This window comes from Phodopus roborovskii, unplaced genomic scaffold, assembly GCF_943737965.1.
Source record: "Phodopus roborovskii unplaced genomic scaffold, PHOROB, whole genome shotgun sequence".
Taxonomy (NCBI): Eukaryota; Metazoa; Chordata; class Mammalia; order Rodentia; family Cricetidae; genus Phodopus; species Phodopus roborovskii.
In genome coordinates this window covers 20,416,704-20,705,061 of record NW_026125391.1, presented here as the reverse complement: position 1 = coordinate 20,705,061, position 288,358 = coordinate 20,416,704, and the positions used below count along the sequence as shown (strand labels likewise).

The window sequence follows — 288,358 nt, the reverse complement described above, 5'->3', positions numbered from 1 at the left end:
TGAAGTCCTATCTTTTCAGATAACTCTAGCTTGTGTCAAGTTGACATAAAACTATCCAGCACAGTCAAATTGCCTTGAATGTCTCAAGAATGTCTTTTAGTCAGCCATGGTGGAATTCCAGAGCTCAAGAATCAGTCACATCTGTCTTATATAATGAGTTCTAGGCCAGCCAGGGCTACATAGTGAAACTCTGTCTCAAACAAAATGTCTCACTAAAGTTAGTTTGTTCATAATAATGTCAATTAGCATTTAAAAATGATAAGAAGTGAGTAAATATCCAAGGATACAACCCAATAAAGCTAACTATTCTTTCCTGATACAGTTATTTCTTTGATATGGGTCTAAGGGTAGTACAGGCTAACCTTGAATTTGCTTTGAAGACAAAGATAACCTTGAACTTCTTATCCCTTTGTCTTCCACTTTAAATGCTGGGATTACAGTTTGCACCACTCTGCTCAATTTGTTTTCTATGCTGGAGTTCAAACCCAGGGTTTCTCATACACTGGACAAAGGTCTCTACCAATCAACTCCACCCGTAACCTGAAGCTTCCTTTTGTTTGTATTTGTCTCCTCTGTGAAATATTGTTTCTATTGTTGGGCTTGGAAATTACTGGGTGAGGGACTCTCTCCTCACACTGATAAATTCTGGGTGAACACCTGTCCTAGTGAGTCTGTGTTCCCTTCAAATACAGGCATGCACAGGACAGGCAGAAGAGCTGTTAGTCTTTCTGTTCCCTCTGCCTGAGTATGTAGCACCATGTGTACGGTTTCCACTTCTTTTCTGACCTCCAAAGACTGAGGTCCTTCCCATCATGAGACTGTTCATTGTTTCAACCAGCTGTTACTTGCATAACCTCCTTCATAACCTCCTGGTTGCTATACTCATTACATTGTCTTATACAATGTGATCTGTGTACAGTGTTTTATCGTTTTCCATAAAGTGTAGTCATCAGTACTAAGAGGAATTCCCTAACATTTTGTCCTAAATGTAATTTGGCATTTGCTTTGCTGAATGCTTGAGTTATAAGATACTGTCAAGAGGTTATTAGTCAATGAAGACATTAGTGTCAAAATGCCAATCCCCACGGGAAGACTGGCAAAGAACTCAAATTGGTGAGGTTTGTGCTTGACCATGAAAAGCAACAATAATAATAACATAAATTGGAAAATGATTATTTAATATGCTTGGGACCAGAAGAAATGTTTCCAATTTTGGCACCTTGGGAACTCTGGAATACTTGACTGCGTCTTTCCAACTGAGCATCCTTAACCCACAATCTAAGCTGTTCCAAAACTTAAAGCTTTTTGAGCATTATGTCACTGTTCAAAAAGTTCTGGGCTTTAGAATATTTCACATTTCAAAACTTGGGGTTAGGGATGCTTGACCTCTAAGAGCTACAATATTTTCAGAAGTTTAACTGCATGACCCTGTGAGTACCTCCCTTATTTACTTAATATTTCTCTAAAGCCTGTGAAGAAGACAGAGTGCTAGTATGCTGTCTGTTGCTGTGATGAACACCATGACCTTTAAAAGCAACCCAGGGAGGAAAGGGTTTGTTTATTTGGCTTCTTCTTTCAGGTTACAGTCTAACGTTGATGGAAGTCAGGGCAGGAGGATGTTTCCTATGGGCATGCTTATTCTTGATGGTGTTCTGTGAACTTTCTTATACAATCTAGGACCCCCTGCCCAGGGATGGCACCACCACAATGGCCTGGGTCCCTCCACATCAATCAGCAGTCAAGACAATTCCCAATAGACATTGCCATAGGCCTATCTGATCTTGGCAGCCCTTCAGTTGAGACTCTGTTGGAAGCCATGTGGCCTAATCTCAGATCCCCATATGAACACTTGACCAAAGGGTCTCCATGAGGCAAAAAAAAAAAAAAAAAAAAAAAAAAAAAAAAAACAGTGGAGATGGTCTCTCACCTGAAAAAGGACCAGTGGACCTCAGTGCAACACAGCATACTGCTGAGACCATGCAGCCTGCACACTCTCTTTTCTCTCATAATATTGATGTTTCTCTTGGCAGTCACACATGGGACAGGTGTGATCATTCTTGGAAACCCCATTTTTCCCTCCAATATTTCCCCTAAAATCCTTTGGTTTCTTATAGAGAGGCATGCAGAAAGCTTATGTATGACAAGGGAACAGTTAGAGAAATACAAGCTAACTGTATGCAAGCAGCTTATGGCAAAGGGCATGATGTGCCTGGCTCGATATTTAGCCAGGGTAACAAAATGCTGAGCACTGTTATTAGTTTAAAAGTTGTTTTGATGTAAAAGTTGATGTGGTGATGTTTTGTTTATGATACAAAAAAAAAACAAAGCTTTCCTGAAGATCAGAGTGTAGAGCTAGCCACACTAGTTAGCCATAGAGGCCAGGCAAGGGTAGCACAGACCTTTAATCCCAGCACTTGGGAGACAGAGGCAGACTGATGTCTGTTAGTTCAAGGCCAACCTGATACATGAAATTGACCCAGTCTAAAAGAGAAACAGAGCTCACACAAGGTGATCTCAGTATTTAGGATACCACACCCTTAATCCCAGCACTAGAGAGGAATATAAGGTGGGAGGAAGCAGGATCTCAGTGCAGTCTGAGGTTTGGTGGAGGCAGCAGTCTGGAGATGTGATCTGAGGTCTAGTGGATTGTCCCTTTGTTCTGAGCATTGGTAGAGGTTAGAATTCTCTAGTGGCTGGTTGCTTTACTTCTCTGATCTTCAGTTTTAACCACAATATCTGTCTCTGGGTTGTTTTCACTTGTGCTACAAGTTGGGAAAAAAAGTATTTTTTTTTTTCAAACCAGAGGTTAATGCTGGAGGGTGGGAAAAACATGCTTGTTTTTGAAGTACAAAAAAGATAAAGACAGCTCAAGCTGTCATCTGGTAGTCAGACACATCTCCCACTGACATCCCTTCACTGTCTCAGGACCTGAATCCTGGGCTGCTGTGGAACCTCACCAAGACTCCCTCTTGGTTGTATCAGATGACTCTTGGTTGTGCCAAGTTGACCATTCAAACTAACCAGAACAACTAGCTTTACACAACCATGAGTTCAGAAAACCATGGAGCTCAGACATTTGCAAAGTTTGATTTCTAAGTTGTTCTTCTCAGTAAGGTTCTACTCAAAACTATTCCATTCATTTTAATCAACATCTGATTTTTTACATGGTTCAGAAGAGGAAGCCAAAGAGAAGCCAGGGACTATCCCTCTGGACCTCTGGTCAGTCACACCCAGCGTTCTTTGAAGACACTGGCAAGGTCTGAACTGAAAATGGGCAGGAGATGCTCTACCGTGCTTTCCCTCTCAACCCATCTCCCTCTCCTTCTGTCCCTCCCTTTCCCCTCTACTTCTCCCCCCCCCCCACAGACACACATCCCTACCTCAACTTGTAAATGGCAAGACCAAGTGTTGGGGCTGCCCAAGACTTCCATTGTACTATCACATGCCTTGATGCTGGACATGGAGCTATAGCATTTAATTTTGTCCTGCTGGTGGGTCCCACCCCTCTTTCTTGTGGCCCATTGCTTCATCTGGGAATGGAGCTTTGTGTCACTGTACATTTGAAGTAAGTAATTTGTCTTTATTTTTGATTTTCTTGAAACAGATTTTTTTTTCTGTTCTGGCTGTCCTCGTACTCACCATGTAGACCAGGCTGGCCTTGAACTCACAGAGATCTACCTGCTTCTGCCTCCAGAGTGCTGGGATAAAAGATGTGGGACAACACCACCCAGCTTATTTTTTAAATTTTGTTTTGTTTTGAGACAGGGTTTTTTGGTGTGTGTTGTGTGTGTGTGTGTGTGTGTGTGTGTGTGTGTGTGTGTGTGTGTGTGTGTGTGTAATAACTCTGGTTGTCCTGAAACTCACTCTATAGACCAGGCTGGCCCAAAAATTCATAGAGATCCAGCTGCCTCTGCCTCCCGAGTGCTGGGATTAAAGGTGTGTGCCACCACTGCCCAGCTGAGAAAGTTTATTATAGGTATGTGGAAGCGTATAGTCAGAGGGGCAGGGACATCTGGGAGAGCCCAGAGTGATGACCAGACTGAGCTGGGCCACATGGGAGATGGGGAGGGGAATGGAGAGAGGAGAGAGGGGAACCAGAAAGGCCTGAGAGGGGAAAGGTAACCAAAATGCTGGATTCTATAGGGAAGAGTCTCTGGGGAAAGAAGGGCAACCCAGCCCCTGGGCTGCAGAGTTCAGGGTAGGGAGAAGGATGTGCCAGCCATACCCTTTAACAGGTAGGGACTGAGGGATGCTAGGGGACCTGGAGGCCAGGTCTACTTTGATATGTTAAGGAGGCACCTCAGCCATTGTCCCAGGGTTTGAGAACACCAAGGAGCAGAGTTTTCAGGAGTAAACACCTGGAAAGTCTATTATCATAGTTACTTCTACTGGCCCTTCTCCCACCTTTGCACCCAAACCCCTACTCTTCCTTGGGTGTGACATAAGCTTGGACAGCCTACATTCTTTTTTAAAAGCAGCATATACTGGTTGGCACCCCCACAGTGGCTTGTAACCTATTTGTAACTCCAGTCCCAGGGGATCTGAAACCCTCTTCCGACCTTTAGGGGCACCAGACGTGCTTCTGGTCACATACATGCTTGTAGTCCCATGGATACAAAACACTCATACACATAAATCTTTTTTTAAATGCAAAGCTAATCCTGCTATCATTTACACCCTGTGTGATCTGACTCCCAAACACCCCTATGACCTCTGTGTCCAACCCACTCTCTGCTCATTCTTTCCACCTAGTTCTTTTCAGTTTTCTTCACTTTAGGGTTTTGAATTTGCTGTTGTCTGAACTGGAGCAGGACAATCCTCACTTCCTGCCTTTCGATTTTTGTTCGGACGATGTGTAAGCTACATGTTTTGATGCTGCAACACAATACAATCTTAAGGGAGAAACTTTGAGTTTGGCTCATTGTGGCTATAAACTACCTGGTGAAGCTTGGTCACCTTGTGTATGCTGTCAGGAAGCTGATGATTCATGGTACCCAGGGCTTTCTCTTTTTATTCAGCTCTGCCAGGTCATCCAATGGTGCTACTCTTATGGGGGTGGGGGGTTCTACCCACTTCAATTAATCTGACCTAGAAACCCTCTCACAGACATGTCCAAAGGTTGATGGTGACTCTAAACCCTGTCAAGATTAATCACCACAGACAGCAGCCTTCCATCAACCTATCATCAATCCTTTGATTCATTTTACATCACAGGTTTTTTTTTTTTTTAAGCTTGAGCTTTTTATTCATTTATTTTTTATTTTATTGGTGTTTTGCCTGTGTGTGTGTTTGTCTGTGTGAGGGTGCTGGATCCTGGGGTTACAGTTTTGAGCTGCCATATGGGAACTGAACACGGGTACCCTGGAAGAGCAGCCATCTCTCCTAAGTGCTGAGCCATCTCTCTAGCCCCACATCACAGTTCTTATGTGATTCTTTAAATGTACGGAGCTGAGACTTGTTCTGTGTTTGTATCCCTAGGATCCGGAATAGTGCCTGGCACAAAATACGTGCTCAATAAATAGTACTGATAATGAACGAGAGAATAAATTATATTCTAGCACAGTGCTCAACAGTGTTACTGAGAGTAAATTAATCTTCTTCTCCTAAAGAAACGTTAAGTCAAGTTATCCCTAAATACATATCCGCTCAATAAACGCTTAACGCACCGAGCGTGCCTCAACCCCAGCAGGACATTCCATAACACAAGAGGTCCTCGCAGTCTGTGCGAAAGTTTGTTACTAGCAGCAGAAACAGCCAGATAGGAAACTTCCACAGGGAGAAACAATCTGGCTGTTCACCTGGTGGCAGTCAAGGAACAGCCAAGTAGAGGATGGAAGCCTGTTCCCAGTGCACGAGGAACCATTTCAGTCTGCAAGCCCCGGGGAGGCCAGAACTTGTTTTACCTGCCCCAGACTTACCCGCAGACAATCACACCATTCCCTTAATAGTTATATTGGTGCTATAACTGAAAGGAGGAGCCGGGCAGCGAGAACGTTAAATCTGACATTTAAAACTATATGATCTTTGTTAGGATCCATTTCCTTCATAAAGCGAGGCACTCCCCATGCACTTAGGGTGAGGTCTGCATATTCGCCTACCCTCTCCCCAGCCCCAATCACACACATCGCAGATATTTAACTTGGGAGCCCACAGTTTCCTTCGTCAAGGTTTCTCTGACCCGCGTTTCTGAGAGCTAAGGCAGGAACTACGTCACTGAGCACCAAGGCAACCGCTCAGCAGCTACCGAGGCGCAAGGAAGGAACGAAGCGGCAACCCCGGGACCTGCACAGTCGGCCCTTCCCGGCAACCCTCGGCGTCTCTCCTAGTTGGCCCCCCACAAGCCCTTGCGCGAGCATGGGCGGAGTTGACCTCTAGGGGCGCTACCAAGTGCAAAGTATAGGGGGGTGCTCTGGCCGAGCTCTCTGCGAACGAGGGGGGCGAGAGATACGCAAATCGGAGAGTTGAGGATAGAGCACAGAAAAATTCGATGGAGAGCAAATCGGAGTTGGAGGTGCCCCAGAGAGCTGGACTTTCCCCTCTCGTGAGCCTGGCGAGCCTCCAGCATCCCCCTCCGCTTCGCACTTGGTCCGTCCCACTAGGAGCGACCCCGGCATCACGTGTTCCTCCAGGTCCTCTGCAGGAGCGTGTGTTCTGACTTGGGCACGCTGAGCCATGGCAGCTCTGCTGAGACCCGCGCGTTGGCTGCTCGGGGCCGCGGCCACCCCGCGCCTGCCGCTGTCCCTGCGCCTCCTTGCGGGCGGCCCGGGCCGGCTGTTCTCCGTCTCTCGGGTGGCTGCCGCGGGTGGCAGGCCGCCTGCGGGGTGAGTAGCGGACCCCCTTCCTCCTGCCGGCGCACGGGCCGATGTCGGGCTGGCATGCTCAGGCTCCGCGCCCCCCGTAGCTCAGGCATGAGCCCCCCATGTTTTGGACAGTGCCTTGCCGGTGGTTTCGGGGTGACAAGGTTGAGCGTCTCGAGAAGGTCATGGTCGAGGGCATGGCTGGCTTCCGGCTCGCTGCTCTCGGTCGCCACCTGCTCTTGGGCTGCGGACGGCCGGGGAAGCGGAGGAGTTTTTGGGGGGCTGCTGCAGTGGGTGCAGGCGGTGTGCCCTTCCTTAGGAGTTCCCTTTTTGGGACAGTGACAAGTCCCACACTGTTGGTCAGCAACCTTAGTATGTCGTCTTCATTATTTCCTGGGGGTGGGGTTTGAAGTTTTGAGTGACCCAAGGGTAGCTTAGTTTAGAGCATGACATTTGATTATGGCCAGTTCGGGTTTTTGCCTGCGTTTTGTTGAACGGAGTTTTTTCCTTCAGTGTTTACACCGATGTCATGGGTTGGACATTGTCGCAGCAGAATAGGTTAATGAACACATGCAAAGCACAGTGTTGGGGGTCTATCTAGGTATGCAAAAACAAGTTCAATACCCAGTTAGTGTCAAGTATTTGTGTGAGTACATTGCCATGGGTTGTGCTTATGGGGAGTATTCTAATCAGAAAAAAGAAGGTGTGCACTTAGGTTTCAGCACCAGAGAGAAATTGACAATTGAAGGACCCACAAAAGAACTTTGGGGTCTAGCAAGGAGATTCTGGAGTGGGGAGCCATGGACTGAGGGTGCTTCAGTTTATATGCACTGTGCTGTTAGATAAATCACTCAACATCCCAGGTCATGGTTTCTTTAGGTACACAGGTGGACACAGTAGGAGTACTTCATGACATGTAGTAACTGCTTTACTACAGTACTAGAAGTAACTGTCTTCTTCGTGGGCCGGCCTGGCACTGTGTGTAATTAGATGAAGGAAACACTTACGGTTTCTCAGCAGTAGTTATACATCTTTGGAGTGGCGCTTCTTGTAATTTGGGTCCTTGCCCATGTTTTTGTGTGAGGTCTGAACAGTGAACCTGTAGCAGTCATGTCTCTGTTTTTCCACTTCTCCTCATTGCTTAGCTTTCATTTCTTTTGGGAGAGTAGTGCCAGTCCCTCTTACATTCCTTTAGTCCAGGGGTCCTCAACCTGTGGGCCAAGACCCATTTGGTGTTACACGTCAGATATCCTGCATATTAGGTATTTACATTACAGTTCATAACAGTAGCAAAATTACAGTTATGAAGTAGCAATTAAATAGTGCTATGGTTGAGTGTCACCACAACACAAGGAACTGTATTAAAGGGTCACAGCATCAGGAAGGTTGAGAACCAAGGCTCTCTAGTCCTTAACGTTAGGCCAGGGGCCAGTGTGGCAGTGCTGTTGTTGATTGTGATGCCGTTGTGTTTGGGAAACATTGAACAGATTTTAGTGCCAGGCTTTTGGTCTGGATGTCAGATCTGGGTTCCATTTCTTTGCTGGATCATCTTAGACCTTTCACTTGCTTCTCTGAACCCTGTCTTGTCTGTAAGGGAGAGGTGCCAGATGCCTTTGTTGTAAAAATTTTGTCATTCAGGACTCAGGTGTCTCTATAGAAAGAAGCTTTGTTTTAACTTGATTCAAAAAAATGATGTTGTGGGCCGGCAAGGTGGCTCATTAGAAAAGGCACTTTGCCTGCATGCCTGGTGACCCCTGTTTGACCTCAGTTTGATCCCCATATCTACACGGAAGGAGAGAAAGGCTCCTGTAACTTGTCCCCTGACTTCCACATGTATGCACACACAAGATACATAAAAGTAAGTAGTGACATCACTGAATCTGAGTCTTGTCAATGGCAGGACTCACCTGTGTCTCTACTTATTCTCTGTTTCTGTTGTAAAAAGTAGCTGTTTGAGCAGAGTGCTGGCCTCTTTCACAGAGCCACATGCTCAGGTCTCAGTAGGCAATAAATAAAATATTTGCTTTCTTTCCCTGGACTTTGAACACCTTTCTCTACAGTCTCCCGTCCTACTGCGTCTTTTGGTTTTCCCAGTCAGGGTTTCTCTGTGTATTCCCTGGCTGTGTCCTGGAACTCACTCTGTAGACCAGTTTGGCCTTGAACTCACAGAGCTCCACCTGCTTCTACCTCCAGAGTGCTGGGATTAAAGGCATGTGCTGCCACCGCCTGGCTAGCCCACAACTTCTGAGCCTGCCTAGAGCTTTGTTATCTGAAAAATATAACCTTCTCTCGGCTCTATTTTTTCTAGAAGCTTCCCAATCAGTCTCTTTCTTGCCCATGGTCTCCTGTCTCCTTTGTTCATTTTTCATTTATTCTTCTACTTTGTTCTCATTCCCCTGGCTGAGGCCATCAATGTGTTACTACTTTGTTTTTTTGAGACAGAATGTATGTAGCCCAGGCTGACCTCAAAGTCACAGAGAACTTCCTGCCTCTGCCTCCCGAGTCCCGAGTGCTGAAATTAAATGTGTGTGTCATATGCCTAGATTCTTTACGGTTTTGTTTTTCTTTTGTTTTAAATCTTTTTGGTGTGTGTGTGTGTGTGTGTGTTGTGTGTGTTACCTTCTGAGGCCAGAAGAATGTGTCAGAGCCCCTGGAGTTACATGTAGTTATGACTGTCTGGGTTGGGTGGTGGGAACTGAACTTGGGTCCTGTGGAAGAACAGGGAGCATTCTTGACTGCTAAGCCACCTCTCCAGCCCCATTAATTTTTTAAGCTGTAAAACTCATGTTCCTTGAGCAATAACTAAATTACAGAGGGAAAACACCAAAAGTCTTCCTTAACTATCACTCAGAGAGAGAGAGCCATTGGTGTACCGCCAGTGTATCTTTCCAGTCATTTATGAATATGTGGCCATATATTGACTGCTCTTCATTTTTACAGAAGACGTCACAATCGCCACATCTGTGTTCTGGGCCCGAATCTCTGGCATTACTTTCTTCTGCTTTCTTTTCCATGATGTCCCTTCCTGGTGCTGGGATGGCACTGTCAGCTTCTTGTGCCTCAGGATTTTTTTTTAACCTGCCTCCCTAGTGCTTGTCTCCATGCTGATATATTAGATGCACACACCCTTGGAGGCTTTGCTGTCATGTGTTAGATGCACTTGCACTTAGAGGCTTTCCTGCAGGTGGCTTACAGCTTCTCACTTTGTGCCTTCTCCTTGTAGATGACACTTTTGTTCTCAGTGTCTAAGACACTGCTTGCCTCTCTAGCACTGGTAGCTGCATTGCTTCTCCTGGATGTGGACTGTCAGTTGGATAGCTCCCTCTTGCTGAGCTACAGGTACTTTAGACCCAACACATCTTGAATGGAACTCGACTTTTCTCCCAAGCCTGTGCTGAGCATTGGCTCTTTCTTTTAATAAGAAAGGGCCCACATGTATTTATATTTACTCTCCCCCCCCCCCAACAGCTCCTTGTCTCCCTTCATCAACAAGTGATGAAATCCTGGAGTTCTGCTTTGTCTGGAGCGGATACCCCATCTCTTCGCCACCATCATCCTTTCTCTAGAGTTCCTGATAAACTTGTGTCATTTCTGTTTCTGGTTCACAATTAAGCACTCTGACTCCTGATGTTTCCAGGGTAAGGCCCTGCCTGGTACCTTCATGGGTGCCTTGGAAATGGGATGCCTCACCTCTTTTGTCTTTCCATGGCAAGCTGTAAAAACTACAGCAGACAGCAGGCACTTATTTCCCTAGGAATCTTGAAAGGGCATAGTCTGATTGTGAAGCTCTGGTCAGGACTGAGACTGTCTTTTCAAGCTTCCAGATAATAGGGGTGCTGAGACTGTCTTTTCAAGCTTCCAGATAATAGGGGTGCTGTGGGGCTGAGTCAGGGCAAGCCTCCAAATAATAGAGGTGCTATGGGGCTGAGTCAGGGGGGCCCACTGGGCCAAGGTGCATATCTTTCTGCCTTTGTGGTTTCGTTTTTCTACTGAGACATCCGCTCCCCCTGATAGCTTTTTCAGCTGCTGCTTCCATGAGTCCATTGATGTCTTCTCAGCTCCTGTATGAGTGAAATGCCAGCAGCCCTGTTCCCCAGATGCTATTACCTGTGACACTGTAAACACATTGTTCCCTAAAGGCGAGGACTTTATCTTACTGTTTTGCCTCCCTGGATGTCTACTTTGTTCATGGAGTAGGGGTCAAATATTTGTTGAACAAATCAGGGAATGCCGCAGACATTGAGAGAGGGATACATGAGATGAAGATTAGAGGCACTTGGTCCCTCTGGGCTGGAGTGTGGTTCTCTATGCTCACCTTGTTCTTGTTTTCCAGCTCTGCTGTGTCTGAGTGGATTAATAGCATTATTGAGTGAGAATTATTAGCATCTCTTGATCTGTTTTCAAAATCAAAGCATCCAGAGATGTGCATCCCTGTATTCTTGGGTCTTGCTCTTCAGTTTCCCTTTTAATAATTCTTCTGGCCCTTCCTTACCTTCTCCATGAGGAGGGTAAGGGGGTGGCTTTCCTGTCTCCTGTTTTTTTCTGAAGCTGCTTATGTATCTCCTGATGTTTCCTCATGTTTCAGAAGAATGATAAATCCTCATGTTTCAGAAGAATGATAAACTAAGTCTGTGTGAACGTAGATCTGGATTAACGGTGTGGCTGGCCTAAAGTTGAAGATTACTGGTCTCTATGAGCGTTGTCATTGGATGAAAAGAGAACTTTCCCTTTTTACATGACATTTGGAAATCTCTTAGAGTCTGAACCCTTTAGGCCTGTAAAACCCAAGCCTCTGCCCCCCTGTGTATAAGTTTGTGAGTAGTAGAAAGCTGTGACAGTCCATTTGTTGATGTTCCATGCTTATAAGATGATACTTTATTGGTATTTCACAGAGAAGGGCAGTCACATTTGTTTTCAGACCAACCACCCGTGTGTGTGCGTGTGTGCATAGGTGCCTGTATGTTTCTTTCTTATGTGTGTAGGTGCATATGCCACAGTGCACATATGAAGTTAGAGGACAACTTCCCGAGGCTCTTCTCACCTTCCACTGTTTGAATCCAGGGAGAACTCAAGTCAGACTTGGAGGCAAAGTGCTTTGGTCATTGAGCGCCTCCCAGACCCAAGAGTGAGCCACCTCTTTCAAGACAACATGTGCTGTGCATTCAGTGTTAAAGAAGTCCATGGACTTGGAAGGCACACTTTGATCTTGTGATCTGGTGAAATCTGGTACCACAAGCTCCATGGCTGATTTCGGTAGGACCTCGACCTAGAGGAGGATTTTGAATATGATGGATCTTGACAAAATTTATTTATAGACTATGAGAAAAAGCCAGTATGACCGGTTAGAAATGGTGTTACTACTGCAGACTGGGGTCTCGATTGGTGGCTTGGAACTGAAGATCTTCCTTTCCCGGAGAGAGAACAGCAAGCTGGTGAGAGTGTTAGAGCTGTGAACAAGCAAGGGTCCCATTAACACAAATCTTCATCCAGCCAGGCCTCTTTGCATGTGTAGTAATCACAGCTCGTTCTCTGGGCTGATAATCTAAGTTGGGAAACGGAAGCTTCTCAGATTGTGCTACTGAGATAGTCTTGAATGTGTTTTAGATGCTGAAGGGGATGGCTTATAGATAGAAAATGCATTTCAAAAAGAGTTTAAAGATTCTTTTAAAGATTTATTTATTATGTACAGAGTGTTCTTGCACTTATGCCAGAACTCATTATAGAAGGTTGTGAACCATCATATGGTTGTTGGGAATTGAACTCAAGACCTCTGGAAGAGCAACCAGTGCTCTTAACCTTTGAGCCATGTCTCCAGCCCAAGATTTTATTCTTAATAATGTGTATCTTGCGTACACACGAGTACAGGTGTGTGCATAGGCCAGAAGAAGGTGTCAGATAATCCGGAGTTGGAGTTACCATGAGAGCCTTCTGACATGGATGCTGGGAAGCAAACGAGGGTGCTCTGCAAGAGCAGTATGTGGCTCTTTGTGGCTGAGCAGTGCTTTTAGCTCCATAAAAACATGTTTCTTAAAACGCAACAATGATGTGTTATGAATTTAAGAATTAAAGGCCAATAAGCATGTAATGATATAAGACCTGGAGGAGATCTTTAGAATCTAGTTCATGCCCTTCTAATTGTATAGATTCTGGGTGGGGGGGGGGGGGAATCTTGCTTCATTTCACACCATAGGGCCAAATCTGGTTAGTGCATTCTCCAGCACTTCTATCACTAAGATGGGAAAACAGCCCTTTGGAATGGAGAAGCCTGATATAGAGGGGAGGTCTAGACTGAGAAGAATTATTGCTTCAGGACGGCAGCTGGGAGCAAGTTCAAAAGGGCTGCTAGTGCTTTTCTGCTACAAGGTTCCTAGACTTCACATATGAAACCATGTTGGGAGAGAGCTGAGTTTGGCAAGAGTTTGGAGAATCGTGGTTTTATAGTATTATAACTTAATTTTACAAAAGTTTTTTTTTTTTAAACCACAAATTTACTGAGTGTTTTTCATAATAAGAGAGCTATTACTTGGCAGATGGTTGTGGTGGCACATGCCTTTAACCCAGCACTCAGGAGGCAGAGACAGTTAAATCTCTGAATTCAAGGCCAGCCTTGTCTACAGAGCTAGTTCTAAGACAGCTAGTTTGTTAAACAGAGAGACCCTGTCTTGAAAAACTAAGTTGGGGTAGAGGGCTATTACTTGTTGAGTATTGTTTTATTAGGGTTAGAAGCTGCCCGCCACCCCACCCACACCCCCATCCCCCCACCCCCATTCTCCTACATTTTCACAGTGTAGACTGTGGTTAGCCCTGGGTCTTCTTGGGGTTGGGCAGGGTGTTATCACTGAGCTGCGTTGACAGCTCTAGGCAGACATTTTTGTCCCAGTGAAGAATCTAACGCTTAGGAAGGCTGATGAGTCTCTCGGTTACACAGCTTTTGCAGTGCAGTGCAGCTTAGGTTTGAACGGGTCTAAAAATGGTGTTCAGATTTCTTCTGACATTCTGAGGAGAGGTGATGCTGTAGGAGATGCTGTGGCTGATTATGTTTGCTAAACTCACTTGCCAGACCGGAAGGGCACTTTGTCACTGTTGTCCAGGCGTGGAGTGTTGATTGTGTTCTGCCTGCAGATTCTTACTTGTCATTAGGCCCATTCTGAGTACTTACTATTTAAACCTTTAATTTTTTTTTATTGGTCTTAGATTTTAACTGACATTTAAAAAGTTTTTATATGTATGTTTTGCCTGTGTGTGTGTGTGTGTGTGTGTGTTCACCATGTGCATATAGTGCCCATGGAAACCAGAAGAGGCCTTCAGATCCCCTGGAACTGGATAGTTCCCTGTGTGTGCTAGGGATTGAACTCAGATCTTGAAGAGCAGCCAGTGCTTTTAACCACTGAGCCATCTCTCAAGCTCTTAAACTAACATTTTTTATAACTTTATTTTGCTTATGCAAATATGCAAAAATGTTAATAAGAGCTAGATGTGATAGTTATTATTATTATTTATCTTCAAAAAGTAAACCTACAGAAATGGAAAAAACTTGCCTAAATGCAGTGTCAAAACCATCGTGCCTGAAAGTGTGCCCTCTTAGTTAAAAAATATTTGTTTAGTTTTGTTTGTGTGAGTGTTTTCCCACAGATATACCTGGATACCACATGAGTGCCTGGTGCCCATGGAGGCCAGGAGCTGGAGTCACAGCTGGCTGTGAGCTGCCATGTGGGTGCTGGGAACTGAACCTGGGTCCTGGAAGAGCAGCCTGTGCTTTGATCACTAAAACCATCTCTTTTGTTCCATCCTCTTAAGGTTTAGGCATGGAGACTTCTCGGGCTAATCTAAGAGCATCTGAGACTGAGTAATTTATTAAGGTGTAGAAAAAACATTGTTTTTTCCCAGCTTTGGGGCCCCAGAATCCATAGTGCTTATAAGACTTAAACTACTTGCTTCATTGTATTGGAGGCTCCCTGTTACCTAGTTGTTCGTATCTAGGTTTAATTTTGACCACTTCTCAGTGTGGCTCTGCATTGCAGCCGGGTGAGATGTCTTTGATGTTCTTGTGACACATGGGGCTTGTATCCAAGGGAACACCCCAAATGCACATATTGGTTCTGTTGTCACATCTTTAACTAGTTTTTTCTGTGATTTGGGGAATACTTGTCAGTTTACTCATGTGTAAGGTGGAGCTATTGTAATAATTTACTACTACTTAGCATGGATTTAAAGGTAGCTATTCACTTTTTTGTTCTATATTCCTATCCTTATCTTTAACCCTGATAGCACCAAAGTGACTTTAAACCAAGTCATAAAGCAGAGGAGAAGAGTTGAAAGAATGTGTGAACAGCTTGGTGCATATTCAGTTAAAGAAAAGAGTAACATTTGAGTAAAGAGTTTATTTGAAACAAAAGCATGGTGATCATTAAAAAAAAAAAAAAATCTATGGTTAGAGAGTATATATGACCCAGGTTATAATTGGGCAGAAATTCTGAACTTCACTAGAGAAGACAGACTTCATGTGAGTGTGAAAAATGGGTCATTAACAAATTGTAAATCAAAACACTGATGAGCTATCTCTCCTGGAAGAATGGTTACTTAAAACACTGAAAACTAAATGCCATCAGTGATATAAACAGCCCTCATTCACTGCTGTAGGAACACACATTTCATAGCTATTTTGAAAGCTAGTTTCATAGCCAAGTATTTACCCAAATGAGATCAGCACTTACCTCCTCACAAAAATTGCATGCATTGATAAAAACCAAGATAACCCTCAATAGCTGAGTTAAAGTAAATTTACTCACACTATGAAATATTATACATCTATAAAAAAAATGAACTCTCATACTGTGAAAAGACACAGAAGAATGAGATGTTTATTCCAAGATGAAAGAAGCCATTCTAAAATGGCTACATGTTACTGTGCAGTTGTGTGACAGCCTGGACAAGACCACTGAAGGAGTGTAGAATGACCTGCATTTGCCATGGATTAGGAAGAAACCCAGAGCAATGATGGGGTGGGACACAGGACACAGTGACATCATTCTGTAAGCTCCTGGGACAATGGCTACCTACTGTGTTTGCCAGTGTAGGAATCTGTTACACAGTTGCCAGTGTCAGCTAGCGTTTCTTAGTCAGGGTTACTAGTAGAACACCATGACAAAAGCAAGTTGGGGAAGACAGGGTTTGTTTGGCTTACATTTTCGCATTGTAGTCCATTATTGAAGGAAATCAAGACAGGAACTCAATCAGGGCAGGAACCTGGAGGCAGGAGCTGATGCAGAGGCCATGGAGAGGTGCTGCTTATTGGCTTGCTCCCATGGCTTGCTCAGCCTACTCTCTTATAGAACCCAGACCCAGCAGCCCGGGGTGGTACCACCCACAGTGGGCTGAGTCCATTAACTTCAGTCACATTAAGAAAATGCCCCACAGGCTTTCTTATAGCTTGATCTTATGGAGGCATTTGCTCTATTGAAGCTCCCTCCTCTCTGATGGCTCACTTGTGTCATGTTGACATAAAATCGGCCCAGACAGGGAGGTACCAGTTAACACTGGTTTGTTTGTTATTCTAACAAACACAGGACACTAATGTGGCTTGGTGTATGGGGAAATTGGAGAGGAAGGTGTATGTGCGTGAGCTGTACTTTTCTGAATGCTTCAAAAAATGGTGCAGGTTTAGACGTGATTGAGTGGTTCAAGTTTATCATCTGGTACCAAAAATGTTGACACTGCCACATTATTAGTATTGTTTAAAAATAAAAAGACAGAAAAATCCATGGGTAACTGGAATGTGAGTGTAGTGTACCAGAGTCTCAGGGTAAAATGAGGTGTGTAACTTAAAACGAGGAAGCTGTTATCGGTGATAGCTGCATGAGATGAGACAAGTTTCCTTCTATGGTCCCATCATTTGGGGCATTAGAATTTGGGGGCAGGACACTCCAGTTTGTACAGGCCTGTTTTGTGGGCTCCTAACTTATGTGGACCCAACTTGGCCAACCATGGGCATGTCCCTCTCCTTTCTGGCACAGCATGCCTCTTGCTTGTGACCTAAAGCTCCTGTTCCTTCTAGGTTTGTCAGAGCTGACTTCTAGGTTTAGGTCAGGGTAGAACATTTGCTTTGCATGTGAGAGGCCCTGGTTTAGTCACCAGCCTTGTAAGAGAAAATGAACGGGGGGGGGGGTGTCAATTCTGGACTCTCTGGACTGTGTTATTAATGTACACTAGCACTTAAAGCTCCATTAAAGAAAGTGTGTGTGCTTTTTAGTAGTCATCAGATTTGGATTGTGTACAAGTTAGTGAGTTCACTTTAACTGCTCAAAAAGTTTTGCATTAATATGAATTTTTGCTCATTATTCCGAGTTAAACACTGCTGCTCTCTTTACCACACACTAAGGACATAGTTTTTGATGATTATCACAGTAAGAAATAAATGAAATGATCATTGAGACTTTTGATAAATAGGAGGAAACATGCATCTTCTCTGGTGTGTGAAAGATAACCTATCATTTAAGTAATTCTGCTCACTTAACAAACAGCAGTCTATACATGCAAGCGTGTGTGTGAACGCACATGTGTTCTCTCTCTCTCTCTCTCTCACACACACACACACACACACACACACACACACACACAGAGGATATCATCTTATTTGGTAGTGTCCCTACTCCCCCACCATAGTTTCTGATTTATTTCTGTTTTTGATGGCTGAGTGATTATGATTTGTTCTGGTCACCAAGGTATAGTTTCTACTCCAGTATCAATTATACACTCTGGTTTGCATTTCCGTGTGACAGAGCTTTGGCTGCCACTTCATATACACAGTCAGTTTGTGGCTGGCTAATAACATAGGAAAAGTGGCTTTTGGGGGAGCTGAGATCAAGCCCCATATCTTTTTCATGCTAAGTCCATGCTCCATCACTCAGTTACATACTTAGCTCCTATAGTTTTATTTTTAAGCTCACCACTGAGTGGTAAAAGGGTTGTATGCCAGAAAATGTGGTTGTCATCCTCAAGGCATTTTCTGAATTAATATTTTTAAATATAATGCTTAGTATAACTTAGTGGCAATTGAAATTAAGATATTTGGGATAGATCCCTAAGAATTAAATATGCTAAAAGTGGGATACATGAATTGAGAGAAAGCCTTTGACATGTAAGTTTTAATTTTTAAGTCTGATATTTGTAAATCAAGTACAGTAATTATTCCTATAGTATGAAATACTTTTGCACAGTTTAAAAGTTGAGTTGTATATTAGACTGTATTGTTAAAATATTGATTTAAAGAGTTGTTTGTCCTGGTGCTTGATTAGCAAAGGTCCTGTCCTCGTACTGCATAGTCCGTGGCACAGGCCTGACATGCCAGCAGAGCTGAAGGCAGGAGAATTAGAAGTTCAAAGTCATTATTGGTTCCATAGGAAGTTCCAAGCCAGCTTAACTAAATGAGATCCTGTTTCAAAAAACAAAGAAAAAAAAAAGGTTATTTATTCTGTAGAAACATATATTATTCTGGTCCTAACTAATTTCTTACCTGACATCTTTAAAATTAATACTGCTTAAGTCCAGAAGTGCAGTTTTAAGAAGTACAGTTTTATTTTTAACAGTTCCTATTTTAAAGAGTTAGGGAAGTATTCAGGTATTGTGTTGACAAATGCAAGGCTGTGGAATTGAGGGGCTTCTGTCTATTTAGGTAGACTGGAAATGATGTGGGCTTGAATGAGCCTGTAAAGTAAATGCATAGCCTTAACTTGGAATTAACTTCTTTTTCTAGGTTAAAAAATTAAGTTCATAGTAAGCTCATGCTAAAACAAAACCTTGAAGGTAGTTTTTGAGTTTGGAGCACTCCTTGGCCTTTTGTCTTTTTTATACAAACAAGAAGTGTTTCAGTTTCCTTCATTAAGGAAACATAATTTGGCTCTTTAGTTTGAAATGATTTCATGTTGAAGGTTATCAATACATGCAGAATCAATTAGAATTTAGCATGCGCACACGTGTGTGCGCACATGTAAAACAAAAGTCAAAACTTAAATTTGTTTCCAGTTTCTATTTCTCTGAGTACTTTTGCTATTGCGTTGAAATATTAGGTATTTAGTGACTGCCAGAACTTGGTATAATCTTCGCACAAACGATACCCTGACTAAATAGCAATTTAGTTTATTTCTAATTGTATTTCATTTCATAGCGAGCCACTGAGCCAAGCCAGGTTATATGCCATTGCTGCTGAAAAGAGGGATCTTCAAGAAGAGCCCGCTCCTGTGAGAAGGAATAACAGCCAGTTCGATTGGGCTCTGATGAGACTGGATAATTCTGTCCGAAGAACGGGTCGCATCACCAAGGGACTTCTGCAGAAAGTCTTTGAGAGCACATGTCGCTCAGGTATTTCAGAGTGTCTCTGTAGGAAGTTGAAGTTTTAAACTAGTGTATGGAAGCTCACTGTGGGAGCGTTTGATACTGTCAACTGTGACCACAATCCTCCTGGCCTTCCAGTTCATCCAGGCAGAGTTTGGAGTGACTTGGAAATATTTCGTTTAGATTCATTTCAGAGTCAGCAAATAAAAACAACCATTTTTGTCCCTTGGTTTCTAGAGTTGCTTTCAGTGGTAAACTGTGGTAGAAGGAACCAGGTTTTCCTGCGGTGACCACTGATAGCCGTTTCCCTCTGACCCAGTCTGCCTCTGAGCAGGCAGATCACTTTCTTAGGTCTTGGATAGTCGGACAAGAGCTACAGGCCTTCCATTCCCAGGCTCTTCCCCCTTCTCCTGACAAACACAAAAGTAAACATACTAACTGTACAATTCTGTGTGTATTTTAAGAAGATTCTCCCTATTTGTGGGTATCCATTCTGTTAGGGAGCAGGGCCTCCAATGATAAGGTGTAACAAAAAGTTCCCTGACGCTGAGTCATCTGCATTAAAAGACCGTACCTTTCTGATCTACTCAGAGTGGTTCAACCATCACCACAATTAATTATAGAGCTTTTCATTGTCACCCCTAGTCACCCTCCCCAACTCCTCCCCATCCTTTCCAGTCCTAGGCATCCACAAGTGTATTCTCTGCCCCTTTACTTACTCGCTCTGGATGTACTTCTAGATGGAGTTATACAATATGTGTTTATTTTTGTGTTATCTTAAAGTCGGCTCTAAGAGACATGGAGATGAAGCTGAACATGATAATGTGAGTTCATTGTTTGCTCTGTGTTGGTCCCATAAGCTACTGAGAGGCATAGCCTTTGAACTGTAGCAGGCACTGCTTAGCAATCAGATTCTCCTTGGACCCACTAGTACGTTTCATAACTTCACTTTCTTAAAGCAGAAGACTGTAAAGATTTCAGGGGTGATGTCTAGCCGTGCTGTGTATGGGTAGTGTTTGGGTGCCTTCTCATCTTTGGTGAGCTGCTGGGGGGCCTGGGGTGGGGCTTGTGGATCATGAATGGATATGTTTCTTGATCTCTTTGAAAAGCCTGAAGATTTTCAAGTAATTTATAAGCTTCAGAGAAGTTTAATGTTTGCCTCCATATTGTTGGTCCTGTTACCTACACCCTCTTAACTGTGTTTCCACAGGGAGCCCAGGTGGCAACCAGGCCTTGCTCTTGCTGCGCAGCTGTGGTTCGCTCTTGCCTGAGTTGAGTCTTGCAGAAAGGACAGAGTTTGCTCATAAGATATGGGACAAACTTGAGAAATTAGGTATGATTGTTTCAGTACATGATGTGGGTAAAAGTGTAGTTTTTTGTTTTTGTTTTTGTTTTTTTTTTTTTTTTTTCTGTTCCACCAAAAGTAGTCTTCACATAATTATTATAGTCTTATTTTATCATAGGACTTTTTGATTCAATACTATTTCAGCAGTGTTTATTTGGTGAGTTATAGTGACATCTAGGGGCATTAAGAGTAAAATAGTTTTCATCTCATGAATTGGACTTTTAAGCGAAAAAACAGACATTTGGGCTGTCAATTGTAATGCAACCTATAGTAAATAGTATTGTTAGACTTTAGTTACAGATATAATCACATACAAGAGTATTCTACTGTAGCTTATTATAATAGTGGAGACTGGACTCAAGCCTAGTGCCTGGGGATCAGGTAAATAAATTATGGAGATTTCTCTGCTAGAGTGTCATGAATCTCACATTGACCAAACAGACATAAAAATTAAGATGCTGACCAGTGTACATAGTGTGCCATCCATCTATAAGTGATGCGGTTTTCCTGTGTACCCACTATATTGGAATATTTCTGGTCTGGAAGGATGACAAACACTGGGTGTAATTTTTACTCAAAACATTTGCTGTTGATGTTAAGACAGGGTTCTACCACGTGGGCCTGACTAATCTAGAACTTGCTCACAGAGAGTTCCTCTCTAGTGTTGAGATTCATGGTGTATGCCACCACACCTGGCTAAGTGAATTTTTTTTTTTTTAATACTTTAAAACTTTAAGGCAGCTGGATCATGGAGGCACATGCCCTTAATCCCAGCACTTGGGAGACAGAGGCAGGCAGCGTTCCATTAAGTTTGAGTCCAGCCTGGTCTACATAGTGAGATTCTTGTCTAAAAGAAGAAAATTAAAATAAAAAATTCCAAAAGTAAAAATTTTTGAACCATAGATCTTTAGTATTAAAAAATAAAATAATTTAATAGACCACTTGATACCTGGCATTCATTATTGTTCTTTAAACTCCTTTGTAAGGGGTAAGGTTTTTTCCTGCCGACCTGGGCCCAGAGCTGGGCCAGCCCCAAATAACACACAGACACCTGTATTTGATATAATGCTGTTGGCCAGGTACTAGTTTCTTATCGGCTAGCTCTGTCTTTATTAACCCATTTCTATTCATGTAAGTACTTCCATGTGATCTCATCTTACCAGAGAGTGGGGTAGGACCTCTGCTCTCTCCAGTCTCTCTATGCTGACTCCTCCTTCCTACCTCCTTGAATCCTCCTTGTCTCCTAGTTCCGCCTACCTTGCTTTCCTATTGGCCAACAGTGCTTTGTTCATTAACCAGTATGAGAAACATATTTATAGAATGACATCTCCCATCATCTCCTCTTTTCTGTCTAAATAAAAAGAAGAGTGGAAGGATGTTTCTTCAACAAGTTAAACTCTAAAGCCAGCGGCAGCAGAGGCATTGTCAGCTTTTAGGTGGTCATAGTGTTGGTCTGTCTGTAGAGCCCTGCAAAGTCAGCTCACAGCAAGTAGCTGCATATACTAAAGAGACACCCACAACTTTTCTATTTATGGAATCCAGTGAGGGACACTGACAAACATGTAAGATGTCTGGACTAGCCTTATGATGTAGCTGTACGAAAAATCTATAGAATGAAGAATGATCTCATAGCTTTCGTTTATTTATTTAAAAATTAAAATATACTTATGTATATATTGGATTTCCCAGTGGGAAAGGATTTTAAGTACAAAAGCAGCAAAAAGGTGGTAATGAATTAAGAATAAAAATGAGAAGTTTAAAAATGTTTTTGAGAATTTTATATAAGTACTGTATTTGCATTATTCTTCCCGCTTTCTCCAGCTCCTCCTGTGTTATAGTCCCTTCAGTACATAGCATCTTTTTCTTCACTTAATTGTCACACACATACATGATTATATAAATACAATCTGTTGAGTCCATTCGGTGGTGCTCGTCTGTGTTTAGGGCTGTTCACGCCTTTAATCACTGCACTGGAGAGTCAGAGTCAGGTGGATCTCTGTAGTTTGAGGCCAGACAGGGAGACACCCTTTCTAAACAAATGAACAACAAACAAAAAAGAGCAGGAAAAGAGGACTAGCATGGGCAAGGTCTCGGTTTTCCCCAACACAGAAGGCTGTGTCTATAGCTGTACAATTAAAAAGCATGCTAAAATGGGAGAAGTATTCGCAAAAATGATGATACTCTAAAATAGAACCATCCACATCTGGCAGGAATGCCAGTACTTCAAGTATATTGCTCTTGGTTGTCCTTTTGTCTGAGGGTTTTCCTTGCTGTTGCAGTCTTTCTGAGAAAGGACTTTGGGATGCTTTGTTACAGTAACACGGGAGAGAGAGACACTTGTCAAGGGAATGGCTCCACAAGCCTGGTGTAGACTGTCAGTGTGACTCTTATTTACAGATTTCTGCTTCATTAAGTGGGAAATATTAACAGTACAGAAGTCAAATGACGCAATCAGGTTCATAGTGAAAGATTCTAGCAGGTCCTTCCCAGCTACCCATTTCTGTTCTGTGAGGGGGCAGTAAAATCTAAGTTTAACACAAAATTTTAAGATAACATTTTGAAAAATGATATACCTGGTGGTGTTGCACATGAATGTGCAGGGCACATTTGTACACATACATATGGAGGTCAAAGGGCACTGTAGAATATCTCATGTACCACCCACATTTTCCTAAGACAGGGTCTATCATGTAATCTGACTCATTGTGTTTGACGACCTGGCTAGCAAAGCCCCAGGGATTTCCTGTCTCTGCTGGTAGTTTAGTTAAATTTTCTTTTGCTGTGATAAAATATCCTGACATAAATCACTGTATTTTATTTATTTTGGCTCACAGTCTCAGAGTAAAGTCTATCATTTCTGGGTAATTAAGACAGTAGGTTCCAGAGGGAGCTGGTCACATTGTTTTCATAGTTAGCATGTTGTACTTCTTTCTTTTATACAGCCCAATTCCCAGCCTAGGGAATGATGCCACCTACAATGAGTGGGTCTTCCACATCAGTTAATCTAAGTAAAGTAATTCCCGCATAGATACACCTAGAGATTTCCCCCAGCTCTTCATTTTTGTGTAGCAAAAAGTTGACTGAGAGAACCATCTTTTCCATCCCTTGAGTTGATTTTTTAAATAAGTTTTGATGCTTCTAAAAAAATAGGTTTTAAGACATTCTATGGTAACCTTGCTGCATAATCGTGTTACAGGTATGACTACACATAGCTCCCTATAAAGCCATATTTAAAATGTTACAGTCCTGAAGTCATTAGACCCCTTTGGTGGTGATGCCTATAATCCCAGCATTTGATCAACATGGCCAGAAGGATCGCTATAGAATTTGATGCTAGCTTGGTCTAGGTAGCAGATCCTAAAACAATCAGAGGGTATGTAGCAAGACCCAAAAACAACAGAAAAAAAATCTCTTGTTACTGGTGTAGCTTTAGACAGTTGGAAGGAACAATCTTGCTTATCTGTAAAGTGAGATAAATAAAAGTATTTGCCTGAAAGCTATGAAGATAACCAAGCAATTATGTGTAGATCCCTTAGCATAGGTCCTGAAAAAATATTATTCTATATAGATGGAAAACAAGGAAGAATTTATTTAATATAACTGCCTAGAATCTTTAAACCTGATCCCAGATAATGACCACTATTATGCCACATACAATTAATTGACTAAGAATAAAATGTTTCATGGCAATTAAATACAGCGTGTTATTCATTCAAGTTTGCCCAGTCTATGGCCTGAAGGTCATGTGCAGCCCAACACCTTTGTAGGTAAGAGAGTCATACTGCAATGCCAAAAATAATGTCATTTGTAATGTAGGCTGAATGGTAGTTCTAACAAATATGACCTTAGTATCTGCATAGGAAGAAGACAAGGATATTAGAATATTGGGTAAATGATGCTAGCAGAGTGAAAATGGTGTTCAGACTAAAGGAGGAACAGGTCCTTCAGGCAAAGGCTTTGGGTGACCTGGTAAAGATTAAGAAAAATTAACAGTTCAACTTTATACAGGAATTTTGATCATGGTTCTCTGCGGCATAGTAAGGACTGCTTATATAGGAATGCCTCTCTTACCTTTAAATACAGAGGCATTATCAGTGTGTTCACATGAAGATGGTACTGTTTCATAAGTGGGCACCTATCAATATCTGCAGTTTAGCTGTACGAAGGATGAGGTGGTAAATGCTTTTCTAAACATTGGATTTAAATTTCATTTATAGGTACCGTGTATGATGTCAGTCATTACAATGCTTTACTTAAAGTGTATCTTCAAAATGAATACAAATTCTCACCTACTGATTTCCTGGCAAAGATGGAGAGAGCAAACATTCAACCCAACCGAGTAGGTAGTTGCTAATGTGGATGCTGAACAGCCATATATCCACTTCTGCTGTTTCCCAAAGAACATTATGTATGACAATGTTAAGCCATCCATTTCATTGGCAGGTAACATACCAGAGGCTGATTGCTGCCTATTGTGATGTCGGAGACATTGAAGGTGCCAGGTCTGTATCTCTTAGAAATGTGGTTGTTTCTTAGTTTGGTTTTCTTTTATTTTGTGTTTCTGTGTGGGCATGAGTGTGGAAATCAAGAGGACAACTTGGAGGAGTTGGTTTTGTCAACCATGTGGATTCTAGGGCTCCGCTGAGGGATTAAAGCTCAGTTGTTAGGCTTGGTCCTGAGCTCCTTTACCTGACAAACCATCTCATCATCATTAAATGTGCCTTTATACAGATAGATTTGCAAGTTATATAATTCTAAAATTATCTGCCTTTTTGAAAATTTACTCTTTATAAAGATAATTATTTCAGAAGTATTTTAATGTAGCAAATTTAGTAATAAGATTTAAATAAAAGGAAATTATATGAAGTGAAAAGAAACAAAAGTTGCTATCGTAGTTAGAACAGAAGTATAAATTATTGTGCAAAGCTGGATTTACTTTTTTAAAAATACTATTTTCTAAGGGAGCTATGCTTAGCCATTTAAACTGTTTGTTTATAAAAGTAGGAATAATTTCTTTGCCCACTTATTGAGGTAAAATCAACTGCAATATTTCTCTGCTTATAAAAATGTATTGCCATTTTTTAATTAAACTTAGGAAATAAGGAGTGGGTTTCAATATATAGTGTTGTTTTTAACTAAATGAATTGATTTTTTTTTCTACCAAATTAGTTATCATTTCCCTTGCTCCCCCTGCTGGAGATGGAGCCTAGGGCCTCTCACACGTGTGAGGCTGCAGTCCTAGCTTACTTAGCAGTTTCAACAAGAGTATTCAAAATTATTGATACTTCAAGGAATAAAATTTCATGAGAAGGGGATTATTTTTCACTTTTCTTTTTTTTAAACAAGGACATGTATGTTAAACAAAAATAACTTAAGACCTAGTTCATAGATGCATTGCGAGTATCATTGATAAATGTCATTTCTCTTACTGCAGCAAGATTCTCGGATTTATGAAATCGAAGGAACTTCCCATCACAGAGGCAGTGTTCAGTGCTCTTGTTACAGGCCACGCAAGAGCTGGGTAATTTTCCACCTGGGTCAGGGTTAGTCTACAAGGTTTCAGTCCTAGAAAATTATGTCGAAGACTCATAGGACATGCTTGTTCCTCCAGACAGTCTGGAGCACACTGGTATTTTTATAACTCCTGTGAAATGTGTTACACAAAATTTACAATTACTTAATGTTAAAAATTGGGCTTAAAAGGAGATAATTAGATTTTAAAGTTTACTAATCTAGGAAGTGTTTTTACTTTTCACATAAGAATAATATGTTGTTCTTAGGTAAACCTGTGTTCCTTGCACTGCTAGTATAAGAAGGTTCCTTAATTTTTATGCAGTTATTACATATGAGGGTGAAGTTACCTGTAAACATTTCAGATGCTTATGGTTTCTAGTATTTCAGAAATATGTAACCAATTTAGTGAGTAGTTGTTGATTTTGGGTAAAATTCCAAGTAGTGTTTAAAATTAGGGATTTTAGTAAGTTTAAGCAATAAGTTTTAGACTGAGAAATTATATTCACCAATCTTACATTTTCTTGAAATAATTTAATAGGGATATGGAGAATGCAGAGAATATTCTCACAGTGATGAAAGAGGCTGGCATTGAACCTGGGCCAGACACGTATCTGGCCCTGTTGAATGTATATGCTGAGAAGGGTGACATTGACTATGTTAAGCAGGTATGGTTCATGCTGTGTAAGTCAACATTAAAGTCATTGTGTTAAATTTTATGTAAAGCAATAAAACATAGCTGTGTCAGTTTTAAAAGAGTAATACTCAAAGAAAATCCTTAGTTGGATACTCTGATGTTGATATGTGATGCTTACTGTTGGATTAGGATATTGAATTTTTTTATTTTATTTAGCTTTACTACTTCTAATTTTTCATTTCATTCACTACAACCATCTTTAGACTCTGGAGAAAGTGGAGAAGTCAGATCATTATCTTACAGACCGTGATCTATTGCAAATTATTGTCACCTTTAGTAAGGCTGGATATCCTCAGTATGTCTCACAAATCCTGGAAAAGGTTACCTATGAAAGAAGATACATTCCAGGTACTTAAGTTTTTATCTACATAACTTGTGAGTACCTGGAGTACTATTTCTTATATGGCACAAAAGGTGCCATATAATAATAGAGGATTGTGGGAGGTAAACATAGGACTCTTGGTCAGTGTATTATGCTAAATGTATGTGAGTTAATCAAGTGATATGGTATTAGGAAGCATTTTATTATATATGTGGATCTATCCTTTTGGTGTTTACTGTTCTTAAATTTTTTTCTTTAAAAATTAAATTTTTTTTTTTTTTTTTTGGCAAGAGTCTTATTGATTCTTCCTGGGACTGGACCTCAGCTCATAAAGCTTGACAGCCAGTGCCTTTGTCTGCCAAACCATGTTGCTGGCCCTGCTTTTTCATTAGTATTGACCGCTCAGTTTAGTAACAACAAATGTCTTTGTTTTCTTTCCAGATGCAATGAACCTCATTTTGCTTTTAGTCACTGAAAAGTTGGAAGATACTGCATTCCAGATTTTATTAGCGTTACCCATGTCAAAGGAAGAGAGCATGAATACATCTGGCAGTTTCTTCTTGCGGCACTGCGTGTCAATGGATACGGTATTCTGCCTGTTTCCACTCTGTAGGCTGTGTAGTTGGCAGTGAGAGGAGATGTTTTAGAGTAGGAGAAAACTCATGAGATGAGCCTGGTGGTAAATAATCTGAAACTTTAGCTGGTGTTGAAGATTTCTGGATAGAAAGGGAGAAACTGAGACTCTGCCTTTGCAAAGTGATGGACTGTTTCCAGGGAGTAAAGTGGTCAGCAGCCTCTGGCTGTTTGGCTGACTCGGTGTCTTTCCCCTCAGCCTGCAGAGAAGCTCATAGACTACTGTAAGAAGCTGAAGGAAGCCAAGCTACATACCTCTTCGTTGCAGTTCACCCTGCAGTGTGCCCTGCTGACCAACAAAACTGGTACTGTATCCTTGTAGCTCTGACAAGAAGTTCCTCTGCTGTAGCCTGGTGACTCACGATGGTTTGTTTTTCAGCTCTGGCTAAAGCAGTGTTGCAGGCCTTGAAGGAAGAAGGCTTTCCTATCCGCCCTCACTACTTCTGGCCACTGATGGTTGGACATCAGAAAACAAAAAATGTTGAAGGTGAGGCTTGCCTTTCATGCGGACACAGTTGGTCAGAGTGAACACACATCTGTCTGAATTCTTTAAGAGCACACCTATTTATAAGAATTAGATATCACGAGGATCATGTTAGATAATACTGAAGGAGGTGTTTTTCACTGTAATTTCATTTCTTAGTTCACCTCTTAAACAGGTATTCAGATTTGTGAATGTAGTTGTAAACAATTTGTCTAGCCATGGTGAAGGTCTGTATAATGCAGTTCATCAAACAGAGAGTGCGGCCATTTCTTCTGCAGGCCAGCCTGCTCTTGTCTGAGCTCAGCTCCAGGAGGAAGGGCAGAGAAAGTTGTATTTATTATAAAGTAGTGCTCGTGCCCTGACAGCCTTCTGATTGAAGGAAAGAAGCGCTCAGACTTCAGCTTCTTAAGTACATTTAAGCATTTAGCATACTTTCCCTGTACACATGGGATGTCTATAGGATAGGAATAAAATGGAACAAATATTAAATTTTAGAGCACAGTATCTAATTCTTTGGTTTGCATTACTGGTAATCAGAAAGAGTATCTCATAAAAAGATGCTTTTAACAGAAGTGCCTCCCCCTTGGGGAAACAAAAATGGTCTTTTTTCATTTTATCTCACAGTATAATGTGCTTTGGAATGAGATGCAGAGTTGTTAGTGTGACATTGGGTGACAAACAAAATGCACAAACAACAAAAAAAGTGCTTTTAGCATACTTTCACATTGCAATTTTATTTTAAATATATAGTTGTCTTCTGGTTTAAAAGAAATAGTGAAACAAGTATTCCCTAATTGTTTCTGGTTGTAAAAGTCTCTGAATCCTTTTTAGAAAAGTCTTTGTGAAAACAATATGAGTTGATTAACTCTTTGTATATCCTCCAGTTCTGAAAGCTTGGAGTCACCTTTGACCTAGTATTCTTCAGCACAGAACACTTAAAGCATTGATCAGACACTTGGGCATGTTAGTATTCTTTATCTTTACACAGGTAGGAAAATACTTTTGGTGCCTTTTGAAATGTCTGTGTATCAGGTAAGTTTCCTGATTGCACCATATTGTATATCTATCCTTTGTGTTGGCTAATTGTTAGCAACCATAAAGAACAAGACATTTTTCTAGTTTGAGTGAGCTTGTGGAAGATGGGCTTGCCGTGCATCTGCCTTTTCTTCAGATCTCACAATGGAGAATTTGAGGATGCCGAGCTGAGAGCTCACATTGTATTACTGAGGGAACTGAGAGCCAATGGGTTCAGGGACTGCTGACCACAGATGCTGTCACTATGTCAGGGTTCAACATGATTTCTGCACTTTGTAATACTGCTTCATATCACTGCCACTCGGTATCTGTTACACTGTTCTAGCAACATTCTTAGCTGTCCTTTGGAAATTAGACACCAGGTTTTAGATTAAGGGTATCTTAACATTGGGAACAAGATTTTTAATCCAATCCAAGTTTTACTTGGAAAAACACAGAAGGCTATGGTTTATTGGAGGTACTACTTGATAGTACAAGAGTGTCAGTTGTCTATCAGCATTTAAAAGCCATCTGTGCTCTTTAGACCTCCTCTTCTGGAGGTCCTGAAGATAAGAAAGTGTACTGTGTAGTCTTTCATGGACCAGTCAAGGGGCTGTATGCTTTTGGGTAGTTTCTGTCACTGCATGCAAGACTAGATAGGAAGTCACATTTTCACCAGTGAAATGAACCTGGAACGGCCAGTATAAACTGGTGGGAAGATATTGACACTACTGAGGTCACAGCTGCTCTGGAGTGCTTGCTTAGTGAGGAGTGAGAAGAGCCTCAGGAGATGGAGGCTAGACAAAATTGAACCAAGTTTTCAGTAACATGACAATCGTATTGCTGTTGAATGTGAGACAGGGATTTCAGCGTTACCAGCTTCCAGCAAGATTCTTTAGAGGCCTCTTACTACCATTGTCTGCGGCATGTCACTGTGTAGAATATTTTCAGCAGGCAGGCATACGTGAGAGGAGAAGTTGGGACCTGGGACCAAACTCCCTTTGATGTAGTTTGGAAACATAAAGACTACACAGGGTTGAGCTGAGCTTAGTGGTGTGCGCCCTTAATTCCAGCACTGGGGAGGCAGAGGCAGGTGGATCTCTGAGTCTGAAGCCTGCCTGGTCTACAGGCAGTACCTGGTCTACAGAGAGTTCCATGGCAGCCAGGGCTCCATAGTGAAACACTGTCTCAACAACAGTACAGTAAGAATATGATGGGGTTGTTTGTCTGGAGGACAGCCCTGAAAGTAAAAGTGCTAGTTGAGTCCAGGTAAAATAGAGGATCCTCATTTTTCAAAAAGTAGAATATTGCCTCCAAATAAGGTGAACATACTTGATTGACTATAGCAGTTAGGTGACAGGAAGTCTTAGTAGGTGAGAGTGGCCCAAGTAAATCATATCTATTTTCCTAGAGTTTGGATATTTTAATTGCTACAGTGTTTTGTTTTTTAGATAGACAAATTGCTGAGCAATAATCAGGCTAAACCTCATGACTTCTCTGAATTCTAAGTTCTTCATCTCTGTCCTGCTGTGTTTTATCTCATAGGAATAATGGATATCCTCAAAACAATGATTGAATTGGGAGTAGACCCTGATCAGGACACATACATAAATTACGTGTTTCGATGCTTTGATAATGTAGAGTCAGTTCGAGCTGCTATGCAGGTGGGTACAAGTGCGCCTTTACTAGCATAACTGAGAAAATACTTTCTCCCTAATGTTTCATTATCATTAGAAAATAAAGCACCGTGAGTGGAGAACTAAAAAATGGTCTTTTATATATATAGTTCTTATGTGTTGATAAGACTGTCCTAATACAGGGACATTAAAAAGGTTCACTCCTTGGTCTCACCCAGGAAACTGTAATTTTCTTTCTTTTTAAAAAAAAAAAAAAAAACAATTTTTTTCTTATGAATTTTCCTAAATATGTTATTATTAGTAATTTATTATTCTGTATTTGAAAAATAATCTTTGCTGGGCTTTGAAACATTGTGTTCCTGCCATGCTTTTGACCGTACCCGATGAGGCAAGGTATTGTGATTGTCATTTGAAGAGTTGGCTTTGGCGCTGCAGAGATGGCTCAGCAGGTAAGAGCACTTAACTATTCTTGCAGCGGATCCACATTTGATTCCCAGCATCCAAGTGTAACTCCGGCTCCAGGAGAGCTGACACTTTCTTCTGACCGCCACAGGCATGAGACACTCGTGGTATATAGACATGAATGCTGGCAAATACTCATACACATAAAACAGTGAAATAAAGAGTTAAAAAGAAATCCGACTTGTACCATACAAGAATTGCATTTTTAAGCCAGGCGATGGTGGCACACACCTTTAATTCCACCATTCAGGAGGCAGGGGCAGGCAGATCTCAAACTCAGTGAGTTTGAGGCCAGCATGACAGCTAGGAATGTTAAACAGAGAATCTTGAAAAACAAAACAAACAAACAAACCAAAAAAAAAAAAAAAACTAAAAACAAAAACCCAACCCAAAATTGGGAGTTATATCTTGGGTGGTTTTACTTTATCTTCCCCACTTCCTTTTTCAGGGGAAGATGGGGGCCTTGTGGGCACTGGGTTGTCCCCACCTCCTGTGTGCTGGGACAGGAGGCATATGTTAGCATGTTGGGCCCTAGTCCCGGGCTTAGAGTCTGCCCAGTGAGCTAGCTCCATTCCCCAGCGCTCTTCTTTAGTCCTCAGAAGCTATGGGCCTCATGTTGCACATGCTTTATGTTAGAAATTACTGGTAAACAGCGACCTCCATAATTTATCCTTTGCAGAAATACAGCCTGAGGTTACATTGCTGTCTTCTGACTACTCTTGTTTTTCCAGGACTGTTGAACTCTTTTAGGAGAAAATTAGACCTAACTTGTAAACTTGCCTGAATTTTGATTACACTCATTCGTTTTTCAATTACCTTTTTGTGTTAATTGTTAAAATTTCAGCATTAAGTATTATTGGCTCAGAAACAACCATACTGTTAAATACTCAATAGACCTTATTGTATTGCTGTATTATTAAAAACTTAGCTGCACATTATAAATCATTTTTATTGTGTAAGAATATGACAATATTTTATGTCATCTGTATAACTCATCCATAGGTGATTCCTTTAGATAGTCTTATATTTTAGGTAATCAATTTTTCTTAACATTTTCCTTTTATATGTGAGTGTGTTTAATAAGGAATCCCTTGGAAAAAGTGGGTATCTTACTGTAAAAATCAGTTTAATCCTTGTGTGATAGTTTATAGATATGTAATAATATATGTCAAAATACTGTTTTAGTGGGACTGGAGAGATGGCTCAGTGGTTAAGAGCACTAACTGCTCTTCAAGGAGCCAAGTTTCATTTTCAGCACCCATAATCTGTGACTGTAACTCCAGTTCCAGCAGACCTGATACCTTCTGGGTTGCACAGACATTCATGCAAGCAAAATCCATAAACATAAAGTATAAAATATGTGTTTCTTTTCAACTACTGTTTTAGTTTTGTGCTGAGGCTTTGCTAATGAGAGGATTGTATCTTGAGTAGTAAAAATGCAACCAGATCACCTGTCTTGATGGTGCTTATTTGGGCACAAAGTTTCTTTTTGCCAAGGTTCAGCTACTTAGCTATATATAGTTTCAGAAGATTAATTTTTAAAAGGATAATACATTATCTTGGAAGATGGTGATTAAAATATTGGAAAAGTAGGAAATTAGAATGGCATATGAAATATTGTTAGCTGAAGAACATAGCCATTGAGGTATGCTTTATCCCCAGGAAAATGAATGTCTACCGCAAAGTAATAAGCTTGTCCAGGCTGAACTGAGAAGTGAAGCAGTGAATGGGAACTTACAGGCCGTTTTGTCACTTTGTAAGTATTCTACATAAGAAGTAGACCTGGTGTTCACTTCAGTTGCTGTTGAGAGTATATAGACCATAGTTTGTCCAGTGCGAGCAAGGAGCAAGAACCATTCCAGCTTGTTACCTTGTTAAGGTCCTACTGAGAAGCCAGTGTATGGCTTGAACTTGTGGCAACCCAGGGAGTAATTCTAAGCTTGCAAGGAGGTTGAAGATGCCATGGTGTTAAGAGTGGTAGTTGGGAGTTTGGTAAACCAAAGAGGGGATCATTCTTTTTTTTTTTTTTTTTTTTTTTTTTTTTTGTCATTCATGAGCTTGTGGGTGACATGGGACAAATCTGTTTCAATTTTCTGAAATTGAGGTGACTTCTGGTTAGCAATTTGCAGCTGTTCCCAGATTTGGCTAACAGAAAGCACAGCTAATGCTTGCGGAGCATTTAAAAGTGTGAATTTCTGCACATGCTCCTCACAGATGGCCCGTTCCCCCGACAGATAGGTACAGTGACGGTGGGGGATTGGGTCAAGGTCTCTTTTGAGCCAGAGGCAAAGTCTAATTTTAACTTTGCCATTTCCAGCATATTCTTTTTAATGATTTCATTTATTTTTATTTTATGTGCATTGGTGATTTGCCTTCATGAATCTCTGCTTGAAGGTGTCATATCCGATCCCCTGGAGCTGGAGTTATAGACAGTTGTGAGCCATCATGTGGCCGCTAGGAACCCAGGTCCTCTGGAAGAACAGCCAGTGCTCTTAACTGCTGAGTCATCTCTCCAGCCCCTAATTAATTACAATTCTTTTTTCCTCCCAAGACATTGTTTATCTGTGTATCGCTGGCTACCCTGGAACTTATTCTGTTGACCAGGCTGGCCTTGAACCTGGAAACCTGCCTGGCTTTTTTCAGCATCCTTTATTTTGATTGATAAGTGTTTTAAAGTCATAGGTTTTTTTTGTTTGTTTGTTTGTTTTTTTTATCGTATCCATGATAATATTTGTCTGGCATTCAGATTGTGGAAAAACATTTGAACTAAAACGTAGCAGGTTTTTTCTTTAGAAAGAGAGGTATGGTTTTGTTTTATATGACAGATAGGGTTGCTGTTGGCACTTTCTGATTTTGTTTTTGCTTGCTGCTATAATGGTAGAGCCTAGTTGATTGAGTCTTTACACTACATGTAAAGTGCTTTTGAATGATAGAATGAGTGGGATAAAAGAAATTTCATAATGGAGACAAATTCTGAAGAGTAAGGTACCTGGCTTAACTCACCAAATATACATACAGATTTTATTTCTATACAAAAAGTTATTTTTTTTTTTTTAAAGGGTTTCTCTGTGTTGCCCTGGCTGTCCTGGAACTTGCTCTGTAGACCAGGCTAGCCTTGAACTCCTAGAGATCAGCCTGCCTCTGCCTTCCGAGTGCTTGGTCAGAAAGTAGTTTACATGAAAAATCAGCTTTAGCAATCAGCATTGAAACATTCCAAGTTGTGGACTGTTAAATGCCACATGCAAGGTAGAGCAAACAAACACTCAGAATTAAGGAGCTTCGGGGTTGGAAACACAGCAGAGGAAGAACCTGCCTGTCTTGTGGTTAGCTGCTGTTCTCGTTTCTCGGTGGAAAATGGAAAGATAAAGTGAATGGTTCACCAGGACCCAGCATAGCTCTTAGAAATAACTTTTTTCTTTGGTAACGATAATTTTCTTACTGTGCCACAGTGCCCAGTAACATACTATTTCAGTTATGTAGCTAGGTGATTCAAGTAATTACTGTTTATATTAAGGAATAATTATGAATTCACTTTTTTATGAAAAGAAAGCAAAAGGCTATCTTTAAAGGATGTTTTGTTAGAAATATATGTGTTGCTTCATTAAGTAGCTTCACACGAGGCTTATTTTTCAAGTAACTCCCAGGTGGAAGTGAAAAGGTAGGTACGCGGATCAGTCAGTGTGGGTTGTTTTATTTGCTTGGCCTGAGATGAACAGTATTTTTTTTTTTTCTTCAGTGCAGTTGAATGAATTGCCTTTATCGGTGAATTCTTTGAGAAGCAGCCTAATTCTTGGCTTTAGGAGGTAAGATTATCAGCCTCAATGTTGTCTGTCGTTGGACTGATTGCTGTTGTTCTTGTGATCTATTGATGATGAAAAGTACTTTTGAGACTGGCTCTCACTCTCAGTTGAATCAGGCTTGTACAGTCTATTACCTTTTCTAAGGAATACAGATACGTTTCTCTTCACAGAAAGAATCGATTTTCATGCATATGCAGATTACTCTGTATTCAATTGTAATGACTCTACACTCTGTATGTGTTACTACTGTCTTACTTGATCAAGGAAAATTAATGAACTTCCCCCATGTGTTACTATACTGAGATACCGACACAGGCCACCCTTAAGGAGAAGAGCGCTTGGGTAGAATTCCAAAGGCATGTGCTCGTCCCGTTTTGGTCCTGGTGGGGTCTTTCTTGGCTGGAGCACGTGATGACACACCACATCATGATGAGAACAAGTAAGAGGGAGTAGTCATATCACACAGCAGAAAGCCAGAGAGCAATTTAGGGTTTGGGCTTATGCACTCTGAGACAACTTGTTCTGGTAGAAAGCGCCAGTGTTCCAGGAGAACTGCTATAACCCCGTCCCAGGACAGCTGCCCAGGGATGCAAGGACCATTAGGTCTCACCTCAGACCACAGCAAGAACCACGCTTCCATCATGTGGACCCTTGGGAAGAAACTCAAGCCATATCTTAGCACCCTCAAATTTTGTTATTTTTTTAAATAGTCACCAAAAAAAAAAAAAAAAAAAAAAATCAAAAGAATTGTAATTTTTGATTACCTGTCTATTTCATATTTTCACAAATTACTGATTTTGTGTCATTTACTTGCTTTGTTTTTCCTGTTCTCGCTGTACGCATAGATGCTCTTAAGCTGTAGACATTACAGCACTGGATATTGCAGCACCTATTTCTTTACCCTTAAGGTACTTGAAGTATATTGTCATCTGATTGGAATAAGTCCATGCTCAACTGCTCCCATTTTAAATTAACCAGTGCAATGAATCTGCAGAGGCACTTGCTGCCTCGTTATCTGAATTCAAGCTCCAGGTCCCACATGGGAGAAGAAGTTGTCCTCTGACTTCCCCGACACTTATTTATATACAGAGCTGGGTGTGATGGCTGCCACTCTACTCCCTGTGCTTCGAAGTGACACAGACAAATCCCCAAAGCTCATTGGCCGGCTAGCCAGCCCAGCCTAATCAGTGAGCTCTGGGTTCATTGAGAGACCCTTTCTCACAAAATAAGGTGCAAAGGTGATTGAAGATTCCCTAAGCATTGTCTGCCACTCCATGAGTACACACACACACACTTAAAAAGAAAAAAAAAAAAAAAAAAATCCGAAAAAGTGAGAGGACTCAGTGGGTGAAAACCCTGGAAGAAGCTGTCCTGTGACCCCTACATAATGCCCACCCTCCTACATAAATATACATACCTACACAATGATGATAGAATTTTAGAAAAATCTTTAGAGCAGACACTATAATTAAATTTATAGAACTGCAGTAGAACCAGGTTTTAAAGATGTAACTCATACTGTGTTAATAAATGAAATGTATTATTACAATAAACTTCCAAGTTATGGATATTTCTTTTATGTTTCAGTATTTTTTTAGTCAGTATATTTCAGAATTCCAGACTTGCGGAAGTACTTGGATTGTAAAACTAAGGCAGTCTGGTGGGGGACAGTCCTAAAGGATGCTGGGGCTGACAGTCGGTGAGCTGATTTTGAGTCTTGGAGCTCCCGCCTCCAGCTGTTTAATGGCATGTCCAAGTCTTTGCTATTAGTGGCTTGTGGCAGACATAGTAAAATTTGAGGTTGGAGTGACACTATAGGAGTATGGGTGCAGTCAGGTGGTGGTGACACACGCAGCACTCAGGAGGCAAAGGCAGGAGATCTCAGTGAGCTCAAGGCCAGTTTGGCCTACAGAGTGAGTTTTAGGACAGCCAGAACCCCCAACCCCATAAAAGGTATGGGTGTAGTCAAGAGGCATTTGTTTATGACTTGGGGTCATTTCTTCCCTTCTACTTCACCCCAAAACTAACAAATTCAAAACTACATGAGAGTATTTACAGTCCTTATGTCAGCATTAATATAGTGAAGTCTTTTATTTGTTGTTAATATAAATAGTAATATATTCCAGATTCTCTCAGAACATTCCGTATAGTAGTCAAGCCACCTTTTGTGCGTGCTTTGAGAATTGTATGTGAACAAATTTAGAATTGTTTTAGTGACTAGGACAAAACAACATGATGATATTGGCTCATAAATGAGTCGGCCATGCTATTGTCAACAGGGCCCATGTTAACATAGGAAGTACTTACACTTACTAAACATAAAGGTTCATCAGAAGTGACTTACTCCCAGAAGTAAGTTAATCAGAAACCCAGAAACTTACAGATCTTTGTAATTAGAGATCTAAGTCACCTTAGATGAGCCCATGGGAAATTTGGATGCGTGTTATTATACAACTTTAATAAAACCTTAGTAGTTACGGTAGGTCCAGGGCCTAACTGGACAGTTGTTCCTAGTGTGTTTGGGCAGTAAGGTATGATGTCTTGACCTCACCAGAACTGAGAGGTGGAATGAGGTGTTTGCTCCTACTTCCTAATTGGTGTGGAAAGTGAAATAAAGGGGGGAAACCCAAATCACTGCCTTTGTTTCTCTCTGTCTCCTGCCTTGCACTGTCGCTCCTCTTGGCCATCAGGAAGTTTGTCTCTGGTTTAGCTCCCTTTCCGTTTTTACCGTACAGACCCTGAAGGAGTAATGTGCACAGCAGTCAGCAGCAATGGCGCCAGTGTGCTTTTCAAACCTGTTCTGTTTTAGAGAAAACTGTCCTTAACAATTCTACCTTCTAAGAAACTTATTTTCTTTGTGAGCAGAAAAGAAACAAGATTTGTTCATAGCTATCCTATATGGCTTCAGAATGGGTCTAAAGTTTTATTAGTTGTGACGACTTGGGAAATTTCTGTTGCCTTGGCTGTCCTGTAACTCACTCTGTAGACCAGGCTGATCTAGAGATCCACCTGCCTCTGCCTCCCTAGTGCTGGGATTAAAGGTGTGCACCACCACTTTTTAATTGTGAGTATCCCAATGTTGAAAACACACCTGTCACCACTGAGTATAGGAAACAGAATGTCTGTGGTTCTGTAAGATTGTCTGCATATCCTTCCTCTGTTCATGTTGTCTTCCTGAAGCTCCCTGCTATTCTGACATTGTTGTAAATCCTTCTTCCCCTGAGTTCCTCTATAATTGTTCCACCTTTATATATGCTCGACAATTATAATTAATTTTGAACGACTGAAAAGAAATCTGGCCATAAGGACAAAGCAATAGTTTCCCTGGAGGTACTGATCTGAACATGTCAGGCTTTAGCTTTTTTTAAAAGCCGATAAAAGCCTTTTCCAGGGAGGTCAGGAAGGTCAGTCCTGAGAAACATAAGGTTCAATAAATATATTTGGGGAGCCTGTGACCAAATGCAGGCTCACTGTAGCCTTCCTCAAACATTTAAGAAAATTCCATGCATGTTGTCATCACTTCAAGTACAGAGGGAAGGAAATGTTCTGCCAGTTCACAGAGGGCGAATAGACAAATCATTAACTTGCTCTAAAAAGGTGTGTTGGTACCCAGTGGCGGTGGCCCGTGGCGTCGGCCAGTTATGTGCTGTGCACCACAGGCTGTCCTTTTCCGTGGCTTCTCCTTTAACCTTCATCCTGGAGGTTCTTTTGGTTAGTTCACATTGTCTTTCTTTTTTATTCATGTTTAGTAGAGGCTATCCTTCAGTACCTTCCTGAAAACCTGACATTCTCCACACTGTAAAGTCAGCACAGAAGCAGTCTTCCTCAGTCTCAGCTGCAGTGTAACTGCTTCTGGACACTCACACAGAGCTCAGCAGAGGGGGAAGCTGGCACTCTTGTCCTGTTCTGAAAATGGGGGCTCGTTTAAATAGGCCATAGCTGACTCTGTTGCACTCCAGCATTTAGCTTTTTGTCTCATTGTTTTTACTGCCCCCCCCCTCTGTGTGTGTGTGAGAGAGAGAGAGAGAGAGAGAGAGAGAGAGAGAGAAATATATGTGAGAAATGGGCTTTTCAGAATTATTTGAACTTAATTAGCATTCTAAATTAAGTATGTAATCTAAAGGACAGTCTTGTATAACAGTTTTAGGGAGTTAGACATTGCTGAACTATTTTTTAGCTAATGTAGTTTATGTTTCCATTTTAAAGTTTATGACCTATTTCATATTTAGCCCTTTTTGTACAAAGTCTGTTCAAGGATAGATATTAATTGCCTTTTATTTTCAATTTTCTCTATTCTGGAATACCTTTTTTCTTTTATGACACTGGAAGTATTTTACAGAATGAACCTCATGGGGGTTCATGATGTGTATCCCCTGCTAGATTCTAGCTTTTTCAGGGAGTTACATCCCAAGGCATAATTACCCATTAGCACCCCAGTAGTAATGTTATCCTTGATCACTCAATCAAGGTAGTCACTTTCTCCAGTCTAAGTTGCCGTTTTCCCCTTTACAAGTAAGTCAGATACTTGGGGCACACTCAAATAACCCTGCCCTTTCAGACTTGGACCCCAACATGTGGAGGTAGCTTTTTAATGGTGCCTGTCCAAAACAAAGTTATTTTGAAAATTTTCAATCTGATACTTATTTATTTATTAAAGCATGACTGGTTTTTGTTTTTACATATTTCCTAATTACTGGTACATTTTTATTTAAAATGATTTTGAACCTCTGAGCTTATTTTTAATCCTTTGCTGCCCTCTGCAGGTCTATGAATATAGATCTTTGGAGCAAGGTAAGTATTCCTAATACTGAAATTATGTGATTCAAGAAAAACCATCAAGAGCAAGTTTTAATAGCTTCACATATTTCTGATATATTATTACAAACTAATGGATTAAAAGTCTTGTTTTCCTGCTGTCTTCAAACAGCAGGAAAAAATGTTATTCAAGTAGTCTTTGACTTAATCTTAAGTTCTTATTAAGATTTTCATCTTTCAAAACAAAACTTCTAAAATTATTGTGGTGACAATTGATCTTACAGGCTTAATAATTTTTTTGGTGGTGCCTCACATTTCCTGAGTAGGTGTTCATTCACTGAGCTCATCTCTAGCCCAATTTTCTTTAAACATCCATTTGTATTTGTTTGTATGTATTTCTGTTGTAAATGGTATGTAAACCAACCCATAAAAACCAGTCAGTTGGTTATTATTCCAGAAGAACAGTTAATGATTGCATGAAAATTTTGAGCTCAAGAACACTAAAATCCACAGTTTAAATTTGTTGTGCTTTTATGTTTGGTGCCAAGGTTGCATCCAGGGCCTTGCATAAGTTAGACAAATCAGGCCCAATTATTTTATATATTTATATAGTGTGTGTGTGTGTGTGTGTTGTGTGTGTGTGTGTGTGTGTGTGTGTGTGTGTGTGTGTGTGTGTGTGTAGAGTTTCATTTAGTTCTCTATCTAGTATTACTACGGCTGCCATTCAGATTTTATACTTAATTTTATTATTTAGTTATCTATTGAAACAATTCATTGACCAAGGAGACATTCACTGGTTCATTCATTAAATGTGTCTGTTCAGATTTGTTCATAAATGCTACAGCTACAGTTTCTGTGTGAGTTGTCTAATATACAGCATACAGAAGGCTGTTTTTCTTTCCAATCTTAACCTACCCTTTGGATGGCCATTAATGAACCATGCTTTTCATGGTGAATGTGATCAATTGTGTCCACTTGTCTGTATTAGCCAACGAACAATACAAGTAACTGGAGTTTGACTTTTATTAACACTAATTTTTGTATGCCCAGATAAGCTTAGCTGTAGACTACATATAGCAGTCCTGACTTAGCGTTTTGGACAACTGTTGCATGTTTCTGCTCAGTCTTCACCCCTGAAGATTTATGTGGTCAAACACTGTTCATGGTTACCAGTCAGTTACATAGATATATATTAATTGTGATTATGCTTGGATTCTTCTTAAGTTAAAAATTTGTGATAAAACTAATGTTGAAAAATAAATTTGTGTGTAATTTTAGTGTTTGTGAATTGAATTGATAAGAATCTGAATTCAAACACATTTGAATCTTTGACTCATATTTTAAACTCATTTAAGTGAATGAAAAAATGTGACTGAGAAATAAAAAGTACATATTATTTTCTGGTCCAGGACATTTTTCTTACTATTTCCCTAATATTTGCTCCAGCTTGAGTGGCCTCTGAGCCTTGTAAGGAATTTTCTGGTTACCAGAATTAGTTTTAATTGTTTCATAAGATACTGCAGTTTTCCTTTCTGTGGCTTTGTAATTTTAGAAGACAAACCTACTATTTAAAATCTAAATTATCTCTGTAGTGGGGTGAGTAGGATTACTGTGACACAGAATATTGCCTCATTGGGTAGAGGCTTTATTTATCATTTCAAAAATTCAATTTCATGGATTCTGTCTTACCAGATAACAGAAATGTTGTACAAGGATGAACGTTACTGCCGAGAGCCTTCAGCATCATCAGGTAGTGTTTTATTTAGATTGATTGTAACTTACCCACAAGCTCTTTCTTCTGTGTAATGATGGCCGAGAAGGATTACAGCAGTGAACACTCTGATTTTGAAAGTAAAATTTGACTCTAATAATCAGTATCAAAACCTACATTTTGAGATAGCTAAGCTGTGTGGTTTATTATTTTTTAGAGGGACACGGCAGGGTCCCAGATGCTTCTGTGGGGAGAAGGCTGCATGCTAATGACTCAGGGTCTGTGATTTCAGCATTCTGTGGGTGTGGTTAATTCTGCATAAAGTCAGGAAAGGTCTTATATAGAATTTTCTCTTAAATATAACTTTGTACCTAGAAGACTAATTCAGGCATTTAATGAAGTTGGCACTATATAGTTTTCTATAAGAAAGTACCCTTGTTGAGTCGGGCGGTGGTGGTGCATGCCTTTAATCCCAGTACTCGGGAGGCAGAGGCAGGTTGATCTCTGAGTTTGAGGCCAGCTTGGCCTACAAAGCTGCACAGAGACACCCTGATTCAAAAATCCCCCCCCCCCAAATAAAAAGAAGAAGAAGAAAAAAGTACCCTTGTTGAAAGTTCAAACCTCCTCTCTAGGCATTAACACACTGCCTTATGAATTTTATTCTTGAATGCATAAAAAAATTACTGTTGTTACAAAACATCTTTGTTAATCTTGGTTTTTCATTGGCTAATAGGCAGCTCTCCATGGGATTACTGTATCTGCTCATTAACAGTGTTTTAACTTCCTATGTTCAGTATTATCAATCATTTCTAATTTTCAAAATATTGTGCACAGAACATGAGTATAGAAATACATGGCGACATCTATTTACACGCACTACCTGTGCTTTGGACAGGAGAGGAGTAAGGCCTTGGGCAGGACCACTTCTGTCACAGAGTGGTGGAAAAATAGATTGAAGTAAGATTCTGTACTGAAGAGCTGTCACTCGGCCTGAAAATAATTAATATTCCTTTCACTCACCAGTTAGCTATGTGCTCCCAAACCACATAATCTCTATGCCTCAGTGATCATTGTTGCCATTTCAGAGCCTCTCATCAGGGTGACATCTCACACCAAAATGATTTCTTATAAATTAATCTTGATAACATGACAGTCTCGGTGATTTCAGTAGAATGCTTTCTCCTGTTGTTTTTCCACAGAAGCTGTTGGCTATTTCCTTTATCACTTGATTGACAGCATGCGTGACTCAGAGGTACAGGCCAAGGAGGAGCATTTGAGACAATACTTCCATCAGCTGAAGAAGATGGTACTGTTTCATTTTTGCTATATAATGCCTGTTCTTCCTGACATGTATCTATTAGATTTTTAATTGCTGCTTTTAAGTACAACCAGACCACTTCTCAATGACATGCAAGAGTTAGAGACTTAAATTATGTTGAGATAATTTATCTTAGATAAATTTCAGTTGCGTTGTCTAAAACTCTTGTGTTTTCTCTGCCCCCCTCTTTCCTTCTCACAGGATTTTAAAGTCCCTGAAACCATCTACAAAGGCATTCGTAATTTGCTGGATAGCTACCACGTTCCTGAATTGATTAAGGTGTGTGAGTGTAAGCAACCAACTTTGTTAAATGCTTCATCTATATGTAGAGACCTGCTAAAATCTCATTTAAATTTAATTTGGAGCTATAGAATTTTTTTTTTGTTCCAATAACAAGAACAAAAATAAAGCTGTTATTGAGTGTTAGTAGAAACTGTTTACATATTAAAGGGAACATCTAAAATATTAATTGCAATGTTTTTTTCAGTATGAATATAATTCCTATAATATTTTAGAAAGGTAGCATTAAAATGAGGTGGGGCTTGCAAAATTTGCCTATGACATTCACTAAAGTTTTTGGGTGTTTTGTTTCCATGTTTTCTAATTCTGTACTAATTTAAATCCTGATTTTTAGGATGTTAAGGTGCTGGTTGGCAAAGAGCAGGTAGATTCTCAGAAAGTAAGTAGTGTTTTGTTTTAACTGCATCTAATGAGAATTCCAAATAACATTCCCATAAAGTTACCCTTGTTTACCTGAGTTGGTAAATCTGTTCTCCATCTCAGAAAACCCAACCAGTCTAGGAGATTTGCATATAATCTTGGGAATCATAAACTCTTGGAGTCCACCCCTCCCGCAGACCCCATTATTAATATTCCTTGCATCATTTATGGCAGTTAGAGGGAGAAATGAATAGTATCAAGGTTCTTTTTTCACAGTAAAGTTTGTTTTTCCCATGTAGACTTTGCAATTTATCTCATCTGATCTGGAATCAACACTTGAAAAACTCAGAGCTGACAATCAACCTATAGGAGATGTTCTGAAGCAGCTCATCCTGCTGCTCTGCTCTGAGGAGGTAGTGGTCACAGCTTTCTCTCTCTCTCTCTCTCTCTCTCTCTCTCTCTCTCTCTCTCTCTCTCTCTCTCTCTCTCTCTCTCTCTCTCTCCCCCTCTTCCTCTCTCCCTCCCCTTAGGGTGACATATACAGACCACAGTCAGTAACACCCAATATAATGTTTATGATTTTTACACTTTATTACTATGTGTCAGGCTTGAGAATGGTGCAATTAAATGAAAGGTTAACTAATTTCAGCGACACCTTGAATGGCATGTTTTCGGATTGCCGTAGTTTGTTTATGATAATCTGCAAAGTGAATGATAGTAACAGCCGTGATAGGTTTATCATACATGCCAAATGTCCTTTCAAGCCATGGCTCCGGTCTCTCATATCCAGATTGTCAAGCAACTGATACATGCAGTAGTCATTTGCAAGTCAAATATAACGAGGCTGTTAATGCAGGGATTGAAATTCCATTTTCCTGCTAGGAGAAAGCTTTCCGAGATAAAGGGTCCCTTGCCTTCTCCAGCAGGCGTGCAGCTGTACTTCGTGTTCATCTCAGTGCATCTGCAGTGTGTCGGGTACCACTGCACTTTTTCAAGTTTCTAATTCAATGTTGTTATTCGTATGCCTGTGATTTTGGGTGGGGGGTATTCTGACTACCTTTGAGATGACGTGATGTTTCTGTTACATTCTAAAACAGATTTTGTCACATTACTTGTAAAGTGAGCTATTCTAAGGACCTTTTCAATTTTGTTTATTTACAAGTCTGGAAATCAGACTGTTGGTCAGACTTGGGAAATATTGCAGTAGTCTAATTTTTAAATTATAAACAAGAGATCTTTTTAAGCCTTGCATATTTATAACTGGCTTTTACACACACTACAGGGTTAAGGATGTGAAACCCTTTGTTTTAAAGTACTATTAACTTTTTCTAAACTCTGAACACCATAATACAAAACATGATAATTTTACTATTATATTATTTTCTTCTTTTTCACTAAATCCTTTTATTTTAGAATATGCAAAAAGCCCTTGAAGTAAAAGCAAAATACGAATCAGACATGGTTATTGGTGGTTATGCAGCTTTAATAAATTTGTGCTGTCGACATGATAATGCAGAAGATGCATTGAACTTGAAACAAGAAGTGTAAGTACCCTGGCACTGAGTCAAGTCAGCGCGATTCTAAAATGCCCTTGATGGATTGAATATTCCTGACTTGACATAATTTTTTAAAATTCTTTTGTTGTAAGTGGGGTTTATATGTTATTGGTTTTTTTTTTTTGTTTTTGTGGTAGAAAGTCTCTTTAGTTAATTATGTCATTCTTCCTTCTAGGTATCTTTTCAATTTACTAAAACATTATAGTTCTCCTAAGCAAGGACTTTCTTACAAGCTGTAATGTTTCCCTTTCTATATGATGTACACAAAATTCTGTTGGTTCCCAAGAATCCTTTGTTTTCCTTCATAATAGGGAAACAAACTATTTTAGGTGTTTGAACGTTTACAGTGAAGGCTAGAATCATGAAAAGGGCTGTAAAGGCAAAGTGTCTTCAGGTCTTCCCCTGCGTCAAAACTGTGTATATAGTTCTGTTTTTACTTCGGCAGTCGTGTGGCTGCAGTTAACTTTATGTTAGGTGTCAAGGCCAGTATCATAACAATTCAAACTGTGTGGTTAGCTTTTGGAACGTAATAAAATGAATATAGTATCCTGTTTTCAATTGTTCGATTTAATATAACTGTGACTTATTTTTTAGTGACCGCTTAGATCCTTCTGCTGTTCTCAGCACTGCCAAGTATGTAGGCCTTGTAAAAGTATTGGCAAAGCATGGCAAGCTTCAAGGTAAGCCCTTGGACTTAGAGGAAATATGTGATGCCAGTCCTTGCCACTGGAATAACACGTGAATTGATATTAATGGTATATCATGTCCTACAAAGAGCTTGAACACTTTGCATATAAATTTGCATGTGAATCCGACCAAAGCTTCATGGACAGTGTAGGCCATTAGTTTTAATGGATTGGCAAGCTTGTCATTTACATTTGCACAGCTCAGTGCCTTTTGCATTTCTGCAGCTAGTTTTTTATTAGCATTGCTGTTTAGATTGAGTTTGAAGATCATGACTTATGGCACAATTTGCTTATATGCCTCCACTAATGGCTTTGTTTTTGCTTAAAGAGATCTGAAGGCTGAACATAAAACCTGTAAACATAACCTGATAGATAAGAATCTGAACTGTGCAGTTTTGTCTTAACCCTTAGTAACATTACTAAAATGTCTATTTTAGTTGAAAAAGCAAATTTAATTACATGAATGATTTGCATGCTCTAATTTCCTCATTGAAAATTTGATAAGCCTAATAATATAATGCTTGCACTTGGTAATCCAATCTCCAAGCAGGTGTTTGTTTTCCTATCAGCTTTATATTGAACTTCCTCCTTACATTTCCTCTCTTCGATTTTTAGAAGGGGAAATTACTTGATTTGAATATTGACATTTTTCCTAGGAAGGCTTTCTAATACAAATTAGCCCGCTTTTTTTTTTTTTTTTAAATCACTTTTTGTAAAGTGGTCGAAACATTTTGTCTGTGTAATAATTAAGAACAAACATTATAAAAATGCACTTATTCCATATTCTAAAATGTTTGTTTCTGCCTTCCTAATGAAGCCTAATGAATCTAATGTATTAACATGCAGTCTCTTGGAAAGCTTTCATTGGCTCTGCTTGGCTAATTAGTATCGACATAGCAAACAGGCCCTATCGGTATCAGACCATTAGTCTGGCTGTATATACAGTGTAAACACATCTTTATTATCTGGCCTCCTGACAAGCCATCTGCTGAAGAAACAATGGTGTGATTTAGCAGATGTTAGCGCTAAACGATAAAAGCTTCCATTTAGGAGGATCTTACAGCTACAGGGCAGACCATGCAGGGCTATGTGGTGCAGAGTGGGCACCCGGTCCCTATCTATAATTTGTAGTCAAAGTTGCAGGGAAATGATAAAACCATGCTATTGTGGATTTATAATTGTAGTCTCGTTTAGAAATGCAAGTAGTAATTAACTTGAAATCGGCATTATACACTAGAATTTACATTCCTGCCGGGCTTGAAATGCTGTTTTAATAGCAGTTTGTTTTCCCTACATGAAATTACCTAAGGGTCTTTTGTGTTACTTCATTGTAGATGCTATTAAAATTCTAAAGGAGATGAAAGAGAAGGATGTTGTTATCAAAGATTCAACAGTCATGTCCTTTTTCCACATCATAAATGGCGCAGCTTTAAGAGGTGAAATTGAAACAGTAAAACAGTTGCATGAAGCCATTGTGACTCTTGGGCTAGCAAAGCCATCCACCAACATAAGCATCCCCTTGGTCACGGTGCACCTGGAAAAGTAAGTCCATTGAATTTTGGGTGCTGGGTACTGAAATTGCAAGAATGCACCTAATCGTTGTGAGATCATGCTCTGCAAGTACTCTGGTGACATGGAAGCCTTGAGAGTAGTTTACTGGTGGATAAGTAAGTACACAGAGCTAGATTAGGTATCTCTTGGGGCAACAGCAGCCTGTGGCTGTGCCTTAGCTGTCGTGGAGGGCTCTGGTGACTGTTTTTAAGAAGCACATAATGGTACTACATGAAATTGTATCTGTGGTTGGCTGTGGTTGCAGAGACCTATAATCCCAACACTCTGGTTTATATAGTTAATTCTGAGTGCTAGGTCAGTCTGGTCTATACATTGAGAGCCCTGTGTCTAAAGAAATAAATACATAAGTAGCTTTCCTCCAAGTTTTGGGTCTAATAAGTGATGGTTATTAATGAATATAAGAAACTAGGTCCTCTGGATTTTTCTTCTTATACCCTGGTTATTCCAGGCAATAAACAGAGACCTCTCTTAGTGTCCCTCCTCTGTTTGATATTCAACCACAGCTTTTTGAGCATTGTTCCTCTTTATGGGAAAATAGTTTTGTTGGTAAGGCAAAATTCTCTGAGGCTGAAATTTTTTCCTTTGCACTGCCCTTTGGGTGCTTTTTAAGGCGTTATTTACAGAGCAAGTCATAAATCAGTATTTTTCTTGAGGAAAAATTGTTGCAAAATTGATTAAGCACCCCTTACCTTCTTTTTCCTTTATATTTGTTTTAATTTCCTGCATCTTACCTGTTTGTCATCTATCTCGTGTTTTAATGTAGTTTCTAATCTGCTTAGTTTGTGATTAGGATTCCCTGATTTCCCTGTGGTGTTGTCTTATAAATTCCAGAGAAAAACTAATTGTATATTTTAATTTTTCTCTTTTCTCACAATCTTTGGTAGTTTTATTTTTATTTGATAGTATAGTGACTGTGTATATGAATGATAGTGTTGGATTTAAAATACAAAAGTGAAAACACCTAACTGGCTTTCTTTTGGGAAATGTGTGTTTGTACATTTGGATGTACACGAACCCAAAATAATTGCTTGGCCACACAATTGTAAACAGCTACCAAGTTAGATGAGTGTACAAATCTTCACCTTTACAATCTGCGCATTGCATTCCTTTCAAGAAATAGTGATTCAAACAATGGCTGTGTTACTGAGTTCTCACACTCACAGCCAACTTTAAATAGAAATCCTATAATTAATATGCTTCCTAGTGGAATTTTTTGATTGTTTTAAAGGCCCATCTCTGCAAATTGCATGTGTAACTCTACATAGGGATTTGAAAGAAATGGGCCCAGTGCCCAGGAAAACTAGGCCCTCCTGCACTACTGGGCAAAACCAAATAACTAACAAAGAAAATGAAGTCATGGCAGAAGAGGGTCTTACAAACAGGAGATGTGAAAAGGTCTGCGGATGTGGCTCCTGAACCAGGGGAAGTGGACACAGCACGGACTGTGCTAACCTTGTGCGGGCTCCGTGTTTCTGCTTGTTTAGAACAGTAGATACTTGTCTCCTGTTACTTGGCTGTCACCATATCTAGACACTTACAGAAGTTATTACCTTCTCTTTTACTTGAGTTTTTGTATTCTTTTTTGTCTTTTTCTGTTTACAGAGACAGCCTCAGAGACAAGGTCTTTCTGTTTCTGTCATACTAAAAAAACCCGCCATGTTGACTGCCCTGGAGTCATGAGAGCAATAAAAATGAAATAAAAGAAACTGCCCTTCCCCCCAAAACAAAAACAAACAAACAAACAAGCAATCAAGCAAACAAAAAACCCCTCTGGTAGCATTTAACTAGTAAAAGCTGGGCTAAGATACTGACGTTGAAACTTTTATTCAATTATGATTTGTCTGACTGATAGAAGATAGCTAATTAATTCTGAATCATGGCAAATACCAGGATTAACTATACCAGGTTACCCAAACAGCCACAAGTATTTAATTTGATTTAAAGACATTGACTTTTCAGTGATATCACATAATTGACCCCAGCAGGTTATGAGTTCATCTGCAAAATGAACCTTATTTATTTAAATTTGTGATAAAATTATTAAAACAATTTCAGAACATCATTTTAAAATTCTTCACTATTTCATATATATATATATATATATATATATATATATTGCATGTCACTGCAAAAGACTCTAAAGGGGATATCATTTCATGTTGCAGTTCTAAAGCAAGATCCTGTGGCCTTTCATTTTGAACTGAATTCACCATTTGGACAAAACACAGATGTGATTATACTGTTAGCTTATGTTACTTGTTTACTGTAAAAATACTTTGTGGGTTAGGAAATAATGCATTTTGTTTCTAGGCATTTGACAAGGGAAAGCAAGATAGCCATAGGTTTGTATAATTATAAGGAATTTGGTAAATAACCTGCTTTTGTACTATCCATGTGGTAATACTTAACATTAAACAGGAGAGAGGGTAAATTTTTATGTGCTTCTATTGTTAGTCTTTTAAGTCCTTTATTTACATGTAGTACAATTGAATGTTCCTTTAAATATTTTGTTTTGTTGTACATTTTATCTTTTTACTCAACTCATAATTGATTTGGGGAGGTGACAGAGATTCTCTGTTGTTAGAGTAGAAAGAATGTGTATGACATGAGTTCGGAGAGCCTTTGAGTGATCTTCACACTGTGTAGTAAAAGAAATGAAATTAGAAGTGTGTGGTGCTGTTTCAGAGTCCTGTCTCCCATGATCTGTTTGGTTTTGTTGCATGTGCAAAGTACCCGGGTCTGCGCAGCTAGATTTATTCAGTACAGATGAGCAGAGCAACACCATGGTCACTGCTCTCCATTAAGGAGTTTGTGTGTGCTGATTTGTGTTTATAATCTAGTGATACAGGGATATTGTCCGTTGTCTTTCCAGAACTGTTGCTAAATTAGTGTTGAGTTCTTCATAAATGTCTTAATTTCTGTAAGGTAAACCCATAAAAATTTAAATTTTGAAATAATGTAGCCTAGCTACATATATGTTACATAAATGAGGAGGCACAGTTGTAAAATGCTGGTTATTCTGTAGTAAACACTCCCCTTCAATTTTAGCGTCTTCATTTGTACTGGATACTTTTATTATATGTGGGAATGCTTGCCTTCCAGAGTAAAACTCTTTATATGTTGAAAGGAAATTAAGGAGGCTTGGCTCTTTTACTCCATTATTGCAATTAAGAATTTAGCATCATCAGTGCCAGAGGACAAAAAGTGTTTCATTTGCCCTAGGGGGACAGGACAGTGATAAGATGATTTTTCGTCAAGGATCATTGGGTCGTAATTAAGTTACATTCATGGCTATTGCTTTTTGAAGGATGATTGGTAAATGACAGGCTTCATGTGCTTCTTACGGACAGTGTGCAGTAAGGGTTTTTTCTCCCTCTGTCAGAAAATCCTGTTGAGCCTGATAATGTAAATGTGGCATTTTACTCTGAACAAAAGAGCAGGGAAATGAGCTATCTTGTCTAATCATTCAGTTGTTTAACACCGACTTCCAGTTTAGACTCAATTGGCTGGAAAGCACTTGACATGTGAAGTTAGTGCTGCTCCGAGCGTATGTTTGAGTAAATTTTAAAGTAAGTGACAGCTAAATTGTACCTAGGGAAATTACAAAGCCTTCAACACAGTTAATTTTTGGGGAGGATTAGTTGTAATTGCAACACCAGTCTCCTTGAAGATTTCTCATTTATAGATGATGAACAGAGAGGAAAAAACAAAAAGAAAACCTTTTGCTCTTTCACGGTGCTGGTCCTCTGTACAGAGCCATGTATGCAGAGGTGGGAGCTTCTCCTGGACCCATGTCATCCCATTCTAAACGGAGCTTGTTTCTAGGCCGGCTGACTTTCTGTTTGTTTGTTTCGTTTTGAAATGCCACCCACCTCCACCTTGATCTCCTTGTCTCTGGTGACTTCAGGTTCGAGGGCTGTTCAATAAATAAGCCTGTCATGGAGTCGATATTCACTAATACTTTGTGCATAAGGCCGAAGTACTTTATTCCAATTAGAAATCAATGCTGTATTTTTTTGTTGCTTAAATTATATATCTACCTTGTATTCAAAAGTTAATCCCTACAAATGTGTGAAGAGACTAAGGCAAAAGCTACAGATGTGAATAGACAAGTGTCACAGGTCATCTGGCCGTAGAAGTTCAGCAATGTGTGGAACACTTGCATGAAAGCTGTCAGTGAGAACTTGTCTCCTGGTACTTGATGGGGACATTTCTGGGATGGGCCAGTGCTTTCTAGGACTGTTTGCCAGCAAGCTTGCCACGGATGTAGTGCGTGTTCCCTGTCGTTGATGTAGCACACTTTAATTTCCCATGAAATACTAAAGTAGCAGGCAGTGTTAGATCTGCCATGTGAGCAAGCATCACCAGTGTGTCTTCAGTTCCATGCATGCATGCAGATATGCATAGCCGTATTCTTTAAAAATTGAATAGACTCTAAAATAAATATTGAATGGGCCACACTGGTTAATAAATGCAACTCCTTTTTTAAGTTTTCAAATTACTTACTAGAAGTGTACTCCATTAGGAATGTGTATGTGTTCTTAAAATTTAGAATGGCAGAATCACCTTTTATTTCATATGATTTGCTAACACTTATAAGTTTGCCTTAGTCAAAATACTGCTTCTCATATTTGATTGCTTTTTATTAACATAGTTTTAGTTATGAGAATTATTTTATGTGATCCCTCAGTACATATTTTTAAACAGGGTTTCTGGTCTTAAAAGATTGCAAATTTTTGTCTTAGAAATAATACTGTATTATGCAGTGGATTTGTTTGTCTATGTGTATCAGAGAGATTTGTTTTGTGAAAACAGTGGTAGGAATTTGGTTTTTATGGAGAGACTTTACAATTTATACAAAAATCTTAGGGACAGAATAGATTTGAAGTGACAATAAACTTTTGAATATAGATTTAACATATTAAGAGCCCCCCCCCCCCAAAGTACTATTGTTTTTAACTACATTTTTCAATCATGTCTGGTCTGCCACATATCAAAAGAAGTCATAGAGTACTTTAGGTTGCAGAGACTGGCAGTATGCTGGTCCACATGTATCTAGGAATTATTTTCTTCCCTTTTTTCTTTTAGTATTTTGTTACTCTTAGTGTTTTCATTCCACCCAAGATCAGTGGTGTTGGAATGACACTTGAACATGATCCTAATCAGCAAAGATTAGAACGAGCTGGGAACATGAAGAACCCACATTCATTGAGTGGTACAGTTCTCTTCAGTTGAATGGAATCTGGAGTCCTGGATGTACAAGTTTCTCATGTACAAGTTCTCAGGATTTCTCAGAAAAGATCAGGGTGACGTAAAGGACATAAAGTTTGCAGACCTTTATGTTTTAAGTGACACCATCACCCACAAGGTGTAAATAGTGAATAAAGACAGCAAGGAGTTGAGTGGTCATTTAGTTTATTTCTGTCTTCAGTCCAATTTGTAGGGAGTGTTTTGTAGATTGAATTTATCCTGTAGGCAGCCTTAGGAGTGGTAATATTGGTGTTTAAAATGACTAACATACATGAATCATTTCCATTTTTCTATTCTGTTGTTGTTCTGGGCATGTATAATCTCCAGAAGCATATATTTGGAGACTGAGAACTATTAACATGTCGCTTTGATTGACAGAACAATTATTCATTCATTTATTGATAATTTTGACCTAATGTAGGGGAAATACAGTTGAGACATTGCTGTTCTGGTTTGGGGGTTGATCTGAAAAAGCAGATCTTGCCGTTTAAAAATGTGGTGTGTGTTAGTTTTCCTCTTACAGATGTGCTTATAGTTTCCCATGAGCACATGGGAATTATAGAAAGGCAATAACTGATCCTGTGTCTGAAGCCAGGGAAAATACTGATTATATGAGGCTTTATAGCATATGTGGTAGCTACTATAGCATTTCCTTCATATGACAGTAATCTAGCCTGCAGCATTTACTTTCGGTTTTGAAATTAACCTGTAATTTAGTCTTCACCCCAAATGACAAAAATTCAAATGACTCAGTGGGGTGCCAGAAGATGCACTGTAAACAGGACTTGGTGCTGGGTAACGGCATGCTCATTTCCCACCGTGTCAGCCCGTCCCAGGGAGCACCTCAGTGTTTTACTTTCTCAGCACACTTTAAAAATCTTAATCCAGGTACAATAGTAATGTAATCCAGGGCATCATAGCTTTTGTATAATGGATAGAATGTAAGGCTTTTAACTGTATATTGTGAAAGGCTTTCTTCTGTGAGAGCTGTTGGCACGTGGAAAACTGCGTTCTCCAGGAGTGGTTGTACTTGTCCGTGGCTTTAACTCTGCTTTAGAAATATAGCTCATGCCGTCTTTTTTTTTTTTAAAACCTGTGGTCTCATAACTAATAACTGCCCCAGAAGCAGTGGTGTTCTCACAGCATAGGACGTAGTAAGTGCTGGGGCCCAGAGTGAGAGGTCTGGTAACCCGCTTGAGGGCCGCCATCTGCTTGCTCTGTGCTTCAGGCAAAGCCATGACTCTAGAGGCCTCATTCATTGGCTCTTCTCATAAAAAAGAAGAAGGGCATTGGCCAGGAGAATTGTGTCTCTTATCTCTGGCTCTCCTGGGGCCTTGTAGATTACCTACACTCACTTGTTCTTTCACAGGGAAAAGGAAATTTTGAAAATCCACAAAAATAGCTTTCCATACAATTGAGAAACTGACTTGGTGAAAATATCTTTGTCTTTAAGTACCACATTTAAAAAGGCTACCTTCTGAAGACCAAAAGTTTAGAATTGTATAGTTCACTGATGAATAAGAACATCCTAGTTTTAGGAGGAACTGATTTCTGAAACCTGGGGCTATTTCCTGCTCACCTAGTAAGGCCGTGGGATGAAAAGTACCATGATGGTGTGACTGAGTGTTTGCACATGCCTTGGAGCTGCATAAGGCTCCTGGTCTGCAATTGTGGCTGGATCCAAAGGGACCTAAAGAGTAGAGAAGACCATGTGACAGTAGTCCTTATTTTAGAAGTCTGTTTGTTATACACACTCGGATTAGAGGATGCCGTCATCTTTTTCCACCTTCCCCCCAAACACCCTTTAAGAAGCAAAGTAATAAAGACCAAGTGGGAAAAGCAGTGGAGGTCTGAATACATGTATAGAGGAAAGGCTTGTCCTGCCTTCTGTGGGCTTAGTGGTTTTGTCTTAAGTACAGTTCAGTGTTCACAGTTTCCTTGCTCATTGTATATCTATCTGTACATTGTTACTGAGAGCCTGAACCAAATTTAGATACATCTTTTTCTTCACTGTAATTTGTTTCTCCAAGGGATGATTTATCTGCTGCTCTTGAAGCCAGCATTGACTGCCATGAAAAATATAAAATATTACCCAGGATTCATGATGTCTTGTGTAAGCTAATAGAGAAAGGAGAAACTGATTTGATCCAGAAAGGTTAGTAACTGTCCACCTTTTTCTTCTCCATCTTTAGTCTGAATGTGGAAATGTGGCAAATATCTCCTGAGAAACTGTCATACTTCTAAAAGGATGTGATTCTAAATATTTGGAAAACCTCTGGTTTTTGATATCTGTTCTTTTGAGAATATTGCCTATCTGTTATTTCATGTGTGCTCTATGTGTTGGTGATCTGCCTTGATTTACACACAGCTATTAATCCTGCCCTCACTGGTTCTCTTTAGTATTTAATGCCATCAATAGGTGCTCTCAGGTAAGGACTGTGATGATAAATGAGATAAAGCTGTAATCTTTTTAGTGTCCACATTGATCTTCTTTATTTATCTAGGATTTCCTGGTGCTGTGTTGATCTGTGTGTTTTCCTTTTCTGCTGTCTAGCCATGGATTTTGTGAGCCATGAACAGGGTGAGATGACCATGCTGTACGACCTCTTCTTTGCCTTTCTACAAACAGGGAATTACAGAGAGGCCAAGAAGATCATCGAGGTATGACTATTAACTTTGCTGTTCTGATGTACAGCTGTTTAGACTCTTAATTAGAAGACATTTAAAATTTTTAACCTTTAATTATCCTTGTTCTGATTCACGTTAATAGAATTCAGTCCCAATAATAATGGGAGGAGGTGGCTCGGCCAGCATTATTGTATATAATTACAGTTCAGAAAAAGCAATCAGGTTGTATATTGAATTTGTTTCCTCACTTTGCTAAATTCACTGTTATATATCAAAATGATATTTGCATATTACATCTCGAATTGTGAAACAATTAAATTAAACTGGTATCCCTGGGTGTAAAGTTGCTAATCCTCTTTGCCAAAGAATTCTTTGTTCTTTAAAGCAGTACAATTCAATTTACGGCAGACCAGGCTCATGTTATTTGTAAGGCTTGTCTACAAGTTAATCAGCCAAACAAGTACTGTCTGCAGTGCTTTGGCATTTAATTTAAATTTTCTTTGTTCTTTTTTTTTTTTTTTTTTTTTCTTGTGTGTGTGTCCCCACTATGGTAAGCAGCTTATAGGAAATAGGTGACAAACGTGGCCTTTTTGGGATTAGTATATTTTATCTGAGCTTTACTGAAATTTTTCTTACTGGAATTGATAAGGCAACAGCTAACATAATGTCTGTCCACATGGTGATTAATTTCATTACCAAATAATTCTGTACCTAGTAAGAAACATGCCACAGGAAGTAGACATGGTGCAATAAGAAGGCTGGTTCCCTGTCACTGGAACCACTGCTTTATGAACACCTAAGAAATCACATTGCTCCAAGTCAAGCTGTGCTGTTGTGTTGCCCCTGTGTCTTCTTTTAAAAGTTTACAGACAGGGTCCCAGGTTGGCTCTGGGTCTCCTTATTTTTATATAAATGACCCCTGTTCATAGAATGGAAGATTTAGGCAGATGATCCAGAACATCATCACTGTGACTTCAAAGCAGGATCTCACTATGTAGCTCTGACTCCTGGAACTCGCTATGCAGAGCAGGCTGTCCTGGAACTCAAAGAGACCCACCTGCCTCTGCCTCCCAAGCACTGGCATTAGAGGTGTGGACCTCCATGCCCGGTTTATATCTTCAAATGTTTTCAAAGAAGAAAAAAAATGTAGTGCATTAATTGAGAACTTTATTCTGTTTTCTCTGTCTTGTCTGTCTACATTCCTGTCGGTTTCTTACACAGTACTTGTAACACTCGGACAGATAATTTGTGTTGTCTAGAAAATGGTCTCAGTAGAACTGAAGTTGGAAGCACAGCCTGCCCTCCAGGTCTGCTGCTCCATGTGGCACTGCCCGTTGGCCACTGACTGAGGCCAGTGTGAGTGTACCCCACCATCACCCCCCAGTGTAAGCAGGACCTAATAAAAAAAAGCCAGAGGCATAAGAGTGAGTTTCCTTTTGTGATGTATTAAACATTCCTGAAGTTCTCTTATTTACAAGAGTGGATGTAATTAATATCTGTCTTTAAGACTCAATCACATCATGTGTGTAAAGCAGCTTGCATATTTCCTGGATTATAGTAAGTGATCAATAATATTAATTCTCTTTGCCCTTCAAAGGTAGGGATTGTTTTGTCTCTTTGTTCTACATGATTTCAGTGTGATGCTTAATATAAGGTACATGAATGTCATGTAAGTAGGCAAGAGAAGACTGGCTTTCAGCTCTTAAATGGTTCTTAAAGAGTGGGTGTGTAAAATTGTTCCATGATAACGAATTCTGTGTAGGGGTCAAGGAGACGGCTCAATAGATAAAGGACTTTCTCTGCAGGCATGGGGACCTGAGTTCACATCTCCAGCACCCATGTAAAGCCTGGTATGGCAACATTTGCCTGCAATGTCATCATTAGAAGGCTGGGGCAAGACAGTTCTTGCCCCAGCCTAGCTACTGGCTAGTAAGGCTGGACAATCAGTGAACCCTGGCTCAGTAAGGGACACTGTCTCAGGACATGAATAGAACAGATATGAGGCATCTGGAGTAAACCTCTGTCCTCCACACATGCAACAGTATGATACATGAGATTATTTATTTAGAGGTTTATCTCATTGACAAGACTGAAGGACAGGTTTGTTTTTGCTTTTGTTAATTGTTTCATAGCCAGTGGAGGGTTAGTTATGGTGAGAATTTGTTAGCTTTTTGTTAAAGTTAAAGATCTAAAGCTTTCAAGTGACAAAGACATAAGCAAGATTCAATTTAAAATTATATGATCTGTTTGTCTTTAAAATGAGCTGATTGTATGTATATATTATGTGCTATATAGTATTTTTGTTTAACATAGACTTGAATTGTATGTCTATACATAGATTATTATAGGAGAGTGTTGCTGGCAGTTTCTTGTCCCACCAGATCTTGCTACTGCTTTAGCCCCAGATAAACACACAGATGCTATATTAATTATTAAACTGTTGGCCAATGGCTAGCTCTCTCTTAATTATTAACCCATTTCCATAATTCTATGTATTTCCATGTGGTCTTGGCTTGCCGGAGAATCTCCAGACCTGTTAATCCTTTGGTGGCCTACAGGATGTCCATTCTGGCGGGCTCCCTCTACCTACCTTTCCCAGAATTCTCTTCATCTCCTAATCCTGGCCTATCTTCCTGTCTCTTCTGACCAAACAGTGTTTTATTCATCAGCCAATAAGAGAAATATATATACAGAAGGACATCCTCCATCAGGAGGATGAATTATAGCTGATTTTTAAAATATCTTCTATATTTTTTGAATTCTTACAGTGAGCTTATATTTGTTGTTTTCTTCAAAGGAAAGTAGAATGAGAAAACAATAAAATGATGTTAAAATAAGTGGAGTCTTTGGGAGTTGAAGTGAGACACACACACATACCCCCACCCTTAGCAGGAGATTGGCATGCAAGGAATCTGTCTATAGGAGGAAAATGTTAACTGACTTGAGTCTATAGGATCTGAGCATTAGGAGAACCATTTCTCCCTGTGTTGAAATTGAGAGAGCCTCTCAGGAGGAGAGAGCCTCTCAGGAGGAAGTGGGTGTGGAACAAGTGGTGCCATTTAACTAAGCATCAATGAGATTAATGTTAATAGCATTAAGTAGCTGATAGAGAAGCAGATAGACGGCAAAGAATGGGAAGGACTCATGAGAACTCTTTGGAAAGGTCTAAGAAACCCTCAGGACCAGAATAAGGAGATGGGCTAAGTCAAAGAGTAACAGCTTCTGGGTACACACAGGAGGATTCTGGGTATGTTAAGGCAAGTTGAGGCAGTGCGGTTATTGAGGATCACAGGCACAGAAATCTGAGAGTAATGGCATTAGTTAGTAGGGTCAGGTGACAGCACCTCCTCTCATGAGTGGTAGACATGGGCTGGCTGTCATTGGAATCCTCTTCCTAAAGTAACTGATGGTACCTAAGCAGCTTCCCACTTTGACCAGTCTCTTTTTCCTTCCTTAACAAATACTGATCATGTCTTACAGTCTTGTCAATGAGAATTTATATTCAACTGATTAGTTGCTATCAGAGAGTTCTGTGGGAAAGGAAGGGTATTGATATCTGGGGGAAAACCTAGAAGTGGACAACATCAAAGTATTCCTGGCTAAGGAAGCAGACAATATGAAGGCCTGAGGAAGGACAGTGCTGCCTTCTTTATTGTGCCTCGTAGAAAGCAGAGGAGTGTGATCCCTCTGATGTCTATGCACCATCTAGTAATACTTTCTCAATGTCACTGTGTTCTCTCTGTGACCTTCTTTGCTGTGTTGAGCTCTTGTCCTCTGTAGACCCCACTTCTAGCATTCTTAGGGAACATTCTGGAGTGAACTGTGCCATTGAGAACGTGTTATACCTTACTTGGTCCTATCAGGAAGGTAACATTTGAAGTATATTCTGTACCTTGCTAGTGACAATCAGTCACATTTCCTGCCCCAGACTGCCCTGTGTCTAGAAAGAACCAGGTATAAATTACAGGTCTTATTTTAAAATCTGTCAAGTATAAAGACTCAATTTGAATAGTCATGTAGTCGTGTTTGTGGCCTTTCTGTCCTTTTATTTCACTGATTTATTTCATTTATGTATAATTGGAATTAATGGGTTCATGTATCTTTCTTACTGTAATCAGCTACTCCTTCATTTCCCTGCATGAAATTCATCAAAGGCTTCTCTAAGCATTTTAGTGATCACATTGTTCAATTGTATCGACGAAATACAATTGACTTGTTTCTTCCTCGAGAATAAATTTTCACTCCTTGACCGGTTGTCTTTCACATCTTTACATTTGGTATCTTCAGTTTTCAGACCATTTTCTCCAGGTTGATTGACATTGAGTTAAGACTGAGATTGTATGAAGACCCCCCCCACCCTCCCCTTTCTGAATCACCATGCTAATAGGAACCAGGGCCTCCAAAGTTTAGCATAGCATTCCTTATTAGAAATTATGGTCAAATAAGATAGTATTTCTCTGTAAAGAGAAAAACAAAAATGTTACCTCATTCCTTTAGCTTCAGTTTAAGTACTTACTTACCTTCCAGCACTGGCATGTTAGTTACAGAGCATAAAATAAAGTGTGCTTTGTATGGTTTACTTTGTTTCATGAGTGAGGGAAGGTTAAATAATGTATGAAATTTTACATAGCTCTTAAAGGCTCCCATGAAAAAGTCTGCCATTTACCTTCATCCTTTGTTGTCTGTTGGCGTGGGCCAGGAGCTATGAGAGTTTGTCACGGTCAGCACTGTTAACCTTTTTCCCGAGACTGAAGCCAGCATCGCCAGCTCTAGGTTGGGGCTTTGTCACTCTTGAGTGATTTTTCATGGGCCTTGAAGAACCATTCTGAGAAATGGGTAGTGGTGACCACAGAGTTTGAAGTCAGGACAGTTCCCGTTTTCTGTGGCTTCTCCAGCACTGTAACTGTCCCCATGCTTGACAGACTTGCCGCCCCCAACTTTTGAATTATCAAGACAGCTCTCTAGAAGTTTCTTTGTTTCCCCCTCTGCTCATGTTGTTCCCTTCCATTTTATTGAAACTGAGGTTGATTTACTGTCCTGTGCAAGGGGGGGGGGGGGACTCTCATCTTGGTTGCTTTAGGTTTAACACTAAAGTTTGGATTCTAGTACAGTCTTCATTACTTTGTTCTTAATGAAAATAGAAATTTTATTCCAATTTGCTTTCCTTAATAGGGTCAGAGTTCGATGCTATGTACACTGCGCTAATATTTAAGCTAGTGTTCTCTGTAGCTTCCAGAATCCCACAATATGGCAGTTCTTCTGATGAGTCAGTTGGGAGTTTCCTTTCTTACTCTCAGCTATAACACCCAGTGAAGAGGACCATGGCAGTTGAAGGTAGATTGTTCATCGGATTTGCTCAGTGGCATTTTGTTCCTTATTATACTTGATATTTAAGTGCATATCTTAATTTCTAGAGAAAGGGAGAAAGGCTAGAAGGCTGAATGCCAAGTTGCCCATTGTCCTGTCCCATGGCCCCCATCCCTGTCTGATCCTGTGTACCCCTCCTCCCGAATGTCTAGTCTGGATGGCAGGGTACAGAATTGAGAGTATAATTTTGCTTTCCACTGCATTGGCTAGAGGGCGTGGCCACGGACTGTGCTTTATTGAAGTCAGTTTTCTTTCACTGTTCTGTTGGTATGGACAAGAAAAACCAAAGCAAGCAAAAATGTACTGTGCCAGTCAAATATAAGTTCATATGAAATAAAGGTTACTTTGTAGTAGAAATTTTTTCACATGCATAGGCATGTAATGAAGTTACCAAGTAATGAAAACATATTGCTTTACTTTCTGCCTATGTGGCTGAGCTCATTGTTGCATTAGAAATGCAGAAACTGTGCTTTACTGCTCAGGAACCTTGTGGAAACAAACATGGCAGACTTTATTAGAAAGACTCACCACCCATTAATAAATTATGTAAGGAAAATCAGAAAGAACTAGAGGTTATTTCTTTATCTTAATGTGCATTAGCTGCCCTTTGATGTTATAGTTAACGTCCTAATTAGAATTCAATTCTTCCCCATGTCTCATTGCTCATTTTCTATTGCTGCTTTCAACTGTGGTTTTTAAACTTCAGTAAGATGCTCAGAGATAAGCCAGAAGCCTTAGCTGTTTCAGCGGCCTAGGAGATTTAGTTAATCTGACCTAGATGTTCTTTTGATGATTGAGGTTCCTATATGAAAACAGTTCTCAATTTCAAAATGAAGCATGGGGAGAGATGTAGCGTGTAAGTCAGCTGTCCTGCCAGCGCCAGGGATTAGTCAGCCAGGACAGGAGGCGTTAGCTCGAAATCGCGCCGTTAAGAATTTATGGATTTGGACCCAGTAATAACACTGGAAGTTGTGAGTGTAGCCCTTCATTTCCTGTGTTCTAAAGAGGATTATTTGTTCTCTTTCAAGGGCTTTTCTGTGTACGTTGATGTTAATTTCATATTTGTTCAGATGTATGTGGCAAAGTAGATAGGAGGGAATCCTTGAATACAGTTCATGGCTGGATGTAGAGGTTAACGTTTGAAAGTATGTTCCAATGGTCAGTTTACTTAGCATGTGATTTTATACCCACAAATACAAACACTTACATGGTAACACACAAGTTAAACACTAGCAGTTTCTGTCCTGCAACCCAGGCTGCAAGGTGATACTTTTTATACCAGCTATTCATTGAGAATTGTGCAGTGTGTTTGTCTTTAACCAGAAATATTGGGGTGCAGAATGTGGTGTTGTGCTCCTGTAGTTGTCTGCTGAGGAGGCTGAGGGAGGAGGAATGCCTGAGTCTCCGGTATGTATCTAGGGCAAAAGAGCAATATCCCAGTCTGAAAATACCAATAGTCCCGGTGTTTATAAATAAGCCCTGGCATTCTGGGGACACCTGGCTTCAACAGCCACACAGTGGAGAGAGCAGGCACAGTACCTTCCCTAGGCTGGCACGCAGCCAGGGCAGATGAGTATGTGGTTGTCTTATCTTGACGCTGTGATTGAAATGCAGTGTTCCGTGGTGAAACCCTCTTACAGATGATGCAAATGCTATCATTACAGGTACAAATCCTTGGAATTATGGTGAAATGGTTTGCCTTTTATTCCAGTATCCAACATTGTGAAATACATGCTTGAAGCCAGAGTTACTGACTAAGCCTTCAGAATTTCTAATTGAGTGTATAACTAACATACATCTCAGTTATTGAATAAGCTAAAACTAAACTAATGTTAAATGCTCAGCTAGTTTTAGATGCTAGGCAGCACATCCAGCGATTGTTACTTTTTATCAAACTGTGTTTTTTCTAACATTGAAAACTACTTTTTTAAAATTAAAATTAGGATTTATGATTTTATGTAGCAGTGTCTATTGAATATGTTGGGATGTTGAAGTGAGTGAGTGTGGGGGGGGGGGTAGGACACAAGATCACCCCCACATGTGTTGTGGGGGAGAGCATACGTGTTCAAGTGTTTATCTTCACATATTCTTGGTTTGGTTTAGTTAATTACTTCTTCCTGAACTAAATAAAATGTCATCATCTTAGTATTTAAAGATTTTTGGAATGGCATAAAGGCCCTGGGTTTAATCCCCACTACCAAAACAATCAGACAAACATAAAACAAGAAGATTATAGAATGAATATTGAGCTGGAAAGGAATATCTTGAAATAACCCAAGTCTTGTAGGTGTCTGTTACCTTCTAGATATCTGTGGTAACTGTGGGATCCTAATAGAAGTTTCCTTTAGCACATATGTGGCAGCAAGTTCGTTAGAGCGAAAAAGCAGTCTTCAGGGGAGAACTATGCTGAGTCTTATGTGTTGTGTGGTGGTTCTGTTTTTCAGACTCCAGGCATTAGAGCTCGACCTGCAAGACTTCAGTGGTTTTGTGATAGATGTATTTCCAGTAATCGGGTTGGTATTTGATTTATGATGTCTGAATGATAGATGTATTTCTGGTAATCGGATTGATATTTGATTTCTGATGTCTTAAGCACTTAAAACTCAGAAGAAATTGAATATTAGTATTTGGGAATTCACGAGATGTCCTTATGGACAGTGTTTCCTCTGGTCTTCTCCAAGTAAGTAACAGCATATTTTGTGTTCTTGAGGTGCATTACAAGTCTCAGGAGCATTGATGTGGGCCCTCAGGTTTTCACTTGACTCCCTCTACTTGGTGTGAGCAAGCAGGCAGCGTACAGTGTGCTGTGGCAGGAGGTACCTTCTCTCCAAGCTCACTACATCTGTTCATATTGTGCAGAGGAAAATCCCTGGCATAAGGTGGCATGCTGTCAGGAGTGTTCCCTCCTGTGTTCTTCACTGTTACCTGCCTTGGATTCTGTATGTCATCAAGATGCTCTCTGGAGAATCTTGTAACTTGTGTTGTGGTGTTTGATGTTAAACAAGAAAACACCTTGCTACTATAGTAAATATTTACAACATGCATAACTTGGTTTTTTAAGTTGTGTTTCAGTGCACAACAGCTCTGTGGTGTTAGGCAGGTACGCCCACCCTGGCTGTTGTGTTTGACCCTTAGTCTTTTGGTAGAGTTAGCCTGTGGGTAATGCTCATTTAAAAGGTCATTCTGTTGCTTGTATTAACTGTAGGAAACACCTTTTACACAGTGAAAACCTATCTGTTAATCTTTTTAAGGTTGAAACTCTTGAAAAGTTAGTAGAGCTGACCCAGAAGCTGTTTGAGTGTGATAGAGACCAGATGTACTACAGCTTACTCAAACTACACAGTAAGTGATGGCCACACTGCTCCTGTTGGCCCTCCAGTCTGCAGAGGCCACAGTAGGGGAGGATGTTGGGCTTTGAAGAAGTCTAAGGGATTGTCAAATGTGAGTCTTTGACACAGACCCAAGTGAAGGCTGCCTGAGCCTTCCTGCAGAACATGACATTGTATCACTAGGATACCATGTAATGTTTATAAATCTTGCTGCAGTAATGAGAAGGTTAAAAAAAAAAAAAAAAAAAAAAAAAAAAAGTTCAGGGCTCATTCATTTTCTTCCTGTGCTCCTGGAGCCCAGAAGGGTAGGTGACACATCCATGTGTTAAAGATCTACTCTACTCATCCACACCTACCACACCTGAGACCTCTGTGTTCCCTGACACAACCTGCCTGTGTAAGTGAGGGATGGGTGGGTATGAAGAAAGATTTCTCTTTGGTAGTTTTCCTTCTTAAAAATGAGGGCATCCTAACACTCAAAATGGTATGGATACAGGACATGTATGATGCTGTCTGGTCCTATGGAAAGGTAAGCAGTGCTCAGTAAGTGCTGCCTTGACTGTGAGTCCAGTCTGTACATAAAATGGCCCCACATCTCTTTAATGTTCTCGCTGTTTTGTGAGTTGTGTAGGAGGCCATTAGTTCACACTGGTGTTCGCTAATGCACTAGGCCTGAGAGACCAAATCAAAATGAAGTTACTCACCCTGGTGAAACATGCTACCAAACCCAAACTGCATTCTTTTACCTTCTAAGAAATAAGAGGCAGGCAGGCAAGGAGATCAATGAGAATGAGTGAATGGCCAGTTAGTGTGACAGGGTAAGGTGACAAGGAAAGTGTCTTAAGCGGCTGCTCTGCCTGCTCTTTTCCTTCTGGTTGATTTGGTTGTGTGTGTGGTTGGGGTGGTTCTTACCTGTCTGGAAAGCTACCTCCCCTTGCTCAGCTCAGTGAGCACCTATACGTTACACAATGAGATGTTTTCTAAACCTTCTAAGCCAACTCAGCACAGAAAAGGGGAACTAAAAAGCCACAGAATTTAATATTAATAGGATGTTTTGAGGATCGCTGTCTTTTCGCTCCTGTTTTATGTAAATCCTGAAGTAGCTTTCCCATTTACCCCTGTAATAGCTTTGAACATACTCACAGGCACTCAGGGTCTCATGGGAACCCACACATCTGTGTAAAAACTGTGTGTGTGTTGTTTTGTTTTAAGACAGGGTTTCTCTGTGTACTCCTGGCTGTTCTGGAACTCTATCTGTAGACCAGGCTGGCTGCAAAATCAGAGATCCCCCTGCCTCTGTCTCCTAATTGCTGGGATTAAAGGTGTGTGCCACCATCACTCAGCTTTATTACATTTTTTTACTCAAATATATATTATAATTTTTTTCTCCATTTTAATTATACTGGTTTTATTAGTTTTAGTTTTCCATGTTTATACTCTTAATTTCCATGAGACTAAATTCCAGGTATTTGAAGTAGTTTAACAGTTGTTGGTTTTAGAGAGATCAAACACTGAACTTGAGTTCTTCATCTCTCAGTTTAGTGACTTAGAAACACCCCAGGTCCCCGGGAATCCATTTTCATCTATTCCAGGAAGCTTCACTGGCTTGTCTAGACAAGTTTCTTCAAGGTCATTCAGGGTAGTGGTGTCCTTGTCCTTTGAGAAAGGGCCTGTGAAACCCAGGCCCGAGAGTCCATCCCCTGGTTCCAGCCTGGATTTGTGGCTGTTTATATCTTTGTGATCACTGATGTCTTGGTAAAAGGACACAGGAAATATTTATTATCAAGAAAGGCATTGTTCTTCTGGCATTCTTGTTAGATTTGCACATAGCAACAGATCAACAGATCTTGATAGACTGCTTGGTTTGACTTTTTTTTTTTTTTTTTTTTTTTTTTTAAGAATTTTGGCTTTTATTTTGTGATTTGGATTTTTTTCTCTTAGAAGATATTTAGTAGGCTATTCCATGCTGTATTATGCTAATTACCATCTGTGTTTTGAAATGCTTTGATTTTACACGTTAATCCATTTTAACAGATGGAATGTCTATCCTACCAACGTGGAAGTTTTTTTACATCATTTTGTGCCCTTTAAAAATTACCTTTATTTTCACTCATGTGTGTCTTTGTATGTTCCCGTCCTAGAGCTGAAGTTATTGTCAGACTCCATCTCTCCATTACCCTCCTTTTTTTGAGGCTCAGTTTATTTATTTGTTTGCTTTTTTTCTAAACAGGTTTTCTCTGTAGCTTTGGCTGTCCTGGAACTCACTCGGTAGACCAGGCTGTCCTCTGACTCCTCTAGTGCTGGGATTAAAGGCTCAGCCATTTTGCCTTTTTGAAAAGAAGGACATTGTGTTCTCATGGTTCTCAGACTTTATGGCATATAGCTGTAATTCATTCCCCCTCTTTTCTTCATTGCTTACAGTGTCTATTCCAAGCACACAGCACAGCTCCCTTGGCCCCCGAAAGCCTCCCTTCTGTTGCTTGGCCTTTGCCATGTAAAGATTCTTGGGCTTGGGGTTTTTTTTGTAGCTCAAGTCTTAAAATTTTAAATATACTTTTGTAATATTTTTGTTTTACATTACAGCAGATTTTAATAAAAGAAAAGGCATAATTATAAGAATATTGCTTTAAAAACTAATTGTAAGTTTTATGTTAGATTGACTTTATATAAAATCAAGTGTGTATAAAATCACTGAACCCTAGCCTGATTTCCCTTACTTAAGAACAGGGATTGCACCCCACATGTGTCCTATGAAGATAGCGCTGCTTACCTTTCATCTTTTCCTTTCTTGTTGATTTTGACTTGAGTATATTCAAGTTTGTAGTTCTAGCAGTCACTAGCTGTGAAAAACTTAGTTTTTCTTTCCAGAGGGCAGGGTTTGGAGAGACTATCCAGGGGAATGCTACTCACTTTGCTGGTGATAATTTCCCTCTTGTTTAAGAAATAGAAAAGTTGTGCTAAAGGCCATGCCCCTAATGTTTCTTATATACAGGTCTGCCAATTCCAAAAAAAGGACATCTAAAGCAGGCCTGTCATTTTTGTTATTTGTGAAAACTGGGCATCACCACATAGAAGTAATTAGCTTATTAATTAGTACAAAGGCATCTGCCTGTTTTCTTTACAAGAGAATCCTTGCCGCCCTAAGACTTACTCAGTTGCCAATATAAAACACTGGGCTGAAATCCTTCGTCAGCAGGGGACATGGGGATAGTCACCTCTCCTCACCAAAGTCAAAGCACCTGGACATTTGTCACATTGCAAGAAAAGAGCCGTTGTCAAAGCATTCTAATGGTCCCAGAGCCATTGGTGTTCCCAAGTACACATGTGTTCATTATCTTTGCAAACTTGCTTCTGATTTTGATTTTCACATTGAGCAATTTTTTCAATTACTTTAAAAACCAATGTTTATCAATATGATTTGTGAAGCTTTAGATAAAAGCCTGGGGGGTAGTTTGTTACTATTTTTGGTTTTGTTTAGCTTCTTTTTATTTTGTCAGAGAAAGTATTTCTGTCTCATAATTAAAAAGATACTCAGAAAGTTTCCTCATCTGTAGGCTACAGTCACTAATGTTTCCCATCCCTGACAACAGCATTTGGAATAATGCCTTCTTGAATGTAGAGTTCTGCTTAGCATAGTCACTGACTTTTGACAAATCAAATTCTACAGAAATGAACAATGACTGGCAGCGAGCCGATGCTGTCTGGAATAAAATGCAGGAAGAAAACATTATCCCTCGTGAGAGGACATTGCAACTGTTAGCAGATATTCTGAAAACCAGCAACCAGGAAGTTCCCTTCGATGTTCCTGAGGTAATTTGTCTTTAGTAGAAGCCCAACAGATTTTTGTTGTGTATTTAGCCCAGTTTTACAGGCAAAGATTGCTGCATTTAACCATTTTGTTGACCTGGGTAATTTTGTTTTAAAGTTGTGGTTTGAAGAGGACAACTCTTCCATGAGTTCTCCATCATCCCCTGCAGTAGAAACCATCACTGAGAAGATGGTGTTGGATAGCTGCAATTTGCGAAAGAACAAAGGTAAATACCCACAGGGTCTACTTTCTGATTAGCAAGCAACTCATGGGCTGAGTCTCAATGCACTAGAGACTCTGTTGGATAGATATACAAAGGTGAGAGCACACATTCACATTGTGTATTTAGATTAGCAAAGATATTGGCACATTTGGAAAATTTTTAATTATCAGCATACTACAGGTGATACTGGTAATTTATTAGTTGTGATACTATTATAATGTATAATCAGGTATAGATTTGAGATCTGTATAAAGTATTTACAGATGAAAACAAGAACAAGGGAAATAAATCTGACCAAATGTGAAGAACAATTGTTATACAGGTTATAGGCTATGAGACTGACTTAATGATAATAAATACTCTTGGCTGGTGAGGTTTCTTTTTGAGACAGGGTTTCACTACAGAGCCCAGGCTGCCCTCAGCTTAGAGCAAGTGCTAGGGTTACAGATATGCCTAACTCAGATGTTAACTTCTTAAAGGTTGTTGGTTTGTTTTTGTTTGGTTTTTTTTTTTTTTTTTTTTTTCTTTTCTTTTGGTTGTTTGGTTGGTTTGATTTTTAGAGAAAGGGTTTCTCTGTGTAGCTTTGGACCCTTTCCTGGAACTCGCTCTACAGACCAGACTGGTCTCAAACTCACAGCAATCCACCTGCCTCTCTGCCTCCTGAGAGCTGGGAATAAAGGTGTGCACCACCATCACCCTGCTTTAAAGGTTGTTTTTATTTAATGAAAACATTTAGTTAAGTGATGAAATAGTATACAGCCATTCTGCCAATTGTTTTAGCTTGTAGTTCAGAGTTATATACTGATTTTGTGTGTCTCAAGATTTAAACACTCAGCAAATATAAATACTTTGAAAATTCAGTACTAGGGCTGGAGAGATGGCTCAATGGTTAAGAGCATTGGCTGCTCTTCCAAGGGATCTGGGTTCAGTTCACAGTACCCACATGGTAGTTCACACCAGCTCCTGGGGATCTGACACCACCACACAGACATGCATGCAGGAAAAGCACCAATGAATATAAAATAAAAATAAATTATATATTAAAGAAAATTCAGTGCTTAGAGTAGTATCTGTTGGGGTAGTTGTGGTTAATGGGCTTGGTACATTGATGTGCTCACAAAACAGTTAATAGATAAGAGTGAATGCAGCTCCCATGGTGTCAGAATGTTTAGGCTGTTTGTTGTAAGGAGTAGGTTTTTCCCCCAACGCCGGTCTGGTCCCGCCACCTGCGCCAGCCCCGAATAACACACTGAGACTCTGTATTTGATATAATGCTTTTGGCCAGTTACTTGTTTCTTATCAGCTAGCTCTGTCTTAAGTATTAACCCATTTCTGTTAATCTACGTATTTCCACGTGCTTTCATCTTACCGGGGAATGGGGCCTGCATCTGGTCTCCCCAGTCTCTCCATGCTGTCCATGTTGACTCCTCCTTACTACTTTCTCTTTCCTCCTTGACTCCTAGTCCTGCCTATCTTGCTTTCCTATTGACCAACAGAGCTTTATTCATTAGCCAGTATGAGAAACATATTTACAGAATGACATCTCACCATCTGTTTGTTTGTTTGTTTGTTTTTCAAGACAGGGTTCCTCTGTGTAGCTTTGGAGCCCATCCTGGCACCCACTCTGTAGCCCAGGCTGGCCTCCTCCCTCTGCCTACCAAGTGCTAGGATTAAAGGCATGTGCCACCACTGCCCGGCTATATTTTCTTGTTTTATTAATTTTGAATATTCAGATAGTACTTAGCTCTCATGGAGCAACAAACAAACTACAGGGACAATAACAGCATTGCATCCTAACTTTCTAGTCCCTTTTAAAAGAACACATGTGCATCGCATGCTGAGTAGTAGATTATTCTGTGGCTTCGTTCTTGTGCCATGATTTTAAATGCTTTATTTTAGGATATTTTATTGTATTTTTATTAAGCTTTGTTTTAAGGTTTGTGATGGATGTTGATACTGGCATTAAGAGATGACTTAGGGGGGGAAGAGAGTCATGAAGCCCATGTCTCCCATAGGATAGAAGCAGTTGGTGGTTGCTGGAGGACATGACACCTTCCGCAGTTATGTGGCCACTGGAAAGTAGACCTTGCTCAAGTAGAGAACAACATGCCCATGCTGGTGCCAGCATCCCCAGTCTCTCACAACAATGGTGATGGCATGAAAGTAGGGTTGGGACTTGTAGGGAAGAATTGATTAGGTGAGAATATGAGAGGGATAAGACAGGAAAATTGGGGGGCTGAACATGATCAAAAGATGTATATATTGAAAGAAGAAGGGGGCGAAGATGTCATTTCCTCCCAATTCAGATGGTCAAATCCCTTGAATATTCTAGATATCTGTTGGCATAGCCATTAACTAAAATAATTACTTCTTGAGTGCCTGTTTTTCTAACTTTGGTCATGTAGGCATTAACAAAAATCTGATACAGTGCACTTGGTAATGTAGAAAAGGGATTGTGCATTGGAAAGCTTATTTAAAATCTGATTAACTTGCAAGACTATGACTTTTATTCACATAAACCTGATCTCCTTCACTAAGACACCACTAATATAAATATTCTCAGATCTTATCTTTCCCTCTCAGTTTAATTTTCAGTTTTAAATAAGATTTGAGCATTGCCACTTGAGTTTTATTGAGGGGATAACACAAACTTCCCTAACTTGTACATACACCCTCCACTGTTTCTTCCAGTTCTTGTGGTCATGAACATCATGTCTGTACCTATCGTTTCTTTCTGGCTGAGTTTTATTTTCCTAGAGGGCCGTCTATGGTGGATCAGCTCTACCTGATCTCTGTTGTGATATGTTTATACACACAAAAGTGGATTGTAGTTTCAGTTAGTTCTTTAGAGCCAAACAATTTTATTTCAGAAAAGTAAGTGACTGAACGGTGTAGATACTTCTCTTTGGGTGACATCTTTTCATTCGCTGACAGTTATTGTGAACCAGTGAAATAAAACTGTTAATCAGTCAAACAAATGTTGCCTAGTTTACTTGTTAGATATCTGTATATTTGAAAATTGTATGCTTTTGTATAAGTCCTGTCGTACCCAAATAATTTGATCTTCTAATTTTAGAATTATAGGCTATATTCACTTTAATGCTATTGTGTTGAAATATGAACCATAGTAACCACCCACTTATAGATTAAAGATAGCTTGAAAGTGAATCTTTTGCGCCCCTCAATCTAAATTATACCTCTGGTTTATTTGGACTTTTAACACGTATTTTGCGATTCATTTTGAAACTGCTATCATCTTTTGTAGTCAGAAGAACTATTTTCATTTTACTACCCAGAACATAATTTATTGACCCAAGGCAAATATAAAAAATAATTTGTTAAAGAAACCCTTAAAGGTACCACTGCTTCCAGTGGAGTAGTACCTCCTACAGTTGCCATTTCTCTTAACAGTTTGAAGGATGGTGCCATGGTCAGTGCCCATCTGTAAGAACTGGTAACAGTGGGTAGATATATATTTGGGGTGTTTTGCTTTGTTTGTTGAGCTTTTGCTAGTTTACAAAAATAGTCTCTTTTATATTTTTTCTCTTTTAGACGCATATAATATCTTCCTCAAAGCTCAGAAGCAAAGCATTGTATTTAGCAGTGAAACGTACAGCACATTGATAAACTTGCTGCTGAAGAAAGACAATTTTTCACAAGCAATGCAAGTAAAAGATTTGTAAGTATGAATTTATCTGTTAAAAATCTTCCCTTTAAAGTGATACCGCCTCAAATTTCTCAGCTGCCCACAGAAATAGCATCAAAGGTTATTTAGTTTTATGAGTTTTTTGTTTGAAGCAGGGTCTCACATTTTTCCAGGCTGACTTTATTTGCATCAACCCTCCTGCCTCTTGAGTGCTGGGATAATAGGAGTGTTTGTCACCACTCCCAGTCCAGTCACATTCAGACCTCACCTATTTATGTACTCCATTTGACTTGTGCATTTACTCGGTTGTGAATTGAATAATCTACCTCTAGACCTTCTCTGCACCTCAATTAATGGCTTACAACTAATAGTTTCTGAATAGTGACCTGTCATCTGTAACCACAGGGTCTAGTTTTGGAATTCCATCTTATAATAATAGTCAAAGGTGTTCTGAAACAAGTAATTTGAAAAGACAAGGAGGCAAAAAACAGAAGAGAATTTGTGTTGAAAAATAATACAAGTAGAAGACAAACTTTTAAGAAAGAGAGCTTGAAAAATCAAAAACTACTTAATTATGAGAGTTAGTCACAAATCTTCTAAAGACTTCCCAAACTAAAATTAGTTATCTTTATCTTGGGGCTGTGGTGATGACTCATCAGGTTAAGTACTTGCTGTGCAAACATGAAGACAAGGGTTCAAATCCCCAGCACCCACAGAGAAGCTGGGCAAGCTGACTGGAAAGATTAGCTGTGATGGAGCTTCAAGTTCAGCAGGAGCTGTGTATCAGGAAGTGAAATGGAGAGCAACTGAGAAGGATGCAAATATCAGCGTTGGTTCACCAGCATGCACATGTGCATGCCTGTCTATGCACACATGCAAATGTATACTCATGCATACCAAAGGACACACACAAAAATGCCTTAACTGGGCTTGTACATAGTGACCCTCTCTTGGTAGCCTCAATTGAGCCTTCTTCCCAGAGCCCACTGCTAAGGTTCTGATTTTGGGTGACCAAGGATTGTGCATTTTACAAAGATCTCAGAAAATCAATGAGTCCTGTACCTAAAACATTTTGGTAGCATACCCTTAATGGTGGATTTACTATATATCGTGTGTATTTCTTTCTTTTTTTTTTTTTTAACTTATTAAACATTCTGCCTCCATGTATCCCTGCACTCCAGAAGAGGGCACCAAATCTCATTATAGATGGTTGTGAGTCACCATGTGGTTGCTGGGAATTGAACTCAAGACCTCTGGAAGAGCAGTCAGTGCTCTTAACTTTTGAGCCATCTCTCTAGCCCCATATCGTATGTATTTCATGACACTCTGTCTTCTAGAGTGTTCATTGCTGTAAGTACCCTTCAAGGAAGACCCACTGATCTGGCATAGTTTCAAACTGCAGTTGCCACTATATAGTGGGGCAGAATGATCTCTCCCCCCCCCCCCCAATAAAATAGACTGGAAAATATCAAAGCACTTCAAATAGTAAAGATCATTTTGTGGAATATTGATTTCCATTGATGTGCATTTTTGTATGTGTTTGCTCAGGTATGGGTACTGTAAGATATTCCCATGGTTCTGCTGTGGTCTTGATCTTAGAAGGAGTTGGCCTGAGTGGTTAGAAGAATAGCTCTCTCTTATTCTCCTTTTACCTACAACCTGTAAAATAAAGGCTTATATTCTTTTTTCCTTATATTTTTTTTTATGAAGTCTTTCTACAATATGATTGACATATTAAAAGATATACATATTTAATGTATACATCTCATTAACTTTGGGGATAAGTATATACCAATGAAACCACCACCAGCATCAGGGCCGTAAACAGATCCATCACCATCTAAAGCTCCTCCCACCTCCTTTATCCTCATCGCTGTTGTCATTGTTGGGTTTTCTGAGTCTGTGTAATTACACTGATGATCTATCCTCTTAGTATTGTTAACTGTAGGCACTGCTGTGTAGGACTCAAGAACTCACCTTACCTTGCTGTTATTCATTAGTCATCATCTCCATATTTCCCCTCCTCCCAGCCCTGGCAACCTCCGTCCTGCTCTCTGTTTCTGAGTTGGGTTTTATAGATTCCTCATATAGGTAAGACTTTGTGGTATCCTACAAGGGTCACTCTATCTGCTTTCCCCATGTAGCTATGTGGACCCAGAGAATCCAAGATCCAATCCTCAACAGAGGATTGGTTACAATGCCTTACTTAACCTTGAACCAGTGTTTATCATTATGTAGAATTGTGACCTTCGTTAAACCTGTGTTGGGTACCTTTCTTGAAAAGAGCCAGGTGGTGATACATGTCTTTAATTCCAGCACTTGGGAGGCAGATGCAAGTGGGTTTCTATGTGAGTTCAAGGCTAGCCTGGTCTATAGAGAGAGTTCCAGGACAGCACCAGACTGGGAATATTTGAATTATCCATTTAATTATGTTACTGGAAGTATGTCAAATTAACTTCTTTGGATTTGTTTCCTAGCTGTCTCTTCCCTCTCCCAGCTCTGTATCAGCTATCTGAGCAATTGGGCCACCAAGATGGCTCAGTAGGTAATGGCTAACAACCTAAGACCCACTTGGTGGAAGGGAAGACCTGACTCCCCCAGCAAGTAGACCTTTGACCTCCATATTCTGTACACACACACACACACACACACACACACACACACACACACAAGCATAAAAGTGATTTTAAAAAAAAAAGATTATTACATGCCGATCACCATACAGACTGCAATAGCCTAGCCAGGTGGTGATACATGTCTTTAATTCCAGCACTTGGGAGGCAGATGCAAGTGGGTTTCTATGTGAGTTCAAGGCTAGCCTGGTCTATAGAGAGAGTTCCAGGACAGCACCAGACTGGGAATATTTGAATTATCCATTTAATTATGTTACTGGAAGTATGTCAAATTAACTTCTTTGGATTTGTTTCCTAGCTGTCTCTTCCCTCTCCCAGCTCTGTATCAGCTATCTGAGCAATTGGGCCACCAAGATGGCTCAGTAGGTAATGGCTAACAACCTAAGACCCACTTGGTGGAAGGGAAGACCTGACTCCCCCAGCAAGTAGACCTTTGACCTCCATATTCTGTACACACACACACACACACACACACACACACACACACAAGCATAAAAGTGATTTAAAAAAAAAAAGATTATTACATGCCGATCACCATACAGACTGCAATAGCCTGTAACACTGGCATTCTTACTGTCCATCCAGGGCATTAACTTAAGTGATTCAGAGTCTCTGGAAACAAATACTAAATGAATGTCTTAGGGAGCCAAGATCCATTTGCCCATATGAGCAGGGCTCTCTCTCGAGCGGTCTACTGTCTGTGTGTCTAGAAACACAGCTGAATCTATCGCTGTTTTCCCTTCACTGGCCAGGGTTTGTCACTGTGAGTGGCATAAATTAGAAACATTAGTCCCTATATTTATTGCTCAGAAAATAGGAATTTTCCTTGAAATATTGTGTCCTTTAGTTGAGAAAGATGAATATTTGCAGTTAGTGGTAAACTGTATGATGTATACATACCCTTTTTTCTTTATTTTGACAGTTAAAAAAATTCCTAAATTCTCTTCAACCCACTCCAGTAGCCACCAGCCTCAGTGTGACCGTTTGAATGTGTAAAGTGGAATATGATTAAATAACATGTTTCCTGTGGCTAGTGGCTAACCCTATTGAACAGCATAGATAAGAATATTCCCTTTTGTAAGAAAGGAATGGTTTTTAACTGAAGGTTTGTTTTGGCAACTGAAAAATAAGATTGGGATCCAAAGTTAAAGTTCTTTGTGTTGTCTAAATAATCCCAATGCAAAGGTTTCTGTAAATAACTGGGCTTTTTTTTTTTTTTTTTTTTTTTTTTTGCCAGATTAGAATTAATTTTCCTTGTGATTGGTCCTTTTCTGCAGTACAGTAGATAGGGGGAAGTTTTTTCCTTCCGATTATTAATCTCCACTTTGCATTCACATTTGAAACAAATGCAGAGAACTTCTTGGAGAGTGCTAGGTGACAGTTAGTGTTTAGTGTTTTCCAAAAGCTCATTGCTTACTGTTGTCAGTTAAGAGACAAGATTTATAACCTTGTTTTAGATAGCTTTTTGTTGTAATTTTGGGATTTTGGTGGTGGTGGTTTGGTTTTGACAGTTCCTCTCACTACTTTGCTTGCCTTTATAGATCAGGCTAGTCTTGATCTCACAGTGATCTACCTGCCTCTGCCTCCTGAGTACTAGGATTAACATGCCAGGCTGGTTTTAAACTGTAAGTAATTCTCTTTTTGTTTTTGTTTTGTTGTTTCAAGTTTCTCTGTGTACCCCTGGCTGTCCTGGCACTCACTCTGTAGACCAGGCTGGCCTCAAACTCAAGAGATCCACCTGCCTCTTCCTCCTGAGTGCTGGGATTAAAGATATGTGCCACTGCCCGGCTGCAAATAATACTCTTAAGTGAATGTGGTATAATAATATTGGTGTGAGAGGTGAAATTTTTATTTAATCCTGCAGGTTAGGAAAGCAGGTCCTCTAAGCACGTAGTCTCACATGAGTTGTTCACCTGGGAGCTTTGACTGGTGGAACAAAGGGGGAAAAAAAAAATCAAAACCAGCAGTTGAGGAGACTTCATCCAGGGACTGCAGGGTGAGCCTTTGATGCTGCTGCACGTGACTGGGAAGAGGAGCATGACATGGCGTCTTTGGCTGATTTTCTTGGATTGATGAGAATTGCGGTCCTGCTTCTCTTGTGCCATGCTCAGTGCTGGTTTAGGCTTGTGTCAGCAAACCATGGTGGATTGACTGCGAGGCCACTGCTGAACCAGTCAGGCAAACAGCAGCGATTGCTCGTGCTCCTTTTGACCTGTGAATATTTCCTAATCAGGAGTTCAACTCTTGAAGCATTAAGGATGCTAAAATTTCATCATTAGACATGTCCAAACAGGGCAGCAAACAGACTGCTTCCAGTTAGATTTTAAGGGTTTGTTTGTTTGTTTGTTTGTTTGTTTTTTATTGGGCTTTAGTTAGCCCTGAAGGATTTGGTGCTAAATAAAGCTGTTTTTGCTTTTGGAGTTTTAAAAAAGTTAGGAAGTTTGTTTTTTATATTTTAGCATAACAATGGTTTTGGTTCTGTGCTCTGTTTAAAAGCTTTAAAAACTGTATCTAGATAACAGAAATTTGAAAATTAATCAACCAAACGATATGGTGTTGGTAGTAATGTGCTTTAGTTTATATTTAAAGTATACAGTACTAAAAAGAAAATGTTCATTTTTCTTGCTGGAAGAATAGTTTTACATTTTATTATGAGAGAGAGAGAGAGAGAGAGCAGTATCCAGCTTGGATACAGCGAACAATGCAGGGCATGCGGTTATTTTAGTCACCTAATATGTCAGCACTCAAGAATCTGAACCGATTGTTTAAAAAAAATCTTGTACTTTGTTTCTTTTGTTGCTCATTTCCAACTTTGTCATCTGTCAGAATGCAAAAAAAAATTATCCTTCTATAACCATTGACAGGATAACACAAAAGCTGTCTCCAGGTCGATATTTTGCAGCAATATTTTTAACATACGAACAGTAGTTTTTATAATTTCACCTTGGTGCTCAACCATTTATTATCGTATCAGAAGCATGTCAGTAATTCCTTTCTAAATGTCTGCTTCTTTTAGCGCTGAGACCCACATCAAGGGCTTCACACTGAACGATGCTGCCAACAGCCTCCTCATCATAGCGCAAGTTAGGCGGGATTATTTGAAAGGTATGTCACAATGCTTGACCTTTACGTCACATTAATGCCTCTGCAGATTTTTCTTGTAACGCCCTTCGAATACTTGGATAAAGGAGTCCATTTAGCAAATTACCTGCTTATCAAGAGCCTTTTGTGGTAGCTGAGAGACGTAAATTACTGTACATGCATTTATAATACAACTTGAATATGAATGTACTTGTCATTTGACCACTTAGTCCAGTTTCCATTCCATTTAACACAAGATGGGTTTTCTTAAGATGAATCACAGCTCTTCAGACATGCAAAATTTGTGTTCCAGAACGAGAGAAAGTACAGGCTTTCAAGTGCGTTAAAATTCACAGCACAAGTCATTTTGCTTTGGAAATTAACATACTTTGGAGGTCTGAAACAATTCCCAGCAGTTATTTCTTGCATGTTGTGTTGGTTGTATATGAGATAGCAAATGAGTTAAATTGAGTGTTAAGTGTGGGGGATTGTGCACCAAATGATTGTAATATTGATTTTTTTTTAACCTAATCTAATACTTTTTTAATAGTTCATAATACCAACAGCAGTACAATGCAGTGTTTATTTGGGGTCAAGGGTTTTTAAATGAACATGGAGAATGTCACACTAGGTCGGTGTGTAGGTGACTTGGAGGAAGATTGGGATTTGGGAGCTGGGGATTCCGTGAAGGCTGTCCATGGGTTTCCAGTGGGGTAGATTAGCTCTCAAAGGGGACAGTGATGGCTCTTGAAGTTAGGAAAGTAGCTTTTTGATTGACTTTTACGTTTGAATTTTAGTCGGTATAGCAATACTACTACAACAGCGCCCACTTTGTAGATGCTGAGGTCGGAAGCTCTTGAGCTATTCACTGTGGTACTTGTTCCTTCCCAAGGCTGCGATAATGATGCTGCTCCTGGCTTTGCACACCATCAAACAATTTCCCGTCTCCTGAGAGGAAGCTGTGTAATAATTGCTTAACCTCAGTGTTGCTCACAGTGTCTAAGCTTGCTGGTCTTGAGCTGTCTTCCTAACTGATGGTGGCTGAATACCTAAGTGGCTATTTCTCCCTTTCTAGAGCCTCTGCAGGATGTATACGGCAACAGTCTTGGATAGCCTGAGTTGTATTTGGGAGGTGCAATAAGGCTTGCTTTTTAAATTTCAAAGGTTTTTGTTTTCAATAGGAGTGATTTTGTGAGTTTTATTTTTTCTATACATTAACTGGGCATGGTGGAGCTCACTGTAATCCTAGCACATGAGAGGCTGAGGCAGGACGCTTGTTCAGGCTTGAGGCCAGCCTGGACTGCCGAGATACTGGGCTGAGGAGCTAGGCTGCCTCAGAGAAACCAAGATGTAATTAAAATCTGCTCCTTGTAAAAATCTTAAATAGCTAATGTTTCTGTAGACAATAAGAATGAGACTTTTTTATTTTAACTTCAAGAGTTTGCAGCTAATATTCTCCAAGGCTTTTTGCTGAGTCCCAGCCTTGACTAGGTATCTCATAAAAACCACAAGGACATATTTGGTGTGGTCTTGTCTGTTCTCAGGTGTTTACACACATGGAGGTTCCATGAGCGCTCTGACCCCTCCTTCCACTTCAACCCAGCCCTCGCTCGTTGTCTGAGCCTCCCCAGACTGAGGCAGGGATGGTTTGGGCCCTGTTCTGTCCATACTTGCTCTGTAGCCAGATAGAGCACCTGATCTTCAGTCTTTTGGATCTGCTCCCCACCCCCACCTTCAACTTTACTTTAAGCAAACTTATCTATGACATTAAAGTAGCTGATTAAATCTTACAGTGATTTATAAACTAATCATTTTGAAGACTATAATAACTGTTATGTAGCAATATACTCAGTATTACTAGAGAGTAATTGACAGAAATGTTGGAATTGAGAGAGAAGACTTGGGGAAGAGGGATGTGCATGGGGTGTCATTCTTGGCAAAATTCTGTAGCATGGCTTAGATCATAAGTGCTCGTATCGCCCTTGTGTAGACACAAACTGCGTGGGTCCCCCACCCCCCACTTTCCTGTACCCATACGTTGGGCACCTGGAGCTCTGTTAGGCTAGCATCTAATCAGTCCTGTGACTCTAACCTTGGGCCTCCGATTGGTTCGGAAGGGCTTTGAGCACAGCTTCTAATCCCACACCTGCATTGTAGTAAATGCTTCCTCAGCACTGACCCACCATCCTCCATCTCTTCTCACTCGGAAAGCTCTTCCCTGATGATGTGCTTAGAAACCAAGCACAAGATACAATCAAGCTGATTGTCTGTGGATCATATTTTAGAAATAGAATATAGGCATTTTATTTTCCGGTATGTGCATATATATTTGTAACATCTTACTGCTTTTTAAATTATTTTCCCTTTTCTGTACTTGACAGTCAATAGTCTGGATCATGTGTAAATTTGAAAGTATAATATTTTATCCAGTAAAAAAGACTAAATTGATCGTGCTTTTTACTGTATTGTTTTTAATAGACTGTTTAATTACTACCCTTTCTCTTCCCATGTGAGGATAGGCTTCTGGATGCTGCCTGGAGAGCCTTAGCTTTGTTTAGGTTACGGTGCTTTAATTGCTACAAAACCTGGAAGTTTCTTGAGTGGTAGTAAAGGTGATTGTTATGCTAAGTATTGGTACAAATCCTCCCATCTACCACCTGATTTCATGCAAGGATCTCACCGTACTGTAAATTAGAGAGGCATTCCTCATTTATCCATAATCAAGTACACAAACAAAACCTCCTTAACTGTAGCCTAAAAATTGAGTGAGCTTTATTTTCTTTGAAAACTGAATGCAGCAAATATCTGGAAGGAGCCTAATTGTGTGAAATAAATCTGTTAATGTGTAATTTCAGTGATGGCTCCAGCACGGCTGGTTTGTATAATTCCATCCTGTTTAGACCATTTTCAAGAAAGAATATGAGATGTTAAAAGTTTTTCATACTTATGTGTGCTTTGGATTAGTTAGATGTAGGAATTATTAATATGAGTAGGAGTTACTTATTTCTTGTCTTTTTGATCTTTTTTTTTTTTTCATTTTAAAAAGTCTGTCCTTATTTGTACTTTTCAGAACTTATCACCTTCCTTGATTAGTCATGAAATAGTATCCTTGAATGGAACTCAATAACATTTCCTTCTTTCTTACATGAAGTTTTGCGCCTCTCTCAGTCAGATGCATCATTTCAGTAGATTTTTCATGAAGCATTAATATTTTCTGTGGTCTAGAATAAATTCTTTTTTTTTTTTATTTAGCCATTTGATGCTCATGCTTAAAGGCTGGTTCTCAGAGTATGTTAAAGTCAGTGCGGGTTATTTAAGAGAAACTCTGTCCTCTGCTTTCTGTTTTAGTGGCTCTGGAGACTCTAAAAGCATCCTTGGCTCTGGAGCAGGTACCTTCTAAAATCGCCATTACCCGCCTCATACAGGCCTGTGCCTTGAAGGGTGACCTGGAAGGCATAGAGGCCATTCGTGAGATGGTAAATGGACTGGACAAGATTGAACTCTCAAAAATGGTTTTCATCAATAATACTGCTTTGGCCCAGATGAAGAAGTGAGTAATTTTCTAGCTGTCTTCACTGTGAGTTATCTCAAATAGCCACATTTAAAATGTTTTCTTGTTCTTTGCACCTTTTGGAAACCATGTCAATCTTTGGAAATTTTCAGTCCTAATTATGTGATTATTTACTATTAAAACTAATTATGTTAAAATGTATTTTATCTTTAATTAAATCTTATGATAAACATTTATCATTTATAAAATATACTCCACAGTTGCTAACTTACATATATGTATATGTTATGCTTCTGTACACTTATGCACGTGGGTATAAAATAATGTACATGTGTATATACACATGTGTGTCTTGTTATCAGAATATTTCATTTATAAAAATTAAAACAATCTAATTTCCTAATCAGCAGTTCTTTAGAGTCTCAACACACTAATAGCATAGTGAAACAGGACTTGCACACTTGTTAAAAACACACATTTCTGCAGGGCAGTGGTCAAGCATACCTTTAATCCTAGCACTCTAGGAGGAAGAGGCAGGTGGATCTCGCTGAGTTCTAGGTCAGCCAGGACTACACAGAGAAACCCTGTCTTAAAAGGCAAAGGTGTAGATAGCTTTATGATGGAGATCCTGATTAGCAAACCTGAGATCCCAAGTTCTAGTCCAAGCATTTAAAAAAAGAAAGAAAAAAGGTTCCATCTTTCTCAACCACCAGTACACATATCCACAGCAAGAAAAGGCACCCAGACTTGAGCTGTCGCCTTTGCAAAAGGACAGACAGATTTGCCTTTCTCTGGTCTCACTAGTGTTTTACACACATTACTTTATTATAAGATTGAACATAATTCAGACTATGATCGCAGAGTTCAGAAGGCTGAGACAGGAGGATCCTGAGCTTGATGACAGTCTGGGCTATGCAGTGAAACCTTTCTCAGAAAAAGTCCTAATAGAAATAGAGGAATGTATGGATGTGATATCAAAGTACGGGTATGCAAGCTTTTTTGTTGCTGTTTTTCCGATTTCTTTCAGCAAAAAAATGTCTTGGTTTTCACCTTTAAAACTATGTCCCATGACCTAGAGAGAAGACTTACTGGGTAAGAGCATTCATAGCTCTTCCAAAGGACCTGGATTCAGTTCCCAGCACCCACTTGGTAGCTCATAACTGTGTGGATCTAACACTTTCTCTAACTATATAAATATGCAGGCAATCAGCAATATATAGATAAAATACAATATTTCAAAAAACTTTCCCAAAATAGAGTTTCAGATTTTTTTTAAATAAGAAAATGTCAGAACTACATGAACATTTATTTTAAAGTTACAATATATTATTTTTTATCATACAGAAAACATATTTTTACTCACTTTAAAATATTTTTTTAACCTAAGCTCCTAAGAAAAATCTCACATAATCATATTTAGTTAGGTTTTTTTCCTACTTTGTTTAGAAAGCAGACAGAATTTCTTCCTTCCTTCCTTCCTTCCTTCCTTCCTTCCTTCCTTTCTTTCTTTCTTTCTTTCTTTTTTTCTCCCCAACTAAAGTATAAAGGTGTCCTTTTTTGAGGATTCTAGTACTGACTTTCCCCAGAAGTACGGTATCTGATGAAAAGAAATCTCTATGATTGTTAGCCATGAAGATAACTTTTTTGACTATCATCTTTTTTTTAATCTCCAAATATTATGTATTGTCTTTGCTTCATACACTAGTACTCCTTATAGTGTATAACGCAAAAATAATAGCATTTTATATCCAGTGAACTGCAAAATCAAATTAAATATTCAAGACAAATCTAATTTGGTCTTGTTTCTCAAACATGGTTTGAAACAAGTGGCTCCATAATGTGATCCTCTCAGTGGTGGCTTTTGTCTCCTAACATAACTAGGTTATGTTATACAGTATGCTTTAAAAACTTATTGTTACAAATGTGGTTGCTTGTAAATATAGTTCCTCTTTTCTGAAGTATTTGCATGAGTACCCACATGAATCTACCTAAAATTGACTGCAATTTTTGTAGAAGCAAATATTTCCTTGTAATTGAGTTTGTTTTCTTTTACAGTAACAACATAGATGTTGCCATAGAAAATATTGAACACATGCTTACATCAGAGAATCAAACCATAGAACCTCAATACTTTGGCTTGTCATATTTATTCAGAAAAGTCATAGAAGAACAGATGCAGACAGCGCTAGAGAAGTGTAAGTTGTCTGCTTGTTAAAGAGCGTAGGAGCCGCTCCTTTGACTTCCTTGGGGAGAAAGGGGGTCATGGCCTGTTCTGGTGAAAGCTTTTCCTTACCTGTTTCCATACAGTGAGCATCATGTCTGAGAGACTGGCCAATCAGTTTGCGCTTTACAAGCCTGTCACTGATCTCTTCCTGCAGCTTCTGGACTCAGGCAAGGTGGACGAAGCCAGAGCTCTCTTAGAGGTAATGACTTACTGGAACTTATGACTTCTGAGAAGCAAACAGAATGACTAGATGGGAATGTGAGCCGCAGCCTGGAGGTGGAAGACACTCCTGCTAGAATGCTGGGTTTGAGTGTAGATCAAGATTGCATGGCAAGACTGTGGGCAGGAGGTTGCCAGTTTTAATGATGCCAGGTAGAACTGAAGTATCCTTGCAATTAAGATAGACATCGGATGGGAAAATGAGATGCTTTGAAGACAGGGAAGGCAAGCAACAATCCGTTTGATTTCCTACTTTCTTGAATATTCTAAATACTGTGCATCACCATGGCAACACAGTTTGCAAACAAGAAGTAGGGAATGTTTGCTCTCCGTGTACAGCTTCTCACTTGAGCACTCAAACAGCCTCAGTGCCTTATTCAAGGGTATTAAGAGTTGGGTTTGCCTTCTATTCACTTACGTGTCACAGACACATTGAATGACAAATGCGGGTCTCTGCGGCCCACACTTTCAGTTAAATTAGCAATCTTGAGGAAAAGGAGACAACTGCATTCATGCCATTTTAAGAGCTCTAAATATAAAGCTGCGCCAAGTGCGCCCGAGCGGTGGGTGATCGAGCTGCTGCTGGCAATGTACACAAACAGGCACTGCTGGGGAGCCCCTTCCCAGCAGGTGGCAGTCAGACAGTCACAGTGATCCTGCCAGCGACTGTGTTTGTGTAGACTCCCTGTGTCAAATTGAGGCCCGGGACCAATTTCTGATAGTAAATAGTGTTATATTCACTTACACTCTTACCAGCTCTGTGATAGCTATCTTAAGGAGGAGATACGGTAGGCGATACTGAACCCATTGTCTTGAACTCCATGTCAGATTCAAGTTTGTCTAACTTGACAGCACAACCCAAGCCATTTTTCAAAGGCATGTCTGAACATTTTCCTTTAAGCTAACAGTCATATGAAAGTTCAAATTGCTCTGCTGTCTGAAGTTTTTACTCTTTGGTGTAGTTTGTTTACTATTCCTCTCTGTAGGAAATGGATGATAGAAATATTGGAATCTCCATTGCTCTTCTCTCTGGAATGTTCTCTCTTCTCTTCTTGCACCTGCAGTTAACCACGGAGGGCTGTGAGCATCGTTGCCTAGTCATTCACACGTGTGATGGCTTTTCACCTTGAACATGGTCTTTTGATTGTTCTCTAGAAGAAGCGCTTGCTTCCTCTCTCAGCTGCTTCTGAGCCATCACCTTATGCCTTCCATAGAGGCAGGGTTGCCAGCAGCCTGGCTGTGCTCAGAGCTGCCTCTATCCTCGAGGCCATGCCTGGTAGCTCTTGATGGCTGAGTGCCGATCTGACTGCAGCCCCATCCTCTACCTGCTTGCCAGGCAGTAAAGTGAGAAACGCTTGATTCCCAGATGTCGAAAGCATCAGTTTGTAGTTAAATGTTCTGCGAGTCCGCAAAAGTTCTTTTTCTATTTCACAGTGACAGTGTTGTAAAGCTTTGACTGAACAATGTGCTTTTAGAAACTTAGATGATGACATCTGCAATGAGTACAAACTAAAATATTGTCTTGCCATATTTGATTTGACTAAAGCATCCAAGATTGGATAGACACTTGATTTATCTGGTCTGTCATATAAACTTTTTTTTTAGTTTAACTTTTGTCTCTTTCTCAAGCACTGGCTGTCTATTGCAATGAAAGCCTTTTATGAAATGGAGAGATTGAAATCGGTCCTTTTGTATGCATAAGTGTAGGTAATTATACTTTAAAGAGAGCGTGCTTTGTACATTTTAATTTTTATAAAGAAATGAGCAGTTATCTCCCTGACACCTTATTAAATGTAGAATTAACCTTATGATCCCTAGCTCACTTGTGAATGCTTGGCAGAATAATTGGAGAGGAATCATGTTTCTTTTTTTCCTCTTTCTTTGCAGTCCTAAGCCTTGTTCTGTGGTTGTTGAAGCATTAGCTTAATTTTTCCCTTTTCTTTTTAAACAAACTTCATCCTTGGATGCAAAGAGCCACACTTCCCAGTGCCGGGCACAGCTCTCCCCTGTTCCCCTCCATACCTAAACAGACCTGGCTGGCTGCTGGGCTCTCCTGTGGTGATGATACTGCGCTGTTATTGGGAATGTTCACTTTGATCGGCTTATTTAAAACCTTCATTGACTGAACACTATTTTACTTTTAGAGGTGTGGTGCAATTGCCGAACAAACCTCAATTCTGTTCGTGTTCTGTCTGAGGAGCTCTCAGGAACCGAAAAAGGTACCATGTTGCGCTTGGCTCCCAGTGGGTCAGCACCTAACCTGAAAATACCAGAAATGGGAGACTGGTCTGTTTATCTGGCTTCTTTTTAAAATCGGGGTTTGTGCATGTGTGCGCGCGTGTGCCTATTTAGACAAATGCTGCACAGTGAACTCGGGTCCTCATGCTTGCACAGCAAGCCCCTTTACCCACTTACTCCACCCCACTTGCATGGGCTTTTAGGGTGTTCATATAGAGCAGGTCTCAGCTTCCCAGTTGTGCCTGGAGTGATATAAGTTTGTGCATTTATTCAGTGAGTACTTTGTTCTTGAGCTTTTGACTATGAACTCCCAGAAAGGCCCTTTGAAGTGGAGGATGTGGTTTGTTGCTGAAGGCACTCGCCACATCCCTGGCTCTCTTCAGCTGGGTACTTCCCTATATTTCTAAGGCAGAGACCATCAGGTGGATAGACCATTTGCCTTTAAAATTGCTCTGGTCAGGCATGGGAGGGAGGGAGAGGGAACTAGGATCAATAAGTAAAATAAGAAAAAACAAATATGCGTACATTGCTCTGGTCTCCCAGATGAATTTCTCATTGGCACAGTTCCTTTTATTTATATACTATAAAAAGGGAAAGTGAGAGGCTGTGTGTGTGCGTGCACATCTCTGGTGTGTGTGTGTGTGTGTGTCTAAGTACTAGATCCTGTTTTATGTTATTTTGGTTTGGGGGGTAGTGGTGCCTGGTTCTTTTGGTGCTGGAGTATAGTTCAATGGTGAAGCCTGTTTATTTAGTGTGTGCCCAGTGCTGACAGGAAAGAGTTCAGAAAAGATGCTGATTCAGATTTGATTTGACTAATATACTAAAAAGAGTTAGAGGTTTTAAGTGCTAGCCACAGTGCCCTTGGCAGTCCATAGTTAATTAAGCTGGAATTTGCTCTGGTAAGGTAAGGACTGAGTGTAAATACATGAAATTCATCATGGATATCCAGTTTACTCAGTGGAGGAGCGTCTGTCTTCTCTGCAGTAACTAGGATCTGCTTCTACAGTGCCTCTCCCAGCAGTCAGGTGACTACCCCAGTGAAACCCTGGAGATGCAGTGAAACTCTGGAGATGCATCTTCATGGACTAAATAGTGAACACTGCAGAAGTTTTGAATCTTCTTATTTTCTCTTGAAGTTTTTTAAATTTTTATTTTTTAATGCTAAAATACAACCAGGTGGTGGTGGTGGCAGTGCACACCTTTAATCCCAGCACTCAGGAGGCAGAGGCAGGTGGATCTGTGAGTTTGAGGCCAGCCTGGTCTACAGTGTGAGTTCCAGGACAGCAAAGCTACACAGAGAAAAAACAAAACCAAAAATACAACCATTATCTCTTTTACCCCTGAGATCTTAGAACTTTTTGATTAACAGTTGATTAAAAAAAGAAGAATCAGTGTTGAATGCTTTGGTTTTTATTTACATCTGTTTTTGCAAGCACTCAGGAATGTAAATGAAATGCCAGTAGTATGAAAAGCAGTGGTCTGGGTTTGATCTATTGGGTTAGCATCAGATCTGGAGATACACGGAAGTGAGAGCTGAGCGCTGAGTGGTCCATTGTGTAGTAATCATCTTAGTGCTATTACGTTGGTGCCTGTGAATGTCTTCTGAGTGTGTAACCTTTGTTTGCCTCCCCAGGCACCAGTTCTGAAGACCTTGTTAGAATTGATTCCCGAGTTACGTGATAAGAGAGAAGCATATTCTTGCATCATGAAAAGCTATGGTAATAAATTTAACCTCACTTCTGTCAGTTCAGCTCAAAGGAGTAACCCCCTGAATTTCAGATAACTGCTCATTCATTTTAGCTCTAGAATATTGGAGGTTTGTTTTTGTTTTGTTTTCCTAGGCAGGATTTCTCTGTATTACTTTGGAGCCTGTCCTGGGACTACCTCTGTAGACCGGGCTGGCCTCGAACTCACAGAGATTCTCCTGCCTCTCTCTCAAGTGCTGGGACTAAAGGCATTCTGCATTACTGCCTGGCTTGTTTTATGTATATGGATGTTCTGTCTTCATGCACACAAGAAGAGGGCACCAGATCCCGTTACAGATGGCTGTGAGCCACCATGTGGTTGCTGGGAATTGAACTCAGGTCCTCTGGAAGAGCAGTCAAATACTCTTAACCTCGGAGCCATCTCCCCATCCCCATGTTTTTAAACTATAAGAAACATATGAAGTTATTTATTTCAATAGTTTTAACATTAAAAAAATAACCCTGTGCACTTTCAGAGTGGCTCAGATAGGCGGAGTCAGGGGTGGGGCTCCCAGACAGGCCTGAAAGTTCTCTAGGACCCTGCTGGGCCCAGCACCAGCAGCCCTAGCCTGCCAGGCAGAAGCAGGCTCCTGTTCGTCCCTGTGCTTCCTCAGGTCCCCTCCACCTACCTCCACCATGATTAAGGGTCACCTCGCATCCCATTTAAAGTTCAGTCTTTTTCTTTCTTGTCTTCTCTCTGTCAGACAGTCAACATGAGCGAGGGAGACAGTCTGGAATTTCCTACAAGGAAGATAAAATGCTGTCATTTCCAAGCCATGATGGCCCATGCATATGCCACCCACAGGCTTGCTCACTTCAGTAAACAAGAATCTGTGGTAGAGCAATTGATTTAGCAGTCAGGACTACTAAATAGCATCTTTATTTCCACGTGGAGCCCTGCAATATTTCAGAACAGCTGAAACCTAGGCCTCCTCATGCAAGTCACATAAATAGTATCAAAGGCATAAAGTGGGTCCCTACTGGGGGCAGGGCATACATGGGGGAAGGTGTAGAGCTAGGGCAGCAGGACAGGGCCAGGAGCCCTAGATAGGAGTAGGCTATCTAGGAGCAAAGATTGATGCAGAGAAATGGGCGGAGCTTCAGCTTCCAACTCCTATAGTCACCCCCCTTCTTCTCTAAGAGCGCCTGGTTAATCCCTGCTCCCCTCACACAGCCTCATACTGAATAGTTGAGATCATTCCATCTATGCAGTGGATCCTCCGCTGTGTACTTCAGCGCCTTTAATGTTCTCCAGGCTTCCAATGCCTGCCCTCCCCCTCCCACTGTCCCTCTCCCTCTTCTCCCTCAGTGTGTGGTTTTGGAGGAAGGGTATGGAGGAGTAGGCAGTCTGTAGACTGAGGGGGACAGGGTGCTGGTGGCAGGAAGGGTGGCTTCCCTTCATCTGCAGTTCATCTCTCTCCTGCAACTCCTTCAGTTTTAGACAAAGATGTGGCCTCTGCCAAGGAGTTGTATGAGTACTTGACAGCAAAGAACATGCCGATGGATGAGCTGTCTCTGAAGCGTTATGCAACTTTGCTCAAGGAGGTTGGCGAGCCAGTGCCCTTCACAGAGCCCCCTGTGAGTATTCTTAATCAAGAGAGAAGATACCTCCATAGTTTGTGTGCCTAAGGACATAAGGGTGTAAGAGGAAACTGGGAGGGCTGGAGAACTAAGCAGTGGCTGTAGGCTGGAGTGGAATGGTCTTTGGGTGAATGCGAGGTAGGTGTGTTCCAGGCCTTCAGCCAGCTGTGATTTCCCAGACCCTCTTAGGCAGCTCCTGTTTCTGCTTGAGCTAGGACTTCGCCCTTGTGTTGGGTTGAGAATTTGATGGTTTTGAACTTGGCCTTTCACAAAACCCAAAGATTCCATGCCCTTGTGGTTTCAGTCTGCATTGCTCCCTCATAACTGTCTGTAATCTCTGTTTTCTCCTTACAGGAGAGCTTTGAATTTTATGTGAAGCAGCTAAAAGAAGCAAGGGAAAAGCCTTTGTGAGAGAAGCAGCCCTGGAGTGTGTGGGTGTGTCTGGGTGGGTATGTGATGTGGGTGTGTCTGGGTGTGTGTGTGTGTGTGTGATGTGTGTGTGTCTGGGTGTGGGTGTGTCTGAGTGCAAGTGTGCATGTGTGCAGATGTGTGTGCCTATGCCTGTGTGTCAATGTTATTTCTAAAGTGTACTTGAGGAAAAATAAACAAGTGAAAATGAATTTGTGTGGTTTTTGTGTGTAAATACACTGTTAACCAGTAAGTGCATTTGCTTAGTGTCCATCCTTCTCGCTCCTCTTTCTAAAACTTCAAATCCAGCGTTGCTTTCCCTGGGAGATGCTGAGAGCAGAGGCCATGCTCCTGCTATGCCCTCCTTTCTACCTTACCACAATGCTACCCATGTGTGTTTCTAGAAGCTTTTAACATGAAATCTTGGTTTTGACTTCCTTTGATGTCACGATTTTGTTAGTACAAGCTTCGCCTTATACCACAATCACTACTGTTAACTTAGAACTTGTGCATATGTAACTTGTATAGGAATAAGTAAAATACTGGCTTATAATCAGATTTAAAGATAGACCATAGTCCCTGTATTGTCCCTTGTGTTTGCTAAAATCTATATGTAAGTCATTACTTTAAAGCAAATTTAAAATAGTTGAGACAGTTTGCCATTTCTAAGTTATTATGCAGCATTCCCATATTTTGGGATGAAGTGATGGTCAAAAATGTTGGAAATGTTTTCTTTGAGAATTACTCCCAATTTGTATTTCTCGTTCGTTTGAACTTGCTGTCTGCTGTTACGACTGTTTACTTCAAGAGGCCATCTTGCCACAGGGCAGGACTTGTGTGCCTCTTACTGTTTGTGCTGTAACCTGTCTGGGACCTGTGTGTCCATGGGATGAGCTGTGCTTCGTTCCCTTCAGCTTGCCTTTGTGCACTGGGATGCAAGACCCAAAAGCTCAGCCAGCCTGGAATCCCAGCCTGGACGACACCGTGGAGGTTGAGTTTGTCCCCGCCCAGCACATGACTTGCGTGTGTGGTTGGGTCATTGTCTGGCTTTTCAGAAACCTCTCTTAAACACTTGTCTCCATTGACTCCAGAGCTAACCCTAGCTCTGCAATCATGCCAGCCCAAACTAATTGAGCTTAAGTTTCCCTGATGTTCACTGATGCCTCTGTGTGAAATACAGCCTTGGAGCACATTTGGGACTTGACTGTCATTTTTGGAAACCAGAGGTAGAGTCACATCTACATGGAGTGATAGATGGGTGTTGAAGGAGTCCCCATCAAGGATTCTGAATGTTTTAAAAGACTGCTTGTTTTTGTTCCTATTTTGAATATTAGTATTTATAAAGCGTATAATTGCATAGTCTAGGTGGGCTTATAAATGCTTCCTCAAAATGCCATATCTGCTTTGAAATAAATAGGACTACAGAGTAGGCAAAGGTGTGATTCTAAAAAGGAACCATCACTGTAAACCTTTGGGATGTAGGATTTTTATATATAATTATGTTCATGTACCAAAACCCAATATAATTTAAATGGGAATTTCTTTGAATAAAGTAAGTATACTTTAGTACATGTGAGCTGCCATTTTTTTTTTTTTTTTTAAGAAAAATCCTGCAATATTTAATGACTTGAAGACATCTCAGAGGACTGTAGTCTTGAATTTTTAGAAGTTGTGTGGTGACTTCCATTGTAGGGAGCTTCCTTGTCAGGTGTCTTCTGGTGTGTTGTGAAGAACCAGTGAGTTTACCGCTTACCTGTGCTAAGGGAAAACTGTGTCCGAGCTCTCTGAGTTGCCAAGAATTGATAAACGGAGTGAAGTGTGATGGTACACACATGTAATCCCAGTGCTAGAGGCAGAGGCAGGTTAACCAGGGTTACATGGAGAAATTGTCTCAAACAAATGAGAAGAATTGAGAAAACTATTCTGATATGTGTTGACACAGTGAAGGGAGCAGATGTCTAAGCTCTGGAGAGATGGTTGCCAAACTCATATTCCGCAGGATCTTCAGTACCACGTTCTTTCCAGGAGTGTTCACTCTGCCATTAACGCCATCTGCCTGAGGCCCCTGCAGCTGTGTGCATTCCCAGCACCCTTATGACACCTCACAATCATCCCTGTGTAACTCTTCCTCCAGACCCCCCTTCTGGCCTCCTTGGGCACTGCATGCACATGGTTCCTTTAAATGCAGGCAAAACAAGACCTCTGAGCATGGTTATGCACACCCTTAATCCCAGCATTTGGGAGGTAGGGGCAGGTAGGTGTTGAGTTCAAGGCCAGCCATGGCTACACAGTCCCTGTCTCAAAAAAAAAAAAAAAAAAAAAAAAAATTATGAGGATGCAAAAATAAGGCAGTCTAATTAAACACCAGAGTGAACTCCAAACAAAACATAATGCAGGGTTCCCACCTTACTGTAAACAAATATAATTTTTTCCTCCATTTAATCTAATACCCAGTTCCTGGTATAATCAAGTTTACAGGTCCCAGCAAATTATAAGTAAGCTTGATGTCGCAAATCACTTCCTGGTATAATTCATGTCTCCAGCCTGCAGTGTATACATTCTGCATGCTTTCTTCCTCATGGCTTTCAGCACAATTTTCATTTAATATTTGCCTTTCTGAAAAAAAATATATTTGTAGAATTTCTAAGCAAAAGCAACATTTCCTCAATTGTGGTAGAACTGATAGCCACAGGAGGTCCAAAATCACGGTAATTTATCGCTTTGCTGTTGTACAATCATGTGTGGGAGTGTTCCCATTAGAAATGTATCCTGCTTTCAGGCCGGCAGACTTACAAAGCCTGCATTATGCAGCGCTGGTGCAAATAAAGAAAATGGCTGCATTAGCAAATTCAGAACAGGCACTTTTTTTTATTTTGCATAAAGAATAGAAACATCAGAACCAGGTAAGGCAGACTAGACGGTAGACTTCCTGCTCCAGCAAGGTGCTCTGCACAGCAGCTGGGGCAGAGGTTCATCCATAGCATCTTCACTGACCCCGCCTTTACAGCCAGTGGGAACTGTTCTTCACTAGTGCTCTTTACAAGGCTCTGCAGACCTACCTAGTGGGTTCACAGTAGGTCTCATGGAATGAGACACATGTTTCCATATTCCATTTATGAGGTTCTTGGCTTGAGCATGTTGGACCGTTCCCTCCCATGTGCTAGCCTTTGGTTCCTGCATGTGGCTCAGCTGGGAGACTGGATCCGAGGCTCAAGGAGTCCTCCAAAATGCAAGTGCCCACAAAAAGCATTGTCAGTGAGGCCAACAGGTCATGATTTGAGATCTCCAGTAAGCTGATGACCTCAGACATTTGTTAGGTAGGGACAGGGCAGCCTCCACTGTTCTCAAGTTGGAGCTCGAACAGAGGGATTCTATGCTGTAACAAACAGCAGGTAACAGAGACAAAGCCTTACCTTTCCAGCAAGGAGTGGCAGGGCTTATTTTGATTTTTTTTTTTTTTTTTTTTTTTTTTTTTTTTTCAATTTGGAAAATCACTTCAACTCTACAAACTGTCATATAAACAAAAAGCAAGCATGTCACCTAGCCAGTGGGCAGCTGGCATGCACTGGTGAAGCTCAGCCCACTTCTTAGACATTACAGTTTTAATTGTGAGCTGTTAGTCCCATACACACTGCTGTCCTCTGCGCCCCACCTGCCTGCCCTCCCTAACCTAGACGCAGAATATTGCTCTCAACCACAATGGTGGATTTTCATTTGTTTTAGGTTTCAGTGTTGGGGATTAAGTCTAAGGTTTCTAACTTGTTAATTAATCTCTCTGCCACCAAGCTATTCAGCCCAGCTCTTCACCTGGACCATCCTACATGAAGAACCAACTTACCAAACACAAGTGACATCCGAGTTGAGATTGGTGCAGACTATTTTCAAATAACATTTCAGGCATGTGCACTGGCTGTGTTGTCCAAACACATCTATGTCAGCAACAAAATACCCAAGGGCTTGCTTCCTTTGTGGCCATCTCGGCCCTGGGCCTCCGGGTGGGTCTGCCCTAAAGAAGCAAGTCCCCTGCCCTGGGCTAATTTGAGTGTTGGAAGAAGTGATTAATTTGGGTGTTCGAAGAACTCTTGGCCTCTACCACTTGATACCACTTAGGGTTGACATAATTTTCAACATCTCTGCTGTGTGAGAGTAGTTTAATCTGACTTCAATCAAGAGAGTTTTAAGAATGAGTGAAAACAACAAAAACCAAAAAAAAAAAAAAAAAAAAAAAAAAAAAGGCAAGCAGGAGATCTGCCTTGTGGACTGGCTCAGCCTAGGGAAAGATTATGTCTAAGTAATCTTTGTAAGAACAAGAGCGGTTTAAAAAAAAAAAAAAAATCACAACAAGAACTGTTTGAGTCAACACAGGTGATTATTTTCGGTTTAATTGTTATATCCGCCATCAATATCGGAACTTGAATTCGGAGAGCTTAAAATGTAAATTTCAAAACCTTCATCTTCGGATCAAGGGTCTACAAACTGCAGCCTCAGGCCAAATCCAGCAGCTGTGTTTCTGTAAGCTGTTTTATTGGAACACATCCATACTTTCCACACTGAAGTTGAGGCAGCTTTCACACCAGAACAGCACAGTGACAGATTGTGACAGACTGTATGTCTATCAAAGCCTAAAGTATTTATCCTTAAAGAAAATTGTCAACCCATAAGACAATTCTGTCCCTTTGCCATGCAGGAGAAGGGTCAATGGAGGATGTGGGATGTCCCTAGGGCCCAGGCCTTTCTCTTCCCAGGCCCTGTGTGCCTGGAGAACACTTTCAACAACAACAAAAAAAAAAAAACATGAATGGTCAGAGTATTGGGGTAAGCGACAAGGGCCTATGTGTGGGCAGACAGGATGGAGGACTCTGGCTTTCAGGACAGGCTCCAAAGAACCAGCAACTGCCTGAGTTTCAGATCGCTTGTGCTCTGAAGTCTGGGTACTGGAGAGGGAGCACAGATCAAGCTGGGGAGAGGTCTGTGTATGCAGAGTGAGCAGAAGGTCTACACAGGAGGACAGTGACAGGGCGCGTACAGTACAAGCGGAACTCAGCAGATGAGGAACACAGACACTGAAAGCAGGTGCCTCCCAAACAGAGACTGAGGAAGACAGAAGTGTAAGAGCTAGCACTGGGTGGCAATTTCGGGGCATGTACATGAACTTACATGCAGTTATGACTGACTACACACATATACATATGTATACACACATACACATCATATGCACGTGTTCACTCACCTTGACCACTGAAAGCCCTGAAGCAGTAATGAGCATCAGCAAAACAGATTCATCACTCGGATCAAGGCTTCTATCATTTCCCACTAAAACGAGTCAAGCTTCTACAGAGAAGCATTCAATTAACTCCAGAGTTGGCCTAGGGAATTCAAGATGATCCCCAAACACTGTTTTTGCCAGGGTCCTCAGCGAATGGCAGGGACATGATTAAGAAGATGCAGAAACCAGCTTGAACATTCCATTGGCCAAATCGGGGACAATTTGAGCATCAAGATTAATGAAAGCAATGGATTATAGCTTGCTAAATTAAAATGGGATTCCAAAAGTATATAATGTATACCAATAACTCTGTAAGTGAATGGAATGCTTGATGAGGAATGAGCAATAAGCAGATCCTAGGCACTGGCGTTCAAAAGGTTTATTTATTCATTATGAAAGGAGGGAACAGAGTCAATGTGTAGGAGTCCGACAGACATGCCTTCCATCAAGGAATCAAAGTGACATCAGCAGAGGACAAGTGGAGACCATACGCTATGATGTCACTTCTGGATATTCTGACCAAAGGTGTCCAGACTAGATTTACTCATGAAATGCGCCAGATAAACCCCAAACTGAAAGCTATCCTATAGATGGGGTGTTGAGGAGCTTTCCAGACCAAAAGAAACCAATCAGATGGTGCGCTCGACTCCACTCTGGATGAGGGGAACACTGGAATTCCTTTCTGGATCCTGAGTGGCATCTGTGTGCCAAATGGTGACAACGGAACTGTGTGAACTTCCTGAGTCTAGTGGGTGTGGGTAGGAGAGTTGCTGCTCCACCTGGGTAATCTGGATACATGGATGCTGAGTCCATGGGTCTGGGCAGCACTGGGATCCTGCCTACCTCATCCATAGCCAATGATGTCCTAGTGCTGCCCGGGGACCACACTAGATGTAGTCAGGATCTGGGAAACTGATGAAGGGTATCTCTCTTGGCCCCAAATACCCTCCTCACTGGTTCGGTGCCAGCATCTGGTCTTCCTCTGGGAACAACCCCATCCCATCTCTGTGCTTTGAGTCTGATGGCATGAAGTGTATAACCTGGGCATGCCAGCAATCCATTCTCCAGCCATTAGGGAAGGTTCAAGGCTAATCCTGAGACCCAGACAGTGATATGAAACTCTGAGGCCTGGCTGGACTGGCACAACCTCTATAAACTGCTCCTACAGGCTCCTTGAATGCCAAAGCTGGTATCTCAGGCCTGGTCTTCTGCTCTCTCACTCCCAAAAGTCACAAGATCTTTTTAAATTCCACCACAAAGCAACTGTGTAAGCTGAGATGACTGAGTCTGTGTTTGCCTCAGTGACCTCAAGTATAAAACAGGGTGCTGCTTACATGGGTGGGGTGTTTGTTCTGAGGACAAATGACAATAGCCACCACATGCCATGCTTTATACCTAGCTACCATGAAGTACATGCCCAGTAACCTCCTAGTCTATGGATCCACACAAAAATAAGAGATGACATTTCGCTAGTCTGTTTTAGGTCACCTTCTGTATTGGGAGTACTTTAACATGAGATGTGATAAAGCTGAGAGATAAAGATGGTGAGAGATAAAACTGAACATTTTGCTTCGAAGCCACCATTCTCTCTTGGTTCCAGAAATGTCTGCATAATAGCCTGGCTACTCAGTTTTTGTCCAACTTATTCCCATTCCATACTGGGTTGCTTATATAAAAATATAACCAACGGAAATAAATAAGAGACACTTCAGGTGCCACCAAGTCCCTGTTTTTGTTTTTCTTTTTTTTTTTTTTTGTTTGTTTGTTTGGTTTTGTTTTTTGGTTTTTGTTTTTTGGTTTTGTTTTGTTTTTGTTTTGTTTTGTTTCTCCTATCACAAGCCCAGGCCCCTGATCAGAAATCCCTTTCAACTGTCTTTATTCTACTGCCATCCTGTGGCTGACCTGTGTCACTGCAACGCCAAGGGCTGCAGCTGAGATCTGTCATCTTTGTCCTCCGTGGGTGGGCTCCGGTAGGAGGCAACTAGCCCTGAAGAAGAGTCCCGCCAGCGGGAGCAAGCCTGGGTGAGCATCACCAGTCTTGAATTGACTTCTGTTTGATGAACCTCAAGGACAGATAGTACAGGAACAGGAAGCCACAGCTGATGCCAATGACGATGAGGTAGATGGCATAGAGCGGATGTGAGTTCAGGTCCATGGTCGTGGTCATCTGCAGACACAGACGACACTCGCTGAGCTCCCATGGATGCCGTCCCCTTGGCACACCACTTGGATTGAGAATCCCCAGCCTTCACTACTCACCTTGTCTCCGGGGACTGAGAAGGTGAGGTTGCCAATCTGCCATGTGTACAGGTACCCGTTGAACTGAATCTGCATCAGTCCGGCGAAGCACCAGCGGAGGAAGGACACCTTGGAGATCCACGCAGGTACTGAAGACAGACGGACAGCAAAGCTCGGTTATTCACACAGTCTCTGCCGCCACATCTGGACACCCTGCCTGAGTCTCCAACTGCCCCTGGAGAGAGGAGTCAGGCTGACTGCGGCCAGGGGAAGAGTCCTCAGAGGATTGAGGGTCAGAATAGACAAGGGGACAAAGGAATAATTTTTGTGGCTGGGGACACCGTGCCCAGGAGGCCGAGGAGTGGCCTTGATTACACGCTTGATCCCTACCAGTTTGTGACAGTCATTGCATTATGCCACATATGCTCAGCCAGCCCCTCACCACAGACCCTGACCCTGGGGAGCCCTCTGCTGGGAGAGGAGGACCCTGACCCTGGGGAGCACTCTGCTGGGAGAGGAGGATGCTGCAAGCCCTGTCCAGGTGTCAGGAAAGGCTGGCTGAGGAGGTGGGCAATGGTGAGTGTGGAAGAGAGGTCCCAGAGGTTCAGCGATGAGAAGGTTGAGATACTGGAGGCTTCACAATAAATATCTGGGGTGGGGGGGGGGGACAGGGAACACCAGGGAGCCAGCAGCTCTGACAGGCTTTAAACAAAGAGGGACAGGAACTTGTCCCTCAGAAAGCTAGCTCACTATGCCTAGCTGAACACCGAGAAGGCCACCGAGAGACCAGACTGTTACAGTGGCACAGGGTTCAATGATGAGGGCCAGGGCTGTGATAAAAACCAAGCAGGTATTTCAGGCCAGGCTCCCTGGGAGATGTGGCGAGGGAGGGACTCGGGGTGACTGCTGGATATATGTGAGGGCTGTGAGGAAGGGTCCGCTACCCCACTGCCTGAAGTGCTAACTGCAGACACCTAACTGGTGAACTCTCACCTCTAGATGAGGACTTAACCAGCCATAGAGTGCTTGGCCAAGCAAAGGGGCATAGTGTGGCACTGACCACACCCACTGGGGATGGGAACAGGGGCAGAGTCACCTGGGGGAAGTAGGTCTGGGGAAGGGGCCCGAAACTCTCTCTTGCTTGCAACATGGGGACAGAAGAGCCCCGGAGGCATCCTTGGGACCAGGAACCTGCTGGTGTTCATCTGTCTCTGTTGTAAGTTACTTCTCCCTGAATAAACATCTATTCCACCTATTTGTTTCTGCTGATCCTTATTAAACCACAATAAAGGGGGGGCAGGCCTCACCTGTCCACAGGTTCTCCAAGTTTATCATGAAGCCCGCAGTAAGATAGAAGGAGTTGTAGAGGGCGTTGCAGAAGAAGGAGGACATGTGGAAGGTGGGCAGCAATGCGGAGGCAGCCAGGGCCATGGTCCTGCAGCAGAAGACCACCAACCACACAAGCATGAAGTGCAGGAAGAAGAGCTCAGGGACCGGCCGCAGGTTGGTCAGCCAGTAGATGGGCATCCCGTAAATGATGACGTAAGCACAGTGCTCGGGCAGTTCGCCAAGGACCTGCAAAGCACAACTGCAAATCTAGGATACAGAGCCAACACCCGCATTTGCCATTATCTGAAGATGTTTCAAGTAGCAGCAGCTCCCAGGATGCCGGCATTCTTTCTCAGTGAAGGAGGGAATGGCAGGTAAGACCCATGAACCTGACCTCTCCCCGGGCTTCTACTGCAGGATCATCTCAGAGCTGGGCTCCATGGAGGCAGCTGGTTTATCCTCTGCTAAGACCTGGCTCAATTCTCCACCCTTCCTGCCCAGACCTGGTAGCTGTGTGCCTTTATGAGAGTCATACAGCCTCATTGAGCTTCTTCCTGGAAACATCTGTCTGGCTTGCTCGGGCCTCTGGAGATGTAAAGTACCACATGGTGTTACCCACTTCTCTCTCTTGGTTCTGGCTGCACAAAAAAGTTATCATTTTTATTTCTCTGCCCTGGCCTTTCTGTGGACCATTTAATGGCTGGCAAGTTTCTGAAACTCTTCTAGAGAATTCGGTATTTGCAGCCACAGAGAATGCACGGCTCGGTGTTTCTACAAAACTCTTTCCTGCAATGTCTGCACAACACCCTGCAGCTCTTGCTCTTGGTCCTGACCTTGGCAAAGAAGTATGGACCAGCAGTGTACAGCCCGTCTTCCAGCTCATAGTACAGCATCGACCGCTCCGAATGACCTAACGATGCGGGAGGAGAAGGAGATGAATGAGTCAAAGTCATCTATACTATTACTGATGTTGCTCCTCTCCTAATGTCATCCGTCTCTTGTAATATACCATTGAAAGTGGTGATAGGAAGCCTGTGTGTTATTCACTAGCAGAACACTTGCCCAGCATGAACAGAGCTAGGGGTTCAATCCCCAGCACTATGCGTGGGTTAGGGGTAGCTATGCTTTCTGCATTTGTTCATATGCTTTGTAAATTACAGGCAAGGTGACGCTATCCTATTCCCGGTGTTCCACAGGCTCTCCGGGTACTGAAGCAAGTTGCTGTCAAGCATAAATCCTGTTTGGTTGGTCAACAGCTAAGACACCACAATTTGCTTTTGTTACATGCTAATGTTAATGTGCTAATTAAAAAAAATAATTGCTGCATTTGTTGCACAAGCATGATGAAATGGTTTCATAAAGCCACTGTCCCAAGGTGCTGGGAGAAACCCAGGGGTCAGCCTCAGACCAGTGCAGGGGGTGGCTGAGGTCCCCTGTCTAGTTGCTGATGTCCTCTGTCCAGCTACCCTGCAGTCCGGTGAGGAGAGCAAGTGGCACTCACATTTGGAGACAACGTCCAGGATGACATTGAAAGGGATGAGCGCTCCTATCATGAACAGGAGGGCTGCTGTGTCCATGAAGGAGAGTGGCTTGGTGTCATGGCCATAGTAAAGGAACCCAATGATGAGAGACATCAGGCAGGCTTCCGCCCCGTGGATGAGCATGGTGGGCAGGTCTCGGAAGTCATTGGAAATCTGACGACTTTAAAGAAAGAAAGGAAAAAAGGAGTGTCAAAGGAACAACTCACCTTAGGAATGTCATATCATTGCCAGAAGCCTTATTTCCTCATGTGCCAAATGTAATACCTACCATAAGTAAGAACCGACTGATGGGGATGTTCCTCTGTATATATATTTCTCATTGGTTAATGAATAAAAACACTGATTGGCTGACTGGTCAGATAGGAAGTGGCATAGCTGAGCAGAAACTGCCACTTGCTAACTATAGAGGTCTAGAGGTCTGTACAGACAGGCAAGAAGTGATGTGTAGCTGAGAAACATCAGGACATAAGCAGGGACAAACAAGAAATCTCTCTCTTCTCTGTGGAGACGCTGAGCAGTCACCATGTAGGCTGCTGGAGGAGCAACATCATGCTGAGCATAACCAGGTAAGCCACAGCCTTGTGGCAACACACAGATTAATAGAAATGGGTTAGTAATTAAGACAGAGCTAGCCAATAAGAAACACTAGCCAACCGGCCAACAGCTTTATAACTTGTATAGCGCCCATGAGTTCATTTGGGGCTGATGTGGTGGCGGGGCCCTGCCAGGCTGGAAAACATTCACATTACAACCAACAAAAGCGTGCACTGAATATATGACTATTATTTGGGAGATGTCCTTCCTGTTTTGGTTTTGAGTCAGGGTCTATAGTTATACAGCTCAGGGTGACCTTGAACGTGAGGTTCTCCCCAGGACTGGCATTTTAGACATACACCACCACACACAGTGAATGGTTACTTTTTATCCTCAGTAATGAGTTTACTTACAGGGAAAAATCAAGCATGTCATAAAGACGTTGACCACAGTGTGTCTGGTAATGGTGAAAGACCCTCAGTGAAGAGACCATCCAAAGACTGGACCAAGTGAGAGGCTAAGCCACAGTACTCTAATCAGAGACAGGCAGGACATGACTCTTGGTTTGAACAGCTGGCTCCTAAGCAATATATGAGCTTGCTCCTATGTCTCTCCATATGCAGCCCCCCCCCCCCGTGGAGGCAGGTGTGGTGGGTGCACCTAGCTTTAAGTGAGTGTGGTACAGTAGGGACTCTGCCCTTCCCGGGTGTGAGTTTCTTGCTTGGCTGTTTCCATGATGATTGCCACTAATGGGATTTTATTTTTGTTTGGATCGTATGATTATCAGGAGTTCTCCATGTCAGAGGAGGGCTAGGATGGTCCTAGAGATAATTTCACCGCATGCCCCCTCACTTGAATTCCCCTTCAATGGTGGGGCGGGGGTGGGGGGAGGCATTTACCGGACCAGGGTGGTAAACTGTTGTATTATTCCAGGCATCTTAGCAGCAACCCCGCAGTCCGTGTCCTGTGGAAGGGTCTGGCTGTTGAGAAAGTATGTGGTCAGGTTGGGGGGCCCACCCAGGGGACTTCCCACTCAAGCAGTGAGCCCACTGTACCTGACTGCATAGGTGACCCTGTCGAGTTCCTTTGTCTCTGCTTTCCACAGAAAGTCATCGAAGCCTTGCACTTTTTCTAGAAACAAGGCTGCAAGTGACCGAGCCTTTTCCACAGTGGCCATCTCCTGTTCTTTGCTGCGCCTGTCAATGCTGGTCAAGTCCACTGCAAACAGAAGATGCGGGGCCATGGGCATACTGGTCCCCGGAAGCTCTCCCCTCCCTCTGGGAAGGAACTCTGATGCAATGGGTGCCTCATTTGGACCATAGGTCATGAAGTGCCCAGTAGCAGAGGTCCTGGCCCCAGCCCCCAGTCCCACCCCCAGACTCACCCCAGGGACGCCCCCAGAGTGGGCAGTTGCTCCCAGGGCCAGGTGCCTGGGTATATGATGGTTCTAACTCCAGCTGTATACACATTTGCCTGTTATTGTGAATTCATAATTTGATCTCCCGAGTGATGAGGGTGTTGGGGACCAGCCAAGTACAGTGTTCACACTGCCCACACTAAGCTTTGCCCTGGGGGAGTCTAGGGTAGCCCATCTTGTTGGGGAGGCAGGTCACTGGGAGCTACCTTTTGAATCTGAAAAGATGCCACCCTGTGTGGGCAGCCCTGCCCTGCAGCCCTCCTCTCACGAGGCTCTGCCCTCCCTCCAATGTCCCTGCAATACCAGAGAGGGCCAGGTCCAGCAGTCACAGCTAGGACCATCCTATCCCCTGAAGACCGATTCTGGGACTGTCCCTCTGCTGTTTTCATCCCACAACACAAGGAAAGATCATTTGCGGGAGGCACACTCTGAACCACACAGGTTCCCTCTGTGCAGGCTACAGCTCAAATGTCACATTTGCTGGGCATTCTGGACTCCATGCGAGCAGCCCCTGCATCCTGGATTAATGACAGCCACCTGCCCCAGGCCTAATAGACAAGAATCCTATCCCTATTCCCTCCAAACAATAACAGGAGAAGTTTTCAAGTCTCCCATGGGCACTAGGTTTTGGGCATCCCTCCCAGGCTCACTTTAAACTAACCCTGGTGTCCAGGTTAGCAGCTGTCCTCTGCCCCTTATCTGAGGACATTGGCCAGAGCATGACCATGGGCAGGAAGTCAGGGTGGCAACCAGAGCATGGGGAGGAGAGGTGACCTCTGTGGGAGTTCACTGAGAGCATGATTTCCCAGGGCAGGGGAGGGAGCCAGGAAAATGGCCTTTCCTCAGGGTAACTGAGGATGCTGGAATGACTGTGTGGGTGGCATGGCCAGGAGTCAAGGCTGAGGGCCAGGAACATCTGTGGGAGCTTTGGTTGTGCCCCCACAGCCATGCTGGTGCACAGTAGGCCAGGGGTGAGGTTCCTCAGTTAATATGCAAAGACAGAACTGACCTTGGAGACACCATGAAGGTGGGTTCTTTGCCATCCTAGGAAGAAACTGGGGTTCTTGGTCATCTGGGGGACTGGCTGTAGGTGCTGCTTGGCTGAGCTCTGGTACATCTAACTGGTCACATGTTTGGCACCCAGGCTATTCCTCAGCACTCTTGATGGGGATTTTATAGGCAGGTGTCCTGAAAAGGCCATTGTCCCCCATGAATGAAGTAGTCCATGGTGTTCTTCATGAACTAATGAGTGCCTGGGACCTCAAAGAAAGGTAAGGCATAGACAAATCAAGCAGTCTATATTCAGAGACTCACTGGCCCTGCCCTAGGCCTTTCTTCCTATGCTACCTGCCTCTGGCACTCAAGGGTGTATTGTGTGTGTATTGTTTCCTGCAGACTGCATAAAGACTACAACTGTACAAACTGATCCAAGACTTCCTGGATTACGGCCGCCCAACCCACTCACCCACCCACCCATCTGCAAACTTCTACCCATTCCTAACCTGTCCTGCACAGAGGGACAACCTGTCAGAAGGTTTGATCCTGGCAAACTGACCAGTTTCCCTTTTGTTCCCGGCTCCTCCTCATCTGAGGCACGTATAAGAGCATCTCCACTACATCTTTTCCCAGTAGGGATTCTGTGTTTGTTTTGCTTTGTCCATTTGTTTCATTTTCTTTTGCTTTGCTTGGGGGAGGGGTGCCGGCAAATGGTTGTGCACCAGGTTACAGGGCCACTGGCGTTGCTCACTCACCATAGAAGTCAGCAGGGTTGCTGTAGCGGGGACAAGGGTAGCCAATTTCTGTGAAGTACTGCACCATGTGCTGCGCAGCCCCCAGGTAGATAGGCGTGCCGGATGTCATCAAAAGGACCAGGTCAAATAGCTTGAAAATGTCAGAGCGAGGCTGGTGGAGGGAGATGAGCACCAGTCTGTTACCTTTGGCCAGGCGGGACAAGGTTCTCACCAGGTTGTGGGCAGTGAAGCTATCAAGGCCGGAAGTTGGTTCATCCAGAATGAGGATTCCTGGGGACATTGCGCGGTGAGTCCGATGTCAGGCAGGATGCAGTCTCAGGCCCCCTCCCCTCAGGCTTCTGGCCCTCACCTGGGTTCCACAGAAGCTGCACCCCGATGCTCACTCTCCGGCGCTCGCCCCCAGACACCCCACGCACATATGTATTACCCACGCGGGTGTTGGCACACTGTCTCAGCCTCAGCTCCGCAATCACGTCCTCTACCTGAGAGTGACAGGCTTAGCATACAGGCTTCCAGGGGGCTGCACTTTATTTGCACACACCCCCAACCCCCGTTATGTCCTCAGGTTCTGAGCAGGTTCATCCTGCAGACCACACGTTGTGGATGGGGAACAGACTGGGTACTAAAGTGATAATTGTCGTCCCCCCCAACCACCATGATGCACCCGAAAATCCTTACACAAACAAATACACACTTATCACCCACTTGATAAGGTCCGGAAAGGGAACCCATGGGGCTAAGTACATTGGCATGTAAGGTGGGTTGGTTAGATTCCAGCTGGGCTGGGTCTTTCCTTCAAAGCAGGACACTCTCAGACACCAGGGATCACCAAACAGCCAAGCGGTTACCCTTTTGTCACGCTGGGCCTGAGAGAAGCTCCTGGGCAGGCGTATCTGGGCAATGAAAGCCAGCGTCTCTCTGACAGTCAGGTTGGGGAGCAGCTGGTCATGCTGGCGCACATGTGCCACACACTTCCTCATGAGCTGGGGTGTGCTGGGCTGCCCATTGATCCAGATTTGTCCTGATTTTATCTTGCCTCCATGGTCTCTGCCTGTGATCACGTCTAGTAGTGAGGCTCTCCCACAGCCTGCAAAGCCAGAGACATCCCTGAGGGCAGAGGCTCTGCGGGGCCAGCCTGTCAGCTACCACTCCCCACACATTCCCCAAACCCCAGGACTACAGAAGCAACCAAGCTCCAGAGAAATGGACACTGCTACTAGATTGCATGGGACAGTCCTGCCGGTGCACCTTCAAGCTTTTCTTCTATAGCCAGCTTGAGTGGGTGGGGACACAATGACAACAAGGTTTCAGACAGAAGAAGGCTGGAGTCCCAACTGCGACAAGCCTGCTGCTATGCCTGCTGCATTTATTCCCCCTCCCACTGCTAAACCAATGGCTTTCTCCCAAGCAAGGTTGGGGCTAATTATACTGAAAAAAAAAAAACCCAACAAAACAAACAAACAAACAAACAAACAAACACCCACAAAAAATCTTGGCAACATCTCATCATTCATCATTGTTTGGCTCCCAAGTGGCTTTGTGGAAATGACTAATTTGGAGCATTCATAGCTGTCTTTGAAGAACTCAGACTACAAGGTATCGTGGTGGTAGTGGCACACACCTTTAATTTCAGCAGTGGGGAGACAGAGGCCCATGGCTCTTTCAGTTGGAGGCTAGCCTTGCCTTCAGAGCAAACTCCAGGACAATCAGGGCTACACAGAGAAACCCTGCCTCAAAAGCCAAACAGAGAAAGAAACAAACAAAAATCCAAAACAACAACAAAAACCCAAACATCTACAACCTACTTTGAGGAATATAAGGGAAAAATAACAGGTAAGTAATAGATGGGACATCATTGTCAAGCATAGCCTAAGCATAAACATCCAAATGTATCTATCCATAGCCTTTTCTCATTTTAAAAATCAGCATTTTTAAAAGGAAAACTATCTTTTCATTCACTCCTGAACAATGTATTAAAGTGTATTAATTTATAGAAGAGATCATCATATCAGATCTAGTCTCCAAAAGCATTTGATTAGGCTTTCACTCCTAGGGCTAATTTCATGGTTGTTGTTTGGTGACAGGGTCTCACTGTGTAGCCCTGGTTCCTGAAACTCCCTCTGTGGACCAGGCTGGCTCAAATGGAGAGATCCACTTGCCTCTGCCTCCCAAGTGCTGGAATTAAAAGTGTGCTCACCACCACCTGATGGTCCTATAAGTATTTAAACTGTGATGTGAACACTCCTCAAGCTTAGAGAACACCCTCTTATCACTGAGCTGGAGACATTCTGGCTGGCTCTCCCAGGAAAGGCTTAGGTTTCCTCACTGTGGAGGCTTTTATGCAATCAATAGCTTCTCTTTCTTTTGTAAACAAGTCCTCTTTGACACATGCCACACGCTGCCTGCAAAAATCCAAGAACCCAGGGGTGATTGATCCTTTTGCTTAGTGTTCAGGGGCTGGGAGTGGGGGCATCTTGTCACCTGCCTGCTGGTGTGCCCCATTGAGGCTTCCTGAAAAGTTAGGATGAACAAAATATCCCCAAGAGGAACCAGAGAGAGAGGCCTCAGCCCTGTTCAGCCTCAGACATTGCCTCCAGGTTCTTCGAGGGCTGGGGCCTGTGCCAGCATTCATAGGTACCAGGGGATCCCCTGTCAGAGGGCAGGAAGGTCACACACTTCCTAAGCAAAACTGTGGCTAAAGACAGAGGCAGCCTTTCCAGCATAGGGCAAACATTCTTTGAAGAGCCTGGCACTCAAAAGCCTTATAACGTAAATGCCATTGCCTAACTAGTAACTTCGTTAACTAGAAAAATACTTCTGTATGGCTGATGCTACAGAACCAGGCAAATACTTGGAGCTAATGTTTTTTAGAATATCATAAAAATTATTATTATTGCTAGCACGCATATTCATATTCCCTATGTGTGTACTCCAAGTCACAGAAAATGTAATGAATAAATCCTCCTAACAATTTCAGCTAAGTGATTTAGAAGCCAAGCAAGGCTGAGCTTGAACCTGGACATTAGTCAATATGATTCCTGCTCAGGGATGCTGCTGGTTAGAACACCAAGTCTTCACCAGTATTCACTGTCATGACTGAGTAATGGCCCACGTGTCTCCTGGATGCACCACAAAGACAGCTACAACAAGAAAAGCCACCAGACATGACAAGTCAAACTAGCTTTTTCTTGTTTAGGTCAGAGTCACAGGGTCAGGGCCAGAGTGAGAGGGGCTGAATGAGTGTGCATGTTGTTTCAGTTACAAAGTGCATTTACACATCGTAGCCCATTTGATCTTTGGTTAGACAGTAAACAACTCTATCAGAAGAGTGTAAAAGTTTGGAACAGATGTTCAAAGTGTTGAGTAATCTTTCCTTCTGGAAATGATTAATTAAAAAGTATAAAGTACTCTCTCTAATACCGTGTAAAGGAGTACTGGGAAGAACCAAGTGCAAGATCTCTAGCTAAATTTGTGTCTCATCTGTCAAATGAACGTGTGTGTGTGTGTGTGTGTGTGTGTGTGTGTATGTGTACATGCATGAGCATGCATGTGTGTGTACATGCATATTGACACAAAGAACACTCTAGAAGTATGCAGGACTAAGTGATTTGAAAATCTTCCTAAAATGCTTCCAGACAGGAGGAAATATAATAAGGAAAATGAACTGTTCTCCAAGCCCCTCACACTTGCAAGGTTCTGTAATTTCAGATTCGACCCTGGAAAGTGACTGCCTGAGACACCTCAGGATATGGCTCTTTGCAGGTGGTTGAAGGTTATGCTGGGACTGCAGAGGGGTCAGTGGTGTCGGGGCCCTGCCGAGTCATTGTCTGGCCATGACCTCAGTCTGGCTGTGGAGGAACATCATGTTCTGAAGCTGCCTGTACATTGTCTTAGCACAGTGTTAACAGGAGGCAGACACTATGGCTGCAGCTTCAGATGGACTAAACTCACACTCAGGTTCACAACAGCAGCAACATCGGGAGTTAGTGGATGCAAGAGATGACATTTGAGCCCAGATCTATCTGACCCAGACCCTGTGTTCTCAGCCACTCGGCCACTTGCATCCTGGGGCAGGGGGTGGGGGGAGGAGAGCCATTCCCGTGATTGCCTCTATTGGTACCTGAGCTTCCTATGATGGCCAGCATCTGCCCACTCCTCACTTTGAAGCTCAGATTCTGAATGCCCAGGTCACACGAATCTCGGTTGCTATGAGACCTCCAAGGTATCTTGAACTGAGCCAGCTGCTCAAACCAAGGCACCTGAGAGGCAATGTCCACCTGTGGAGAAACGTTAGCAGGAGTTCAGCTCTCCTGTGCCTTGGGTACTTCCTCTCTCAGGAGACACCATGCCTCGAAGATGTAATAGATATTGAGGCACCCAGATCCTATCAAACATGGCAGTGAGAACCCAGGATCCCTTTCAAGTCTAGCGTTAAGGGGATCAGAAAGAATGCAGAATAGCAGAAAACAGCAAGTGTTTACTACCCTCAGTGACCGTTTTTTGCATCATTTATCCCATCTATTGTTCATTGTGAGCATATGGTGTGGGTACTAGCATCACCTGTTTCACAGACCCTGTTCAAAGCAATTAAAGAATTTACTCATGCTCACACAGTTTACAGCTCATGGCAGAGCAGAGAAAGGTTACAAAGTGGCTCATTACTTTATTCTAGCTCACACCCACAAAAGGACCAGCTTGGGACTCTGAGTTATCATCCCCCTTGGGCAGCAGGTAGTCTACTCCCAGGGAAGTGGGGGAATGGGAGTCATTGAATTCTGACAAGGGCATCCCTGAGACCCTCCCAGGGTTTCCTTTTCATTCTGGAAGCTTTATCTGCAATAGAACAACATGTTTTATAAAATAGACCATAGATAGATAGATAGATAGATAAACATAAATATAGATAGATGATAGATTACATAGATGATAGAGAGATGTAAAATAATGAAATTTCAATAAACTCTGTTGTTTAGTTAAGAGCCTATTGTTAATTTCTCAGTTTTGGTAATTACAATATAGTTTGCAAGATGCTGACTTCTAGGCAAGCCACACAGGGGGTATGTAGAAGCACTGTGTTTTGCTGTGTGTGTTTTCTGTGGGTATGTACATACACATGTGCCAATGCACCTTGCACATATGTGGAGGCCAGAGATGAGTGGTACTATCTTCCTTAATTGTTTTCTACCTTACTTTTGGCCTGGTCTTTTGATGAAGCTGGAATAATTGAATGAGATCTGTGGACCCACCTGGTGCTGGGGCTGCAGACATATACCACCCAGGCCAGATTTTCTTATGTGTGTTCTGGATAGTTGAGCTCAGGCCCTCATGCATGTGCCTCATCAACTTTACTGAGAGGGCCATTACCCAGTCCCTTTGATATCTATCTGTCCGTCCATCCATCCATCCATCTATCCATCATCCATCCATCCATCTATCCATCATCCATCCATCCATCCATTCATCCTTTCTTGCTTCCTTCCATCCACCCATTTATCTATGCATTCATCCATCTACCTATCTGTGTATCTATCATCTATCTACCTACCTACCTACCTACCTATCTATCCATCTTATCTATCTACCATCCACCTGTCTATGTGTCTATATATCTATCTATCTACTTATCTATAAAATGTTTACATATATATACATATACAGGGTATACATATATACATATGTATACATATACAGGGTGGGATCTCTCTTCCTCTCCCTGAACATTCTGTTTGCTGCCCACTTTTCTCCTCTCAACTCAGGCATGTGCCCTTACCTGGTAGGTGAGATCTCTGACCTCCAGAGTGTTAGACTGGCCACTGTAGGTGAAGTACAGGCTGTTGTCACTTTCAGAGGAGAACAAGATGTCCTGGAGGCCCTGCTGGGAGACATGACAGGTGAGGGCCCCGCTTCAGAGGTAGCTGAGGACATAGAAGACAGAGGAGGGGATCTGAGAGGCACAGGCAGCAACTGGCAATGGGGTGGAGATCCCACACTGACATGAGTTAGGATCATGCATGTGGCACCTCATGACTCTGAGAACAATGAGAACATTGATGGGGGTGTGTCAAGTTTCAGGAGGCCCCGGGCTTCTTCGACAGCTGCAGCCTCAGAGACCCTCAGCCTCGGGCTGGCACATCTGAATCCACACAGTTTAAGGCGAATGCCACTCCAGACACCAATGGGAATACCAGTGAGCTGGGAGCCAGTAAGCTCATGTTTGACTTTCATTTCCCGGACCTGGCCTAATACCTACTGCCAAATAGATACGCCTTGAGAAAGAGATAGACAACAGTGAGTTGTCCCTGATTGTCTGTGAAGGTGTCACCCATCTTATGTTGACAAGGGATTTTGTGACACAAAGCCCTTGAATATCCTTTGGGTTACATTTCAGAGGAAGTCCCTACTGTCTGCGATCATCACCACAATGACTGTGCTGTGTTATTGTTGGGGTGGCGGTCTATTTGAATTTTCTGTGTGGTCATTTGATACATGAACTCAATGGGTAATGGATGGTCAGGTGGGCGCTCAGCACCTCCATCCCCTCTACCATGTATCATTTGTTTGTGTTGGAAACCATAAAAATTTTCTCTTTGGTCATCTGTTTTGAAGTTAATTTTTTTAAATTTTATTTTGTGTGTGAGAGTATTTGCCTTTGTGCATATATGTGCACCACATATGTGCCTGGTACCCTCAGAGGTCAAAAGAGGCTATTGAGTCCTCTGGACCTGGAGTTATGGATGCTTATGAACCATTCTGTGTGTGATGCGACACAAATCCTGGTACTCTGCAAGAACAGCAAGTGTTCTTAACATTTGACCCACCTCTTCAGCCCCATTCTCTGATCTTTATTTTAATATATATTATAATATATAATTTAATATATATGTAATAATATATATTAAAAATATATATATACACACACAGCACTGTGGTTCAGAACACTACAACTTAGACTCCCATCTCATTTTAATGACTAATATCTGATCACCCACCATTCCCTCACCTGCCCCTTTCAGCACTAGTAATACAATTACGCTCTCTGCAATAGGGCTACAGTGGTTTTTCTGTGTTAGGTAAGTAAATCCATGGCCTCAGGCATACAAGGCCATATAGCAACAGGGCCACTTCCCCAGTCCCTAGGTTTTTCTTGTTTTTAAATCAATTATCTTCAAGAGAGGTCTTAGTTGATTTACATCAGATAGGAATTAGCTCTTTAGATGCTTCTGCAGACGCAAAGGTTTCCGTTGGGTTCAGGGTGGAGGGACCGCTGAGGGAGGAGCGCTAGATACTTTGTGTGTTGGTGGTAAGCTCTCAAGTTACTGTGCTACTGGGACTCGAGAGGCATGGAGATCCTGGGGTTTAAATGGACGTACAGGACAGAACCGAAGACGGGGAGGACTGCGGGCTGTGGCTGAGCAGTGCCCAGCTCATACTCTGGTTCACTCAAGCCCATGTACCCCAGCCATCATGGAGAGATTGGCTTTCCAGGGGCCACAGAGAGAACTCAGCTTCCGGGGTGGGGTGGCGGGGATCGTGTCTGGCTTGTGGATGACTTCACTTCCATTTTAAAATATTTTCCTTGGCACCCAGATTCTCCCTGAGGTTTTGACAAATGCTCTGTGTTTTTCAAATACTCAAATATCTATTCAGCTGACACTTTAATCAGTATGACTGTCAGAACATCATGTGAATGTGTGACAGGTAACACCCAAAAAAGCGAAAACGGGTTTTTATTTGTGGGTTACCAGCTCTGCTCCTTCAGGGCTAGTGTAATGCCTCCTCACATTAACTTCTGGTTAGATTTCTGAGTCAGAACCACAGCCAGGTGGGGAAACTCAGAGCACAAAAAGGGAGAAATGTGCAGAGGATCAAGGCTGGCAGGGACGAGAAGGGAAGTCTCTGACCCAAGGCACATGCCTGGCCCTCTGCTGACACCTTCAGACACAACCTCACCTGTCTTTGCTGAGGCCCAGGCTTTCCTGTCCCTATTCCTGAGGACCGCCTGATACTCCATGCCAGCAGTCCCTGCATAGGCAGCCCTGATCTCATCCATTCTCACGGGTCACCTTTCTGAGTGTGGGCAGGTGCCGCTGAAGGGGCATGCTCAGAGGCGAGATGAGCAACTGTCTGGAGGAGGCCTGCCTAGAATGTGGGTGGAAAAAGTGTGTGGCCCCTGGATGGGTCCCTTGTAGAGTGAGATGCTGCGTGGGCAGAAAAGGGTATGGCCTGGACCAGAAGCCAGCTCCTCAAGAAGCCCTGAGCTTTCTAACTTTACTTGCAGAAGTGAGAGTGTGGAAACCACTGAGCAGTTATTAGCTTGACTGAACAGCTTTTAAGCATGGCGCCACAGGGCATGACAGTCTCGTTGTTTTTATCCAAGCCCCCATGGTTGTCAGTGGCAGGCCACCACAGGGCACCTATAAAAACAGGACCCGAAAAGGAGGGACTAGGAAGTGGCAGGTACACTTGTGGAGACAGGATTGGGACCATTCTTTAGCTGAGGTGGTAACCTTAGGGGCAAAAAAACTCCAAAGCCGCCACTGACTTCATATCCTGTTCGGGAAGTCAGCGTCGGCATTTCCAGGGACAGAGGTAGTTATTTTCTCATTGGTATCTGCCTCAAGGGGAATTCAGACAACAGAGTTGGCTGCTGCTGTGGCAGTTGAACTGGCTAGATAGTAGTGCCTGTTTTGGCCAAGCCCAGGCAACTCTACCTTGGCCAGAGCAGGGGACTATGGCCTCCCTGTCGGATGTGGACATTTCCTTCTTGTCTTTCTCTCTAGAAAAGTGGGCGGGGTATGAAAGCTGTGGGTGGGGAAATCTTCGCTATCTTTTAATATTGCTTTCTGCTTGAAGGCCTGCCTATGGCCGCACTCAGAGGCCATTTATCAAGCAAACATTTCTCTGGTGTGATGAGAAAGGAAACCTTGGACCTCCGCTTCCTAGCCACCTGACTGCTGTCTGTTCACTTCAGATGTCTCCCAGTTCGTAAGACTGCAAGAGTAGAATTCTGACGCTCCCGTTAAAGCCATTTGCTACCCTATCACTTCTGTGTCTCGACTACCACTGAGATTTTTGTTCTGATAGCCCCATGGGCTAACACTCTATCAGAAAAGCCCTAGATTTTCTGTGTGGGGGAGTTTTTGTGACGGAATGTCATTTTTGGAAACCCACATCAATTCCAGTCATCCACAAGAACATCGGGGAAGTGACCTCAGAGGTCTCCTGGCTCCTGAACCTGCTCCCATCAGCCCCTCAACATTGAGGAGGCAGGGCCCTGCTACCCCATTTCCACTCTACTTGAGAACTAAAACTCCTGAGGTAGGGAAGAAAGGCCAGTTCTGCTCTGCGCCCACACCAGCACCAAGTGTACTCACCGAAGCATCCTGAAGTATAGCCCCATTCCACAGTCGGGTCTCCTCTGTGGTCTTCTCAGTCATGACCCTTGACATCTGTCCCTCTGTGTGGCTCTGTGGGCTTCACTGCTACTGGCCAGGCCCGTGCTCTCTCTGCCTTTGTTCCTTAGAGCCGAGCCACCTGAGCCCTCCTTCTCTGTGCCAACCTCTCTCCCAGCATTCCTCTCTGGCAAGCCCTCCTACAAACACACTGTGTGTTCTGCCTATTGCCGAGATAAGGACACCCTGGCTAAAGGTACATCAGATAATGGCATTGGTGGCCAAGTCGGTGTCCTGCTGTCTCACAGGGGACTCCGGGGCTGGGCAAAATCAGACTGGGCACTCCCACTGGGTCCTCAGTTGAAGCCACTCTGGAGAGGGACAGGCCACTAGAAAATTGACTTGCCTTTGTTTCCTGCTGGCCATGAGTGAAATGCCCTTTCTGAGTCCAGAAGGGGCTGGAGGGCCTCACATCAACAGAAGTTCTCAGAGCTCCCTGGAGGAGGGATCTATTACTGGCTCGGAGGCTCGGCACAGCCTGGGTGTCCTCCATATCTCCTTCAGTGTCAGGTAAGGCTATCCCACAGCAGGAAGCTAAGCTTCCCACCATCTCTGCTGCCTTTTTCTACCAGTGGGTGGGTGGACCTGGGGGCTTGGGCCACCTGTTTAGCAGATCAGGGTGTAAGTAGGCAAGGCTGTCATCAGGCAATGCGCAACAGTGAATAGCTAGCTCCTCCCCTGCCCGTTTGCGTTGTACCAATTTCTTCTACCCACACCCCTCCCTTGGCTTGCCTACTACCTGCCCTGTGGATGGAGATGGCTTGGAAAGTGGGGGTGCTGGAAACACAAGGCAGAATGAAGCCTGCTGAAGGAAAGCAAGATTCACCTCAAGAATAAGCACTGTGCGTGTTACTGTCCCACAGGCAGACAGAGAGACCCAGCTATTGTGAGGCATGTTCCTTGGGTGGTGGTCAACCGGTAGTCACTACACCTCCAAGGGCATAGGAACTGAATAAAGTTGCTAAACTGTCCAGGAGCAGCTGGGATGCTGGGATGGGCTAGAGGTGGGTTCTGGGCTGGGAAGCAGGGGTCTGGCTCCTCCTAGGACCCTACACTGCTCTTGTCCCTGTGGGATTTCCTTTAAAGCAACCGTGTCGGACCCTGGTGGAACATCAAATCCTTCAAGCAGAGGTGGGACAGGCAAATTCTCAAAGATGTCTCCCTGTACATCGAGAGTGGACAGATAATGTGCATCCTAGGCAGCTCAGGTAAGCACTTCCGAGGAGGACTCTGCCAAGGCTTCGGCTTGGTTTAATCACCTTGTAGAGGAAGGGAGTTTAAGTTTGTAGAGAGAGGGCCATGCATTTGGCTTTGGAATGAATTCTATTGGCATGTCTGCAAATGGGACCTGGTACCAAAGTGAAGCCTTGAGAAAAGTCCCTGGGAGGAGTGGAAAGTCCTGCCTAATATGTAGGAGGTTTATTTGCTTGTTTGATTGATTGTTCGTGGTGCTGGGATAGAATCCAGAGCCTGGAGCGTGCTAAGTACGCCACCAAGCTACAGCCCAGGCTCTATTTTCAGTCGTATTTCCACTTTCTGGAAAGTTCTTGTCAAGGTGTTCAGCATCAGCTTGTAAATTTAACTCCTATTCCTGATGCCACTGGTCTTTTTCATAATGATGGTCATCTGACACACAATAGAGCCAGAGAATACTAAACAAGGATTCAGGTTCACATCATGTCTTATCACTACACTACGGTTTCTTGGTTTTTTGTTTTGTTTTGTGTGTGTTCTGACTGTACTCCTATGCCTTTCTCTTCTTTCCAGGGGAGATTTAATAACTGAACACAACTTCCATGTTTATTTTTGTGTTTTGCATCAACAAATCATTCTTCTCCTCTCCTGTCCCTACAAAGCCTATAGCTGTAAATCTTCAATTTCCAGACCCTGGGGAGGGGGTACACTGATCCAGAGGAGGGACTTTGGGTGGCATACTTCAGTGTTCACAACAAGGGGTTATCCTTCATGCATTAATTTAAAGATTCTGACATGTTAGATTCACAAACCCCTCTTGATTGAGCAGCTGCTTGTATATTATTGGCATTTAACCCACTGTCTGCTCACCTTGCTCTTTTCTAGAAATAGACCATGTTAAGTCGGCGAGAGTCAGGCGTGGCACTGAGTGTGTCTCCCAATGCTTGTCCTCCACTGTGGAAATGACGACAGGCCTGGTAGCTAGGCCATGGAGGTGGAACCCTCTGAATGATTGATGAAGTTCTCGAAATGCCTATATTAGCTCTCACCAGACAAAGCGAATGTAAAGAACGCCTGAAGCCTGAGCCCCTCACTTCCTGGCTCATCATGCAATTGTTCACTCTCACATGTGGTCCCACACAGTGCCGTTTACTATGTGGTGTAGCCAGAAGTCTGTCCCTGGGGCTGAACACATGAGGCTATCCTGTTTACAACTTTTACAACTCTAAGTCTCCAAGACTTGTGGGTACACACACACACACACACACACACACATACACACACACATGCGCGCACACACGCACATACACACGTGCACACGCAATACACACATGCACACACACATACACGTGCGCATGCACACACACATACACACATGCGCACACACGCACATACACACATGTGCGCACGCACGCGCATGCTCACACACACACACACACAAACATACACTTTTGCATATCACTCAGCCTCAGGCATTTTCCTACAGCAATACAAAATGGATTAAGCTTTCAAGCCTCAAACTGAATCCATGAACATTCATACAAGCAGAGTTGTACGGCAATAGATTAAGATGAAATGAATAATATGAAGAAGATTAGGGGAAAATTCACTTAATTCACTGACTGTCTTAGTCTAATTGGGTTATTGTAAGAAAATATCATATACTGGGCCAAGCAGTAATGGTGCAGGTGGATCTCTGTGAGTTCAAGGCCTACAGAGTGAGTTTTAGGATAACCACACAGAGAAACCCTGTCTTGAAAAAAAAAATACTGGGTGACTTATGAGCAAGAGTTATATTCTTCACACTTCAAGAGGCTGACACCCAAGGGCCTGACAGATCTGATAAGTGGTGAGGGCTGTGGTATTTGTCACTGTGGACAAAACACCCATTACAAATGATTTAAATGAGGGATTTATTTTAGTTCATGGATTCTGAGGGTTCCTTCCATCGTGGTGAGAGTCATGGTAGAACAGCTTATATAATGATGGGACAGGAAACAGAGAGGGATGACGGAAGGGACAGGGACAAGATATACCCAAGAAGCACCTCCAGTGACTTACTTCTTCCAGCCAGTCTCCACCTTCCAAAGTTTCCAGAACCTCCCCCAGAGCACTGCAACTGTGGTTATAAGAGCCTGGGAGGATGGCATTTGTATTCAAGCCACAACAGCTGGCCTCTTCATAAGCAATTGACTTCTTCACAATGAAAGAATTGTGAGATCTCTCCCAAGGCTTTTACATTTTAATGAGTTAATTAAATTACTCTGTGTGTGTGTGTGTGTGTGTGTGTGTGTGTGTGTGTGTGTGCACGTGCATGTGTGCACACAGGTGCATGTGTTTGTGAAGGCCAGAAAACAACCTCAGGTGTTCTGGCCGGAAACTTGCTATGTAGACCAGGCTGCTCTCAAACTGACAGAGACCTGCCTGCCTCTGCCTCTCGAGTGCTGGATTTAAAATTATGCACTACCACACTTGGCTCACCATATTGTTTTCTGTGACAAGGTCTCTCAGTTTTATCTGCAACTTACTGATGCATGGAGGCTGCGTGGCAAGCCATCGAGCCCCAGGGATCCTCATGTTCCCATCTCTCTAGCCATGAGGATGTGTCTTCTCAGCCTTCCTAATACCACTTCAGTCACCCGGAGGCTGTGTGCAACTAAGAATCTATCTATCTCCAGAGTGGCATCCTTTTACATTTCTCAGTGACTTAGTGCTTAATGTTGTTTGGTGAGGACTGGAGAGAAGAGAAAGCCAGGGAGAACCCCAAGGGTCTCTGTGTGAAGCCGAGAAACAGCAGACTTGCTAGTGGCTGTAAAGAGCTTCAGTGACAGAGACAAAGAACAGCAGCAGCAGCAGCAAACACCACAGACAGGCCAGGCACTGCACAAGAGGTTTTTAAGGCTCTGGTTAGAGAAACCACACAGGAAGGGCAGGGATCATGTCTGGGAAGTCAGGACACTGATTTATGTGGGTCACTCTTCCTCCCCCTCCTCTTCCTCCTCTGCGCTCGAGTACGTGCGCACGCATGCACGCGCTTGTGTGTGTGTGTGTGTGTGTGTGTGTGTGTGTGTGTGTGTGTGTGCGCGCGCGCATGCGTGGTACAGGAGACTGAATCAAGTGCTATACAACTGAGCCATTCCCCTAGCCCACGTTTCTTTTTTTTTTTTTTCTTTTAATACAAGAAAATGTTTTTATTCCTACCCGTTAGACAGTTTACAAATACCATGACTGTGATAACAAGGCTTTGCAACTATTGAAGCTGTTGAGTGAACACCCATAAATACAGGTGGGGAGACACAACCGATAAGTGTTTCCACATGAACTATTCTTTTAATGTCACGAAAAAAAGTTGCAAATAGACTACACAATAGGTGTGGGCAGAAAGGCGACTGAGTGCCTCTCATGAACGCTGTATAATAAACAGCATATTATCAACATTTACAGGAAGGAGTTTACATCAAAGTGATGACATCCAAAAGCCTGTTCCTTTAAAAGGATATGATTGTTCTGTTTTCTATCCCATTCTACCTGAACATATGTGCTAACCCCAAGTTTGGTCAGAGGTGGTTTAGGACAGATGGTGACTGTCATAGAAACTTATCTTTGGACATCTCACGGTAAAAGTAGCTTCCACAAAGCTCTTGAACAGACGATCTTGTATCCTTGAGCCTGGCAGAATGCTCTTGCTCTCTTGGATGATCCACAGCCTCCCTCCTGTACTCTTGTGAGTCTGTTCAACAGCCTTGGGTATGAAAGGCTAGGAAAAGTCTGTCCTATTTCCAGGGGTTCTGGGACCCGGGCTAATTTATGTGTGATGTGACCTTGAAAAAAGAAAACAGGGGGAATGCGTTCCTCTGTTGCCTCAAGCATCAGGCTAGAACTCTGCAGGGATGTTTTTAGTAGCAACTGGCTAGCTATGGCCAAGGCTCTTGGTGTAGGCTATGGTCAATTTGCTTTCCCCAAAGGCCTCTATGGGGGCTTGTTGAAAAGCAGGGCCACAGGTCAGAAGGCTCTGGCAATGTCATCTAGATTCAGGTATCGCTTGCCAATCCTAAGGAATCACTAAAAGGAATTTAGGTATCAGGCACCAAAGGCTTGCAATAGCCCTCCCTGGCTTTCTTATTCCGAAACCTGTTTTCTTCTTCTTCTCCTTCTTCTTCTTCTCCTTCTTCTTCTTCTTCTTCTTCTTCTTCTCCTTCTTTTTCTTCTTCTTCTTCGTCCTCCTCCTCCCCGTCCTCCTCTTTCTCCTCCTCCTCCCTGTCCTCCTTCTCCTTCATGGTCATCATTGTTCTCCTCCTCCTCTGTTTTTTCGACACACGCTTTTGTCTGTGTAGCCCTGGCTGTCCTGGAATTCACTCTGTAGACCAGGCTGTCCTGGAACTCACAGAGATCCACCAGGGATTAAAGGCGTGTGCTACAATGGCCTAGCTTAACTGGCTTAATCACCTCCCCCAACCTGTATTTTTCTCACCATGAATTTTTTCACTACATTTATTGATGCATGTGTGTATATGTATGGGTGAATGCATGCCATGGATGGCATGTATGTGGAAGTCAGAGGAAAACTTTTGGCAATTCTTCCTCACGTTCCACCATGTAGCTCTGTGACTGAACTCAGGTCATCGGGCTTGGCTACAAGTCCCTTTATTGGCTAAGCCATCTTATATAAAATACAAGACATCTCCAGACCCAGATTTCAGTCCTACCAAGGACAAGAGAGCTACTTTCTTGTCATCAAATCCAGAAGACACTTCTACATGGTGTTTGGCCTCTGTTGCTAGGCTTGCCGCCCCTCCCCCAACACACACACACACACACACACACACACACACACACACACACACACACACACACACACATTCAGGGGACAAACGTAAGAGATTTATTCAGACCCTGGGATTTTCCACCCAGGGCACCATGGAGAAGCAGAGTCAGGGTTCCACTGAGGCATAAAGGGTCTGAAGAAGTGTCCCCATTCTCATGCAGAGGCTCCTTCTTTTGTTGCCCCCAGGCTCAGGGAAAACCACGCTGCTAGATGCCATCTCTGGGAGGCTGCGACGCACGGGGATCCTGGAAGGGGAGGTTTTTGTGAACGGCCGTGCACTGCACAGGGACCAGTTCCAAGACTGCTTCTCCTACGTCCTGCAGGTGAGTGGGTTCCAGTTCTGTCCCATCCTGGCCCCTTACCCCAACCCCGATCCTGGGACTCCGATGACCCTAATGTCCCCTTTCCTGCAGAGCGACGTCTTTCTGAGTAGTCTCACGGTGCGCGAGACACTGCGCTACACGGCGATGCTGGCCCTCCGCCGTTGCTCTTCTGACTTCTATGACAAGAAGGTACTTAAAACTAAAGTGAAGGTCACTCACTTCCCAGGAGACAAGGCTGCTGTGCCTCAGAAGCCCCTCCTCCTGCCACCTCCTGGCCCGCCCATTTTCATCTTTGCTTATTCTGCTCCACCCCCGCCTCCTAAATGGCAGCTACATGCGTTGTTTGAACACCTGAAATGTCCAACCTAAGCCTGGTTTGTTATGATGCCCCGGTCTTGTCCTTCCATCAGGTCGCTTCAGCGGATGGAATTCAGGTGGACGTAGACAGGCATGGTAGCAAGTGTCCTTACCCACCGAGTCATCTCATCTTGAAAGGGCCTCATGCAAAGTAGACTAAGTTTCTTCCATGAGGCTATCTATCACTCTTTCTAGGTTCCAGTATGTTTGCTAAATGTATCCAGGTTGGGAGTAGCTGTAGATAAACCCACTTTGGCTTTAGTTGGAAATATTGTTTAGTTCTGTCTGGACTGTAAAGATCTGGGAGTGTGGTCCAGTCCCCCATACCTCCAGGGGATAACAACAGGTAGGGGTATCACCTGCAAAAGGCACAGCTTCCCCGAATCAGGCTTGTTACCACATCCCGAGAGAGCAAGCTGATTTGAGAATCCTGGACAGCTTTCTAACTCTAGAGAAACACACTGCTTTCAGAGTGATCCCTCATCTGTCTTTTCCCCTAAGGCTATTTATTACATGGGTTCTGTTTTTCTAGGTTTCTCTCTGGTCTCACCTCCAGCTGGCATTCTACAGACTTGTTCAAATACAATATCTCACTTCTGTCTGTATCAGCCCGGGGGCAGGTGGGAGGGGGCTGCCTTTATCGTCATCCTGATGCTGATGTCTACTAACTCCATACTTCCTGAGATATTCCGTAGTCTGAAAAAGACACCTATATTCTTCTGGGAGATAGGTGTGCAGAAACATGTTCCCAAGGTTTGGTGGTCTAACCAAGTGGAGGAAGAAACAAGCCACACAGCCCAGCCACACCACCCCCATCCCTCCCTCTCTGCTTGCTTTAGTATTTTCTTTTTATTCATCTATTTATTTTACATCCTGGACACAGCCTCTCCCCCATCCCACCTCTCACCTCTTACTCCCCTGCTCTTCAGTTTCCATTCATCAAAGGGCAGGTCTCCTATTGCTTTAGTATTTTAAAAAATCTAACACACACACACACACACACACACACACACACACACACACGCACACACACACACACACATTGAGAGACAGCCGGAGAGATGGCTCTGTGGCTAACTGGTTCTCTTCCAGAGAACAGGGGCTTGATCACAGCACCCACATGTCAAACAAAGCTAAGTTCTAGGACACTTCAATCTGATTTCAAGAGAAGACTCCAGACCCAGATCATACTGGCTTATGGATACATCTTTGCCTCATTTCCCTTTTGCAACTTCTGTGAGCCAGGGCTCCATTTATGCTAACGACTATCTCCTCCCCTCTGGATCTCCTCTCCAAAAGTCATCCCCTCTTTTCCTGCAGTCGTTTTGTGGTTATTTTTCAAAGCAATGTTCTGGGTTCTTTCTTTCCTTTTTTCATTTTGAAAGGGGCACAATCTCATTAAAGGTGGCTGGGAACAAATTCTCCACTATATTATTTCAGCCTCCTCTCTCCTACCCCCCCCCCCAGGGTTTCCTACAGACCAGGGGACCAAGGAAGGGGAAACATGGAAGCAGAGATTTTCCAAAGGTCTCTGGGGGCTGCAATAAGCCGAGGAAGGAAAGAGGGAGAAAGGTCAGCCCTCGGAGAAAGTCAATAAGGATTGCTTTTAAATGTTATTGGTGTGGAAAGCTGAGATTAAGGCTTGAGGGGCAGAAGGAGCTGCAGGGTGCAAGCAGAGTGAAGAGGGTTGGTGAGGGAACTGGGAGCATGGATGTGGAGCTGTGGATTACATGTTAGGTACCCTTTGAAGTTCCTCCAAGAGATTTGAGTAAAGATCGGAATGGCTTTTAATTACTTTTGGAAGCTGGATTATATTACTTTGATGTAAAACCAAATCGTGATTGGTCACTCGAAACTCCAGGACTTACTGGAGTTGACAAAAGAGAACGGGGGGGGGGGGGGGGGGGGAAGGGGCACTTCAAACCAAATAGGTTTTTTTTTTGTTTTGTTTTGTTTTTCAGCACAGAAAATATTTATGATAATAAAATTTCAAAGCCCAAACACTTAACATAATCTATATTATAATTATGCCTTTGGGGTATTTTTCTGATGCAAGAATAAACATTTTGTTGCTTTGGGAACTTAAAAATATTTACTTAAACCTGACCTATGTATTTTACATTAAACCAAGGTGTATTTTACTGTAACGGACCTTTCTCCCTGGGGTATGATGAGTCTGAAATTGTCCCTTGCACCCTATGGAAGTGTTATTTCTCCTGGGCCATCGCTTGCCCATAAACTTAAGAATCAGCAGCCATAGTTACAGGTGACATCCCTGGAGTTTTATGTCTCTTACAGGTAGAGGCGGTCATGGAAGAGCTAAGTCTGAGTCACGTGGCAGACCGAATGATTGGCAATTGTAATTTTGGTGGGATTTCCAGTGGCGAGAGGCGCCGAGTCTCCATTGCAGCCCAACTCCTTCAGGACCCTAGTAAGTGGGACACAGACCACAGACCAGATGCCACCAGGGTGTCCTCCATGTGCTCAAGGTGCCTCTATATCTTTTAGGTGTTTGAGGCTCATAGTCCCCAGTGAGAAATGGTTTGTGTAGGATTGAAATCTCTGCAGTTTCCCAAACCAGAGACCCCAATTTTGGGAAATGCTATGCAGTTCATTTCCTGATGAGAGGGAGTCTCTAAGCTGGGGAGATAGTCCTCAACTTATCAAAGTTGAACCTCACGGTGAAGCGAAAGTGATACACACTCAACACAGCACTTTGAATTTGATCTTTTCTCAGAACAATGAGAAATGGTAACACCTTCTCTCATGACGCTGGGCGGCAGCGGTGAGCCATACTCCTGGTTGACCAAGAGGGGAAACGACTGTGCACTGTGTTATCAAACTACGGTGCTCAGTGGGTTAGGTGTATTAAATGCATCTTCAGCTTATAGCATGATTTCACTTACACAGGGGGGACGCTGGGCTACTATGACAAGGACCATTGCACTGGGCCTCTCCTAAGTGTATCCCGTTTGTGAATCTGTGTGCCAGAACCATCCATGACTATGAGGCCGGCCCTATCCACCTTAACTTATGAGGGCAGATCCATATTGTCCTGTAGGGAAGGGCAGTGAGTTCTGGTATGACTAGAAGTGTTTATGAGTTGACACAGCGTGTACGCCATGGGGAAGGGGCTATCAACGTGAGGTAGCCAGGTCCCTGCCTCCTTCTACCTCATTTAGTCATTCTCCCAACTTGACCACATATATGTACGTACCTAGGAGAGGGCATTTTGCACCTGGAGTCTTTCTTCACCACATGGTAGAACAAGCCTGCCTCTTCTAATGATGCTGGGTCACGAAATGCTTAGTGGTGAGTGCCCATGTCACTAAGCTCCAGAACCTGACCAATGCCTTCCCATCCACCCTCCACCCCAGACCTTGCTTCAGTCTTCTGCTGGGCAAAGATCCCATTAGTCCTGGAAAGTGCACTCAGTAGCTTCCCCAAAGGTTGCCTGCTGGCCCCAGACTCTGCCAGCATCCCCTACATGGAGCCCAGGGTACAAAGGGGCCTGATCTGGTCACTCTCCTGTCTCCAGGTGTGCTCCAAAGCTGAGAGCTGGGCCCTCCCAGGTCAGGTTCTAGCTCCTGGGCTCAGGCTGAAAGCCAGTTTCTGTGCAGCTATTTCTCATTTTGCAGTTTGGATGGACTGATCAGAATACTGACTTTTAAGCACAGAGCATGCTGGGCAGTGGTTCAGACATCTGACCCTTCTTTGCCGGCAGAGGTCATGATGTTTGATGAGCCGACCACAGGACTGGACTGCATGACTGCAAATCAGATTGTCATACTCTTAGCAGAGCTGGCTCGAAGGGACCGCATTGTGATCGTCACCATCCACCAGCCTCGTTCTGAGCTCTTCCAAGTAAGGGGATGCTATTTCTCATACTATTCAGCTCAAAAGAAGGGTATGGTGTCTTTAACCAGGAATGTCAGGGCAGGGTGAGGAGGACACAACAGTGATTAAAAGGGCAAGGGCCCCGATTTACTCTGTACCTAATGCATGACAAGCCTCTTCTACACACTAGCTCATTGGGCCCATCATTTAGTCCATGAGGCAAACCTGGGATCAGGCATCCACATACACACTTGACAGATGAAAAGAGTATATTGATGTTTAATAAGAATCAGGAGAAACAAATAGGCCGAATAGATGTTTATTCAGGGAGAAATACCTCAACAACACATAGACAGATGAACACCAGCAGGTTCCTGATCCCAAGGATGCCTCCGGAAGTGCTCCTGTCCCCGTGCTCTCCAAGCCCCCTCCTCAGCCTTAATTCCCCCAGGTCACATCCGGCCCTGTCTCCACCCCCTATGGACGTGGTCAATGCCACAGGTGCGGACAAGGTGAATATCTCACTGCAAGAGTATAATTTAGAAATGACTCAAAATGGAGCCAATATCACACAGTTGGTAAAATGCTGTTGATGGCAGCTTGAGAGAGATGGCTGAGTTGGTAATGTGCTTGCTGTATGAGGCTCTATGAGTTCGGATCTCCCATGCCCATAAAAGCTGGGCAGAGAGGCACACACCTGTAATCACATTGCTAGGGAGGCAGAAACAAGAGAGTCTTTGGGGGTTGCTGGCTAGCTGAATCCATAAATGCCAGGTTCAGTGAGAGACGCTGTCTCAAAAGTGAGGTGGAGAACAATTGAGGAACACACACACACACGCACAAACACACACACATGCACACACGCACATGCACGTGCACACACACACACACACACACACACGCACACACACACAGAGGAAGGTGGGGAGGGAGAGAGAGAGAGAGAGAGACCTGGCAGTGTGGCATCATGGCCCACTTAGCTACTGAAGCTCCATTTTGTCACAAAAAATCATAATTTTATTATTCAAAAAGAAACTTTGATCCCCCAGTTATCCTTTTAGTTATCCATTATTTGCTTTTTTTTTAATAGCTGAGGATCTAATATTTTAATCACAACCAACACACACAACACCCCAGGTTGCTCAAGGTCACTCTTAATGGTTTTTCTCTGCTGGAATGTGATGCTGGGGCCCAGCACCATACAGCAATACCCATGATACACAGAGGTATCCCAGGCTGGGAGGCAGAGGGTGTCCTCCCTTATCTCCAATGGACACCCCATGCATGCATACACAAATACTGATGCATGGCTTAGGTAACAGAGGATTAACTGGCTGCTTGGAAATGCATTTCCCATGAGGACATGGTTACCTGAGCACACACTAACACCATCTCGTGTCCAATCAGCACTTCGACAAAATTGCCATCCTGACTTATGGAGAGTTGGTGTTCTGTGGCACGCCGGAGGAAATGCTCGGGTTCTTCAACAACTGCGGTTACCCTTGTCCTGAACATTCCAACCCCTTTGACTTCTACAGTAAGTGCTTTTCGGTTTCGTTTTTTAATGTTCACCACCGTGGCTGTTTAAAAATTTCTTTAAAGTTTTTATTGTTTATGTGTATCTGTGTGTGCACGTGCACTATGGTCTATATGCAGATGGCCCTGTAGAAGTCAGGTCTCTTCTACCACGGGGCTCTTAGGGACCAAAGTCAAGTCATTAGGCTTGGTGGCAAGCACCTTTATCTGCTGAACCATCTCGCCAGCCCTACATCTTCCTTACCTTTGATTTCTGTGATACTGGCTCTTCCAGGTTTTTGTTCTTGTTGTTTCTGGTTTTGCTGTTTTGTTTGTTTCTTTGTTTTGTTGTTCTTTCATTTTTCAAGGAGTAAATTTGTCAAGTCGATTAACTTGCCCCCTGTGACTTAGCAGAGAATAAAATGGGGCTTCTCTCTCAGACACTGTCTGAGTTGAATTTCTGAATTCTCTCAAGCAGTTGCTATGGGATTATCATGGCCTCTCTGCATAGCTGTAGACACCCTAATGCACCAGAAGGATACTCAGATAGGAGTGTCTCTGCTGGGGTATGGATGAACAATGGATGAGTCGGGGATTACGATCCATTTTGTGAGTGTATGCACATGCCTGTGTGTGTGCATGTAGTGTGTGAGAGAGTGTGTGTGTGTGTGTGGTATGTGTGAGTGTGTGTATTTGTGCATGCATGTATATGTATGGTGTGTGTGTGTGCATGTGGTGTGTGTGAATGTGCATGTGTGGTATATGTGGGTGCGCACGTATGTATGAACACATATGTTTGGTGTGTGCGTGGGTGTATGTGTGTGGTGCATGTGTGTGAGAATAAATATGTGTATGTGGTGTATGTGTGAGTGCTTGCATGCATATATTGTATGCATATGGTGTGTTTGAGTGTGAGTGTGTACATGTGTGTATTTAGAAATACATGGGTAATATCTTTTGGGGAAAACTTTTAGTGGATTTGACGTCAGTGGATACCCAGAGCAAAGAGCGAGAAATAGAAACCTACAAGCGAGTCCAGAAGCTCGAATCTGCCTTCAGAGACTCTGCAATCTGTCACAAAATCCTGGAGAATATTGAAAGAGCGAAACACCTGAAAACTTTACCCATGATTCCTTTCAAAACGAAAGATCCTCCCGGAATGTTCTGTAAGCTGGGTGTCCTTTTGAGGTAAGAGCCTTGGAAATACAGCCAAGGCCCATTTTAGGTCCTCATAGACATTTACCAATAGTGAAATAAAAGGGATTAAAACAGGCTCATTTGGTTTTCAGGAGAGTTACAAGGAACTTAATGAGAAACAAGCAGGCGGTGATCATGCGTCTCGTTCAGAATCTCATCATGGGTCTGTTCCTCATTTTCTACCTTCTCCGGGTCCAAAACGACATACTAAAGGGTGCTATCCAGGACCGTGTGGGTCTCCTGTACCAGCTTGTAGGCGCCACCCCTTACACCGGCATGCTCAATGCTGTGAATCTGTGTAAGTGCCTATATGTGGGAGGTACATTCCCCTGACCCCAAATGTATCTGCTCCAGCTGTTACCTTCCAGAAGCTCACCATTATAAAGGTATTTCTCTAAGCTAAACTTGCCACCTCCAATTCCCCAGGGAAAGGTAGGATCACCTTGGTGCAAGTAGTTTATCAAGTGGACACCTGTGAAGGTTGAAGCACCCAGAAAAAATGCCCAAGTGATGTGGCATTGACGGTGCAGAATTTGGAAAGAGTTTTTCAAAAGTTCACTCTTGTTATACTAGGATTGCTCAGTTTGTGCCGACTCAGCTACCAAGTTGGATCCTATTTTGCAAGCGGCAGCACCTGATTTTTAAACCCAGTGGGGACCCCAGATGGCTCTGGCAGCCTGGTGCTGCAGTTTGCCTCAGAAAAATAGGCTTGGAATTTCCTGAAAAGGAAAACCAACCACTCCACAGGGAAGAGGGAAGAAAGTTCTTAGCATGGCTGATCCTAGATGGGCACAAGGGGCAGTAATGAGTCCTGTCTTCACCGGGCTTTTCTGGCCTCTGGGAACCAATATTGAGTACAGGCTGCTGTGGGGACCAATATCCTGCACAGGATTGGACGACACAGGGACTCGGGTCACTCACTGGTGTCCCTCCCACTCTGTGTGCTTTATCCCTTTACAGAGAAGAAAGAAAAGTGTGGGGGTCTTTCCTACAGCACTGTCCCGCAGGTAGTATGTAGCGTTTTGAGGTGGGTGGATTTATTGTCCCATGATTATGTAGTCTGCCTAGCTGCCTTCTTGACGCAGCCCCGATAGACCCCAAGTTCAGCTTTGGTAGCCTTTCCTCCTGCAGCGGTGTGGTGACTGACTGTTTTTGGAACATACCTTCTATGCTAGTTCCCATGCTGAGAGCTGTCAGTGACCGAGAAAGTCAGGATGGCCTGTACCGGAAGTGGCAGATGCTGCTGGCTTACGTACTGCATGCGCTTCCCTTCAGCATCATCGCCACTGTGATTTTCACCAGTGTGTGCTACTGGTAAGATGGTGTTCCGGGGCACTGAGTTCCCCTGGGCCAGGCTCCCCGTGGAGGGCTGATGGGATCTGTGTAAAGACAAGGTGAACCACTCCATCCATGTCTAGTGCCTTGCAGGGCATGTATTTTATTATAAATAACCCCACTGAGGACTGCATGGGACCCAAGAGCAGGCCAGCAAGATTATGCTAGGGAACAGCATGGCCCAAGCTCGGAGGGTCTGGCTAGAGAAGACTGCTCACAAGGAGCTGGGACCCAGGTTCAGGACCCACATGGCCTTCCCAGGCTGCAGCAGCCCCGTCAGTCTGAAGTTTTGCCGATGGACCTGGACATCACGGTTTGGTGGGTTGACAGGACTTGAAGGAAAGCGGCTACTGGAAGAAGGCACAGGGAACTGCATCACCTCTGTGTGTTTTGACCGATGGCCTTTGTTATTTCTTAGAACTTTACAAAGATAAACTCAAAACGTGCAGGTTTCAGATATTCGCTTTGCTGTCACAAGAAGGCAGATGGGCCCCACCTGTAGCTCATGTCTCTTCCCTATGTGGCTCTGCCAAAGGCAGACCTGGGGGACACAAGTCAGCTTGCCCTGGCCCCATTAGTGCCTAGTACTCAGCTGTGCCAAGAGAGAACTTGCAGGTCGTGAGACACCGTCCCTCTTCACTGCCTGCATTCCTCTGCAGATGCTCTAACTGCAGCCATCATAATGCCCACGACACAGGTATGAGTTGTTTTTCTAAAATACATGCCATGTAAGTGCAAAGTAACCAAGGGCATGTTGATATAAACTCCAGGATGAAGGGTTTGCAGGCCTTGGTGTATACTTTTACTCACAGAGGTAAGGCTGCTTGCCCTCTGTCAGCATGAGCGTGGTAGCAAGGACCACACAGCGTTTCTTGCTGGCTCTGATGGCACCCCCTCTTCCCTGAGCTTTGGAACAATGCTGGGTGTCTGACTGGTGCTACAAACCACAGGCCTAGCTTATTCAGGACAATGGATTCAGAGTAAAACGTTTCTCTCATGCCCTGTCAGCCAGTTTTTAAAATGTGATTATTTTTGAGTAAAAAAAAAAAAGGTTGAATACAAATTGAAGGCTTTGTTTATTTAGACTCTTTCTACTCAACATGGCCATGGGCTGAAGATGGCAGGTTTATTTCCATGCAGGATCTAAGGTTCTGCATACTCACCTGGGTCCTGAATTTAACAAGATTTCCATGTTGATTCGCTTTAAGATCCATTAAGCAAAGACTTTGATTTTCATTTAGACACTGTGAGAAAGAACTAAACAAGTCTTGAGAAAACAGGATGGTTTTAAACCCGATGGAGCCCAAGTGTACACACCATGACTATTTCTCGGGCATAAAAAATGCAGAATCATTTCTAGTAGCTGTGAAGCTGTTAACCACATAGAAAATGCTCCCGTCAAGTTATGGAAAGAGCTGCAGGCTTGCCACTGTATCAGGCCCAGTAGTGGGTGCTGCTACAGGGGATTCAACGAAAAGTAAACTCAAGAGTCCTGCCTTGGAGCTCACAATTCTGAAATCTAGACACCTCAGACACTGCAGAGTACTGGGACAGCTCTTTCCCAGCATGCCCCACCAGAACTTGCACAAGGGCAGAGTAGGATGGGAACCAACACCGGGTCTCAATACTAATCCTGCATGAACAGTCTGCTTAGCAGAAATGTTAATATGTTTGAGGGCCCCAGATGCCACTGCAATATGGCCTGCCTTTCCAAAACTCTTAAGTTTTCATATTCAAAAACTACATCCAGCCTAAAGCATTTCAGATGAGGGACTGTGGACAGGGACGGACCTTGAGCAACTTTAATTAGAGGAAGTGAAAGATTAGTCTTGCACAGAGGCAGAAGCACTGTGTGGAGGAAGCCATGCAACAGCTCACAGGCCGCGAGGCAGCTTACACACAGTGTGGCAGCTCACACACAGCAAGCACTCACCAGCTCTGCATGTATTCATTTATGGAATCCTTGTGACAGCTTTGTGAGGATGACAAGGAATCATTTTTTGTTTGTTTGTTTGTTTTAATGAAGGAGAAAACTGAGGACACCCCAATCTGTTCCTTCAGTCTTTACCTTTCTTGATAAGCCATCCACAGAAATGTCTCCTGGCCAGTCAATCTCCAAGTGGGTCCATCTCCTGAACCTCAGCTCTCCCTGTCTTACAGTCAACAGCACTCAAAATCTTCCACATCCATGGGTGGGCAGAGAGTCTGGGGGAGAGGAAGGTGGGAGGTTTTTGAAGAACTGAATAAGCAATGGTTTAAGGAGAGAAAGGGAGCAGGGGACCCCAAGCAGACAAGGGCACAGGTTCAGAAGCAAACTCACCTAAGATCTTCACAAGGGCAAGGCTCAGGTGTGCTGTGGATGATGAAGGGTTGGGAAGAGGAGCAGAAGCTGAGATGGAGTCTACTCAGGGAAGTGCTGACTTCCCAGTTGAGCCTATCTAGTAACGGGACATACAAGAGGACATTGAAGGAGAGGGACTCCCTTGTGTTGGGTCTGGAGAGTCCAGAGTCTCTTTACTAACAGCCTGGTCTTCGGATAGAGAGGCCCGAAGGCCCAGTGAGGGAGGCTCCATGTGTGGGAAATGTACAGGACCCAAAGCAAGAGAAAAGGTGGGCAACAGAAGGAGGAACTGCCAGGCTGGGGTGTGGCAAAGCACTTGGCTGGCATGCCCAGGGCCCTAGGATTCAATCACCAGGACCACACAACTCTCTCTCTCTCTGTCCCTGTGTATGTGTGTTTGTGTGTGTGTGTGTGTGCGCGCACGCGCGTGTGTGTGTGATAAGCCTATCAGTGTCAGTATAAGTTGAAGGAGGCAAGGCATGGCACAAGGAGGTCATTGCCATCTTTCAGAGCTTCAGGAGTGTAGTGGGGGTGTAGTCTAGTTTTTACAGGGGAATAGGGCATGAGCTGAAGGGGAGCAATGTGGATATGTGCTGGTATGGGATAGTGTGAAACGGGATACTTGCTTAATCTGTGTACTGTCCTTGCATGTGTCTTTCACCAAATTGTTCTCACTAGTGATGGTGTGCCTTAAACTCTCATTAGGCTTGGGGGCCCATTAGTTCATTGCAGATCAAGGAAAAGATATCAGAATGTCTCATCCCATGACTGTTGGGCTTAAAGAATGGCTTTCTTAGAATGTGGGGGGGGGGCGGTAAGCATCAAGAACTATTTGAGGACTTGGGGTATAGCTCTGTGAGAGAGGCCCCAAGTTCAGTTCTCCAGTGCTGCAAAATTAGCATGCAAGCAAGTTATTAGATACGGAGTGGGTGAAAACACAACGCAAAGTAGTTAAGCTGAGTTGCACAGATAGGGGTACAAGAACAACATGGCATCATGGATGCAAGCAGACCCAGTCACACTGGGCAAAGATGGAGAGAAACTAGAGAGAGAGAGAGAGAGAGAGAGAGAGAGAGAGAGAGAGAGAGAGAGAGAGAGAGAGAGAGAGAAACACATAGAGAGACACAGACAGAGATTCATAGAACGGGAGATGAGTTTTCTTCCTGAGAATGGAAAAGAGGATGAAATTGAGGAACTGGGAGAGGAAGTAGCTTTAAGTAGAGGTTATGGCAGCCATGATGAGACCTGCCACTGGATCCCAAGATGTAAAGAGATCCCAAAGCCAGCTAAGTCACAGTGTCAAAGTGGATCCAACTGGTACAGCAATACGCTGTGTTCACTTCTGATCCCTGAAGAGAGCAGGGCTCCTAGAAGGATCAGTGGTGCAGAAAAGGGCAGGGATCTGAGTCCGTGAGCACTATTGAGGACACAGCACATGACTGAGGTAGGAGACAGGGAGCGGCTGACTAGGAGATGTTCTGTGGATGGATTGTCATGAAAGTTAAAAGTGAAAGAGCAGAATGGAAGAATGAACCTTGTCCTCATATGAGAGAATTGTCAAGGTGGCAGAATGTTTTAAGGGCCACAAGACTATGAATTGAGAAGAACATTACCATAATTAAAAGACACAGTGATTTGTTCAAGAGGAAAGGGGAGCCTTCAAGACTGGCTGGGAGGGCGTAGATGAAGCAAGGGGGCGTCTTTCCCTTGCTCTACAATTGGACTGATGGACCCAGAGTCTAATGTGAGTTAAAGGCAAGCTATCCATTGTAAGCATAATTCCTGAGACAAGGAAAGTGCACAGATACAGGCCAGCTTGTTACAAGGACATGAAGGTCAAATCAATCAAGGCTCTTGGAATAAAAGACACCAGGGGGATGGAGTGGGAAGGTAATGCTCAGAGGACAAAGTAGCTAGCAATTTCATGCTGTTGATAACCCTACAGAATATGGATGAGGTGCGGGGCAGCATGGTGGGTGAGCCCGCAGCATTAGAGTAGGAATGGCAAGAAGAACACAGTTATTTATGAAGAGACCCAGAGAATCCAACAGCCCTACACCCGCCAGCCCTTGAGACTGCTGTCTAAGCATTTTAATGTTTTGCCATGAGAGTTAAAAAAGTTATAACAGGCAATTCACACTGCGTTGAATTCAATAGATACAACTGTGGTAATAAGTGGGCTCAAATGTCCGCTTTGTTCCAAAAGAGGGCTGGCAAAGGGGAACGTGGCTTGCCCTGCTAATTCCACCCTCCCACTAGCCAGAAAGGATTTAGTCACAGGAGGCAAGTGCAGTCTTTTTCTTAAATGATAGTGCTTAGAGAGAAAACTAAAGACTTGTGTTTTTCTAGGACTCTGGGCTTGTATCATGAGGCTGCCAGATTCGGATACTTCTCTGCTGCTCTCTTGGCCCCGCACTTAATTGGAGAATTTCTAACTCTCGTGCTGCTTGGGATGGTCCAAAACCCCAACATTGTCAACAGTATAGTGGCTCTGCTGAGTATTTCGGGGCTGCTCATTGGATCTGGATTTATCAGGTAAGAAGAAACGATTCAAAAGGTCCAGTCTGGCATGATCTGTGGGCAAGGATCACCTAATAATGACTGCCATAAAGCAAACCCAGAGAGCCGAATGACGATGGGTCAAGTTGTCACCTTGTCGTCTGGGCTGTCTCTGCTGCTGGCCAACCATTATTGCTTTAGACCTTGAACTGTTCGTTAGCATGGTGTCTTTTTATTGGACATCAGGACACAACAAGGTAAGCGTATTATTGACATGACTCATATGTAGCAAGTTAGTAAAACAAGAGAAGGAAACCAATCTAGATTCTCTAAGAAAATTCCCCTTAATCTGGTCCACTCTACTCGGTGCTGGATTAACTTCCTTAACATGATATTTCAACTTGATCTTGTTCATGGTTACTCACTCAATGTCAACTCATCTCAAAACCCTGGAGCCACAGTTTCCAGTGTCATTCCAAGCTCATCTCCCCCTGCTCCCACTTCCCACCCTCTGTGGTAGCTTGGAGAACTATTCAGCTCTCACAGTGAGACTGGCAGGCTTGTGCTTAGGCCATTTCGGCTTCAGTAAATGGCCTTTCTCCTCTGCAAGTTTTTCCCATGTCCCTACCTACCCTTTCCAGTCCACAGTCTCTCATCTTGGAAAACTGCCAGTAACTGAAAGTCATGGGACTCAGGAACCACCTGGGAATAGGCAAGACAATAAATATGAGCTGAAGGGTGGGATGGCCACATGGTATTGGTTATGTACTCTTGTACATAACCCCTACGTTTCGCTTCTGTGTATTTCTGTGGTACTGAGGATATATAGCCTATGTCCCTAACTACATTATGAGTTCTTTAGGGATAGGATACTTAAAAAAAAAAAGCCCAAAGCACCTACAATTAGAATCTTACAAAGAGAAATTATCTAATATACATCTATATGTATAAATGTTTTGCTTGTGTGTATGTCTGTGTACTACATATGTGCCTAGTGCCTGTGGGGATCAGAAGAGGGTGTTGGATCCTCTGGAACTGGAATTACAGATGGTTGTGAGCCACCATGTAGGTGCTGGAATTGAACCCAGGTCCTCTGCAAGAGTAAAAGGTCTTCTAAACCATTGAGCCAACTCACCAGTCCCAGAATATGTTTTTAATGATAGACACCATATAGTGTTCTAAGAGGGAGTCAATATTGACAGGAAGTTTCTCCTGAGAAGCTGAAGAGTGGCATGTTTTTCACAAGGATAAAGAAAGGAGCAAAAGGGAAAAACAACAAAAATCCCCCCAAATGCCAAACAAAACCAAAAACAAACCACCAATCTCCCCCACCCCCCAAACCCCAAACCTCTACCAACAAAAAAAATCCACAAACCAAAACTCAAGGAAGAGCTGCTTGCAGACTCCGACTGTCCACTTTGTACGATAGTGTGGTCCCCATACCATCCTGAGGACCTTCACATCTCCACTCAGTCACAGGTCACACTCTTCACCTAATATAGTGTGTATTAGTGCATGATTACTGCATGTTTATATAAGTAATGTTAGAGAGAGACACATACACAGAGACAGAGAGAGACACACACAGAGGCAGAGAGACAGACACACAGACAGACAGTGAGAGAGAGAGATGGCACCAGCCAATGGTCACGAGAGTCTCTAGGTTTCTACGTAAATGGCTGCCAGGTACAGGCTGAAAATGATCAAGCACCATACTTACCATCATGCAGGGTTGACTGAGATCTTTGTGAAGAGTCTACATCTACACAGTGTGAGTTCCGCAAACACACACATTTTCTGTCAGATTGCCAAAATGTCAACAGTTGTCTCTGGGGAATGGTATTTATTTACAGTTTTCAGTGTTAGCTGAAGACTTCAGAGTAAGCATCATTTTAATAATAGGGGTGGAAGAGTATATTACAAAACATAAGGACTGCTTTTTTTTATGTAATAAGACTATTTACTAGAACCTATTGAATTTTCTTTCTGTTTTCTTTTTCTTCAGAAACATAGAAGAAATGCCTATTCCTTTCAAAATCCTGAGTTATTTTACATTCCAAAAATATTGTTGTGAGATTCTTGTAGTCAACGAGTTCTACGGGCTGAATTTCACTTGTAGTAAGTATTCTGTTTTACAATATTATTTTTATATGTTTCTCTAAGTAAGCAATTTCCTAGGGAAATGTATTTTTGGAAGAAGTGTGTGTGTGTGTGTGTGTGTGTGTGTGTGTGTGTGTGTAGCCCAGAAGACGAACTTGGATTTTATTGGGTTTTGTTTCCTCATAGTTGCCCACTCTGTCGTTTGAAACAGTGTCTCACTAGGACTGGGGCTCTCTGATTAGGCTGGGCTGGCTTACCTGGAAGCCTCAGGCATGCATGCCTCCTCAGTGCTGGGATTGTAAGTGTGTGTCACCATGCCCAGTGTTTTATGTGGGTGACTCAAACTCAGGCCTTCTTGCTTCTGTGGTAGTCACTTGACTGAGTATGCTATCTCCCAAAAACTCTTAGAAATGTTGTAATTTCACAATAAAAATTTCAAACCTTGATTTGAAATAAAGTCCACCATTTCCTCTGATTTAAAATAAATTTTAAAGAGATTTGTTTATTTTGTCTGTGAGTGTTTTGCCTGCCTGTACATATGTATGCATGCTGTGTGAGTACCTGCCTGCTGGTGGAGGCCAGAATGGGGTGTACGATCTCCTAGGACTGGAGTTCAGACAGTTGTAAGCAGCTATGTGGGTGCTGGGAACTCAACCCGGGTGCTTTGCAAGACCAGCCAGTGCTCTTACTCTGAGCTGTCCCTCCAGCCCGTCCCCATTTTTCTCTGATTTTTAAAGGAAAATATTCATCAGTCAAGTTGGTCTCCAGTCAATGGCCAATACCATAAGGGCACTTGATATTCTTAGAAAGTGACAGGTCTATGTAATTGCTAGTATATTCTAGATAGGCTCAGCTTCTATATTGCTGACCATACCAAAGCAAGCTAATTGCTCTCCAAAATGTGTAGAGAATACAGATGGGTAAACCCATTTTTTTTTTTTTTTTTTATGACAAAGGTCAACCTCCAATCCCAAGACAGGGCAGTAGGAACAAAATTGCCCATGGCCACTGGAAATCCCAGGGCATGGCAGGGGTTAATGGTTAAATACTTCCAGATAACAATGCCAGCAACTTTTAGGGTATTTGATAGGAGGAAACAACCAGGAACAGAGGAATGTATCTAGTCTCAAAATACAATCAAATAGTTTTCCATCTTCAAAACAAGCCAGGACCCCTAGACCCTCTCTTGCTTCATCTCATTGTTAATTCTGGGCTCTCTGAAACAGTGTGTCTCTCATTGAGAAGTTTACTTAGAGTGTTGAACACTTTCTGAACATTGGGGAGACATTGTGCTTGAAAAACCTGATTTACATCAGAACTGATACTATCTTCTCCTTGGCAGTTGCCTCCAATACCTCCATGCCAAATCACCCAATGTGTGCCATCACCCAAGGAGTCCAGTTCATCGAGAAGACCTGCCCGGGCGCCACGTCTAGATTCACAGCCAACTTTCTGATCTTATACGCATTCATCCCCGTGCTTGTCATCCTAGGGATAGTGGTTTTCAAAGTCCGGGACTACCTTATTAGCCGATAGTTAAGATCTCAGCCAGGAAAGTGTTTAATGGGCAGCTGTGGACAACAGAGGAGTGCCAGCTTCTAACCACTGCGATTCCATTTGTGACCCTTGCATCTATCCAGGCTCCCAAGCGCAATGGAAAAACTGCTCACAGTCTGTTGCTATGCCAGCTTGTGGGGAGATGTGTTACTTGGAAAATGTGACTGAGCTGGTCCAAGGTTGTAAATAATAATAACAATAATAATTCATAAACCTATGGGAGATTAGTTTGACTATGTGTTTTTTCTAGACACAGAAAAATAAGCCTGTTTTAAAAATTATGTTTACATTTGATAAAGAATTTGATAGAACGAACGTGCGTGTGATTACTGACTGAGCAGTACAGGAAAAAAAGTTCTGGTTTGCCTGAGAAAACCTCCTACAGAAGGGGATAAAGAGCTTCCACTGCCATTTAAAAGCCACACAGGCATGTGCTTGTCCACATGATGGGGCTGGTCACCTGATCACATCAGGCAGCTGCTGGACAGATGTTGGCGAACACCTCGATACACAGCAAAGAAACCTCAGGACGACGCTGAACACTGAACGACGTGTGTCAGACAGACTTCTGTTCTTTTACTTTTAGCATAGTTTGCCTTTTAAAATTAAATGTTACCAGACAGAATGTGACTGAGAAATGAGCTATATAAGTCTGGAGAATGGCTGCTTTGCAGTGTCCATGTAGAAAAAATAGTCACATGACACAACAAGTTCCCTAAGAAGAGCAGGGTTGCACATGGGAATTCATGTTCTTGAGTTGTAGAGATGAAGGGTTGGTAAGGGCAAACACACACCTACAGCACATGCTTGTGGGGATGAAGTGATGACTGTGGGCTATTAAAAATGGATTCTCTGCTAAGTGACTGATTATCTTTCTCATCGATCTGCGAGTAAGTCATGAACGAGTCTGAAATTTAATTCTCCCTATGTCACCATGGTAACTATGAGTGAGGCTCTCAGAGAGAGCACATGAACTTGTGCGGTTACTGTGACCTAGCTTGTAGAGAATGATAAATTACCACGCTTGAAATGTCTCCCATTATAGCAGAAAGGAAGCCACAGGCGAAGTCTATTGCTGAGAACTGCATTTAAGGATCTGAGGCACGGGTATATTACCAGCACAGTATTGTCATTTCTTATAAAAGGTCTGTGACACTGATGATTATGGTGTAATAGTCATACAATGCCTTACAGATTATATATGTCACATCAGTTATAGACAGTCCTAGAGAAGATAATCTACTCAGGTAGTTCACAGAGAGTCCCATGGGGAGGAGCCTCTTTTGAAATCACTGATTTCAACTTACTGAAGATACAAGGTAAGTAGTAGAAGCAGCTTCTATTGTTCATATGCAGATGAATTTCATTCTAGTTCAGAAACATTTGGAAAACTGACGTCGTGTGTGACTTCAAGCCATTAAATGCTAGTGATAGTGATAGCACCCCAGAAGCATGGTGGCTTTTGGCACCTGGCAGCTTGTGTCTCGTGTCACAAAATGGACAGTGATATAATCAACACAGAATGACCATTTCTATTGCTGTTGTAACCTGAGCCGTTTGTGCCATCAGGGTGCTGACCACAGGAGGGCTTTCTCCACAGCATGGAGATGCATCAGGAACTCACTGAACACTTTTCTCAAATGTCAGAACACATGCAAGTCAAACAGCTGGCAGACTCATGTTTCATCAAAATAACCTGATGTGCATCACCTGTCTTCATGTTCTTAGTAAATGCACATATTCAAACCTGTGTCCATGGCACATGAAGAGTCACTCAGGTCACAAAAATACATACCTTTCCTGACTAATGATAATGGCTGTCCTATCCAGAACTGGCTTCTCTTATGTGATACCTGCCTGGAAGTCATCCTGGATGTTTATCATCTCATGTTTTGGCTAGCTTAGGTGATAGGCTAATCCCTTAGACTGGCCTGTTCTTTAAAAGGCAGTGTCAAAATAAACGTGAGAGTCTCACTGGGTGAAGAGGGGAAAGGGAAGGAAGGAGGTTGCTGCTTTAAAATGGCTGCTTTCAGACAGCTGGGAATCCCTGGGCATGAGGACCAGGGATGTGTATTTTACATAAGCACCTGCAGGTGCTTCTTGTGCCTCTCTGTTAAAGATGAGATCATGACACCGGTCAGCTCCTTTCTGGTTTCCTATCAGCTGCAACTACACATTCTAGAAAAAAACGTGTCCAGTATGGGCACCAGCTTTATATGGAAACTGCTACCAGGACCAACAAATGGGTCAGTGGTTAAAGGCACCTGACACCAAGCCTGCTGCCCTGAGTTTGATACCCAGAACCCAAGTGGTAGAAAGAGGAATCTGGAAAGTTTTCCTTTGACCTCCACATACATACCATCACACACACACACACACACACACACACACACATCACACACACACCATCACACACATACACACACACACCATCACACACACACACACACCTCATCACACACACACCACCACACCCACACACCATCACACACACATCATCACACACACATACCATCACAAATACACACACATTACACACACACATCACATACACACACCATCACACACACATAGTACACACACACCATCACACACACATACACATATCACCACACACAACACACACACCTCATCACACACACACCATCACAAATACACACACACATTACATATACACCATCACACACACACACAATATACACACACCATCACACACACATACACATACCACCACACACACACCTCATCACACACACACCACCACACCCACACACCATCACAAATACACACACACATTACATACACACCATCACACACACACACAGTATACACACACCATCACATACTCATACACATACCACCACCACACACCTCATCACACACACACCACCACACCCACACACCATCACACACACACACCATCACAAATACACACACACATTACATATACACCATCACACACACACACAGTATACACACACCATCATACACACATACACATACCACCACACACACACCTCATCACACACAAACACCACCACACCCACACACTATCACACACACACACACACCCTACATACACCGTCACACATACACACACACACTAAAAAAATAGATAAGTAAACAAATGCAGAATAACTGGTACCAGACACCACTGATTCATATTTCTAAAAACAAACAAACAAAAACCCAGAGCAGATACATGTACCAAATGAAATTTATACTACTTAGACATTACAGGCATGTGATAGAAAATTATTTTATTTAAAAAGAAATATATATAGTGAAAATTTTCTCTCTAAAAGACAAAGTTGTACCAGAATAAGAAATAGATTTCCCCTAATACATTATACATTTCAACTTTCTTCACATGTTGCCACAGAAGATGAGAAAATAATCTTATTTGAAGTGGAAAGGAAGACATAAGCCCACAATACTGGACCAGACTCAAGGGTCCAGCTCAATTTGTTTCCAGGTCTTGGAAGAATTTCTCTTGTACTGGTCCAGTTCCTGAAACAAAGATCTGCATTACTTTAAGGAAAACAAAACGGAACATAATTTCAAGACTTGTTTTCTGCAAGAGAGCCTGCAGAGTTCCTGGGCAGACTAAGCAGCACTCAGAGATGAATTTAGTAAGGTTTCAGATAAAATTATCTACTATACAGAATATACAAGTCACTTTTTGCTAGCAAAAACAAGGCCTTAACAGTTCAAGGATTTAAAAGTAACTATATTTCAAAGTGATGTTCAGCTCTTTCCAAAAGTTTGTTTGAAGTTAGCAAAGTATCAATATTTGAGATTTAGATGTCCTTCAATACAGATTCTGCTTTTAGAAATGTTATCACACTAGGGCTGGAGAGATGCCTCAGTGGCTAAGAGCACAGGCTGCTTTTCTGAAGGACCTGGTTTGACTCCAAGCATCTCATAACCATTTATAACTCTAGTTCCAGGGGATCCAAAGGCCTCTTTTGTGTATACATAAAGTGTACAGACATGTATGTAGGTAGATATCATACATGTAAAATAAAATAACAATAAAAACCTTTAGAAAGACATGTACCACCACACCACACTGAGCCAGGTCTGTAAGGCCAGCACTGGGGAGGCTGAGACAGGAGGATCTGATGTTTGTCGTCAGCCTGGTCTTCACAGTAAGACCCAAGGAATGGAATGTAGTTCAATAGTAGTGTTTGCCTAGCAATGGGTTTCATCCCCATCACTGAAAAGACAAAATCATAATGTTAGGTATGGTGACAAATGCCTTTATTTCTAGTACCTGGGAGGCAAAAGCATCGGGGGTCAGCATGATCTATACAGTGTACTCCAGTGAGACACTAACAACAACAACAACAAAATCCCAAAAATTGTAAAGTAAAAAAAGGTTTTTGTTTGTTTGTTTTTTGTTTTTTTCAATACAGGGTCTCACTATGCAGTTCTGGCTGTCCTGGAACTTGCTTCGTTTGTAGATCAGGCTGGCCTGAAACTCACAGAGATCTCCCTGCATCTGCCTCCGGAGTGCTGGGATTAAAGGATTAAAGGTGTGTGCCCCCATCGCCTTTCTTAAAACATAAACGAACAGACCTGGCTTTTGGAGATAATTCAGTGTGTTACAGAGCTTGTAGTTTGAGCTTAAGACCTGAATTCAAATCCCTAGCACCAGAAGAAGAAGGAGGAGGAGGAGGAGGAGTAGGAGGAGGAGGAGGAGGAGGAGGAGGAGGAGGAGGAGAAGGAGAAGGAGGAGAAGAAGAAGAAGAAGAAGAAGAAGAAGAAGAAGAAGAAGAAGAAGAAGAAGAAGAAGAAGAAGAAGAAGACGACATAGTGAAGAAGAATGAAGCATGCAGGGCGTGGACAGACTGAGGCTCCTGCAATATCTGCACAGCTGGGAACAGCTGTCTGCAGAAGGAACTGATTAAGGAGTTGAGTGTTCATTTACACTCAGCCTGGGGGCAGTGGAGAGAAACTGACAGTAGACATATGTGCCCCATGGGAAGAGCAACAGTGGGAAGACAGGAACCTTCCATTGTCTCCTTCCAAGAACTCAACATCTTTAACAGCACAGGTAGAAACTACCGACAGTAGCCTTCAAAAAGGGATCACCTTCGGGCAGCTTTGTGCTGATTACTGTCTGAGCAACTGTACAAAGTGTATCATTATTCTGGATAAACAAAAGTGGTTGCTCTGCAAGATAAGCTGAGTACTGCCCAGCAGCTGGGGTTACTAACGTTCACAGTTGCTACAAACAAAATCCATTGCTGTGTTCATAAAAGGTGCACATTATCTTTCACAGTTATACTTTAAGCTATTAAAACTGAACTATTGAAGAGTTTCAAAGCTGTGTGTATACTTTAGAATGCTTTTATGGTAATAACTTTTAAGAAGTTATCAGATTGGTTTATGCTGGAGTGACACCAACCCTAGTTTACCAGTTATTTTCCACGTAAGCTGGAAAAGATTGTTAACTAATAAAAAGTAGGTAACCAGGTGTGGTGGCACCCACCTTTAATCCCAGACCCCAGGGGCAGAAAAGGATCTCTATGAGTTTGAGGCCAGCCTGGTCTACATAGTGAGTTCCAGGCCAACCAAGACTACACAGCTAGACTTTGTCTCAAAACAATGAAAAAGATTCACAAAAGTAAAGTGATATTGCAAGCTTTGCCTTTAACTGGAAATGGTCAATTGTTTTTTGTTTTTGTTTTTTGTTTTTTGTTTTTTGTTTTTTTTTACCAGGATCAGGTGAGGACATTGCCTGGCAAGTTTTTGCTGACTGTGGTATATAACAATCTGTACACCACAGACAGAGAAAAGAATGGGGCTGGTCCCCTTCCAAAAGAAGGAAAAGGAGCAATCAGCTGATCCAAGACCCCAAAAAAGGCCACTAGGCTTTCAATACTGCAATCAGATGAATTCAGAACAATTGATATTCGAAAGGTACAGTAAGGTTTTCTTGACGATCCCATGGCTGCTTGCAGAACAAGACTGAGAAGCTCCCTCCCTTGGCCACCCCACCCTCTCGAACTCTCTTAAGACTTCTAAAGGCTCTGAAGATACACAGTCTATAGTCTTATGACACATTTATATAATATGATATAATAATAAATTACAGTGGCATCTTCAACAAAGGATGGTAACATTTTTCTCTAACCATGTGAACTGGTGAGCCAGTGTGCTTAATACATTACAGCCCTAGGAGCAAGTGGATTGTTTTAAACTGAGGAGTCAAACAAGAGAACTATGGCTGAACAATTATTTACCTAAACCTCCCCTCCCCTGGCCTGGACTCCTTTTTTTGTTTGTTTGTTTTTAAAGGCAGGGTCTTGCTGTGTAGCCCTGGCTACCCCTGCTGCTCCTATGTAGACCTCAGCCTCCCCAGTGCTAGGATTAAAGTCATGTATCCCCACAACCCCTACCCCCTTTATCCTCTTTTAACAGAAATATTGAAAAGAGGCAGAAGGGTGGAGCAAGCACTTTCCATATCCCGACTCCCTGAAATCAGGAGTGAAAGGCACTGGAGAGAAACGAAGTTTCTGATGCCCGTGTGAAATCTGATGGGAGAGACTTTTGAGAAGAGTGCTAACCAGGAAAGACCCTGTCTGCAGGAAAGCTCTGGGCTTCCCCAGCCTCTGATCAGCATGGGCCTGCTTCACAGGTTACAGGACCTCCCTCATCGGAAAGGACTAGCGAGCGTCAAGGCAGATCTGAAAGCCAAGCTCACTGCCTGTCTTAGCTATGCTGTGGTAAGAAGACACCATGGCCAAAAGAAACTTGGAGAAGAAAGGGGTTTATTTCCGCTTACATATATGCCTGCATATATGCCTCCACACCACAATCCATCACTGAGGGAAGTCAGGACAAGAACTCAAGCAGGGCAGGAACCTAGAGGCAAGAGCTGATGGGGAGGCCATGGAGGAGGGCTGCTTACTGGCTTGCTATCCAAAGCCTGCTGAGCCTGCTTTCTTATAGGACCACCAGCCCAGAAGTGGCCCCACTCCTAATGGGCTGGGCTCTCCCAAACCAATCACTTATTAAGGAAATGCCCTACAGGCTTGCCCACAGTCTGACCTCATGGAGGCTTTTTTAAAAATTGAGATTCTCCCTCCCAGATGACTCTAGCGTGTGTTAAACTGACACAGAACCAGCCAGCATAGTGGCATATTCCTGCAATTCCTCTGAGGAGATGAGTTGCAGGATTGTCCGTTCAAGACCAGTCTGAGCTACAGAATGAGACTGTGAAAAAAAAATCTGAATATAGATCATAAAAGAAGTATGTTAGAACAGGGACTTCCCATGAGGCATTGCGGGATGTGGTGGTGGGATTATTATGACTGGAGGGATTATGTATAGAGAGGTGATTCCTCAGGCAGACTTTTATGGCAGACCTGAGCGAAGTCATGAGCTTGCTGCTCCATTGTAAAACTGCTATGCTCCAATCTCACTGTAAATGCTTCACCGGTGGCTTCGAAGGCCCCTTTCTGTTCCAGACTACTATAGTTAGGGTGCTGACAATGGGTGTTGGACAGAGCAAAGGAGCCAAGGGAAGATCAAGTCCTGTCTCTCCAGGCTCAGAGCTAGCCCTCCACTCACAGGCAATGACACTATAGTTTAATGATCTAGGACGTCAGTCCTCAGCAGAGAAAGGCTGAGCAGTGCTGGGTCACCAGTGTCAGACATAGGCAGTCCACACCGTCTGAAGAGCCTGCAGGTTGCTTCATCCGGGTGACATGCCCCCATGGAATTGTGGAAAATCCTAAGTGCAGGTCTAAGTCAGAAGCAGCTGAGCCCTTTTAAATGAATGGACTATCTTGTTCAGTGCCAACACGGAGCTAAAGATCACACTGCTGTTTTCAAGGGAAAATGCCACTCAGCAATCAATAATCATTAAAAGGTAAAAGAGACAACATGAAGCAGAAATATAGAAAACTGGTCAGGTTTTAACCTAAAGCTCATAATTTTTTATTTTCTCTATCATTTTTCTATCAATCTATCTATCATCTGTCTATCTATCTATCATCTATCATGTGTCTATCAATCAATCAATCAATCAATCAATCTATCTATCAATCATCTATCATGTGGCCATCCATCCATCCATCCATCCATCCATCCATCCATCCATCTATGTCGGGTCTCATTCTACAGCTCAGGCTGGTCTCAGACTTGCAAAGCTCCTGCTGAAGCCTCTAGAGTATGGGATGAACTTTTGTTTTAAGCTGTCTGGGTAAAACTGGCAGCGACTGTCTTGCCCATATAAAAGATGCAGGTATTTATGTAAATATTCAGAGAGAGTGCTTATGGCACACAGTTGGAAACTGTAGTGGCATCTTGTCTTGCCAGTGAACTTGTGGCAGTGGCCACAAGTTTCAGGTGCAGCTGTGACCCATTATGAGGGAGAGGCTGGGCTGGCTCACACTCTCTTGGGTTTCAGAGAGCATCGGAAGGGCAGAGACTGCATCTTCTGGAGCAGGAAGGCAGTGAGGTTATTCACTCTTATCTGTGTAAGTCCTTCTCCAATAAACACCTATTCATCATCTATCTTGGGTCTGGTGGACTCATTTAAACCCCGCCTTCATGAAACAACTCTAGCTTCTGAAATTCCTTTGGGAAAAACATGAAAAAAAATTCAAATTCAATTTTTGTTTGTTTTGTTTTTGAGACAGGGTCTCACTGTGTAGTTTTGGCTCTCCTGAAATTCAGTATGTACACCAGGCTGGCCTTCACCTCACAGAGATTTACCTGCCTCTGCTGCCTGGCCTTAATAGAAAAAAAACAAAAAACAAATATTAGAATGTCAAATATTAGAATCAGCTATCAATTGAATAATCAAGTATCAAATGATAGTCATTGAGGTACCTTTACAGCAAAAGTACAAATTACATGGAGACTCTATCTGTGCAGTCTGAAATCAAGGCACCTTTGAGGTAAAATGGAGATAGGCTAGTCCTCTACTTTCACTCAAAGTGAAGTCAGAGAAGATGTAATTCCAAAGTGTAAATTCAGAGTTCAAAACACGTCAGCGCATTGCTAATACCTGTGCATATGACCTTATTAAAGTAGTCACAATGCAATAGAAACAGATAATGACAGTTAATAATTGACTCAAAGACTAATTGGAGATGACCTCCAATGATCTCCACAGCCAAGGTTCATGTACAATAAAGGTTACATCAGTTCATCTGATTGTCCCACCTCATCCTTCAGGCTTTGCTATAGCTACAAAATCGTTTAAATATTCACAGCATAGTTTCTAGTTGTCTGGAATGTGTTTAAATGAAACATTTGCTTACTTAATTTTAGGACCTCTTGGGCTAGAGGATGAGCGCTAAGATAAATGTCCTGGTCACCAGTCCCAGGAGGCAGATGTCTCCAAATAACCCTTCCAACTGCGTGACTGCCTGAGTTACAAAGTTCTATAACCCCGCCCAGACATGGTCATGCTTCCAGTTTGCAGAGGGCGTTATACAAACATGTCCTCATCCAAGGACAGTGCGACATCTCATTCCATCACCGTAAAGGAAGGTCTGACAAAAGCCTATCTCCAGTACTTGTGTCTTGCAATGCTCATACTCTTTCTTAAGATTTGCACGCTGAAATGGGGCTATCCTGGCATGCCCACTTCAAAGCACTTTCTTCACACCTAGGGTCTGTGGGGTCTGCCCATATATCTTGGCTTGATTGGCTAGAGTCCTTAACCGGACAAAGTAATATCGTAGTACAAGGAGAGTACATTACACCTGACACAATAGGGAACAAACACTTCCAAAGACTCTCACAATTATGAGTATCATGAAAGCATCTCTCTGGCATCAAGGTGGGAGCCATACCCATGTTTAACATCAAGTAAACTGGAAAGTTGGAAAAGGATTTGCAAGCATTTGCATTATCTCTGGGTGGTAGAATAGCAGATCTTTATATGCATCTATAAGAGCTTTTTTTTTTTTCTACAAAAATGTGTTACTTAAATAATTTTACAAGCAAAAAAGTTAGGAAAATGTATGAATTTCTTGACGTACACCATATTTTCGTGAAATTGAGTTTTGGGAAGTACCTGATCCTTCTGAACTCTCATTTCATCAACTTCGCTCTCCGCATACTGTGGATCTCGGGCAGGGTCCTGGATCGCCTTCAGTGTGCCGATACTCTGAAATCACAAGTCATTTCATGCCCATCACCCACATTTCAATGATCACCATCTGTCTAAGGGACCAAGCTCCATCAACCTGGCACTGAGAGCGCTTTGCTATTTCAGCTTTCATCAGATAGAAATCCACCTCAAACACACATGTCACACCCTCTGCCCCCTCCCCATCTCACTCCCCACTCCCTGATACCACCTCTCACCCCCACCTCCTCTCACCTCTCCCTGCCATCCCCCCTCACCCCCTCCATCAGCTGTCTCTCTCTTCTAACATCCAGAGAGCTGTGTTTGGTAGGGGACAGGGCCCTTTCTTACTCAGCTATTAACCTCCACAGTGCTTTGCTTACACTGATCTCAACAAACACTGCATCGTTTAGGAACATGAGAAACAGAGTTATCATGTCAGAACCTTTGTGGCACTTCCTGTCACAGCTAACTGTGGTTTTCCAGCAATGAGAAATACCCACCTTTGGTGGGAATAGCTTTTCATACACCTTTTTCCACAGCTCCATAGGTGAATGGGCCTGGAGCTTTCCAATGTCACTATCAGGAACAGGAGGGGATCCTAAAATGGAAAGTTTTACCCCAAATGACTACAGCAGAGATTAAGTTATTGTAAACTATTAATAACACAGGTGTCATTTCCTGAAGTACAAATCTTAGGTCACTCAGCGTCTATCTCCATGTTACAGACACCATTAAAATTGTGCCTTCCTAGGTTGTTGTACCGGCAGCGGCAGTAAGAAATAAGGGGTGAGTTATAACTCACATTCCACACCCTGCCCTGGATTCTGTGCCCCATTAACAGTGATTCCAGATCTTGAAGTTTACACTAGAAGATTTCATGCAGCTGCACCATTTGTTTTATGTAAAACTGGTCACAACACAGAAGTTCATTCCCAGCAGATAATGAACTGTCATATGCATAGCTGTTTCATAATCCTAGGAAAACAGTCCACATATCAACTAGAACTGTGGGCAGCATACACACTGAAAACCCAATAAAGTATACTGAGTCTAAGATATACAGGCATACAGGCAAAGTTTTCTACATGTGTGTAAATGAAAAGTGCTGAAGAGATGTGAGATAACCTTCACACATGCATTCTCTCTCTCTCTCTCTCTCTCTCTCACACACACACACACACACACACGCACACACACACACACACGATTCAGCTTTTTCTTCCTTTTGAAGTGCTGGATTGTACCAAGGACCTCATCCATGCTAGGCACTCCACCCCCGAGCTATAGTCACAGTGCTAGCCCCACCATTTTAATGAGGAAAATGTATTTGTAACTTGAATATTTAGATTACTTTGAAAAATTAAAAAAATTCAGTTACCCTCTGGCAATTTTTAACTGATAACCTGGGATTTTTATTCTTTATTGTCTCCCCAAATTGTTGATCTTCAAGGGCTTCCTTACCATCTTGGTGTAAAAGTATTGATTTGCTACTTTGTGTTTGTGTCTGTGTATGTGTCTAACACTGATGCTGGGAACTGAACTTGGTCCTTTGGAAGAGTAGCAAGTGCCCTTAATCACTGAGCCATCTCTCAGCCCCAGCTCTCTGATTTTATTTCTAAATTAAATAACTAGCAAGCCTTTTCTGGATCCCTATTCCAACAAATGGGAAAATTCAGTCAGCATTATCTATCGGTACACTATTCTCACAGATAGACAGACTTTTGTCAACATACACAGTGATTCTTAGGGCTCCTGAAATTAAGCTAGCAGTATTTTAAAAAGGTCCTAATCTGTCTCCATGGCCATCCATTAAGCATCTCATTCTTTGCTAAGGTCCCTACATTTGAAGCCATGTCACCCTCAGCTCCTAGGAGGAATAGAGGGTACCAGCAGCCTGTTATCATGTAGGAAATCAAATCACACCCAAGGGTCTAGAGACATGCTAGGTCCAAAGAGCTTCACAAAGAAAACAGCTTTCTTGGAAAGATAAGGGGCTTGAGAAATAGATTATGGAACCTGTGAGTTTAGATGATACTTCTCAATAGCAAGGCAAACTATTTGCTCTTGCTCTCTGAAATTTTAAAAGAGGGTCTTGTTATACAGTCCAATCTGACTGGCCTTGAGTTTAAAGCAATCCCCCTGCCTCAGTCTCCAGAGTGCTGGGATTACAGGTGGGATATACCACCACAGCAACTGGAAAACCATCTTACAGTGGAAAGTTAAGGCATATCTAATGGCTCTTGGTTTATCTTATCACTTCAACCTCGCACAGCTGATAGTGATTGACAGTGTGCTCTGTAGTCCCCTGGCTACTCTATAGTCCTGATTTCTTCTCAACTTGGGGAACTAGAATTTAAAAGTGCATTTTTGAAAAGCAGAACAGAGATCACAAATCTGTTCCCCGTGCAGTGCTGTACTTTCTACCACAAATATGTCAATGTGTTGCAAGCGACATCAATTCTGGGTATACCAATAAATACATATGAAATAACTGCCAGAAAATGAAGCCAGCAATGGTAGTGTGCTGGAGGCCAGGGAAACAGAAAGATAAAATCAATAAGCAATTTAAAAAGATTAAGCAATACTAATAAGTCCACCAACCTATTTGACATAAAGAGTCCAGTCCTGCTGTGATAAACAGTGGTTTATTCTGATCCACACATATTGATTTGCTGTATGGCAAAAAAAAAAAAAAAAGATTCTAATTTAGTTCACCAATTGAATATGCTGCCACACTCCACTGTAAACACAAGGACCAGGTTTTATATAAGTCACCGATGAGAGCATTGACCCAAATGGGCCAGTAAACATTGACTGACAGACTCATACCACAGTCAGTCAAAACCAAGAGAAAGAGCAAGGCAAAAAAGACAGATGCTAAGATTTTCAATTCCATTTAAAATTAATAGAAGAAAATAATAACACAAGGACAGCCAAAGTGATGGAAGGGGAGATATAATGGAGATCAGGGAACAAGGATAATTTGAAAATACTTAACAGTACCTCTTGTCAATACCGAATGCCAACTGGTTGATAACACCGCGGATTTTCAATAACAGAGCTTCTGATTTGCTGGTAAACTGAACGACAAACAGGAGATTCAATTATACTGTTTTATGATCTCTGTAATAGGTAAAAACATGGTTCTGAACAAGCACAGATGGCAAGAGAATTACAATTTCTTGCTGAATAAAGAAATCTTGACGCACTTGCCTCATTAACCAGAGTTCATGAGTGCACGAGGTGGAAAGGAACACGCCATTCACTGCACCTACTCAAATGGTCAGAATTAGTATGTTTGTGTTTCCCTGAAATGTCTGTGCTGTGGGTTGACACGAACACTCGAGGTTAGGCAACTAGAGGCATGTATCAAAAGCAACTGTGACATCTGCAGGTGCACTGCTGCCATCAAGGCAGTCGCGTGGCAGCTGCAGGCGGGGGCAGTCACTAGGGATTCCTGAAGTGACTTTTTAGCTTCTTTTTTGACTTGCCTGCAGAACCTGAACAAAAAAAGATTTCTGAATACTCTCCCAGGTCAACTATGAGAGGATCAAACCAGAAAATCTCAGCAAAGTGAAAGGACGTGGCTTCTGTCGATAACTATGATCTGATGCCGTGGAACCCAGGAGGCATGGTTACTCTACGAACTGTTTGTCAGGGTTTGCCTTCTAAATACAACATTCCAAGGCAATGGGAACAGCTGAGATGTATGAAATGGCAGGGATGGGGGACCTTAAACTGGAATGAAATATACTTATAAAGCAAAGATAATCAAGTCTGTGCTTCCCGAGGTAAATACGGGAGATCACCTTAATTAGGGCATAAGAATGGGCTCACAGTACCAGGTTATGGAGATCAGATAAATGTATCTGATTTAAAACAAAAAATTAAGAGTACTGCTAATGTTTATTATGTGGTATTTAAAAATAGGGAAAATTTTAACTTAAGAAAGTATTACTATGCAATTATGTATTTATTACAACATAATCAATACAATGTTATTGATTTAAACCATATAACTTTGTAATGTTTTGTTTGCATGCTAAGGGTGAGGAGAAAACCTAACCACAAGTAGGTTTCATAGGAGGTAGGGTGGGAGGACAGTAGAACTTTTCTCACCCACTCCTCCAGCTGCTGTCTCTCAGACACGCTCCACACAGCTGTGGACCTTCTCTTGGATCAGCTCAGTGCTGGGGACTGACACTTCCTCGCCCAGAGCAACGCATCCCATTTCAGACAAAGATCACGCTAGAACATTCCTCTCTACTGATTAGTCTAAGGTATTAATTCTAAAACATTCTACCCTATTGATTCTTTTAAAATCTGTAAAAACATTCTCCAAAGCATCATGTCAACCTGACACACAGGCAGATAGAGCGCTGGCTCTAAAGGCATCAAGAATGTGTAATGAAATGTATTTAAAATACTCTGAAAGCACAAAAACTAAAAATACACAGACTACCCAGTACTTTCAGTCATGCAGCCTCTATGTTCCTCTGAGTGCTTTAATTAAGAGAAAGGGGGACCATTAAATATTTATCTATCTATCTCTTTATTTATTTATTTATTTTTGGTTTTTCGAGACAGGGTTTCTATGTGTAACAGCCTTGGCTATCCTGAAACTCTTTGTAGATCAGGCTGGCCTCAAACTCACAGAGATCCAACTGCCTCTGCCTCCCAAGTGCTGGGATCAAAGGAGTGCAATACCACCGCCTGGCAAAATTCATGATTTTAACCTCTATATTATTTCTTTTATACAAAAAACAACATCTCACTAAAGTTTTCCCCCTGTTTCCTTCTGAGGGAGTATAGATTCTAATTCTTAAGAGAAAAAACGAAAACGAGTGACTATGACAATGTACCTCTGTAAGTTTGCCTGCACTTACAGATACAAGCAATGTAGGGAGGAGCAGCCACAAGCAGACTGTGTTGTGTGGACACCCAACGGCCTGCAGGAACAGGACTTTGGCAGGGGGGAAGGAAAGAGGACAAAAGGTGACATCAGGCGCATCCATCATTCACATTTGTGAACCCAGCTCCTCCTTTCCGCTTATCCCCTCCTCTCCAGGCCCCAAAGGGGGGGGGGGGGAGACTGACCATCAGCGAGGCTCCGTAATAATGTGCAGCAAACCGAAGCGTCTTGCATATCACCTTTCTCTTCTCGGGGTCAAAATCCTGTAGGAAAAAAATCATTAAAAGGAAAGAATAAGCCGAGAGATCTCAACAGCTCACTCGGGGAGAAATACATTACTTATTTTCAAAGCTCCCACCCTGAGTAGTTGGGCTCGGGCACGGCACCTCCGTGTTCATGTCTATAGAGACTGAACGAGGGGGCAGACTCCCGCCGCCACAGCTATCAGATCTGTTGAAACACGCGGCTTAAGAGAATCCAGATACAGGCACACATTTTATCCTGAGGAATACCCCAAGGATTCTCTGACAAGCTAAGATAAGAAGAACTAATTTCCTACTTTCTTCAATTTAAAGTTGGGAAGTAAATCTTATCCCTCAGAGGTTAAAGATTTGTTTCCTAAGTCTTCTGCCTCATCCCTATTCTAACGACTGCACTCACTTCCTTTACTACTTTGGGATGCCTTACTGTATCTTTCTTCCTAAAATCTTTAAGATGGGTGTCTCTGAGCCGGTTCCTTCTGGAGTTATTGTTCTTATTTCATCACTATTATTCCTCCCCACAAAGCAGAGCCATGCATGCCCAATACACAGCTAGAAATGGGAGTACTTACCTGAAAAATGTCATATTTACTTCCAATTATGACTAGAGGTATTGGAAATGGGTCAATTAATTCACGATCCTGTTAATAAATATACTTTGTTGATTATAGTTGTTTGTTGCTATGCCCTCAGAATTTATATTTACTTAAAGATACAATTTTCCATCTCTTCATAGATGTTGACCATATTTAATGTAAAATTTCAGGCATTATGCTGGCCTGCCCCTGTCACCTGGCAGAATGCACTCAGGCAGTGCCACGGTCAGCCCAGGGTTCCATGATTGCGTAGTCTGCAAAGGACCCTTTAAAAGATAGACCCCGCCCACTTACGCTGTCTTTTCCAGCCCTCTTCCCACTCTCTTTGCTACTGTTCCCCTGGGGCAGACAGGACTTTTCCTGTCTCCCTCGCCTCTTCTGTCCTCTCTGTCTCTGTGTCTCTTTACCTCTTTCCTCTCCCTCCCCTTTTCCCTTTCTAATAAAACTTCTCACTAAGCTCTATCTGCCTGGCATGTTTGTCCCCACCTCGGTCACCCTCGCCTGCCATGGAATCCACCAAGGCTCCCCATCCAAGGTTCCCTACACAAAGGTTCCCCTTGGGCTTTGTTGCTGTCAAAGCGTTTGCTATGGTATTAACTTTCACTTCACGTTGTGTTTTAAGTGTAAAGCCAGAAACAGCAATTCCCCAAACACCATGGTGTCATTTGTTTCCTTGTCCTGCTGTTCTATTTTCTCTTCCTTCTTCCCATCCTTTCTCTCTGTCTCTGTCTCTGTCTCTGTCTCTGTCTTCTCCCCAAGACAGGATCTCTCTGTACAGCCCTGACTGTCCTGAAACTCAGGCTGTAGACCTGGCTGGCCTTGAACTCAGAGATCTGCCTGCCTCTGCCTTCTGTGTGAAGGGATCAAAGGTGAGCGTCATCACAGTCCACTACTGTTGTGTTTCCTTTCACCATACATCATCTGAATGGGCTTCCTCGGTTATCTTAGTCGTTTGCTATTAGGCTTTGTTTTGATCTGACACTATGATAAGACACATGCACATGATGGACATCTCAAAATGCTTCCTTAAGTTTTCTAGATGATAACACTCCGGATGTGTGTTGTATCATAGCAACGGTATAATTTAAATAGCTTTTGGATGATGGAAGAGCTCTGTGACATGTGACAGACACAGTGCTGGGAAGGCAGCTGGGACTCTGCTCCTGCTTCAATCTGTAGCTCCAACAAGCCTTTGCCAGTTCAATCTGCATTCTCATCTTCATTTTACAGAGATTATGAAATCAATATCAAAATCACTTTAAAACTTCATTTCTTCTGAGTGGTATGATACACCACAATAATCACGGTGGATGTCTAACAAGGAGACACAGCCATCTTTCCCTTGTTGTGCCTCACTGGGGTTTGATGAAATTGTTGTAATTTTCTGGTGAGCAGGTTCATCTGCCTCAAACATATTCTAAGTCATGCAGAAAACTAAAGAAGCTGTGTTGGATGCTGTCTCTACTCTGTGTGGGGCTGATGCCAGAGGAAAGCAATAGCAACTCACCGGATGGTCCTTCTGCATGACACTCCACATCCTCTGCCTCATCTCAGAGGCTGCTTTGGAGTTTGTCTTCCCCAGCTTCATTATCACTTTGTCTACGTGGCTTTTTGTAGCTTGCAACAGATTTTCCATGGTGGGCCAAAGATCATTAGGTTTGGAAAGATCCAAAACAAGAACAACAGAAAATGTCCTAAAAAGATGACAACAGCTTTAAACAAAAGATTCCCAACAGTCTCTGTCTTGAGATATGAATGTACTGGAATCTGTCTCAGGTAGTTTACGGATGTCCTGGCATACCCTTATTCTAAGACAGGAGTACGGGCAAGAACTCAGAGATGCAGCCTTGTGTACTGGGATGTTCTCCCCGACTGGACCTCAGTAGTACAACGAAAACCAACTCAGTTCAGACAGAGAAGCTGAAAGCAAAGCAGTCCAACAACATCATGTTCAGACCTAATTTCACCCTGTGTTTCAAAAGAGGAGCAAAAATCTCAATACCCATGATAGCAGCAACACAACAATATGAACAGAAGGATATGGATGTACTGACACACCTTGCTGGGAAGCCAGCAGGCTGACTGAACCTTCATGAGAGCTCTCCCTAGACAATTTGATGATGCCCATTTCATGGATCTGAAATCAGAAGTGTGCATTCATACAACCAATAAACTGAAGAACTGCTTTTAAGTCAAAGTTATGCTCCAGCTACACTCCTGTGGAAGCACAGCCTTTACTAGCAGAGGACACTGCTGTCACCACAGGCAGTGGATTCCATTTCTACACATTAAACATAAATCTAAACTCAACAACAACAAAACTATCCACTTAAACATGGATTCAATAATCCTGAAGAGACATGGTGTTGGCCAAGAAGCACAAAAGGATGCTTAGGGCCTGGAAAGATGGTTCATAAGTTAAAAGGCACTGGCTGTTTGCCCAGAAAATGAAGGCTCAATTCCCAGCACCCTCAGGGAGACACAGAGCCATCTGTGACTCTAGTTTCAGACAATCATTTCTTCATTACTGTAGAACCATATAATGCACATGTATTTTAGTTGTATTTACTTCACATAATAAACATGTACTTACTTCACTATAGAATCATATAATAAACATGTAACTAAGTATTACTTAGTGCTTTAATATATTATGCTTTGTTTTATAGTCATATTTTTGTTTTTAAAGACTGGTACAATCTTTTTACTGTGGTCAAATATATACAACATAAAAATCATTTAAAAATAGGCAAAAGAGAGATTGATTGCCCAGTTCTTTTCTACTATTAAATGTTTTGTTTCTAGTATTTGTATTGTTTTGTACTTTATGGCAAATGTTAGTCAAAAAAACAGCTTTAAAATTCTTAAAGTCGGATCAGACTTCAGGAAATGTTCAATTGCAAATTATCTAAAGTATGTGGAAGCACTCAGTTCTATGAACATTTAAAGGTAAACAATGTCTAATGGCATGTGGCAATGTATCAGTTTCTCAATTTGCTGGGTTTTGCAAAAAAAAAAAAAAGGGGGGAGGATTATGTGTAAACGAATTCCAGTTTAAAAATTTGTTGTGATTAGCAACTATGGGAAGTGAAATCCTCTTCAACCCCAGGTCTCTGGCCACTCAGCAGCCAACTTTGGACCCAGAGCTGGGCCTATGATGTTCCTTCCTATTTATTACAACTGAGAGCCTCCCCCAAAGCTGGCTCCAGCTGTCCTAGAGCTCAGAGACAGGACGACTCAGACCTCACACAACAAGATATTAAAGAAGCACATTAAGATTTCACTTCCTGTAGAACCCCGAATTTCCAGAGCCTGTCTGACCCCAACAGTCTCAGAGTAAATGAAGAGAAGAGAGGTTGCTTCCAATCAGGGGTCAGGGTAGGGAGAGGAGCCAGAGCCCAACACAGGCAGGAGCCCACCTCTGGCTACACAAGGTGCCAGGGGTTCCTTAATTCCTCCTCTCTCACCACCTCTTTTCAACTGTCAACTACAAATCAGGCTCATTCCCAGGAAGCTTTGCTTATTTCCATTAAGGAAAGTCAGGCTGGTACAGAGAGTGAGTTCCAGGACAGCCAGGTCTATACAGAGAAATCCCGTCGTCTCAAAGAAACAAAGTCAAAATGTAATTAACTATGTAGCTGTGAAATTCCTAAAACAAACAAACAAGAAAAACAAAAGCTAATATCACAGGGTAAAAGTCCAGTATATATAAAACTGGACATCTTGTCACCAAATGGAGCTGTTCAGTACCAGTACCGGGAGCAGGTTACATCTAATTGAGTTGTTGGCCAAAGGGGTCCCATGGGAATCCCCAAACAACCCTGGCTGTCACCAAGACAATAGATTGCTCTCCACAAACTGACAGCAAGGCCCCATTGCTGAAGACAACACCTACACAACTCACTGATCACGGGGAAGTCAAGCTGGTGCCTACACAGAGCCTTCACCCCATGTGCTTTAGCATCTTTGTCTTACTACCAAAGAAGAACCGTAAGCATCAGCTCAGCTACCAATCCTCCTCTCTACAATGTTGTCTTGCCTATAAGATGTGCACAAAGCCTGTGGCAGTAACCAACTTATATCTAATTTGTTCCACTGTCTGAGGTCCCTTAGACTGCCCAGGCCCTCTAACTGAGACCCATGTTCAGCAGGTCTGAGTCGGTCCAATGCTGGTTTCCCAGCTATCAGTCTGGGGGCCCATTAGCTCCTCCTTGTTCAGGTCAGCTGTCCCTGTGGGTTGAAGATCCACCTTTAATCAGGGCCACACCTCCTGCTGGCAGCCTGTATAAAGATCATGGGAGAAGGAAGTTTGCTTCCTCTACCTGTTTGCTCTCCTTTTCACTGGCAAGTCCATTCCTTCACTGCCTATTTCTTTGGGGTTCCCAGGATATCCTGAAGACCAGTGGAGACATCTACCTTCATGCACTGAATAACTACTGGATTCTTGGACCTTACATTGCTATGGACAGACATTGTTGGATTAGGTGGATCATAGCCTATAAGTCATTTGAATAAATCACCTTTCTCTCTGCACACACACACACACACACACACACACACACACACACTAATGCACACTAATACAGAAATAATAGTTCATGCTCTTAATCCCACGACTCTTTAGGCAGAGTCCAGTGGACCTCTGTGAGTTTGAAGCCACCTAGAGCTTCATTGTCAGATCCTGTCTCAAAATAAAAGAGAATAAACTATATTTTAAAGGAAGAAATCTTTGGATATATTAAGCAACTCTGACCTATACCCAGGTAGCTCTGGAAAAGCAATTGTCTTGTAAAGAAGCCACCCATCCCTAAGGCTCTTCATGCCTGAAATGTAACAAAGAATTGATTACCTGGACCTTGAATTTGGCTCAATAGTTTGGGTTAATCTCCAACAAGAAAGAAACTTCATATTTAACTTTTTTTCTTGGCCAAGATCTTCTGTGGAATAATCCTTTGTACACTGTGAAGATGTGTTGCTCTCACTGTTAATAAAGAGCTAACTGGCCAATAACTAGGTGGGAGAGCCAGACTAAGAGAAGGCTGGGAGAAGAAGGGTGGAGTTGCCAGTCCAATGCTGAGGAAGCAGGACATGTAGAAGACGAGGTCACGAGCCTTGTGGCAGAACATCAATTAATAAACGTAGGTTAATTTAAGATGTAAGAGCTAGTTAGTAACAAGCCTAAGCTATTGGCTGAGCGCTTGCAATTAATAATCAGTCTCTGTGTGGTTATTTGGGAGTTGGCTGGTGGAACAGGAAATACTGCCTACAGAGATCAGTTCCTAGTAACGCAGAAATATCACAAGTTTCCACATCTGATGTGGCCAATGTGTGGGAGTGTCTCTGGATTTGGGGTTTACCCCTTGGTTTTGGTTCTTAAAAGCCAGTAGCAAGAACAACAACAAAAAGCCAGGCAGTGCTTGCATACACCTTTAATCCCAGCACTCAGGAGGCAGAGTCAGGTGGATCTTTGAGTTCAAGGCCAGCCTGGTCTACAGAGCTAGTTCCAGGACAGCCAGGGCTACACCGTGTCTTGAAATAACAAAGACAAAACAAGACAAACAAATGCCAGAAGAGACCTCTCATCTCTAACAGTCTGCCTTCGGATGAAGCTCAACAACATTGCTGTGCATTAAATCCCATGGGAAACTGAGGTCACCAGGTGAAGAAAAACCCGAGCTGAGTTAATTCACACTAAGTCTGGAAAGAATTAAGATTTTCATATTTAGTTTTGAACACAAATTCATCACCCAAATACTATTTGGCATTTTTTTCCTTGCTATCTGGCCTGTAAAGTACTTTGCTGGCAGGAATACACCTCACTCAGCTCTAGCCGAACCCTGGGTCTTTCCAGACTTCTCTGGAAGCATTACAGTTTAAGGTCATAGACAGGAAGGGCTGCAAACCTCTAGACAATAGAAAATTGACTCCAACATGAAGTCTTGTGAAAGCCTGTGCGCATGCGCGGGACACCTGTGAACTCCCACTCACCTCAAGGTATCACATGTGATTGGTATGCTTATTAGGTCCAGTAAAGAAGTTCCTCCACCCAGTTCCCAAAAGTGAACAATGTCTTTTGGCTGAAAGAAAATAGAGGGTTTACAAATACTCAATTTTAAACTTTTAAGTATTTTTTTATACTTCATTAGCACCCATCAGTAATAATTATAGATACAAAATACTCACCTTCAACAAAGAAGAAAGGTTCTTCTTACTTAAAATGTTTTCCTTCTTTTATTCTAAACCTTGAAATGCATCAAATGCATTCCAACAACAAAGCAGAACCATCAGGAATATACGTTTTCTGCTCCTAACTTTATCATAAGTACCACACGAAATAGAGTCTTGAATAAAATTTAAGTGCAATCAATCAGTTTAACATGTGAAATAGAACATTCCGACATAGACATACAGACGCTCACAAATGGCCAAGTTGTACAGGTGAGACCTGAGAAATGGGGGACAAGGCAGAAGGCAGTTTAGGACTGAGTGAAAGTACCCTGAGGAGCCCGACAGACATGGGTTGCTGTTGGTAATGACAAACGAGGGGAAAAGACTGGGGCAAAGCTGGTCGTGCTCTTCACGACTATTTAGCTAAGAGGGGACTGACAGGGCCAGAAAGCCATGTGGTTTGGGACAGTCTGACCCAAGACCACACGCCAGGACTGCTCATAGGGCATTTCTCCTGCTGTCAACTTTTTGCATTGATGCCCAAGTGCCTCTGTCTGTACAAGAAGCTGACAAAGTGTTTCCATCCAGAACTCATAATGAAACATTTAACCTGACAAAGTGTGAAGATTTGCAAATAAATATAGAACCCCCCCCCCATGGTTCAATTAGAGGAAAATCAGGCAAAAAACCAGTCACATGGCCTCTCAGGTACCTGCTACGATGAGCCAGAATGGGTAGACACAGTAAAGTGAGTTTTAGATGAATATACATTATTTTCCTTTTAGGGGACAAATTCTTATGCTATCTAGAATCATTTTACTGTTGTTGATACTTGAATTACTAATGTTTGTGGAATGAATCATTTTTCACTGGAAAATCTCTCTTGCTTCACAATGTGACAAAAGGTTTTACAGCCTTCTCGAAAGTCAGCTTGTGAGCCCTCTTTCAAGTTTCCCATTAAAAGGGTAACTCACATCATAAACCCTGTGAATCATAAAACGGAATTTTCCTGCACCTCAGTATGTTATCTTTTCTTTTTAATTTCTCAGTTTTAATAACTGACTCTCATTGTTGGATCCAGGAAGTAATAACAGGCAGTTTCAATTCTTGACACATTTACATCTGTTATAAATCCTCTCTCTCTCTCTCTCTCTCTCTCTCTCTCCCTCCCTCCCTCCCTCCCTCCTTCTCTTCTTTTCTCTTTTTTGTGACAGGGTCTCACTACCCAATGCTGGCTGCACTGGAACTTGCTACGTAGATGAGACTGACTTTGAACTCACAAAGATCCACCTACTACCACCTCCCAGGCACTGGGACTATGGATATGTGCTACCATGCTTGGCTATACCATTCTTTAATACATTGCCTAATGAGCAAACATTTGAACTAGGTCATTTTATACAAATGTGCCTCTGTAAGGGAACAGTAGGGCCTTCTGTTCTAGACTCTTCTCCCACATACCTAAGTTTAAGAAATGACCCCCCCCTTTTCTATGAGACTTCCAAAAGCAATTCCACATAGGAATTTCTGTCCCCACATTATGTATTTCACCTAGTACTTCCTCTAACTGAAGAGTTTCTAAACAGACACTGAAACAGGTGAAAACAGAATTAGACTCTAGGACTATGGTCTCCAACAATACTACCAAGACTTAGATTTTTTTCCCCTCCCAAAATGCTATGCATGGAACACAGGGACTAAAGATGCTAATCAAATCCTCCAACATTGAGCTACAATCCCAACACTATATATATGTATGTGTGTATGTATGTACACACACACACACACACAGCAATTTAGATTTTGAACAGTATATTTTCACAAATATTAAGATTTTTAGACAAATCAAAAGTAACTCATAAAATGGATATGATGATTCATGCATATCCATAATACCAGCAATAAGGAGCTTTGAGGCAGGGTAACTGTGAGTTCAAGGCCATTCAGGAGTGCATAGAGAGCTCCAGACCAGCTTTGGTATATAATTAGGGCCTGTCTGTGAAATAAAACAGAGCCACCAAGATGCTGGAGAGAGGGCTCAGTGGTTAAAAGTGCTAGTTGCTATTGCAGAGAACCTGGCATCAACATCAGGCAGCTCTCAAATGCCTACAGCTCCAGCTCTAGGCAATCCAATGCCCTCTTCTGGTTTCTGTGAGCACCTGACTCACATGCAAATACCCACCCACACAAAGATATATACGCAAATATATAATACAAGAAAAACACCTTGGAGTTACCATATAGTGTGTGTGTGTGTGTGTGTGTGTGTGTGTGTGTAGGGGGCAAATTCCACTAGAGATCAAATGTGACCAAGTAAACCTCCAGTATTTGGAATGGGTTACTCTTTGTTGAGCTGTTGGCCAAAGGGGTCCCACAGATCTCCCCCACCCCTCTTAAACATCACAGGCTATTGTCAATGTTATTGTTCACCCTCCACAACTGGACGCTGAAGACACCACTTACTTATGTCACTGAACATGGAGAAGTTGAGCTCATGCACAACTATAACTTCATGTCTACTGATTAACATTCACAGTGTTGGGAGGGACTTTGCATGCTACCAGAGGAGAAAAGTATCCATCAATAATACCCAGCTATAAACCCTGCAACAGTGACCTGCCTGCAAGACAGAATGTTGCAAAACTGGCACAAAGGTCATGGGAGCAAACAACTGCTTTTTGACTGGATTTCAGGACCCTTGCATGAGATGGGACCTATCTGACACTGTTGATGAGGCCAAGAACCTGAGACTAGAAAGGTCATGGCCTAGAGGAAAACCTGCTAGTATTAGCCTTCTAACAAACACAGTAATAAAACGACCCATGATGGCAATAGCTATACCCCGTATCAGTGCATTGCTCATCTCATCAGAGAAGCGCTGCTTCTTGCAGTAGATGGGGAGTCACAGAGACTGCAACTGGACAATGTGCAGACCCTGAGAGCCCTCGGGACACTCAGCCCTAAATAGATGTCTGTATCAAACCCCTCCTGTCAAGGCTTGGGGACCTCTGTGGAAGGGGAGGTGGAAAGATTGTTAAGAGCCAGAAGTGGTGGATGACCCCAAGGAAACAGTGTCTTTCATACATAACAGGGTTGACCCACACATAAACTCACAGAAACTATGACAGCACGCACAAGGGCGACATACATTTAAGCTAGATAAAATCCCAGCAAGGAAAGGGGGAGCAGGCACCAAGTTCCTGACCAAGAAACCATGTGCAATTGATACCTTCTGGGAGAGGGAAAAACCAGTTCTCCCCTGGTGGAGTGCCGCTGGGTATATCAACAACACTCCAAGGCAAGCCTCGTCAAGTTCAGCAGCAACTGGTTGACAGATACAAAAGCATTCCATGCTTTTCTTTTCTGTGTGCTTTTTTGTTGTTGTTACTGCTTTGGTGCTTCTTGTTTTTATTTGTCTGTTTGGGGTTTTTTTTTTGGTCTTTTTTGTTTTGTTTGCTTGGGTTTCCCCCCCCCCCCTTTTGATTTTGAGAGAAAGAACAGAAAGTTAGGTGAGGAGATAGATGGAAAGGATCTGGGAGGACTTGGAAGAGAGGGAAAGTATGTTCAAAATTTATTGTATGACAAATCTAAAAAATAATAAAAAATTACAAAAATGGAGACAGTAATAATGTTATTTTCATTTGAAAAATAGAAGTCCCATCTATATAATTACTAGAAGTAGGTAAAGAACTCTCTGCCATTAAGTTCCAAAGAAATCTTATTTCATGCTGGGCCTGGTGTCACATGCTTATAGTTCCAACAATACCCAGAAGGCTGAGACAGGAGGATTGCAAATCTGGGACCATCTGGGCTAGACACAAAAGATCTAGTCTAAAATAAAATAAAGTATCATATACAAAGCAAGCAACTCATGATATTAAGTAGGCATAATTAGGCCAAAGAACTGTACAGACAATGTGAACAACACTTTAGGATACCATAGAGAAAGTGAAAATGTCTTCACAGATTGGGTGAGCTACACAACAGCGGAACTGCATCTGACGTCTAACAACACACGTCTATGACACGCACCATTGGTATGGTTACTATTTGCAGAGAACATAGAGCCATCTCAGCACCATAGCTTCCCATCTAAGGCACGAGCTGTGACTTCAAAGTGAACTCACTGTGTTGTGTCCCTTTGTTCTTCTTCCGTACGTGTATTCCAAAGCTAAGGTTGGCTTTGCTGGCTCATCCCTGGACAACACAGGCAGAGTTGTTAGCACGATGCTGGACCCAGCTCCTTATGCTATAATCCTACCACTTTTACTTCCTCTTAAACACTTTACTAGGAAAGAGGCTACCTAGAATACCAGCACCGAGGTGAAGTTAGAAAGGCGTTATTCCACAAGACCCAAATAGAGCCCTTAAAACCATCTTAGAGGTTTTAGTGATAGGTGTAGGAGTGAATAATGGTGCCTAAATGGCATGGTGCCCTTGCAGGGGCCTATGGGAAAGAAGTAGGCTGGCAGCATCAGGAGCCATTCTCGGTAACCAGCTCTCTGAATGCAGGCCATGTGGGAAAAACTGACTTGCTTGCTCAGCCTCAACGTGTGACCTAAAACCTAATACCTGTCAACTAGTAAGGACATCAAGGGGAAACTTTTATGTAGTTCTTTATTTCAAATCTCAGCCCAAATAGGAGAGCTGAAAAAAAAAATAAGACCAAGGGCATAAAACCAATAAACAACTTGGATAATATTCAAATGAATTATCCAGGCAAGTTAAATTGTTTGACAAGCAGTTATATGGTATATATTCATTTTTAATGTGGCAAGAAAAAATATGAAATAAATTTTACTGGTATAATCAGTAACCCACAATTTAAAACATCATCCTACATCTGGGGATACTACCAGAGAGCTGAAATGAACAGTTTTAATTCCATACTGCAGTTTATAGCACTTTACCTTAAACTAATATTACACTGGATGATTTGTAAAAAACAAAAACAAAACAAAAAAACATTACAATTACTGTTCATAGAGGCATGGATTAGGCACAATACAAAGAACTTAAATACCAAAGCAGCACAGCCCAGAAGGACATATACACCATTAGAGGTTGGGTAATGGTGGTAGTATTTCTCCTTCATACAGGAAATCTAGTCTCAACCCCCAAAATTTGTGGGGTTTTTCTTAGTCTTATCTTTAAAGGTACTATTAAAGGCTGTATTTAAGACTGAGGATTAAATATTTGGAATCTCAAAGTTATTCTCCTTCCTTATCTTTGGGGGCTAACTTGCTCGGTTGTAGCTGGAACAAACATGGATGCTGTCTCATAGAGGTTACATACACTCACCTGTCAAGACACCGTAGAATAATAGTCGTCTTTCCCTAGAAATTAACAAGAGAGAATGCTGTGTTAATGTCACCCACATGTAAGATTTTATTAGTGTTCCTAACTGTGGCCCAAAATAGCTTTTGAAATCATTTGAGTGATAAATTACCTGGAAACTAAAAGCTAGAAACTTTCAAATTTACTTGAAAGTTTGATAAGTGGGAAAAGCGAACCGTCAACTTTCTATCACAATGTAACTACACTGCTATTACTGTAATTATAAATTCCCACAGATGACAACTATAGCTATCACATCTCACTTTTGTGGTCACCTGACATCTGTCTTAAACTTTCTCTTTACTCGGCAATGCTAATTACTGGTTAGGCTGATTGGTGTATTCTAAAATGTTTCCATCCCAATTGTTGAAGTGGAATTAAAGGGAAAAGATAACATACAAATAAAAGATGTTCTATAGATAGGCTCAAACACTCTACTATTTTTTTTTAATTCTAGAGGATGTATTAATTCCGGCTTCCTTTTCAGGAGTCAAGAAATATAGGCTCTATCCACTAACCATGAAACTTATCCAACATCCCACCCAGAGACTAGTTCAGTGAAAAAAACTGAATGCCTCCTTGCAAGGAAGGGTTGTGAAAGCCTTGGAAAGGGACAGCCTCACCAGAGGAAGTGTCTTGGCTCAAGGAAACATTTGGAAAATCCTAGGTTGCTAAAAAGACAGGATATTTTACTCTCTATATATGTATATGTGTGTGTGCATATTTGTATATATATGTACATATATATATGTATATATATATATATATATATTTAAAGGCTACATTTTTTAACCAAAAAGATGGTAATAAATCACTCAAGATTATATGTGCGATCAGATCGAAAGAAGTCTTTGTAATGAGATAACTGGAATACTATAAAACAACATACACTGCTAAAGTATGGCTGGTGCTACACAAAACTGAAACACTAGAAACCTTGATGTATCAAACAAATCGATTAAAGCAATCCACACAAGGAACATACAGCTAATTAGGTACCGCAATGTAGAAATATACTTTTACATAATAAGAGGCCAATTTTGAAACGCCTTGTCCTGTTTCCTTTATACACGCATGCATCTGTCTATACATGTACACATGCGCACACTGGTGGACATAACTATGTCAGGAGTATTTCTAATGGACATGCTTGTGTTTTTCTCTTCTTGTGCCTGCTACATGTCACTTTCACGGTTTTATCTTGAATCCTGTCACATCTAGGAACAGCATAACTTCCAAATCACAGCCGCAGAAGCATATTCCCCCAGCCTCTCCTCCAGGGATCCCAAATGGTCTCTTTCACCTTAGGAAAGGTCTCAAAAACCTGCTGACCCCAACATTTGCCCTGTGCCGGGCCCTTCCCACCTTCACTACCCTCTTTCCATCCTAAACATCAGTTTATCATTATAAGCATCCTAGAAAGTATCAATGGCTTCCTTAACTGCAAACACCCATCCTAGAGAAACTCAACCACCTCTGCCCACACCTCCCATCTCCTCCGACCCCCACCCCCAGTGCCTGCATCCATGCATATTGAGTGATGGGGAAAAGTAGACATCCCATGATGCTCAGGTTAGCACCACCTTACTCTCCACTGTGAAAACAGAGACCCGATTCATTCTCTCTCCTACTGCCACCCTCTGTTCTGGATCCAGGACACTCACTTGACCCCTGCACCCGAACTGATGTGGTTTCACTATTTTTTGCCCTTCCAGCATTAGCCCTCACTCTCTCATAGGTGCCCACCTATGCTCGAATACAATATGTCCCTCCTAGCCTCCCATACTGGGTGCTTGGTTGCCAACTGATAATTTTGGGGAAATGACTGCATTTCAAGGATCCCGACCTGCTGGATGAATTAATCCCTTGATGGGTTCACAATACAATGGCATTATTAAGAGGTTATGGCAAGGAGATACAGCCTAGGTGAAGAAGATCCTGGGAGTGTTCAAGTGTTCCTTTGGCCCCTTTCCATACAACTCTCCTCTACTTCCTGGCTGCTTTGCTCCACTGTGGACCCCCATGACTGAACCCTCTGAAACATGGACCAAAATAAATAAATCTCCCCTCCCTTAACCTGTTCCTGTTAGGGATTTGATCACAGTAGAAAAAAAGAAAGAAAGAAATTGACATGGAGTCTCTCAAGTTCTCTCAGTCTCTGGCTGCACAGTGTCCCTTCTCAGGAGAGACTGTGCCCTTCATTCCTGTGGCTCCAGTACCCAGAAGCTAGTGGATCGTAAGGATGTTAACAGACACCCACTGTATGAATGAAGAAGAGGCTGGAAGGAGAACAAGGAGTCATGCATGGCAGTTGGCTTCTTTTTAAGGGCGATCACTAATGGTTGAACAAGAGAAGCATTTACTTCCTCTCTTTACCCTTCAAAATAAATTAATACTCTGAATACATTCCAGAGCAAGGCATTTATTCACAGAACACTACCTGTAAAAGTTCTGGCTTCTTGAGGTTTAAATTTACATTAGTGGAAATGAACAAAAACTGGGCTATATAGGCCACTTATTGCTACCACAAAAGGAATGGGTTCACAGACATCAACCCACAAACCAAATAGGTTGTCACAGTATAAAGAAGTCAAGAACAATAGTCACCTGGAGTGACAAGTAGATAACAGCTCAGTGGGTGTTCAGTGTGGGAGTGTGCTTGGCTAGAGTCAGCGGTGTTAGCGGAAGCCCTTCAGGGATATTCTATATTCAGAATATATAATGTAACAATTTATATGGTCCACAAGACTAGCACCAGTCATTATACATGTATTTATATGAGAATGTCATAACACACATGTATGTATTTGTTATTATGTTTGTATATGTGTATGCCATTATATGTGTATATGTCATTATGTGTGTATATGTGTATGCCATTATATACGTTTGTATATGTACATGTCATTATATGGTATGTATGTCATTATGTATGTGTGTATATATGTATGTCCCTGACAGGAAACTGTTGACATATTAGACATAATATAAAGATCACACTCTTCTCTGGTGTTGTAATTCCAGCCCTTGGGGAAGTTAAATCATGTTAAGGCTAGCCTAACCTACATGTACTGAGACAGTCTCCAAAAAACATTTTTAAATGAAGAAATATTATAAGGAAACAAAATTACTCCCAATGGTAAACCCATACTCACATAGTTAAAAACTACAAACATAGTACCTGTGATAATTTTATTTATGTGTCATGCGTATGTATGTGTGTGTGTGAAGGTCAGATGTTGGTATCAGGTGTTTTGCTCAATCTTACTTTTTGCTTATTTTATGCTGCATCTTATTTTTTGAAATGTAGTCTCTCACTAGACCTGGAGTTCATGAACTGGGCTGGACTGGCCAAGGTTCAGGGACCTACCCAAGCCCATATGACACATCCTAGCTTTTACATGGATGCTGGAGATCTGAATTCAGACCAGGCACTCTATCAACTGAGACAACTTTTTTTTTTTCTAGCCCATGAAAGTTTTATGTTAAATAATTAAATTCAGATTTAAATTAAAAAGTGCAGCAAGTGAGCTGATAAGAAAACATTTGAAAGTACAGAAATTAAAATGAAAATACAATAATTAAACATTTACTGCCCAAAAATTATTTATCTTTGCACATTAATTAACAGGTCAAATTATACATAAAATTTATATCCTGCTTATTTCAATTCACATTATTTTCTTCCAAGACACTTAACTTTTTTCTTTTAAATTTTAAACTTGATTTTTATTTTTATTTATTTTTATATGTATGGGAATTCTGCCTATGTGTAGGTCTGTGCATAGTGTGCATGCCTGGTGCCTGAGGAGGCAAGAGGGTTTCTGATCCCTTGGGACTGGAGTAACCATCAGTTGTGAGCTGCCATTGGGTGACAGGACTCAAACTCAGGTCCTCTGGAAGATCATCCAGTGATCTAAACTGTTGAGCCAACTCTCCAGCCCCAACTTCTTTCTTGTTATATAATTATTTATGCCAATAAATATGATAAATGGAGACAAAATCACAAAAGAAGATACCTAGTGCTCTGGGGCTATTTCTGAGCAGATGCTGAGACCTGAGGGGTACTTAGGCTGCCCACTGAACACACAGCCTCACTGGTTCAGAACTTTATTTCTGCAAGCTTCCTGGTTTTCAGAGCCCTTCCATGGAAGCATGGACCACAGAGAATGAACAGAAACATGACTTCCAAACAGAACAGAGCTCCATGCTACACGGACTCCAGCATCTGGCAGCTTGCAAGCCTTGACCTTATGTGGACGGAGTCATTGGCGGCCCTGCGTTGCACACAGGAATTCTGTGTGTGTGGACATGATATGTCTGTTCTTGCTGTGTGACCACAGCCCACATCGTCAGTACACTTGGTCAAGTGACCTTTCAGAGAATGGGGACTACCACCTCATTCCCCACATCCTCCAAAACAACTGTTTGATAACATCGCTGACACAACTCAACTATCCCTTCACAGAGATTCCTGAAAGTGAAGTCACTGAGACCAGTGTGAATATTGCTGAGATACTGACTTCCTGATTTAGGGTGTTGACTAAGACATTTAAATAGATCTTGGCCTTTATATAAAATCAAAGCAGAAGATCTGAATACTTCAAATTATGAAATAAAAATTGTTAGGAGTCTTCCTAACGCTTTGTTCACGGTTATAACTTTTCCTAGAGCAATGGTAAGCCCTTTCTAATCTATGCTGATTCAGACTGACCGTTTGATTAAGGATTTGAAAATATGTAAAATTTATCAAGGTATTAAAGTAAAATTTGTCACTGATTGCTAAATCATCTCAACAACTAAAGAATATTAAAGAATCACCCCGTTTTTACTGCCAATGAAGAAAACGGATTTTTCTCCAATTTCCACTCCGTCCCCTTCGCTTCCATGACTTCTCTTTTTTTCCACTTCAGCTTTTGCAATTTCCCAGAGAGTTTCGCTGCATAAGAAGTAGAAAAACAAAAGCCATAGAAACAGGAGGAATCATTAGAAGTAGTTATTTCCAACAGAGAAATTTTGTTTCAGTAAGATTTATAAAAATACTATTTCCCAGAAGTCAATAACCAGGTAAAACACTGATGGGTTTTCTAGTACCCTTCACCCAGAAACGGTCCGTGAAGAACACTGAAACTGATAAGCTGGGTGGCCTAGCTTCCATTCCACTGCTGTGATAAAACACCTTTGTCTGCCTCACAATTGCAGGAGTCATGGCAAGCAGGTAGCTCAAGGCAGCAGGAGCGTGCCACAGCTAGGCACGCCCACAGTCAAGAGCAGAAAGGATGTATATATGTCTATTTGCCTTCTTGGGTGGACTAGCTGGCCAGGAAGCTCCAGCGATCCTCCTGCCATCAACCCCTCCCCAAAGTTGAGAGTTTATGGACAACTATCCTGCCCCTTGCATTTTCGAACCTCAGGTCCTCATGCTTGAACATCAAGCACTTTATTCACTGAGCTATCTTCCCAGTCCTAGGCAAATATTTGTTAAGCAAGTAATACATGCAAGCCTCTGTGCTAATCACCAGGCTCTCCTCTGTTTCTTCGTCTCTGAAATGCCAATTTTTTAAAAAAGTGTTTCTGCTTTTGGGGGCCATAGTAATTGTTATGATGTCCCTGTTCATTTAGTTTTAGTCGCTGGCCTTTTAAAATACAAAAGCTAGTGATGGCCTATAATTATTACTAAGCAAGAATTAGAAACTGGAGTGATGGCATATTTAAATGGTAATGTGTCTGCCTAACATTCGTGAATCTTTGGGTTCAATTCCCAGAATTCCAAACAAAACGGGAATGTTTTTAAATGTTCAAGCAGGAAAACAAAGTCAAAATAGAAAACCAGAAATGTTGAATGGAACTGTTTTATTTCATAGGCCAGAATCCTCCTACTTCCCAACTCTGTCTCCATCTACTTGCTCTGTTTACACAGCATCCCTCCTAAATGGGATTATGTTTCTTAAGTGCCCAGGAAATGGAAAGGGTTCTTCCAGCTGCCATGCTCCCCACAAAAACAAAACAAAACAAACGACAACAAAAACCTCTGTACCCATATAGCTTCACTATGATAACCAATGAGAACGCAATGCAAAGCTGACTCATTTCCAGTCCCTGAACTTCATCAACCCAACCGCAGTTCACGCCGCTGATCCAGAAGGGGGCGAACGGTCCCTGGCCCTATCTCCCCAACATCCTTGCAGGCCATTTAGAGGTCCAGGTACTTTAAAGGACCTTGTAGAGATAAAGAATTCAAACGTATTTTACAAGCCCTCAATATTTTACAACCCTCCACCTTCAAGGAGGTGCTGCACTTTCGGTACCTGACGCAGTCAAATCTTGTACCACGAGGCAGGGGGCCCTGAGGAGGTGGCTTTGCTGTCTGGTTCCAGCACCGCCTGCCCTGCAGCCTGCAAGAGCAAGTGGCACTTGAGAACCGTCTATGCAATCAGCGAACGCTACTGATCTACTTGTTTGTGACAGAATCCTCAAGCTCTAGGCCTGTGTGTGTGTTGCGGGGGGAGGAGGGGACTGGCGCGGTCCTGACCCAGTCTTCCACCCGCTGTGCCAGGGCTTGGTACCCCGCCGCACCCTCCCGAGCCCCTTCCATGTCCAGGAGGGGAGGTCATGAGTGCCCCACCTGCAGGTTCAGCAATACCTGGGCATGGTGGCTGTGCAGCCCCAGATGTCCTGGGCTCCGCGTGGGCTGACCCGGTCGGGATGAGAGCTCCTACTTGGGCCAGAGAAAGTGGGATCCTCGGTTGCCATGGCAGCGACGTCATGGCGGGGAGTGCGTGTTGAAGAGTGGCCTCATGGGAAATGTAGTTTTCGGCCTTCTGTTTGCATCTCAACCCCAAGGATGCCAGAAGGAGGGTATAGTGAGCCTCTTGGTGCACCTGGGACCAAAACGTTAGGACTTGAAGGTTTGGGGTTTTGTTTTGTTTTGTTTTTATTTCTACCGAGTGCCGACTTATGCCAGGGGCCTCTGCTCTCTCGTCTTTAGCATGCCCCCCTCCCACCCTTGCCATGATTTGGAAATAGAAGCTAAAACAATGTTGAGGTGTTATCTAATAATTTGGTAGAAGAAAAATTCAACAATACAATTGAAACCAAAATAAGACATGCAACATTTCCCCCAGCATTCTCAACGATTGGCTGATGTTTTATGAGGCAGTACATTATTCATTAATAACTCAATGAAGTGTGTGTCTCTCCTACATACTTAATTTCCTTTTTGAAGGTGAATTACATTTGTTTGAATTTTGTGGGCTCTTTATAGACACCCCACTGTAGTTTTTTTTTTAAATCTTAACTCTTTGCTCTTTGGGAGCCCATCACCCAGCTCCCAAATAACTCACACATAGTGGCTTATTATTACTTACAAATGCCTTGCCTCAACTTGGCTTATTTCTAGCCAGCTTTGCTTATCTTAAATTATCCCATTTTTGCTTTGGGATTTTTACCTTTCTCTATTCTATATACTTTTCTTTATTTCCTACTCGGTGGCTGGTTGTGTAGCTGGGTGGCTGGTCCCTGATGTCCTCCTCAGCTTCTTGTTCTTCAGTCCTCATTTTCTCCTGTTTATTGTTTCAACCTGCCAGCCCCACCTAGCCTTTCTCCTGCCTAGCTATTGTCCATTCAGCTCTTTATTAGACTATTCAGGTGTTTTAGACAAGCAAAGTAAGGCAGCTTCATAAACAAATGCAATGTAAAAGAATGCAACACATCTTTGCATCATTAAACAAATATTCCACAGCATAAACAAATGTAGCACATCTTAAAATATTCTACAAACCCTTCTTTTTAGAAATCCCTACAAAAATATATATAGACTATTTCCATATGCAAACCCTGTGCTATTACGGAGTAAGAACTCAGCCTTCAAAACAGTTGTACATAGCTCGTTGCAATCATAATTCAAGGTAAGCAAGCTATTGTAGAAGAGGTGTAGAAGTGACCACACCTGAGGAACTTGTGGGAACATTCATGGCAGGTTTGCCTGTATTGGTTATGAGGAGCCACGTAAGAGTTTAAAGTGGGCATGCTTTGCCTGGTCCTGTGTTTCAGGGAGATAATTTTTTGCAGCTGTGTGGGGGATTTTTTTGGGAACCTAGAGGACCATATGGAGACTATTAACAGCAGCCAGGAAAGTGGCAGAGTTCTTCTATCTTCCCCTTTGTTTTCAACATTTCTTGCAGGGAAAATAGTATACAGAGGAAAAGAAAGAGAAGAGGAGATGTGGTTCAGCGCTAGAATTCTTGTCTAGCTTTCGAAGTCTTACACTGAGTCCCTAGCACTTAAGCAAAAGAGAAAGAAAAGACAAAAAAGAAAAGCAGGGAAAATGATGATGGGGAAATGTTTACCCCAGAAGAAATAAACATTCAACATTTTGATGTCTTTCATCAAATTTTTTCCCTTGGAGTTAATACTGAATGTTGTTAAAATCTGGGTTTTAAGCATATATTCCCATATATCAATTATAAATTCATCGGAACGAGACTTGCTGCCCACACATTATTCTACTGTGCAGATTTGCTTTCATAATTTCTTTTGGCATCCATCCAATGCTGAGTTGTCTTGGCATAAACATGAAATATGAATTGGGTTAATCAGAGTCCTTCCCTGGGATTTTACAAGTTGTGATTGGAAAAATCGGGTCATTCCCTTTAGGAGAAAATTACCATATGTTCTGCTAAATGTAGTTCAAGTACACGAAGCAGACATATTAGTATGAACAGAAAGTCCTGGTTTAAGTCCCCAGGATTTTCCCAAGGCCCATCCTTGTCCTTTTCTTATGACTTCATTTGCCTATTTGAGGCATCCTAGTATCTTTGTAATGATGGAGAAGTGAATTTTATTGTTTTTCTGAGTTAGTTCAAGATGAACTTTAGAAATTTATCCCAAACATCTCTGCTTTCCAAAGATCCATATTAGATAGTATAAAGATTCAGGCATTATGCTGGCCTGCCCCTGTCACCTGGCTGAATGCACTCAGGCAGTACCCTGGTCAGCCCAGGGTTCCATGACTTAGTCTGCATGCAGGTGCAAAGGACCCTTTAAAAGACAGACCCCTGCCCACTTATGCTCTTTCCAGTTCTCTCTCCCATTGTTCCCCTGGGGCAGACAGGACTTTTCCTGTCTCCTTTTTCTCTTCTGTCCTCTCTCTGTGTCTCTTTAACTCTCCCCCTTCTTTTCCTTTCTAATAAAACTTTACTAAGCTCTGTCTGCCTGGCGTGTTTGTCCCCCACCTCGGTCACCCTCGTCTGTTATCTGTCATGGAATCCACCAAGGTTCCCCTCACGCTTTATCATAACAGATAGTAGTTGTAGCAGAGGAATGGAAAATCCTGTAACCAGGTGTTGATGGTCCAGAGGATGAAAAGCAAGTTTAGAGGGCACTGCGAATTTGAGAAAGCATCTGGATGGACCACCAGGGGGCGCTGGATGAGGTCAATATTTAGGTAGAATAGGGGACATGGTATATCAGTACTGATGACACCAGCTCCCGAGAAACACCATCACTATGTTCAATTTAGGTGAAGTTGCATTTGACAAATATGGCAGAGTTTGGAGCAAATGTCTTCTCATCTCATCCCAGCTCCCTGCACTTGCCTATCACCTCTTTGTCCACCTTCTAAGTTAAATGACCTAGAACATCTTGATAGCACCTAAAACTATGGAAACATTTCATGTCCTAAACATCTATGTGCGAACTTAGTTTAATTTGGAGGCTTTTTGTTTGTTCTGTTTTGTTTTTCAAGACGGTCTCTCTGTGTAGCCTTGGCTATTCTGGAACTGTAGACCAGGTTGACTTTGAACTCAGAGATTGGCCTGCTTCTGCCTCCTGAGTGCAGGATTAAAAGTGTGCAACACCACCTCTGGTCTTAATCTGGAACGTAAAGGGGATTAGAAGTTTCTCTTCTGGCTGCAAGTCCCTTTCTTCTTTTAGGGAAAAGGGAACGGAGGGTAATCTGAGGTGTGTTAGCAGAGGGTGTCCACATGCTCCTTCCTGTGCCTCACTGCACTCTGTCATTCATGCCCATGCCTTAGCCCTGCAGAAATTAGCTTAGGGCCAGGGTGAGTGCAGATTCTGTGGCAGCCCAGAGGCAGCACACAGGGAAACTGGCATTCTGGAGATAAGGAAAGCCTTTACTGGGAAAACATAGGTAGCCACGATGGTTAGTTCTTCAGGATTATACTGCAGTTCAATTAACATTAAATTGTTCTGGGAACCTGGTCATACTTTTTCTCTATGGAAAGCTGTCAGGGCCCATAGAAGTGGCTCCACTACATCTGGACTCAAGGTTGGCAAGTTCGAGTCCATTTCTCCTTCAAGGTTAAAACAACAGAATGTTTGGCCCAATGTGTGACTACTGTGTGTCTTGCCTTGACAAGAGGATATTTAGTTTAGGGTGTGGTTACTTGATGTTTTGGGTACTGAGAAGATAATTATGCTTGCTTGTTCTTCATATCATGGTAAGGAAGTCTTGTGCCTTCCCCCTTCTGATTGGGGTATATATGAACTTTGGATAATAAACTTGGGGTGGATCCTAGTATTCACTGGGTGCCCTCTAGACTCTGTCTCTTGCTAATTCTTTCCTCAATCCACATGCCTCCTTCCAAGCAGGAACTGGATTAAGTCTGCTGGACTAGACAGAAAACACTGGCAAACAATTGACTAAGAAACACATTTTGGGACAAAGTCTCTTTGTAAGTTGTGGTTAACAACTCTTGTAAATTGAGTTAAATTCATAAGTCATTTGTAAGGAATGGTAGTACTTGACTTTTATGGCAAACATGCACACACTGCAGAATATTTAAAATTAATTTTTAGAGCATAATCCATTGAACTTGCTTAAATGAAAGAAAAGGGCGTTTATTAGAAAAGCACAAATCTCTATTTGCCTCTTCACATAGTCTATATGTATCCATATGCACATGCATTAAAATTACAATTTGTCTAAAGAGCTTCCTTCCGTGTGAGTGAAACAAAGACACAGAACGAAAACATGAGGTGGCAATGGCTGCCACTCCCTCTGCAGACACCTCTGCTTTGACAACGAAAACATTAGGTACGGTTTGAGGGTTATTCAAAAGATAATGTTCAAAATGGGTCTCACAAATCATTTATTATGACTGAAAGGGAAGAAAAGGATGGGTGAGAAATATTACAATTAAACATGAAACATTATTCTCTTGTAACCAAATCATAATAATATACTTGCATTTTTAACAATGTCTAGATAAGTAATTTCCCAGGAAATAAAATTTTCACATCACTGGTTACAGAAAACTGACTTCTTTCCATCAAAATATTTTATTTCTGCTCTATCAAAAACAAGTATAAAGTCTAAGGCACCGTGGCTTAAGCTAGGCATTCACTAGTTTGAAAGCTCAGGACAGGGCGTATGGGACTGCTTACCAGATGGTGAATGAATTATTGTCTGAGAATAAAGTTCTCACGAGCTAAGTAAGAACTCTGCCCAGTCTCTGGCTCACCCACTACTGATCACCAAATGGTTTTATGGGCACTCAAAAACACTACTTTATCCCAGTCAAAAACTCTTGAGAGTCACTCCTAAAATGGTTAATCATTTATTCTACAACAGGAATCTGTTAATTGGGTGAGTGGTTGTGGCTCAAAAGATGAAAGGACAAATAACCACCGAAAACCCATTTCTAGGGTGTTTTAAAAGTATCTTTGTCATTACCAAGATAGTCCGGTATGAATCAAGCAATGTGTTCCTTGACTTTGCTCCTGAGGGCAAAACATACTTAAAAGGTTCAGTGTGAGAACAGGATACTGCCCCAGGAAGAAAGCAGCAAAGGAGAAAATACAAAGGCTCTGCCAACAAATTAATTGGGCAGCTAGCATTTTCTCAAATTGGTTTAAAAAAAATAATAGCACACACAGTGATAAATATATGTCTAAAAATAAATACAAATATGCTACACATAAATAAAATTAGATAGACTCACGGTTATCACTATTACAGTGAGACATTTTTATAATAGAACGTTCATATCTTATCACAGTTTCATTTTTATCATGAATACTAATTCCACTTCTTTGACACAGCCTGGACTGTCTTGGCCACTTATGCCACTATGTGATGTTCCTAGAAGTGTTGAACACTTGACCAGTTTGAGAGGTGGTAGAACCTTTGAGAGTTAGAGAGCATGGAAAAGTGAGTCGCTGGGGATATGCTTTTGAAGGTGTACCTGTCCCTGATCCTTTCCTTGCTCTCTGCTTCCTATCTATCCACCATGAGTTGAAGAAACCTTTTACATCACATGTCCCGCTACCATGGGGTTCTTCCCAACTGCATGAGGCCAAGCCACCAAGGACAGAACCCTCTGAGACAGCAAAAATAATCCTGTCTCCCTTAGGTTTTTTTCATCAAGTATTTGGTTGAGACAGCAATGGTATAACTAACACAAGCATCTCGAGATAATTTCAACTACAAATTGCTTCCTTTGCATAGGTATTTTCTATTAAGGTTTATTCTGCAACTTACTTTTAAAAACTCTCATCAGAAAAGACCGTATGAAGGACAGAGCTTTAAGACCTTTGTTTCCAAAGATCCTCTTTATAAGACAAAGTCAAGTTGACCTAGCATTAAACACAGTGAAATGTGGGGTGCCCTAGCATTGATCTTATGCTATGCTGATGGGCAGGAATGCCAGGACTTGAAATCCCACACTCCAGTGATGTGCAAAGGTGGCAGGGTCCACACTTTCTGATACCACAGAGGAGGGTCTGGTTATTGACCGCTTGTCTTGGCATGTAATGACTCATAGGCTCAGGAGATTTACTGCACTAAACTCTAAGAATTTACCCCCTGCATATGTTACCACAGCTGATTCTTATACTGAACCTCATTCTTTTCCAAATACCACTTCTTTAGCTAAAGGCCCATTTAATTACAGTACTTACTTTTTTTTTTTTTTTTTTTTTTTTTTTTTTTTTGCAGTAAGTTTTTCCAGATAGCCAACTGGTTTACCAAATGAGAGTTTGGAATCTTCCTTTCAAAAGACTGCTAGGATATTTAAAAGCAGAGAGAGAAAGGGTGGGGGGGGGGAGAGGGAGGAGAGAGGGAGGGAGAAAGGAGAGAGGTCTTATTGCACAATGTCTGATGGGTGGGGCAGAGACAAATTCTAAGCTACTGTGTCTAAGACACAGTGAGTATGTTGGCACAATTTACGTTTCTGTTTTATTGTTATCTGAATATTGAAGAGTCAGATAAGAGAGTAACCCATTATTGCTAAAGTCTGTGGTGCTGGTGCGCGTCATGCTGGCAGTGTGTAAAACACTTGTTTGTAGCAGGCACAGCCGCTTTGTGGAGAGCCAGGATTGAAGGTCAGCTTCAGGAGCTTTCACAGTAAAGTGGGGCCTTTGGTGGGCCTGCTGTTGGACAGAAAGGGCTGGCTTCCTACGGCCCTGGCTTGGGGTCCCTGGGTCCTGGCTGAGAGCAGTGCCGGAGCAGAGAGGTGGTGGACCGCTGCTTTCTGCTGATAGGAGTTGTTGATGTAGCTGGCAATCAGAAGGGTGATTTCAAGGATCTAAGACGAGAAAAACAGTCCTGTTAGGCTCCTGAGAAGTTCTTTCCACTGTCCATGGATGATTTCAATTGCATTTCCCCAGCCCACCACCATGCCCTTCTCTTTAGATCATCGGTTCTCAACCTTTTGGTGTCCCATATCAGATAACCTGCCTATCAGATATTCGTTACGATTCCTAACTGTAGCAAAATTACAGTTATGAAGTCGCATTGAAGTACTATTATGGCTGGGGGGGGCAGGTCACACAACATAAAGAACTGTATTAAAGGGTTGCAGCATCAGGAAGGTTGAGAACCACAGGTCTATATTGACGTTTTTTGTTTTTTGATAATTTATTTTAACTTTATTTTATGCACATTGGTGTGTAGCTCCAGTTAGCAGCAAGAATGAATCTCAAAGCCCAGTCAAGCTAACTGACAATGCTAGAAAATGTGACAGTCTGCATTAAGAACTTTAGAGCATTGTGCATCAATTCTACTAAAACAAACAATGAAGCTACCATGATCTTTTGTACTCTGCGGTTAATTGATCTTATTTAAAACACAGAACTAGTCAGAACAGATATCTGCTGTTAGATAAACAAACAGGCCTTGAGAAATGCCTAGCTTCGGATCCCTAGGGCTCACATGGGGGTGGAAAGAGAGAATTGACACCAAGTTGTCCCTGATTTCCATATATGTGCTGTGGCATGCACACAGAGACACACATCTAACAAACAGCTACAATTTTTTTATTTATGAAAGTTTGAGGAGAAGCAATTTCTCATCTTTTTTTTTTTTTTTTTTTTTTTTTTTTTTTTTTACTAAAATTAGATTCCGCCCCCCCCCCCAGTACTGGGGCTTGAACTCCAGAGCCCCCTCATGCTACACTCAGACTCTGCCACTGGGCTACAGCTGGAAACCTCAATTAGGTGTTAGAATATAATCTTTAACAAGTTGTTTTACTGAGAGATGTTGAAACTATGCACTTTGTTAGCTATAACAAAGGGACAAGTACAACTTAACTATAAAACTCTGCTCTATAAAACAAATAACCCCAAGTAGATAAGACCATGTGATGTATCCCACAATAACTCCATGAGTCTCCACACAGACTTCTGAGACAGGGATCTTCAGTAGCCCAGGCTGCCCCAAACTCTACCCCTCCCTCCCAATCATACTCCTGAATGCCCACAGGTGACCACTACTTTTGGAACTCCACATCACCGAAATTGGCCCATATTGGAAAATTTAACTTGGCCATCATCGAGGTTTTCTTTCTTCCTTCTTCCTTCTCCTCCTCCTTTTTAAGACAGGATCTTTCTGTATCCCTGGCTGTCCTGGAAGTCATTCTGGAGACCAGGCTGTCTACAAACTCACAGAGATCTGCCTGCCTTAGCCTCTCAAGTGCTGGGATCAAAGGTGTGCACCACCACTGCTTTCACTTAGTCCTTAAGCTAAAAGAAGCAGGTAGTACCATGCCCCGTTAGCAAAAGAAAATAGAACTCAGGTCGAGTGAGCCAGGATTTGAGCTCTAGGTTGGTTAAGTAATGTCCATTTCCATCTGGAACATCCTTTGTTGAAGAAGTGTCTTCCCATGAAAGAGCAGCTGGTTGAAAAGCTGGAGGAAAAGGTTACACTCACCTTGGGTTTTGCCATGGCAAAAAGTAGCTTCTCTGTTGGACTGTCTTTTGAATGAGTATTAATGACTACCATAAAATCGTCTTGACACCCTCCAAAGGTCATCAGGCTCTTGTATACATAGCTGACCATTAACCTCTTCCAAGAAAAGAAAAAGAATTGTTATGGGCTGTCTACACCCAAAGAAGATGAGAAAATGCTGATATTGATTCTATAGCAAATGAGAAAATAATGACCCTAAGATCAAATCTATTATGCTTGATGCAAATAATAGTCCTACTAAATTTATTTAGGAATCATTGATTTATACAGTCAAGTATACATTTGATCCTAATAAACTCAAATTAGGAACTATAAACACCTATATTCACAGCATTGAGTAAAAAAATCTTTGGCAATATATTTTTATATGTCCACTCAGATCTCTCTAAGAAACTGATCACTTTTAAGGTCCCATTGGTCAAAGACTGTATTGGCAGATCCATATGGTTCCCCTCCTATGCATAATCTGGCAGTACCATGCATAGTGTTCAGTGTCATCTTGTTTTAAATTCCCACAGGCCAACCTCCTGTGCCAACAGATGGGCATGTGAAATAACCATATAGACAACTGTGTTAAACGGTCTCTTGGCTGCTAATAGCCAAACCATTTTGTTATCAGTATGTGTGTGTGTGTATGTGGTGTATGTAGTGTGTGTGTGGTGTGCATGAGTGTGTGGTGTGTGTGTGTGTGTGGAGGGGTGTGGTGTGGTGTGTGGAGGTGTGGGCATATGTGTGTTTGTGGTGTTGTGTGGGGTATGTGAAACAATGAAGGAGAGTTTGAAAGGGGGTATATGTGTGCATGGGAGGGATTGGAGGTCTAAAAGGGAAAGAGGAAAAGAAAGTTCATTTGAAAAACTAAAATCAAGAATTTTCCAGTGCTCTCACTATTGCCACAGGCAGGGATCTCAGACTTTATCTTTAAAGCAGCAGAAATGCAGGGTTGGGATGTGTAGCTCAGTGGCAGAGCACTAGCCAAGCATGTGTGAGATTCCAGTACAACAGTGAAAGTTACCAAATAGCCTATGAAATACGGCAGAAATTGACATAAATAAATGAATACACAAAAGGAATACTTTGATTTGTTTTCTTTTTTATATTTTGAAAAATGGACATAGGATCTTGCTATGTAGCCCAGGCTGGCCTTGAACTTGCAACCTTCCTGTCTCAGTGTCTTCAGCACTGGGACTACCATCATGTGCCACAACACTGTCCAGCTCAAGTTCATTTTAAATTATATTCTCTATTTTAGTCACTATGTAACCTTAACATAAGTAAAACTGGTAACATTATGGAAAACTATACAAAGTATGCTATAGAAATGTCAATGAAACTGAAATGTAAACTTTGTAAGTCAAGTTTCTACTTTTTAGTATCTTAAACATTCTTATTGTATCCAGAAAAACAAAACAAAACAAAAAAACTGTGGAGGGCCAGTGATATGGCTCAATGAAAAAAAGATGCTTGCTGCCAAGGCTGCCCACCTGCTTTTGATTCTTGGGAGCCACAGAACGGAAGGAAAGAGCTGAGTCCAGCAAATTGTCCTCTGACCTCCACTAGAGTACACATGATAAAGAAGAGCCACAGTACTTAAAAAATACCAACATAGCTATGACTGCAACTTAATCCCACCATCTTAATATTGTTTTGCATACACAACACACAGCCCGCCTGCCTCTTGTTTTGAAACACTAGTCTGTAACATAATTGCTTCTGTAAAGTGACAGAGAGTTTCAGGAAGAATGTTTTCTAAGCTCAGAGGAAAATCAGAATACAGAAATTCAGAATCTAATAACCTCCCCCTTACTGTACTCTGAGCAGTGCAAATAGGAGGTTTAATTACATGGTGCAATCTTACCATGGAAGTGTATTCTAGGATGCTTAATCCATTTTCGTGGATAGCCAGCCACACAAATGTGTTGCCAGATGACGGTGGAGCTATGGGCTACAGAGAAACGGAAATACACCGCATTATGGATGTTAAGCAAAACTACAGTCAGATTTTCACATAAGATCTGCCATGATGCAACCCCCTCCCCCGCAAACCTCCTGATAATCCCTGCTAGAGTTAGAGAGGAGGCAGTGGGATATACTGAAGGGAGTGGTGAATTTTCTCTTAGGCCACCCGACTTGCAGGCTCAAATCTTTATTTAGTAATGTGTGTGCATTTGGACAAATGCCAAGGCTCAGTTTCCTCATCTTTCACACAGCAACGCTAAGTTTTGCATCTTGTGTCTTTCACAGATTTAATAGTTGTCGAAACTTTTAGGGCTCCTGTGATGACCACATTCCTTAGGGAACTAAACACTGCTGTACTTTCTAAGTGGCTAGGAGGAGTGAAGGATTGTGGTGACGCTTTTCCTAGTAGTCAATGTTTAGCAAAAATAGAGGAAAGAGAAAACAATTACATGAGTAATAGGAACAAGAAGTACTGGTATTTCTAAAAAGATAATTTTGAAGACCAAAACAATGAAATTTTATTGATAAAAGCAATCTTTTGCCGGCAGTGGTGGCACCTGCCTTTAATCCCAGCACTTAAAATTGGTATACCAACAAATATCATGTCACATATATTTCTCCCATATCAAAAAAAAAAAAAAAAAAAAAAAAAAGGCACCATGAAGCAGACAGGGAAAGCACTTACTCTTTATACTAAAAAAACAAGAATAAAAAACCCTTGTAGCTGGGTGGTGGTGGCACATGTCTTTAATCCCAGCACTTGGGAGGCAGAGGCAGGTGGATCTCTGTGAGTTCGAGGCCAGCCTGGTCTCTAGGACAGCCTCCTTCAAAGCTACAGAGAAACCCTGTTTCAGAAAAACAAAAAAACAAACCAACAAACAAAAACCCCTGAAAACTCTGCAAACATATTGTATAGATGTCACTATGCTAACTGGGATTTTTCCTGTTATCTCAACATAATGGCTTCCAGTTTTAGTAGCAAAAGTAATTTCTAAAATAATAGTCAGTGAGCCAGATGTAGAAGATGCCTGGGGTTTGACTTTTCTAGTCCATGTTGTTTATTGAAAGATGAGGAAACTGAGATCAGGCAGTCTGACCAATTTGGCCACAGTGATGAGGCTCTTCAGCAAGTATTAATTAGTGGTAACTGCTTCCAAACTCTGACTTTGGGCACCAGAGGAGGATGCTAGGCTCAGTGTGGAGATCAGTGTGAAGGAGTGTGCAATGCTCTAGTGAGGAAGATGGAGCACAAGCCAGGCTGGATGCATCTTTGAAGCCAGGTGGCCCAGTGTGAGGGGTGGTGCTGCTGGTGTGGCTCAGAGGGGGGAGCCTGGATTCACTGCCCAGTACCCAAACTGGGAAAAACAAAACAAAACAAAACAAAAACCTCCCAAAAGAAGGCATAGGCTTTCCTTTAGGGGCCGGAGCCAGCCACCTTCCAGGCAGGGGGTCTCTGTGCCTGGTGTTTCTGGATGAGAAACAAAGTCTGGGACAACTCATTGGAAACTGAGCTAAGGCTCAAGGCTTGCCAAATAGGGTTCAGTAAATGCTCATTAAACAATTAAGCCAATGAGTGATAGAGTTAATGAGTTAAATGAGTTCAGCTAGCTCTTTTGTCTCTTGATTAATCGGCCTGATGACTCAAAATGATTTGGTGTGCGTGCGTGCGTGCGTGCGTGCGTGCGTGCGTGTGTGTGTGTGTGTGTGTGTGTGTGTGTGTGTAGGGGTGAGTGCCCAGGACTTCTCATTGATGTCTTTAAGTTGCGGGGAATTTCCTCATCTTTTAATAACACCAAAATATGCCGTATCAGGGGTAAACCTGACCAGCCAAGTTCACAGAGGTTTTTATGATGTGTCCTTCTTCCCATTCTTTCTTACTTTTGCAAAAAACAACTTGGCCCCAAAGAATGGCCACTTCCTGGCTACTGTTAAATAAATGCGCACACAGTCAGCTGCACTGTGTCCCCGGAGGGCCATCCATCTGGTCGACAGTCGCTGGTAAAGCTGCCTAAAAAAGAAAGAAAGAAAGAAAGACAGAAAGAAAGAAACAAGACACAAAAGCAAAATCATTTAGTACCAAGTCCAGTCATCTTCCTAGACAAAGTCCCCTTAAGCCCCTCCCAAACCCCTTTCTGGAAAATTTTCACCAAATTCTCACACGACATTCAAGTGTACCACACAATTTACCAAGCAAGTATCATCTACACAGCTAACATTAAATCTAACATTAAATCTGACTGTAAGTCAGTCTGCTGGGTAATTTCTCCTGTGAGTATTTTCACTCTTCAACGCTCAGAGGAGCCCAAATGGAACAATTTGGAGTTCATTGCTTCTCAGACTGGGGCAGCCACTTTCACTACAAAGGCAAATGCTTCTTTATTATCCTGGGGTTAACCCAGGATTAATATCAGATGACACAGTGGGTTTTTTTAATTCAATAAATTGTTTCAGAACTGGACGACGTGGTACACGCCTATAATCTCTGCATTTTTGAGGGAGAGGCAGGAGTATCGGGGGTTCAAGGTCATCTTCAGCTACATTTCAGGTTTGAGGCTAGCCTGAGCTACACGAGAGTGCCTCCAAACCAAAACAACAACAACAAAACCACATAAGCTTATTTACATCATCATACAATGAATATATACTTCAAGCATCGTGCTGTAGGTGACAAATAGATTCTAAAGTTTTGAAAGACTTCTTAAAATACATAAAACCTCTTGGGGGCACGTTGGAATTAAATGTCCTAAGAGGAGATTCAGACAGAAAACTTTGCTAAAATGCTAGTGTAACTCTGCCCTCCAAGGAGCCGAAAGCACTATCTTACCGCAACTGTTCTCCAGAGCAGCCGTCCCTGTACCTTTTAGGGTAGAATTTTTCTATGACTTGCTTGAGGTTTTGGTTTGCTTTGCACTGGTTGGTCACATGCCCAGCTGGAGTTGAGAAAGGTCTCTCAAAATCCCCAATCTCCACCTGGTGGGAGAGCCCCCAAAGGGAAGAGACACAGGGCAGTGTGAACAGCTTCCACACAGAAAATGGATTTTGGTCTTCTGAAACATTCTCTGTGAACGGCAAGCACAAGTCTGCCTGGAAAAGCAGGACACCACAGCCCCGAGGAGAGAGGGGCAGGACAGAGAATGTAAATTTCCAATCGTATGTCTGAGTTGTTCTTAAACGTAAATTTTGCCTGGAATCTAACCTAGGAGAAATTCTGTGACAAACATTTCCGTCCCATTTCTACTCGAAACTCGTATCCTGACCTTCTTTTTGTGTCGCAGTGACAGAAGATTCTGACAACAGCGACTTAAGAGAGAAAGGGCTCATTTTTAGCTGGGCTGGTTCCATTTCACAGTCCACGGCAGTAGGAAAGCCACATCCTCACTCGAAATCCACAGTCGGGGACAGAGAGCCCCAGATGCAAGCTTGCGTTCTTCTGACCATAAACAGGGTGTGACCCGTAAGGTGGACTGTGAGGGAACCACCTCCCCTTAAGCTGCTCTGAAATACTTAAGCGCTGTGGTGGAATATTGCTTTCAGGTGTGTGACTTTTGTTTACACTACATTTGTTTAACTCTGTGAAGCTGTGTTATTTTGCCTGTCTAAAACACCCGGTGTTGCTGATAAAGAGCTGAACAGCCAATAGCGAGGCAGGAGCAAGGATAGGCGGGGCTGGCAGGCAGAGAGGATAAATAGGAGGAGAACTGAGTAGCAACAAGAGAACAAGAGGAGGAGGTGAGGGGCTCGGCCACTCAGCCAGCCATGGAGTAAGAAGGAAAGAATGCAGAAGAAGGATAAAAGCCCAGAGGGAAAGGGTAGAAGGGTTAATTTAAGACAAGAAAAACTGGCTAGAAACAAGCCAAGATAAAACAGGGCATTCATAACTAAGAATAAGTCCCCTGTGTGATTTATTTGGGAGCTAGTGGTGGTTCCCCCCCCACCCCGCCCCGCTGCCGCAAAAACCAAACGAGTAAAACATCTCACAACACAGAGCAACAGAGAAGATAGTAAAACACCCTCTTAGTATTTGTTGAAAGAAAACAGCCTTATTACTGAGTGCAACACAGGATCGTCTTTCATTGCAAAGTCATATTTTAATCACTAGTAAATAAGGTGAAATAACAGTTAAAAATAAAAGGTGAGGAAAAAAAACTGAGAAATTTGGCAACCATATGAGTTGGCATTTTTAGGGGTCTGTGGAATACAATGGTGGTGAGGACCACACAGTCTCATTACTTTCCCCCTAGACTTTTCTCTATGAACATTTCTGCTCTCACCAACTCTTCCTATTAGTGGACCTTCATTCCCTGCTCTCCTTTCCTCATAGACCACCCAGAAGCCATCCTCAACCTACTTATCTGCACATCACTCTCCCGGCTCACCTACCACCTCTGCAAACCTGTATTCAGTTTCCAGTGTAAGTCAGGGGCTACAGTTAGTGTTGAGAGACAGGAAAAGTTGAGCATCGCCCCCATCTTCATTGAGTTTACCATCTGGTAGGGGAGACTGAGGCAAATACTATGAAAAACAATAACATCCCTTGTATAGGGTACCAAAGGACGCTCAAGGAGGAAGACGGTACAGGGAACATTTGGATGATGCCCTACTAGACATATCACTACCCGCAGTACCTCCCAACAAGCAGATGGAGGTTCACCAAGCCCCAGTGGTCTTACACAAAGTGCTCAAGCTCTATTTTAAAGGTTCCCCGCTTTGGTTTAGGAAGTGTAACAACCAGCCTACAGGTTCTGAGGCCGTGAGCTCCCTCTGTGCCTCCTCTTTTCTAATTCATAAGCTCCCGGTGCTGTCTGGACCTTAGCCTAGCTCTGCCCTTCCAGCCTGTGCGCATGTAACTTTCTAGGTTCTTAGACTCCGTGTCTGATTGTTGGTTGAGTACGGCTTTGCTCTTCAGGTCTCATTTCTCTTTGTTACTGGTTTCTAACAAGTCCCACCTTCACTGTCAAGTAACTTCCCTAAAGTCCTCTTAAAAGTTCCCACCCAACCAGACCAAAATCCTTCCCACAGAGTAAGTTGTGCATTGCTTCTGCTATCAACAGGAAGCACTCACAGAGCTACCTACAAAACCTAGAGCAGCTTGTAGCCTCTGAAATGGTAGACAATAGCTACCAACCATAGTAGACCGTTCAAGGTAGCTTTCCTTGTCAGGAGCCTTTTGTGCCTTATTCAAGTTCTCCTTATCTGGTACCTGACATACCATATACCATATCAGTGATTGGAGACAGTCAACTCAGATACTCCCCAACATATCTTTAAGAAGTACATATCCTTAAGAGGTAGATTTAGGGGCTGGAAGGATGACTCAGAGGCTAAGAGCACTGGCTGTTCTTCCGGAACCCAGGTTTGATTTTTAGTACTCACATGGTGGACCACAACCATGTAACTTCATCCCCAGAAGATCTGATGTCCTTTTCTGACCTAGGACATAGCATGCATGTGCTATACCTAGACATAACATACAGGACAAACCTCATACACATAAATACAAATGAAATTTCAAAAAATGGGGATTTATTTTTTCTTAGAAACATTTTTTAGAGACAAAATTAAAAGCAAAGAAGGTAAATGTTAGTGAAGATGAGAGTGATTTTCATGAAGAATTTATGCCCCTGGAAAGGTGACCCTTAGAAAGGCAAGTGGGGTGGGATCTCTCTGATTGTCTAGAAAGTGAGGGTCTCGCCCCCTTCTTTCAGTCTTTCCCATTTGTAGACAAAGAACCCTGAGTGCAGCACACATGCTTTCGTGTTCAGATGAATTTAAAAGACTCTCAAACTCAACGACTATTCTTCCAAGAACAAAACTGCTCACAGGAAAGACGGCTAAGCAGGAGGGACAGGGACAGTGGTGGCCCTGGGGGAGGTCCCAGTCAATGATGCAAAGCAGAGCCAGCCACAAGTAATCATGAGCCACCAAGGTCAGGACTACAATACACATGCATAGAACATCACAGAAACTCCCCATAGGGAGTTTCTGAGCCTCCAAGGAAAGATTCAGAAAGGTTCTCTGGTATAAATAACACCTACATAGGAAGCTAAAGGGCAAGATGGAATTAGCAAGGAACAAGACAGACACCTGGGAGAATCACTAAGATCAGTAAAGTCTAGAAAGCAAGCAGGTGAGGGATTTTGTGCAGACCTGAGCTCCAGGAAGGAAGAGTTAAGGATGTTGAGGGAACTGAAGCAGCAGCCAGTGGTAGATCATGAATGACCCTGGATATGAACGAAGAGGTGACATCTGGTTTTCGTTGTCTCCCTCTCAGGCACTAACACTGTGTAAACAACACTCCATGGACAAGGGACACTGTGCCAACTCCCAGTCTCAGATATACAGAAAATGGCAAATTCTCCTCCCTGTCTCTTTTGGAGTATGACTTGCCACTCAACCACCATCAAACAGTCACACAAAGATAATACATGTAGCTGCATGGTGAGTGGTTTTTGTAGAAGTCTCAGCTGCATCGTAGGCAGGCATACAAGTGATAAGAGGAGCCCTCACCCAAGGTTCTCCCTCAAACTAAGCTAACTGAAGCCATGGGAAACAGGTTAAATGCCTTTTGTTTATCTGCTCAAATTATTTTTGGAGTCTTTTTAATTGTTGTTACTGTGTGATTTTCTGTTTTGTTTGTTTTTACAACAGGATCTCAATAGGTCTCGCACACAGATTGTCCCAGAACTTGCTATGTAGCCCAGATTACCTTGAATCTGTGGTCTTTCTGCCTTTGCCTCTTAAGTGCTAGGGTTATAATTTACAGGCATTCCTCACCATACTCAACTTAAAAGCATTTGCTAGGCAGCAATGGGCAACTGGAAAAATCCTTCCGGTAGCTATGTGAAGGATAACTTTGTATGTGTGTGTGTGTGTGGGGGGAGGGCTATCTGAGCGAGAGGCATTTGGTCAGAAGGTGACTGGACAGCAAAGGATGTGAGGGAGGGTCTTAATGATGTACAGATTAAGATACATGGGATGAGGATAAAATATGGGTTATATATTTTATTCTGGGAGAAGTCACTTACATGAGAAACCAATGACCAACAAGTTCCCGCTTCAAGGACCCATACCCAGGCTGCTCTCTATGACCCGACCAGAACCAAGAGAGCAAGCCTGTCCCAGACCAAATACCACAGGCTCACCTACCCATCAGTGACCACGCCCAAATGGGTGTGGTCAGTGCCATGGATGCAGCTGGGTGGATCTTTCACTACAGGGTCTGAATCACAGGAATGCAAGTCAAAACAGAGCAGCGAGCAGAAGAGCAAGAGTTTAAAGTGAGAAGACAAGGTAATCAGTGGGAAAGGGGAAGAGAATAGGAAAAGGCCATGGGAAATGCTGGAGGGGAACCCTGGAGGGAGGACTTGCTCTAGAGTGGAACCCCCTGTGGGGGGTGGAGGACTAAGAGGGACAGCATGTGATGAAGATATATAATATGGAGAAAGGGGAAGAGAACTAGTATGGGCTGGATTTAAGGAGCCCATTAGACAGACAGGACTACTTCCCAGCCTCTTTCATAGATAGGCAAGACAAGGGGCTTAAATGAAAAGGTCTGTGTAAGTTATGAAAAAATTTCCCAAAGCCAGGAAGGTATGCCCTTCTCAGTCCCCCCAACCCCTCAACTTCTGGGACATGCTGGGACTCTAATAACCTCCAAGACCATGAGGATGACTTCCATGGGTGGCAGAATGGGTAGAAGGATCAAGTCCTCTTGGCTCTATAGAGGCATCAGGATGTACTATTCAGCATGTGAGAATCAAACGTTTTTTTCCTTTTGGGATAGACTTGCTAATGTAGTCCAGGCTGGCCTTCAACACATGGACCTTCCTGCCTCAGTCTCCCAAGTGCTAATATATAGGTACATATTCACCGTGCTCAGAATAAAACAGTCCTGTTTGGTTAAGTCACTATTAATTCGTGTGTATGCTAATTGCTATGACAGGTAAATAAAAGAAAGTGCTCTAGCTCTGTCCAAGGTGCATTCCTATTAGATTGCTGGTTGACATAATGTCTTCAGGACCACCACTCTACACTCAGATTCCTTCCTTTCTTAAATGCAAAGCCTTGAGCAACCCTTTTGAAGTAACCAAGAAATGCATTTCCCTTTATGGAATGTAGTATCTCACCCTATGCCCACAATTGTCAGTGGTCAGAAAATAAAAATGTAGGAATAATGCCTGCGGTTTTAAGTGTCAACTTAACCACAATAAAATGAATTGAAAGACTTGCTGAAGGCATCCTGCCTTGCTGCATTTAACTGAAGAAACGGCATCTGCCTATCTCCTTATGCTATTCTATACAACACGGAGGAAGTTACCTGAGCTAAAAGTGCAGCCATCTCTAAGGCCAGGTCCTTGTTCAGTGGAAAAAGGCCATTTATTATCTGATCATTTGTCTGGTACAGCAACAGCAGTTTCTCTCTGTCAGTCTCTCCACGAGCTTGCATTGAGAAGTATAGTCTGAAAGAAAAGAGAGAGAGAAAATGCCTCATAATATGCTTATTTTTTAAAATTAAAAATCCTACATTTATTGTGTGTACGTGTGTGTGGTGGTGCGGTTGTCCATGTGGCCCACCATGTGTGTGTGGAGGTCAGAGGACAATGTGACAATGTGTAAGAGTTCTCTCCTATATTAGTTCTGGGATCAAACTCAGGTCATCAGGCTTTGTGGCAAGTGCCCTTACCCATTAAGCCATCTCACTATCATCCCCTTAATCCCCAATTCCTTCCACAATAGAGACAGAACCAAGTACAAGCAAGGATTCTGCCACCTTGCCCCAATGCACTCACAAAGGAAGACAGGGAAGATAAATCACAGGATTGCTTCTAACAGCCTGCCACATGATACAAACTGCTTAGAAGTGGAAGAACCCTTCTATTAAATCAAATTTTAAAAATATACTGAAGTACTAAGTCACTGTGGGGGTTTGAGTAAGATTGGCCCCCATAGGCTCCGGTATCTGAATGCTTAGTCATCAGGGAGGGGCACTATTTGAAAGGACTAGAAGGATTAGGAGGTGTGGGCTTGTTAGAGGAAGTGTGTCTCTGGGGGGTGGGCTTACACCAGGCCTATGTGCACTCTCCCTCCCTGCCTCCCTCCCTCCCTCCTTCCCTCTCCACTGCTTTCAGATCAAGATATAGCTCTCAGTTACTTCTCAAGCACAACCCCTGCCTGTAGCCTGTAGCCCCTGAAGCCATAAGCAAGCCCCTAATTTAATGCCTTCTTTTATAAGAGTTGCTTTGATCATGGTGTCTCTTCATAGCAATGGAATAGTGACTAAGACAGCCCTTAAATGAACTGGGAGGAGTAAGTCTCTGAGTGACATTAAATTCACCCCCCCCCCAGGAATGCTGGATACAACAAACTCTTCATTCCAATGAACCGAATAAACCCAATTTTCACCACATAATCTTTTTCAACATCTTGGGCATGCTAAATAGGAAATTAGGGTTTCAATTACAAAAAACAACTCTAATTAACATCAAATGTCAGAGGAGGCTTTTCATTAGATGTCAAGGAGATAGTATTTGTACATTCAGGTCTGTTTTGACTTTATTTTTGCGTGGGCCGGGGAGGGGTGGTGGTGTCACATTCAAATGAATTTTTTTCTTTTCTTTTCTTTCTTTTTTTTTTTTTTTCAAGACAGTTTCTCTGCATTGCTTTGGAGCCTGCCCTGGAACTCGCTCTGTAGACAAGGCTGACCTTGAACTCAGAGAAAGGGACTAATGCATTTTCCAGCATGCCTACAAGGTTCAGCCTGGGAAAGAAAAGCGAAATGCTTTAAGGAAGCAGGGAATATAATCCTGAACCTGCAATAGACCTGGAATACTGCCTGTAGGAGGGCAGGCTCAGACTCCTAGGCTCCGGAAGAACAAGAAAATATTGCAGAGATGACCAAGAAGAGTCTCCAAATCAAAGCGGGAAGCCCAGCCAGGCATGGTGGTGCACACCTGTCATCATACTCAGTAGACATGTGAGTTCAAGGTCAGCCTAGGCTATATGCTGAGATCCTATCTTTGAGAAAAAGGTCTTGATTGTGGAGCCTTTAGAAAGTGAGGATCACTAGAAGAAATAGGATAAGCTAGATGACCTAAAACCCTTTTTGACTTAGGAGTCAATGGATGCAGGTGCTCTTATAGCCAGCTAACTGGAAATGGGAAAGTTAAACTATGTTCCAGAAAACAGCAACTACAAAGTGTTACCAAAAATAATCTTGGATTTCAAGTAGGGGGAGGAAGAGTGTTCACTGCAGGAAGGATCGTGCCAGTTTGCTCTGTTAAAAACCACACCTTGACTTTTGCAATCTCAAGCATATAGCAAGAAACCAAATAAAACGAGAACCTTTCTATGTAAATTAGGATTGAAATGCTGGTTTCCAAGTGATCATGTCTGAGAGCGTGTTCAAAGCCCATTAATTAGACCCCTGACCCCTGAGTCAAAATAATTAAAATTCCATAACTTGATAAATATAAATTTTAGATTTCATGATGAAGGAAAATCGGTATTTCAGGCCTTACAAAGCAAGTTGGCAGAGGAAGAATCAGATCTCTGGCGGCATGACAGGTCACAGCTAGTTTCTCTCCCGATTGTGTCACTGGGAATTAGGGGTCATGGTCTAAGTTATTTATAAACATATGCAAAGTATTTAGAAGCAGTGTCCTTTCTCATAGCCATGGTTCTGGGCTTTTTGGACTGTGTAAACACTAACTCTCTTATCTTGATTGAGTTGTTTATTGTTGTTCAGACAAGGTAGTTTCATCATGCTTCTCTCTCTCTCTCTCTTCTAGATATTTAAGGCCACAAAGGCATTCTTCTTTATTTTTAATGATTTATTTATCATGTATACAGTGTTCTGCCTGCATGTATGCCTGCAAGCCAGAAGAAGGCACCAGATCTGATTATAGATGGCTCTAAGCCACTATGTGTTTGCTGGGAATTGAACTCAGGTCCTCTGGAAGAACGGCTAGTGCTCTTAACCACTGAGCCAACTCTCCAGACCTCTAAAGGCATTATTCTTACCTGTAGGTCTTTCAAATCACCTTTGTCCATTTCACCCAAATTTAATTTTGGTTCCATCCACAACCACTGTAACCACAACTGGTATGTGCTAATCAACCATAAGGTACTAATTGTTAAGAATTGTCTTAGAAGTGGTGGTCTTTCCACTTTGTTTCAACAAAATCAAACTGAATCTTGACCTAACCATAAAGAGGTTAGGGGACAGCAAAATGAGAACCTTCAGATCAGTACTTCTCAGGCTTTAGGGGTGTATGATTATCCAGAGTGCTGCTAAAACAGACATCTTTGGCAGTCCCATCTAACCGGTCACCAACAAGCCAGAGATGAAGGCTATCATCAACAGAAACATCAGTAGATCTATTGTGATACGACTTAAAGAACCCCTAAAGTCTCAATTCACCACAGCAAATCCTCAGGGTACATGTCCTATTCCCAGGAATAAGTCATTTATCAGCCTGTGCCATGTATGGGGTGGACAGATGATGTCATCAGCTTGTGCTGTGTAGGAGCTGCTGGACAGATGAAATCTGGGGATCCACACAAGGGTGGAATCACATTACACCCTCAAAGTGGAGAGAATAGCTACTTGCAAGATGAAGGCCTCTAGGTCAAGGACAGCCCAGAAAAGCACTGTCTTACACAATACTGTGATGGTTAATCTTATTTGTCAACACACTTGGAAGGAAACCCTCGATGGAGGAACTGCCTCCATCAAATTGGTCATGAGCATGGCTGTGGGGCATTTTTCTCCTGAATAAAGAGGCTCCAACAGATGACAACTAGCATTGGTTCATATAAAAGGGGTCTGGTGGCACACGTGTCTTTAATCCTAGTACTTGGAGGCAGAGGCAGGCAGACCTCTGTGAGTTTGAGGCCTGCCTAGTCTACAGAGTAAGTTCCAGACAGCCAGAACTGTTACACAAAGAAACCCTGTCTGGACAAACAACAAAATAAGGGGGTGGGGGTGGGGTGGGGAACAGGAATCTGTTCAAGCAGAAGGTGGCCCGCCCTGGTGGCTGTGTGTGTAAAGTACAGCCTAAAATATGATTCATCACCTTAATCCAACCATTTTCTTATCAATGAAGACATAAGCCCTCTTGTCTTTTTGTTTTTGTTTTTCACTATTCCAAAAATATGGAAAGAAACCGGGCCACTCCGGGTATTTCTGTAGGGTAAATTATTAAAAAGAAATATTGAACTAGATGAAAGGCTGTCATGGTCTTTTTATATTGTACACTGCCTTCACTTCCCACATTCCAGTGCTAAGTCTCTGACGCTTCCAAAGGCAATTCTGAAAGAATTCAACACTACGCCAGTAATTCCACCAGGTTTCTTGGCCTGACATTTTATAGATTAATTTATGAGCTATGAGTCTAAAAACGAAAAAGAAAAAAAAAAAAACTAGAAAAGCATAATTTTTGGATGAACCTTTAATGTGAAGTGGTCCAGTTCAAAGCCACCTTCTGCTAAAACAGGTTAAAAAAAGGTATTTGGGAAAGAATGAAAATTGGGTTTTTGACAATGTGCCAAAGATTGTTATAATTTTATCTATTGAGAAGGCTCATACTACAGCCCCACTGGCCATTTCCATGTTAGTCTTTTTCCATGGGCGCTAACCACTCCTTCGGAGACAGTTTGTAAAATTCCTACTCTCAGCCCCTTTCTGCACTTAGCCTTAGTAACACCATGTCAAAAAAAGCCTCCAGAAGGCTCCAGCCTAGGTCGGGCTCATGCTACATGCTTTCATGGAGCTTTGCTAGCTTAATGTGTAATGATTTATTTATTAGAGTGAATAAGTGCGGAGGCACTGACATCTTACCTAATTTAGAAATTGCAAAAATAGGAGACCTGCTCTGTTCCTATCATCGCTTTACCCTGATCATCTATCTAAGCGAACAGCTTACAGCTGAAGGGACAGATGGACGCAGGTGGAGGACAGAAGGAGACAGAACTCAGAGAGAGAGAGAGAATGAGAAACAAAGCCTCATGTGGTAGGATCTCCCAGAACACAGCTATTATTTATGGAATGTAGGCACTTCCAAGGCCAGAGACTAGGAAACCAGACTGAAGGCCCATGGTTTGGACACAGCTGTACACTCTGGCTCTGGCATGCAGCTCCAGTATTCCACACCTGTTTTTGTAAGTCAGACGGACGGTTCTTGTGCCCTCACATTTCCCGGGTTGCTGTTCTTTGGACGCCTGTTCCCATTTAGAAATAATGTCACAGATCTAAGGAAGGAAACAGAAAGCTCATCGACATTTTAAAAAGACAAGAGTGTCTGTGAGTTCAAACAAACAAACCAAACTCACTGGAGCCTTCTGGTTTTAGCTCCCACAGAGCTCTGCTCTTAGGATTTAATGATACATTGTTTTTTCAGTCCACTTGTCAAACTGGACACACATGAACTTTGGACTGTGGCCATGCAGTTTTCTTCAGAAAGGAATCTTAATGGAAGATTGCATGGGTCCAGGGATTTTTTTTTTTCATTTTCATGATTTGGTCACTGGAAAAGCATTATTTTCCACCTTGTAAATTTATCAAATTGGAACAACAAGGTATCCCAAAGAAGCCTGAGACAAGACAAAGGGGTGTTTTCCTTTTGACATGGCTGCTTGGTGTAGCCAAGACCTTTTCTCCCTTTATTTCCTCACTTGCAAAATAAGTGGATTGTGTCTCTAAGGTCCCTACAGTTCAATAATTATATTTTGTTGCCATCATTCCATGAAAACTTTGTGTTTTTTTTGTTGTTGTTGTTTGTTTTTTGTTTCTTAAACCATGAGCTAGAAAAGATGTTTTAAAATACCCTTTCTTTATTTTCATTGGTTCGTTTCCTACCCAACTACAGCTCAGTTCTCCCCCAAGGACCAGTTCTGAAATTTCCCTCGGTGCAAAGGGTCACAGCCCTCTTAAAACATTTGTCACCTTCAACTGTACTCTAAGATGATCGTACACAAATCTGCTCTTTCCTAAGCAAACTGAAGTTCTCTGTGAGGAAGCCTTATCCGTCTCTCTAGACCAGAACTCCATTTAGTCCTCGGGGTCCCGGGATGAAGGAAGGCAGCAGCCATGGGGCTTCCAGTTCATTCTTTTCTGTTGGCTTGTTATTTATCTGTGTGTGCATGCGTGTATGTGTGTCCCTGTGTGTGTGTCTATGTGCATATGTGTATGTGTGTATGGGTGTGTGTGCGTGCACATGTGTATCTGTGTGTGCAAGTGTGTGTGTGCATGTGTGTGTGCGCATGTGTGTATGTGTGCGCATGTGTGCTTGTGTGTCCCTATGTGTGTCTATGTGCATATGTGTGCGTGTGTGTGCATGTGTATGTGTGTGCATGCATGTGTGCTTGTGTGTTCCTCTGTGTGTGTCTATGTGCATATGTGTATGTGTGTATGGGTGTGTGTGTGTGCACATGTGTATCTGTGTGTGCAAGTGTGTGTGTGCATGTGTGTGTGCGCATGTGTGTATGTGTGCGCATGTGTGCTTGTGTGTCCCTGTGTGTGTGTGTGTCTATGTGCATATGTGTGCGTGTGTGTGCATGTGTATGCGTGTGCATGCATGTGTGCTTGTGTGTTCCTCTGTGTGTGTCTATGTGCGTGTGTGTGTGTATACGTGTGTGTGCATGCGCATGTGTATCTCTGTGTGCGCACGTGTGTGTATGCATGTGTACATGTGTGTGCATGGGCCTGTGTGTGTGTACACGTGTGTCTATGTGTGCATGTATGTGTGTGTGTCTGTGTATGTATGTGTGTGTGCATGTGTCTGTGCATATGTATACGTGTGTGTGTGTATGCATGCATGGAGGTTAAAGGTCATCTTGTGGAAATCAATTCTTTCCTTCCACCATGTGGGTTCCAGGGATCCAACTCAGACTTAGCAGGCAGCAAGCACCTTCACCCACTAAGCCATTTGCCGGCCCACCATTCTTAGTGCCCTAATATTTAGGGTATCATTACAATTATCACTCCTTTCCCTCTGTTAACACAGTTTGTGTATACTCTGGTTGCATACTAAGAATTCTATGTGCCCCCCCCCCAAAAAAGGAAGGAATAATTAAAAAAAAAAAAAAGCAATGCTTCACCAAAATTTGACAATTTTAAAAAACAGTGCTGATTGGGTTTGTTACATTTTTTGGGAAACTCCTGACCTAAATGTGCACAGACCAGTGAGTCTTTTGCTATTTTTGTTGTTTTGTTCAGTTTGGCTCCTTTGAAGAATGAGATTTCACCTTGATATTTCCCTGAAGACAATGCTCAAGGTCTCTGCCAGAAGGGTCATCGGTGAACAATGCAAACCCAGACTGTGCCGGCTTCCTCATTCCTGTGTCCTGGTTTAAGGTATTCAAAAATTCTTCCACCGTGGTGGATGCATCGAACCCAACTACCTAGACAAAGACAGCAAGACGGTTCTCTTAATGAAAAACACACACATTGAAAAGGTCTCAGGGGAAACGGGGTGCATTTGATGCATGACTAATGGTAGTGTGTTTCTCCAAGTGCTTTAACTTTTTTGTTTGTGTTTTTGGTTTTTTGTTTTGTTTTGTTTTTGAGACAGGGCTTCTCTCTGTAGCTTTGGAACCTGTCCTGGAACTCACTCTGTAGATCAGGCTGGCCTCGAACTCACAGAGATCTTCCTGCTTCTGCCTCCTGAGTGCTGGGACTAAGGTATCTGCCACCATCACCTGGCTTAACTTTTTATCCAGCACTCTGCTAGAGAAAATAAAGGAGACTTTGGTAGTCAGCTTGTTATAAGAATCTGGAAATTTCCATTTCAGCCAACAGACAGACGGGAATTCAAAACAGAAGGTCACTTGACAGTTTAGATGTCATGTGGAGATTACAATTAGGCTTATCCATTAGAAGTAAGCTAAGAAATATAGTACAGTATGCAATCAATATGCATACAAGTGAAAATGCATTCATTTTAATAAATGAACATCTCTATGTATTTGATGTTTATTCTTTAAAAAAAAAAAAAACATTTATTTGGTGTGTGGGGGGCATGTGTCATGCCGAGTGTGTGGAGGTCAGAGGGCAACTTTTGAGTGTGGGTTCTACTAATTGAACTCAAGATGAAAGGCTTATGAGCACAAAGAGTTCAATGTGGGTTTGCTTTTCTTGTCTCAGAGATCTGGTCTCTGCAGGCCAGCAAACCCACCTGATAGATCCCATTCATGAAGTGCACGGGTATGCTGAAGGGCAGGGAATGATGGTATGGGTTCCGAAGGAGGGTTGAAAGGATCTCCATCCTTGAGGGTCTGGCCTCGCGATCTCCGTTCTGTTGTGTTCTTTCCACACATCGCTGGCAGTAAATGGCATATTTCCCAAATTCTGTCCTGTATTGCAAAACTTAAGATAAAAATCTAAGGATAAACTTAATTAAGACAATCTAACATGTATGATTTTCACAGTAATATCAAACTGCTGGAATGTTATGGGACTCCAGTTTCTTTAATTTTGCAATAAATTCAAAAATCCTATGAAGTTTTAAAAATATATTCTTGCATTGCTATAATCACAACCTGATTTAAAATTACCAGTAATTATACAGTCAATATATAATTACTATGCTAACAAATTGGATGCATAAAGAATAATACACTATAACAAAACTACAGGGCAGATAACTCCAAATTGACCCCAAGGCCTCAGGCATAATAGGCAAACACTCTACCTAAGTCACACCCCTAAGTTTCCCAGAACCCTCTTCTGAAGATCATGCACATTACTTCACTGTTGAACAAGGTAAGAAAATGCTTTCAAACAAAAAGCATATCCTATAAACAATATACTAAGCAAACTACCCAAGTACATAATTATATAAGTGGGATGGAGATTTTTAATCTCCCCTCACATACAGCTTAAGATTAAACACAAATACGTATTTTAGCTTGAGTTTAGAAGATAACATTTCTAAGTTCATTTATTTATACTTGATTTCTACATTCAGTGGTATCACCCTTTGTCAGGAGATCCTTAGTCACTGTCATCTCTATCTAGACTGTATAATGGACTGTGGGGTATTTTCCTATTGTCCCAACCTGCTTTTTGTTTCCTTGTATATGTTTGTTTGTGCTAGTCACAAGGTCTAGCTAGAACCCCAACACGAACCTCTTGGGATGGGGTATGCTTCAGGAGGTTGAGGGCTTACCAAACTTTCACAAGGCCCTGGGTTTGAGGCCCAACACTACCAATCAAGGAAACAAAAACACCTAACATAAACATGCTGGCAACATGAACCCGGAAATGCCTTGGCCAACAGCCTTAGGCCTCAGTCTAAAAAGACCGTTCTGATAATTTGATATTAAATATCAAATTTAATACAATTTTAAATTTGTACACAATTTGAATACAATTTTAAAACAAAGGAAAACTACGGGGGAAGGCTTCCACAAAAAGAATCCAATGTGGATAAAAGCAATGAAAGGGGAAACTAAGAAAGCAAAATAATTGTGTTGCTTTTACTAGTGAATACTAAGTCATTCATACTTGCAATGAACACAGTCTTTTCATTTAAAAATATTCTTTAGCAGACCATCACATTTTCACAGCAATCTTGCACAAGATATTTAACATAACAAAGGGAACATTTTCCAGGCTCTACATAAATGATAATGTAATGCCTCCTGTCTCAATATTTGGGTTTGCACATTCTTTTGAGAATATACCTGGCAGGTTATTAAATACTTATAGTTTATCGTAGACTTGTGAGGCCACATAAATGGTTCAGCTGGCTAGTGTTCTGCACACCTGGAGTCTGCATTCCTTTTTAGATGGAGCTGGAGGAGCCACAGGAAAGGGTGGTGGGGGAGGAAGAGCCCAACGCAGAGCGCCAACAGTTGCCAGCCCTGGGTAAGGAGAAGTAGCACTCATCAGAAACCATGATAGACACATCAGAGCAGCGTGTCTGCCAGAGGGGAGGAGAGAAAAGAGCAGCTTGCCTCTTCTCATATACACAACCTCTTCAGCGCCTGTACTCTCAAAGTGTAACAGTCCAACATATCCATGACCCACCTATTTATACCTACTGTCTTTGGCTTCAGGCGCAACACTTCCTAATAGATTCAGCAGCTCTTTTTGACATCACATGCAAAGATTAGGGACTCAGTTTCCTTTTGTTCCTTTATGTCTTTACTAAGCCATTGAAACATAACTGAAAAAGGCAGGCTATAAAGCAGTAAAAATAAAAAACCATCTACTCAAAACCTCACCAGTTCACTGTACATACAAACACAAGGGCAAAGTATAAAATATCAACAGAGATTGAGTGAGGTACCAGGGTCATATGTGGTTCCCCACTCCACTGGCTTTTATTCGTCCTTTTCTATGAATTTTTCCTCATTAAGCAAATATAACATCAATCATTTTTAAAATCTTACTTTAAAAAGGTGGAAAAGGATAGGTCTTGTCCTTGAGAAGCCTAATCTAGTAGAAGTTTATATAAACACACGGCAAACTATAATAAAACATAGTATCATGGATTAATTTTTTTTTTTTATATAACATGGACTTAATGGTTAGGGGCACCAAGGAAAGATTTGCTGGCAAGATACAGTTTGGCTGGGGCGGATTGTTAAGTCTAACACTGGAAAGGAGGAAAGGAACCTAAGACAGGCATGCCAGATACACAAAGAAGAGCACTGAAAGACACCATGTGTTTGCAAAACTGGGGGGAGGGGCGCAGGAGAGAGGGAGCAGTGGGGGGGGAGGGCATAGGAGGGAGGGTGTGGACAGGGGAGGGGGCAGGGGTTGCTCATTCACTGTTGAACTGTGAGAGTTCGTTTATTCACTGCCAAGGACCATGTACAGAGAAGCTCCTGGAGTCAGATTCTGTACTTCAGCTTCCAAATCCATCACAGGCGGTGGTGAGCTGCCTGCTGCAGGTGCCAGGCATTGAGTTCTGGTCCTCTGCAAGAGCAGTATAGACTCCTAACTACCAAGCCATCTCTCCACTAAGTTTTTGAAGCATGGTTAGTGACATGGGAGAAGTGTTTATAGTTTATGGTTTTAGAAGGTAATATGCACACTGCAACTCTGGTGTGAAAAAACAGTGGTAGTGTATGAATCTATACACTTATGCACTTTATACAAGCATATGATAGACAAGTAAGCCAAAAGGATATACATCAAAATATCAGTAGCCATTTTCCTTTCGTACTATTTGTATTTTTTCAAATGTCTACACTGAATGTGTATCATTCTTACTGACAGCAGATGTCATTTTAAATCACATGTACATGCATAGATATATACCTGCAAAGGCCCTGGCTGGTTCTGCGGCTGTCTTCGCCTTGTCTGTTTAATAAGCTGACAGCAAATCTCATTCTGTAGCTCAGGATGTGTCAGGCAAACCTGCAAAGCACTCTGAGCAAGAGAGATATGGTAGTCGATGGCGGGGGAGTCAACCGCGGCGTTTATAAAAAGCTGGCAGGTCTGAATGGAAAAGAAAACACTTGAGGTAAGAAATGATCAGGTTTGTTTTGCACAATTCATAGCCATTCTATCTTTCAGCAGTAGTTTTTGTTTAAAATAATTGGGGAAAAAGTATTGTGATAACTCCAATCAAGAGAAATACAGAGCAGCTAATATAATAGCTGACCAAGCAGATCTCAGAGCAAGAGGACTTTGCCAAAGACAAAGAGGGTCATTTTATAATGGTAAAGGGTCACTTCATCCAGAAGACTTGATGATTACACTATGTTCTCTAATTACAGAGCTTTAAAACACATGTGTGCCTCACCCAGGCAGTCATTCATTTTAGCCATCGCATTTTCATCTCTGAAGTTCAACTTGGTTCTGTTAAACACTTTCCATTGTCCTCCTTAAAATGCCCAAGTTTTCCTTTGCCACACAAAGCACAGTAGGCTCCTGATAAAGCACCATCCTATATGTTCTTCAAAAGACAGTGAGGCTGGGGGATATAGCTCAATGGCAGAGCTCTTATTTTCTGCAGCATCATCATCACCGTCATCATCATCATCCCAGCTTGGATTTTCTTAGAGTCAAACTCTATGACACAAATGATTACATTTAATTAATTGATTTGCCAACATGTCACAATTTTACCTTAAATAACTTAATGGCCTCCGTCTGCAGAGCTTCTGAAGGCAGCGTGGTCAGAGGGGACAGGATCCCTTCTTTGCTGTGACACAGCATGGGATGTCTCCATATCTGGGAGGCTGAATACAGAGAAAGACGATTCATTTCCTTGGTTCCCATTAGCCTGACCCTTTTAGTGATGCTAATTTATCAAACAGCCCCAGGCCCCTGCAGTTCTCATGTTTCTGTTCTAGAGGACGTGAATGCAGAAGTGTTACATCCAAACTGACTAGGCTGTCACAATTCTAAATGGCATCATGTTGCTTATATACGACAATAAGCAGTGACCTGGGTAGCAAAGTCATTAACAACAAGGATCTTGGGAGAAAGATCTAGAGAGATCTTGAGAGAAGCCAAATAGAAGGAGATATTAAGACCAGGAGGAACATGAAGTCATTCCTGAAATCAATATTTATTAAACTGCTCCTCTATGGCTGGGCATGGAGCTCAGGGGCAGAGCACTTGCTGAGAGCGCTCTATCCTATCACTGCCTAAACATAAGTGTGGTGTGGTCTCTGTTCCTAAAACACACAACAGAATCCAGTCTAGATAGAAAACCTCTGATGGCTAAGCCTGACCCTCAGAGGGACAAGGTTTAGAAATGGGCCTCTAGGTGTGTCTGCGAGGCTTTTCCAGATGGCTTAACAGAGAACAGAAGACCCACCCTGAATACTGGGCCTCACTATTCCACAGGCCAGGGTCCTGGAGTGAATGAAAAGGAGAAAGTAAGTGCTGTGATTGACCACCTCATACTCCTGCCCACGTGCCTTCCCACCACAGCCGACTGTACCCCCTTAAACAGCAGGCAGGCCCAAATGAACTCTTCCTGCTGTAACTTCCTACTTGATTTCTTTAACTGCTTGTCAAGCATTAGATCACAGCAATACGAAAGGTAATAAGACACTGTAGTTTTAAGACAAATGGATTGGCTAAGAGATGGTCTAAGGCTAACCAGTACATCATTATGTTAGTGAGAGATGCCAAGAGCGGGGCAACCCCGGCAAAGGGAGCAATGTGAGCAGAGGCAAAGTTGTGAGAGGACATGAAGGATGCTGATGATTCTGGAGCCTAAGGATTTCGGTCCATTCATTACAAGCAAAGCCAGCAGGGAAGCAGGCATGCAACAAGAGGAAGCCACAAAGCGAAAACCACATTAGGTCAAGGGGTTGGGGACCCACTTCATGTACGCCAAGCCTAGGTGCTTAGGAACTTACAGGGTTCCCCCTCTATATTTAGCAGTTTGCAAACCAGCTGTTCAAATTCGGATCCAACATTTACATTGTTACTTCCAGCAGCAACGGTGAGATGATAAAGCCAGGTGTCCTTCAAAAAGAGAGCATGATAATGGAAATGTTAGCCAAGATGACCTTTGGACTTTTCCAGAAGGAACAGCGTGCAAAAACAGTAAAAACAAAACAACAAAAACTTGAGACAGAAAAGAAACCACTTTCTTTAATTTTTGATTTGTACTTTTAGCTTGTGCATGCGTGTGCAGAGGGTGCATACATGTGGAAGTCAGAGGACAACTTGAGGGAGTTTGGTTCTTTCTACCATGTGGGTCCAGGGATCGAACTCAGGTCCCCAAGCTTGCTGGCAAGCCTCTGAGGAGGGCTTACTCTCTTGAGCCATGCTCAAGCTATGCTTCACTTTTACCATATTCTACACATGCTTCTAAGAAAAGCAAGATAAAATTAAGGCCCATAATACATGTTAAGAGTCTGGAATACATACAGATACCTACCTAAAATACTTTTAAGATGTATAGTTCTTGTATCCTAGGAAATACAATGAGGTCTATCTAATTTAAAATTTTATTGACAAAGTAATACATACAGAATACTGAAGAAATTAAAAAATTAGTGAAGAAAGTTATACCCAATAGTTCAACTTCCTTTTTCCATCTGTAGAAATAGATGTGCATACTGGGTTTTTGTTTGTTTATTTCTTTATTTTTGGTTTTGGTTTTTCAAGACAGGGTTTCTTTGTGTAGGCCTAGAACTTGCTCTGCAGACCAGTCTGGCCTTGAACTCAGAGATCTGCCTGACTCTGCTCCCAAGCACTGGATCAAAGTTGTGCACCATCACTGCCTAGCTTATAGACTGAAGTTTTTACAAGTTGATATTATACTTAAAACAGTGTTCTAGTTTCGGCATTTTACTAATACTCAGTGTGAAATTTTCAGATAATAGATTTTGCCCAATCTAACACTTATTAGTTAAAAAGAGCTTTTGTTACATTTTCTATTTTTAAAAATACTTCGGGCAGGGCATTGGTAGTGCAAGCCTTTCGTTCCAGCACTCGGAAGGCACTCAGGAGGCAGATGTAGGCGGATCTCTGTGAGTTCAAGACCAGCCTGGTCTACAGAGCTAGTTCCAGGACAGGTTCCAAAAGCAACAGAGAAACCCTGTCTCGAAAAACCAAAATAAAAAAAATATTTGAGATAAAATTATTTTAAAAATAATATAACCAATTAATTTGTGATTATTTCTCAGTATATATTTCTTTTAAAGAAAATTCTGGGATCAGACCCAAAGCCTTGCACATGCGTGGTGAACAGTTTATTGCCAAGCTGTATCTCCATCCTCCTTAGTGTACAATCTTTAAACATAATTAGGGATCATAATGAAGGCAGGGACTCCAGGAAACCCATCAAGTAGAAAATGCAGGAGCTTCCCAGAGTGCTCTTGGGCCTTCACGCTCCCTCCAGTACCACGTGATAGCTTCCTCCTCAGGTAAACTTACAAAAAGTTTTAAATCTTTGACAAGTTGAAAATTTGTCATCTTTTCCATTTTCCATCTCACTCTCTGGAAGAGCAGTCAGTGCTCTTAACCACTAAGCCCCGTCTCCAGCCCCAAGGGTCACACTTCTTAAACATAAGGTCCTTTTGTCCCCCACTGTCACCGCCATTAATTTCTATCATGACACAACTTCTGTCAACAGATTGAAGACTGGCATGAAATTTATTTCCAGAGTATTTCATGAAACAGAAATTGAAGGGCTTTTTTTCCTCCCCCCCCCCCCACAAAATCTGTTCTTATTTCTAGAAGGTTGGCTCGAAATCCTCAGTACTCCAAGTAGAAAGTGTGAATCATTTTAGACCAACCCAAAAGACTTTGACTACCTTTTCATGCTTGGATCCAATCAGCAGGTACGTCGGGCCTTGGTCTTTGGGGTGGATCACGATGGTGTAATGAGTGGATAACAGACAGCGTCCACTAGCTTCATAATCTTCATCTGAGTCACAGGACCTGTCCACCTCCTCCACCTTTGCTTCCCAGAGCTTGATCTGACCTAGAGGGAACTGAAGCAAAGGTTAGCAGTGGTAAGGAAGGCACGGCAGGAATGCTCAGTCTTTCCCTACTAGAAGCTACCATGGTCCTCGTCCTTTTTACTTTTAAAAGGCACAATTAAAAAAAAAAAAAAATTGAAGGTCTCATTGAAATCTGATTCTCCACTTTGTTACAAACAGAATAGTAGCAAGCAGAAACCCCAATGGTGACACAACACAAGCATGGACACTTAACATTTGAGGAGAAAAATAACGAGGATGGGTGTGTCAGGTTATTCAGCCAGACTCAGACAGCATGGTAATACTTCAACAAAAATACCCAGAGGATTCAGTGTTCCTCGCAGAACTGATGAGCAGTTTGGTTAAGCTAGTGGATCAAAATGTAAAGTGTAGACCTGGGCTCCATACTGTTTACAGAAATAATAACTAGGTGGCTGATGAAGGCCACCTCAGATCCCCATAAGTGTCTATTCTCAGACTATTTATCAGTGTATAACACATCCCTGGGATAAACAGCTGTTCTTTCCATTGCAATTTAAGGGTAAGAAAACCTCCCTACAACTAGCTTTGTTAAAGTTTATCTATTTATTCTTTTCTGATTAACATAAACATGATTTCCATGTTAGTTATTTAGTTTTTAAACTTTTACATTAGTTAAGGACATTGCAGCTCTCTCTCCAGGTTCAGAGCTTCTAAACTATTTGGCCAGTTTTGCAATTGCTGGGATTACTTTTGGTGGGGCAGTGGGGAAAGGTGCTGAGCCAATGCCTTGCTATGTATCTAGGCACTACAGTCGGTCCACTGCATCAGCTTCCTGGGTACTGGAATTAGCCATGCTGCAATCTTTAAAAAAAAAAAAAAAAAAAAAAAAAAAAAAAAGGCATTCTAACCACAAAGACGTGCTATCATCCATTTGTATGATGCATTCCAGGGCTCTGTGCTTGGATCTTTGTCCTGACCACCTACACACACGGTGGTGATCTCATCCAAGCTCATGGCTTTAATCCCAGCAGATGTTAGCGACTCCCAAATGCCTAACTCCAGACTCATGATGTGGTGTCTAACAGAGTTTCAAACTCCCTTCAACACGTCCACCTCAACCACCTGCTCCTCCCAGCCTTCCGCACCACACCACACTCGGTGACTTCATCTTTCCAAAGTTGGGGCCAAAAACATTGACAGCATCACTGACCCCTTTCTTTCCCTGACACAAAATATACGGTCTCTTCTGAGAGTGCCCACAGCCCCCACTAACCACTGATGTCCCTGCACTGGCTTAGTCTAACCGTCTCCTAATTAGAATCTTCCCCGGTCCCTTCAGCCCGTTCCTAAATAGGAGTCTTGTGTTTCTCTAATCTTGTCTCACTCGAAGTAAAACCTGGAGGTGGCAGGATACTTCTTTGGTCCAAAGATTATTTTGAACTATATCTATTTTGAAAATAAAACAGAAACACTCTGACTCCCCCCTTTTTGTCTTTCAAGGCAGGAGGTAAAACGCCCATACAGAAGATGCCCTTGGTAACAGGCTTGAAAACAACTTTCTTAGCATCAAAACGGGAAGCTCATACAGAAGCCCTGGTTAAGCCCCACCTAGCCTGCTAGGCACTTCTCCAGCCAGTTAGCTACAATAGCCCATCCCTAGGCCTTACTTACCCTGTTTTCCCAAGTAACTGCTATTTGTCCAGTTTCCTAGGATCCTTACTTCCTGACAAAACCTTGTGTGTCCTGTTCAACTTACATTCAGTAAACACATCTGTATATTTTTCTCCTATAATCCATCCCGAGTCAGATTAATTCTGAGGTCTACTGAAAACCCTACCAACACAGAGGTAAAAATTTGTCTCCCTTAAAAAGCCAGCATTTTTTCTTTGACCCACCGGGGCCCGTATGGTTCAGCCCCTGTCGTATCCCTCACCTTGCCTCCTACTATCCTTTTCCTAAGGGGTTCCAGTCCAGTCACATTGATGACACTTTTTCTAAACACAGCAGGCATGCTCCTGCCTTGGGGCCTTTGCATTTGGGCCTTCTGCCCAGAATATTGTCACAAATATTCACATCATTGCACTTTTACTTCCTTTAGGATAGAATGAAAAGAGAGATCTTACTGGGAGGGATATTGTTTAGAAAAGAACCTGATAGCTGATTAATAGTAAAGATGACTAAATTAAACATATTATCTTTCACAAAAAATGTATTTTTGACACTTTTCTTCAAAAATTATTTTTATTTCGTGTGTGTGTGTGTGTGTGTGTGTGTGTGTGTGTGTGTGTGTGACATGTCAGAGGTTTCCAGCAGAGGCCAGAAGAGGGTGTCAGATTCCCTGGAACTGGAGTTACAGGGGATTATGAGTGTCTCGGTGTGGGTACTGGGAACCAAGCCCAGGTCCTCTACAAGGACATCCAGTACTCTTCACAGCTTTGCTAGCTCTTCACAGAGATTATTTACTCATTAAATGGATATAAATTTACAGTGAGCCATTGCTGTAGACCTAAATATAAATTTTTACTTCTAAAAGAAAAATGTAAACTTATCTAGACTTTTGAGGAAAAAAGGAAGGCAGGGAAAAAGCAAAATAATAGGACAAAAGGTCACATTGATAATAAAAAGTAGGTTTTTAAAAATGTGAAGAAATGAATGCTACTATAAGACAGAATAGTACTCTCCTAATTAGGTGCTCCAGGCATAACAAGCCCAAGAATTTCTAGTCTCTGTCACCTCAATATTTAATACAGTGTTCGAGGCTCATATGGCTAAATTTGTATAGTCACAGTGACATTAATAAGGTGGTTCCAAGTGCCCACAGTGACTGTGGCCATTTCACTTTTGACAGATGACCCATCTGTCAAAGTGAAGACTGCTCAAGTTCCTGGGTGTGAGGGAGGACAATGGTTTAGAAGTGAAGTAGACAGAACATACAGGGATAACAAATGGATGAACCCTGGTATCCGGGCATCTGAGGACCGGACAGTCTGGACTCTGTGTCCTCCCTTCGCCATCCTTCCTGGATGTTCACTTCTCTTAGCTTTACCTAATCTGTCATAACACTGGGAAGCGTGGCAAAATGAAGGATAGGAGGGAATAAAAGAAGACTTTGCCTTTCCAGTTCTTTCAAAGTGTGGGGGTGGGGGATGGTAAAAGTCACTAACTGAAATTTACAATCAAGGTGCAAGAAGGTTATTATCTCAGTAATAAATATAACAGCAACTTACCAAGAGTTCTAGAGTTCTGCCTAGCGAGAGAGAAGTCAGTAGGGAAAGCTTTCTAAGCGAGCACAGGCAAAGTTTGTTCACTCATTGGGCCATTAAGATGCATACATACCTTATCCTCTTGACTTCGAAAATAATACAAGATCTTCCCAACAAGTGTACACCAGACTCTCTTAGAGTAGCCATGTTTTACCTGAAATTGTATTTCAGTAGATTAAAATGTAGGTCAGAAGTCTGGGAAATTTCAGTGCACTTTATACATTCTCTGGGAAGCTCTACAGGTGTCCAGTTCGCTCAAGACAGAAGTGATATTCTGAGTGGACTTCTCAAATGCTGCCAAGACTTGCCCGGGACAGTGGCTGATGGCAATCACACAGCCCAGCGCACTGCACAACACTTCCCAAGAGTTTGCTGTGTGTCACATCTGATGCTTCTGACTGGGACAGATGTTCCCAACCTGTGGGATCCCCTTTGGGGATCAAATGACCCTTTCATAGTGGTCACCTAAGACCATCGGAAAACACGGATATTTATATTACAATTTGTAACAGTGGCAAAGTTACAGTTATGAAGTAGCAACAAAGATAACTTTATAGTCAGAGGTCAATGCAACATGAGAGTCACAGTATTAGGAAGGTCGAAAACCTTGTTCTAGGACTAGGATTAGGAGCCAATTTCACAATTAAGTTTATGTTGTAGTTTCCTTACTTCTAAGATTTCCAATAACCCAGTGGCTCTTCTGGGTTAGTATTTTAATGTTCAAACAAAGATGTTATTAAAAACTGAGGAATTTCAGTGATTTCCAGAATAAAAAGAAACAAACGTTTGTTGCTTTCTCTAGAAGGAACCGTACAGAATGACACAATGCCATCAAAAGCTATCACTACATTGAGGCTGAGACTGGCTCCACTTTGTCCCATGTTAAGTGACAGACAGAATCTGAGTCTAGCCCTTGTCTGTGTAGAGTCAGAGGTTAAACCGGAGCTCACAGTCTTTGCTAAGGGCACTATCATCTGTCTAGCTGAATATTGTGACAGGGTCAAACTTGGTGGCTTTTTATAGCTCTGGTATGTGAGTTCCAACCTGCATTGAAGGTCTATAGCAGACAGACATCACTACATCCTCCATTCTAATACAAGAACGGGAAGAAAATCCATTCCCACCAGTGGGCAAGCCTGAGAAAAAAGCCTTATTACCCCCATCCTGGAATACTTTGTGTTTGTCTGAACCTGCCTTACAATTCCACTCCTCTGACAGTGGTCCTTGCATTAGCAACACACACACACACACACACACACACACACACTCTGGTGTCCTCAGCAAAGTGATTTCTCTAGTTACACAGGATTACTGTACACCTCCTTAGGCCACCATTTGACAAAATGAGACAAAACATTAATCAAAAACAACAAAATAACAAAATAACAATAAATGCTTCCTCCCTCCCCCCCTACAGAAATTGTTAAACACATGGCTTCTTTTTGTTTTGTGTTGTGTTTTGGTTTTTCGAGACAGGGTTTCTATGTGTAGCCTTGGCTGTTCTGGAACTCACTCTGTAGACCAGGCTGGCCTTGAACTTAGAGATCCACCTGCCTCCACCTCCCAAGTGCTGGGATTATAGGCATGTGCCACCACTACGCAGCCACCTGGCCTCTTTTAAACCCATGAAGCCAGCTAGCCTTTCCACTTCTGAAGCTATGCCTTAAACAAATAACTCTACCACTGATGTTTTCATGGATTTAGAATACTTCTTTGAAACAACAACAACAGCAACAAAAAGTTTTATTTGGCAAGGCACTCCTTGGCTAAATTAAATTTGGAAACATATATTTACAGAGGAATATCCTGGGCTTTTCAGCAGAGCTCTCTCTGCAGGACTGTTTCCTCTTTCTTTAAACAGCTCTGAGAGGAGTTTCCTCAAAACCAGAGTATAATCCACATATTTTGAAAATGATTTATTTTTAAAATGGAGCAATGGCTACATCTAAACCAAAATTAAGTGAGAAGCTTTACCAATTCCCATAGAAGCTGAACTTTAAAAATACAAAGACATTCCATCTTCTATACACATCTTATATTAGGATTTCTTCAAACTCTGGTTCTGAAAACTTTTTTTTAAAGACAAGGGCTTTTCTGTGTAACAGCTCTGGCTGTCCTGGAACTCACTTTATAGACCAGGCTGGCCTCACAGAGATCTGCCTGTTTCTGCCTCCCAAGAGTTGGGGTTACAAGTGTGTGCAACCACAGCCTGGCTTCTGAGAACATCTGAACAAGGTATATCACACTAGACAAAACCTTACGGAGATGTAAAGATGACTTCAAAAGCTTGGCAAACTGAACCATCTAAAAATTAACTTTTGACCTTGCCTTGGTAACAGAAGCCTTCCATATCAGTGGTGTTAAAAGTTGGAGGACAGACAGTAGATCTTACTCTACCCCTTTGTCACTACACACGGCACAAGCTCCCCTGGTCTCTCCCCAGTAGTATCACTAGCCTTACTGGCTTCAATACCTACAAGAAGCTCCCATGACAATATCTAGAATTTTAAAGTGTGTTTTCTGTGCCAGGTATTGCCTGAACACACTTGACGTGTTGAAATGAAATGTATGTATTCCATGTTTTTAGTACCCTCGGCAGTTGTCACTGTGACTATCTCCCACTTCCCAGATAAGGACATGGCACAGGGCCTGTGAGTAACTTATTCTAGTCCACACGGGTGGTGTGTATCAGAGCCACCACTAGTGCCTAGGCAGTGTGAACCACTGGCCCTTCTCAGTGCGGTCTTTCCATCTCCAATAACCTTTGCTATTTTTCACGTTTCCTACCCCTTGTCCTCGCTCCTAGCTCTTTTTTTCTGCACTGGAATGCACTCACTTTCGTAACTTACATACTCTACTGGGCCTGGCCCTCTCACTCACTCCATTGCTGTTCTTTGACCTGCTTCCTGCTCAAGTCCTTTGATCCAACCATCTCCTAGTTTCTCCCTTCTTGCCAAACCTTCTCTTCCTTCTCTGCCAACCTGGGATCCTGTGTTTGATCATAAAACAATTCTTGCTCCAGGGCCCATGACCAAATCGCATTCCAATGCACCTAACAAATCCATTCAACAAGGCTTCACCTCCACTTGCCTTTAAATAGCCCAGGGGAGGATGTGAGACAGGAGAGAGCAATCACAGATGGGTATTCGGAGATGGTATCAGTCACAGTTAACGACTGTTGAGACTGGATGGTGAATCTAAAGAGCCATTATATCCTTTACTTTTGGATATTTAAAATTTTGTAATAAAATACACACTTCAAACCATCACCCTGATAGTCATGAAATAAAACTATTTTTTAATTTTGCTACTGTTGTGAATCATAATTTAATGATCTGTGTTTTCCAATGGTCCTAGGAGACCCCTGTGAAAGTGTTACCCAGCCTCCCCCGCCCACACACTTCTGATAAGATGTTAGCTCTGGGGTACTGCTCTAGCACCCTGCCTGCTTCCCTCCGGCCATGCTTGTCTCCATGATCATGCCCTGATTAAATGCTTTCTGTTATAAGTTGCCTTGGTCCATGCTGTTTTGTCACAGCAACAGAACTGTAACTAAGATACACCTCTGACTTCCACATGCTTTCAGTGACATGTGTGTGCCTAAATTCATATATACATACAATAAATAAACAAAATGCCGGTAGTAAAACAGAAAGCAAGAATCACAGATATGTTATATGAGCAGAAGCTAACATTACCATCTTGATAAAATACTCAGCAAACAACCAAACAGAAGCTCACCATGGTAAAAAAAAAAAAAAAAAAAAAAAAAAAATTGCTAGCATGACTTTCTATCAAACTTAAAAGTTTACTATACATACTCTCTGAAATAAGGGGAAAACTCATTAGCCTAGCACTATATTCATTTTTTTTTAAAGTATATTTTCCACAATGCCAGGAAGTTGCTGATAAATAAGTAAATGTTTGACTGCTAATGGAGTAGTTTAGAAAAAAAAATAAGACTAAGATGACTCATTCAGTAAAGCATTTGCCACATCAAGCACGAGGACCCAAGTTCAACCCCCAGAACACATGAGAAAGGACAGGAGAGGCACGTTTGCCTGAAATCCCAATTCTGGGGGTGCAGAGATGGGAAGATCCCAAAAGCTTGCTGGCCAGTCAGTCCAGCAAACTGTCTTCTCCAGGCTCAGTGAGAGAAAAGAACTCAAGAGATAGATGGATGGATGGATGGATGGATGGATGGATGGATGGATGGATCAATGGAAGACAGATAGAGATAGAAGGATAGGTACATAAGGCAGAGAGTGGTTGAAAAAAACCCTGACATGAACTTCTAGTTTAACACACACACACACACACACACACACACACACACACACACACACACACAGAGCACATGTCTCTGTGGAATATACTGATGAATTTTTTCTTACTTTTGGTGTTCAGTGTTACCGCAATCGGATAGATTTTGTAAATATTACTGAATCCACATGCCCATGTCAACATTAAAGAAAAATGGTAGCACAGTATATATCCCACCTATAAAATTTGTACCTCTTAAACAGAACACAAGCAAATCACTATGGATATATAGATATTGTACTGTGCCATCTCAAAAGTGACCAACAGGATATTTTAAACACTTGAAACATTAAGCGGCTCTGTCCTTTATAACTTCCTGTGGAGGAGCTAACATTGTTAAATTCTAGTAATGAGCTTTGGTTCACTCCAAGCCAGTGATGCCACTCTACTGTACTTTTGCCAAACTGCCTGACCTTAATGAGCATAATAAACCCACTGACTGTGCTATAGCATTCAACTAGTGTCAATATAGTGCATGGAATTGCTGTTGAGCTAGGTATGGTAGTATTGTCATTAATCCCAGCAGTCGGGCGGCAGAGACAGGCAGATCTCTGAGTTCAGCTACACAGAGAAACCCTGTCTTGAAAAGCTCCCCCATACAAAAAGTTCTGTATCTCAATAGAGTCACAGTAAAAGTATTTCAAAAGTCAGTCTGTTCTTGACTTGTGCATTTCAGTATGTCAATTATCCCTCATATTATTCTTCACATTAAAGTGGAGGAGAAAACAAAACACATTGTGGTGAACATACCTATATTTAAATCTTCTGCAAATTCAGACCACTTCCAAAGGATAAATTCTCTGAACAGAGAAGATTGAATTGACTGGAACATTTCTTAAATGTTTTATATGCATTTTAAAATTACATTTATTTATTTGGACGGATGGATAAATAAATTGCATGTAATTTTTGGATGCACAGGTGGAGGCTGGAGGACAATTTGTGGGAGTCCACCATGTGGATAGCAGAGACTAAACTCAAGTTATTAGGCTTGGTGACAAGTGCCTTTGCATGCTGAGCCATCATCTCGCCATCCCCGAATGACTTGTTTTTAAATGGTGTGACATTGGGCTGGGGAGGCATGCTCAGCCAGTAACATGACTGCTAGAGGCAGATATGAGGACCTGAGTTCAAATTCCAGCACATACAGAAAAAAACAGGAACAATGGTGTGCTTTTGATCTCAATTTTGTGGAAGAGGATCCCCTGGAGGCTCTGGCCAGACAGCCTGGTAAATCTCTGTCTCAAAGAACAAGTTGAGGGCTGGTAACATGGCTCCATGGGTAAAATGCACCTGTCACCTAGCCTATGGTCTGTGTTTGATCCCAAAGGCCATGTGGTGGAAGGAGAGAACTGTCTACCACAAGTAAGAACTTAGTGGTACAGGAGTATGTGATGATGCAAGAAAAAAAAAAAAAATTAAAGAAGCCAGGTGTTGGACACACGTTTCGTCCCAGCACTTGGGAGGCAGAGGCAGGCAGATTTCTGTAAGTTCGAGGCCAGCAGCCTTATATACAGAGCTGGTTTCAGGATAGGCTCCAAAGCAATACTGAGAAACTCTGTCTCAAAAAACCAAGAAGTAAAAAATGAAAGAAAAAACAAGATGAGAAACAACACTAAGGTTGACCTCTGTCTTCCACATGCATGCACACAAACATAGACACACATGCACATGTACAAACAGGTACACACACACACACACACACACACACACACACACACACATACACACACAAAAGTTGTTATTCATCCATCTGTTCATCCCAAATTACTGAGTTAACATTTGAACTAGGACATTGGTAAATTGTCTTCCAGAGTGAAATTCTAGCATTTCAATATTGGGTGTAAATGGAAAAAAAGTCTTACCTTTAAACAGATTTTAAAAAGGATATTCATTACATCAATTTGTGCATTAAAAATTCTTAGAGATAGCAAGCTGATTTCTGCTATACTTGCTGACTTTTCTATTTCTTCTTAGCTCTACCATATCTACTGCTCTTCTAGTGTCCTTCAGGATTTTGATATCCATGTAGATACTTTTTTACTCCATTATTTATTTAACGTGTGTGTGTGTGTGTGTGTGTGTGTGTGTAAGCATATGTATGGAGATCAGAGATACTGGTGGGAGCTGGTTCTCTCCCACTATGTAGGTTTTAGGGATCAAACTCAGGTCATCAAATTTGGCAGCAAGCACTTTTACCTGCTGAGCCACTTTACCAGCCCGAGTTTATTACATATTAAAGATATTTACTGGGTCTCATACCTTTCAGTGGCACTTTCAATTTTTTTCATTTATATTTTTTGCATGTGGCCAATTTTATCTTTTTTTTCATCTTGTGAGTTGCCACCCCCCCCCATGGGCTTTATTCTTAAAAACACCCTTCCCACCCCAACACAAAATAGTAAGTGCATATTAGTATCTGAGCCCCACTATTCACGATGCACGGAGCTTACCAAAGCAGCTGCCTAGGATGCTGTGCTGTGCATACGTGAGTCCTACCTTGGTGAGCAATCCCTTGGCTGTGGGTTTGCCCTCAGGCTGCAGGCAAAGAGGATTAGCAGCTTGTACTCGAAGAACATTCTGTAACACTTTAATCCATTCTTCCAATATATTGGGGGAATCTGCAGTCAGATAGTATGTGTGCTTCTCCGTGGTCAGCTAGAATGGGATAAGGGACAACCGGAGAAACAGTAATGATTTAGTCCTTGTCTAGTCAAACATCATTGCTGATGGGAAAGCAAACACAGTAAACCTAGAGTCCATGGTTCCGAGGAAATGTGTGAGAATGATGACCATTGAGTTAAAAATCACTTATACATGGGCCTGGCACTGTTCACACTATTAAATCTAGGGTCATGGTTTTCTATCTTTAATTGTCACACTCTCCTTTTTCTCCCCAGTGTGCCAAGCTCTTGGCTGTTGAACAGAAAGACTGGAGATGATGATAAACAAAGTCATCAGTGCAAGAGGGGATTTTCATGGACAGAACTATAAACAAATGAGGACTTCCAGACCAACTCCTGGTGTTACACGTGACCAGTTACTAAGAACTCACAATATTCTAGTCTCAAATTAACAGTGATGCCAATTTCCCAAATATTTCAGGACTTCACAATTAATTATTGGGAATCCTACATCGGAGCTTTTCCTGATTCATCCATTTTAACCTCAGGCACCCCCAGTCTACAGGGGACCAGCCATGAACCATTCTAGCAAATGTCTTTTACCCTCCACAGGAACAACATAAAAAATAATGGTTATTGAAACATCTAAGAAGCAAAGTGTTCGAATTTAGATATATCAAACTATCTCAAGAGCATGTTTTAAATTGAACAGGTTTATGTGTGGGTAAGTTGGGCATCAGTCACTTCTGATATCACTTGGCAGTACAGTGCCTCTCATCACCAATAGATTTTCCTTTTTCAAGTTCATGAGAGAATTGTCACTGTCCAAATCTATACTAAAATACAAACATTAATAGTATATTGTTAGAGCCATTCCCCGGGAAGCTAAGGGTGGGTAGACCTAGCCAGAGTTCATCTTCTTGACCAGCATTTAATTAAAAGCTTGCTTCAAATTTGGCTAAAAATTATTTATTATGTTACAAACATCTCAGAAATCCATTTACTGGATAACCCTCCCCTAAAACAGCTTGACATTTTGAGAGCTGAAAATACTCAGGAGATTAACTATGGAAGGAAAGGTATAGGTTGAAGTGGGATTAGTTCACAGTACAATTTTAACTAAAAAAAATCTGACATACCTTCGAGCATCAAACTGATTCTATAATGAATAAAAAGGCATCAAACAGTCCCGTCTCAGAGGAGAACTGCTTTTCCATGGTACAAAAAGAATAATAAATTAAAAAGATGCACGTACCTGTACCGTTTGCTTGTTATCTCCCCTTAAAATACTGCAGGACGCACTAAGTTCAATGTGGCCCTGGGGTTTCCGAATTACGTCGCTCTGTATAGAAGGAGGGAAAGTAAACATAGATTAGCAACAGCAGTAATTACAGAAAATGTTTTGTAACGTTAATGCATAATTAAAATTTTGACCTTATTTTTATTTTGTGTATGAATATTTTGCTTGCATGTGTGTCTATGCGTCATGTGCATGCAGTGCCTATACAAGCCAGAAGGGACCTCAGATCCCCTGGGACTGGAGTTACAGGTGGTCGTGAGCCAGCCATGTAGGTGCTGGGAATGGAACCAGGCTCTTCTGCAAGAGCAGCCAGTGCTGAGATATCCCTCCCAGTCCCGTAGTTAATTTTGGATTACAGGGAAGGAAATCGCTGTTTTTCTGCTTTCCAGTGAGGGATTCAGATCTCAGAGTCACTGCCCACTCACTGGAGACTTGTAGTAAAGCAATTCACCGCCTTTCAGGACAAACCACTTCCGCTTCCACGCCTTGACTTTGCCACTCATTTTCAGCAGATAGCCAGATTTCTCTAACAGTTCCTAATGAAAAGAAGACATTTGAAAATGGCATTTTGTCTCCTTTGGGAAGTCAAACTAACAGATTCATTAAAGTTTCAAAGTCTGACTCAAGGTTTACATTTTTCCCATTTTCACTGGAGGACGAGCAGGTTTTAGGGAGTTTCTGCTCAGGCTGTGAGCATTCCGAGTCTGCGCAATAGGCATCAGGTGGGATGGCATAATCACTTTCCGAAGCCACCGAGGAGACAGACACGCCTAGGAAAACAAAGATATAAATCCAGTCAGTATTTCATCCTGTTGGCGTGGGCCAACAGCAGACGTGAGTTCTCCTGCAGATGGCAACTATCTCCTACATCATGAACTGCCCTTCACAAGATTTATTCCTATTCCTGTAGCCATGGAGGACTTTTAACCCAGGAAATAGAAGTAAGGGGTCAGAAATGCCACACAAATTTCCAACAAAATGGAAAGAACATTAAGTAATATTTTGGTATGATTGGAACTGTGAGTGTTCCCACATGGACAAATCATTATGCAAGTCTATAAATGCATCTTTTAGTAAAGATTTAAAATATGTGTATTTATATATTGATATATAGACAAATGCTGAACCTCAGTAGTATTTTATGCAAGTCCAATATACTACTAACCAGTTTACTGGCTTTAAAAATCCTTCATGAAAGATAAGCAATAAGGATCAAAGACACCAGTTGTCAGTTATTGGTGGCTCACACCTTTAATCCCAGCACTAGGGAAGTGAATCTCTATGAGTTCGAGGACAGGCTGGTTTACAAAGCTAGTTCCAGGATAGCCAGGACTGTTACACAGAGAAACCCTGTCTCAAAAAAAAAAAAAAAAAAGGAACAGTTCCACAATTATTAAGTTGACTTTTTAAAGTTTACTTTTTTAAGTAAGTTAAAAGCCATATATAGATGATAAATACAACTGGAGATTTATAAATAGTAAGTGAAGCCATGAACAGAGACTATTACACACACACACAGACACACAGACACACACACACACACAAAACCTGCTTATTAAAGTGGCAACAATGCTACTCCTATAATACTAGCCATTACTTACCTGTTCAGACATTAGGAACCTCAGAAGCCACCCTGGCTAGTGTCCTCACTGTTCAAGAAGTGAAAGACCAAGAGATTGGAGGATTTGTCCAAAGTCAAATAATTAGGCAGGGGTGACTTATGAGGGCAAAGCTCAGATCCCAAGCCTGGGACCAATGTGCCTAAACCTGTCTGAGTCTAGTGAAGGGAAACAGATGCCCTACAGGTACATCAACAAGTACAACAAAAATGAAATACAGGAGAGACCGAAGCACACAAGAAGAGCTGGCAATGGAAGGAGGACAAGGACTACAATCTCATCAGAGTGGTCAGGATGGATCTCACTGTGGAAGCAATGTTTGAACAGCACGATGAAGGTGGGGGCTCAGTTACACACACATGGGGGGGGGGCTCAAGCATGACAGCGCCTACCACTCAGGAGGTGAGCAAAAGAAGAGGACAGTACAAGGCCAATTTGGGCTACGGAGCAAGTTCAGGATTAGTCTTGGCTACAAGAGACCCTGACTCAAAACAAAATAGGTTTCACGTTCCTTCCTTCCTTCCTCTCTTCCTTCCTTCCTTCTTTCATCTGTAAACAAGAGGGCCAGTGAGGCCAGCGTTTAATAAAGAGCAAGGAGATGAGAGTAAAGACACACAAGAGTAGCCTGACAATTATGAAGAACATAACATATGAAGAACTAACAGCTTCCTTCTCTGAAAAGAAAAAAAAAAAAAAAAAAAAAAAAGTCACACCACTGGCGCTACAGAGAACCAAGTTAGCAAGGAAACTGGCGGAAGCCCAAACACTGAGTGGTCCAGCTGAAGCCCAAGGCTTTGAAGACCTTGGTGATTCTATGCAACACAATTTGAAAATCGACACAGCTACAAAGCCGCATAGACTTTCCTAAAGTACAGTGGGATCAGGCCTCTCTGCAATCTCTGCCTGCACACACAACTTACTAAAAGTTGGGTTGGGGCGATGGCTCAGTGGATCAAGTGCTTGCACACCTAAATATGAGGGCCAGAGTTCAGATCACCTAAATCCTCATCAAACTAGACACAGGAGATCATCTGTCATGGCAGCACAAGATGGGAGACGGAGACAGGAGGATTCCCTAGAAGCCTGTGGACCAGCTAGCTGGTATCTAAAACCCTGAATATCATACATTGTTTCAAAGTGGGAAGCAACATTGAGGCTGCCTTTGAACATCATATGTGTGGTGAACACATATGCACACATACATGATCTAAAAATGTATTGAATGTTATAGGTATGCATGAAGTCAAGTTGTAGTGTTTTCCACTTTAATATGAGATTAACCAACATAAATTGTAGGTGTTTTCTGACATTTAATACTATAGTAAATAAGTCTATCCCACAAATTAGGCAGCAAGGTAACAAAACAAACAAACAAACTTCATTTTGGCCAATTATTTATTTTTATAATAATATAATACACTACTATTAATAATAAAAATAACAAGATGATTATAATGAAAGACTGGTTTGTGTGAGATCACACAGAATGAAGTATTAAATTACCACCAGAATATCAATGTCTCAGCTCTAGGCCAATGCTCATTTCACTACGGTTTGGAGAGTCTATTTTTAAAAATCCTATTAAGGTAAGTTCTGAATCAGCCAGGAGTTGGTGATGCACAGCTTTACTCCCAGCACTCAGGAGGCAGAGGAAGAGGCAAGAGGCAGAGGCAGACAGATCTCTGTGAGTTCCAGACTATCCTGATCTATAAAGTGAGTTCTAGGACAGCCAAAGCTACACAGAGAAACCCCGTCTCGAAAACAAACAAACAAACAAACAAACAATCAAACGATAAGTGTTGAATCAATATTCAGAATGTACTGGTGTTGCCTCCTGCGCATGCGCTTTCCCCTCACCTCGCTTCATGGCTCTGGGACTGCTGGGGCCACTGCGGCTGCGCATATCTGACTCCGACGTCCTGGAGCTGGACCTGGAACTGTCCTCGTCCTCTGAGCCAGAGGAATCATCCAGGAAAGGACTGCTACTTATTTGTGTCGCCTTCTAAAGAAAAGCAGGACAGCCTCTGTATCCATCTCTAAAGTCACTGTCCTCTTTAGACACATACTGCTTTATAAAAAGCGGTCACGGGTCTATTTCCAAAAGAGCCAGATTAGCATAGTTTGATATCACAAAAGTCTGTCTTCAGGATCTTAGATTCTAATTAGGTAGAAATTTGTCCATTATAAAAAGATTACTGAAAACATAACACTGTCAATATCCGACAGTCCTTATTTTAATTGGGTTCTTCTGGCAAAGGGGACCCTGGCAGGAACACAAAGATCTTTCTAAATTGGGAATTTTCATTGCATCGTTAATAATATGCCATCAGTCTGGGACGGGGGAGAGGAGGAAACATATCATAACCATCTTCTCTGGGCCTTTCCATCTCTTCTTTTTTAGGATATATTAATGTGAACTTGTAAAGTTCTACAAAGCAGGGAAGCTATGTAAAATGTTACAAGTGGAATGTAGAGCTTGAAGGGAGTTTCCCTGAACATCCTGAAGAGACCCAAATGTTTAGCAGCAAGAGATGGATTCATTACCCCCTTCAACGTTGTGTACACTGGGGTTGTCATATTCTTGTATATCAGGGATGTATAAAGACCTGACGCAGAGTAGGAAAGTATGGTTGCAGAATCTGAAACAGAAAACAGCGTAAGAGAGAAACATTCCACCTAGTACAATGGTCTCTTATCAACATATTAAAAATAAATCAGATTAACAGGAGGTTATTGATATTATTTTATGAGATATGACATTTCTAGATTTACATCTGCATGTTCTAATTTTTAGAGTATTACTGTGGAGCCCAGGCCAGCGTCAAAGTAGCAGTGATCTTCCTGCCTCAGCCTCCTGGTTGCTGGATTATAGGCACCATACAAAGCTATAGATGTTTTGTTTCCAATGGGCCATTATTTCCTCATGGGTGCCAGTTCCTTGACTAGACTTTATGCTCTTTGACAGCAAGATCCATGCTTTTACTTCTTTAGCCTCTTGGTTCATGCTTATCTGTGCAGAACTAAGCATCAATGACCACTGACTGATCAGAGAGTCCCTTTGAAGGCACCCTCTGAGGGTTGGAGCCCTGACTCTGAGTTGGTGTTAAAACGCTATTATTCCTAAGCCCTGTTGGGAGACTCTGGTGATGTTGGATTACAATATACTCTCCTGAATGTTAAGATAACTAGGACAGAACATTAAGGTTACTGCTCTAGATGAACTAGTTGGAAGACAAGTGGGAGGCAGAAGAACCACCGGAAGTCTGTCTTATTCTAGACATGTCTGTGTGAATTGTTTTGGTTTCTTTTTATGTTTTTGAGACAAAGCTTCATGTAACCCAGGCTAGCCTTGAACCCACTATGGAGCTGAGGATAGCTAGCCTTTAGCTCTAGATCCTCTCCTGCCTTTCTACCTACCAAATGTTGGCCTTATTTATTTTTTTTTAGTGGGAATGGTTGTTTCTATAGCGACTTTTTGAAGGAAAGGGGGAAAAGATATAGAAACCAGTAGTTTTATACTTTTTGTAACTTTAAACAGATAAAATGCCCACATCTTCCTGGGGTAAAAACAGAGCAGAGCACACTCTATATCAGGGTTGATTGTATTTATGTCTTTCTCCTGAATAAATGAACATCAGTTTTAAAACAAATCAGCAACTGTTCCCTGAACACTTACAAAACTCCACTATTCTGGTAACATTAGACATTTAGGCAGGTCTTGCCTGGTGAAACAGCAACATGAAATCATGTAGTTTTAAAGCCTCTTTTATTATAGCTTTTTAAAAAGTCGTAAACAGTCAAACTCACCGGCTTGACCACTTTAAGTGTATTACCGACTAGGGTGGGGTTTATCCACTTTGTCGTAAAACAGACCTCCAGAATTTTTTCACCTGACATTTTAAGTCCAACAGCATCTCCCCTTCCCAGATTTCCCAGCCCCTGGTAACCTGTCTTCTGCTTCTGTAATTCTGATGGCGCTGATGACCTCACCAACCCAGAACCACATGCACCTGCCTCTCAGTGGCTGCCTCCCACACCTGCTCCACACAGAGCCATGCATGTACACAGGGCCTTGGCCTCTGGGCTCACTAGCTTCAGAGCATGCAAAGCACTTACTTTCATTAGCATTCTCCACATTGAAGGCCTCAGACATTCGAATGCCTGATTTGGCTACAGCGTATATTCTGCTTTCCTAATATAAAAGAGAGATCGAACCAGGTGCTTACAGCCAAGAAATGATTACAACGGAACATAATACTTTTCATTTGTCCTTCAGATAATAATCTGAAGTAGAGTGTAGTGTTATCACAAAGCTCATCAGTGCCAATAAAACACACCATGGTGAGTAATTTGCACAGATTCCCTCCAACCCCCCATTCATTCGTTATTCCATTATTCTTTTTGTTCCCAAATGTGGGCTTGGTATCTTGACCTCCTTAGAAGGTATAAGAACGATAATGAGGCAAGTTTACTCACAGTCACTGACCTTAGACAAATACCACCTTTAATATGCTAACATTCTACACATGGTTAAAGATTTTTTTAAAGGCGGAGGGGGAAAACATTACATAGCTGGAACACGAAGCCAAAAACTGTTTATAGTTATTGATTACACACAGATACCTTCTGTAATACCGTAATACCCTACAATGGTAAGAAAAAGAAAAGGGGAAAAAACCCTTGCATTCAGAACCATAGCAGAGCATTTGAATGTCACTGCCTTCACACTTTAATGTACATCTCGCTATCAAAATAAGAAATGGATCTGAGAATTACACTGGCATTGTTATCTTTTTCCAAAAGTAGCTTACTATGCTTCCTCTTCTCCAAGAAAGATCTCTGAAGCGGGTACTGCAAGATTAGCATTGCTGCCTAATGAGCAAAAGAACCCCAGTGGTTCCCGGTGCACAGATCACCATGCCTTCCATAAAAGCTGTACACTTGAACACAGTTTGCCTGGACCAGAACACAGTAGGCAATTGATGCCATGTTCTTCTCCCAGGCTGGCAGTTGTCATGGTAACTGGCAAGAGACCTCTGATGATTGGGAGGCATGTTAGATTGATGAGTGCCAGTGGGATTGACCCATAGAGATTAACGGCAGATGTCAATTAGAAAGTTTGTAATGCTAAGGTAGTATGAGCAGGAGCTTCATGGCAGTCGGAGTCCACGTGGAGCATGAGATAGCAGGAAGTAGGAAGGAAAGCAGAAAAGAGTTGCCATAGATAAGAGAACAAGCTCAGCCAAGCCAGGTCACTTATTTATAAAAAAGCAGGCCATCAGAGGTATCGGCGGATAACAGGTTGTCCCACCCGAGTGACTATCACATTCCACACAATGCTTTAATTCAACCAGGATAGGCCTGCTTTAAATTAGCCTTTTATTGACTGAGGTAGGTAGAACATCTCCTAAAAACCTGAAAATGCCCATGCCGTCGACCATGGTCAGTACGTTTGAAAAGCAATACTACTTTTCCAGAATCAAAGGACTTCAAGAGAGAAAGAGAAGGAAACTGTAAAATTGCCAAAAAAAAAAAAAAGAATTTGGAAGCTTAGCATTGGTCTTTGAAAATCTCAATGTAATAAAAGAAGCAAATCTCAACTCACTCCTGCCTAAGGGCAACATAACTAGAATTCCAGAGATTCGAATGCCATTTGCTTCTACTTTTTTTTTTTTTTGTGCCATGCAGAGTTTAGCAATAAGCAGTTTCAAGTGGATACCGAAGGGAAAAAAACGTTCTCTTGAAGGTAAATAAAAAGCAGACACACCTCAAAGTCTGAATTTATATTCAGGAAGCCATGGCTGTCTTAATTTGCTTACAATTACAGCAGTCACTAAATAAAATGACCACAATAAAAGAATATGACTCCCAAATCCAAAACACCCGGTGAGCCAGATGTTTCTTTTGAATCCAGAGGTTAAGTTGTGCCAATATGGGAAGGAAAACTTAAGTCTACAAAACAGGCCAATTCACTTAATTTTAAATATAGAGTATTGGGGCTGGTGAGATGGCTAAGCAGTGAAAGGCGCTTGTAGGCGAGTGTGACAAACTGAGTTTGATCCTAGGAACCTGCACAGTGGACGAGACAGCCAACTCCTGCAGGTTGCCCCTGCCCTCCACATGTACACATGTATGGTAAGCTCACCCCTCCCATTAATAAGTAAATGTTAAAGTTTAAAGCTAGAATATTTTTTAAATCATGCAATGTAGATATTTCTAGGAAATATCACATAATTGACAGGTTAGTTTTGTAGTCCATAGAAAATTCAGTCTCCTCTGGGCCAGTAGGAGGATGCTATAGTGGATTCATAAGTTCATGAAGCGTAAAGCAAAACCTCTCTTACTACGTAATTCTCAAACCTTAGAAAAATGACCAATCAGAATTAATAGCTGCTTCAGAATCCAATCCAAAGTATCAGTTAGAGGGAGCAGTTCTCCCCATTCTATGATGTCTCCTCTGTGTGGGGGACTCTCTCCACCCCTTCACAGACCAGCACCATTCTGCTCGCCCTTGAGAAGGATTTCCCACAGGAATCAAACATCTTCATATGGCAAGAGTTAGAGGGGCCCCTGGCCTTGCTTCCCCCAGAAGGAAGCCAGTGTGATCTAGCTCCAGCGTGGGCCGGCATGAACAAATCTAATTCCAAAGTCTAATATTGAAAAGCTCACTTGCCCTCTGATTCCCCTATCTAGAAATAAAGTCATAGTTTTGAATTTCCTATCTGTCTTGTCTCCCCCTCCCCCCCCATAACATGGTTGGGGAGGAGAAGGGGACATTGCATTCTGAAAACGAACTTGTCAGAACAGTGCCATATTTGAAAAGGAACAGGGATGGGAGTGTGAAACCTGAAAATGAGCACTGAGAAAAGCCCCCACCCCCACCCCACTCCGTGTATGTGCTGCATACAGGAATGTAATTACCCAAGAGGGAAAGCGATGCAAAGGAGGCGTAGGTGGTTTGCTGCAGGACGCCTTCTTTGTGGGCTCACTGGTTTCCTGGTCATCTACATTTGGATAATCCAGGGAGTCATAGGAAAATAACCCGTCATCGCAGCCCGTGTCCATGCTCTCCGCCACTTCTCTGCTGTCACCATCAACTACATCAAGATCTGTTTCCTGAGGTCTCAGCGGTCGGATCATGCTTATGGCATTTCTGTTCATGCCAAACATCCGGTCCGAACACAACTGTGGCTGGCTCAGGTGCCTTTTAGTGAGCGCCACACTTATACTGAAGACATTGGGGATCCTTAGCTTTGGGGGTGGAAGGTATACTGAAGGCACTAACTGTGTTCCTTTCCCAGGGAGTGAGTTAGGGTGTTTGGGGGTTAAAGCTGGGGTCAAAATAGGGCTTGGGGTGTTGGTCTCACTTGATGAGGATGAATAATCCAGTCGCTGCGACTGGAATTTCTTATTTAGTTCATCCGAAGAACTGTCTTGCTCCTTTACGCCCGTCTGAGAATTCCCCCTCGTCAGGCTATTCTGAGCTTTCCAAGGTGCCTTCTGCTGCCAAGAATAGAGTTTCTTGTGCTCTGGCGGGTTAACACCAAAAGCTTCTTCTTCGAATACAGAACTGCTGTCGTCAGATGCAGTGAGATACGCCTCGCTGCCCATCCTGCCACATTGGACGCCCTCCTCGGATGTGTGGCTGGAAAGCGTGGACGTGCACCTGGACTTGGACCTGCCCTTGCTTCTGTCTTCCTCGTCAGAACTCCAGTCACTTGCAGGAGCCCCGGAATTCTGGGAGGTAGCACCATCCGTCGCAAAGCTCGCTCTCGTTTTCCGGTTCTGTTCTGAGCTGCAAGGGGTCTCGTGCAATTTCCTCTGGCTTCTGTTTTCTTGGTTATCAGCAGGCTTCTCTGCAATTTCCATCTCTGGAGGAAGAACATCACATTGGCAGGTTGCCTTTAATAATGAAACCTTTATGTTAACTACGGTGCGTGTATGCATGTACGCATTACCTGCCTGATGTAACTACACTGAAGAGACTGGCGATTTATCAACTTACACTGTTCTTTGTTAGCTTTATGCCTTTTGAGAAAAGTTTGGAAAATAGGGGATATATATACATATATATCCCCTATTCCATATATATATATGGAATCTTTATACTTCAATTTAATTGTATCAAAAGTAAATTGAGTTTTACAATCAAATATGTTAGGGAATTAAAGGTGACAACAATCTAAAGAGAGAAAGACCAGAATGTGAAGTTTGACTGACCATCAAAGAGAGAAACTGTCAAAAATATGAATGCCATTAATTCCATTTTAGAATCGAAGAAAATGACAATCCTTCTCCCACTAATCTTAAAAATCATCATAATGTAAGTCTAAATATAAACACAAAGCCCTAATTTAAGAAACAAACTTTGTGCTAGGCGATGGTGGCGCACTCCTTTAAGCCCAGCATCGAGGAGGCAGAACTCACAGGCTGATCTCTGTGAGTTCCAGGCAAGCCTGGTTTATAAAGTGAGTTCCAAGACAGCCAGGTCTATAAATCGAGTTCCAGGACAGACAGGGCTATACCGAGAAACCTTGTCTTGAAAAACCAAAAAAAAAAAGACAAACTTTGTGTCCACAATTCAATATGTAAAATGTGCAAATTCACAAAAAAAACTTTCTTCTACTCTTGGTTTAACTGCAATTGCAATGTGTATTATAAGAATAGTATGCCTTTAATCCCAGCACTCGGGAGGCAGAGGCAGGCCTGGTCTACAGAGTAAGTTCCAGGACAGCTAGGGCTCTTACACAAAGAAACCCTGTCTCAGGGAAAAAAAAAAAAAAAACCAAAACTCTTTAAATGTCTTTAGATATAGATTCCATTTGTTAGCACCATGAGAAAAGGAACGCACCAATAGCTTCATAGAAAATGGCCTAAAAGGAACTTTGAAGACATAAATATGAGCTTCACAAGTAAGGAGCGAGAGGCTGAACAAAGACACCCTTTGTAGCAGTTGGGAAGGAGAGGAGAAAGATTTCTTGGAGAAGTAAAAGGAATGCCAGTAACAGCAGGGAATAGGGTAACTGGGAAAGCATGGTATCGCTTTCAGAGTGTCAAAACCGAGCGGAGTGGCAGCTTTCAGCACTACCATGTTTCTCATGCACTGGGAGGAAACCAGATCCCAGCATAACTAAGTTGCAAACTCAACCTTCCCTCCAACTGTTGGGAAAGTCAACAAAAAAGATTGCCCTTGGGGTGTTTGGTCAGGCTGCGACAGCAGGCAAAATTCAGAGTGTAGTTGTGAAGACAGTAGCAGAAATCTTCATGCAGGGCCAGGGTCAGATTATCTAGGCATATTTTCTTCTCTGAGGTAACAAAGAAAGTAGTTATCAAAGTATCCCCCCCCACCACCAAGTGTTTGTTTCTTTATGTATCTGGTATCCCAGTATTGATTTTGTGTTTAATATTAGGTCATTTAAAAAATATTATCAAGAAGCTATGAAGACTGAAACTGGGTTAAAATGTGTACCTTGTAGTTAGAATTATAACCTTTTATATTTTAAATACCTTTCCACCTGCTGCAGGAGAAAGCTCTAAGATGGCTGGAAATCAATTGCTCCTCTGTGTCCCTGGAAAAAGCCTACATTAAGGCACAATGTAACTAGATATAAAGTACAGTGTTATAAGGCTCTTGTTAAATATTCCCTGGAAGTATGGAGGTATCAGGGAGAACCAAGCTTAATTCGGATTAATCTTTGTGAGTGATGTTTTCTCTTTTTTTAAACAAAAAGGCTGAGGTAGATTGCCAGAGTCCGTAAGTACCTTCTACGCATTTTCCTTCAGAGAACTCGGGTTCTTTAGATGCCATCTTGCTCATTTCCTCAGATCTGACTACATGAGGAGGACTCTTTGCTCGGGATGAGAAGCACCCAAACGTCAAACTGCTCAGGTGCTGACCTTCTGAAAGCTTCGGTGTGGAGACGCAGGATACCGTCTTCCCTTGGAGTTCTGCAAGGTCGGGAGCAAAATGGAGTGGGATTTTTTAGGGCTGTTTGTTAGACATGGAATGAAAGTGCAGAAGGGCTTGAATAAACCACTCAACACTAGAAAAAAGACCAGTGCATAGTAAATGGAAACCCTAACATGCCAAATCTCCCTCTCCTACCCCCCCCCTCTCTCTGTGTATGTATGTGTGTGCATGCGTGCGTGCGTGCATGTGTGAGACCACCAGCGCCGGGCTGGGGGTCAGTGGGTAAAAGCACTTGCTGCCAGTCCTGGTGACCTGACTTCAGTCATTGGATTGCTAATGGTGGGTTTAATCTAGTAGTTTTCAAGCTTCCTAATGCTGTGACCCTTTAATACAGTTCCTCATGTGGTGACCCCCAAGCATAAGGTTATTTTTGTTGCTATTTCATAACTGTAATTTTGCGACTGTTACGAATTGTAATGTAAATATCTGATGTGTAGGGTATGATGTGCAACCCCAAAGGGGTCATGACCCACAGGTTGAGAACCATTAGTTTAACCCATCTTTATGACTCTTTACATTGTTGCTTGAAAGATCAGGGGCATGGAGATCCCAGGAGGAAAAGTTCCTGAACAAGTTAATTTCAGAGCACTTGGAAAGCAATAGAAGATGAAATGTGTTATGCTAAGTAACAATTGATAATAAAGAAAAGTATTTCTAACGTATTTGTTCAGAGGTATCTTTAAAGTACTTTAGTTGGTAAACTATCACAGAACTGAGTCACAATCATATAGTAATTATGTATATTATGTCCTAAATTTCATGGACCCTGCGGCTGCGAATTTAGCCAATGTGAATAAAAAATACTTAGAAAGAAAACTGTCTCTACTACTTAATATGGACAGATATTGTACTATGATTCTCTAAAAATACAATCTAAGAAATAATTAGGCGACATCTACCTTTTATTGTAGTAACCTGAAAATGATTTAAAGTTACAGGAGAATGTGTGTAACACATTATGTGCAAATCCTGGGCAATTTTATTTAAGGACCTTAGAGTTTGGTATCCATGGGATCCTGGAATCAGTCTTCTGTGGATATGGATGAAAAATCACATGTGCATGTGCGCACGCACACACACATTCTGTGTTGTGACATATACATATGTTTTGTCCATATAGACAGTTTGTGTTATTACATACATGTTGTAAATACATTAAATCTAGCATATATATGGTATCTATGGTCCAGTCTAAGCCTAGTATCCAAGGATCAGAACCTTTTATTGTACAAAACCCAAAAGACTGTCAATGAAGACTAGAATTACAAGCCAGGGATATCATTGATATTAACAATCTTTTGCAAATAGAATTGGTTCATCTAATCTATCTCAGAGAAGGTTTGTGTCAGGAAAACAGGAAACCTTAATTCTCAATATGGACCTTAAGATCAATTATTACAGTGCCAGTTTTTTTTTTTTTTTTTTTTAATCATTCAGATGGAGGAAATGAAAGCAAATATTAACATCCTCGCCAAGTGTAGTGGCTGACACCTCTAATCCCAGCTGATAATGTGTGAGTGAACTGAGTTTTGGGGCATTTGCAACAACCAGAGTAGACACATGAGAACTCACAGAACAGCCCCCAGCTGCCTTCAGAGAACGTCAAATTCAGGGGCATCTTCAGAATGCATGAAACCTTTAATGCAGGTACAACTAACTAAACCACATTGCTGACTTGTTAATCCTGCTAAAAGGGTCTATTCTCTCCAAGGCCAAAGTTTAAGTCTTGGAATGCTGAAGTACAAACCTCTAACACAAATACCGCTACCATTCTCTGTTCCAACAATATTAACAGAGCCATGTAGCACTACATGGCTTAGAAGGACCAAAACGCTATTGGAGTCAGCACCAGTTGCCTGTGATCCCTGAACTGCAAGGCTGACATTAACATATAGTAGTTTCAACAAACTGGATTCTTTGGACCTTAAATGCATGATTGTCTTTTAGGAGAGAAAGGCAAAATTACTATGCAGTCATGTTTTCCTATATAATAGACACTTTGATAAATTGATATATCATTATTTGTCTTTTTTTGTTGTCATGGGTTTATTTTTTGTTTGTTTGTTTTGCCTTTGATTCCTCAGTCTAACATCCCTTGGGTACAGGATTCAGGTTGGTAGGAGAAACTCTTTTTCATTTGCTGACAATAGCATCTTACATGATATTCATAGTTAGATCCTTAAAATATGAGCAAAATGATGAACACTGATGCAAAATGATAGTAAACTATGCCAACAAATCCAGCTAAGCTATCTTAATAGAAATCTACATACCTTGCAACTTTGACTGTATTGCTCTTATCTCTTCAGTTTGGTTTTGGTTGATGAAACGAAGATTCTGATTCTCCACTTCCAGCTAAAAGAGCATGATCATATTATTTAATCTAGAAATAGCAATTTCAAAGTGCACCAATAAACTATAAAACTTAGAAGACAACAGTACATAATTACTCTATTTTAAAAGGGGTGAACTTATCAGCACTGATTATGAACCTTAACAATTATGTCATTAATATATATTTGTCCAGAACTAAAAGTTTCCATCTTTATGCATTTCCCACTATAATTTTAAAACTATTTCAGAATTTAGTCTATGCTCCTCAGATACAACCCTACTAATTTTATGATACGTACATGCAATATTCATAATTATTTAAAATTAATCTGTTACAATATGGTTATTTACAAACACCACCATGAATCTATCAATATTTTAATTTTAAAAGTATAATAGACATTAAAATGAAAGCAGTCTATCTCAAATTCACCAAAATATATAAGGCTATAATCAACTAACTGATTAGAATTTTATGTCTTGCTTAGGGTTGTATATTCTGAAGACTTTAATCAAAAGAATTAATAATAAAGAAAAAATATAGCAACAAATACCTCATTTAACTTAACTGTTACCCATTCTTTGATCTTAGCCGCCTTTTCTTCTATTATTTTAGCTTCTTGTATTCTCACTTGCTTCTGAAATAACATCAACAACTTGTTTAGGTCAAACATAAGCTCCTTGGCTCGAGAAATCACATTGTAAAATATAGAAGGCAAATCCACTTAGGACCTGCTTCCAGGTTAATACATTTACCTCCAAATCAACACAGATTTTTTTAAAAGCCAAAAATTGCCAGGCAGAGCAGTCCATGCCTATAATCCTAGCTCTTGGAGGCTGAGGCAGGAAGATCATGAGGTCTAGGGCCATCCTGAAATAGGAGATCTTACTAACACAGAAAACAAAGAAAGAAACAACCAAAACAGATAGGAGAGGGAAGGAAGGAAAGAAAATCTATTCAGCAGATAAGCCCATGCAGGTGTGATGATACACCTGACCCATGGGGACAAACCTCTGGGCATGTCTGAGGGATTTCCAGGATTGGGTGAATCAATGGGAAAGCCCACCTTAAATGCAGATGGCACCATTCCATTGCCTGGGGCCTTGAACTGAATAAAAGGGGAAAATGATGGAGATAAAAAGCTGCTCCTTCCTCGAGTTGCTTTTGTGAGGTGTTTTGTTGAAGCAACAGGAAACTGTACTGCAAGCACTGCTAATTTGAATGGCGTTTCTCTCTTCCTCTCTGGTACTCACACAACAAAGTGAATTCCCTAAACATATAAACAAAATGAACCATTCCAGGACCAGTAGAATGGGATCAACTGAGGTAGGGGGAAGAATCCACTTAGGAACAGGGCTGTTTTCTCCCTCAAACACTAATTTAAAAAAAATCCAGAAAAACAAACACAGAAAAACTCTAATTCACATTAACAGTGTTAAAAACCCGATCACAAAACTACAGAGAATGTGAATAGCATATAAATCTCAATGGGTGGGGTTTGGGCTGCTAGAAAAAAAAAAAAACCCACACCATAGAATTTTAATGCATTTAACAAACATAGTAGTCGCATTAAAATGATATTAAATAGCTACTTATGTAGCCATTGGATCCTAATGCAAATATTTGTTGATTTAAAGGTATTACTCTGTAGCCCAGGGTGGCCTCAAACTCATGGCAATCCTCCTGCATCCGCCTCTCAAGTGCTGGGATGATGGGGATGAGACATTTTACCCAGCTCCTAGTGAATTTTTGTTTTAACACTTACAGTACTCTATATGCTCAAATGAGGCAGCTGAAAACTGTACATTTCTGAACAGGAGGATGATTCGTGTCAAGTCTGTAAATACTTTTTCTTTAGACAGATAGCCTCATCATGCTGTCCAGACTGGCCTCACACTAAAGGCCCTCCTTCGTCAGCCTCCAGGATTCTGGGATTACAGGCATGGACCACCATACTCAGTTTGGCTGCAAATGTTTTATGGACATAAATACCTTTTATACACTAAATCCCCCCAAACAAAAAACATCCCATTTAAACTCTAAAGTCTGAATGTTAAATAACATCGACACATCTAAAAAAAAAAAACTATTAAATCTGGGAACAGAGAGATGACCCATGAGTAAAGGCCCTTGCGCCCCATCTGATGTGAGTTCTGTCACCATATGGCGGAAGAGTGAACCAACTCCTGTAAGTTGCCCTCTGACCTCTACACATAGTAACACACACACACACACACACACACACACACAGAGGCTTGTAGTAAAAAGTACTAGATCTTGCCTTGAAGCCTGGAGTCACCCAAGACATGAAGGGAATGGCATTTTTACTTGTACCTGTTACTAACACATATGACATAATCCCATGAGTAAGAGAAAAACAGGTCTCAGCTAGGTCTTTAATTACCCATTAACAATCACATATTAATACGGCTGATGATACAGTTTCCCTAACCTGTTCTTCAAGCCGCAGCTCCAAGTTCTGAATGATGTCATCCTTCTCCTGCATTACGGACTCCAGATCTTGACACTTCTTATAAAGCCGAGTTTCTGACTCACTGGTTTGGATATTAGCTGCTTTTAGTTTCTCCTCCATAACTTGTACCTAAATTCAGAGGGTCAAATAGTAGCATTATGCCATACTTAATGTATCATAATTTTAGGCTTAGAATCTCACTTTAACATTAGGTTCTTAAACGGTGTCGCAAAGTGAAAACTATTAAACAGCAAGGTACAATGTAGTATGATGATTTTAAAATCTGAAGACTATCTCGACAAGTGGTGTTACCTTCAGGGTGGGTACTGGAGATCACCAGACGGCTCTGGTTACATAGGATAAGGCACATGCTTCCTAGAGCAATGTGTAGAGTGTTCATACAGAAGCAAAGGTTTCTAGCCCCATCTCTCCATATTAAGTCCAGAAAGAAATATAAAGAAAGATGGTTAGTGGTGAGATAAGATTCAGTTTAGACAGCCTAGATAATAACACATTTTGGGGGAGAAAACTGAACTTTGGTAAGAAAGAAAGCAAGAAAGAAAGAAAGGGAAAGAAAGGAAATTTAAAGCTGAGATGAGTCCAAATACAGGCAATAGAAGGCATTCAGTGAGGACTCATTAGTTTATACACTTAATGAATGGTCTCCAGTTCCAGCAGGAAGACTCAGTGGGTAAAACAGGCCCTCAGATCTCTTCTGCATCCAAGCTATACTTCAATGGAAAGAGACACGATAAGTGTAATCAGACACAACTCAACAGTACAGTATACGGTTAGTGAGTGTAACAGGTGTGAGGCTGGTGGCTGAGCCATGCTTCGTTTTGTTTTGGCTTGATTTTGGCTTTTTGGTTTTTTTGGAGACAGGGTTTCTCTGTGTAACAGCCCTAGCTTTCCCTGGAACTAGCTCCATGGACCAGGTTGGCTTGGAACTCACAGACATCTGCTTGCCTCTGCCTTTGAGTGCTGGGATTAAAGGAGTGCACCACCACTGCCGGTCTCATTTTTAAATGTCTAAATCAGACAGACCCTGCTTGGATCTTCTGCAGATCACACAGAGGCATACAGAATCTCCAAAGGGTATATGTGCTATGTCTGCTCACAGACTGTGTGAATATACCCAACTCAGTGAGGTTGACTTGTCGCCACCACTTTCTGATTGGTTCTTTTCTCTTTCTGCAGATTCTGAACTTGATCCCCACACTGTAGAGAGCCAAGCACTGGAAGCCTCACATGAGACTGCATGGGAAGGTCTAAATGAGAGAGGTGTTTGTGATAGATGGAAAGTGAAGTGTTGAGACTGCTACACAGTGTTCTATAAATAAATACCACTATAATATTCTTAGTAGGTAAGAACGTCATTTTACCAGAAGCTTGGCGATCACAGGCATAAAAAAGAAAAATGAACACATCTGAGAAATTAAAGATGACTGTTTAAACAAAAGCAAATCTCCCCATCATTTTAATAACAACAGAAAAATCGTAATGAGTCCTTAAAGCCAGTTGACATTTAGACATGTTGGACTAAAAGATAATTTTAGCAGGAAGCTGTGAAGTATGTTTGGTTTTATTTTTTTAAACATGGATACCAGGTTTCAACTGTGGGTTCACTGTGCAAATGTAACTTGGACTCAAATGCCAAGACTGTTTTAAGAAACACACGAACACACACAGCTGGAAAGTTTGAAGACAAAAGCAGAGTTTCACAACAGGAAGAAAATGTATTCTGCTCTTCAAATAATAATTTAAGTGACCTTAGTTTTAGCTTCTTTAACATAAAGCAGTGATTTTCCTTGATGAGCAATAAAAATTCATACCAAAGACAAAGAGATTCTCCATGGATGATAGCCCAGCAGGAGAAAAACAGACAGTAAATAATCTCCAAACATCCTTCCGGGTATAAACAGGATATTCTGTAGCTATAATAAGTAGGAAGAAAGTAGAGCCCAACACCATATAGCAACTCCCCTCTGAGAATAAAGTAATAGAAGGTAAACCTCAAGAAAGACAAGTAGAGAGGTTCCGTCAGTTATGTGCCTGCTTGCAAGCGTGAGGCTTGACTTCAGATCCCCAGCATCCACAGAAAAGCTGGGCATGGCAGCTCCCAGTGCCTGGAAGGAGGAGGAAGGTAGATTACTGTCCACCAGTCTAGGCAAATCCACGAGCGCCTGGTTCAATAAAGGACTCTGTTTCAAAACATGAGGAGGACCTCATCGAGTAATCCTCTCCATGTGGTGGTTAATAAAGACTCATAAGCAGAGAGCAGAGAACAACTGTGGGGTGTACAGCGCTAAGCGGGATCTCTCTCTATACCACTTCCTCCAACCAAGGCTCCGAAGTGGGAGGTGTAAGAGCAGAGGTCCAGAAGACTGCTTTGAAAATACATCTTCTGGACGTGACTGGGCCCTTGGACTCATTGACTCCTCCCACACCAGCCACGGTTGCTGCCACAAGATCAAGCCAATCAACACTCTAATGTGGAGAATGAAGAGCAACACTAGATCCCACCTTTAGCTGTGTAGTTGCTGGCAGTTGATGGCCACCAGGAAGGAGAGAGTCAGCTTTCTTCTGTCCTGTGGACCATGGTTGGATGCTCATGGTTCAGTGGATACTGCCCTATACCCATGTGCACAGTTAGACTAATTGAACTCAGAGGGGAAGAAGAAAAAGAAGGCGAGGGAGGAAAGATGACAATATGGTGGAGTTGGAGGGGGCCAGTGCTGTCGAGGGGAGGTCCAGGAGAAGTTGGAGTTGGTAAGGTGACACAGGTAGATATGATCTGATCACATGTATGCATCTATGAAATTGCAAAAGAGTAAATTTTTAAAGAATTTAAAGGGAGAGGAAGACACCTGACACTGAACTTTTATTTCTTCATGCACATGAGCTTGTGTGTGTACATGCACACACGCGCGCGTGCACACACACACGCTCACACACACTCGCACACACACAAATACACACACGCACACACACGCGCACACACACATACACATGTGTCAGAGCAGACAGAAAAGAATGTGAACAAAGTATAAGTAACCTTACAGTTTAAATAAGAAGTACCTCCCAACCTGCTCATATGTTGAAGGCTTGGCCTTAAACCTGTAGACCCAGCCACTGTGATGTGGCTGAACCCTGACTTCAGGAATGGATTAATCCACTGATGGCATTATTGATGAAGGGAGGGCATGGCTGAAGGAAGGGTCATTTGAGAGCATGAATTTAGAGCTCCAGTTCCCTGGTGGCATTCTTATATTTCCGGTGTGCATCTGTTTCTCTGTCTCTCTCTCTGTCTCTGCTGTCTCTTCTACCCACCCGCACTCCCTTTCTCGCTGTTACCAAAAGGTAAGCATCTCTACTCATCTCCAGCACTCTCAGTCCTGATGTTTTTACCTCACCGTGGAAGCTAGCCAACCAGAGACTGAAACCACAAGTCCCCCCACCCCAATCTTCTGTAAACAGTTTCTCTCAGGTTATTTGTCACAGCAATACAAGATCTGACTCCCCCAAACCATGTAACGGCAGAGACAGACGTTCACCTCTAGTCTCCTGTTGTGGGATATTTTGACCACACTCTGACACTCCCGAGACAGACAACAAAGTTCACTTTGAATCTGAGGATGGAGCTAGCTACTAGCTGACCAAACTTAGCCATAGAGGTTTTGGAGGACCAAGGACATGGAGAGAGACATGGGAAGTCATAGGGTGGGGCTTATAGAGATTCTTGTCCCTTTTGGATGGAGGAAGGAGAGAAGAGGTCACTGGTCACTTCCCAGCCATTTCTCTGATCATTCAGGTTTTTCACCCCATATCTGACTCCCGAGTTCTTATTGATAGAGAATAATTAGATAAACACTTCAGTCTCCTTTTATTAAGAGAGAGAAACCACACTTGGTTGCTGCCTGCAACTGCGCTTTCATTACTTAGGAAAGGTCTATAGCTCTGGACAGCTAGGACCTGGAGCCACGTCTTTATTTCAAAGAACACAGTCTCGTGTTCTTTGTGTGGTGTGTAAACATCACAGAGATCCCTGGATGTATCACTGTCGTATGACTCTTTTAAAGGTGGCTGTTACTTTTGGATGAACAACTTTCTGAGGCAAGAAAAATATTGGCAAATGTGCAAAGTCTCAGGGGAAAAAAATCACAAAATAGTCACAGGCATCTGGCCTGCCAGCTGGTCCTGTTATGACCAAGTTCCTTGGTAATCACCATGAATAAGATGTCTACGGAAGGAACAAACAGCCCTTTTAAAATGTCCTACCACAAGCACACGGAAAACAGCCCAGTTCTTTTTCCATTCATTTAACCTTAACCAGACGAGAATGTTAGCTACTCAGAGACTGGCCTGTAACAAACACCTACCAGGGGGCTGGAGAGATGGCTCAGTGGTTAAGAGCACTGGCTGCTCTTCCAGAGGACCTGGGTTCAATTCCTAGCACCCATGTGCAGCTCACAACTGTCTGTAACTCCAGTTTCAGGGAACCTGACACCTTTGAAGAGACATACATACAAGCAAAACACCAATGCACATAAAATAAAAATACACACAGAGAGCGAGCGAGAGCACGAGTTCAAATTGATTTAAATAAACTCTCAAATATCTACACATAGGCACTCCAGTGTGGACTACTCTGTGCTCTCGGGTTTTTCCTTCTGGGTAAATTCATATTTACTCCACTTAGCATACCTTGGAAACATTCCCCCTAAGCCTCTTTGATTTTGAAATCCCTAAGCTACTCTGCAGCAAGGAACTAGCTCAAGCAGACTTGAGCTGCTCAGGTCCCAAAGACAGGACTTGTCTGTTTTAAAATAATTAATTTTATATTATATGAACCTCAACCCAATTAAAAAACAATAACATGGGGCGGGAGAGATGGTTCAGCAGTCAATAGATCATACTGTTTATCGAGAAGACTCAAGTTCAGTTTTCAGCACCAACTGCCTGTAACTCAGGCTCTCATAGGAACCAACACTACTGTTCCCTGTGTGCACCAGCATCCACGTGTCCTCTCTCTCTCTCTCTCTCTCTCTCTCTCTCTCTCTCTCTCTCACACACACACACACACACACACACACACACACAACAAAGTACACATTAAAGAAAAACAAAACCAGAAGCAATTATGAGATGTTTGGGAGAATTCTGAATGGTATTTAGCTTCCTGAGGAAATTTTGGTAATATTTTTGGCATGACAATGGTATTGTGGTTGGGATTTCGAAGAGTCTTTTAGATCAGTTGCTCTGATTTCACTCAACTTTCTTCATGGCTACAATCACATGATATCTGGTATATGCTTCAAAATAAACAATCCCTGTAGGGTTGAGTGGAGGGAACAAGTGGCTAGTAATAAGAAAAAGCACAAGTCAGCTAACTCCCGGGAGCCCGTTATATAGTCCCTCCTCTTATATGTGCTTAAAGTTTCATGTAATACAACTGTAAGACTTCTTTTCAAATATGAACAAGAAATTAAGGGTTAGGTTTGAGTGGTATAGCCACTCTAACAATTTGCCAGGTAAAATCAGGTCTAGATTCTAGACAAAAAGATGACAGGCCTAAGGGCAGTACAAATGTACTGTGCATTCTGTATTGAAGCATTTGGAAATTGTTGGTTTGAGCGACTGTGATAGTTTTTTCATTAAAAAAAAAAAAAAAAAAGAATTGGAGATTTTGACTTGAGATTATGAAAGAACTTTAAACCTGGGTGTACCCATCCAAACCATGCACTTATGTTCTCAAGGCCCAGAATGGGCTAAGTGACTTACCAACCCATCTAAAGAATCAAAGCAGTATTTAAAAAATAAATGAAAATATTCTCTTTTGTTGTTGTTTTGTTTGTTGTCATATCAGGGTTTCTCTGTGTAGCCCTGGCTATACTGTAAATCACTCTGTAGTCCAGGCTGGCCTTGAACTCACAGAGATCCACCTCTGCCTCCTGAGAGCTGGGGTTAAAGTTGTGTGCCACCACTGTCTAGTAACCATTCTTAATGCTGCAATTTAAGCAAAGTTCTAGTTTCCTCTCAGATTACTTTTAAAGTCATGGATTTGACTTTTCTTACCCATAAATATTAATATATGAAATACACAATTTTGTGCATGTTTTCCTAACATAATTTTAAGCATTTTCTCTATTAGCTTTCAGTAAAATGATTTGAAATAGTTGTTCAACAGTTCATGGCTTTAAGTTTATTTACTAATTCTTCTACAATACGGAATTCATATCATTTTCAACCCTTTATTATATAATATATAAAGCTGATATGAACATATTATATATAAAACTTAATTGCAGTCGGGATTTCTATTAAAAATCACATTTCTCTCTAGAAATATATTTTCATCAAAATTGTTTTTTCCCTCTTGGAAAATCTTTAAAGGAACAAAAGAGTTCAATTTTTTCACTCTGTGACTTGAGCTCATAATAGCCAAAATGATGAAATATTCAGGAAGGTTGACTTCTATCCTACTATTTTGTGCTAAACAATCTTTATATGCATAGAGACAGGTAAGAATTAAATTATGCTCTACCTGTTGAAAAGCCTTTTCTGCTTGACGTTCAGCATCGATAACTTGTCTCTCCAACTGTTGCATCTGTAGGTGAGGGAGGGTATAAAATAAACAGAACATTTGTATTTGCCTTTTGGGAAAAGGCTTTAAATCTCACAATGTCATCAATTCTTCAAAACAGTCTGTTGAATGTGAATTACAATTAACACATAAAAAAGTACTTGATAATTTAAAAGTTGACAAAATGTCAAAAGCCTTGATGCTTTTAGTAATTGAAGTCCATTTATTAGTACGTATCTTGGTAACTTTGTAAGGGTTGTATTGGTACTGTTCGTATTTTCATTCCTTAACATGAAACTTCATACACCACAGGGATGTTCATCAATTGATTAGACATTACTGGTCAATACATACTAAGAGCAATAAAAAGACTTCAAATGCCATATTTGGCGTTTTGGTCAAAAGCCGCGATGAAATCAGAGAAGTGTGTATTCTCAGACTCACTTGAATGTTATATTCAAATCATGGCCAAGGTGCCCTGTAGTCTTACAGATTGATGGAAAGATATAAGAGATGTATTAAACACAAATACCAAAATAAGTACGGAAAGTACAATGTTAAAGGAGCCAATGGTAATTAAGGTATGTGTGCTAGGTATTGAATACACAACCACAAGGAGAAATTTAAGTGTCTATTGGACCAAGTTTAGAGCAAGCGATTGGATCTGTGCTCATTGTCATTCTTCTCCCAGACTGTTAGTTCAGATGCCCAGAACTCATGGTAAATTTGCAACTCTCTACTTCCCTGGAGAACAAGGGGGAGGGGGAGAGGGAGAGGGAGAGAGGGAGATACAGAGAGAGAAACAGACAGACAGACTTTCCCAAACACTGTCACAAAGAAAAGAGATGATGAGGGGGTAAGAAAAGTGTATACATTTGTCTTTCCAAAGAATGGCAGCTACAGCTGCTACTTTCTTGCACTTCCCACTACTCTGTCCTTGAAAATTTTAAAATACCTTTTTGCTGACAAAGGGATACATCTCAGCCCTTTTATGTGGGCTACACTATATCTGGAGACCTCTAATAGGTGGCCATGGAAGGAGAAATTGTCCTAAGTAGGGAGTCTGTGAAGGGGCTCAAAGGGCTTCTAGGGAACCATATATAGTGTAAAGATCAAGATGTAATTTGGAATTTGTCCTTTGATAGGCAGCTTATAGTTTGCCCGAAATGTGTCGGTGTTGTTGGGCGACACGAAGAGGGTTATGAAGGAAGAAATGTGTTTAATGCATAGCCCATTGGGTACCTCATTCAAGCCTCAATGGCTAATAACCTGCGCCAAGTAATAAAAGGCTGCTGTTCAGATATAGTCATTATGTCTAATGGACTTACTCCCCCATTAGAGTAATGATGGTATTTGGACATTATTGTTATACTTGGCTGGGCTTTTTTTTTTTTTTTCCCTCCAAACAGTTCAGAAAATGAGAGCTGGTGAATACTACTACTGTGGTGTTGAAGGACCACTTGAAATGTGACAAGTCCAATATAAGATAGACAACATAAGATAACCATCAAATACATACTTCACTCAATAACATCTTGTTAGAAAACATTATAAAAATGAAAGTTATCTCCAAATAAATTATATATTCACTCCATGTTGAAATACTTGAGATATGTTGCATTAAATAAAATACACCTTTAAAATTTATTTCATCTCTTTCTCGTTTTATTCATGTACCCATTAGAAAAATTCAAATTACCCAGATAGTTCATATTATAGTTGTATGCATGTAGTGAGAAATCCACCCAGCTGCACCTGTGGCTCTGACCATGCCCATTTGGACATGGTCACAGTTACGTATGGAAGCGTGTGGTATTTGGTCTGGGGTCTGTGACAGGCTTGCTCTCTCTTGCTCCCGATCAGGTCATGGAGGGCAGCCGGCATGGATCCTAGGAGTAGGAACTTGCGGCGGTCATCTACATCGAGTGTAAATGATTTCTTCCCAAATAAAATTATATTTATCTATATCTGAGCCAGTCCCATGAATCTTGTACCGTGTACCAGTTATCTACTTCATATGCATAATAAAGGTATGGAATATCTGTTGTCATCACATGTTGTAATTTAAGGATCCAAATGACAGCACTTTCTAAAAGGCAGTATGTTACAGGGATTGAGATTGAGTAAATATTTGGACATGTTTATAGCTATCTCTCAAGGGCATCCTCTGGACCTTAAATCATCTTTACTTTTTGTGAAAATGTTTCAAACATTAAATGAACTTAAATGCATTTTGCTGAGTTTTTGTTTAATTAGGAATATACTGTACATACACAATTGGACAAGCACATATTTCTTAAGTATGTCAGAAAGTTTCATTACCAAAACATCTCTACTACTAGACACCTGGCAAGTTCCACTGGAACTATGCTGACAACTGTCATCTCTATGCTAACTGTGATCCATTTTCAGAGCAACGTTTATACCTCTGTTGCCTTAACCCACTTTTTAAAGGTATTCACTAGACTTCAAGGAGAAACAAATTCACAAACCTTGTTAGTCAAATTTTGCTAGTGAAAGAAAAAGAAAAATTTCTGCAGAGACTTATAAATATCGTGTATGATTTTTTTTTTTCCTTGAGAGACATTTGGATTCTGTAGATGGCTTGGTGGGTATTGCTATGTAAGAGTAAAGGCCTATGTTCAGGTCCCCAGTATCCATGTAAAGCTGGGCACAGTGCTCCTAGGGCAAGATGGAAGGCAGAATGGACAACATCCATAAACTCATAGGCTGGGAAGCCTGGTATACCCTAAAGTGAACAAGGCACTCCACCTCAGAAAAGATGGGAAACAGGGACAGACACCTCCACCTAACCACTGTAGCACACATCCATCTGCACTTACACAAACACGTGCACACACGCACACACGCACACACACACACAGAATTATTTGAAAGTATTTACTTTGTATTAACAGGAAGGGCAGAATCCAGCTTCTACAGTTATATACCTAGCACAAATGTTCATACACTGTAGACATTGAGTCTTATAAATTATTAATGAAATGACAAAGATCTGTAAATTCTATGTGTATTTCAAGAATGGCCATGATGGCTAATTCTGATGGCTAATCTGACTGGACTAAGAAATGCCTAGGATAACAGTAAAGCACTCTTGTGTCTGCAAAGTTATTTCCAGAGACGTCAGATCAGAAAGCCTCTGATCTAAAGAACAGATTAAGCCTCTGGTGGGATCATGATTACCATGGCATTATTCTGAGTTGATAAAAGGAAGAAGTAGGTCTAGCTGGAGGAAGTCAGTCACTGCAGGATGGCATGAGTCTTGGAGGCCAGTATTTTCTTCCCTGGGTTCCTTCCTGTTTTCCCTTTCCAATGCTTCCTGACCATCATGATGTGAGACTCTGATGCTCAACATTTCCACACCATGACGGATGGAAACCTCTGAAACTAGTTCTGACAGAGTACTACCTCTGTGTATTCAGTATGTTCCCTTTTAAAAGGGCTCTGCCCACTTCCTATCCTTTTCTCTTTCTCCCCTCTCTGTCTGTTCCTCTCCCCCCCCCTTTCCTCTCTCTTCCCACCCATCTTGTCCCCAGAGGCCGGTCTCCCCATCCCCTTTCTCCCTTCTCCCCCTTTTTATGACCCTCTTCCCTAATTAAAAAAAAATAACCCTCTGATTGAACTCTTGTCACATGGCTTTTTTTTTTTTTTTTTTTTTTTTTTTTATTACAACCATGGCCTGGCAGTGGTGGCACACATTAATCACAGCACTCAGGAGGCACGTGGATCTCTGAGTTCGAGGACAGCCTGGTCTACAAAACTACATAGAGAAATCCTGTCTTGAAAAAAACAAAAAAAAAAAAAAAAAAATTACAACAGTGGGATGATGCCATTGATTATTAAGAGGTCACAATTATCTTTGTGAGATCACCAATAAGATTTACAGCCAGGAGCCTGAGCAAACTAAGTTAACCAGTTACGAAGAGCAAAGTAAACACTGAAGCCAATAAAAAAGGAAAAAGCTGATAAAGATTGCAGGAGAGATAGAAAAGGGAAAAATAATGATAAAGCCAAGATCTGTTCATTAAAAAGAACAATACAGTAATAAATTCCTGGGAGAGAGAGAGAGAGAGAGAGAGAGAGAGAGAGAGAGAAATGATTGATGTCAGGAATTCAAAGAGGGTCCCAAAGAAACTTAGGGGGAACAGAAATGTCATGAGCAACAATAATTGAGCAACTTGGATGAAACATGTGATCTCTTTTAAGGGCATAAAATAGCAACGATATTTCAAAGAGAAATGTTAACATAATGGCCTTGTATCTAAGAAATGGCATCATACTATGTAAAGCCTTACAAAAGGAAAACTCCAAGATTATATAGCCTTGCTAGTGAGTTCAATTAAAGATGTGTATAAGAATGACTACAATGGTATTCATTACATTAAACAGAATGAACATTATTTTAAGTCCTTAGCCAACTTTATTTTTTAAAAAAATTAAAAATGTAAAAAAAAAAGATGACTACAAACTCAAAAAAACCCTCTTCCAAGATGATACTGCTTCCCAGTATACTTTATAAGGCCAGTTGTGGCCACATCCAAAGATCAGACTACTATCTTCATGAATACAAGGTCAGAAGTCCTTAATAAAGTACCAATAGATCAAATCCAAATATATAAAACAATGACAAATTTCTCATCCTTATTCGGATGGGCTGTTTATTTTTACCATATGTAAATCAATCTAAGCCCCCAATTTAAATACCAAATATTTAATCAAATTCTAAAACACAGAAAGAAAACATGGAGAAAGCCAGCTAATATATGAGAGAATAAATTAAAAAAGTTAAAAATCAATGTTCATGAGACCATTTTAGACCAAGGTAAACATTGGAATATTGTGTGAGGAACCTCAGACTATGTTTTAGGGTAGTCAGAGATCAAGTGGGTATAGAATATATTATTAGGAGAACAAGAATTTTTAAAAGTAGGGAGAAATTAAGTAAGAATAAATGAGTAGCAAAATAATTCACACAGCCCTCAAAGGTCCTCACCTTGTGGTCATCTAGTCCCTTCCTTCACTAACTGGGGCTAACCCTTATGACGACAGGTTACTGTTGGAATGATGGACTGTGACTTCTGAGGCTATGTCACAAAAGACACCGTGTCTTCCACCTTGAACTCCCTTGGACTAATGTCTGTGTTCTCAGGTAGCCCTGCTGAGGAGTCTCTATGCTTAGCAGCTGAGGCCTCCTACCAATACCAACTTTCCAACAATCATTTGAGTGAACAATTTTAGACCTTCTGGCTCCGGTCAAACTGCCAGCTCACTAGGCCAACATGCTGACTCAGCTATGCCAGAGAGATTCGCTAAATGACTCCCACGACTTCTAACACTGAGAAACTCTGCAAGATAATAAATGTCTACAGCGTATTTAAGTTTGGAGTGAACTGTTAACATGAAAGAGATTAAGTAAGAGAAGATTTAAGAAACTACTCTGAGACCAGAAGAAGAGAAAATGTGCAACATAAGAAAGTAAATTTCAATGCACAGGATGGTAAAAATAGAGATGACCAATTATACATGCAGATGGGACTTCAGAGTAATGTGGGGTAAGAAAAGAAGCTAAGGTAGGAAGCAACATGCTCACACACGACAGTCATGTCCTAGGCCATATATAATAATTTTAAAATTTCATGCTCTATTTTTCCAAAGGTGAAATGAAAATTCAGGACAATCGTCTAAGAAAAGTTCAAAAAGTATTCAATAAGGAGCCGAATATGAAGTTCCTTGCTCATGAGGAAGAAATGATACTGGATTACTTTACGATAATTCATATTATGTATGCATGGTCCACTTTTAAATGTAGAAACAAGTGCAGGTATTGGAGGAGGAAGACAATGTAGTGATGAACCTTACATTTTAAAAACACATAGATAACATCAAAGACAACTTGGCGCACCCAAGCCACTCTGCCTACTTGCTATGGGCATAGAATACATGTAGGGACAACTTATCTTCCTAGAAGATGGGTTCCTCTTCTCAACATTCAGTGATGTTCAGCATAGACTAGATGAGGAAACCTCAAGATGAAAAGAAATCCAGCTTCTCAACAGACAGAAACAAGTTTGTATTCAGAAGGTGGTCCAGTTGGTCCTAGTTCATGTGTACTTTCTCCCTTTAACGTTGGTTGCTGGGCAACTGGCTCCATTAGAGCACTACTGAGGCTTGACCTGGAGATTTGCAGCTGTGACCTGGTTTTAGACTCCTGGATCACCATGAGAAAAGATGCAGCTACTTTCCTATAGAGAACAATATGGGGAGATGCATGTATCTTGGACAGACAGTGTCTAGTTATTCCGCTCCTTTCAACTAAGGTGTCGGGTGTGTGTATTTTAAACATCCCAGACTTGGCTGTCATGTCAGCATCTTTGCCGAGTCCCAGTTCTAGTTTATCTGCCAAATGAGTGGCCCCATTAAATGGCAAATGCAGTTCTAAGGATGACCAATAGTATCATGAATAAATCTTTTTTAATTGATAAAAAATATATTTGTAGGACTGGAAATATTGCTCAGTGGTTAAGCACATACTGCTCTTATAGAAGAGCTGAGTGTGATTCCTAATACCCAGTCAGATGGTTCACAACCTTCTGTCACTCAAGCTCCAAGGGGATATGAATCCAGTGGCCTCAGGACTTGTACTCATATGAACTACCTACACAAATGCACAGGCACACGCATAGACACACACATATCCAAACACAGACAGACACACAGACACGCACACACAACTAGACACAGACACCATACAGGCACAGGCATGCAGGCACACACACACACAGATGCAAACACGCAACACCACATACACACTCAGAAGAATGCTCAGATTGATAAAGCCACTAAGTGATGAAATAGCCTTTCCCTCCATTTTATGCAGCACTATCACACTGAAACCCACGGTTATCCTACTGAGTGGTATAGATCAGAGATCTGAAACCCACGGTTATCCTACTGAGTGGTATAGATCAGAGATCTGTAAAGACAATGCCTGAGTCCTACAGTACGTTTTAACTTCTGGTCATCATTCCAAGAGAAGCTACCCTCACCCTGACATGCAACTCCTTGGCATGCTGTTTTCTCTTAGCTCTCAGTTCTTACGTGTGACATAGAGAAACTACTGTCTCAGTTTCAAGTACAATCATGAAAATCACCAAGTTTTTCCCAACTCACCATTCTGTAAACTGTATACACACAGGTCCCCCCAAATAATTGTATTGAGAGCTGTGTGTGCTGTTTTCCCCCTTTTTTGAACTTTTTTACTTAAAATTTTTCTCAAAAATATTTCTCATACAATTCATTTTCATCATGATCTTTCCTCTCTTACAAATCCTAACTACCTCCCCACACAACCAAATAACCAAGCACCAAAACAACAAAAATCAAAACGAACAAGAAAAAGAACATGACAAAACAAACAAACAAACATACAAACAAAAAAAGCCAAAACAAAATGAAACAGAAGAAAAAAAAAAAAAAGAAAAAAAGGATGTATTTTTTGTGTTTGCCAATATTGCTAGGCATGTGGCATGCCCTGAAGTGTCACTGATATACCCAGTAACACTCCACTGGAGAAAACTTATTTTTCCCTTTGCCAGTGTGTACCAATTGCAAATAGTGTGGAGATATTTATGATTTATTAAAGCTTGCCTGAAGATTCAGAAACCAAAGTCAGCCTCAAGTTACAGAAACCAGGCAGTGATGATACACACCTTTAATCCCAGCAGCTAGAAGCTAGGAGGTGGTGAGACACACTTTTAATTTTAGGACTCAGGATTACGAAGTAGACTAATCTCTGTGAGTCCAAGGCCACCCGACCTACACAAGATTGATCCAGTTCTGAAAAGAAACAGCTCATACAAAGGTGATTTCAGCACCTGGGATCACACACCTTTAATCCCAGCACTATAGGGGTATAAAAGATAGGAACAGGGTCCTGAGTAGTCAGTATCAGGCATTCATTCTCCAGCCACATTGAGGATAGGAAGACACTGAAGTCTCAGGATGCTAAAGCCCTGCTGAGGAAAGGCATGGTGAGAGCTCGTTAAGACAGGATAAGCCCTTTCATCTGAAATAGTAAGAGCTAGTGACTAGCTGCTTTGCACTTTTCTGTTCTTTATTAAGAATTTATTTATTTGTTTATTTATTTATTTACTTATTTATATGTGTGAGCTTATGTGCACCACATGCATGTAGGTGTCCACAGAGGCCAGAGGATATTGGATCCCATAGAACTGGAGTGACAAGAAGTCATGAGCTTCTTGACTGGAGTGCTGGGTACCAAATCAGTATCCTCTGACAGACAAGTAAGGGCTCTTGACCACTGAACCATCTCTCCAGCCCTTGACCACTGGAGCATCTCTCCAGCCCTAAAGAGTTTTCTTGAGAGATAATCTGTACTTTTTCCTTTTTGTGCCAATGCTAAGGAGATGTCTCAGTGAATAAAGTGCTTGCCGTGCAAGGGTGAGCACCTGAGTTCAGATACCCTAGCATCCACATAAAAACTGGGTGTGTCACCTGGGGAGGCAGAGAAAGGAGGCTTCCCAGACTTTGTTGGCCAGATAGTAACAGAACTGGTGAGTTCCAGATTGAATGAAGAGGCCAGTTCAAAAAAGAGATGGAAGGTGATAAAGAAAGCTGATAGCTGATGTTGATCTCTGCCATCCACATGCATGTGGGCGGGCACACACACATGAACACACACATACTTGTACACATACCCACAGGCATACACACATACACAGTCTGCTCTTGCAAAGCCATGGTAGCCCAGTGATGATGGGAGATGCCATTATGTATATGTTTCTCATACTGGTTAATAATAAAGCACTGTTGGCCAATAGGAAAGGAAGATAGGAGGGACTAGGAGACAAGGAGGAAGAGGAAGTAGTAAGGAGGGGTCAGCATGGAGAGCCTGGAGAGAACAGAACTGCCATTCCTCCGCTCTCGGTAAGACCACACGGAAATACATAGAAATGGGTTAATAATTAAGAAAGAGCTAGCCGATAAGAAAAAAGTAACCGGGCCAACAGCATTGTATCAAATACAGAGTCTCTGTGTATTATTTGGGGCTGGCGTGGTGGCAGGGAAAAACCGTACTCGTTACACAGTGAGTTGCTGTGGGTGAATTATTCTCCAAAAGAAAGATCTACAGTTGTATTACTCATCCTACCCAATGTGGTTCTACCAAACCCTACCCCACCCCCACCTTTCAAAGCCAATGGTTTTGTGGTAACACTGAAAAAACTACTAGTTCTCCCAAGGACAAGACAGGACAGCTGAAGTCTTTCTCTTTGCCTGGCATCTTTCCATTCTATGGTTTTGAATGGGTTTAAACATTCAGCATCTTCTCATTTCCAAATTCCGAAATTCCAAGAGCCAGTCTCTGTTCTGGAAATACATTCAGTTCCTGAAGAGCGCTTTCTGGAAGACAAGTGGCTGCTGGTCATCCTAACGGTTTCTTTAGCTCCTTGGAGTTTTCCTACCACACTGGATCCCCTCTCCTTCCCTCACCAGCCCCCCTACCACACCAGATTCTTAGTTAATCATCAGTCAGCTCCCCAAAGTCCCTTGTCACACTCCAATTCCTCAATTTATCATTTATGCTGCTAGTTGTTGGAGTTTAATTAAGGCGTTGAGCTTTAAATGATGCTGTTTGGGTCTTAAGTATCCCCTAAAGGTCCATATTATACAAATTTGCTCTCCAGGATGGCACTAAAGGACCTTTATAGTCAAGACTTCAGGAGGTGGGGCCTTAAGGGAGGTCTTTACATAACTGTGGTATGCCCTTGGGAGGGATGAGGGGACCTTGGTCACTTGCTCTTCCTTCTATTTGCTCTCTAGCCATGAGGGGAGTCATTTGGCTTTCCACAATCTCCAGCTATGTGTGCCTCATCCAGGCCAGATAGCAAGAGAACCAGCAATGGACCAGAACTTCCATAACAAAGAGTTCAATGGCAATCTCTTTCCAAGCCAGTTATTTTAGGTATTTACTAAAATGGAATAGGAGGCTCATCAGCAATATGAGTAGTCACTTAACTAGACCATCCATAACCGCCACAGGGTGAGAAAGGACCAGAGTAGAGGGTGATAAAGAAAAACAAGGCATAAATGTAATAATTTCAAATATATCTAAAGAGACACTTCAAGATAATACTTTAAGTATCATGGGCCAGGAACGGTGGCACATGCTTTTAACCCCAACACTCAGAAGATGCAGGCAGATCTCTGTGAGTTCGAGACTAGCCACTCCACATAGTAAGTTCCATGACAGCCAGCATATAGAAAAAGCCTGTCTCAAATAAATAAAAAGTGTCAAAGGTGTTGAAAATAAAAGGATGGGAAACATAGCAAGGACATTAAAGGCAATGTCAAATAATAGAGATTCTTGTGCCAAAGTTTTATGAGTAATAAATAGGGGCAATTATAAATAGAACCATTCAAAAAATAATTCAAGAAAACCTAGCAATCATAATGCCACATGTGCCAACATCAAAACATATATGGAAGGGCTGGGGTAAAGTTTAGTGGTAGAGCAAATGTTTACCAATTGCAAGATCCTGGGTTCTATCCCTACAAACCTGGGAGAAATCTGTGTGTGTGTGAGTGTGTATGCGTGTGTGTGTGTGTGTGTGATGATAAAACTACGTCACACAAGGTTTTATTTCTGTTCAAATATTCTTATAACTCAAAATAAATGATTGTGTTTAAATAATAATTTCCAAGGCAGTGGTTCTTAGTCTTCCTGATGCTGCCACCCTTTAATACAGTCCCTCATGTTGTGCTGATCCCCAACCATAAAGATATTCTCATTGCTACTTCTAACTGTAATTTTGCTATTGTTATGAATCGTAATGTAAATACCTGCATTTTCAGCTGATCTTAGGTGACCCCTATGAAAAGGTCAGTTGACCTCCAAGAGAACCACTGCTCTAAAATACTGTCCTGTTCAGATTTTCTGTCAAATGATTAAACAATTCATTTACTTCACAACGTGGCTTTTCTGTTTACTTTTATCCAAGTTATAAATATACAAATGCATCAATTAAATCCAAAAGATTTATTAATGCAGTGGACACTTTTAGAAAATTCTTTTCATATCTGCCTTCATGTTCTAAATAGCATGCTTTCTGTGGGCCTTCCCTTTTTAAAATGATGTCCTACTTGTTTACTCAATGGAAAAATGAAAATTAGCACCTTTGTCTCCTTGCCATCAATCTAGATGTCCTTCACATCTCCTATTCCTCTGCATCTTCTTAGCATCCCTTACTTAAAAGTATACTTCAAGATCCTTATTAATGCTGCTGTGCATGGGACCCACAACATGCATCACTCATGTGACCAATAGGAAGCTCAGCTGCATATTAGCCATGGGGACAAACCTTTACTACACTTTCCTCTTAGAACTAAATGTCTTGTTCCTTTATGCAGTTTTTTTAAGAAGCACTTTCCAATAGCCACATTCCAAATTCCCACCACTGACTCAGTTATTGCTCCAGGAGTTTACTCCTGTCTTGGCATTCTACCCATTTCTCTTGAAGCCACACTCAGCACCTCTGGCATGCCAGTATGAACCACTACGTGATGGGGGATGTTCTTCTGTATATACGTTTCTTTTATTGGTTGATGAATAAAACACTGATTGGCCAGGAGCCAGGCAGGGATATAGGCTGGGCTACCAGATGAGGAGAATTCTGGGAAGAGGAAGAGTGAGAAATATCAAGAGAGAGATACCACGTAGCCAACGAAGGTGTGACATGCCAGAATGTGGGTAAACCATAGCCTCATGGCAATACATATTTTAATAGAAATGGGTTAATAATTGAGAGGAATTAGCCAATCAATGTATAATTAAAATAAGGGTGTGCATTTTTGGGGCCAATAGGCTGTAGGACCAGGCTGGAAAGAAACACAGACTACAGTTACCAACTGCCCAGGCCCATCTGTCTTCTTGAGAGGAAGACCCTTCAATTTTCTTCTACCCAAGATTGCCTGCTTTTCATACCCTCCCTGTCTTCCTGAGGGAAATTTACTTCTTGCTTCAAATGGAATACCTTCTCCTAAGATCCCGCAGGAAGTTACATTAATGTACATTTTGTACATTAAAAACATCCTTATTAACTCTCAAATGAAATTCATAATTTGGGGAGGGGTGGCTCAGCAGATGAATGGACTTCACAGTGAAGTCTGTCCCCAGGTATCACATGATAAGTGACTGCTGCAAGCTGTCTTCTGACCTCTACGCATGTGCCATGGTACATGCATGTGTGTTGCCCATGTGTGCAAACACACACGCACATATGCACACACACCAATTTTTTAAATTTAAAAATGCATGGTGGTCTGCCGGGTGGTGGTGGAGCATGCCTTTAATCCCAGCACTTGGGGAGGCAGAGGCAAGTGGATCTCCGTGAATTCGAGACCAGCCTGATCTACAAGAGCTAGTTCCAGGACAGGCTCCAAAGCTATACCAAGAAACCCTGTCTTGAATACCGCTCCCCAACCCCAAAATGCATAGTAGGTTTTAGAAGAGAATTCTGTTCCATTATCTTCTAATTCTTGCCTTTGAGAAGCTTGAAAGACTTAGTAACCTCTTTCTTTGTCCCTGAAAGTGTGATGCACGATGATGGAAAGCACAGCCAAGAGCAAGCTTTTGAGGGTCCTGACCCACTCTTTCTGAAGGCCGACAACTCCTTAAAACCCTGCAAAGACCTGGAGGGGAACATGTATCATGCTGAGAAACAGGGGCTATTAGAGGGAGATGTGTGGCTGCTTAGATATCCTGCTTATTCCCATATGCCAAATGTCCATCAACTAAGTATTTCCTGTAAAACACTAACAACTTTCTTCCCTTACCAACTTGAATAAATTGTTTGGAGTGTATTCATTCAACAACTGTAACATTTACGATCTCTCAGCAGTCTCCTACCCACTTTCCAGAAAACAAAGTTGATAGTGGACCAGCCAACAGCCATGTATACACAGCTGCCAGACAAGTTCACAGATGTCCCATTCTTAAATGTAAACAGACCACCAAAGATCAGCCAACACGTGAGAAAAGCTTGCATCTCAGAAAAAAAAAAAAAAAAAAAAAAAAAAAAAAAAAACAACTGTAGAAAGAGAAAATAATCTCAGAGGAAAGAAAGATAATTAAGGGAATGTTTAAGAAATGTTAGTAATGTTTAAGAACCAAGAAGCTCCAAATATGTCATTTCTGAGCTAACGTGCAAAGCAGAAATTGTCCCTACTAAAATATAGGGAATTGTGTTTAAATGAGTCTTCTTTGTGCAGAATTATGCTTCTTGTCAGTAATGGTGTTGGCCTTTGGTCTTTATATTCCAATTCCCTAGTGTTCTTTATTGAACCACAGCAGCACATAAACTACCAACACCATGCAGAGTAGTAATACAGAACCATAGGAAAACCAGTCCAAACAGAAAACCACCAAGATTGTAACTGGAAAGCATTGGCACTTGCCTCTAGGAACTCTGTGTTGGCTTGAGTGAGAAATGGCCCTCGTTGTCTTGAATACTTGAGCACTTAGTCTCCAGTTAGAGTTGCTGTTTGGGTAGGCTTGGGAGGTATGGTCTTCCTGAAGGTTGCCTATCACTGAGAGCAGGCTTTGAAAACTTAGAGCTGCTCTCTACTTGAAGTTCACTCTCTCTTCTTCATGAGCTCTTAGCTTCCTGTCCCTGCCACCAAGCCTGTTGCTTGTTGCTATGACTCCATGCCACCATAAAGTTCTTATACCACTGGAACCATAAGCCAAATAAACTTTCTTCCCTAAGTTGCCTTTGGTCATGATGTTTTATCACAGCAACAGAAACATGACCAATAAAGTAACCTTCAATCATAGCAATAGGCTTAATAGGGAGAATTAAGTGTGTGCGGTATATGTGCTTGTTTGTATAAGTGTGTGTGTGTGTGTGTGTGTGTGTGTGTGTGTGTGTGTGTGTGTGTGAGACTTCCTCAATTGTTCCCCATCTTATTTTTTTAAACAGGGTCTCTTATTGAACTTAGAGCTCACTGATTGGCTAGACTGTTGGTCAGTGAGCTCCAAGGATATGTCTGTCTCTGGTGTCCCCACCCACAACTTTTATACAGATGCTGGGAATCCAAATTCTGGTCTTCATACTTGCACAGCAAGTGATTTATTAACAGCCATCTTCCCAATGGGAAGAATTTCAAGTGGTATATTTTCATGGAAACTTATCACAGAAAGAATAGAGGGATAGAGATACAACCCAATGTGCTTACATTTAAAATCTAATAGTTTTAGCACTCTGTCTTCTCCCTTGACCCTCTCTACTGTGTATATTTACACAATAATAATTGAGGCAAAGATGATGATGTTAACTAATAAAACTTAAGAAATGTTTGCTGAACAAATGCACTGAACAAAGGGAATGGTCAAATTTTCAATAAGATTTAAAGTTGAGAATATAGTTTTACAAAAGGAAATTGCTATACTACTCATAATTTAAATGACTAACCATAGGTACCTAACATTTCACATTGCATTAATGCAAACACATACATTAAGTCTCTTCAATAAAAACATAGAGCACTTTAAAGCCAGTTCAAACACACCAGCAAACCAACAGGCAATACTTTCATTTTGAGTATTTTTTTTTTTCATAGTCCTTTAGCTGGGAAATAACTTTGCAGAATGCTTAAAACTCACAGGGTGCACTCACAATACATTTTACTTTCATGATGTAAACTATAATGTAATCCTTAGTCCAAGTCCACCCAACACATGATAAGTCAGTATGAAATGATCATTTGACCCAGAGAAAGTTTTACTAAAAATACAGCTAAACATTTTATAAACTGGCATCAAAGTCTAAGCTTTGTGGTTGATTTATTACTCAGAAAATGTTCTAAGTCGTAGTGAACTTAGCAACAATCAGCAGACAAGAATTTGCCATTGAACTTGGATCACAACACCACCACACAAATACTCAGTGATCCTCTCTGTTATGGGCTCTGGAAACAAATAAAATTGTCCCACAGACTAATTCTGTGGGAATTCAGCAGAATAATGTGGACACAATTCTCCAGCAGGGCCTTTTATGGATTTTCCCATGGATAACCCATGAAAAACTATCACTAAACACTTTTATTTTTTTTTTCTTATAGTATTACCTTCAGCCAACAACCCCCACAAGTGACATTTAAAATAACCTACAAGGTCTCACTGTTATATGTGGAATTCCCAGTAGTCATTGTGCACCCTTAGGTGGGCTAAGAGAGTAAGCGGATGGATGTCTTATTTAAATAGATTTCTGGCAGGACTGTCCTGGATCGTTATGAGAAGGAAACACACGCTCTGATGTCCAGGGACTCCAGTCCTGGAAGAAAGTCCTGAACTGCCTCCGGGGGACAACATTCATGAAAGGAAGGCCAAGAATCAGGAGATTCTAGATGCTGAAGCCACATCAGGTCAGGGTAGGAGTCAGTTACCATGGTGATGTCCAAAGGAAAAACTGCTTCATAGTTTCTATTCCTTTTTCACTGAGAAACTAATTCATGGAAAGTAACGTTTCACTTTGACTTAAAAGGGAACTTGTCCTCTCCCCTCCCTGCCTCAGAACACTAACTTGTAAAGGAGGGGACTACTTATATCTCAGCTTCCCTGAAGAGTTTATATTTGGCATACTAAGGATATTTCCAACACCATTCCTTAAATTCCTTTAAAGACCTCTCCCATTTACAGCAGCACTTGCCCAGGACTTCAATAAGACCTTTTTTCTTCACAAGCCTCAATAATCTAAGTTACTTGAAAACTGTGATTTTAAAAAATAGGTGCAAAAAGACTCTCTTTAAGAAAAAAAAATCACATATTCTATTCACTTATATATGTGAAATAAATATTTAATTATAAAAAATACTCAGCCACCATGTCATAGTATTTCCTTTTTAAAAATAAAATTCAGAAATATGCCAGGCAATGGTGTCACACACCTTTAATCCCAACACTCAGGAGGCAGAGCAGGCAGATCTCTGTGAGTTCAAGGCCAGCATGATCTGCAAAGGAGTTCCAGGACAGCCAGAGCTGTTACACAGAGAAACCCTGTCTTGAAAACCCAAAACAGACCAACAAAAATTCAAGTCTTCCTGCAATTAACAAGAATAATCTATTCACAGAGATACAAGAGAGGCTAGGGACTTAGCTCAGTGGCAGAACTCTGAACTAACAACAGTACAAGGCCCTCAACACAACAGGGAAGGGGGAGGATGGAGAAGAGGGGAGAAGGCAATAGTGGGTTTTCTCTTTGCACCAAATACCCCATTAGCTGCCTGCTGACCAAAATAAAAAGGTGCATGATTCGATGGCAACTCTGCCGTTTGTTAGCTGTGTAGTAACAGTGAAAGATCGTTTATTCTAAGCCCCAGTGTTATGATCTATAGCTTAGAGACAATGGCAATTACCCCCATATAGTTCCTGTGGGGTTTAAACTAGCTTTAGGCCACAGTTTTAAAAGCTTGGGAACCACAGTTAGCACTCAGAGTTGGCTGTTTCTGTGCCACAGCCAATAAAACAAAGCTAAGAACCAGAACTGTTCCAGGAGAGACCTGGCTACAGTTTCTGACTAACAGCTAAAGAAACAAATTAATATTCTCTCAAGAATCTTTAGCCTTGGGGCTACACCCATGTGGGAAGAAGGTGTGGAGAACTATGGCGATGGGAGCAGGGGCGGGGGGAGGGGGCGGTGGTTGGACTCTGAGTTTGTTGGTCCCAACACAAAGCCAAGGGTGTAGGTGGGACCCGCCACATCTCAGGAATGCAACGTTTGACTCGATCTGGCACTTACCAACAATGCAATAGGGCTTGCTTTGAAAAATATGTACTGTTACACAAATGGTCATTACTGCAAACAAATATACAACTAACACACAGTGATGGATTGCTTTGTTGCATGATGGGATAGAAGAAAGTACAGGTGAGTGGGCAGATAGACCAGAGGAAGCAACATGGGGTGACATACAAATCTCTTTAGGCTTCAAAGACAGAAAATCTGGGTTTAAAAGTTGGTTTCATCACTTTCTTCTTGGTATGAACTTGGGCAAGCTAAATAACTTTTTGTACCCAATTAGCCCCTTGTGACAACATGGAAAATATTAGTATCTACCTCACAATATTACTGGGAAGGTTAAATATATAAATAACTTAGGATACATACTAAGCACTAGCTTTCTAATTGATAATAAAATCCATAAGTTCACAAGTTGTTAGATTAATTTAGTATATTATATCTATAAAATATTTAACACATGATAAGTCAAGAAATTTGGCATTTTCATTAAAATATAGACGAATAGCAAAATATTTTTTAAACCTGAGGAAAAAATACTTCATAATGGAATGTAAGAAAAAACACAGTGAAAGTCTTTCATTTTAATGTTGAGAGTGTTTACTAGGAAACCATGAGTAATTGGCACACATAGTCATTTTCCAACATGTAAAATACACATGAGTGACTCCATCTCTTAGACCTTCTAAAGGCCTAAATCCAGAGTTATAAAAGAGAGGAGGAAGAAGAGAAGAAGCCACAGCAATTTTGAACCAATGCTCCTTTTAACGCTCATTCACTGAAAAGAGTAAATAAAATAGCATACAGATCAATAATCAAAAAAGTTAGTCACAGGGGAATAACTGATACAGCTACATAAGAATTAATGTCTTCAGGGCAGGGCCTAAGCCCTGCTCCAAATGACTTGACAGACTTTGATGATCCCTCATGGAATGCCTCACTCTCCCTGGGGAGTAGATGGGGGATGGGATGGGGAGGGTCGGTGGGGAACATGGGAGGATGGAAAGGAGAGGGATCTGGGATCAATATGTGAAATAAGAAAAAATATTAAATGATAATAATTAAAAAATCAGTGTCTCAGTGGTTGGGGTCATAGAAAACACTAGAAAAATCACCTTTCAACACGAGAAATGATTTTTATACTGAAGGGAAGAAAAACATAACACCCCATGGATGACAATCAGCTTTGAGTTAAGCTTCCCTTAGCAAACTGGAGTCTTTTCAAGCTTTAATAAGATCTTATCCTAAAATTAACAAATAGACCACTTTAACGCTGACAAGTCATCCCACAGTGCCTAGCACTGGGTCACTGTGGAGCAGGCTGGGCAGAGTCACTTTAGTGTCTCTACCTAAAAGAAGCTAAGAATGAAATATAGGGAGGCTCAAATAAAGTGATGTTCTACTGGATTTTACTAGGACACTTCCAAGGAATTCTTGGCCAATAGGAAAGAAGGATATAAGGCTTTTATGGCGAAGTGACACAAGGACCAGTTCCTATCCCAAAAGAATGTGAACTAGAGTTTAAAACAACACCTGTAAATCCTTCTGGTTAGTTACCAGGGATATCACTCATCCATCTGTCTAGAAATATGAGAAACATGTGTTGATTTTAAACTCTCTAGAACATACAATAAAAAAAAGCAAAAAGAATTATATAATATTGCTCATGTAACTCAATACCCAAAATACTGTTGATACGTTGTCTTAGGGTTTTTATAGCTTTGATGAAACACCATGACCAAAAAGCAAGTTGGGGAGGAAAGGGTTTATTTGCCTTATCCTCCCATACTGCTGTCCATCACTGAAGAAGTCAGGACGAACTCAAACAGGGCAGGACACCAGAGGCAGGAGCTGATGCAGAGGCCACGGAGGGGAGTTGCTTACTGGCTTGCTTCCCATGGCTTGCTCAGCCTGCTTTCTTACAGAACCCAGGACCACCAGCCCAGAGATGGCCCCACTAAAATGCCTTACAGCTGGATCTCACAGAGACATTTCCTCAACTGAGGCTTTTTCCTCTCTGATGACTCTAATTTGTCAAGCTGACACACAAAACCAACCAGTACACACAGTCAATATAATAATTATTGCTGAACTGTTTTATCTTTCCAGAAAAAAAAAATTGAACCTCACAGCGTATTTTACATTTGCAACATTCTTCCGATTGAACTAGTCTGGTGGAAATGTTCCATAGTCACATGTGGCACATAGGTATCTGTGCTGATTTGTCTCTCTCAACATGACATAAACGTAGACGGGTCTGGGAAGAGGGAGTCTCAAGTCTCAGATTGGCCTGTGGGGACATTTTCATGCTTTTTGATTAGTGTGTGGGCCGAAGGTAACTGTGGGCAGTGCCACCCTGGGCAGTTGGTCCTGGTAAATGCAGCAAATGTAGCTGAAATTGAGGATGAAAGCAAACCAGTGTGGCATTCTTCTATGGTTCCAGCCTTGGCTTCTGCTTGAGTTCCTGCCCTGACTTCCTTCACTGATGGAGTGTGATCCAGCCCCAATTGCCAAATAAATCCTTTCCTCCCCAAGTTGCTTTTGATCATGGTATTCATCATAGTATTAGAAAGGAAACTAACAGGATATTAGTCTAGAATCCAAGTTCCCAGGAATTAGAGACATGGGCTGTTTTGTTTACAGAGATAACTGTGACACATGTAGATATAGATAGAGTAGATAGAGACATATAGAGATAGATATAGATATAAGTATATATATATATATATATATATATAAATGGAATATAGACAGATATAGAGATATAAGTAGATATAGATATATAAAACAATCACTGTGATAAAAATTCTAATTACATTACTATAACTATTAATGGAAGACTGTGACTACACTGAATTCAATTCCAGCTCAAATGATAATTTTTCAACATATAATTTGTAGAAGGCAGGTGCATACTTTTAAATACATCTATAATTATTTTAAAATTATTTCTTCCTGTGTAGCTCAGGCTAGCCTCTTGTCTAAATGCTGGGATAGCAAGCAGGTGGCACCATAGCTGGCTTAAATTACATCCTTCAACAGAAAGCAGAGCAAAATGCTATTACATTCCTTTGTAAGTCAGATAAATTATAGCTTTCTCTCTGTAATGAACGAACCCTGTCTTCATCAAACATGTAATATTCCCAGTGTTCACAAATAAATGTTTTGTTCTGTTTTGTTTGTCCCATATTTGGCTGAAGAATATGTCAAATGTGGCTTCAAATACTTCATCAGCGCTAAACTATATTCATTATTTTTAGAATGTTTGACTCCAGGAGTAATGGAATTACCTAACATGTATAAAACAGGGACCCATGGGGCTGGAGAGATGGCTCAGAGGTTAAGAGCACTGGCTGCTCTTCCAGAGGTCCTGAGTTCAATTCCCAGCAACCACATGGTGGCTCACAACCATCTGATCTACTCTCCTGGCATACAGGCTCTATATGCACCATATACATAAAATAAATAACAAAACATAAACAAAACATAAAACATAAACAAAACATAAAACAGGGACCCAGCACTGACAGTAGCGAAAGTTTGGGGGAGAAGCTTACTTTCTCTGCTAAGAGCTCTCGGATCTTGCTTGCTTGAACTCGGAATTTCATGAGTTGAGACTCCAGAGCTACGCATCTTTCTTTCCAATCTACCGGTCCTTCTGGCTCAGCAAGTTCTGCCATACTTCTTCTAGAAAGAAAGCAAACAGTCAAACAACACATACATTAGCATTTATGATAATGCAAGAAATACCTCCATGTACAACTGAATGCCATCCACAGACAAGTTTTAGAGTCTACACCAAGGCCAGCACTTGCTACAGTTTGCAAAACTAAAGACAGACAAGAAGCCAGGGCTGGAAGTCACACCCGGATGTTTAATTCTGTCTCAGTTTACCTATGCTAAAAGAAAAACAGATACTAACAATCACAGGCTTCATGGACAGGCTATGAGGGACAAATAAAAAAATGCTGCATTCAATAGAATAATAACACAGCCCAGAGAGACTATTGCATTTTTAATTCTTTGTTATTTTTATTTATTTTATGTATATGAGTGTTCTGTCTTCATGCACACTAGCAGAGGGAATCAGATCCCATTACAGATAGTTGTGAGCCACCATGTGGTTGTTGGGAATTGAACTCAGTACCTCTGGAAGAGCAGCCAATGCTTTTAACTGCTGAGCCATCTCTCCAACCCCAGGTAGGTCTTTAAAAGCCTATCCACTCATAATTCACGCTTTCAGATTTGTAGACATACCATAATGCGTCGGTAATATGATAAAATAATCTATGGAAATATCATTCCTCCCTGCACTAAAGATTTGCACTAACATGATCTGGTACCACTTTGGATTTGTCTGGGTGTAGGCTAAGCCTCTAAAGTCCAAAAGCCTCTGGCTTACTTAACCAGGGAAGTTATTAGAAGCCTGACAAGTACATTTTCATTAGAGTAAGAAGAGAAACAGATAAAGATGAAATCTGATGTCACCTACAATTTAGAAAATCTGGACTCAGTGTTTTCTATGATGTAAACTGTCCTTTTGAAGGAGGTTAATGGCAGGGGAAGCATCTCTGGAGAGAAGGCAGCTCCAGGCCAGGGAGGCTGCCTTGCAAGTGTAGGGGCTGCCTGATTTCAGAAGCATGGCTACATCTGGCTATGGGATTCATGAAAGTAATTTTAAATGTTTAATAATGTTCTGTTGGCCTAACTATTTCTGAATGACCTTCACCATGAATTGATGAAATTGGTGTTAACAATGGATTTCCCGAAAGAGCCAGGCCCAAGTGTAGGGGAACACAAGATGATAAATTCTCAGAAATCCAAAGATTCAGCTGTGCATAATAGTATTCTTTTGTTTTCTAAAAAACATAGAAACACATTTCCCCCCAATATTTACTGTAGAATATCCTATTCCCTAACATATGCCAATTTTTAAATACTGCATACTATAAGCTTCCTTTATAATTCTAGTATTTGGCAGGCTGAGGCAGGAGATTATGGTACATTCAAGACTCCCCTGGGCTACAGAGAAGTTGCATTTTCCAGGTCAGCCAAGACTACATAGTTAGACTGCCTCAAAGGAAAACAAGCAACCAAACAAAACCATGCAAGCTACTAACGACTCACTTTTCCTTAAACACAAAAATAAGTGATTTGTGTTTAACATAATTTTCATTTTAATACTGGAATCATCACTCTATAGTTTAGAAATAAATGCATACAAAAGAATTGTTCTAAACAGGCAACAATTTTTGTTAGTCACTTCTAATCGCTTGCAAACCTTTTGGATACCCCTACATCCTGGTCACAGATGGCAGAAAGATCCCTGAAGAGCTGGCAGGAATTCTCCCAGTTTTATGGAATCCTGGCCCTATTTATTTCTGCGTTTTGTTGTTGCTTTTCTTTCTTTCTTTTTTTCTTTCTTTCTTTCTTTCTTTCTGTTTTGAATCAGCTTTATGAACATTTTCATTTACTAAATTAACATTTATTATTAATGTTTCATCTTGGTGTCACAAACTTCTCTGTTCTACTATGACTTCACCTTTCTATTAGTTTAGTGGGGATATAGGGAAAGAATTTAATTTAAAAAAGTAATAAAATGGACATTCTTAATTCTTGTAGTTTTTAATTTGTTTTGTTGTTTTGTTGTTGCTGTTGTTTTTCAAGACAGGGTTTCTCTGTGTAACTGGCAACTGGCTCTGTAGACCAGGCTGGCCTTGAACTCACAGAGATCCTCCTGTCTCCACCTCCTGAGTGCTGGGACTAAAGTCATGAGCCACCACCACCTGGTGACATTCTTAATTCTTAAATCATTCAAAAAACTATGCAGAAAAATGGGCATTGTTCTACCTCAAACAATATAATCTATTTTGTGTTGGGTAGGTTTTCCGTTACACAGTTAGAATAACTTTTATGTCCCAGTGTAAAAGGTTTTGCTTTGTTTACCTTGGTTTGCTGAGATCTGAACTCTCTACATGGTATATAAGTTCTTTGCCAATAACTTGCATTCCTAACCCACAGTTTTAACAATAGCATAAATAGTGCACAAATGCTTTCCAACAAATGAAAATAAATCAAGGCCATGTGTCATAAGAATAAAAGACAAAAAAAAATGATCATTTCAACAATACAGAAAGATGTTGGGTCGACAAAACCCTACATCTCTTCATAAGAAAAGCAAGCATTTGACAAATCAGCAATAGAAAGGAAGTCCTTCACCCTAGTAAGGGACAGTTCCAAAATCCAGTAGCTGGCAACATACACACTTGTCAGTGTCTGAGTGTTTCCCCGTGAGACCAACAAAAGACAAAAATGTCTGCTCTATGTTATGAGATGTAGTCAAAGCAAAAAATAAAAAGTTTCTAGGTTAACAAAGGAAGTAAAACTATTTGCAAAGGATATGATCATGGACATAGAAAATTCTAAGAAAAACACACACATACACACAGAGGCACACACATACACCCCCCCACACACACATGCACACTCACACACTATTAGAACTAGTAAGTAAGTTTTCAGGAAACATCAACATGCAGAATCCAAGTTCTGCACACTAGCACAGAAAAAAAACCCAAAAGTTAATAAAATATTTCATTTATGATAGCATGACAATGAGTAAAACACTTAGGAATAAGCTTAGCAAAACAAGGACCTGTACTTTGAAAACTACACATTATCAAGAAAGGCATCGGGCCTGAATAAAGAAATGGCAGGTGACGAGACTTGCAAATGGTTAAGAGGTACAAAATTGTGAATTTTACAACTGATTTTTTTTTTCTTGAAGTTGGCAAGTTGATCCTAAAATTCACCTAGAAATTTTAAGGGACCAAGGGTAAACCAACAATCTTGAAAAGCTTAAGGAGTCACATACTCAAACTTCCAACCTTGCTACAAAGCTAGGGTATCCAAGATAGATGCATAAAGAGAGACACACCAGCAGAATAAAGTTGAGCCCAGAAATACAACCTGATGTTTACAATGTTTGTTTTTGACAAGAGTACCAAGACCATTCAACAGCGAAGGTAATGGTTATAAAGATAGGTTCTTTGTCCTGGCTGGGTCCTGCCGCCCTTGAGCTCCCAAATAAACACACAGACGCTATATTAACTATGAAACTGTTGGCTGATGGCTTGGACTTATTATTGGCTAGCTCTGCCTTAATTATTAAGCCATTTCTATTAATCTAAGTATTTTCATGTGGTCTTATCTTACTGGAGAAGGGTTCTGACTTTACTCCTTCCTCCACTACATGGCGACTGACTACTGCCTCCATTTCCCAGAATTCTCCTTGTCTCCTAGCCCCACCTATCTTCCTGCCTGGCCAATCAGTGCTTCATTCATCAACCAATAAAAGAAACATATACAGAATAACATCTCCCATCAAATGGTATTTTCAGCAAATGATGTGGTACAACTGGATGTCCATATGCAGAAGGATGAATTTAGTTCCCTCCCTCATCCCAGATACATGAATTAGCATAAGATATATCAAAGGCCTAAATGTAACCCAAAGCTCTAAAAATCAGAAAACAGATCAATGAAACCTCATCAAAATTTAAGAATTATGAGTCTCTAATGTAGTGGTTCCCAACCTTTCTAATGCTGAGACTTTTTAATACAGTTCCTCATGTTGTGGTGACCCCAACCATAAAGTTACTTCATTGTTTCTTCATTAACTGTAATTTCCCTACTGCTACAAATCCTAATGTAAATATCTGACATGCAGGATATGATGCACGATGCCCACAGGGATCTTGACCCACAGGTTGAGAATCACTGCTCTTAGGATACTATGAAGAACTTGTAAAAACTAGTCTACAAAAGGGCAAGAAAAGATTTGAAAGTCAAGTATCTTGATAAGAGATTTGTGTCCAGAATATGTAAATTATTCAAATAACTCAAAAAATAAAAAAAGACAACCTGTCAGACTTGATGAGTCCTAGCACCCAAGAGGCAGAGGCAGGATCTCTGAGTTTGAGGCCAGCCTGATCTACAGAGTTCCAAGACAGCCAGGGCTACATACTGAGACCCTATCCTGAAAACAAAACAAAAAAGGACAATCTAATTTAGAATGTAGGCAAAGCTGGGGGCTGAGAAGATGGCTTACCTGGCCAAGTGCTGACCATGGGGGCAGGGCAGAGCCACCCCTGGGCAAGTGGTCCAAAGCTGTATAAGAAGCAGGGCTGAGCAAGCCATGATGATCAAGCTAGCAAGCATAATTTCTCAATGACTTTTGCCTCGGTCCTACCTCCATGTTCCTGCCTTGGGTTCCCACCCTGATTTCCCTCCATGTTGGAGTGTGTGATCTGAAAGCTGTGAACTGAGACAAATCCTTCCCTCCCCAAGCTACTTTTGGTCATGGTGTTCTATCACAACAATAGAAACAACCCCTAACTAAGACAGAGGCTATACCAGAGCATGGACTATTGCTAAGACCATGTTGGTTTTTAAGTTTTGTGGAAGGAGTTTGGAACTTTAGGCTGGAAGAGGTCTTGGGTGCTATGAGTTCAGTGAGCTGTTCTAGAGAGTATAGAAGACAAGAATGCTAAGAGTAGAAAAGACAACTCGGAGGCCTGGCCTGTGAAGTTCCAGAAGGAAGTTTGAGAGAACTTTAAAGACTCTGTTGGGGTGGTTCAGTACTTTGGATTAAGAATCTGGGCAGCTGGAGTTGAAGAATCAGTTGTGGTTAGGAAGATAACAGAACCACTAAAGTGAAACCTTTGCTTCACTTGGACAACCAATCATGGTTAGCTGGAGCTGAGAAATTATCAGTGATTAAGAGACCAGCATCACTGAGGTAAAATTTCCTGGGAATATTTCCTCAGGGAAGCCCATAGAAGCTGTTGTCCAGAAAAGGCCAAGACTACAACTCATGCTGGCATCTAAGCTCAGTAATGTGTAAGAATCACCTGGTATCCGGGCGGTACTGATTTTGAAAGCTTGGTGGAGTTATGGAGAACAGCTGCCCCTAGGCACTGTGAGAGACCAGAAGAGATTGCTGTTGAAGGGGCAGACTCAGTTGTAGTGAAGCCCCAAGACTAAAATGTTTATGGAGAGAAGTTGAGGCTTGTCACCACGTAGCAGGATCGGAGTCCCTGAAGAGAGTGTAGGTTATTGGTGAAGTTGCTGTTCAAGTTGCAGCAGAATATCTGAGATACCAGTAGTCAGGGATAACACTCAGGAACATCAGCAGCTGTGAAGGAGCCGGCCTCAACCTACGACACACATCAGCAGCTGTGGTGGAGCCGGCCTCAACCTACGCAACACACTTCCTGTTCTCTGAATGGCAGAACCAGAGGCAGAGCTTCTGAAGCCCTCTGGAGGCCAGAAGGTCATGAGTAACACCCAGTTTTACATGGTTACACTCTGGTTTTGTTTGGATTGAGTGTGGCTATGCTCTACTTCTTCCCTTGTAGACTAAGGAAGTATATGTTTTGTTTTTTTTTTTTTAAAAAAAAATTTTTTTTTATTTATTATGTATAGTGTTCTACCTGCAAGTGTCTCTGTGGGCCAGAAGAGGGCACCAGATCTCACTATAGATTGTTGTGAGCCACCATGTGGTTGCTGGTAATTGAACTCAGGACCTCTGGAAGAGCAGTGGGTGCACTTAACCTCTGAGCCACAGTTAAAAGACTTTGAACTTTCTGGAGAGACTTTAAATATTTTAAAAAGACTTTGGAATTTTAAGTGTTGACATTTTTAGAGTCTATGGGACTTTCAGAAGTTAGAATATTTTATATTGTCATATTCATATTAACATGGCATACTGGGGACCACAAGGAAAGGTTGTGGTTTAAGAGCGATGTGTTTTGTGTCAAGTTGACAAGGCATCAATTGTTTTGGTTGGTTTTTCTTTCATTTCTTTTTTTGAGGTTTTTTGTTTGTTTGTTTGTTTGTCAAGTTGACAGAAGCTAGTTATCTGGAACCTTGATCAAGAAAAATGTCTCCATCCAGACTGCCTGTAGGCAAGTCAGTAGAGCATTTCCTTTATTAAAGGTTGATGGTTGACATAAGCAAGAGAGGAAAGGTTATAGTTTAATAGTAATGTGGTTTGTGTCAGCTTGACAAAAACCTGTGTAGCCAGCCCATGGGGAGCTGTGCCACCTCTAGGCAGTTCCTGAATTGTATGAGAAAACAGGCTGAGCACAGCGTGAGGAGGAACCCTGTAAGCAGCACTCCCCTGTAGGAACCTGTTTGGGATGCTTTAGTTGGATCCAGCCAATTTATCCTCTTCCCGAGAAGGGGTGTGGAATGACGAACCGGCAGGTAAAGATACTAACGAAAAGATACAGACACAGAATAGAATTGGGAGGGAAATCCAGTGAACCTGACTGAAGCCCCCCAAAGATGGGCTCCTACAGATGGTGCCCAATGTGGAGCAACCTAGGGGGTCTCTTTCCCCCCAGGTTCCTTCCCTGCTTGAGTCCCTGCCCAGACAGATTATTAACTGAAATAAACCCTTTCCTTCCCAAACTGTTTTTGGTCATGGTAATTATCACAAAAACAGAAAGCTAACTATCGCAAATACACAACACACACACACATGTATTCGTGCACGCAAGCATGCCGGAAACACACACACATGTGCACACACACAATAAGAACAGACACATCCAATAAGCACATAAAAAGTTCTCAGCATCATTAACTACAAGAAAAAAAAAATCAAAAACTGAAAAATCAAAATGGGGGTAACAACGCATTTCACCCCAAATTAGTACAATATAACAAAATGAAAAGGAAGTGGGTTAAGGACTGAGGAGAATGTGCAGCCATTGGAACCCCTGCATGTCACAGGCGCTCCAAACATGTCTCCTCAGCTGTTTAAAGTTATCCTATAGTCCATAGCTCCAGGTCACGTCACATGAAATGTCCAGGACAGATCCAAAAGGACAGAAAACAGGTCAATGATTGCCAAGGACTATGAGGATGGCTATGGACTGACTACTAAGAAGCCTAGAGTTTTGCTTTTTTGTTTTTGTTTTTTAGTGGGTGGGGGGGTTGAAGAAACTATTCTAGAATTAGATAATGGTGATAAGTGCACAACCTTGAAAATATACTCAAACCCCCTGAGCTACACACTTTCAAAGGGTCAATTTTATGGTTTGTGAATTGTATCTCAATTAGAAAGTTCATATGCAAACAAATAAAGAAAAGAATGGGTATATACTGAGGCCACATTTGCAGATTTAACCATTCATTATAAGTAATTATCCCTGCCAGGAATCTCATTAACAACTCAAATAATAGAGAAGTAACTGTTAACCCCAACTATGAAAAGTATAGTACATAGCTCTTACCGAGAACTTTTGCTATGAAAATTATATCAGAAAATTAAAAATTGAATACATCTATTTTTTTTTAGTTGTGGTAATTATCTATTTTTATGGGGTGGGAAAGCTTTAAGATTATCAAACATGCATTTGACATCTTCAGTTCCCAATAACTGTCATAATAAAAGAAAATCAAAACTGCAGATTGGATTTGTGACAGCCCAAGGTCTAGACATGTGATTTCTTTGTGTCATTCTGTAATCCTGTGACTAGGCAGAAGATAGCTGTAACACGAAGTCACCACCTTGTGTAGCTAAGAACGCTAAGTCCGAACAGTTTCTTCGTCTGTGGTGACAGAACTGGACAACTTAGGGAGGTCCTATCTAAGTTTTGAATGCTAAGGGGATCTACCTTCTCTGCAGGGGGCAGGGAAAAGCCCAGACTTTCCAAAGCCCTCTGGGCGACTTTGGAAGTATTTACTGACACAAAATAAACTGTTTACAGTTGTGGAGTGAATACTCTTCTCTCTGAATCGCTGACTTCCTGTTTCTTTTCCAAATCCTGAAAAGGAGGGGGACTTTAAAAGAAGGAAGAGGGAGTGTGGAAGACTGGGAGGGAAGAAGGAAGGACACTACTACCTAGGCTCACTCTGATAGTCTGGATGAACTCATAAACCCCTCATAGTCTCTAGGAACAGTTTGGGCTGTGAGCTGTGTCTTTCCCTGCCTCTAACTCAGAAAAGCTGTCTTCCTTAACTAGACTGAAGCAGCCCTTATTTAAAGACCCTTACCACCACCAAGCCCTACTTGGGCCACGCCTGCCCAACGGCCACACTGCCCAGAGCAGCCTGTTCCTTGCTCCACACTCCTCCGGGACACGCGTATAGCCTTGAGGTCCAGGTTTACAAAGCCTGGAACTTTCACAAAGAAGCCAGTGACCTGCAGGTAACCTGGCACGAGGAGAGTTTTTGCAAAGCAAAATGTCTCAACTTCTCCGGGTGGGGAGAGCGGGGCTTCATTTCAGGGTATGTCACCTTAGGGTACTCTGGAGTCGGGCGGTCGAGCAAGTGGAGGTGTTAAAAAGGAAAAGCTGGAGAGCTTCGGTCCGGGTGTTCCTTCACAGCACCGCTCTCCCCGAAGCGCAGGCCGGACCGCAGCATCGCCGATGGGACCCACGATGCGCGGGGACGCGGGGCTGCCCCGCAGCGCGCCCGCCGGACGACCCCCGCGGTGCCACAAGCCCGGGCCCGGCTTTTCTAACAGAACGTCACAGGAGCCCGGGGTACGTAGTGCCATCCCCCGCCGGCTCGTGCTGGCGACTCCGGACCCAGGCCGAGCCGGGGCGCACGGCTCCCTGGGTTGCATCGCCCTCCCGCTCCGCTCTGGTCCCGCCGCCCCCTTCCTCGCCGGCGATCCGGGACGGCGTGGTCCCCGGCGTGAGGAAGCCCGGAGGCTCAGTCCCCGAGGGGAAGGTCCCCGAGGCCACCGGATCCCGCGCCCTGCCCACCTGCCTACCTCTGCGGCGGCGCCCGATGTCCCAGCCTCGCCTGCTATCCGGCTCCGCCGGCTTCCCTGGCTCTCAGCCGGCGCCGCCGGCCACACTAGGAGCCGGAGCGGCCGGGACGGCGCCGCCTCCTGCGGGATTGGCGGCCAGAATAGCTAATCGGAGGCCGGAGCCGACCACCTGGCGTCACTGGAGGAGGTGTTTATAACTTTGGTTCCTCCCGGTGCCCCTCAGAGAAAGGAGGTCTGACCCAAGAGGTGTTCGCATTGCCTGCCCCACACCTAGACTTCAAGGCCTGTTGTAGCATTTAGTCACCTCTTTCCCATTCCCTTTGCCTCGTTTGTACCTGTGTATCAACCTCTTGTGTGGTCTCTTGGCCTGAACGCTTCTTGCCAATCCTTCATTTTTCTACCCAGGGACTAGTTAGTGTAAGTGTGCAATTTGCCAAAAGGCCTTCACTGTCTTCCTTAAACAGTCAAGAACAGATTCCGTGTACAGCCTGCGAAGCCCCCCTCCTGCTTGTGCAAGTTTAGTTTGCACAGCTGCTCTTCACACCTCGGGTGACCATGATCCATGTCCTGAAGACTCCAGCTGGGAAAGTTGACGTGCTGTTTCCTGCCCCTCCTTTAAAAGTTCTGTCTGTCCTCTCAGAAGGAGCCTGTCGCCCCACAGAGCAGAAACCTCCGCTTTTGTTTTGCCCTCAGCACGTCCAGTTTTTGCCGCTCTTGGCATGCACACATTTTCCTGACCCTTCCCCTGCTGCAGCCATCGGCCAGAGAGGGCTTGAAAGCGAAAGATCTGTGTTCTTTTTTCTGCTTCCTTCTCAGCATATCGCGCAAAGCACATTGCATGAGCACATGAATGATAAATCTGGTTGGATATCACATCCTAAGCTGGGGCCTAGAGAAGCCAGTCTTGGGAGAGGAGGAGAAGAGACAGAAGGGGAGGACAGGGGACGACGAGGGACAAATTCTGAATGTTAGACCTTACCCGGGTCACAAAATGAAGTCAACAAATTACTGTTTGATACAGAGTTAATAGAAGCATCTGACAGCTTTTCCCATTTCAGTCTTTTTACAAAAGAAAAGGCCAACCTTATATAGAAAAGAACACTAAAATGATAAAGATTTGCAAAGTTCCTTAAAGGGGAAAGCAATAAGTGAAACCAAATAAAAGACCAGCAAGAAAGCATCAGGCGTCCATATTTCTTCCAGATGAGCACTAATTTTGGACCGGATCCCAGACAACCCCCACACATGAAATTCCTTCTGCCTTCTGTGGGAGCTGATGATGCATATCATATGAAAAATTGTCTCCAAACAGCCTTGGCAAACAAGCAGGCTGGACTGGGCTTATTTCACAGAGCATGCAGGAGTTAAACAAACAGAGCTAAAGTAACTTGCATAATTTAACACAGCAAGTCAGTAGAGTCCCAGCAAGAAAAAGATAGAGCATGCCAAAATAGAATCACTTCCGTTTGCAAGCCAGAAATACTAAATAGACTAAGTGAGCTGAGTGAATAAGTCCACTCATAAAAGGTAGCTTTCTAAACACGGCTGCCATCCTTGTGAGACTCGACCAACGTTTACTCACAGTCACCTTTTTCTAGAAACTTGACAAACTGAATTTGTTTGGCTACAAAGTGGGAAAAAGTATAATAGCATCCTGTCTTGGGCTGTGTATAAAACAAAACAAAAAAGCCAAACCCCACATGCTGTAATAGAATATTATTCCACACTAAAAAGAAGTGGAAAGCTGTTGTCTCACACTTGGGAGCTGGATGTTGAAGGATCATTGTCAACTGCATAGTGAATCTGAGGCCAGCCTGGGCTACATGAGACTGAAGAAGGAGATGAGGTGATTGGGGGGGGGGGTGGATCAAGATACGTTCATTGAATAATCCTTTGAAAACACACTGAATGAGCTGGGTGTTGGTGGTGCACACCTTTAGTTCCAGCACTTGGGAGGCAGAGGCAGGTGGATCTCTGTAAGTTCAAGGCCAGCCTGGTCTACAGAGTGAGTTCCAGGACAGGCTCTAAAGCTATACAGAGAAACCTTGTCTTGAAAAACAAACAAAAAAGAAAGAAAGGAAGGAAGGAAGGAAGGAAGGAAGGAAGGAAGGAAGAAAGAAAGAAAGAAAGAAAATGCACTGAATGGCCTGGACAGTAGAGGTGAACACCTTTAATCCCAGCACTAGGGAGGCAGAGGCAGGTAGGTCTCTGTGAGTTCAAGGCCAGCCTGGTCTACAAGAACTAGTTCCAGAACAGGCTCCAAAGCAATACAGAGGAACCCTGTCTCAGAAAAGAAGAAAGGGAGGAGGAGGAGAAATAAAAGAAAATACACTGAATGAAAAGATCCAATTACACACTGCAAAATGTGCAATTTGGTAATATGGGATGCTTAGACCGGGTAACTCCACAGATATGGAAAGTGGATTGTGGTTACCTTGGGCTGAGAAAGGTGTTTTAGTCTAGGGCAATGGCTCTTAACCTGTGGGTCACAACCCACACAGGGGTCATTGGATATCAGACATTCTACATTACAGTTTATAATACTAGCAAAGTTATAGTTATGGAGTAGCAGTGCAATAATGTTATGGTTGGGGGTCAGCACAACACGAAGAATTGTATTAAAGGATTGCAGCATTAGAAGGGTTGAGAACCATTGATCTAGGGGAATGAAGTGTTTTGGAGGGGGGGGAGCAATGATGACTTCATCTCTGACTGCACTAAAAGCTATAACCATGCATCATTTAAATTGATGAGTTGTGTGTTCTGTGAATTACATCTCAAAGGTGATTTTTAGGGGCTGGAGAGGTGGCTTAGTAGTAAAGTACCTGCCACACTAGCAGGAGTGACTGGATTTGGATCCCCGGCAGGCATGGGAAAGCTGGGCAGGGTGGTTCCAGGGCCACTGAGTCACATGCCTGCAGGTCATTGGCTGGCCAACCTAGCCAAATCAGTGAGTTCCAGGTTCAGTAAAAGACTCTGTCTCAAGAGATAAGGTGAAAGGCAACCAAGAAAGACAGTGGATGTCCACGCTGGCCTCTACACACACATGTATACATCACACATCCCCAAGCATACATGCATACACCACACACACACACACACACAAACACACAAGCATTGAAAAGAAAACTTGAATTTTACATTTTTGCGGTCTATATTAAGTAGAAGAAGATAGAAAAATCCCTGATCTGCCCTCTTAAATGCTGTACTGTGCCCACTAGTTTGCCTCAGTAGTTATATTCTGTTTTCTGTGGGTATTGTGATTGTCAGGAAATTTAAGTACTTGTCCCTTACAGCTCTCTTCCTCCCCACCCAGCTGTAGAACTCCCATGCTCTCAAGGTTGATCAAACAAGGTTCTCATAACTTTTCCAGTGTGCAGTACCCATACCTTGACCCCAGGTGTGGGTGGTACATGATTTCCTCCTATGCTTAACCCATCCCCTGGCTTGGGTATATAAGCCCATTACTCAGTAATAAAAGGCAACAGCTTCCTTTTCACTTCTCATGGTGGTCTGTTAAGTGTTTCAATCCCAACGCCCTCCGCCAGCTTGGTACTCTGGCCGCAAGGGTGCGGCAGTGATTGCCCATTGTACATGACGTGAGAGCAGCAACAGTGACTTCCATCTTAGTGTGTGTCTGGCATGTAGCACAGTGCCTGGCACATAGCAGATACACTATAAATGTTTATCGGATGATAGACAAAGATGTGCAGGATGAGTTTTATTGGATACTTGTGATATTCCAGGCCCTGTGTTAAGTTATGAGGAATACAAAAGTGAGCTAAACACATAATCCCAACCCTCTATTTTCATGGAGTTTCAGTCAAGGAAGAAAGCTGTGTGTTCGCTGAACATGTACACCATTAGATGCCATGAAGGAAATGCATGGTATTACATAGCTGGGTAATAAGCAGGAGATGTTCCAGGCTCAGAGGTCAAGAAGGTCTTTCTGAGATCAGGTCTGGGAAAATTAACCAGGAACATTCAAGGAGATGGTAGGAATAGCATCGTGGGTTGGGAGAACATCGGGTACCAGAATTTGTGGTAACAAGGAGGCTAATGTATCAGGGTATTGAATGATGCTGTGGAAACAGGAGCATGGGGGAGAGAATAGCAAGAGGAGAGAAAGATAGCCAGTCCCAGACGCCCTTTCTTCACAGCCATGAAGAAAGGGCATCTCACACTGCAAACTGAGTTCTGGTTAAAATGTAGGTTCGGACCAATGGTCTGGGGTGAGGGCTAGCAAGCCCCCGGGATGTACATTGTATGGGAATGTCATAACTACATCCTAGCTATACCTCTGTTTCTTAAACCACGGGCTACACCCACATATGGGGTCATGTCACTAAGTGAGGAAATTGAGAAAAAACAACAACAGGGAAAGATTTCTGAAAGTGCAGCAGCCAAACCTTCAGTCAAGATCAAAAACAGACTCTGAGGTGCCTCTGGCATGGCTCGTCTGTGTGGCAATTCCCAGCTGCTCTGCAGCTCTGGCTCTGAACACACAACACGTGTGCTTTACACTGCATTTCACAAACCGCCTGCCACATAACCTGAGTGAATGCTGCCTCAAACCCTTGTCTCAGAGTCCAAAATAGTGTGTTATGAACTGTCTGGAAGAAGGAGGAGAAGGGGAAGGGGAGGGGGAGAGGGAGGGGAAGGAGAAGGAGAAGTAGGAGGAGGAGAAGAAGAAGAAGAAGTCATCTTAGCCAGTGCTTAGGGAGCATAACTTTACAGCTTATATCAGTAAGAATCATCTGAATTGTGTTGCTTAACTAACATAACAATCAGAAAACATGCACTGCAACTGCATGTTGTAACCGGTTAAGAATTATAAGGGCTGAGGTATCTAAGGATAAAAACAGCAATCACCAGCAGCTACCCTCAGACCAGTCTCTTCCTTGAGAGAACATTCTCTATAAAATTCTCAATTCAAAAACTTCACATATATCCTTTAAAGTGCTTGTATGAAGTGTAGCAAAAAGAAACAGTATCATGAAGACTGCCGCTGGTCCTTGTCACCAAGCACACTGTCTAGTTTCAGAGCCATTTCCTCAATGTCCACATCTCCAGCTCTGCTGTAATCATCGACTTCAGACGGGACACTTGTTTTACTTTGTTCTTTTCTTACTGTGTTTAAGCACTTCTCAAGTCTCTTAATGAACAGGTCCACATCCTGTGTCTTCATCCCGATGGTGGCTGCCGCATTGAGGTAACCACAAGGGTAGTTATCTGTGGGACATGAAGCCGTGGAAAGTGTGGCCACTCACAGTTTGCACAGACCCAAAGGCACTGCCCTGGCTCCAGAAACTTGGAGCACTCCTTTAATCCCAGCACTCAGGAGGCAGAGGAAGGTGAGTTCGAGGCCAGCCTGGTCTATAGAGCTAGTTCCAGGACAGCCAGAGGTACCCAGAGAGACCCTGTCTCAAAAAAAAAAAAAACAATAAAAAACCTCACTCTCAGGAGAACTAAAGTGCACCTGACAAAGCTGGCCCCTCTCTTAAAGCAGTATGAATTCACTCATGATGGAAGAGTCTTCATGACGTAATTGACATACCTTTCCAGTAGGCCCATCTCTTAAAGATCCCATCACACCAATACCACCTCACTGGGTACCAAACTGCTAGCTCATCAACTCTGGGGACGAGCTGTACTTAAAGTATAGCAGTGTACCACCATGCCTGGAGCATGACGACTTTCTCAATCCTTTGTGTTTCAATGGAGACAAGACTATCTTTGACCTCATCCCATTGAGTGAGCCATATCACTGTGCCTGTGGACAGCACCCTTAAAGGATGACAGGCTAAGCTCAGAACTTTTAGAACTCACAAAGAAAACAAATCAGAACAGAGGGTAGAGAAAATCAGGTAAACTGAGTATCAACTATTTCCAGGAAAGTGCACAGAGTTTTGTTTTGTTTTGCTTTGCTTAGTTTTTAATCAGGAGCGTTTTATCAAAGTATTTAATCATGTGGAGAAATATTCTGCAACATACGAACATACGAAGATGTTTTGTTGTTTGTTCTGTGGGTTTTGTTAGTTTGTTTTAAGATACGGCATATGAAAACCACATAAGAAAATTGGGCCTCAGTGGTATAGAAGTGTTAGATGTGGGGCTGGCAAGATGGCTCAACTAGTAAATACACTTTGATGCCTGGATCCCATAAAAAGGCAGAATGAGACAACCAACTCCACAAAGTTGTCCTCCTCTGACACACATCCAGATTCTGTGTAAACACACACACACACTCTCACACACACACACCTCATAATATTTTATGTATTCAATGTGAACAGATGATGTATCACATTTAGGGTCAGTACCTAGCTGCCAGAGGCAGCCATTCTAGTGCAGAAGTTTTTATTCTAGCTAACAACTAAAAATCTTTCCCTTCTGTTTCTGTATTGCATAATATAACAGCTTAAGCCAGGAGAAAAAGAACAAAAAACACAGCAAAAAACCGACCACAATGTCCCCAAAGACTAACAATTAGAAAAGGACACGCACATCATAAGAACTATCGTGTGCTGTGTAACAACTGGAAAATGGACAGGATCTTTAAAAAGCATGGGGAAATGCTAACAAGTGAGGAGACAGTGCCTGATCTAAAACAAGATTTAGTTAATCAGAAGGACCCTGTTCCTACAGTCTTGGAGGCTGAGGCCGACTCAGCAGACATGCACCTGCGGGCATGAGTGTGCGCATGAGCGAGAGTGATGGTCGGAGTCGTGTCTTTAAAGAAGACAGCTGTAGGTTCTGATATGTAGCTTCCAGGGAGAGTCCTAAACCTAACAACTAATGTTGTTAGGAGTGGATCCATCACAACACAACTGGGAATGTCGGTCTAATTTCTTCTACACTATTGTCTATGAACTATACGATGGAGGCTCCTAGTGAATCAGTAAGTTGGATGAAAAGGTATTTGGTTCCACCAATTCGAGTCAAGTCTGATACTAAAGTGCTTGACAGAAGTTAGCTTGCTGGAAAGATTGTGTAAAGAGCAGCAGATGCACAATGGAGAAAGCTTGGCAGCATGGGCTGAAGAAGAGAAGGAAGTGTGACCGTGAGAAAGGACCATAGGGGAACACAAGAGGCTGGCTTCTCTCTGAAGTAACTTGAGATGCCTTGGCAACCACATTTTCAAATAACAGTTGAAATGAAAAGTAATGGTTAGCATCATCATTTTTCATGTCTTTTTCCTCACCATATTCATAGGGCCACCTCATATTTGGAACTTCAGGGCTAAAACTCTGCTACATACTAAATTGTTATAAAAACTTAGGCTTGGAAGTGGTAGTGCCTTTAATCTCAGTGCAGAGGTAGGAGGATTTCTATGAGTTCAAGGCCAGCCTCGTCTATAGATCGAGTTTCAGGACAGCTGAGCTACCCAGAGATATCTTGTCTCAAAAAAAAAAATCATTTTCATTGGGACATGTAAAAAGACATAGAGAACAAAGAAGAAAACCAGAATTACCTTAAATCCCTCATTTGTAAAAACTATGTATGTGTGTCTGTGCATGTGTGTGTGCACGTGTTCATGTGTGTGCATACATATATGTGGAGGCCAAGCACCAATGTCTTCTTCCATCTCCACCTTAATTTTTGAGACTTCTCGATTGACTAGACTGGCTGGCCAATAAGCACTGATCACCTTCCCACTTCTGAGACCGAGGCATGTGCAGCCACACATGTGGAATTTTCATGTGGGTGCCATGATGGCACAGTAAACACTTCACCAATTGCACCATCTCCCCCGCCTCTCAGTTACTTTCTCTACACACATATCATGTGTCTTCTTAATAGGAGATTAGGCTAAACTCACATTGCAAGTATTTACCTTGTCATGAAATATTATTTGGAAATATTTTAATGTCTTTCTAATTATCTAGTGTAGGGTTCTACATTAATATATTTTACATTTCTGTTGTTACTGTACACTTAGGATATTATGTGGAGAAGCTTTTATTTGTCTTTAATATCAATGTTCCTGAAAAAGAAAACCTTTAAATAGAAGATCATTCATTTTGGTTTTAAATCTAACTGGAAGTTGAAACTCTGCCAGGCTTGTCCAACCTGCAGCCAGTGAGCCACATTTCACAGAATGATAACTGTGAATGAGGCACAACACAAAAATTATAAACTTAATTCCATAGGATTTTTTAAAACAGCTCTTTGTGTTCCAAATGCGTGGCTCTTGACTGTGAACCAAATGAAAACATTAGGTTGCACTGTGAAAAGGCTAGAAACATCTGTTAGGGGAAAGGATTCTATTTTTAAACTCCAAATCCATCCTCACATCTTACCTTAGTTGCAGAAATGGCATTATTTGGCACAAGCATCCTTAGTTAAGAAGGAGAATGACAGCTCTTGAAATCTGAGAATGATGGGAGAGGTCATAGGGGAAGGAACACACCAAAGATGGCCATGCTGTCACATTGCCTTCTAAATATTTATGTTTGATCACATAGATAGTGCTGCTCTTGACCTCAGCCAGAGAAGCTCAAGTTTTACAGCTTGGCAGAGGTTAAGTTGGAGACTCATTATTGGTCACAGTGAGTGAGTATTTGCACATGTGTGTGTGAGTGGGTGTTTGTATATATGTGTTCATGTGTGTATGAGTACACGTGTTCATGTGTTTGCACAGTTCATGTGTGTGTTTGCACATATTCATGTGTGCATGTTTGCACAATTCATGTATGTGTCTGTACATGTTCATGTCTGTGTGATTGCACAGTTCATGTGTATGTGAGAGAGAGAGAGAGAGAGAGAGAGAGAGAGAGAGAGAGAGAGAGGGTGTTTGCACATATGAAAAGGGGAAGGAAAGAATATAAAAGCCAGGGTTGGGGATGGAAGTGGGGGAGGAGGCGGGGGCGCTGAGAACCACCATCTTCTGTATACGATGTGGCCATTACGCTCATGAATTCACAGTAGCTGTGGTTACTTGCTCAAGACCTGCACGAGATCAACCAAGCCAGTAAAATTTCCATGGAGGAGAAGGACTCAGAAAACTCTGCTCCTTAGCCGGGGAGATAGTGGCTTTGGAGCTCCTGGGAATCACTTTTCCTCGGGATGTGGTCCCTGGTGAGCTGGCCACACTCCAAACATTTATCCACATATCAACAGCACTAATCGGACTGAGTGAGTTATTGGGAGCAGGAGGAGGAGGAAGAGACACAACATTGGGAGAGAAATGTGTTGAGCAGTCCAGGGAGAAATGAAGGGAGGAGGGAAGCTGTATATTCATGGTTCTCAACCTTTTGTGATGCTACGACACTTTAATGGTTGTAGTGACCATTGTTATTTTCGTTGCTACTTCATAGCTTTAATTTTGCTACAGTTATGAAACATAATGTAAATATCTGATATGCAGGGTATCTGATATGTGACCCCTGAGAACTGCTGGTGTGTATGACCAAAATACATTTTACATGCATATGAAAGTTTCAAAGGGGGGAAAAAAGACTTAAGAAGACTGCTGAGTGAATCTAATACTACAGTTCAATGTGGGATGTAAGTTGAGGATACAAGGCAGCACAGGCAGCCCTGAGACTGTGAGACTGTGTAGCAATCTTACAGAACAGACAAGATCACTATGTTCCTTGGATAAAATGAAAAACCAAAACCAACACAACGAAAGAAATAAAAAGATTATTTCACAATTTTGACAAGAACAAACAAAATGAAGATCACAACACACCATACACACAACACCCCCACACACACACACACCACACACACACCTGGCTACTAGGACTGGCTACTGCCTCTTTATCAGTTCCAACTTGGGCAGCCCGCTAGTCCTCTGTCCGTTCAAGCAAATCCCTGCAATATCTAATCACAGAATTCTCTTTGCTGTTTTGTCTTGTATTTTTGTTTGGGACAGAATCATGAAATGTTGCCCAAGCTAATCTTAAACTCCTGCCTCAAACTCCCTACTGGCTGGCATTCCAGGTCCATGTCATGGTGTCTATCTTCACTTTTTGAGGGAAGGGATTCTTTTACTTTATTTTTAAATACATACATTTAGTCAGGCAGTGGTGTACACACCTTTAATCCCAGGACTTAGAAGACAAAGGCAGGCAGATCTCTGAGTTCAAGACCAGCCTGATCTACAGATCAAGTTCCAGGACAGCAAGGGCTACACAGAGATACCCTGCCTCAAAAACACCCAACCAACCAAGCAAACAATCAAGCAAAGCATACATTTTAAAATTAACATATAATTACATTGTTTTCCTCCTTTCATTTCTTTTCTCCAACCTTTCCCTTGTACCCTTCTTGCTCTTTTTCAAATTCATGGGTTTTATTTCTTTTTTTTTTTTTTTTGTCATTATACACAAGCACACATACACTCATAAACATATAAATTCAACCTGGTCAACCCTAATAAAGTTACCTGTATGCAGAAGATTTCAGGGCTGACCACTGGTATTGTAAAACAAATCTGGGGGAGTCTTCCCTGGGGAAGACTTTTTTCTTCTGTTACCAGCATTTCTTCATTGGCTGTGGCTTCTTTGTCTTGTGTTTCTCCCTCTCCTGTCAGTATGCCTGTTGCTGTTATTCTATTTCAGGTCTTGTTTAAGAATCTGTGTTAATGAGACTTCATGCTTGTAGCTTCTCTTGTAAACAGAGGTTTCTCTGCCCCACTACCATCCTTTTAAATAATCACTCAGTGGCTTTATGTTGATTACAAAATGCTTGGCCCACAGCTCAGGCTTATTACTAACTAGCTCTTACATTTAAATTAACCCATTTTTATTAATCTATGTTTTGGCACTTGGCTGTGCCTTTCCCTGTACATCTTGTTCTTGTTCCTCCTGCTTCTGGCTGGCATCTCCCCCAACTTCATCCGAGTCCTCAGTTTGATTGTTCTGCCTAACCTTATCCTGCCTTGCCATAGGCCATACAGCTTTTATTATTAACCAATTGGAGCATTATTAACCAATTCACAGCATACAGAAAGATCATCCTACAGCAGTCTCTAATATTTTCAGTAGTTAAAAATCACACAGCAATCTTCCTGCTTCTCTGGATTTTACAGTCTTTCCACCCCGTCTTCTTCCACTTCTCCTGAGTGTCAGGAGCAGGAGTTGTGTTGTAAATGTCTCAGTTGGATCTGGGCACCCCACGCTCCTATTTCCTCTGCATTTTGATCAGTGTGGTTTTCTGTAATGATCTCTGTCGTGAGGGGATACTTCTTTATGAGGGTTCTTATTTGTATGTATAAGGATTATTTAGGATGTAGTTATGAATTATTCTGGCTTAATAAAGTTGCAGTAGTGGGTTCTCTTTTAAGACCCATGACCTCACTAGCTCCCCATAGTTGGCTGTTTCCAGTGCTAGACACGATTTTCCTCTTATTGAAGAGGCTTTAAGTCCAATTAGAATGTTGTCGGTCACTGCCAAGGCATGCACACCAATGTTGCACCCTTAGGAATATTGTACCACACATGCCGTTTTTTAATTCATAGTTGTCATGTCTGGGTAGGACTGTTGGTTGTTTCTCGTTTGTCTTAGGGTTTCTGTTGCTGTGAGGAAGCACCATGTCCAAAGAGCAAGTTGGGGAGGAGAGGGGTTATTTGCTTTTCACTTCCACATTTCTGTTCATCACTGAAGGCAGGAACTCAAACAGGACAGGATCCTGGAGGCAGGAGCTGATGCAGAGACCAAGGAGGGATGCTGCTTCCAGGATTGCTTCCCCTGGCTTGCTCAGCCTGCTTTCTTACAGAACCCAGGACCACCAACTCAGAGATGGCACCTCACACCGTAGGCCGGGGGCCCTCCCCCATGGATCACTAAAGAGAAAATGCCTTACAGCTGGATCTTGTGGAGACATTTCCTCAACTGAGGCTCCTTCCTCTTTGATGGTCTAGCTTGTGTCAATGTGACACACAAAACCAGTCAGTACACTATTCTTGGAAGCATGCATGATGCCATCTGGAACCATGAAAGCTAGCCTTTAGGGAGGAAGCTTTCGGGTTATATCCAGCTCAGGTCCTCTGGGTTCTTTGTCCAAAGTGCATAATGTCTTCAGCAATCAGATTTTACCTTCCATCTCTGGGAGGCAACCAAGGGCAACAGAAATAGCCCATTTTGGGGTAGTCTTTTGGACAACCCTGACCAAAAACTCAAAAGGGGGTTTCTGATACTTTGTGTTGGGGGTTTTGTTAGTCTATGGATCTTGGGGGAGGACTATAAAATCTGATGGGAAGATCTTATTTAAACTATATATGCATATGCATGTACTGACTTCTATGTATTACATGTAGTTTTAGGTAGGTAGATGATAATTTGATTCCTTATGACTACTTCAGACCCTTTTATTGTTATTTCTTTCTTTGCATTAATTTCCTCCCCTCTCCCTAGTTAAGCTCCTCCCTCTGCATTTCCCCCATTACTACCTTCAAATTACTTGTACCCTGCGATGCCCTGTCTTAGCTAGGGTTTCAATAGCTGTGAAGAGACACCATGAGCACGGCAACTCTTATAAAGGAAAGCATTTAATTGGGGCTGGCTTACAGTTTCAGGGGGTTAGTCCATTATCATCATGGAGGGACATGGCAACATGGAGGCAGACATGGTGCTGGAGAAGGAGCTGAGAGTTCTGCATCTTGATCCTGCAAGCAACAGGAAGTGGCCTGGCATACTGGGTGTGGCTTGAGCATATATGAAACCTCAAATCCCATCCCCACACAATGACACATTTCCTCCAACAAAGCCACATCTACACCAACAAGGCCACCCCCTATAAGCTTATGGGGGCCAATTACATTCAAACTACCACGGCCCCTCTCCCTCTCTGTTGTTCCTCTTTCCCCACCCTCACGGTCCCTATTTACTTTCCTAATTTCTTTAGTTACTCCAGGTTACACATTCACATTTGAAAACTTGGAGCTAGCAACCACAGACAAGAGAGAACTTGTAGCAATGTTTCTCTTTCTGGGTCTGGATGACCTCTCCCAATGAGATCTTGTAGATCCATCTATTTATCTGGCTAGATCCCAGTGCAAGATTTATCTTCGCTTTTATTGGTTTTGGTTGGTTTGGTTTTGGTTTTTGGAGACAGGATTTCACTGTTTAATGGTCATGGCTGTTCTGTAACTTGCTCTGTAGACCAGGCTGGCCTTGAACTCATAGAGATCCTCCTTTTTCTGGCTCCTGAGTGCTGAGACTAAAGGTGTGCACCATCATTGCCCAGCTGTCTTCGTGTCTTAATGGCATCTGATCGGGAGCAAGGCCTCACTTCACTGAGTACCTCCTAGACTGCCGCCAAATACATGATTTGGGGCTGCAATAATAGATTCATTATTGTTCAAGTTTTCGGAAGTACTTACACATTTAAAGTTGAACAATTAAGACTTATATAGAAAACCTGTATCGACTTTACCTATATCCAGTTCCTGCTAACATCTTTCCTCTCCCGAGTGGTTAAATCTCAGTATCTTACTGATGATATCTCACAACTCCCCAGTAACTATTCAATGTCACTACGAGGAGCATCACACTGAACTTGTTCTGCCACCGATCTTTTACTTATAGTCATTGGCTATACAGAATTGACAGAAGAGAAGTTCAGGGCTCAGGTAAAGGTGCTTGCTGATGAACCTAACTCCCTAAGCTGGGTCCCTGGAAACTCATAAAGTGTAAGAAGAGAACTGACTCCTGCAAGTTGTCCTCTGGCCTCCACAGGCACACACATGGGGTGGGGGGAGAGAATAAATGCAATGTTTCAAATAAATGAAAGTTTAACAAAATTCCTTTGAGTCTTTATGGCGTTGGGTCAGGACCCTCGACTTGCTAACAGTGTACACATGTGAGACTGTTTGTGTCACCATATGCAGAATTGAACTCTGGTCAGTTTCACTGAAACCCTTCATTCGGGTCAGGTTTATCTTGTTCTCACAGGAATGTGGTTCCTTGGAATTTCTTTTCTCTCTCTCTCTCTCTCTCTCTCTCTCTTTTTGAGACAGAGTGTTGTTTCATAGCCTGGGCTGTTTTCAGACTGGTGTAGTTACGAATTCCCACGGAGCCTCCTGAGTACAGGTGCATCCTGCCCATCCCAGGAGAGCACTTGCTTCCTCTGTGCAACCGGACTTCTGGTTCTCATAGTTTGTATATGAACCCGCCACCCTCAACCATGCTCACTACCCTCAACCATGCTCATAAGTTGATGCCTTGTTTCCAGCCAGTGGAACATTTGAGAGATGATTGGACCTGAATGTGTTAACCACATCAATGGATCGATTCTACTAGCTGAATGGGCCTAGTAGAAGGCAGGGGGCTTTTTGGGAAGAGTGAGTCATGGTGTGGGATATACTGTTAAAACGCTTCCTGCAGCTGTTCCGCAATCACCTTGCCCCAAATGAACATATGGATACTATATTAATTATGAAACTGTTGGCCAATGACCAAGCTTCTTATTGGCTAGCTCTGTCTTAAATATTAACACATTTCTATCAATCTATGTATTGCCACGAGACTATTGCTTATCCTGTAATGCCCAGCATGACGTTAATCCTCTAGCAGCATTGAGACTCTGTCTCCTATACTTCCCAGAATCCTCCTTGTCTCCTAGTCCCGCCTATCTTCCTGTTTCATTGGCCACAGTGTTTTATTCATCAACCAATAAGAGAAACATAAATGCAGAAGACAGCCCCATCAGTATACCATCCAGGATGCATGTTGCCCTCAGAGTCTCTTTTTCTCTCTCTTTTCTTTATCCCCTTCCCACTCTACCACCCTGGCATTAGCAATTCTCCTCTACTTTTCCTTTCCACCAAGGTACTTTGCTGCACCTTAGGCCCACAGGGATGAAGCCACCCTCCCTGCAATCACTAACCGAAAGAAGCACTGGCTGCTCTTCCAGAGGTTGTGAGCTCAATTTCCAGCAACAACATGGTGGCTCACAACCATCTGTCATGAGATCTGGTGCCCTTTTCAGGCATGCAGGCAGAACACTGTATACATGAATAAATCTTAAATCTTAAAAAAGAAAGAAAGGAAGAAAGAAAGGAAGAAAGAAAGAAGAAAAAAAAGTGCTAAAAAGGGAGGGGGCTGGAAAGATGGCTCAGATGTTAAGAGTACTGGCTGCTCTTCCAGAGGTCCTGAGTTCAATTCCCAGCAACCACATGATAGCTCACAACCATCAATGATGAGATCTGGTGCCCTCTTCTGGCCTGCAGGGATACACGAAGACAAAACAATGTATATATAAAAAAATTAAAAGAAAGAATGAAAGAAAGGAAGAAAGAAAGAAATCTTCCTGCTTCTAAATCATTTCTTTCTCTCAACAAAAAAGTTAAGAAATGATATTATTATTTGTTAAAGTTGTTTTCTAGCTCTCTGTTTCTGGCCAATAGGCATTTAAAGTGTTTGTTTGTAAGGGCACGGATTTCTAGGGAGGGAATGACATGAGCCTAGCAAAATCTGTATGTAGAGTTTGAATAAATGTCTCTGTGGATCATTTTAAAAGCCCTTACAAGGGCTCATCCCAGCCTTTGTCTTTGTTTTCCCCAGAACGGCTTTGCTTCATTCCAGCTGCTCTGAACTGGAATATTTTATCCATCTTTGGATCAGCAACAGTTGGTCTTGGGCCAGAGTCCCGAGACATCAAGCCAAGTACCTTCCTCACAGGCCTCGGGTCTCAAATGTCTCATATGGCCATGCCCATTCCATGCTCACACTTGCCTCCTTTGTGGTTATATTTTCTATGTGTGATAACATATATCCTTAGTTTTCCAAGTGGCACAGTTTTACCAGGAAGAGTCTGAAATGCTATTGCCAGTTTGAGGCAGTGTTGACATGAAAGAGATTGTTCATTCAGGATGTGGACCGAGACAAAAGAATGAAGAAACTCTCATGAGAGCTTTGTTGTCGTGCTTGTCTCAAAGAGCAAAAACTTTTGTTTAACCTCAGAAACAAGCCCTGCTCCATTTTTGTACTGGGAGATTAATAAGAATTGACATTGTAATTGTATGGCTTGATAAAATTGTCAAGGACTCAGACGATGTTGAAACCAACCACATGTCTCCTTCTTTTGTGTGTATATGTGGAGTATTTATTTTTCTATTTCTAAAACTCCCTCTTCTCCTTGCAAAGGGAACATAATTAGCCTTTTTCAAAACAATTTTTGTATTTTTTTCTGAACCTGAATACCTTACTTTTTTTCTTCTTGTTTTCCTTCTCTCAGGAAACTTTAAAGATTAATTGCTTTTAAAGAAGTATTTAGTTGAGGCTCCCTGTAGGAATACAGGCCAGATAAGCAGTCAAAAGTATCTGAAAGAAAGAAAGTAGTTATTAAGCTGTGTTTCTTCTTGTTGACACTAAAAAGTACATTTGCATAATAGCCCATCTAACATCAAGGGATAAGAGAGAAGGAGGCTTTTATTCTAAGATAAAAGAAGATTTTTTTTTTGTCTTGATTGAGAGTCTGTAAAAATTACTTTGCTATATAAAAGTAATGTCAGTATAGTTCTTTAGTTTGTTCAAGATTGGGGTCAAATATCTTATGATTCATACTAGTTGCATTGGTTTTATTAATTCAACCAATCCCTACTGTTTCTATAACTTGCTTTAAGTCCATGATGATGTATCTAAAACTGTCTTCAGCTATGCAACATGATAAGGGTCACCTGCTCACAAAGGGTTCAGTATCATGAGCCCTGTACAATGTTACAAATCATAAGGGTTTATATCTTTCTGGAGTATAATGTCCAGATGGATAGTTAAGCGATTAGATAATGTTTGGATTCAAAGTCCATTTCCAAGAAGGAAATACAGAACACTGATACTAAATATATATATTTAAGTCACTCCTGTTGCTTAAATCTGCAAGACTCACCAAATACGCAAATGCATTTAGGATATTTTCTTAGGTATTCATAGCTGTAACATGAAGATATTTCTGCCTCCTCAAATTTGTTAGAATTACATAAAATAAGCATCGTGGAGAAAAGTAGCTGAGCAGGTTTTGATCTTCTATTCCCTAAATTTTCTTTTGTGTCTGGAGCAAAGGAAAGTTGTTGACTCCCTCTTTTAAATGTGACAACTAAGTCTCAGGGGTGTAGCTCAAAGGCGGAATGCCTGCTCGGCATGCACAAGACCCTGGGTTCACATAATAGCCACATAACCAAGAGACAAAAGGAAAACAGCACAAAGGAGCACAAAAGAGAGAAGAGGGGAAATAATTATATTTGTCTAAAATTCTCCAAGGCTAACAAAAATTCAAAAAGGGTATAAAGGTTCTTTGGTTTCTTAAACTTGAAATATAAAAATAAGATGGACAATAGAGATGAGTTTTTCTTCTTAAGTAATTTTTACTTAGGTAAGATGTGTTGCTACAAAATTCATATGATTGTATACTTTTAAAATATTACTTTATTTTATGGGTATCTTACCTACAGTTTTGTCCATACACTTGTGCGTGCCTGGTGCACAAGGAGGCCAGAACAGGGCATCACATCTCTTGGAACTGTAGTTACAGCCAGTTGTGAGCTATTTTCTAAGTGCTGGAATCAAACCCAGGTCCCTTAGAGGGATAGTCAATGCTCTTAGATGTCAAACCATCCCCAGTCCTAGTGATTGTGTGCTTAACAAGTTAAAAAAATTAATATATACTTATATGAAAGTCTAGTATATGAATTGTCCACCAAAACACTTTTTCAGGACTCTCTCTGTCTCTCTCTCTCTGAAAGAGATGCATTTATGCATTCCAGGTAAGTGTTCATTATCAAGCTACATCTCTGGTTCCTTTCCTAGGAATCTAGGTTCACAACCCCTTTTATTTACAGGAAGTCTTAATAAATGCTAGCAACCCACATGCATGGTCTATTTGTTCATTTTTTTCTTTACTGTAACAAACTATGCAAAGCTGGATAATATTTTTTAAAAGAAGTCTATTTAGCTCTCACTTCTAGAGGTTCAGACACATTGTAGCAGCTTCTGTGTAGCTCTGGAGGGGGAGTTTGTGTAGAAGAGACCAGTTCTGCAGACTCTACTGTAAATAGAAGATACTTATCAGTTCGCATCAAGTCGCCCAACCTTCATAAAATGTTGTTACCACAGCCACTCACCCTCCTCTGCTTTGAGAAAGAAGCCTGCCATGACTTAATCCTGTCAGAGGATTTTCCATTCCCTCCAGATCTTCTAAGGACCACCTTAAACATTCTTGATACAATTTTCGCTGAACTCATAACTTGGAAAAATAAAAAAAACTAAAATTTACCAAACAGGACTTGCTGCCACAGACTTGACTCCATCCTTGAAATTTGCTGTGATGTTGAGGATTGAACCCAGGGAAGCACTGTACCACTGAGTCACATCCCCAGACTGATATCTCATCTTGTCAGGTTCCCAAGTTAATTGTTCTTTGCCAGGCATGCTCATACCTGCTGGTTAACAACAGATGAACATATTTGTACTGATTTTTATTTTTGTTAGTCCATGATTTCAAAACACTTTAGAAACAAAGAATTTGTTTTGACCTTTATAGGAGACTTTATAAAGCAGACAGTCAACTTGTGCATCCTAAGACATTTTGCTAGACCTGAAGAGACAGCCAAAATAATAGCACTTAGCAAAGATCCTTCCGTGACGTCACCTGGAACAGCAGTGATCGAATAGCCCTGACATGTGATCTGGTTATACCACAAAATGCCCCTTGAGGTTTGCGTGTTGAATACTTGGTCCCCAGATAGTGCTGCTATTTTGGGAGGTTCTGTAAAGGAGGAAATAGGGTCTCACTGGAGGAAATAGGTCCCTAGGGGTGTGCCTCTGAAGGTTATACATAGTCCTTACTCCCCATTTCCTCCCCCTTACATCCTGTTCACCACAAGGTGAACTAACTCCTCCACACATTCCTGCTGCCATAATGATGTGCTGCGTCATGAACACAATGGAGGCCACCAGGATGGACTAGAGTGTCTGAAATCATGAGTCTAAATAAGTCTCTCCTTTTTTCAGTTGCATATGTCAGGAATTTAACCAGAGTAATGAGGACATGACTAATACAATGTAGACACACATCATCAGCGAAGCTGATTTTAAAGAATGTTTATGTGTGCACGCATTACCTGAGGAAGAGAGAGGGTATCCGACAGAAACCCATGAAACTGGAGTTAACAAGCAGTTGTAAGCTGCCATGTGGGTGCTCAGAACTGAATTCTGGCCCTTTGGAAGAGCATCAGTGCCCTTAACTGCTGAGCCATCTCTCCAGGCCAAGGTGGGGCAATTTTTAAAAAGTATTGTTTATAATGTTACCAATATCTTATTTGTCTAGTGGGTCTATCATTTCCTTTGGACCTTTGCTTAGATTTAACATCCTGAGTAAGGTTTTCCCAGATTTCCCTCTGTGCTTAAGAAATGTCTCCTCCCCGATCTTCCCGCTTATTTCATTTTTAGGAATTTGTCTATCATTTCTGTAGACCAGGCTGGCCTCAAACTCAGAGATCTGCCTGCCTCTGCATCCCAAGTGCTGGGATTAAAGGAGTGTGCCACCACCACCTGGCTATGAATTTGTCAATCATCTCTTCTCTACTAGAAGGTAAATTGTACCAAGGGCAGGGAGGTAGTCATGTAGCCCAGGCTGGCTGTGTAGTAGAGGATGAACTTGATCTTCTGATCCTCCTGCCTCTATATCCCAATGGTGTTAAAACTAAAGGTATGTGCAGACATACCTAGTTTACGTGGTCTTTGGATGGGAACCCATATCCTCGTGCATGCTGAACAAATGTTCTACCCAACCTTCATGGGATGTTGTGTTCCCTTCTGTGCTATTCTTGGTACCTAAAAACAGACAGCACATAGCAATGCTGGATAAACATGATTAGAGAAGTCTGTTCTCTATACTCCCAATGCATCTAAAAACCTGCATCTATTCATTCCACAAACTATACCTGTTACGTTAAATAATAATTTTTTTCTTTCTTCTTCTTTTTTTTTTTTTTTTTTTTTTTCAGGGCTGGGGATGGACTCCAGGGCCTCACACATACTGGGCAAATATTCTACCTTTGAATTAAAACCTTTGGCCCGTGTTTTCTTTAAATACTGTGTTGACAGCTGGTGACCAGCAGTGACTAAGCCATGGCTTTAAGCCATGGTTTGAGTCAGGGGAAAACATGGACAAGTAAATTGGTGATGACCTGATGAATGCTGTGATAGGCAGAGGAACTGCTAGGATGTGGAACATCCCCCAGCTCCTGTCAACTCAGGAAACGCAGACTGTTGAGAATCCAAACTCCCTGAAGGGAGAGTTGTCTCAAGAAGACTGGGACTTAATTCGAGGAAGAAACGAGAGCGGAGAGCACAAGTTGTTTCCTCTGCTGGGAGTGACGGGGTAGGGGCGAGGGTAAGGGGGGGTTTCAGTCCGTTGACCACTGTGGTGGATTGAATGTAATTGGCCCCCATAAGCTCAAAGGGAGTGGCACTACTAGGAGGTGTGGTTTTGTTGGAGTGGGTGTGGCTTTGGTAGAGGAAGTACATTACTGTAGGAGCACGGAGGTTTGCCGTGCTCAGGATGTCACCCAGTGTCTCAGTT

At 42.0% G+C, this 288,358-nt stretch overlaps 5 protein-coding genes across 6 annotated transcripts; 2 read left to right on the top strand and 3 right to left on the bottom strand.

Moving 5' to 3' along the window:
- Positions 1-6,628: 6,628 nt before the first annotated feature.
- Lrpprc (leucine rich pentatricopeptide repeat containing) lies at positions 6,629-89,393 on the top strand. Its single transcript, XM_051175193.1, has 38 exons — positions 6,629-6,821; positions 18,961-19,154; positions 20,338-20,460; positions 24,690-24,811; positions 24,916-24,974; positions 25,907-25,993; positions 26,525-26,651; positions 26,884-27,028; positions 27,444-27,589; positions 27,835-27,940; positions 28,015-28,122; positions 30,679-30,797; positions 32,895-32,988; positions 34,969-35,035; positions 39,796-39,823; positions 41,480-41,537; positions 42,698-42,804; positions 43,018-43,095; positions 43,451-43,495; positions 43,776-43,889; positions 44,890-45,020; positions 45,627-45,712; positions 47,053-47,260; positions 54,571-54,695; positions 55,095-55,201; positions 62,980-63,048; positions 63,787-63,877; positions 67,532-67,674; positions 67,790-67,898; positions 71,448-71,574; positions 77,191-77,279; positions 80,604-80,805; positions 82,822-82,961; positions 83,074-83,189; positions 85,354-85,428; positions 87,081-87,165; positions 88,628-88,770; positions 89,128-89,393. Exons 1-38 carry the CDS (start codon positions 6,673-6,675, stop codon positions 89,182-89,184), a joined length of 4,179 nt encoding a protein of 1,392 aa, XP_051031150.1. The 5' UTR covers positions 6,629-6,672; the 3' UTR covers positions 89,185-89,393.
- Positions 89,394-95,870: 6,477 nt separating this feature from the next.
- On the bottom strand, positions 95,871-112,922 carry Abcg8 (ATP binding cassette subfamily G member 8). Its single transcript, XM_051175190.1, has 13 exons — positions 112,632-112,922; positions 109,028-109,129; positions 107,378-107,534; positions 104,106-104,344; positions 103,607-103,739; positions 103,258-103,527; positions 101,145-101,307; positions 100,989-101,069; positions 99,516-99,715; positions 98,848-98,924; positions 97,993-98,260; positions 96,707-96,834; positions 95,871-96,614 (listed from the first exon to the last, which is right to left on the bottom strand). The coding sequence occupies exons 1-13, from the start codon at positions 112,704-112,706 to the stop codon at positions 96,477-96,479; spliced, it is 2,031 nt and encodes a 676-aa protein (XP_051031147.1). The 5' UTR covers positions 112,707-112,922; the 3' UTR covers positions 95,871-96,476.
- Positions 112,877-136,161, top strand: Abcg5 (ATP binding cassette subfamily G member 5). Its single transcript, XM_051175192.1, has 13 exons — positions 112,877-113,219; positions 113,796-113,917; positions 118,915-119,051; positions 119,142-119,240; positions 121,707-121,839; positions 123,133-123,272; positions 124,653-124,782; positions 125,735-125,948; positions 126,050-126,255; positions 127,133-127,271; positions 131,983-132,168; positions 134,138-134,250; positions 135,575-136,161. Exons 1-13 carry the CDS (start codon positions 113,074-113,076, stop codon positions 135,766-135,768), a joined length of 1,959 nt encoding a protein of 652 aa, XP_051031149.1. The 5' UTR covers positions 112,877-113,073; the 3' UTR covers positions 135,769-136,161.
- Positions 136,162-139,075: 2,914 nt separating this feature from the next.
- Dync2li1 (dynein cytoplasmic 2 light intermediate chain 1) lies at positions 139,076-169,930 on the bottom strand. The gene is made up of 13 exons (XM_051175189.1): positions 169,805-169,930; positions 167,983-168,100; positions 163,126-163,160; positions 161,952-162,021; positions 157,645-157,733; positions 153,164-153,350; positions 151,633-151,701; positions 150,986-151,063; positions 148,892-148,968; positions 148,490-148,560; positions 146,389-146,486; positions 145,832-145,924; positions 139,076-139,299 (listed from the first exon to the last, which is right to left on the bottom strand). Exons 1-13 carry the CDS (start codon positions 169,912-169,914, stop codon positions 139,237-139,239), a joined length of 1,158 nt encoding a protein of 385 aa, XP_051031146.1. The 5' UTR covers positions 169,915-169,930; the 3' UTR covers positions 139,076-139,236.
- A 6,410-nt stretch (positions 169,931-176,340) lies between these two features.
- Positions 176,341-267,907, bottom strand: Plekhh2 (pleckstrin homology, MyTH4 and FERM domain containing H2). Of its 2 annotated transcripts, XM_051175186.1 has the most exons (30): positions 267,826-267,907; positions 258,593-258,722; positions 238,162-238,224; positions 231,597-231,746; positions 229,698-229,781; positions 229,083-229,164; positions 226,602-226,787; positions 223,761-224,710; positions 220,956-221,031; positions 219,384-219,478; positions 218,697-218,841; positions 215,854-215,990; positions 215,646-215,756; positions 215,176-215,262; positions 213,796-213,954; positions 207,047-207,127; positions 203,561-203,740; positions 201,653-201,761; positions 200,406-200,518; positions 199,593-199,772; positions 198,090-198,187; positions 196,498-196,675; positions 195,569-195,724; positions 193,476-193,573; positions 188,643-188,784; positions 183,150-183,295; positions 182,204-182,333; positions 180,225-180,311; positions 178,331-178,465; positions 176,341-176,708 (listed from the first exon to the last, which is right to left on the bottom strand). In XM_051175186.1, exons 2-30 carry the CDS (start codon positions 258,713-258,715, stop codon positions 176,523-176,525), a joined length of 4,467 nt encoding a protein of 1,488 aa, XP_051031143.1. In that variant the 5' UTR covers positions 258,716-258,722; positions 267,826-267,907; the 3' UTR covers positions 176,341-176,522. The 2 variants fall into 2 exon arrangements, with proteins under 2 accessions (XP_051031143.1, XP_051031145.1); XM_051175188.1 differs by lacking the exons at positions 220,956-221,031; positions 223,761-224,710.
- Positions 267,908-288,358: the final 20,451 nt, after the last annotated feature.

Excerpts from the sequence above, each read along its gene's own strand:
- Plekhh2 (XM_051175186.1), bottom strand. The coding sequence starts at position 258,715 with ATGGCAGAACTTGCTGAGCCAGAAGGACCGGTAGATTGGAAAGAAAGA. Across the intron at positions 215,991-218,696 it reads TCCCAGAGCCATGAAGCGAG|GCGTGTCTGTCTCCTCGGTG; the intron begins GTGAGGGGAAAG and ends TTGTTTTCCTAG. Across the intron at positions 213,955-215,175 it reads ATAACAAGCAAACGGTACAG|CTGACCACGGAGAAGCACAC; the intron begins GTACGTGCATCT and ends ATCCCATTCTAG.
- Dync2li1 (XM_051175189.1), bottom strand. The coding sequence starts at position 169,914 with ATGGCAACCGAGGATCCCACTTTCTCTGGCCCAAGTAGGAGCTCTCAT. Across the intron at positions 153,351-157,644 it reads ATCACATGTGATACCTTGAG|GACATTTTCTGTTGTTCTTG; the intron begins GTGAGTGGGAGT and ends TCATCTTTTTAG. Across the intron at positions 146,487-148,489 it reads GGACTCTTTATGTCAAATAG|GATCCCCTCCTGTTCCTGAT; the intron begins GTTGGTGGACTT and ends TTTCCATTTTAG.
- Lrpprc (XM_051175193.1), top strand. The coding sequence starts at position 6,673 with ATGGCAGCTCTGCTGAGACCCGCGCGTTGGCTGCTCGGGGCCGCGGCC. Across the intron at positions 24,975-25,906 it reads GGAGACATTGAAGGTGCCAG|CAAGATTCTCGGATTTATGA; the intron begins GTCTGTATCTCT and ends CTCTTACTGCAG. Across the intron at positions 43,496-43,775 it reads AGCAGGTAGATTCTCAGAAA|ACTTTGCAATTTATCTCATC; the intron begins GTAAGTAGTGTT and ends TTTCCCATGTAG.
- Abcg8 (XM_051175190.1), bottom strand. The coding sequence starts at position 112,706 with ATGTCAAGGGTCATGACTGAGAAGACCACAGAGGAGACCCGACTGTGG. Across the intron at positions 109,130-112,631 it reads CTATACTTCAGGATGCTTCG|GGCCTCCAGGACATCTTGTT; the intron begins GTGAGTACACTT and ends GTCTCCCAGCAG. Across the intron at positions 99,716-100,988 it reads CAGTTTACCACCCTGGTCCG|TCGTCAGATTTCCAATGACT; the intron begins GTAAATGCCTCC and ends CTTTCTTTAAAG.
- Abcg5 (XM_051175192.1), top strand. The coding sequence starts at position 113,074 with ATGAGTGAAATGCCCTTTCTGAGTCCAGAAGGGGCTGGAGGGCCTCAC. Across the intron at positions 119,052-119,141 it reads GCTTCTCCTACGTCCTGCAG|AGCGACGTCTTTCTGAGTAG; the intron begins GTGAGTGGGTTC and ends CCTTTCCTGCAG. Across the intron at positions 132,169-134,137 it reads ATTGGATCTGGATTTATCAG|AAACATAGAAGAAATGCCTA; the intron begins GTAAGAAGAAAC and ends CTTTTTCTTCAG.